This window comes from Furipterus horrens, unplaced genomic scaffold (genome assembly GCF_987537825.1).
Source record: "Furipterus horrens unplaced genomic scaffold, mFurHor1.1.pri manual_scaffold_3, whole genome shotgun sequence".
In the NCBI taxonomy this organism is placed as follows: Eukaryota; Metazoa; Chordata; class Mammalia; order Chiroptera; family Furipteridae; genus Furipterus; species Furipterus horrens.
Genome location: NW_028327173.1, coordinates 35,534,907 through 35,764,970, shown reverse-complemented (window position 1 = coordinate 35,764,970; position 230,064 = coordinate 35,534,907). Strand labels below are relative to the sequence as shown.

General features: G+C 37.7%; 2 protein-coding genes and 2 pseudogenes across 8 annotated transcripts; 1 reads left to right on the top strand and 3 right to left on the bottom strand.

Moving 5' to 3' along the window:
• The first annotated feature begins 18,561 nt into the window (after window positions 1–18,561).
• NRDC (nardilysin convertase) lies at window positions 18,562–90,432 on the top strand. Of its 3 annotated transcripts, XM_090269441.1 has the most exons (31): window positions 18,562–19,020; window positions 29,442–29,748; window positions 35,897–35,978; window positions 36,874–37,027; window positions 48,352–48,425; window positions 51,570–51,665; window positions 54,621–54,743; window positions 56,213–56,270; window positions 58,327–58,400; window positions 59,780–59,849; window positions 62,171–62,248; window positions 63,371–63,491; window positions 63,572–63,630; window positions 64,101–64,155; window positions 69,401–69,505; window positions 72,044–72,167; window positions 72,709–72,795; window positions 73,409–73,528; window positions 74,826–74,877; window positions 75,805–75,955; window positions 80,822–80,949; window positions 82,666–82,828; window positions 84,568–84,599; window positions 84,847–84,985; window positions 86,852–86,899; window positions 87,177–87,229; window positions 87,609–87,692; window positions 88,265–88,355; window positions 88,633–88,749; window positions 89,628–89,717; window positions 89,842–90,432. In XM_090269441.1, exons 1-31 carry the CDS (start codon window positions 18,677–18,679, stop codon window positions 90,037–90,039), a joined length of 3,477 nt encoding a protein of 1,158 aa, XP_090125567.1. In that variant the 5' UTR covers window positions 18,562–18,676; the 3' UTR covers window positions 90,040–90,432. The 3 variants fall into 3 exon arrangements, with proteins under 3 accessions (XP_090125567.1, XP_090125568.1, XP_090125569.1); XM_090269442.1 differs by lacking the exon at window positions 86,852–86,899; XM_090269443.1 differs by lacking the exon at window positions 87,609–87,692.
• A 337-nt stretch (window positions 90,433–90,769) lies between these two features.
• On the bottom strand, window positions 90,770–221,732 carry OSBPL9 (oxysterol binding protein like 9). 5 transcript variants are annotated; one of them, XM_090269444.1, is made up of 25 exons: window positions 221,584–221,732; window positions 208,021–208,071; window positions 191,386–191,464; window positions 162,663–162,739; window positions 138,416–138,484; window positions 133,594–133,689; window positions 132,487–132,534; window positions 131,469–131,498; window positions 130,624–130,674; window positions 123,704–123,742; window positions 120,144–120,234; window positions 119,023–119,124; window positions 114,445–114,604; window positions 107,010–107,122; window positions 106,500–106,618; window positions 102,351–102,436; window positions 100,043–100,214; window positions 98,363–98,447; window positions 97,562–97,672; window positions 97,220–97,283; window positions 96,964–97,104; window positions 94,062–94,140; window positions 93,135–93,226; window positions 91,720–91,855; window positions 90,770–91,455 (listed from the first exon to the last, which is right to left on the bottom strand). In XM_090269444.1, the coding sequence occupies exons 1-25, from the start codon at window positions 221,692–221,694 to the stop codon at window positions 91,381–91,383; spliced, it is 2,277 nt and encodes a 758-aa protein (XP_090125570.1). In that variant the 5' UTR covers window positions 221,695–221,732; the 3' UTR covers window positions 90,770–91,380. The 5 variants fall into 5 exon arrangements, with proteins under 5 accessions (XP_090125570.1, XP_090125573.1, XP_090125572.1 ...); XM_090269447.1 differs by lacking the exon at window positions 123,704–123,742; XM_090269446.1 differs by lacking the exon at window positions 138,416–138,484 and having other exon boundaries at window positions 221,584–221,731.
• Window positions 111,632–111,713, bottom strand: LOC150014891 (small nucleolar RNA U3; annotated as a pseudogene).
• LOC150014890 (L-lactate dehydrogenase A chain-like) lies at window positions 217,480–218,473 on the bottom strand (annotated as a pseudogene).
• Window positions 221,733–230,064: the final 8,332 nt, after the last annotated feature.

Genomic DNA, 230,064 nt, shown 5'->3' with positions numbered 1-230,064 from the left:
CCAAATTTGGGAAGTTTTTGTGCATTATTTTTTCAAATAAATTTTCATTTTTGTGCTGTTTCTCTTCTCCTTCTGGCACCCCTATGATGCAAATCTTGGATCTCTTGAAGTTGTCCCAGAGGCTGCTTAGACTATCCTTGCTTTTTTCTTTCTTTTTTTTTTTTTTATTCTCTTTTCTCTTGTTGTTCTGATTGGTTGTTTTCTTTGCTCCCTTATGTCCCAAATTATTGATTTGATTCTCAGCTTCACCCACTCTATTGTTGTTTCCCTGTAAATTGTTCTTTATTTTAATTAGTGATGTCCTAACAAAGGAGACCGCAGCGACTGCAACAACTACCGGGGCATCTCTCTCCTCAGCGTCGTCGGCAAAGTATTCGCCCGGGTCGCTCTTGCCCGCCTGCAGACCCTTGCTTCCCGCGTCTACCCAGAGTCCCAGTGTGGCTTCAGAGCTGGCCGATCAACAGTGGACATGATCTTCTCCCTACGCCAGCTGCAGGAGAAGTGTCACGAGCAGCATAAACCACTCTACCTCGCCTTTATTGACCTCACGAAGGCGTTTGATCTGGTCAGTCGAAGCGGACTCTTCAGCTTGCTACGGAAGATTGGCTGTCCACCACATCTGCTTGCTGTGGTCATGTCCTTTCACGACAACATGCACAGCACGGTGTCCTACAACGGCGCAACCTCTGAGGCCTTCCCAGTCAGCAGCGGAGTAAAGCAGGGCTGCGTCCTCGCGCCTACGCTGTTCGGAATCTTCTTCTCCATGCTCCTCCAATACGCCTTTAAGGACTGCAGCGAGGGTGTCTTCATTCACACCAGATCCGATGGCAAGCTCTACAACCTGGCCCGTCTACGAGCCAAGACCAAAGTCAAAGAGGTGCTCATCCGTGAGATGCTCTTCGCCGACGACGCAGCTTTGACATCACACTCCGAAGGGGGACTCCAGCAGCTAGTCACTTGCCTTTCCCACGCATGCAAGGAGTTCGGACTAGCCATCAGCCTGACGAAGACGAACGTTATGGCTCAAGGCACGGGGACTCCCCCATGCATCACCATCGACGGATACACCCTGGAGGTTGTCAACGACTTCACTTACCTCGGGTCCACCATCTCGAGCTCTCTGTCAGTCGACTTGGAGGTCAACCGGAGAATCGCCAGGGCAGCCACAGTTATGGCCAGACTGAACCGGCGAGCGTGGAACAATTCCAGCCTCACTGAGAAAACCAGACTGCGCATCTACCAAGCCTGCGTACTCAGCACTCTCCTCTATGGCAGCGAGACGTGGACCACCTACGCAAGGCACGAAAGGAAACTCAACAGCTTCCACATGAGGTGCCTGCGACGCGTCCTGCATGTCGCCTGGCAGGATAAGGTCCCCAACACCGAGGTGCTGAAGCGAGCCAATATGAGCAGTTTGCATGCAGTTCTTAGCGAGAGACGCCTCAGGTGGCTCGGCCATGTCAAAAGAATGGATGCAGGCCGTATCCCCAAAGACCTCCTCTACGGCGAGCTAGCAGAAGGCCAGAGGATGACAGGGCGCCCAAAACTGCGGTTCAAAGACATCTGCAAAAAGGACATGACACAATGCTCCATCAATCTCAACACATGGGAAGTTCAAGCAGACGACCGCCTAGCCTGGAGGCTCGCGGTCAGGCAAGGTACGTCACGTGCAGAGGCTGCGCGCAACGAGGAGGCGGTCCAGAAAAGATCGAGGCGGAAGCAGCGTCAACAGCAGCAACAACGGCCATCTGCCTTCACCTGTACCAAGTGCGGCAGGGATTGTCACTCCCGAATCGGACTGCACAGCCATTCTCGGCGGTGCAGATAGACTCTCGAGAAGCTACGCCATCGTCTCTTGAGACGGACGGCTGCCGACGACGACGATGTCCTAAGTTCCTTGAGCATCCTTAAAACCAGTGTTTTGAATTCTCTTATCTGATAGATTTCTTATCTCAATTTTGTTTAGTTATTTTTATTTTTCTGGAGTTTTGATCTATTATTTCATTTGAGCCACATGTCTTTGTCTCCTCATTTTGGCAGCCTTCCTGTGTTTGTTTCTATGCGTTAGGTACAGCTGCTATGACTCCCTGTCTTGGTAGTGTGGCATAATGTAGTATGTGTCCTGTAGGGTCTAGTGGCACAGCCTCCCCTATCACCTAATCTGGGTACTCAAGGTGTGCCTTTTGTGTGAACCGAGTACACCCTTCTCTTATAGTTGAGCCCTAATTGCTGTTGGCAGGTCAATGGGAGGGATTCACCCAGGCCAGTCAGCTGCAAGGACTGTCTGTGACCACTGACCATCAACCTCCACCCTCTGTGGAGGATCAGCTGTGCAGGGGCTGGGTGATGATGCTCCAATGTGGTCTGTAGTTGTCCACTGGGTGCTCAGGCTCTGGAGTTTCCTGGGTGGTGCAGGCCAAGGTCAGGACCTACCTGTGTTCTGCCCGGGGCCACCCTGCCTAAGCTGCAGTATAACCCGAGATGGCTGCTACTTGTGCTGGGCTTGGAGATGTGCAGCTGAAGCCAAGCTGTGAATCTAGACTGGCTGCTGCTAGTGCCAGGTCTGGGGCCACTTAGCAAGAGGTATGGGGTTGAGTGCTTACTGAGGCCAGCTGTTGTTTGTTTGATAGGATTTAGGAAGTTATTAAGCATGAGCCAAGACCAGCCATTCATATGGAAAAGTCACAGTTAACAGCTTGGGTGGGCCTGTAATTTGGGTGGGATAGAATCTCAAGGGATCTCTAGGGCAGGGCAAACAGTGTTGACCAGGTTGATGAAGTCTCAGATATGGCACCTGCTGACTCTATGGCTCTGTAGGGGGAGGGCTTAGAAGAGGGACAATGGCCTCTGTCACCTTTCTGTCTGAGAGAAAGCTGTCTCCCATCTCTCTCCTTGATGCCATACCCTTCAGTTCCTTCCTGTATGCCACTGTTGCCTTTCAAGGTACTACCCTGCTGCTGGAGCTCAGAGGAAATGAGTCTGAATAAGTCCATGTGTGGGTTCTTTAAAGGGAACTCCTTGGGATTCCAGAAGTTTCTTCCACCAACTCAATCCCCACTGGTTTTTGCAGGCAGAAGTTATGCGGACTTATATTCTTGGTGCTGGAACCCTGGGCTGGGGGCCTGGTGTGGGGCTGGGACTCCTTGCTCCCAGGATATTCCTCTTGAAATTTTATCCACCACACATGGATGTGGGACCAGCCTGTTCTACATCTCCACTCCTCCTTCTAGTCTGGATGGATATAGTTTCTTTAATTCCGTAGCTGTCAGACTTCCATGCAACTCAATTTCTCAGGGTTCTGAGTGATGGTGGCTCTATATTTTAATTGTAATTTTGATGTGTAGTGTATATTTCTAATAAAGCCTCCATTTAGTTTTGCTCTTTGAAGTTAGGTTGTTATCACTTGAACCAAAAACATAATCTTCTCTCTTTGGTTCTCAGTTTTCTTACTGTTCTAAAGTGCAGTAATTCTAATTTTTAAACACCGAGTATTTCAGAAAATCCCACTTCTATGGACTTTCTGATTGAGACTTTGTATAATCTGGGACAAAGGCTGCTCTCTTCACTTTCACTTTTTGAACCTGAATGCACAAGGAGGAGGGAATTTGCAAGGTAAGAAGCAGTTCTCCAAGAACACTGATGACAGCACAGGGAAAGATTCTATGATTAGGTCACTGGTACACAGAGTCTGGCTTCCCAAGTACCCAGAACCTAGACAAAACATCTAACACCATAGCCGCTATTTCTCTACATCTGTTTCTATTTCTGCCCCCCAACTCAGTGACAACCACCATCTTGAGACAACATCATTGACAGGACTGAGTTGTGTGACATATACTTTTGTTCTATCATTTTGACGTGGCCAAAGAGCAAATACCCAAATAGGAAGTTTGTGGGAGACCTGAACAAAAGAGTTTTCATTGCTTGGTAGAGAACCATGCAAAAGAAATGCTAATTTTGGGCAAAGTAAATTAGCAAGTCCTTGAGCGGTGTAAATAGGATTCCCAGCTCCCTTCAGATTCTATGCACCTCTTGTGGTGGGGGAGGTGTTTATCAGTAGACTGGGATAAATCTAATGGGCTGTGCAACTTTAGTTAGGTCACTCCCCATCTCTGGACTTCAGGAGCTTAGGCCAGATGTTTTCTGCAGGCCCCTTGGCATTAATGCTTTGTGAATTTATGTCCATTTTCTCTAAGAGCTGCAAGTAGCAAACAGGATATTGGCAGAAATTCTTTTATTATGAAATCCTCCTTTCTTCTTGGGTACAATGAAAACAGCCAAGGCTGAATGAACTCCACATCACTCAGTCAGGCTTGTGGCCTGGTTTCTGAGGCTGCCAGAAAGCATCTTAGCAAGTAAATGTCTCTGGGTGGTCTATGACTGCTTGTCCCATGCTAGAGGTTTCTAAAGGGTAAGAGGAGGAAGAAGAGAAACAAGAATCTCTAAGGAGACTTGTTAAGAATGGAGCAGAGGCCCATGTTTTGAGAAGAGACACCAGGCAGCCATGTTTAAGAGACATAAACACATTCCAATTCAAGAAGGACTTAATTTATAGAGCACCAAGCATGAGCCAGGCTCAGCTGAGCAAGATCCTCCCGAGGACAATCACTCTCATGCAGCTGAAAGCCTGGAAGCTGAAGGGCTCAGAGATTTGCATGTGTGGAACTATCTTCCTACCCCTCCAAACATCAGATCACAGGATGAGGACTAAGAAAGTTGGGTGGTAGAGTGGTTGAGAGCATAGGGCTTATGTCTGACAGATCTGGGTTCAATTCTTGGTTCTTGATCACTAACTAATTGTGTGACTTTGAGAAAATTATTCTCTGAGCCTCAATTACTTCATATGTAAATAGAAAAATAATATTTACCTCAAGAGGTTGTTGAGAAGATTACATGAGAGAATGGGTATAAAGCCTCCAGTGCAGTGCCTGACAAATATATGGTGTTGACTATTGTACTACACAGCTTTCCCAATCAGGCCAAGCCAGGGAGGCAAATACAATCCAGGATCTCTGTAAGGAAAGTAAGAACAGAGAAGCCAGTGTAAACACCATAAGCAAAAGATCAATGAAAGTGGGAAGGGGTGTAAGTAGGAGATGGAGCCTAGACTTGGAAAGGAGAATCTCATCAGGAACAAGGAGGAGAGTCCAGATTGGCCTTGAACAGCTCCCTTGCGTGACCTTGTTGGGCTGACTGCCACCAGACACCTGACAGAATGATATCTCATGTACTTCCTCCTTCCTCTCAGAAACCAATCTCCAAGTGTAAAAGCCAAAAATGAGGGGTTAGAGTGCTCTGGACTCTATGTTAGACATGTCCCTCCCATGCTCAGAAAATTAGGAATATGGACACCTAGGGTTGAGTTCTGCCTCTGCAACATGTTAATTGTATGACCTTTGACAAACATTTTCATATATAAAATGAAATTAATAATCTTGCCTACTTCACAAGTTTTGAGAGTCAAATACAAGTGCATTTTAGAAAATGTAGAATGTTGTGGACATATAAGTTACAGCCACTGGGAGGGGCAGGAGTAAGCAGCATTTATTCCAGAATGAAACAAAATATACCACTCCCAAAGCCATTCCCAAAGGTCCTTTCCTCCCTCTTCCTCTGTTCCCTTTTCCTCCAAATTTTGGCCCAAGGAACCTAATCTCATGGAAATATCAGGGCCAACCTACATGCCTTATAACCAGAGGTTTTGTTGGCTTTAGAGAAACTTTCAGAAGCTAAGAGCAGCCAAAGAGAATGAACCAGTGAATGCTGGGATTGGATGAACAGGGCAGTGAGCTGTGATGGGATTGGAACCCTGGAGGGACAGACAGAAGGGTCTATCTACACCATGATTGGAATACCATAACAAAAACATCAGTCATGTGTTCAGCACTTTACAGTTCCCAAAGCACTTTCTTGTCCAAGCCCCAACGATCTTTGGCACAGCCCTGTGATGTGGGTTTTATTCCAAATACTCAGATGAGGAAAACTGGGGTCTGTGTCAGTGAAGCAACCAGCCAAAGACTACCAATGGCTTGGTTGGTCTCAGAACAAAATAAGATCTGTCCCCAAGAATAGGCATTCCTGATCCCGAGCCCTGCCTGCCTGTTGGGGATGGGGCGGCAGGGCATAGCTGAAGAGAAAGCTTAGGTGTTAGTTGTGTCTGGATCTGGCTTCTTCTCTGCATGTGGGAGAGAAGGGGAGGAACGTGCACTCTCCTCACCACCCCCACACCATCAGTAATAAACTCTGGAGCACCATTGAGCAGCAGAGGCTGTCCTCATATCATGGGACCAGGGGTAGTAGGTCTTCAGAGTCACAGAGAAATGTCACCTTATTCAGGCTGTACACCATCTTCATTTCCCTTCATTGCTCTTTCTAATTTATTTAAGCAGGGACCAGGCTGGCCTCATGCCAGCTTAGGAGATATACAAAAACTGTCTTAGCGGAATTACTCAGGAGGAGCAGTTAGCAAAAATTGCAGTTGTCTGTCTCTAGGACTGTGCAGGGAGAAATAATAACTCTCAAGTATTTCCCCATCAGATTCTAGCTAAGCAGATGTTTTCATACTTTTTAATTCTTTCTATGTTCCATACACTGACACCTCTTCTCAGTGACATACCAAATATGAAATGTCTTGTGGCATTACGAGTTGGTAAAATAAAAAGAAATATATGGATATGGAGGAGTATACACAGTAACAAAAGGGAAGATCCCATTTGCAAGTACCTGTTCTGTCTGTTTTGTGTTGATATGTTTTATTGATACAAACTGACTTTTCTTAATGTAGCTCCTATCCTTATTTTAGTGGCAATGCTGGTATGTGCAATAAAGTTCATCTAAACTATGTATCATTTAGATACATAGTTGCGCTAAGAACTTTGGGAGGAGACTCCTGCCATCTGAGATCTAAGGGACTGAAAAATAGGTCCAGCACCAATGCAACAAAAGCCACAATACAAGGCAGTAATTCATGAATGACTCAGAAAAGGGGGAGATCAGGGTGGACTATAACAGTCCGGGAAGGCAGAGTGGAGGAAGAAGGTCAGGGACAGCCGTTCAGCTTGCACTTGTGGAGACTCTCTGGGTCCCAGTTCTGTGCTGGGTGATATAGAAGATGCAGAAAATCATGGAGCAGTGCGCACCTCCCAGCAGCTTAGCTCAGTATTAACTCCCATCAGAGGATTAGGATACACTATTGGGTAGCACATGAGAGCAAGGCTGCTGAACTGGAGAGAGAGCGCTAAGCCCACAGAAAAATGCAACAAAATGCAGACAGAACTGGCCATCTTGGGAAGGGGAAGAACTCATTCCTCCCCAAACAACTGGCTGAAAGTATGACAAGTCTAAGCAGGTAGCAAATTCAGTTCAGTTCTTCACCCATCCCTACCATGTCTAGATTACTTATAACACCTAATACAGTGTAAATGCTATGTAAATTGTTGCTATACTATATTATTTAGAGAATGATAGCAAGAAAAGAAGTCTGTACATGTTCAGTTACGGATGCAACCATCATAGACCTAACAACATAGTACCCATTAGCAACAATGTGACTTTTTTTCTGAATATTTTCCATCCACAATTGGTTGAGTTTGTGGATGTGGAACCTGCAGAAGGGAGAGCTGAATGTATTTTCAAACTGTAGTAGTTCATAGAACAAGGGCTGCCAATAACGTGAATGGAAACCTCTCCTTGGTTTGAGAAGAAGACTGGGGTACAATTTTTCAATTGATTTTTAGAGAGAGGAAGGGAGAGGGAGAAAGAGAATTATCAATTTGTTGTTCTACTTATTTATGCATTCATTGGTTGTTTCTTGTGTGTGCCCTGACCAGGGATCAAACCTGCAGCCTTGGTGAATCAAGATGATGCTCTGACCAACTGAGCTACCTGGCCAGGGCCTGGGGTACACTTCAGATCTGAGCCCCTGCATATGCTGTTCTTCCTACTCCTATGTCTCCCAAGCTCAGTTTCGTACTTTCTCTGGGAAACCACATCTCCCTTTGTTTTCCTTTGCCATAGAACTTACTGTGCCATATAGTAATTTTCTGGATACTTGTGGGAGTAGATTGTCTAATGATATGAAACACTTCTTTTTTTTCCTGTGAAATAAACTAGGCAAGAGATAGGCAGCTGGCTGTAATATCCAGAGTTTGCTATCAGTTCACTGCTTTTCCAAGCTCCCAGCTTTTGAAAGAGCTGCCTGGATCACAGTTATGCCTATTGAAACAGAGGCCTCTACCTACTTTTTTTTTTTTTAAATTAATTTGTTTGTTTTATTTTTAGAAAGAGGGGAAAGGAGAAAGAGAGGGAGAGAAACATCACTGTGTGGTTGCCTCTCACTTGCACTCCCAACTGGGGACCTGATGTGCAACCTAGTCATGTGCCCTGACTGGGAATCGAACCAGCAACACTTGGCTCCCAGGCTGATGCTCAATCCACTGAGCCACAGCAGCCAGGGCTACCTGTTCTTTAATGTTGTCTTTCTGCTTTTCATAGTGGACATATAGGATGCCTGTGAGTCAGCTGGTAACTCTACAATAAACATTTGGTTTGTCTATTCATGATTCAATAAACTGACTCTTTAAAAGAACAGCTAAAAAAAATACCCTCAAATTATGCTGGGATTAGCAACAGTAGCTCTAAATTCTTTCTTTTCTCTATATTCCACTGCGATTGCTTCAACTTAAAACATCAATTCTTACCTCACCAAGGGAGCATAGTGGTTAAGAACAGACTCTGGAAACAGACTGTGGATTGAAATTTTGGTTCAACCTCTACTAGATGTGTGACTTTGGGAAAATTATTTAATCTCTCTTTACCTCAGTTTTCATATCTGTATAGGGGGGATACATCATAGAGTTGCTGTGAGCACTAAGTTTATGTACGTTTAGGAGAATGCTTGTAGCATAATAAATGTTAGCTATAATTATTATTACTTGCTTTTCTCTATATCAGAGTCCTGGCAGGGAATAAATGGTACACTTAAAATAGATCATTTGAGGTGTGTTTAATAAAGAAACTACTTACAAAATGAGTGCAGGGGTTAGGGAGACCAATATGGGGTATAAATTTCCCCCAATGAGAGCAACAATGGGAATATTACTAGCCGAAGTTATGAAAAGTTACGGGTAGGGAGTGATTGCCAGCATCTGAAGAGGGCAGTGTATGAAAGAAGCTGCCTGATCAGAGCTGTGGCCTTTGGTGGAAGGCCATATTCTCACAAAGTGACTCAGGGAAGGGACTGGGGGATAAATACTCTCTTTCCTCTCTCCTGCTGCTATCTCCCAATGCTAGACCAACCAGAAGCTAGAGGGCAAAGGAAGCCTGTTGGGCTCCACATTGGTCAAACTTCTGGAACACAGAACAGGTGGAGTAAGATGGAGACAACATCTGAAGAGGCAAACAAAAAATATCCAACAAGCCTTTCATCTAGTCTTGCCTCCCTCCCTATTCTGTACCTTGCAGCCAGAATGATCTTTCTAAAGCACAGATCTAATCTTGTCTTACCCCAACTTGAAGTCCCTTATCTGAGGGTTTGCGTTGCTCTCAGATAAAGATATTCAACATAAAATGCAGGGCCTAATGATTTATCTCCAGCTTACTCCTCCAGTTTTAACTATTGCCATGCCCCTCTCAACCTTAATTGTGAGTCATATGTAATCACCTTCAAACTTACAGGAACATAGCATTCTATTCTTTGATCCTTTCTTTTTCTGGAACTCATCCTGGAATGATCATTCCTCTTTCATTCTCCTCCACTTGGCTAATTTATTTATACATAAAAATGCTTTCTTTATACATAGAAATGAAAGGGTTTCTCTTATCCAGTTAGATTTGGGGTTCTCTAAGCTCTGTTTCTATAGCAATGTTTTCTTGAGTCCTGAAAGTAGTAGTACTTTAAGGCTGGTATTTGATAATGCCTTTATTTTAAAGTGGGCTTTTGTGATTTTCTTGAGATTCTAATAGATACATAGCCTACAAGATAGTGCCTGAAAGTATTGAGTTGAATTTTTAATAAGCTTATCAAAATATACCTTCAAAGTGACCTCCTGAGAACAACTGAAGCTTAATCTACATCCCGATAATTCTGGGGTGCTAAGATAAACTTCTAGGAGTTCTTTGCATGGGGACCCAATGGGGCTTTTTAGGAGAAATGATTAAGTATACCCTTTGAAGCAGAGTGTAGATGAAAATTGCCTCTGGCCTCTGGACTAATGAGGTGAAGAAAGTGAAATGTATTAAAGTTTTATCTCATAGCTCTACAGTCATCTTCTCAGCAAAAGTGAAATTCACATTATTAAAGAATGTCTATTGAAAGCTCCTTTGTCTATCTGACTCTTTTTGAAAATCAAGAAACAAACAGAACCCAAAGGCTCTCATGATGGAGGAACATGGGTGGTGGCCTAAAGGAAGATAGGACCTATTCTGTCAAGACCTAGATGGAAAGATTACTTCTTTGTTCCGCTTAATTCCAAAATTCCTCTTGTGGAACAAGACATGCATTCCTATGTCTCTAGCTCCACCTTGTGGTTGATCAGGAAGTCACTCATTCCAGCATCAACAGGTGAATTAGGTAAAGAAGCCATCAGAATCTTCACACTTGCCAACCGTTCATGAACACATACTTTGGGCCAGGTTCTGCTGCAAGTGCTCTTCGAGAATTACGGCATTTAGTCCGCACAACAACCCTATGAAGGATGTATTTTATAGGTGATAAAACCAAGGTTAAGAGGGTTTACCAGAGTTTAGGACTTGTCCAAATTCATGCAAGTGGCAGTCAGGACTTGAACAAATCGGTCTGCTTCAAATTACAACTGTCTGCTTACACACTAATGCATACATCTAACACATGTTTTTCATTTCCTTTAAAACACACTTGTACATTCACCATCTTATTTAATCAAGGATATGAATTTTTAAGGCAGTCCATAAGAAGTATATGATCCAAAGGAACAAATTAATGTTTAAACCACAGGCATTAGATTAAGTCATTAGGCTCTAGGCAAAGAGATTCTTGGTGTAAAAATGGTACAATGGAAAAGCCATGAGCTTTTCAATAGGACCTAAGTTTGAATTACTGTTATGACACTTTCTATCTGTGTTGGGCAAGTTACTTAATGTCACTGACCTCAATTTCTTTATTTGTTGAATTAAGAACCAATGGACTCAGAGAATGCTAATTTTTACAAATCAAACTCTGGCTTATTTTTCATAGAAACTAATTTTTAAAAGTTAATAGCATATCAGTAAACAAAATATCCTGCTGGAATCTGATGACCGATTTTTAGTAGATGGAAGAACCATTCACATCATGGGTTAAGATCTTAAAGTGCTCAATGGATCTTTGAAAAGTGAAACTTTGAAGAACATGTATGTGATAGCAGAATAGTGGCCTCCTAAAGATGCTCATATCTTAATTCCTGTGAATATGTTAGGATTCATAGCAAATGGGAATTAAGGTTGTAGAAGATATTATGGTTGCTAATCAACTGACTACAGAGAGATTATTTTGGATTATCTGGGTTGGTCTAATTTAATCACAAGGATTCTTATAAGTGGAAGAGAGTCAGTGGAAGAGGTAATTATAGAAGAAAGGCACAGAGAGATGCACTGTTTCTTGCTTTAAAAATACTCAACATGACCTGATGGTGTGGCTCAGCTGGTTAGGTGTCGTTCCACCGGTTTGATTCATTATTCCTGGTCAGGGCTTGTGCTTGGGTTGTGAGTTTGGATCCCAGTACAGGCGGCTATGAGAGGCAATTGATCAATGTTTTTCTCTCACATCAATGTTTCTTCCCTTTCTCCCTTCCTTTCCCTTTCTAAAAAAAAAAAAAAAAGTTAATTTAAAAAATCTTAAAAAATACTCAACATAAAATACAAGGCCTAATGATTTATCTTCAGCAGTATCTAGAAACTGGAAAAGGCAAGGAAACAAATTCACTTCTAGAGCCTTCAGAAAGGAATGCAACCCTGCTGACCCCTTTAGTTTAGCTCAGTGATACCTGTGTCGTTCTTCAACAGAATTGTAAGATTGTATTGTATTTGTTGGGTAAGCCACTAAGTTTGTGATAATTTGTTACAGGAGCAATAGAAAACTAATACAATATCTATGATCATTAGCTATTCCAGTCTCATCACCTGTTTCCTATGGTGGTGTAGAAAAAGCCTTGGATTTGGAATCTGAAGACCAAGGTCGGCATTTAAATTCTGCTATTAAGTAGTTGTGTGACTTTCAGTAAATCACATTTCCTTGTTGAGTATGTTTATCATGTAGCAGCACCTACCTCACAGAGTTATGTAGAACAAATCTGATAATTGATGTATACATACTGCATAAACTGTAAAGCATTTTAAACATGTAAGAAATTATTATTTACAGTGCCTGATACATAGTTGGGATACAAGAAATATTTGCTAAGCAACATTCATTATTCTTGGCAGGCCTTGGGATGTGGAAATGTGATCGCAAAACATATGCTAGGTACTTCGGGAAGAAAAAAAAAGATCACATGTGATATCTACTCCTAAACTGATTACAATATAATTATGGAGATAACATATTATGAAAAGATTTAAACAAGAACTCAAAATTTATACAAGACAAGAGTACAAGAGAAGTCACAAGGCTATATATGATTAAGGGCCAAGGAAGTGATGTAAGAAAAATACATATCCTGAGTTCAGATATGGAATGGAGGATCCGTGTAAGCCGGAAGGGTCAAAGAAGGCTGCTAGGAGGAGGTGGGTCTTGAGCAGGATCTTGGAGGGTCTGGTTGGCTGGAGAACTATTACTACTATTACTCCTACAAAGCACTGTTTTTCTACTCACAATTCCAGGAATCACATTTTAAATTTAAGATATTTCCAGTTAGTTCCACTGTTTTGTATGGTATTCTTTTGGACCCTCTAGCTAATACTTTTTCCTTTATATTTAAAAAATAATTTTAAACTTACATAAAAGTTACAAGACCAGTACAAAGAAGATTTTTTTACCTGAACCTCTGAGAGTTGGTTGCACATATGATGCTTCAGCACCCACAAATAATCAAAACCAAGAAATTAACATTGGTACATTACTATCGTGTAATCCAGAGACTCCATTCAAGTTTAGCCAATTGTCCCAATAGCGTTCTTTATAGTGATACATTTAATTATCATGTCTCATTAGTCTTTAATCAAAATAGTTCCACAGTCCTTGATTTTCATGACCTTGTTACTTTTAAATATTATAGGTAAGTTATTTTATAATATATTCCTCAGTCTGGGTTAGTCTGAGGTTCCCTCTTGATTAGATTTAGGTTTTGCATTTTTAGTAGGAATAACACAGAAGTAATGCTGGGTTTTTCTTTGTTCCATATTATCAGGTGGTAAGAATTTCAATTTGTCCCATTACTGATGTTAACTGTTTTCACAGATTAGTGCCAGATTTTTCCACCGTAAAGTTTTTCCTTTCCCTTTCTTAATTAATAAGGATTTTGTAAGGAGATACTTTGAGACCATGTAACTATCCCATTCCCCTTCAGATTTTCACCAACTAAGTTGTCATTCATAGGTGTTTCTTGGTTGAATTAATTATTACAATTATAGTTGCCAAATGGTGATTTTCTAACTTCATCGTCCTTTCTAAATTCACTGTTGGCATTTCACTTTAATAAAAAGCTTTCTTCTCTTTCTATTTATTTATATCAGTTTAGATGCATGGATTCTTATTTATACAATGGGTTATAATCTGTTAGTACTGTTAGTTATTTTGATTCTCAAATTGTCCCTATTTTGGTCCTGTGGGAGCCCCTTCAAACTGGCTTCTATGTCCCTTTGACATATCCCCATTATTCTTTGAATACTTCCTTGTTATTTTCTCGCATACAAGATGTTCCAGGTTTATCTTGTACCTTCCCTTCCATTCCCTAGCCTTGGGGTCAGCCATTTCTCCAAGAAGCCTTGGGTTTTTTTTAGTGGAAAATGGCCGTTTAGTGGAGAATGGCATTTAGAGATCAAGATAGAGGTATTCAGAATGCTCATTGCTGTTAAGATGTCACTGTTCCCAGACCACTCGATAAACATGTCTTAAGAATATGTGTACAATATGCATATGCATACTCATGTGTGCATACACACATGCAGACCCACATCTATATTTACTCCTATATCTATTGAAAATTATGAGTTCACACTGCCACTTACAATTCTAATCCAACACCACAGAATTTATTCTAACTTCTGCACTTCCATATTTGTAACTGTCTTCTCCTACAGCAAGAAACCTGGCTCCTAATATCTTCAATATTTGATAAGTCACTCCTGTATATAACTAATCTCCATTGCCACTGCTTCCTTCACCCTACTTATTCTGCTTTAACTCTGACACCTTAAACAACCAACCCGCATATTCAACCTTTCTCCTAGGGTTCATGCTCCAACATGTCTCATCAGTCTGCTCTTGCACACCCTGGGCACAGGTGCGTGGGTTGCTTAGCCCTACCTAAGTAAATGGTTTTTATACATAACTATTCAGAAAGGAAGGAAGGTAGGAAGGAAGGAAGTCTAATGGAAAACCAGGTGCTTTCTCAATGATATGTAAGTCATGACACGTTACTTTGCATGTTGCATTTAAAAACTAGACTGAGGGTTAACCACAACAGGAAAGAGCAATGATTAAGTTAATGAATTAGAAGTCTATTTATTCTAGGTATTTGACAGGCAACATCTAAGAGGCAAAAGAGTAAAGTCTTTGGAATTAAACTTACATGATTTGCACTTTTGGTTATCCTACTTTCTTGTGTGATTTTGTGCAAGTTTTTTAACCTCTTTGAATTTCAATTTCTTCATCTGTAAACTGATAACAGACTTAGGTTGTTCTGAAGGCTAAATGAGTTAATGTAAGTAAAATGCTTGGCCCAAAATATTATAGTTACTTAGGATACTGAAACTACCAACTGAGCTTGGTCTCAAGATGTGTGAAACTTCAACAAAAAACAAATATCTTATTTACTGATTCCCATGGAAGCAGGACCTATCATTACCTATCCCCTCATTCCCAGCATTGACTCTGTAGAACATTTCAAAAAGAAAATGGAAGCGGGCGGCTGTTAGGCAGAAACTCTATTAAATTCCTGTTCGTTTCTTTCTTTCTAGTAACACTTAAAATCTTTGCAGCTTCTGGTCCAATTTGTGCTCTTTTCATCCAGGCCTAATAACAGAGGTGTTCCTTTCTAATTTAAGGCTAATCCCTCCCTCTGCTTCCCTAGAGAACTCTTTTTTTCCTGTAACATTCTTTCATTAATTCAACACTTAGTGGACATCCACTATGTGTGAGACACTATTTTTGATGCTGGGGGAATGGAAGTCGGGGACAAGATAGACAGTACAACTCTCCAATGGATCTTATAAAAGAGAGAGGCTAGCCCTGGCTGGGGTGGCTAAGTGGATTGAGAGCCGGCAGAACCGGCCTGCAAACCAAGATCTTGCCGGTTTGATTCCCAGCCAGGGCACATGTCTGGGTTGCGGGAGACGTTTCCTAGTTGGGGGCGTGTGAGAGGCAACCAATTAATGTATCACACATTGATATTTCTCTCCCTTTGTTTCTCCCTCCCTTCCCCCTCTCTCTACAAAGTAAGTAAATAAAATATTAAATAAATTAATATAATATATAAAATAGGTTATTTAGACAATCAGCCAAAAGATATAATGAGTATTAATTTAGGTAGAATGGTAAGAGAAGGTTTCTCTTAAGAGGTGACATTTGAGCTGACATATAACTTGTAAGAAGGAGCCAAAGATGCAAAATCTAAAGGAAGTATCGTTTAGGCAGAGGAGCAAATGTAATGGCCCTGAAGGCAAGAACCATCCTAGTATATTGAACGACATTAAGAAAGTCACTGTGAATGAAGCAAAGAACAGAATGGTAGATGAAACTAAATACGCAGGAAGAACAGAAATTACCAGTGAGCCTTAATAGACTATGACAAGCTGCTAGATTTTATTCAAAATGTAAAGACAAGCCACCAGTAGTTTTTAAATAGAGGGATAATATGCTCTGATTTCTGATTCATATATTTAAAATATCATTTTGTGTCTTCACATTCTCCTTTCCAAGCAGTCTCAAAATTTGTACTTTTAGATTAGAGAGCATACATTTGTGATAGAATAACTTTCCACTTGACATAAAATATCTTTAAGTGTTTTTTATAGTCACTCCTAACTTATTTTGAAGTTTGGGTACCAAATTCTTCCTAGAACGGTGTTTATAATACAGGAGAATACTATTTTATGCTCATACAAACTCCTTGGTATGTTGTGCACACTTTGGTCTTCCAGGAGAAGACTCTGTAAGAACATGCCTACTTCTTGACCTAGATACCAACCTACCAAATATGGAGAGCAATTAGTGGGTAGGACACTTAATTACTAGAGCTCCAAAGGTATAATTTTTTAGAGTGTGGATCTAGGAGAAAATTGTAAAATAGATAATATTTCTCGTTACCTATCTCCTCTTTCAGTGCCTCTTCTCCCATATTTAGCAACTTCTTCACCGAATCATTTCATCGAACTTGAGACTTTATTGGGCTCATAGCACTCTCAATCTAGTCAACCTAGAATCAACATTCCACACTTCTAACTTTCCCTGATTCTCAAATATAAAGGCAGATAATAGTTTTCTTGTAATCACAAAGAGAACAGGGAAATTTCATGTTCATTACACTATTCCCAGCATCTGGCACATATTAGGAGCTCAGTTTGTTGGTTGAACGAATAAAATAATGCCTCACTATAGAGCATTACCATATTTCTAGTTTGGTGACTTGTAAGATTGAGAGGCCTATTTTTAAAGGGAAAAATTAACAGGTCACACTTTAGGATGTGGCCTCTCTGTTTCTAGTTAGAAAATTCTAATTACTGCCTGAATTTGAATATTTCTTATTTACGGCATCACTGCTTTGGAGAGTTAAAAGAAAAAATACCCTCGAAATAGATGTCACTTGCCCTGGCTAGTGTGGCTCAGTTGGTTGGAGTGTCTTTCCATAAACCCAAAGTCGTGAGCTCAATTCCTAGTTAGGGCACATTGCCTAGGCTGTGGGTGCGGTGCCCAGTTGGGGCGCCTATGAGAGGCAACAGATTGATGGTTCTCTCTAGCATGATGTTTCTCTCCCTCCCTTCCCCTCTCTCTAAATAATCAATAAGCATCTCCTCAGGTGAGGATTAAAAAAGCTTTTTTTAAATAGATGTCACTTCAGGTATTTATTCAACACCAGACATTACTGACTGAAAAGGAACTGGCATATCTGAACAATATTTCTCAACTAATTTACCTCATCTGCTGCCTTAGTTCAGGTTTTCATCATTTCCTACCTGAATTGTTGCACTTTTCCTTCCCAACTCCTTATTGTCCTATCCTGCATTATTTGTCGTCACAGCACTCATTGTTTTAAAAATACACCATTTATGTTATTGTTTTTCCCAATTTTAAGGCAAGTTTCATGAAGGCAAGGATTTTTGTTTTGTTCATGAATTTATCCCGTGTTTGTGAAACTCAGGAGGCCTGGACAAACTTAAGACTTACAACAACCATCGATACATCTCCCACTCCAAGTGTTTCTCCATACTTCATATATTTACTTCTTTTATGTGCTAGGATCTCCTTTCTTACAGTGCCAGTATATTGTATCCTATTGACATGTCAGTTTTTAATTTTTCAAGAAATATGTTTCTGTCACATGTTAGATGTTTGTCCACTTAAAGGCCATTAACAAGCCGAAGATAACTTTGGAAAAGGGACCTGAGGGCAGCAGCTCAGTAAATGTTGCCTGAAATTAACACTATAAACGGCGGACTCTTGCCAGTGGGGAGGCTAAAAAATGTTTTCGCATGTAAGAGTGAGCCTATCTACACCGGTCTCTTACGCACCTTTTGGTGCCTTTTGGGCCTTGTGGGCTAATACCACAAAAACGTGGCCAATGATAAGGTGAAGTGCCAAAACCTATCTCTGGCGCTCAGCCCTGCTCCGCTCGGGTCTACACTCAAGCAGTTTCCATCCGGCGGCGAAAAAAAATACTTCCGGGGATCAGCTTTTCAATGTGCTGAATCACGGCAGAAGGCTCCGCCCCGAATCGGAGTGGCAGGATAAGCAAAATATGATGTGAACGGGGAAAGAAACTTGAGAGTCTTTTTCTCCACTCGCTTCTTGGTTTCCCCACCAGGAGAGTATTCTCTCAGAGCCACCGGTCACTACTCAGCGGCAGCCACATACGTCCTAAGCGCGCAGCTGCTGACCACACGCCCATCTCCCGTCGTTCTACGCGCCACGTTCTCCGCCTCTTCTCGCCCCGCCCATCCTAGGTTTCAAAGAGCTCTCTGGAGTGTCGGAAAGTCGGACCGGGTCTATCCGGTTCCTTTTATTCCCCGTTTCCATTGGTTGCTTACGTGCGCGTGACTGCTACCTTGCCTCTTTATTGGGTAGAATCAGTAGCGTCACCCCCAGGTGGGCGGGGGGTGAGGAAAGTTGGCGTTAGGGAGACCAGATTGGGGGAGGGGTGCAGGCCTGTCCTCCGCGGCGGCTGCGGCAGCACCAGCGCCGGCCGCCACTGCCTCTGGAACGCGGAGGAGGAGGAGCAGCTGGAGGAGTAGGAGGAGGAGGTGGGCCCTGGGGAGCGGGATGCCCAACGCTCCGGCTTGGTGGTGAATGCTGAGGAGAGTCACGGTTGCTGCAGTCGGGGCCACCGGGAGGAAGTTGTGGTGTGAGGCCGGGCGGGAGCTCGCGGCGCTGTGGAGAATCGAAGCGCGGAGTCGGTGCGAGGACTCGGCTGCTGTCAGATCCCTTCATACTCCGACCATGCCTGGAAGGAACAAGGCGAAGGCTACCTGCAGCTGCCCTGACCTGCAGCCCCCTGGACAGGATTTGGGCGAGAGCGCCCGGGTTGCCCGTCTAGGAGTAGATGAATCTGAGGAGGAGGGACGAAGGGGGTCTATCAGTAATGCCGGAGACCCTGAGATCGTCAAGTCTCCTAGCGACCCCAAGCAATACCGGTGAGGGAGGAGGCTCGGAACGGGGAGGAGAGCCGGGTGCGGGCCTCTCTCTTGCTGCCGCGGTCACTTCTTGTCTCTCTCATCACTCAAAGGAGCTGCAGGGGTACACTTCCCATCCCGAATGCTTCCTTGGGTGGAGGTGTCTAGGGCAATTAGGAGCTTCCGTGTGGTGTCAGCTGGACAAGTGGGAAATCTTGGGTTCCAGAAGGAAGCAGGATGTCAGAATGGGAATGGTGGTTCGAGTAATCTTGACATTAAGGAAGGCTGGGTGGTGAGAGTCTTCGGTATTATGTTATGAGGCAAGGTTGAAGAGTTGGGGGTTTTAATTCTGGAGAGAATATTTAAGGGGTATATAATCACTACCCACAAATACTTGAGGTTCCCTTAGTTGAAGTAGGGGTGAAGTTAATAGGTGGAAGTTACTAGAGGATTGTGTGGCTTGAGTAAAAGAACTTAGGCATCATGGTCGGCCTACCATGAAATGACTTGTTTCCTTGGTTTCTTATTACTGGAATGGTTGAGTGACCTGTTCCAAGACTGTATCAGACTCCGTTGTATGAGTCATAACTCGTATGGTTTCATCTCATTCTGAAATTATCTACTTTTGGTTCATTCTGGAATCTTATAAGCATCTCTTTGCTCACCAGCAAAGAGTGGGCTCATTCCCCACCTGAATATTTACTGCAGAGGTAGCTTACTTCGTAGAACATCATGACTATGATGTATTTTAAAGAAAGATCGTATTGTTCAACAAGTTCATTTTTTTCTCAGGTGGAAGCAATTGAGATCCAGAGTTTGCTTCTTGCTTAGAATTACACAGTTAAATAATAACAGAGTTGGTATGAAAACCCTGTCACCAAATGTAGTGCACCATTTATGGATTTTTATAAAATTCTTACTCGTGTTGAGTCAAAAGCTGAAGGATTTTTGGTCCCAATTTGTTTATAAACCCCTGTAAGTGTTAGAGCAGGAAGGAACCTTAGAAATAATTTTTTCCACTCCCACCCCATTTTGACAGATGATTGAAACTGAGATCTAGGGGAAAAAAAAAGACTTACCCTCAAGTTTAAGACTGGCCTGTTTTCACTCCAAGTCAAGCGATTAATAATACACAGCTCCTTGTACTATTTGTTTCCCAGGCTACAAGATAACTCTTTATGAATGGGTTAAATTTTCTCTTATCAAAGATGTGGTTGTATTTGTAATATGTAAGTGAATAAGTTGAAACCTTGATAAAAGGTGCTTAGTTTTGGCTTTCCGAATTAAATGTTCATAACAGCTTCAGTTGTCTGCCTGTATAAAGATATGTAATAACAGCTAATGTTTATAGAATACACATTGTGTCAGATAGTGTTCTAACTGCTTTAATTGTATTCTTTCATTTAATGACCTCATTTTCAGCAAATTCATTTGACAAATACATATTGAGTCCTACTCTGTGACAGGTGCTGAGCTCTCTTAAATCTTTTATGAAACTTCATTGAATATAACTTAGTAAAATTTTATTCTGGATACTGGATATACAAAGATGATTAAGATAGTCCCACCTTCAGGGAGCTTTCAATGTAGTAGAGGGACACAGACACATAAAAACTAAAATTAGGGCACTAAAGTTGTATGGAAGCCATAATTTAAGTATATGCTAAGTGTATTGGGGAATAAAGTAAGGAATGGTAAACTCCACCTAGGGAGAAAGTTAGAAAGACTTCAAAGAGGAGATAATGTTTAAGTATTCTTTCAATATGTTGCTATATTCCTATCTTTATGTAGTCTTTTGCCAAGTCAGTGTTGTCCTTAAGGTCTCAGTTTTCTTATTTAAAAATGAAAGGGGTTGATTAGAATAGCATAGTTTTCCAATAACTTCCTCTCCTTTCAAAAGAGTAGGTCCACTTATGTCTGTTTTATATATTGAAGTTTCATTTAGACTTTTATTAAGGGTGTTTTATTGATTATGCTATTAGAGTTGTCCCAAGTTTTTCCCCTTTGCCCCCTTCAGCCTGGTACCCCTGTACCCTTCTTAATTCCCCCAACCCCCCTTAGTTCATGTGGGTCGTGCATATAAGTTCTTTGGCTTCTCCATTTCCTATATGATTCTTAACTTCCCCCTGTCTATTTTGTTCCTATCAATTATGCTTCTTAATCCCTGCACCATTTCCCCAATTTCCCCTTTCCCCACCCCAGCTTATAACCCTCCATATGATTCCCATACCTGTGATTCTGTTCCCGTCCTGGGTTGTTTGCTTAGTTTGATTTTTAGATTCAGTTGTTGATAGTTGTGAATTTGTTGCCTTTTTAATGTTCATGTTTTTTATCTTTTTCTTGTAAAAGTCCCTTTAACATTTCCTGTAATAATGGCTTGGTGGTGAAGAACTCCTTTAGTTTTACTTTGTCTGGAAAGTACTTTATCTGCTCTTCCATTCTAAATGATAGCTTTGCTTAAGAGAGTAATCTTGATTGTAGGTCCTTGCGTTCCATCACTTTGAATACTTCTGCCAGCCCCCCTTCTAGCCTGCAAAATTTCTTTTGAGAAATCAGCTGATAGTCTTATAGGAACCCCTTTGTAGGTAACTCTCTGCTTTTCTCTTGCTGCTTTTAAGATTCTCTTTTTTTATCTTTAACCTCTGGCATTTTTATTATGATGTGTCTTGTTGTGGTCCTCTTTGGATCCAACTTGTTTGGGACTCTCTGGGCTTCCTGGACTTGTATGTCCATTTTCTTCGCCAAATTAGGGAAGTTTTCTTTCATTATTTTTTCAAATAAATTTTCAATTTCTTGCTCTTCCTTTTCTCCTTCTGGCACCCCTATGATTCAGATGTTAGTATCTTTAGAGTTTTTCCAGAGGTTCATAACCTCTCCTAATTTTTTTGAATTCTTGTTTCTTCATTCTGTACTGGTTGACTGTTTATTTCTTCCTTATGTTCCAATACATTGATTTGAACCCTGGCTTCCTTCCCTTCACTACTGGTTCCCTGTGGATTTTTCTTTATTTCACCCAGTATAGCCTTCATTTCTTCCCTTATACATATGCCATACTCAATGAGTTCTCTGAGCATCCTTATCACCAGTGTTTTGAACCCTGCATCTGATAGATTGGCTCTCTCCATTTCGCTTAGTTCTTTTTCTGGAGTTTTGATCTGTTCTTTCATTTGAGCCATACTTTTTTGCCTTCTCAATTTGGCAGCCTCCATGAGTTTGTTTATGTGTACAGTATTAAGTAGAGCTGCTTTGACTCCCTGTCTTGGCACACCTGTTAACATTATAAGGGGCTAAGCCTTAGGTATTTGTCAGTGTTGAGCAACCCGTTTCACTACTTTGTGGCACTGTGTGAGGGACAGGTCAGAGAGGGAACAATGCTGCTTGCTTGGCACCCACCCTTTTTACAGTGACTTCACCCACTTCCCACATGCGAGTGGCGCCCCTCTAGCTGTTGCCCTAGTGGTGGTTCCCAGAGTGGGTGGGTTTGCATATGTTTTAAGACCGTGGGGGCCCTCTAAATGAACCATCCTGAGAGATGGGCAGTTTCTTCCGCTCTCCACCCTTACCAGCCACCACTGGTTTTCACAGCCAGAAGCTATGAGGCTTTATTTTCTGGGCACGGGAACCCTGAGCTGTGTGATCCGGCCTGGGGCTGGGACCACTCTCCAGGTGCCCCTCTGGCTTTTATCTGCCACACGTGAATGTGGAACTGCCTTTTCTGTAGGCTGCCGCTGCTGCCTTGCCCACTGCTGCCTTGCCACTGCCGCCTCGCCGCCTACACACTGTGTCCTCTCCACCCCTCCTACCCATCTGGAGGAATTGTTTTTCTTTAAATCCTTGGTTGTCAGACTTCTATACAGTACAGTTCAATTTTCTGTCAGTTCTTGTGTTTTTTTGTTTTGTTTTGAGGTTAATTGTGATCCTTATGGTTGTGTGAGGGGGCAAAGTGTCTCTATCTACACCTCCATCTTGGCTGTAAGTCCCTAGTTGTTGAAATGACTGTACCATAAGATAAGTTTGCATGTAAGTGCTGTTTTGTAATTTGGGGTTGAACTCATTAAGAAACATTAACAAGTCTGCAGCAAAAACTAATTTCCAAAGGCATTTGGTGTTTGATAATACTGGTTGAAGGCTGTTCTTCAGAAAAATTTCAATATTGGCTCAAAACATTACAATTAAATGTTCTCATTGCTAAGCATCAAACTGCTCCACAGTAAGAGCAATTTAAGCTATTCAGCTTGTATTTCTGACAAAATCTCACAGAACTGATGATTGTTAAGTCTACAGGAGTAAATGACACTACTGGTTTACTACAGCATGATAGATTCATGTATTTTCTGCAAAGTACTGCTATGAATAAGGCAATAAATAATTATAGGCTTTGAAATAGTTCATAAAAGATAAATTTGTCTAAAGCTTTTTTTTTCCTGCTCCATACATATTTTTACTGACATTAATGCGGTAACATACTAGATTCCACTTTAGGTTGTACTGTATTCTTATTTCCTCAACCTCTTTGAAAGTGTTCTTGTCTCTACATCCTTCCATGAAGAATATCCATAGAGGCTAATTCCTCAATTGCTTCAAACTTGGCACTGACATCAAGCGCCAACATCCTGAAATGATACACTGTGTTTTTAATTGACTCAGTATTGCTACCATGTCAACTCTTTTTGCAGTGGTTCTTACCCAAAGGCAAATAGTCTTAAGCAATTTTATTTTCTTTGGATAGCTTTCTTCAGCTGCTACAAAGAAACACAGTGTAACTCACCTGTTGGTGAATAGTTTTCCTTGCTTGGCTATCAAATGAGCCACTCAGAAACTTAACTTTGGTTGCAGTGTCATTTCCATTTTTTATTTTTGTGAAAAAATTATACTGTAAAGAAATTTTATTTTAAGTTTTCTATTTTTTCTGATTTTTGCATTCCTGTGAGTTGAGAATATTGTGATGAATGCTTAGTATTGTTGCATGAACTAACAAAAGAGTGAGGTGAGTTTGCTAGAAATAAATGATAGAGATTTATTCAAGAGCCTTGGAGTTTGCAAACGGGAAACTCAGCTAGGCAAGAAAAACCAGAAGTGTTCCAAAGAAGAAAAAATAGTTAAAGGTTTTTGTAGTAAAATAAAGTACATTCTTGAGAATTATCAGTTCTGCTAGGTTCTTAGCCCTGGGATTGGTCCAGGATGGTTATCAGTCAGATGTCAGGCAGTCAGGATGATGGATGCCAGATGGTCCAGAAGATGGGTGCCAGGAGGTCTGGTCATATACCAGTGGTCTGGATAATGGATGTCAGGTAGATGTATACATGAGTCACTGAGGGCCTAAATCAGGTGTCAGTTAGAGGGTTACCTGGAGGTCCAGGTATATATCCCGGCATTGATGCAGGACTGGAAAGTTAAAGGAAAAATAGTTAAAGTTTCCAGGCTAGTTAAGAATGGAATCCGTTCATCTTGTCTCAGTCTTCATAATGTTAATAATTTTATTATTTTATCTTCACTTGATATTTTTTTCATTGCTTTTAGAGAAGGGGGGGTGGAGAGGGAGAGAGAGAGATGTGAGAGAGAAACATTGATTGGTAGCGCCTTTAATGTGCCCTGACTGGGGATGGAGCCCACAACCTGGGCATGTTCCATGACTGGGAATCAAACCTGAGACCTTTTTGGCCTACGGGTTGACACTCCAACCAACTGAGCCATACTGGCCAGGGCCATAATGTTAATAATTGTAGCAGCATGGTTACAATGATCCCCCAGTGTGGTCTTAGTACATGAATTTGGATTTAAATACATGGACTCTTTAACTGTGGTAATTTTAGTGACTGAAAGTTGATTCACAAAAGTTAGTTTCTTAAGGAACAAATAAAACAAGTAGGTGGCTACTTCATTATAAAGAGAATAATATCATATTTTTGATTTTTGGGCATAATTTGAAAAACATACTTAAGTGTTTAAGTACAGGAGCAGTGGGATAATGAAACCAAATAAATGAACACAGGTTAAATATGCTAGAGGAAGAGAGGTTTTTTTAGTGAATGATTGACAGAAGAGCCCCACCCCTGCAAAAATTATATATATACGTACAAATATTTGAGACCACATGGTTTGGGGAGAAGGGATGACAAGTTACATAATTACAAAGTTACCCCTGCCCCCAAATATGTTCTTTTGACCTAAAATGATTTAGCACTCTCTGTCTAGGCCTAGAAATAGCAATTTAAGGCTAAAACCTGAGGCACTATTTTCTCTATAATGAACATGAGATTTTGCATATTGTCTTATCCGTGGACATTTGGGTGGTTTACACTATTTTTCTGTTACAAATGTTCCTTGTTAATCTTTTCTCTCAGTATTCAATTTGCTCTTTGATTTTTTTTATGATATTTTGTTTCAGAAAAGTTTTAAACTAGAATATAGTGAAATCTTTCCAGTTTTTTCCCTTTATACTTCTGGATTTTGTGTCTTGTTTAGTACAGGTTTTCTTATCCCAGTAATATAACAATATTTTCTCTTAAGTACTTTTAGAAAAATTTTCCTTTTAGCTCCATAATCTGTCTGGAATTTATTTATGTGTTGAATGTTAAGTTAGAGATAGATGGCTAGTTTTTCTCCTGAAGTGAATTGTCTATGTTTCAGCATCATTTAAACACTAATCTGTTTCTAGAACCTATTCTCTTTTATTGATCTGTAGTTGCTCCTGTACCAGTATACTTTTTTATTTCAATTGCTTTAAAATACTTTTTATAATTGGTAAGGAACTTCCCCCTCATTGTTTTCCCTTTTCAAAATGTTCTTGGCATTTTTTTGTGTTTCTCACCCACATAATTGCCTTGAATTTACACATTAACTTGGGGGAAGAATTTATATCTTTGGAGTATTGGGTATTCCCACCCAACAGCATGGTGTGACTAGCCAGGTCTTTTATTTTCTCCTGTAAAGTTTTCTAGTTTTCCTCATATTGGCTGTGCCGAGTAGCAGTGAAAAGAATGGGCTCTAGTGTCATTCTACCTGGGTTCAGTCCCTGTGAAGCTTTAGTTTCCTCATCCATAATATGGAAAGAATAACTCCTTAGGGTTATGAAAATTAAGTGGGTTAAGACATGTAAATTAATACATTTAAAATGTGAGCTATTGTTATAAGGTTTATATTTAAATACTTTATAGTTTCTGTTACTTTTGTGAATAGTAGCTTTCATTGAAATCTTTTAATTGGTGACCTTTGCTACATAGGGAAGTTCATGAGTTTTGTTCATGGTTCTTGATTTTGGGTACTTTGCTGAACTCTTTATTACTTGTAGTTTTAAAAAATTCTTTTGCATTCTCTAGGTAATCATAAATTTGCAGTTAATTGTCTTAGCTTTCAATATCTTTGCCTCATGATTTTTTCTGTTTATGTATATTTTGGATCTTTTTTATTGGCCAGGCCTTCTAATACAGTGTTGAATAGAAGTGATGAGAACACATTCTGTCCCTGACTGTCTTTAAATGGATTTGATGATGACTTATGGAAGTTAACCCTCTATAAAGTGAAGGGCTTTGTGTGTGTCTTAATTTGTTAAGGAGTGGGTTTTTGGTTTTTATTAAATTATTGTTCTAAAATAATTTAATATAATGGACATATTTTTATTACAAAAGGTTGAAAAAGTATAGAAGTTATAGATTAAGGCATGAAAGTTGTTTGTATCCTGCTCTATTTCTATTCCTCTCCACATATATATTTATTTATATATATTACTGTTACATTTGCTTTGTAGCTTTTTGTTTGCTCTACCTTTATATAAATAAAAAATTTTAAAGATTTTATTTTTTAGAGAGAGGGTAAGAAGGGAGGGAGAAAGAGAGGGGAAACATCAGTTGGTTGCCTCTTGCACGCCTCCCAACTGGGGATCTGGCCCACAACCCAGGCATGTGCCTTGACCGGAAATTGAACTGGAGATCTTTTGGGTTGCAGGCTTGCACTCAACCCACTGAGCCACACCAGCCGGGGTACCTTTATATGCATTTAATGTGTACATGTGTACTCATAATATTTATATAAAACTGGGTTTTAGATTTTATCTGATATTTTGTTTCACTTTGTTGGTTTTAAGTACTTATATCTCAGGCCCTCTGTAGTGGCAAGAAAAATATTTTTTTCTTGTTAAGTTTTTATTCATTTATTTTTAGAGAGGGGGAGGGGAGGGAGAACCCACAAACTAGGCCTATGCCTCCACCAGCATTGAAATGGTGACCTTTTGCTTTGTCAGGAGGACACTCAACCAACTGGGTCACCCTGGTCAGGGCAATAGATGTTTCTTAAATGTTTCCTAAGTACTAAACAATCAGTGTCTTAGGTGCTGCTGCTGTAGCTGTGGAGAAAAAGAAAAGACCTGCCCTCCAGGCTAAAAGTCTAAAGGTACATACAGGGGGGAAAAAGTCAGGTGATGATAAACGGTGTGAAAAAGTTAAAGCAGGGTAAGAGAGGATAGAGAATGGGCGTTCTTTTAGATAGTATGGTTTTAAAAAAGCATCTCTGAAAAGGTAGGATTTCAGCAGACTTGAAAGACATGGAACAGCCTTGCAAATACTGGATCTGGGGCAAGACCTTTAGAGCTGAGGGAATAGCAAGCTCAAAGGCCCTGGTGTGGGATCCTGTTTGGAATGTTCAAGAAACAACAATAAAGTCATTTGGTCAAAACAAAATGAAGGAAGAGTGGTGGGAAAGGAAGTTGGACCAGGTTTTATGGAGACTTCTAGGCCCTGGTAAGGATTTTGGATTTTGTTTCAAGTATGATGGGAAGCCATTGATGGTTTTTTTTTTAAAAAAGGCTTTGTTTGTATTTGTTTATTAGGGCTGCCATAAACAAAATACCACAGTCTGGTGGCTTAAACAACAAATTTATTTTCTTAAAATTCTGGAGTCCAGAAGTCCGACATCAAGGTGAGAGGTTTGGTTTCTCTGAGGCCTCTCTCTTTGACTTGCAGATGGCCACCTTCATCTGTGTCCTCACATGGTCTTACATGGGTTTGCAGAAACATCCAGTGTGTGTGTGTTCAAATTTCTTCTTATAAAAACACCAGTCAGATAGATTAGGACCACTGTAATGGCTTCATTGTAACTTAATCATCTCTTTGGCCTATTTCTAAGAGCAGTCACATTCTGAGGCAGTAGAGGTTAGGACTTCCAACGTAAGACTTTTAGGGGGAGCACAGTTGAGCCTATCACATGCCTGATCTGCTTTCTTCATGCTGCTGAGGATAGACTTGAGGTTTGTGTGTGGGGTGAGGGTGAGGAATAAGCTGGAGTATTGAGGTTATTTAAATGTGTTTTTTGACATGGAAAGGAGAAAAGGGCATGTATTCAGTCTTCTGTCTTCATCCAGAGTCTCCTTTCCTTGTCTTTGTACATTATTCTTTCAGTTTCTGCTGGGTGAACTTTTTTTAATCTTCAAGGCTCAAGTGTACTTCCTCTCAGAGGCCTTTCTTCACTGCTTCCTTCTTTCTAATGTTATGTGTTTACCTTGGTCATTTTGTATTGTACTGGCTTAATTGTATTGTATTGTACTAGATAGTAATGCCTGATGGGGAGGAATGCATTTTTATTCTCTTTACCTTTAATAAAGCATGGTATCTGATACATTAAATGCTAAGTAAATGCTCATTGAATAACACATGTAAGAATGAGTATATACAGGAGAAGTTTGTAGTAAGCACCCAGTAATCAAACTGGCAGTTTTACTAAGTAGCATGGATAATCATCTTCCTGCAGGGCTACCAGTGTGTGGAATTTAGTTTTCTTAGAGATGTAGTCATTTTTTTAGTTAGTGAAAGCAGCCTTGGTGACTAGTATAAAATATCAAATACATCATACCAAAGGAAATCAACAGAGTTTAAATAGATTTTGCTTTAATATTTAAGCTGACACAGCTGCACTGTTTATTGAGGGATATGTTTCTCTTAAGTCTTCTGGTATGGTAGAATATTTGTTAATATTAAATAAAAATATAGTAAGGTAGACTTAGTGGTGACTTGAACTTCTAAGATTTGATTTTTGAATAAGTAAATATATTTTCATAGTTCAAAATTTAAATATACAAACAAGGCATATAAAATATATGCTGTTATAGGGGCGGGCAAAAGGAGGTTTACAGTTGAGAGTACATGAAATGGTTTATTCTTGTATTATTATTAATATATTATTTTCCATATGAACAACTGTAAACCTTTTGCCCACCACTGTATATAAAATACAGTGTAGTATCTCTATTCTTTCTCTCCAGCTACTCAGAAACTGATAAGCTGTTTTGAGATTCCCCTTCCAAAAGCAACCAATTTGATTAGTTTAAAATAGTGTTGGTTTTGCTGTGTGTCCTTGAATTTTTAAAAGAATTCTGCTAAGCTGATCACTCATATTGGTTTAGTGTAATGAACTGCTGACTCAAATGTAATTTTTTTATTTTGCTTTTTTAGATACATCAAATTACAAAATGGTTTGCAGGCACTTTTGATTTCAGACCTAAGTAATACGGAAGGTAAAACAGGAGATGCAACAGATGATGAAGAAGAGGAAGAAGATGAAGAGGATGATGATGACGATGACGACGACGATGATGAAGATTCTGGAGCTGAAATAGAAGATGATGATGAAGAGGGTTTTGATGATGAAAATGAATTTGATGATGTAGATGAACATGACGATGATCTTGATACTGAGGATAATGAATTGGAAGAATTAGAAGAGAGGGCAGAAGGCAGAAAGAAAACCACTGAGAAACAGGTGTGTATCATGTCTATTTTATTTTTTACTAATTTGGGATTTCTTTGTGATAAGTTCTAAACTTATGTTTTATTTATTTATTTATTTATTTTTAATCCTCACCTGAGGACATGCTCATTGATTTTTAGAGAGAGGGGAAGGGAGAGAGAGAGAGGGAGGGAAACATTGATGTGAGAGAGAAACATCAATCTGCTGCCCCCTTTACATGTCCCAGCAGGGTCCTAACCTGCAACCTAGGCATGTGCCCTGACCCAAAATCAAACCCACGACCGTTTGGTGTACAGGATGTCACTTCAACCAACGCAGCCACACTGGCCAGGGCTGTTTTATCTCTTAATGGCAAAAATGAAGTCTGTATCTTTTGATCTTGAGCAAAGGTCTATTTTTTCTGCATATAGATTACATTTATAAATATTTTGCTCTGATTATAGAAGTGACAGATGTTTATTATAGAAACAAATGGAAAATAAAGAAAAGCAAAATATAAAAATCACCATAACCATAACTCTCAGAGATAATCACTGGTAACATTTGAATTTATGTGTATCTGTGCACATTATATGTTTTAAAACAAATGCTAGGAGGTGGATCTGCATAACTTTTAGCCTGGGATAGAGGACTAAGAGAGTGTATTATCTTTGGAGAGAGACTGGGAAAAGAAAAAGAACAGCGTTAGTGTAGATTCCTCACCTTGCCTATAATTCTATGAGTCTTCATATGGGTAATTTCTATCTAGGTAATGGAATGTGATTTGTCTCCTTTGATGGGAAAGCACCAAAAGTGTGGGTAACTTAACAGGTAAACTGGAGGAATTGAAATAGAAATGGGGAGTTGAGCTTAATTAGTGTGATATATAATAACGATCAATGAATAGATAGAGGGAATTAGGAAGAATTTCCTTCTCTTGATATCTTAAAATTTTTTTTGAAAAATTGATTTGAGAGAGAAAGAGAGGAAAGAAAATAGCATCAATTTGTTGTTCCATTTATTTATGCACTGATTGGTTGATTCTTATATGTGCCCTTGTAACAGAACCCCTAGGCTGCTCCGATTGAAACAGAACCCATGGGCTGTTTAGTTAGGGGTCTGACTGCCCGCCGCCAGAATCATAACTCTGAATACCAGAGTTTGGTGAAAAGGAAAAGAATTGTTTATTTACACAAAGTCCTGCCTCCCCCTCCCAGACCTGGCCAGTCTTATGGAAGTCAGAAACACCGTTTCCCTACTTCCTAGGCACAGTTCAGCTTTACCAGTAGCTGCCAATCACTCGGTTCTGATTGGGGAGGTCCTTTCTGTGCTGTGGTGCCCTCCAGCTCTCAATGCAGGAACGCCCGGATTCTCAGCCTCCTTGTAAACTGCCTTCTTCCTGCAAACCGCATGGATCTCCTCTCCTTCTCAAAGCAGTCTGGCAAGAGCCTCTTCTTAAAGCAGCCTGGAGATCCCTTCTCCAAGCCAGATGGAGGGAGCCCACAAGAGCCAGAGAGTGAGGGCGTGAGGGCCAGAGAGAGCCTGAGAGAGAGCCTCCTAGAGCCAGAGCCAGCCCGAAATATGTCCGCAGCTCCTTCTCTCCCTCCCTGCCTCCTCTCTCCCCCTGCCTCCTCTCACGCAGTGGGTGTTGCAAACCGTCCTGACCATTCACAGAACCCTACGTAGGCTCTGTCTGCTTCTTCCTTACCAGCCCACCGTCCAAGATCCCTCCCATCTTCCTGAGTCTTAGAAGTAAAGCGGGTCTTTGCAACAATGTATCCAGCCACTAGCTCCAGGCATGCAAGTGCATCCTGAAAGCTGCTTCCTGCTCCCTATCTCCCAGCCGCAAACTCTGGGGTTTGTTTTTGGACTCCCCTGTTTCTGTAACACCCTGACCAGAGATTGAACTGCAGTCTTGGTGTCTCCAGGTGCTCTAACCAACTGAGCTACTCGGCCAGGACCTTCTCTGGATATCTTTTGAAAAATGCCTTCATTTTGCAGTAGGGAGTACTTATATTCAAGGATTATATTTTGTAGGCATTATAGTGGAATTTATCAGCAAATGTGTGTTAAGGCTTATTTTGTAATCAAAAACACAGGTTTGGCTGCCTGCCACTAGAAGAGCCACCCTCATGAGACCGGTGCTATTGCAAAAGGAAAGGGGTTTATTCAGGTGCTGCGAGACCTAGGAGAAAGGTGGACTCCCATCTCAAAGACTAACCCCCTTTCTTTCTCAAGCCCCCAGTTCATAGAAGGGTAATGAGGAGAGGGCTTTTTTTCTATACAATTGTCCCGTTAGCTTTCAGTGTGTTCGGGTCCTGTCCATTCATCTTTCTAGCCACTGGCATGCTTAAAGAACCTCCCCCTGCTGCCATCTTGGCCAATGGGGGAGACTCCCTAGTGCGGCATTCTGACTGGACTGTCAACAACAGTTTCTGAATATTGATAATGCATTTAACATGGTATAGCCCACATACAAATGAATTATAGTTCAGATTACTAAACCTAAAATCTAGATATCAGATGTATTAGACTGTAAAGTGGTCAGTCCTCAGACTACAAGTAGTAGATAGGTTTAAAATAAGTCCTTTGATAGTCACTCTTCCTGGGAAAATTATTTTTTAAAGAAGACTGTGTTCTTTAAGGTGCTGGGGGGAATCGAATCTTTTTAAAAAAAAATAATTTATTTGTTTGTTTATTTTATTTTTAGAGAGAGGGGAAAGGAGAAAAAGAGAGAGAAACATCACTATGTGGTTGCCTCTCACTTGCGCCCCCAACTGGGGACCTGACGTGCAACCTAGTAATGTGCCCTGACTGGGAATCGAACCAGTGACACTTGGCTCGCAGACCGACACTCAATCCACTGAGCCACAGTAGCCAGGGGGCGGCGGGGGTGGTGGAGGGGATCGAATCTTATTTGCCCCTTGCTATTCAGATTATGAGTGATGGCTGTTTTGGGGTGGCAAGATAGGCCAAATGGTTTTAATATGCACCAGAGAAGGAAAACTCTGACTCCAAAAAACCTCCGCTGCCTTGCGGCATACCTCTTCAGGGGAAAGGCTAAGGGAGGGAGTAAACCGCGACAGAAAATCCAGAGCCGGAGTCCCTAAGGCGGTTCGACGTTGTAGTCAACACCGGCAACTCCTGCGGCGCACCTGAAGCCAAGCTGTATTGACTCCGTCTTTCCCTTGGACCCTTCAGCTGCAAAGAGAGGGGGGGTCTGCTGCATGGGCAACAGCAGACCCTCCATATCACCCTGCCCAGGCTCTGTAGCTTCAGCTTCACTGGAGAGGACACTCCAGCGTCATCGCAAGATGTTGATTCAACACGGGAGGAGACAGATACCGTGTCACTCCCGAGTCGGACTGCACAACCATTCTCGGCGGTGCAGATAGACTCTTAAGAAGCTACACCATCGTCTCTCGAGACGGACGGCTGCCGATGACGATGATATATATACACACACACACACATATATTATATGCCACTTGTTAGTCTATACTGAAGTCTTTATAAATAAATTAGGAATCAATAAGTTCACTTTAAAATAGATCTCATAATTCCACATAGAATATTAATAGTAAGAATACTAACAATCAGGAAACTTCAGTTCTAATTCTGGCACTATCCTACCTTGCTGGATGGTCTTAGGCCGTTTCATTTTCTGAATTCTAAAACAGGACTAGATTACATAATTTTTGAGGTCCATTTTAGCACTAATACTTATTGTGTTATAACTTTATAATGAAACTTTCCCTATCTATAAGTTTCTTCCCGTATCTGTTAGTGACCTTTCTTGTGCTTTGGACTTCTGTTTTTTTTTTTTTTTTTTTAAATAATTTATTTGTTTGTTGTTTATTTTTAGAGAGGAGGAAAGGAGAAAGAGAGGGAGGGAAACATCACTGTGTGGTTGCCTTTCACTTGCGTCCCCAGCTGGGGACCTGATGTGCAACCAAGTCATGTGCCCTGACTGGGAATCGAACCAGCGACACTTGGGTTGCAGGCCAACGCTCAATTGGACTTCTTTATATCTTCTATCAATTGATAAGCAAAACTTGGGTTAAATTATAAAAATTGTCTTGATAGCCAACTACTGTCAAGACATAATAAAATACCTTAGATTTATACAGCAATTGTGAACCCCTTTGACAAATGAGGATGTGCATTCAGTATTTTTGGTATTCTTTTTCATTTTGCTTCTGTGGATCAAACTTGAAATGTTAACCTCTTCTAGAAGCAGCAAGGTCAGAGTCTAATGACCATTAAAAAAAAACGGCTTTTTAAAATACTGCCTTTCTTTTCTCACTACTCAGGATGGAATATTCCTTCATAAAATATTGATAACTAATTTTCTGGATTATATTAGAAAGTAATGGAGGAACCTAATGTAGTTTGAAGAGAAGATCAAATTGTTTTGATTCAGATGCAGTGGGTATAGTAGTAAAAGGAAAGATCCCATGATTGTAACAATGAAAAAGTTTATAGTCTTTGAATGAATGTCTGTAAAAGAGACATAAAAGTAGTCTAGATAAGAGGTCAATTAAAAATTGGATAGGGTTTTGCAGGTGTTTTATGATTTAATTTTTATTTGAAAAATGTGAACCTCGTTTAAGGTAAATATGAGAATTAATACTGGAAATGGGAGGAAAAAATGTTGAGATGTTTGGGAAACATTTACCTAATCAAGAAGTTAACTACTTTTCTGGGTCATTATTTTTGCTCCCCCCCTGCGGGCCCCCCACACCCCCATATTTCTCTCCTTCCGAAAGGAAGTTGCTCTTGATCTGAAGTGTTTGAGAAAGTAACACGATTGAAATTTAAATATAATAAATATTGAATTATGATTTGTTCAGGGTTTTTCTTAAGTGAATTCTCAAATATGGATTTCTTGGAAAGTTTATTCTCAAGTATGTATTTCTTTTCTAGCAATCGCTGAGCCTGTTTTTGCTGTGGTCAGAGCTGACTGATAGACTGTTATCTAAGTCAACTTATAGAAAAATGTCTTCAACCCTGCTGGTCGAGACAAGAAATCTTAATGGGGTAGTTGGAGCTGAAAGCAGGTTAGGCATCTATTAAATATCACAGGACAAGTTAGACTGTGGTTTGAAGAAGTGGCTATTTCCCAATGTTTTACCTGAGTTTATGTGCTTAATCTTTAAAATATCAAATGGTATCAAATGAGGTAGTTTGTTTCTTCTGAAAACATACTTTCATTTTTTCACACACAGGTAGACTTTATATCATGTGCATGCTATTTTGTAAAAGCTCTCTTTCCAAGAGGGTGACTATTTTCCCAAATAATCTGTATCACGAAATGTGTTAGCCCTTTAAAATTGACATTTGTAAAATTTGGGAAAGTTAATAATTTCCTATTCTTAATGATTTAAATTGGGCTGTTTTTTGCCTTTTTGTGTGTCTTTTAACTTACAGTGACACATGGTCTGCCCTAATCATTTTTTAAGAAGTGCTGTTTGGTGTACTTCTTGACCATCTATTTTGTTAAGAACTCTGGTTTTCCCAAGGTATGAAAAATTACTGTCAATAGACATGTAATGTATCCTGTATATCTTCAATAAGAAGTAAGGAATTAAAAAGCTTCTTTAAAGTTCAGTTCTGTATTGCTTTAATAGCTAAAGATTTCCTTTTTTAATCATTTACTTATTCTCTTTGTTAGCTATTTTCTTGACATGTTTTGTTTTAATAAGAACATTTCTGAGTAACATTGAGAAATTTTACATCTAGTGACTGAGTTACTGAACACAGAGCCCTTTAATTGCTTAGAGATTTTTAGAGATAATCTGTAGATATATTATTCTGTAGATTGCTGAGATCTAATCAATCAGGAGACAAACTTGGATCAGAACTCTGAGGTGCTGACACAAAATGATATTTCAGTAGGCTGGCCACTCCCTCTTCCCTTTTTTTTTTTTTTTTTGTTTCTGCTTTTTTCCTTAGGTCTGCACCTGTTCAGCATTTGGCAGGATGGCAAGAGGAAGAGCAGCAGGGTGAAACTGACACAGTTCTGGTGAGTTTCACTTTGCTGCTCCTCCTGATTATCAGGGAAAGAATTTTGTTACTTTCTATTGGAAAACTTCCATCTCCGAGTGAATCCTTAAGATGAGATGTCGGTATTATTCCTTTAGTATTGACTCACCATTTGTATGTGTTTTACTTACTCCAGTCTGCAGCGGCTCTTTGTGTTGGAGTTGGGAGTTTTGCTGATCCGGATGACCTGCCTGGGCTGGCACACTTTTTGGAGCACAGTAAGATCTTTGTAAAATATCATTCCTGAGTGTGTTTTTCCTTTAAATGTGTCTGAATTGATTTCAAGGATAACTAATGGGTATATGTTTGATAAGAGAAAAGGCTAAGAAAAAAATCTTTATGAATATTGCAGGTGAAGACTTAATTTTAATTTCCTTTAGTGTGCTTGTTTTGAAGATTAGAATGAAACTACTTAGAAAATGTTTAAAAATGTAGGTTTTATTATTATTTAGGTATTAATCAGGAGACAATTGTCAGTCCCTAGGAATTTAGAGTATAGCCTTGTCAGGGACAGTCTGTTTCATGGTTAGCAAGGCCTAAAGATATCATAGCATCAGAAATACAGAAAATAGAAAGTCATGATTAATAAAACAAAATAGGTAATATTCAGTTTAATATGTATCTGACTAAAACCTATGTAGATGCTATACTTAAATTTATACTTGTTTTCCTGAATTACTTTTTTAAAAAATTTTGATTTATTGTTTTTCTATTATAGTTGTCCCACTTTTCCCCTATTGCTCCCCTCCACAAATCACTTATTTTTTATATTCCAGTTTTCTAAGCTATTTTAAGGTAAACGTTTCACCTTATGAGTTTTTATAGTAACATTTAATCTGCATATATGTTAGTTTACATTTTAACCTTTTAACAAATTAATCATTTTTTTATTTTTTTAAAGAAAATAAAACGTTTAGTTTTTGAGTTTAAAAGTACTATGTGAGCATTATAGAATTTTATAAGAAGTATAATAAATTATTATCCAGGTATTGTTAATGTGTTGATATTATTTCTTCCTCTTTTTTTTTTTTTTTTTGCATAGAATTTCCTTCTTGATAATAAAAACATTGTCTATATTTTTGTGTCCTGTGACTTTGTGTTCTTTCCACTTAGTGGTATTCATGGGTAGTTTGAAATATCCAGATGAAAATGGGTTTGATGCTTTCCTGAAGAAACATGGGGGCAGTGATAATGCTTCAACGGATTGTGAACGTACAGTCTTTCAGTTTGATGTCCAGAGAAAATACTTCAAGGAAGCCCTGGATAGGTAACTAAGTCAAAATGTATTTTTATTTTAATGATTTAATGGCACCATAAAAGTTGAAATATTGGGCATTGTTCTATGGTATTTCTTTTCAAGCAGTACTCTGATTCTGTAGAACTATATGAATACTTTACTTGGAGAAAAGCAAAAGTATTAAATAAACCTTGACCATTTTTCTATAATACTTAGTTTTGTATTAAAGATTTAACTGAAACCACCAAACACATTTTGAAAAGTTTTGTAAATAATGTACTCTATTCACTCATCATTGCAAGTAGTTTTTCTAATTTAGTAGAAAATATGGAAAACAGAGAAGTACTAGAGATAACATTGCACCCAGTTTTTTAATCTGGAGATAATCATAACTAATGTTTTGGTATATAAGTATTTTTTATTTTTACTGTATATTGGATCATATTGTTATATCCTTTCATATAATTTATAAAACATGATTTTAAATGATTACATATTATTTACATTTAGCTCAGTGGATTGAGCGTCGGCCTGCGAGCTAAGTGTCGCTGGTTCGATCTTCCAGTCAGGGTACATCAGAGAAGGAAAACTCTGACTCCAAAAAACCTCCGCTGCCTTGCGGCATACCTCTTCAGGGGAAAGGCTAAGGGAGTAAACCCCGACAGAAAATCCGGAGCCGGAGTCCCTAAGGCGGTTTGACGTTGTAGTCAACACCGGCAACTCCTGCGGCGCACCTGAAGCCAAGCTGTATTGACTCCGTCTTTCCCTTGGACCCTTCAGCTGCGAAGAGAGGGGGGGTCTGCTGCATGGGCAACAGCAGACCCTCCATATCACCCTGCCCAGGCTCTGTAGCTTCAGCGTCATCGCAAGATGTCGATTCAACACGGGAGGAGACAGATACGATGTCACTCCCGAGTCGGACTGCACAGCCATTCTCGGCGGTGCAGATAGACTCTTAAGAAGCTACACCATCGTCTCTCGAGACGGACGGCTGCCGACGACGATTATTTACATTGTATAGATATACCATAATCTTTCAAATCAGTTATATAATATTAGACAGTTCTTTCCAGTTTTCTAGTATTGTAATGTTGTAATGAATATCCTAATATTTGCATATTCTTTCTTTTTGTATGTTTTATTGATTATGCTATTACAGTTGTACCAATATTTTTTCCTTTGCCCCCACCCAGCTCAGCGCCCTCCCTTCCCTCCTGCAATCCCCATCTTTAGTACATGTCCATGGGTCATGCATAGAAGTTCTTCGGCTTCTCCATTTCCCTTACTAGTCTTAATATAGCCCTGTCTATTTTTTATGTACCAGTTATGCTTCTTAATCCCTGTACTTTTTTCCCCATTCTCCCCTTTGTATCTCCCCGGTGATAACCCGCCATATGATCTCCACATCTATGATTCTGTTCCCATTCTAGTTGTTTGCTTAGTTTGTTTTTGTTTTTTAGATTCATGGGGGTAGTTGTGAGTTTGTTTTTGTTTTTTAGATTCAGTTGATAATTGTGAGTTTGTTGTCATTTTAATGTTCATAGTTTTGATCTTCTTTTTCTTAAATAAGTCCCTTTAACGTTTCATATAGTAAGGACTTGGTGATGATGAACTCCTTTAGCTTTACCTTCTCTGGGAAGCATTTTATCTGCCCTTCTATTCTAAACGATAGCCTTGCTGGATAGAGTAATCTAGGTTGTAGGTCCGTGCTTTTTATCACATTGACTACTTCTTGCCAGTCCCTTCTTGCCTGCAAAGTTTCTTTTGAGATGTCTGTTAATAGTCTTATGGGAACTCCTTTGTAGGTAGTGCTCTGCTTTCCTCTTGTTGCTTTTAGGATGCTCTTTATCTTTAACCTTTGGCATTTTAATTATGATGTGTCTTGGTGTGGTCCTGTTTGGGACTATCTGTGGTTCCTGGACTTGTATGTCTATTTTCTTCACCAAATTAGAGAAGTTTTCTTTCATTATATTTTCAAACAAGTTTTTAGTTTCTTGCTCTCTCCCTTTTCCTTCCAGTATCCCTGTGATTTAGATGTTGGCACTTTAGGAGATGTCCCAGAGTCTTCTTATTCTCTTGTTTTTTGAATTCTTGTTCATTCTGTACTGGTTGACTGTTTATTTCTTTCTTATGTTCCAATTCATTTATTTGAACCCTGGCTTCCTTCCCTTCACTAGTGGCTCCTTGTGTCTTTATTTTACTTAGTGTAGTTTGCTGTACTCAGTGAGTTTTCTGAGCATCCTTTTGAATTCTGCATCTGATAGGTTGGCGAGCTCCATTTTACTTAGTTCTTTTTCTGGAGTTTTGATCTGTTCTTTCATTTGGGCCATATCTCTTTGTCTCCTCAATTTGGCAGCCTCCCTGTGTTTGTTTCTGTGTATTAAGTAGAGCTGCTTTTACTCCCTGTCTTGGTGAACCTGTTATGTTATAAGGGGAGGTACCTTAGGTATTTGTCAGTGTGGGGCCACCCGTTTCACTGCTTTGTGGTGCTGTGTCTGGGGGAGAGGCCAGAGAGGGAACAGTGCCACTTGCTCAACACTTACCCCTTTTCTAGTCACTTTACCCCCTTCCTCATCCAACTGGTGCCCCTTTAGCTGATGCCATGGTTGTGGTTCCCAGAGTGGATGGGTTTGTGTACATTCTAGGACCATGGGGAGGCCCTCTAAACAGACTCTCCTGAGAGATGTGCAGTTTCTTCTGCCACCCCAACCCCCACTGGTTTTCACAGCTAGAAGCTATGAGGCTTTATTTTCTGGGGATGGGAACCCTGGGCTGTGAGGTCTGGCCTGAGGCTGGGATTGCTTCTCAGGTGTCCCTTCTGGCTTTTATCTGTCACAGGTGAATGTGGGACCATCTGTTCTGCCAGCTGCTGCTGCTACACCACATCCTCTCCTTCCCGGCTCCCCATCTCCGCTCCTTTACCCATCTGGATGGATAGTTCTTTAAGAACTTGGTTGTCAAACTTCCATACAGTTCGGTTTTCTGGCAGTTTGGTTGTTTTTTGTTTTGAGATAGTTGTGTTCCTTTTTATGGTTGTGCGAGGAGGTGGAACATGTCTACCTATGCCTAAATCTTAGCCGGAAGTCTGTGTACATTCTTAATTATATATTTTAATTAACTTCTAAAAAGTGAGATTGCTGAATATACTTGCATGTATATTTTAATGTTTTTTTCTCACCTTTGTAAAACTTTTGACATTCACTGCAAAATTGGTTTCAAGAAAATTAGTATCAGTGCATTAGTAGAGAGTTTTGTTTTGTTTTTAACCCTTACCTGAGGACATGCTTATTGATTTTAGAAAGAGGGGAAGGGAGGGAGAGAGGGAGAGAAACATTGATGTATGAGAGAAACACTGATTGGTTGCCTTTTGTACTCGCATAGAGTTTTGATAATACTAGGTTGCAGACCTGATTCTACACTAGAAAAACAAGAGTCACTTTTTAGAAAATTCTACGTAAATGTAACACTGAAATATAAAAAAAGAAGTTGAGTGTGATCAGTATAAATAAGCCTCTTGAGGGCAGAGATATTGGTCAAGGTACACACAAGAATCAACCAATTAGTGCATGAATGGGTTGAAGAGCAAATTGGTGTTTCTCTCTCTTTCCCTCTCCCTCTTTCTGTCCATCTCTCCCTCACTTCCTTCTTCTTTCTCTTTAAAAAATAAAAAGGAACCTACAAGAATTAAGAAGAATGCTACTGGATTAATAGGAGAAATTAATAAGAATATCATATCATGACTTCATGCTAAAAATGGTAGGTAGTGATAGAGCAACATGTATTGCAGGTACTATAATAAATATCATAATAGTATACTTCTACAGTTAGTAAGGAATAAAAAGTCTTTGAATCATTTGCAAATGACTCATATAGATCGTGTCAGTATTTTTTAATAGGTCAGTAAAATCCAATTCCCTCACACAGATCACATTATTATTACTATGTTGGACCATTTAAGTAAAAAGTTGAGGAAATGACTGAATTTTTACTCTAGTAAAGTAAATGAGAATGGAAGCTGCTTTTGCCCTGATGACATTTTCTAATTTCAATAAATTTGAACTTTTTAAAATAAATATTTCAGGGTGAGGGCCAGAAATATCAAAGACCAAGACATCCACAAAGTGGAATATATAACGGGAGACCCTCCTCATGATAAACTGGCACTCTAAAGGCTTCACACTCAGGCTGAGGAAATGGATAAGCCATCTGGAGGAATTACAACCTAGTTTCAAAATGCCTAAGTCTTATGGTGAACCTCAAGTTTTGATTATAATTTAACATGGTCCAGAACTGGTAGTGTTCTCAGATGCCTGAGGGAAGCATACACAAATCCTCTCAAGAGGATTTATCCTATGCCTTACATTATTCCTATAAATAGTTTTTGAAGTAAAATGACCAGCATTCAAACATAAGCAGGCACACAAGAAAGCAAGACAATGTGAATGAAATAGATAACAGAACAAGATTTCTTATGCCTTAGAATTCTTAGATATTTGAGTGGTTAGAAACAAATTATAAAAGTGATTATACTTCATGTTTTTAAAGAAATAAGAGGTAAGTTTAAATACTCAGTTTCAAGTAATAAGAAACTAAAATGTGACCTATAAGATTTGAAAAATAAAAATAATTAAGAACTTTTTATTTAAAAAATTTTTAAAATTTATTGATTTTTAGAGAGAGAGGGAGAGAGAAAAAAACAACACTGATTTATTGATCTACTTATTTATGCATTCATTGGTTGCTTCTTACATGTGCCTTGACCGGGGATCAAACCCACAACTTTGGCCAATTGGGTCGATGCACTAACCAACTGAGCTACCCAGTCAGGGCAAAAAAGAACATCTTGAACTGAGATGTGATCATTAAAATAGAAAACCCAATACATTCTGGGGAATCTTGGAAGGCCATATATATGCATATGGCTCTGCCAGGTCCAGGGCAGTATGCATGCTCAACAAAGACCTGAAAAAGCCTTAAGGTCTTACTTTGATTGACCTTGAGTCTTTGTGAAAGCAGTATTATAGCTAAGGCAGAGTTGTAAACTGCCTAACAGAATGCTGAAGGTGTGCCCCAATATGCACACACAGCCCCTTGGTAGGGCTGATTACAGGCATTTAAGAGAATCTTTGTGCAGCTAGAACTTACCACTAAGTTAACCAAACCTGTCAAAGAACACAAACTGCACAGAATTAGTTTAAGAAAGGCAACACACACACACACACACACACACTCAGTAACAATAACAAACAGCAATAACAAGAAACCTTGAGGGAGGAGAATCTTGATTTTCAGAGTTGCCACGTTATATAATTTAAAATGTTTTCAACAGAAAATTACGAGAAAGGCAAAGTATGAGCCATAAACAGCAGTCACTATAAACTGTCCCTGAGAAAGTACAGATTCTGAACTTACTAGACAAAGAGTTTAAATCAGCTACTTTAAATATGTTCAGAGAACTAAAGAAAACTGTCTAAGAACTAAAGGAAAGTATGAGAATGATGTCTTACTAAATAGAGAATATCAGTAAAGAGATATATGTTATTAAATAGAATAAAATAGAAATTTTGGAGTTGAAACGTACTACTCGAATGAAAAATTCACTAGAATTGGAAAAATAACAAGGTAGCAGGAATTGACCTACTAGATATTAAGATCTGTTTTGTAGTTAGGACATTGTGTCATTAGCACGGGGCTAAGCAAAAAGATGGAATAGAATAGAGATCCTGGAAATAGACCAGCATATATGTGGACACTTGATTTTTTTTAAAAAAGATTTTATTTATTTGCTTTTTAGAGAGAGGGGAAGGAAGGGGAAAGGAGGGAGAAAGAGGGGGAGAGAAACATTAATGTGTGGTTGCCTCTCATGTGCCTCGAACTGGGTACCTGGCCCACAACCCAGGTATATGCCCCAAACCAGAATCGAACTAGCAGTCCTTCGGTTCACAGGCTGGTTCTCAATCCACTGAGCCATACCAGCCGGGGTGTGAAAGAGCTTTTTAAAGAAATGATGTCAAGACAGGCTTCTGTAATGGCAGAAACAAGATGGATTCCTTACCTTACAACATATACAAAAAATCAAGTCTAAGTGGATTATAGACCAAAAAGTGAAGACTACAACTAAAAGTTTTAGAGATGTGTGACTTTAGTCTAGATGAGAATTATCAAACAAGATACAAAAAGCACAAAACATAATGGAAAAATGATTATACATTATGTTTATTAAAAGGTACTTAAAGAGTGTGAAAAAAGCAACTAGAAAGTGGAAAAATATATTTGTAATAAATTACAGTTAGAATAACTATCATTGATTTTTAATTTAGATTTCATATGTATAATTACATGTAACAATTATATATAAATGGATGATTATATATACTTCAATAAGAAAAAGTACCACCTAATAGAAAAAAAGGATGAAACAGGCATTTTACAGAAGAAGAAATTCAAGTTATTAATAACTATGAAATGGTGTTCAGTCTCATTAGATCAGTAAAATATGAAGAAAACCATTATGAGATTTAGCTATCCTAAAAGTTGCAGATTATTTTAAAGCCTGACAATATCAAGCGAGGGTGAAATTGAGGAGAAATGGAGGCATTGGAACTGCTGATGTATGTGTAAATTAGTACAGTCACTTTGAAAAAGTTTGGTATTAGCTAGTGATATTGAACATATACACAAGCATGCTATTACCTAGGAGTTCCTTTCATATGTATATACACAAATTTGTGCACTTATGCCCCAGTGAACATTTATAAGAATGTTGATGTTTATGGCAACATTGTTTGTAGTAGTCCAAACATGAAGTAAGCCCAATTACACATCAGCAATAAAATAGATGAATGAATTCATACAGTGGCATACTCTATTGCAATGAAAATAAATGAAACACAGCTACATGTACCATGATGGATAAATATTAAAAACATAGTGTGGGACTTCCAGCCAAGATGGCCTAGACAAACATGCTGCATCTCCCACCACAACTAAGAAGAAATATAACTACCTCAAAACTAGAGACAACCAGAAGTTCCAGAAAACCAAGCTGCATGGAAGTTCAACAAAGATATAAAGAAGAGGTAGGAGGGGCGGAGTCAGGGCGGAGATGACGCGGTGTGGCGGCAGCAGCAGGTTGATGGAAAGCACAGTCACACGTTTTAAAAAGTAGGGAAGCACACCTGGGGAACACTCCCAGCACCAGACCACACCAGACCAGACCAGACCACACAGCTTACGGTTCCAGCGCCAGGGAAAATAAAGCCTCATTGATTCTGACTGTGCAAATGAGTGGGGGTCGGGGTAGAGGAAGAAACTGCCAGTCTCTCAGTAGAGTCCACTTGTTTAAAGGGTCCCCACAGTCTTAGAATGTCCGCAGACCCACCCACTCTGGGAACAGCGGCCAGGGCAACAGGTAGAGAGACGCCAGTCTTACATGGGAAGCGGGAGAAATGCCTGGAAAAGAGGCAAGTGCTGAACCAGCGGCATTGTTCCCTCTCAGACGCCTCCCCCACATACAGCACCACAACGTGGTGAAATGGGTCACCCATACGAATACCTAAGGCTCTGCCCATTACAACTTATCAGGTGCGACATCTCTACCTAAGACACAGAGGTAAACACAGGAGCCTGTCAAGATGAGGAGACAGAAGTATGGCCCAAAAGAGGGAATGGATCAAGGTTTCAGTGGGAGAACTAAGCAATGAGGAGATAGCCAACCTAACAGATGTAGAGTTCAAAAACACTGGTGATAAAGATGCTCACAGGCTTGACAGATATGCTTAAGTAGGGCAAACACATAAGGGAAAAAGTGAAGGCTATGCTAAATGAAATGAAAGAAAATCCACACAAAACCAATGGTGAAGGAAAAGAAAGCGGGGTTCAAATCAATGATTTGGTACATAAGGAAGAAAAAAAACAGTCAACCTGTAGAGAATGAGGAAACAAGAATTGAATAAAATGAGGAGAGGCTTAGGAACCTCTGGGACAATTTTTAAATGTGCCAACATCTGACTCAGGGGTGCCAGAAGAAGAGGAAGAGCAAAAAATTGAAAGCTTATGTGAAAAAATAATGAAGGAAAACTTCCCAAATTTGGTGAAGGGAATAGACATATAAGTCCAGGAAGCACAGAGGGTCCCAAACAAGCTAGAGCCAAAAAGGACCACACCAAGACACATCATAATTAAAATGCCAAAGGTGAAAGATAAAGAGAGAATCTGAAAAACAGCAAGAGAAAAGCAGAGTGTTACCTACAGATGGGGTGTCTATAAGACTATCAGCTGATTTCCCAAAAGAAACTTTGCAGGCAAGAAGGGATTGGCAAGAAGTACTCAATGTGATGAAAAGCAAGGACCTATAACCAAGATTACTCTATCCAGCAAAGCTAGCACTTAGAATGGAAGGGCAGATAAAGTGCTTCCCAGACAAGGCAAAGCTAAAAGAGTTCATCATCACGAAACCAATTATATGAAATGTTAAAGGGACTTATTTAAGAAAATTAGGATAAAAACTATGGTCATTAAAATGACAACAAACTCACAACTATCAACAACTGAATCTAAAAAATTAAAACAAAATCCAACTAAGCAAACCAGAATAGGAACAGCCTCATTGCATCTGACTGTGCAAACCAGTGGGGGTTGGGGTGGAGGAAAAACTGCTGGTCTCTCAGTAGTGTCTGCTTGTTTAAAGGCTCCCACAGTCCTAGAATGCCCGCAGACCCACCCACTCTGGGAACCACGGCCAGGGCAACAGCTAGAGAGGCGCCAGTCCCACACAGGAAGCAGGAAAACTGCCTGGAAAAAGGGCAAGTGCTGGGTTATTTGGAGGGTTATTTGGATCCCTAGGGGATCATTTGGAGGGTTATTAGCTGGGAGGGGGATGGGGGAGAAATGAACTGGTGCAGGGATTAAGAAACATAACTGGTTGGTACAAAATAGGGTGAAGTTAAGAATAATATAGGAAAGGATGACGTCAAAGAACTTATATGCATGACCCATGGACGTGAACTAAGAGGGGTAGGACTGCTGGAGGGAAGTGGGTACTGGGCGGAGGGGAGCAAAGGGAAAAAAATTGGGATTACTGTAACAATATGATCAATAAAATATACTTAAAAAACAAACAAACAAAAAAACATAGTATTGCCTCGGCCAGTGTGGCTCGGTTGGAGCATTGTCCCATAACCGAAGGATTTGTGAGTTCAATTCTCAATTAGGGCACATACGTAGGTTGCAGCAATGATTCCCGATCCAGGTGCATATGGGAGGCAACTGATCAATGTTTCTCTGTTTCCCTTCCTCTTTAGGGGCAATGAAAAAAATGTCCTCAGGTGAGGATTAAAAAAAAAAAATTAAAAAAACATAGTATTGAGTTAAATACATTGGATATAAAGAGCACACAATTTATTTCCATTTATATGAAGTTCAAAAACAAATCTATATTCTAGTACATACATTCTCAGGGGCATGATAGTGTTCCCTTTGGTGGCAAAGATGGTTTCTTTGGGGAGCGGTGAGAAAATGTTTGATATTATAATGGTTTATGGTCCTCCAAAGCTTAACCATACTTAGCAAAATTTTTTCCTTGCTATGTAATTTTTTTTTTTTTTTTTTTTTTTTTTTTTTGAGTATCACATAAGTACCATTTAGACTGACATTGAGTTTGTGGAAGATTTCCAAAGTGTATGCAGGATCAGTGCTACAAACTGGTGGATAGATGATTGGAGGACTTTCAAATGATTGTTTGATCTCAAAGTCATTGCTACAGGTGGTTTGCATGTGCCAGTTGGTTGCCATGGTAGAATGTTGTTTAAGTTTGATCCTTTTTTTTTAAAATTCTAAAACCCAAAGTTTTAGAATTAAATAAAAATATTCTGTTGTATTCATCAGAAGTTATTCATCCTATCAATATGCTGTGTACTGAAAAGAAAAAAATATTGACAATATCTTGTGACTATCTAGTAGCTAGTTAAAAGTTTCTTCTCTAAGTGAGCTTCAAAACCCACTTATATACACAAATATTCATAACAGAAAGTGCAAACAACTAAACATCCTTCAACTGATGTATGGACATACAATGGAATACTATTTAGCCATGACATGAAGTACTGATAAATGCTACAACATGGATGAACCTTAAAAACATTATCAAATTAAAGCCACAGAAGACCACATATTGTATGATTCCACATATGGAACACAGAGGTACAGCAGAATTTGTTCATGTGCCCCTTACGGCTAAGCAAAGTGCTTTGGAGTACCTCAAATAATTGACCAGGACTCCTTGTACAAAAGCCATTCATTTTGAGAAACAGTCTAGTATAATGTTTCTGAATATACATTCTTGAGCCAGGTTGCTGTGGATGGAATGCTAACTCTGCCAGTTGCTAGCTGAGGGTTCATGAGAAACTGTTTAACTTCTCTGTGTCATTTTTTCATTTGTAAAATGGCCATCATTTCACATAAGTGGAATCATAAAATATGTGATCTTTTTGTGAGTGACTTTTTAAATTTAATGTATTTTCAAGGTTCATCCATGTTGTAGCAGGTGTCATTACTTCATCACTAAATAGTATTACATTGTGGATTTATACCACATTTTGTTTGTTCATACATACAAGAAACAACCAACGAATGCATAAATCAGTGGAACAACAGATCGATGTTTCTCTCTCTCCCTTCCTCTCTCTAAAAGTCAATTTAAATAATTTTAAATTTTCTTTTAACTTAAAAATTTCATTTTATTATTTTAACCATGCATTGAATAAAAAGAATAGGCTTTATACATTATATATATATATTTATATATATAACCACAGATATATAGTGTATAAATAGACTATCTGTGGTATTAAAATACAATAAAATGATTAGGAGAAAATTTCTGCAAAGCCTTCCTGGGGTTGATAATAAAATAAAAAAGATCAAGAAATACTGGTCTAGAAATATATAAATATATATAGATGGTAAAACTATAAAGAAAAGCAGAGAAGTGATTACTATAACATTTGGTATATTAACTCTAAGGATATGGTAAGTGTTGGATGCTTCTAGAGTTCTGATAGTGGTCTATTTCTTGATCTAGGTTATGGCCACAGGGGTCTTTATCTTATAGTTATCCGTTAGTCTGTATGTTTATGTTTTATATACTTTTTTTGCGTGGGTCTTTAATTTTATAATAAAAAGAGTAGTTCGTAGACTTTAAAATATAGAAATGCAGAATACTATTTAGATTTTACACACACATGATTATGAAGTATATCTCCAACTTAGTAAAATTCCTTGATTAAAAAGTAAGATATTGACTGATAAGAGCTTTTACTGAACACAAATAGAAATGCCAATTTTATTTTTTTCAGATGGGCTCAGTTCTTCATCCATCCACTAATGATCAGAGATGCAATTGACCGTGAAGTTGAAGCTGTTGATAGTGGTAAGAGCAGTGCTTTATGTCTTACCACTTTTGCCTTTATTGCTAGTTATTTATTAATACATTCATCATTCTTTATCACTAAACCATTTTATCTTTATATAATAAGGACTAAATTGAGATAGATGTATCAGATTTATTCCTGAAGCCATTAAATGCATAATTCAATATAGATTTGAAATAAAAGGGTGGTAGATTTTTATTTTTGCAGCCTTGTATTTTGAGGGTTTACCATAGTGACTAATCTTTTGCAGGGCAGGAGTCTAGTTCTTTTTTTTTTTTTAATTTATTACTGATTTTAGACAGAGAGAAACATCGATTTATTCTTTCACTTACTTATATATTCGTTGTTTGCTTCTTGTATGTGCCCTGACGAGAGATAGAACCCACAACCATGACGTGTTGGGATGATACTCTAACCAATGGAGCTACCCAGCCAGAGCAGGAGCCTAATTCTTAAAGCTAATATAGGGTGTTAAAACTTTAAAAGTGCACGTACTCTTTTTGCATAGAGAGTTTCTCTTAGGGTTTGATTTGAATACCATTCTGATACTTAAATAGCTTATCCTTTGTTGCTACATGTGTAGGTGCTTTGTGGTTTGAATTTTGGTAGTTCTAAAAAACATTTATGAATGAAAAAACTGAATCCCTGAGGAGGAAATGCATTTAATTTTATTTTTGACAGTTTTTCTTGTCTTTGAGATTTAAAGAATGAAGACCATAAAGAAAATGATGCTTGTATAGGGTGAGGCTTTATTATAGAACTGTGCTAAAAATATCAATGAATTACAGAGTCCTAATAAATAGCACCATTGTACGTTAACCCTGCTTGCTTTATTTGAGCATTAGAAAAATGTAATACTAGACTTCCAGTTCATATAGGTTAGGCTTGGCTTGCAGCAACTGAAGAGGCAAGGTCTCTGTACTTGTTCCTCTTTTTGCATTATTTTCCTCCTTGGCTTAATTCAGTGTCTATTTTAATAATCAGTTATCATATTCACTGGGCTGAGTAAACTGTAAAGAGCCATCTGTTTGGAAGTCAGCTGACTTGTGTTTTACTTATTGAAATGTCACTAACTGTGGCATTTGTAACAAGAGGGTGAGATTCCTCCTAACTCTAGTAGCTCCTTATAATCAAGGATTTATTTTCTTCATTTTTATGACTTCCATACCACAGCGTCTGTTTTATCATAGGCTCAGTTAAATATTTGAGCGAATGGAAAACCAAAATAACCAAGGGAAAATTTCCTTTTTGTGACCTAGGAACTACATCCTCTATTCTCTCTCTTAAATGTTTTCAGTATATTTTTCTTCATATAGTTTTGAGAATGGGTTGACATCAGTGTTTAAAAATTTACCCTCTAATTTGATTTTACAAGTTTAAGTCAATATATTGTGTGTGTGTGTGTGTGTGTGGGTATACATATATGTATAAGGGGGGACCCATAAAAATTTGGACAAATTTATTTATAAAAATTTGTGTATTTATTCTTACATGTTTAAACTTCAGTCACCTTTGAAGTACTCTCTATTTGATGCCATACACCTATGAAGACATTTTTTCCACTGTTCAAAATGTTTTATTTATTTATTTGCTTGTTTATTTATTTTTATTTCTGGAGAGAGGGGAAAGGAGAAAGAGAGAGAGAGAAGCATCACTATGTGGTTTCCTCTCACTCACGCCCCCAATGTGCAGCCTAGTCATGTGCCCTGACTGGGAATCGAACCAGTGACACTTGGCTCGCAGGCCGGCACTAAGTCCACTGAGCCACAGCAGCCAGGGTCAAAACGGTTTTTGAACTCATAGATTTTGGTGCCTTTTAGTGCTTCTGCCATTTTTTGTTTCATCTCTTCCACTTCAGTAAAATGTTTCTCTTTGAGGACTTTTTTCATCTGGGGAAACAAAAAAAGGCACTTGGAGCAAGATTAGGTAAATTGGGAGGGTGAGGCATGGGAGTCACACCATTTTGGGTTAAAAACTGCTGAACACTCAACCACAGTGTAGGCAGGTGCACTCATAAATCACCACATCATGAAATGGGCAGAAGTGTTGAAAGAACCTTAAAAAGAAATTCACTGAAGCCAAACACAGCCTCTCACAACAATGCCAGGTGATACAGTGATATAGATGGGTTCCTAGGACACTCACCTGGGGGGAGAAGCCAGAAGATAATTCCATTTTTGGGGGGGATCTCCCCCTCATATGCATACGTCTACATACATATACATATATACACAAATAAGTAGTTTTGTTTTAAGATAAACTTAAGCTAAAACCTCTGTTTTTAAATATTTGTTTGTTTTGGATGATAGGAGACCTAGATTTTAGTTTATGATCTGATATAAATAGCTAGGTATATGTCATTAGTCACTTAACCTTCTAAGTATGAAGAATTCACTTGAGTTCGGGGTGAAGGGGAAAGCGCTTCAATTTTAACTGGTGAAAAAACTACTTTAGTATTGATGAACCAGTTCTGAAAGCTCAGCAATCAGATACTATTTTCTTCTTTTCAGATATGACGGTCTTTCTTTTATCATTGTCATCTTATTCACATGTCTTTAATTGTCTGCCTTTCTGTCTCCAGCAGCTAGAGCTAGGTACTAGTAACTCCCTTTTATGGATGCAGAAGTGGAATCAGGGAACTTGCATAACTCCCTCAAGGTAGTACAGCTTAGTAAATGGCAGAATGTGGATTCTAGCCAAGATATTTCTCACTTCAAAGTGATTGTTCTTAACCATTAATACTTTATTACCAACATAGTTGGCTTTGCAGGAAATTTAAATAGAACATATAACAAAGTTCTCAGGTACTAAGGAATTTTATTTAGCATTTTATTAACACTTTCATCAGTAAAATCTTGACATAACATCCTAGAGTTTAAACTTTCAGATCCTTAACTACCTTGTTTTATTTGAAAATAAGGCAAAACCTCTAGAAAGGTGAGCTGACTATCCAAAGCTGTAAATATGTTAAGTCATAGAGCCTGGCCTATATCATTGAGTTCTCTACTTGAGTCTTAAAACACATGATTCACAAAATGAACTTTTATTACTTCCTTACTTTTAGTTCTCTAAGCTTGGATTTCCAGATAATAAAGCAGATAATGAATTTCATGTAATTAAATGTGTTTCTTTAAAACTGACAGAATATCAGCTTGCAAGACCTTCTGATGCAAACAGAAAGGAAATGTTGTTTGGAAGTCTTGCTAGACCTGGACATCCTATGGGGAAATTTTTTTGGGGTAAGATACTAAATACTTCATCCTATTTCATATTTTCTAGTTAAGGAAGATAGAGATTATGAAAAATTAATAAAGGAAAAATATAGAGGTAGGATAGCTAGGTCCCTTACATTTTCAAACACAAAGTAGTTAAGTATGCCTAGATTAGGCTCTCTAACTTCGACTATATAAAGAATAGAACCTAACATTTTGTGAATGCTTTTTGGATATTAGATACTCTGCTAACAGTACATGAATTATCTCATTTGATTGTCATACAATGTTATGAGCTGGGTACCATTATCATATCTATTTAAAGATAAACACACTAAGCGAAGTTATTTAATTTGCTTAAATCACACAGTGGTGAATGTGAGATTTGAACCTCTATCTGATTATAAAGGCTCTGCTCCAATTTGACATTTCCATTTATCAACAGAGATTCAGCAATGATTTCTCTAATATTTTTTGAGCTGTGACATGATTTTGTTTAATTGGTAAACTGTTTAAATGGTATTTGTTTTTAATAATGCCTTTTTTTTAGTGTTAGAATTAGTTATAGCCCAATATTAGTCCTCTTGACCAAATCTGAGATGAATAGATTAAAATGATACTTCAAAGGATGTTTTGCTTCCATGTATATTTTGTACAGTTATAAATATTTTATATGGCATCCTTGCTTTATGTGGTTTATTTTTAAAATTATGCAGAATATTTTAAAAATTCTTTTCTTTTTTTCATTTACAATTGTCAGAATATTATTAAAATAATTCAGAGATAAAACCTGAATTGAATAGTAGACTAATTACTAAGAAAGAAAGCTTAGGGCAATTACTGTTGGCAAAGGTTTTACCAACTAGAGATTAGTTTTTTTCCTGTTTTATTGATTATGCTGTTATAATTGTTTCAATATCTTTTCCCTTTGCTCCCCTCCACCCAGCACCTCCCTCCATCCAGCAGAGTCCATGGGTCATGCATATAAGCTCTTTGGCTTAACCCTTTCCTGTACTGTTAACATCCCCCTGTCTATTCTGCACCCTGCATAGTAGCAATCCTGCACCATTTCCCTCCTTCTCCCCTCTTCCCCCTCCCAGCTGACACCCTTCCACATGCTCCCCATACCTGTGATTCTGTTCCCACTCTGGTTGTCTGCTTAGTTTGTTTTTGTTTTTATTTTTTAGATTCAGTTTGTTGTCATTTTAATGTCCGTGGTTTTGATCTTCATTTTCTTAAATAAGTCTCTTTAACATTTCATATAATAATGACTTGGTGATTTAGCTTTACCTTGTCTGGAAAGCACTTTCTCTGCCATTTCATTCTAAATGATAGCTTTGCTGGATAGAATAATCTTGGTTGTAGCTCCTTGCTTTTTGTCACATTGAATACTTCTTGCTAGCCCCTTCTTGCCTGCCCCTTCTTGCCTGCAAAGTTTCTTTTGAGAAATCAGCTGATAGTCTTATAGGTACCCCTTTGTAGGTTTTCTTTTCTCTTGTTGCTTTTAACAGTTTCTCTTTATCTTTCACTTTTGGCATTTTAATTATGATGTGTCTTGGTGTGGGCTTTTCTGATTGTAGTTTGTTTGGGACTCTCTGTGCTTCCTGGACCTGTATGTCTATTTCCTTCTACAAATTAGGGAAGTTTTCCTTCATTATTTTTTCACATAAACTTTCAATTTCTTGCTCTTCCTCTTTTCCTGGCACCCCTCTGATTCAGATGTTGGCTCATTGAAAGCTATCCCAGAGGTTTCTAAGCCTCTTGTATTTTTTTCAATTCTTGTTTCCTCTGTACTGGTTGACTGTTTCTTTCTTCCTTATGTTCCAATGTTGATTTGAACTCTGGTTTCCTTTCCTTCACCACTACTTTCGTGTGGATTTTCCTCCATTTCACTTAGTGTAGCCTTCATTTCTTCTCTGTCATGCTTAATCTTTTTCTGTCAAGTCTGTGAGCATCTTTACCACCAGTGTTTTGGACTGTGCGTCTGTTAAGTTGGCTATCTCTTCATCTGTTATGTTCATTATCTCTTTGTTGCTTAGTTCTCTCACTGTAACCTTCATTTGCCCTTCCTTTTGGGCTGTACTTCTCTTTCTCATCTAGACAGCTTTCTGTGTTTGCCTCTGTGTCTCAGGTAGAGCTGTCGCACCTGTTACGCTGTAAGGGGTGGAGCCTTAGGTATTTGTTAATGCTGGTGACCTGTTTCACCACATTGCGGTGCTGTATGTGGAGGGGGGGTCTGAGAGGGAAAAGTGTTGTTTGCCCCTCACTTGCCCCTTTTCCAATGACTTTTCCCCCTTTCCATTCTTAACAAGCTGCCTCTATTGAGAGATTGGTAATTTCTTCCTCCTCCCCAACCTCCACTCGTTTTCACAGTTAGAAGCAACATTACTCTTTTTTCCCTGGTGCTGGAACCACAAGCTGTGCGGCCTGGTCTGGGACTGGACTGCTTCCCAGGTTTAAAATGTATGACTGTGTGTTTCTCTGAGGCTAGAGTCCCTGTGCCACTGCTGCCAGCCCTGCTACAGCTAGCGGTGCCATTCCGCCGCCGCTGCCGCTACACTGCACCTCATTTCCTCCATCCTAGCTCAGCCTCTTCTACCTTTCTGGCTGAATATTTCTTCTTTGTTTGTTGAACTTCCATGTAGTTTCAGTTTTCTGTATTTTCTTTCTTTCTTTTTTTTTCCTGAGTTTTGAAGTGGTTGTAAATTCCTTCTTAGTTGTGAGGGAGACACAGTGTGTCTACCTATGCCTCCATCTTGGCCGGAAGTCCAAGATTAATTTCTTATGTGTTAAATATACTTTAAAATAGTTTCTCAGGAATTTTTGTCTTATGGTAATATTATTTATTATACACTGATTCAGTATTCTTGAGTTACTTGGGTTATTTCTTTAATTATGTATAGGACCAGAGCATGTATTATTGGTATAGAGACTTTGAACAAAGCAAACTTTATTTCTATAATCTTTTTCATCTTTTTACAGGAAATGCTGAGACACTCAAACATGAGCCAAAAAAGAATAATATTGATACATATACTAGGTTGAGAGAATTCTGGATGCATTACTACTCTGCTCATTACATGACTTTAGTGGTTCAATCCAAAGGTAATATTACCTACTATGGCCCTTAGGATCACTCTGAAGTAGTGTTTTCTTTGGATTTGTTTGCCTTGACCAATGATGCAGTGAGTGCACTGTTAATTACATCAATGCTTAATCTTAATTATGAACTAAAGGAGATGAGAATTTGTAGAGGTCACAGCACGAAAATCATCTGATTATCCTCAAATATTTTTTTCTCTTGCAGACATAGATCTTATTTCTAAGTTAGTCTGTGAGTATACTAATGTACTAATAGGTCATAAATTGTTTTTTTTAAGCCACATTCACCTACTGCCTCTGTTATTTCTTGTTTAGAATGTAATCCATGTTGATTATAAACTCTTATAGTGGAAGGTGTCTGTCTTTTCATCCTTATGTAGGGTCCAGTGAAATGACATGATTAATTGAATTCCATTATGGTGATACTATTGCAGAAGATGTATCTTAAATTATACTGATTAGTACCTCTGCTCTTTTCGTTCTTTTATCATTACCTTCAGTAACTTTTGTTAATTTTTTCTCATCAAAGAAATAATGGTAGTTTTCTTTCCATGTCAGTCAGCTTAGGCTATTTTTTGAAGTCAGTCGGTTGCTAAACTATTCCTTTTGATATACGTTATAGTTTGCATATTATTTTTTGAAAAATGAACCTTCTCACCCTAATATTCTCATTTTTAAAAATTTTGTTCTTTCATTACCAAAATTAACATGAGAGCTCACTTCGCACTTAAATATAAAACATTCTTTGCATTTAGGATCAAAATTGTCCGCTAAAGTTGACTTCAATGTAAAATTATGGTATGGTATAGTAGATTCTTTTGTTCAAACTACTAAAGGGCATTTAGATTTCTTTTACATTTGTTAAAATAGACGATTTCATATTCTGTATGTAATACTAATTTATAATTTTTAGTTAATTATTATTTATAAGCTTGTCATGGACATGCATTTTCTTCAACTAGGTATTGCTTCTTTTGCATTCTCTTCCTTTGTGATGACAAATATAAGACATATTAATGATTGTTGCAAATAAGCCCCAGATATTTGATGAGAACCTTGTACAGTATAGATTAAATTGATTTTGGAGCTTTAGCATTTATTATACCATTTAAGAGTTAGGTATCTCTATAAGTAGTATAGAATAAATTCAGAACTTTGTTAAGTGTAATTTTCACTTTGTGTGTCATATCTTGGGTCATCTCTTTTGAGAATTACTGAAACTTGTGTGCCTGGTAGAACTAAAATGAGTCACTGGATAAAGCTAAAGTTTCCTTTTTCATTTTGATCTCCTGTTTTATTAGAAATTTCAAAAGAATTTTCTATGAAATAATAAGCAAAGAATTTAGAAGACAGAAATTATGTATATAGGATTTGGCCCTATATACTCAAATTAAAGAATCCCTTTGTTTTATAGCTAAAGATCTATGAGAAATCTAATTGCATTTTCCTTTCTCCTCCTCACCCTCCCTAAGAAACACTGGATACTTTGGAAAAGTGGGTTACTGAAATCTTCTCTCAGATACCAGACAAGTAAGTCATTTACTTTTATAAAACATACACCTTTAGAATTAAAGAAGCCATATCTTCTATGAATTCTAAAGATTTTGGGGTTTTTTTGACTTTTTTTTATACAGGTCATTAAGACCTTAAGTGGTTTAGCAAGATCACACAACTTTTGAGTGGGAAAGCTAAGATGAGAACCTAAGTTTCCATAGTTAATGTAGTTCAAAATTTATAAGCTTGTAAACTTACAGTAAGCAGTAATTCTGAATACTTTGTCTTTATTTTTTACATTTATTCAGCGCCTTTCTGTTACTGTGGAAAATTTTTGAAATTGTGATACGAAAACAAGTACAGTATTCCCTCGCTTAGCGCAGGTATTTCGTTCTAGTCCCTCTTGCGATAGGTGAAAATCCGCGACGTAGGAACCTTACATTTATTTTAGTATTTATACATATTTTAGGGCTTTATAAACCCTTCCCACACACTTATAAACCGTTCCCAGTCCCTTATTAACCTTTCCCACTCCCTTATTAACCTTCTTCCACTTTTATATGTTCTTAAACATATTCTACACTCGTAAACCTATGTAACTTTAACAACATACTTATACAGTACTGCAAAATCCCGCGATATAACAAAAAATCCGCGATAAATAATTAAATATAATATTTTTAAAAATCCCACGATACAGTGAGGCTGCAATAAGTGGGCTGCGATATAGAGAGGGACTACCGTATTGTATTGAGAGGCAGAATGAATATATATATATATATATTTGTAGCCCATGCCTCGGAACAGATTGTCATCTGAAAGTTTGTTGTTTCAGTCAGCTGTTTGGAACTTGAAATGCTTTTTCTCATAAAATAAATATCTTTTAGATGACGATTGACTTTACATATTGTCTGGAACGTTAGTTTCACATAGTTGAACCAAATTATCTTTTATTATAAATCGTAGAGAATTCCAGTTCAGAAAGCTATTTTTTGTACATCCCAAATTCATCAAATAACACAAATATTTGACATTTTATTGTTAGATTTTTGTTAGAAAGAATACAAAAACTTAAATTCTGAAGCAGTTAAGTCTTCCTTCCCACTCCTAGCAGTTTGCATTTTTGTAAAATAAATGACATCAGATTTTTTTCCTGCATCAGGTGAGTAAGCTAGGCTTTTTCCATATCTTTGTTTCAAGATATAATTTGTTGTAAATTTATGAAAGAAAAGTTAGCTTTAAAAATATTAGACTAACTTGTAATAACAACTGATTATTATTATTTTGGCTTTTTATTAATTTAAAATGATAATTAGCAGTACTTTGTCATGACAAAATTGAGGGTTTTATTTATTTTTGTTTGTTTGCTTTGATCAGGAAATTGCTGAGCTATGGAAATGTCAAGTGGCAGACTGAAACATATTTTACTGTGAAACTTTACTAATAAAATCAGATGTATAATTTAATAGAGAGATTCATTAGGTTCTGTCAACTCCTGACAAGCATTAAAATTTTTTTTCTTAAGTATTATTCACTAATAACTTTGGTTCCTAATCAGAAAGATGAAAACTTCTAAATATTTAATATTAATTCATATTGATCATGTTTTAGAAGAAATATTGTAGTATCTTTAACCAGATGGGAAGCTTCTACTAGGAGAATCAAGTTCTAAGTACCAATGTGCCTAATATAGTGCTTTATACCTAATAATCACTCCATATATGTTTGTTGAATTTAAAAATTATCTCTAGTTTAAGTTTCTTTCTCAAACGACTTTGTATAAGAGGAGAACCGAGGTTGAATGTGCTGAAAGAGGCAGTTAATATTGGAAGGGGATGTCCCATTAATTTATTCTTTTATATCTCTTGTGAGTTTGAATGATATTTGAGTCATTAGGACAGAGGTTAACAATAGGTTGTATAGTTCAGGATTTTGTGGCTTTATTGCCACCTATGCACTTATGCGTAGAATGCTTTTCAAAGCCAGGAGTATGTAGAATAAATTATAAATACCTATTAGTTAGGCATCCCTAAAGATACTGTTTATAAAGGCTTTTGCCAATTAAATTTTAATATATTTGTTTTATTTTCAGTGGGTTACCCAAACCAAACTTTGGCCATTTAACGGATCCATTTGACACACCAGCATTTAACAAACTTTATAGAGGTTCGTGAACCAAAGGTTTAAAACTGTTTGAAATAACTTTTAGCACATTCTCTTAAACTTAACTGAGGCTGCCAATTTTCTTCAAAAATGAGAACACAACAGAAAGTACAGCTGGATTGGAAAGGGAGTAGATGGATGGTGGAGATCCAGTTAGCCACTGACAGCAGCAGATTGATTGATCTGCTGCTGCTTCAGTCTGTTTCATGCTTTCTCCCTGTTTTCCCCTTGTTACCTTTTGTTCTTTGGGATTTTTTTGTTTGTTTGTTTCTCTCCTATTTCATTTAATCTATATCCTGCTCCTGTTTTTGTTTTTGCCTTTAAAAAGAAAAAATAGAAGAGGGGAAAATATTAAAAAGAAAAGTAGGGAGGGGAAAACATTTGGAAATTGCTTTCTTATATCCTTATTATAAAAATAATTTATGTTAGGTGAAGAAAAATTTGTGAAGCAATAAGGGGGTAAAAATCACCCCTAAATCTTACCATCCAGAAAAGTCATTTTGCCAAATTTCCTTTTGAGTTTCTATAGGTATATTTTCTTAATGTAGTTGAGATTATAAAGTATATACACTCCATCTCTTCCTTTCTCATTTAATATTACATTTGTAATAACTACCCAGTGAGCAATCACATAATTATACTATAATTTACTTAGCAGTTTGCCCATAATAAGTATTGCAAAAACATTTTAAATTCACCATTTCTCTTTCTTTGTTCTTTTTATCATGGCAATTTTTTTTCTCTTTATCCTAGTTGCCTAAGTATTCCTTCCTCCTCCTCTATTGCCCCATTGCCGGTCTCTTTCCTCTTCCCTTCCTCTCATTAGTGACTGTTTTGTCACACCCTTTGTCTGCTGTTGGTTGGCTCCATAGCTAAGCTGACTTATTTTGGTTGTATTTTTTTTCTGGCTTTAGATTTTCTCTTTATAGAATCAGAGAATAATAGCACTGGAAAGAATCTTAGACCTACTTTAGCCTAATTCACTCACCTACCATCAGAAAACAGATCCACAAAGGTTTAAGTGAAAGTGATTTTCCCCAAGATTATATGAACATGTATAGCAAGATGATGGTAGGGCTGGATTTCAACCATGGGTCTCCTGACTTCTAGTGCTGTATCCTTTCTTGCAAGAAGGGATCCATCCTTAGGAACATTTAATATTTTGATAGTTCTTTTGTACATGTGAAATCAAATTGAAACTGAAGTCACAAAAATTGCATTATTCATATTGGAAAATTGGCAACTTGAAATAATAATTGCATTGTATTTAATGCCCCCTGTTTAATGAAGGGTGAAATTTATTGAATGGAAAAAATTTCATGTAACATAGTGAACGTTATGGAGAAATTCTTATATCTGTTCTTCTAAAAAATATTTTTTAGTTGTTCCAATTAGAAAAATTCATGCTCTGACCATCACATGGGCACTGCCCCCTCAACAGCAACATTACAGGTAAGAATTCAAGGGCACATTTATTCCATTAATTACTGACAGTCATATTTTAAAGCATATTAAATGGTTTGAATTTGGGGGTTCTGGATTTCTTGTATAAACACAGGTAATGTGGTAAAACTGGGACACACTATTAAATTTTTTAAGCCTTGCTATATACTTTAATGTCTTCTTGGGTATAAAAACTAGAGCTTTTTTTATAACTGGTTGCCTTTCCTGAATCTTTGAAATTAAGTATTATTTTGTGAATACTAACATCTGTAATTATTTTCTTTAGTGCTTTGAGTACAAAATGTATTTACTTTGTCAGTTGTGACCATTTAGTTTGATCTTGTCAAAAGTAAATAATTTTGAGCTTGCAATACGACTGCAGCATAAGTCCTCAAGGACTTAATATGAGTTGGGAATTAATTATGACAGATTTATACAAATTAAGAGAACATTTCAGCTTATTTATTTAGTTATCATATTTGAGCAGTATAGCATGGGCTAAGACACTCTCTAAAAGGTAAGGATCAGCCAATGCCTATAAATGCTTTTCTAATTAAAAACAAATGCTAATAAACTGATAAAAATTTAATCTATTTAAAAAAACTATTTCCAACAAAACAAAACCATGAGGATACACACATACGCAGAAGAAAAGAAAGAAATACATGTTGCCTAAGCTCAGTAAAAATTGCTTTTTAAAAACTGTATGTATTAAAGTATTCAAACATTCAGGTCCCATGAAGTTAATAAGAATAGTATGCTTACAGTAAGAAAGCAGAGAACATGTATTGTCTACCGGCTTTTGGTGCAAGGATAATATACGAAAATATACATTGATTATATAGTTATGTTAGAGTGTCTCCAAAAGTGTTAAAATCATTACATGCATATTTAAAAGTTTATGAATCTGTTTTGAAATTTAAAAAATAATACATGCTTATAAAATATTAAAATAGGACAAAAAGGTGTTAAGTAAAAAGTAAAGCTCTGCTTCTTTTCTTGGTCTCTGTTCTAAAGATGACTAATATCAATAATTTTATATTGTTCAGACATTAATGAATATAAAACATTTTATTTCCTATTTTCTGAATTAACAGAACCTGTTTACGCTTTGACTGATTATTAAGATAATTCATTGTAAAAATCTTGAAAATTACTGAAGAGTAGAAAAAAAAGTCACTCATGATTCTGTTTTCCAAAGACCATTAACATTTCTGTATGTTTCCTTTCAGTTATTGTGTGTGTGTGTGTGTGTACTGTTAATTTGTTTTAATGTGATATTCATCATGTCTTATTTTGCATTCCCAAATATGTGAATTCCCATTAAATTAGCTTTTTGTGGGAGCCCCCTTTTTTTTCAAAGAAGCAACTGTTTATCCCTTCAGAGTTATCAAATACAGTGCAGTTCGCTTTGTTCAGATGCAATATTTGCTCCCCTACATCAGTCTTACTATAGATGTGACTCAAATTCAGACTTTAAACAATGTTGTGTGGGGTTTGGGGATTGCTTAACATAGTTGAAGTCATAATATTATATCTTGACTTTTAAAAGTTTACTGTACATAGTTCTGTGTAGTAATTTTAAAATTTAAGAATGTTTAGATTTCCTAACCCAATATATTTTTCTATATTTTTTTTGGTAGGATTATATTTCTGAAATTATAGTAAGAATCCAGTGGGAAAAGACAGTATGATAACATATATACAACTACTCAGACTGTTAAAGTATATTATTATATAATAAAGCATTTTTATACCTGTTACTGCATTTTCATGAAAACCCCATGCCCCATGAGTAGTTACGTAAGTGAAGAGGAAAAAAAATATAGCGAGGCTAAGCTTTTTGCTCAAGGGCAATTACTTAAAGGAAACGCTAAAGCTACAACAGATTTTCTGACCCTTAAAGCAACAACTCATTTCAGTTTACCGCAGTGTGATAGAATACTGAAAGCTTTTATAGATACAGAATTATTTATATTGCATTAGGTTCTAAAATGATAAAGAATCTGTATTATTTCCATTTTGGGTGAAACAAAAATGAAAGATTTCACCACAAAGAGAAGTAAGTTTGGTGTCTGAGAGGAAGAGCAGTAGTCTTAAATTTTGGAATGAATATACTAATTCAGTGATTTCAGATGAAGTTAAATTTTACCATGTTTTCTGTCTTTATCTTGCTACTATCAAATTAATTATAATTTCATGTTTAGTGAAATTTATGTGAAAATAAGATTATAAGCATATTCTCAAATGTTGTAGTCTCAGAAATATGGTTTTCTCATGTTTTAATACCTTACTTTTTAAAATTTCTGAACTTAACATTTTTTTAAAAGGGTGAAACCACTTCATTATATCTCTTGGCTGGTTGGACATGAAGGCAAAGGCAGCATTCTTTCTTACCTTAGAAAAAAGCAAGTATTCAATTAATAAATTGTAGCAATCTCTGAAGAATAATATACAATAAGTGTTATATAGCCTATTCTTTTCTCTTTTTGCTTTACCTACCAGAAAGCCTAGAATGAAATCTAATACTTAATTACATACACTTTAATAACCTAGATTATTTTAATGGTTGTATTATATGTGTATATTTCCTTGGAAGCCCCGTTTTAGCCCATGTTGGAAGTAGTTGTACACAAAATTTTAAAAAATCATAAACTAATAAATTCCAGAATTACATTAAAGGTTAGTTCTAACCAAGAATTTAGATTCGAATAGTAAGGAAGTCAGTTATTTAAATGATGAGTATGTCCAAGCTTTCACAACCCAAAAAGTAGACTAATGAGAACTTCCTTGGACAGATAAATCATAGTAAGTATGTGGGACTGTGAACAGTATATGTCGTTGTGGTAGCAGAATGATTCCTAATGCATTTAGCCATTTGTTTAAGTTGTCTAGCCAAATAATAGAAATAGAGCTTTAAGCGTCAGGACCAGTACATTAAAGTAATCCTTTGATTTTTCTAAATACTAATTCAAAAATGGAAAGGTATATGAGAAATTTAAATAAGTACTTAAAAACATTAGTGTGTACTAGAACATTCAAAGAAAGTTGAGAGGGCAGGGTTATTTTAAAAGAGTAATGTTATAGGTACATATATGCCTTACACTATAAATGTAAAATGCTTTGAGATGTGCATAACCTTTCAACTTTGCTGAATTTAATTAGAATTTCCGACTCTATTCTGGCTTTCTCTCTATTTATTTTAGATTTTTAATATTTTGCTGTTCAATAAAAATTACTATGACTTCATAAAACTGTTAATATTTTACTATTTTGTAATATATATTAGTGTCTTTATTAAATAAACATGGCTGTTATTTCCTTCTGGTGATTCCTGCATGTACTACAATTCCTTGGGAGGCTTTGTGCTTTTAAAATTTGTACTTTTAAACTTATTGTTGGAAAGCATGTTTGCATCAAAAACTGAATTTCTCAGATTTAACATAGAAATCCTGCCTATTTTGTTAATTTGATGTATTTGTAGACTGTCAGTTCCAAGATATTGATTGGATTAATTTTTCTAACTATAGGTGCTGGGCTCTTGCATTATTCGGTGGAAATGGTGAGACAGGATTTGAGCAAAATTCTACTTATTCAGTGTTCAGCATTTCTATTACATTGACTGATGAGGGTTATGAACATTTCTATGAGGTAAATAATTAAAATGGAAGTTTTTTTTTATATATAGATAACACTTTATGCAAAATTGTAACCAGATGTTTTGTTTTTAGGTGGCTCATACTGTTTTCCAGTATTTAAAAATGCTACAGAAGCTAGGCCCAGATAAAAGGTAATACATACTTATTAGAATTAAACCAGAAGTCAATCCTAGTATGTTTTAGCTTTTAGGCTGCCAGGAGACATATTTTAGTCCCAGAGGCGGATTAAGGTCGGTTGAGGCAGAAGAAAATATTGGGCCCCTTAAACAAAAAGAGAGAGACAGGGAAAATAAAAATACATGTTAACCATATTTTATGCAGTGTAGTAATGAAATCAAACTTGGTGTCATTAGAAAAAAGTGTAAATCTGGGGTTTTTTGGGGCTCTTCAGAAGTTGGGGCCCAGGGCGCATGCCTGGTGCGCCTGCCGTTAAATCTGCCTCTATTTAGTCCTGGTCTGATCATTTTTCAGGCATTTTCTGCTTCTTTTCCTTTACTGGCTCCATATTCTTATTCTCCACATGTGAAAGGCTAGTCTGTTTATTTTTATTTTAATGAGAAATTTAAATATATCTTCTAATTAGAATTTTCTTCTTTCACAGAATTTTTGAAGAGATTCAGAAAATTGAGGACAATGAATTTCATTACCAAGAACAGGTAGGTAGTGGAAGTCAAATTCTTTTTGAATGTTTTCTGTGACCAAGGTGAAAACTGGTGTGGACATTATTCCTCTTTTTTTTTTTTTTTTTTATATTTATTTTTTAGAGGGGAAAGGAGGGACAAAGAAAAAGAGAAACACTGATGTGTGAGAGAGAAGCATCGGTAGGTTGCCTCTCACACAAGTGACCTGACCCACAACCCAAGCATGTGCCCTGACTAGGAATCAACCAGCAACCTTTGGGTTTGCAGGATGACGCCCAACCCACCGAGCCACACCAGTATGGGTCATTGTTTCTCTTTTTGGAAGTGTCAGTGGAGTTTTAATTCTGCCACTCTCTGTCATGTGAGTCTCAAGATGGCCTTGACTCTATCCAAAAGTTAACTTGCATGTTTTTGAGTATTTATACTGACTAATGGTGAAGGATTAGACAGATTGACACAGATCATATTATAATCATGTAGTCATCCCTATGTTTATCGCTTTGATAAACATTCATGGAGAGCTTGCTATAGTACTTGATATTTGGGGAATTCAAATATTGTGAAGACAGTCTACAAGATTATCAGTAGTAATACCCATATATAATGTTAGAAACAGTGCGCTCTGAGATTTCAGGCCAGGGAGAGCGTCTGCCTTGATTGGAATATGACCAGGGAAGGTTTTGTGGATATGGTAAATTTGAGTTGAGTTCAGTATTTTAAAATGGATACGGTTTGGACTCATTCTAATCAATGCAAACCACATAAGTAAGGAACTCTGGAGTATTGTAAAAAAGTAAATGATTCTATGTGTCTGTTGTATAGGGTACATGAAAGGAAGGTATTATATATGGCTGAAGGGTAAGAATTTTAGAGCAGGGGCTTTTTTTGTTTTTTGTTTTAATACTTTTGTGCCTTGTGTCCCTTTGAAAATCTGTTAATCCTGTGCACCCCTCCTCAGAATAATATTTTATCCCTCCAAAAACTCCTGAGAATTTTTAAACTCTCAGAAAAATAGCCATAGCAGTTTAGTGATCACCAGTATATCCCTCACCTGGATTCACCAATGGCTAATATTTTGCCATATTTTTTTTTCTCTATCTCTTTATATATGTACGCATGGTGTATGTGTATTTTTTTCCTCAAAACATTTGAGATTTAATTATAGATATTATTGTATTTTACCTGTACATTTATTTTTTATTGTTCTAATACAGTTGTCCCATTTTCCCCAATTGCTTTCCTCTGCCCTGCCCATCCCCACCCCTCTCCCACAGTCAATCCCCCCCTGTTGTCCATGTCCATGGGTCGTTTATACTAGTTCCTTGACTAAACCTTTCCCCTTCTTTCCCCCCTTCTCCCCCTCCCCCTATCTGTACATTTTTAAGCATGTACCTGCTACAAACAAATGTATTCTCTTACATAATCTGATTAAAATCGTCACACTCAGGCAATTTAACATTGAAACAATACTGTTAATTATTACACAGTTCATAAAATCGTGTTTCTAAGTTCATTAAATAGAATACATTAGTTGACAAAAGAATATTGAAATAAAGTACTAGAAATAGTAAAAAATAGTCTTTTATTAATATATTAAATAATAAGGTCTAGTGGTAGTTCTAATAATTATTACAATTTTTAGATAGCAAGAGTATGATATTTTAAGATATCTGCAATTATATTGTGATTTCTCTTGGTTATAGTCATAGATGCTACTAATACTATTGTGGTTTGTTGCTATATTCATAATTGAATAAAAATGCGAAATTGGAGATTAGTGAAAATAAATATGTAATTTCTTCCCAACTACATTCTTGCACTATCACCCCCTCCTGAATCTGTCCACTGATATCTTACGGGAGGTGTGTGTGGACCCTAAATTAGGAGACTGCGATTTTAGAACCAGTTGGTAGAGCATCTTGAAATGTACCTTTTTGGATCATTACCAAAGATGATTCCCTAAATATCTACTATAAGTAGAGAAAACTTAAGTGCATGAGGACATGGTCACGAAAACTATAAGCTTCCAGTTGCTGTTGATTCCTATGTAATCTGCTCTATATACTTTAAGTCACTTGAAATTGAAATGATCTTATTCTGTGAAAACAGAAAAGCTGCTGTGACTTGTATTGGCCTTTAGAGGGTCCTGCACACACTTCTCCCTATTAATAGATTAATATGCATAGAACCCACAAGTCCTGCCATCTACCTTACAGGAGTGATTTTGTTCAGTGTCCTTATCAGCTACGGTGGCAACATGTGGGCCAGAACTGTGGCAGAGAAGGAGTGGGAACAAGAATTGTGGAATACAACCATAAGAGATCCCCATATTCCTTTATTTGGGGATCTGCTTTTTAGCATTGGTTCAGTGAATGACATTTCCTTCTGTCCCTTCAGTTCCTTCTTAGCAAGACATTTCAAGTTTTTTGTTTACTGATGTCTCTGCATTTTATAGCTCATTTCTTTCACTTTTAGCAATATTCATGAACTTTGATTTTAAAACATGAGCCCAAAACAGCTTAAATGAAAGCCTAATCAGTGCAAAGTGAGAACAAATCATTAAAGTCTATATTTGTATGAACTGCTAAATGACCTCCAGTAGCTCAGCTTATTTTGGCATTTATATATACTCTTTGTAAACAAAGTTGAAATGTTTCCTCTTCAGACTTTTTTCTGGTCTTCATCAATAAAAGTAAATAGGAATGCCCTTTTCAAACCAGTCTTTTTAAAAATAATACATTTTGAAAAGTTTTAAATTTTACATAGGAACTTGGACCCAATATTTCTTATAAATCAACTATTTGAACTAGAGAAAAGCTGTTTAAGTGCTTTCCTGTAGGCAGAAAAACAGGAACAATATGACAATGGAAGACAGTGAGAGTTTGTAGTAGGTGAAAGAATTAGAGGATAGATGATAACAAGTGTTGGAGAAGATGGAGAGAAATTAGAACCTTTATCAATTGCTGGTGGGCATGTAAAATGGTACACTTCTTTGGAAAACAGTTTGGCCATTCCTTAAAAAGTTAAACATAGCCCATGACTGGGGTGGCTTCGTTGGGTGTTTGCCTGCAAAACAAAATGTCACTTGGTTCAATTCCTAGTTAGGGCACATGCCTGCGTTTCGAGTTTGGTCCTCATTGGGGCATGTTTGAGAAGCAACCAATCATTTCTCTGTCACGTCAGTGTTTCTCTCCCTCTCTTTCCCAATCCGTTCCCCTCTTTCTAAAAATAAATAGGCCCTGTCCAGGTAGCTCAGTTGGTTAGAGCGTCGTCTGATGTGCCAGGGTTGTGGGTTTGATCCCTGGTCAGGGCACAAACAAGAAGTAACCAATAAATGCATCAATAAGTGAAATAACAAATCAATGTTTTTCTCTCTCTCCCTACCCCTCCCTTCCTCTCTGCCTCTAAAATCAATAAATGAAAATTAAAATAAATAAAATCTTTTTTAAAATGTTAAATATAGAGTTACCATATAAGCTAGCAATTCCACACCTAAATATACAGCTGAGAGAATTGAAAACTTGTTCACACAAAAACTTGTATATAACTGTTCAGAGCAGCATCATTCTTTGTAGCCCAGGGTGGAAACACAAATGTCCATCAGTGAATGAATGGTTAAACAACATGCGGATTATACATACTATGGAATATTATTCAGCCGTTAAAAAGGAATGGATTACTGATTTCATGCTACAAGACAGATGGACCTTGAAAACTTCATGATAAATGAAAGAAGCCAGACACAAGTCACATATTATGTGGTTTCATTTATATGAAATATCCAGAGTAGGTAAATTCATAGAGAGAGGACACAAATTGATGGTGGCCAGTGGCTGAGGGTTGTGAGTAATGTGTAGCAGCTGCTTAATGGGTGTTGGGGGTTTCCTTTTCGAGTGATGAAAATGTTCTGGAACTAGATAGTGGTTCTGGTTGCACAATTTTGTAAATATGGTAAAAACCACTGAATTGTACACTTTATTTTTTGTTTTTATACACATTAAAAGTGTGAATTTGATGGTATGTGAATTATATCTTAAAAAAAAATAAAGGATAGGGTTTAAGTGTTCTTCCTAGTACTGTCTTCATTGCCTTAATGCCAAAGGTCTGCTTTTAGCTAGGATCCTTAGTATATTCTCATAGGAAATATTTTGAATCACTCAGTTTTGTAGCATATGCATTAGAGAAGTTAACTTATAAATAAATGGCTAGTAAAAATAACTGACTAAAAAATTAAAACAGTAGGAGGAGTCATTTAAAATATTAATAGCAGTTTAGTTACTAATTAACTTAATGATTCCGAAATGTTTCCTGAAGTGGGATGAGAGGTAGCCAATAATGAAATCTTTCCTTTTTCCTAATTCTGTTTTTTCCATATTGTTTCTATGTGATATTCCTATGGTCTCTAGGTTGGTGTATGCTCGTCTCATTCCTCCTCCATGAATGCAGTGATCTTCATATGTTTTCTGTTTTCTATTATTAAATGAGAGAACAACCCATATTGTCTAGTAAAGGACTGTGCAGTGTGGTATTTTGGACAGAGTGTTCACTACCCTGTTAGGATCCCTGAGTTCCAGTATCTACTCTGCCTGTTACTTTCTCACTCTGTGACCTTGGGCAAATCACCTAATCAATCTGAGTATATATCCTCATTACAAAATTTGGTTCCACTTGGTTCAAGATCTGGGTGCTCAAATACTTGAGTACTTTCCTCTGGAAGAGTCTTTCCATTTCATTGGTCAGAGAACTGTGGTTTAAATTGAAATAATATACTGATTAATATAACTTCATATATCAAGACTTTTATGTAATCATACATTTTGATTTTTACATTAATTTGATTCATGATTACAAATAGCTTTTAGGTGACAGTGCTGCAGTGATAAAATGATGAAGACCCTGTCTTTAGGGACCTCACAGCATTGTGGGGCACTTGATAGATAAACAGGCGTTTGCAATTCGGTCTTGTTATTGCTCTAGTGAGGAGGCTATGACGTGATTAGAGCCTGGTGTGCTGTAGGGCTAAGTGTGAGGATCGGAGGGGTGTTAGCTTAATGCTCCTTAAGCTAGTAGCTCTGGTTAATTTTTATTTATTTATTTTTAATTATGACCATCGGTTTATTTAACTGCAGTTAAGTTTGGTTTGATCTGTTCAGAAGCATTAGGTTCAATGTTTTTTTTTAAAGAGAAAAAAAGTCTGGCAAGTTAAGGGTAATAATAGGGAGTTTCTGGTGTAAAATAATTTTACCTCTTTACATTACAGACAGATCCAGTTGAGTATGTGGAAAACATCTGTGAAAACATGCAGCTGTACCCACTGCAGGACTTTCTCACTGGAGATCAGCTTCTTTTTGAATACAAGCCAGAAGTAAGAAGTTTTCCATTTCTAATACTTACATTTGAAGAAAGAGGAGGGCGAGAAAGTGCAGGAAAGTACTTAAGAACTGTGGGAATGGAGAACGCTTGATCATATTTAGTTGTGTCTTGTTTGTTTAAATAGAAAAATACCAATAGTTTTGTGGATAATTTTCCATGTTGTATATGATTATGTTTTAAAAGGAGAAAATCAAGTCCTATTCGTACTGTTTTTTAAAGTGTTGAAACGTCTACTTAAATAGTTCAAGTGGTTCCTAAGAATTATATGCTTTGGTTGGTAAGCATACTTAGAGAGTTGTTTAGCTTACCTTTCAATTCATTTGGAGATGCTGCACAATTAAACTTTATTCTTTTTGAAAATATTTACGAGAGAAGTATGATACCCTGAATTCAAAACATGAGTTGTAGATAATACTACATATCAAAAAAAAAAAAGTTGATCAGCGTCTTTCTTTCCTCCACTGTTCCTGGGCAGTAAGGCATTGTTTTCAATATAGGGCAGCAGTTCTTAACCAGGGGTGCTTCTGGCATCTAGTGGATAGAAGCCAGAGATACTGCTGAACAACCTACAATGCTGAAGACAGCACCCCACAACACAGAATTATCTGGCCAAAGATATTGATAGTGCCAAGGTTGAGAAACTTTGATAAAGGGTATTATACAAACTAATTTTAAAGAGGGTACGGAAAGGGAAAGGAAGGAGCAGCAACCACACATTCTTGTCAGCTTCCAGGATGGTTGTGTCCAAGGGTTCAACTGTTTTTTTCTGAAGCACCATTTGTCATTTTTTTCCCCTTAAAGAAATAGTGTTTAAATGGTAGTTAGCATTTTAAACCTAAACCATAAAATCTTGTTTTAGTCCCATCACAGCTGAAGGATTATTGAAGTAGGCCCTACCTTGGGATCATTTTTATTGCTTCTTGGGTGTGAGGTGGCAGTTAAGAGTACTGTAGGCTTTGGAATTATCTACAGACTAGGTTAGAACTTCATTTTTGCTACTGCCAACTGTGTTGTTCTTACAGGTTACATAATCTTTAACCTGAGCAAATTATCTTTAACCTCTGAAGCTGTTATTTTCTATGAAATTGGTATACCTTAGCATTGTTTTTAGTACTAAATAAAATGACATGTTAAACATGACCTGACACATAGTAAGAACTTAGTGATAGCTATTTTTACTGCAGGTACTGTTACCATGTAACCCTGGCTGGTTTGGCTCAGTGGATTGAGCGTCGGCCTGCGAGCTAAGTGTCGCTGGTTCGATCTTCCAGTCAGGGCACATCAGAGAAGGAAAACTCTGACTCCAAAAAACCTCCGCTGCCTTGCGGCATACCTCTTCAGGGGAAAGGCTAAGGGAGTAAACCCCGACAGAAAATCCGGAGCCGGAGTCCCTAAGGCGGTTTGACGTTGTAGTCAACACCGGCAACTCCTGCGGCGCACCTGAAGCCAAGCTGTATTGACTCCGTCTTTCCCTTGGATCCTTCAGCTGCGAAGAGAGGGGGGGTCTGCTGCATGGGCAACAGCAGACCCTCCATATCACCCTGCCCAGGCTCTGTAGCTTCAGCTTCACTGGAGAGGACACTCCAGCGTCATCGCAAGATGTCGATTCAACACGGGAGGAGACATATACCGTGTCACTCCCGAGTTGGACTGCACAGCCATTCTCGGCGGTGCAGATAGACTCTTAAGAAGCTACACCATCGTCTCTCGAGACGGACGGCTGCCGACGACGACTGTTACCATGTACAATTTGAGATGACTACTGTTTACACCAGGGGGACCCAAAAAACCGAAAATTTAATTATAAATAATTGTGTTATTTATTCTTACATGTTTAAACTTCAGTCACCTTGAAAGTACTCTCCATTTGATGCAATACAACTATTGAGACATTTTCCACTGCTCAAAACAGTTTTTGAACTCATAGATTTTGATGCCTTTTAGTACCTTTGCTGTTTTTTGTTTCACCTTTTCCACATCAGCAAACCATTTCCCTTCGAGGACTTTTCTCATCTGGGAAAACAGGAAAGGTTGCTTGGGGTGAGATTGAGAGTAGGGCATAGAGTCATGCTGTTTTTGGTCAAAAACTGAACACTCAGCACAGTGTGGGCAGGTATGCTCATAAATCACCCATCATGAAAGGGCAGATGTGTTGAGAAATTTCAAGAAAATTTCAGTGAAGCTAAACACAGCCTCTTAAAACAATGCCAGTTGGCACAGTGACACAGATGGGTTCCTAGGAAACTCACCTAGCGGGAGAAGCCTGTACTACAAGAAGATAATTATCTTTATTCTGGGTTTTTGGTGTCCCCACTGATATTAGTGTTATCGGAAACATTTTAAACAGCTGATAGACTAGTGAACTTCTGTAAATTAGGGTGTTCATGGGCTACAGACATATTTTCATTAATGTCATGATGCTAGGATCTTGGGGTATCTAACATAATATGGTTTTGTCTCTTTAAAAAAGATGTATAGGTTAAAGTTGTTATTGTTGTGTGTCTCCTCCCCCATCCCCATCCCTTATTAGGTCATTGCTGAAGCCCTTAATCAACTAGTTCCTCAAAAAGCAAATCTTGTTCTACTGTCTGGTGCTAATGAGGGAAAATGTGATCTCAAGGAGAAATGGTTTGGGACTCAGTATAGTATGGAAGGTAAAATATTTTTAATAATTGTCCTACTTAATTTAGGTAAATCTGACTCACCTGGGAATTTTTATTCCTTAATAATGTGTCTGGTGGTTCCTGTAGGGGAAAAAGTATATATATTTTCAGATTACTTTCAAATGAAAATTATTCATACTTCTTTGCTATGATTTTATCTATATTCATTAGTTAATGAAAAATCCTGTTCTCTTGGTAGTTTGGGGGCAATTTTGACTGTTTTAGAAAAGTACATCTCAAACTTCTTCAGTGTACTTGTTACACCTGGAGAAGCTTATAAACTACAGATTCTGATTCAGTAGCTCTTGGGTAGGGCCTGAGATTCTGCAATTCTACAAGCTCCCAGGTGATACCAATACAGCTGAGACCACACTTTGAGTACCAAGAGTCTAAAATGTCCGGATATGTCATTCATAGGTTTCTAAAGAAAGGAGAATTGATTTATGAAGTCCAGTTGTTGACTGGTTTGTTACTGAGAGAATATTGAACATTGCATTGTTGATTGGATCAGTTTGTTTTTCCACCTCTACAGATGTTGAAAACTCTTGGGCTGAACTTTGGAAGAGTAATTTTGAATTAAATCCAGATCTTCATCTTCCAGCTGAAAACAAGTATATAGGTCAGTGAAATAGCAAACATTGTAGATAATCCACCCATGCTCTAATAAGATAAATAGCACCTGTATGGAACATTATGTTTTACAAAGAACCATTTGAACCATAAATTTGAGTTGCCCAGTAACACTCTGGGACGGGGATTACTGTCTTTTTACCTTTTCAAATGAGAAAACTGAGTCTCAAAAAAGTAAAACATTTTGTTCGAGACTATTCTGTTGGTGAATGGAGGAAACAGGATTTAAATGTAGATCTGGGGACTCTGAAGCAATTTTTTTTTTCTTATATATCATAACTGGTCCTTTCATTCAGTCTGTGTTGGAATTACCATTATCTTTTCTGTTTGTTTTAGTGTTTCTCAAGCTACAGATTGCAACTCATTAGAGGATTGTGAAACCAATGTGATGGGCTGTGATGTCAGTGTAATGAATTGTGAAAGCATTAAAAAATCAGAGTGGAAAATAGCAAAATATTTAATTGCTTAAAGAAAGGATATTATTTTAAGAACCTTTATTCCAGATTTCACAAAAAAAAGTTACTTAGATTTCTGAAAACAAGTACAATAGCTGGAAATCCTATTAACATACCTGAATGAGTTATTACTCTTTTTTTTGTTAGCCACAGACTTCATGTTGAAGGCTTTTGATTGTCCTGAGACAGAATACCCTGTTAAAATTGTGAACACTCCACAAGGTTGCCTGTGGTATAAGAAAGACAACAAATTTAAAATCCCTAAAGGTAAAATGTTTCCCTCCCTAAAAGGAATGAAATAAGTGTTATAAATCTTTCTTCACATTGTAGAAAAAACTTTTTCCTTGTGTCTATCATCTGCCTCCCTTTACCCTTCCCTGTCCATTTGAAGACCTTTCCTAGGCTTATCTATCAGATCGACACTGTGTTCCTGTGCCATCACAAAAACCCTTGTAGACACTACAGATTCTAGGAATAAAGATTCAAGCCTAAAATGAAATTATTTTCAGATATTTTTCTTTCAGTTTAATGAAAGCAGAGCCAAGTATTTGGCTATCTTAGGGAACAGGTGGTACCTTTGAACATTATTTTAAAAAAGAGGAGACCCTGACTGAGTAGCTCAGCTGGTTAGAGCATTGGCCCAATGCACCAAGGTTGTGGAATTTCATCCCTGGTCAGGGCACAAACAAGAATCAACCAATGAATACATAAATAAGTGGAACAACAAATGGGTGTCTCTCTTTCTCTTTTTATCTCTCTCTCTCCTCTCACCCCTTCCTCTCTCTCTAAAATCAATCAATAAAAATTTTTTTAAATGGAGTTAGAACTGAAGGAAATTATTCTTGGTCACCAAAGACTCATCCAGCATTACAAATGTGAAATATTCTCCGTATATCTCCCTCTGCCATTCTGTTTTCCAGCATAGAGGAAGCATAGTATATAGTTAAACAGACTAAAATCTTTCAACTTAGTAGCTCACACTGTTGCTTTTTCTTCTGTCTCTGTGCATGGCATAGGAACTTAGTGAAGCAACGTGGACTCAAAGGCTGAGTGCTCTTGGTTGCCATTTAATCCACATCCCTAACCTCAGCCACCTGTGCTGTAGCTCTGAGGCATTCTGGAGTTTATTTGGAAGGTTTTGCCTCAATTTTTCTTGAATAGCTTGTAAGGGTTTCTAAAAATGTTTTTAACATTTATTCAGCTTCCTGGGAAAGGCTCCGCTATAACTTTTTGTGGGCATTGGGGTCGTTCCCTTAATGTTTTTGAAATGTATACCTCTGTGAACATTTTCTCTGACTAAAGCTATTGATAAATAGGAGTATTTGTAGACTTCTGTGTATCTGTCTGTATCTGCTCTTTCCATAGATTAAAGGATACCTTCTTGTCATTATTTGGAATGGTAAATACAACTTTTTAAAGACCTTTAAGGATAAAAATGTAATGAAGATTTAAGGATTAATAACTTATTTTAGAGTTTTAAAAAAGCATGATATTGGGGATAAATAGATATATAGACCGAGGTCTCTGGCCTTTATTTTCTTATCTATGATCTTTTTTCTTTCAGCATACATACGTTTCCATCTGATCTCACCTTTGATACAGAAGTCTGCAGCGAAGTAAGCAATTGTCCTCTTTTCCAGAAAAAATATTTATTATTGAAAATTACTTTGTTGTATTCTGAATCATTCTATTATTTTCTCTATCAGTACTTGAGCTGTGCTGCTGGTTTATGTATTTTTTCCATGCCCAAAACAAATTATTTATATCAATACTAAACATTTAAGATAAAAGTGTGACTGCTGCATCTCCCATACCCATTTGTAACACAGGCTGATAGTGAAGGCTAGTCATAGAATTACTGGTTGAAGTAGTGCCTTAGCAATGAGTTTGGGTTAGCTTCCAGTCTGTAATGAGGATGAGTGGATCTTTTGATCCTGTATTTAGAGACTGCCAGAGAATTTGATTACGTATACTTTGTTCTTAGCAAATTACTTATATGTTTATGTAGATAGCTACATTGTAGGAGGTCAGAGAGCCCAAAATATTTCTGAAACATAGGAGGTGCTTGGGAAATGATAGTGTATTTCTTCCTTTCTTTTGCCACTTAACATGTAAAATCCAACCTTCAAATGATAAGCAGCATATTAACATTTATTAATACCCACTTTAAAAAATACATTACCCTCATCCCTTCCCTCAGATTTTAATGTATCAGTCAGGAAGCCTAGGCCACAGTAATAGAGCCAGTTACCTTTGATGCCTTTTACACTACCCACTGTGCAGCATAAATATGACCATTTTCTATGTGCACGAGATGAAAAAGATTGAGAAGCACTGTTGAAGATAGGAGTTCTACAATATCCCTGTTAAAGTGAGTCCTGGAAGCACTATTTACCTTGAACTCAATTAGTATATAGTTTTACATTCTGGAGAAGTGAGTTTACATCTTTGTAAAAGTGAAGTTTCTTACTCTAAATCAAAGCTAATCTTCTCATGTCTATTTCTTGCCAATTAATGATGCTGTTTGCATTTTATATTCTCAGTGTGGTCCTCTTTGATATCTTTGTCAATATCCTCACCCACAATCTTGCGGAGCCAGCTTATGAAGCAGATGTGGCACAGCTGGAGTATAAGCTGGTAGCTGGAGAACATGGTTTAATTATTCGAGTGAAAGGATTCAACCATAAACTACCTGTACGTACAAGTGCTCTGTTTTCCTCATAGAGAGCTTTAAGATTTCATATTTATGTTTGTTGCTCCCATGGCACCAAACATAGAGGCTTGTGCATGGAGTACTATACTTAGAAAGTAACCTTTATTAATGTGGATTATCATGCTTTCTTGTCAAATGTTTGTGACCTTTCTTCTTCCTATACTCTGTCCCTTGTTTTAAGTATGTGTGTCTTGTTTCTCAATTCTAAGTTTATGAGCCTTTTAGAAACAGGGTGTATGTATATCTTGTCAGTAGTTTGTCTCTTGGTAAGGAATGTATTCCAGTGTCACTTTGTCAAAAGCTTCATTAGCAGAGGGAGAAATAACTAGGGTGCTAGCTAAAAGGGTTAGATCATTAAACACCAGGTAAAGTAATATCATGTACCTAATGGGTAGAACATTTATTAAGGTTTGGGGAACTGTATTCGTACAAGAAAAAAATCTGGAGGAAAGGACCTGACAGGATAGATCTGTGCTAAGAGGTGATAGCTTCCATATCTTAGCAGAAATGCTGGTGAAGAATATACTTCTTTCCTTTATCCTTATTGCTATCAGTCTCCTCAGAGAACAAAGAGTGGTCTTAGGAGGACACACCATGGAAGTTTTTACTTTTGTCAGCCTTCAAAGGCTTACATATAATGTAGCTTAATATCCAAACAGATTAAAGCCTAATATTGTAGTTGTCATTTGCGAGATACGTTTCGGAATTACCAGGAAGGCTTTTCAAAATACAAACCATAGAAAAATATTTGATGTTCTTCATTTTATGAAGCTTACTTAGCTTTAATATTAAGACCTGACATAGAATATAAGTATATAAAACTAGAGACCAGTTTTATCTGTAAAATATAGATGCAAAAATTTAAAAATTAGAGCATTAAATGCAACAGTGTAACAAAAAGAATAATTCACTATACCACATGCCAGGAATGCAAATGATTGGTTGTTCAGTATAAGGAAATTGATGAATAAGTCATAACACAGGTCAAAGGAAAAGCACAATAGGCATACCTCAGAGTTTTGTGGGTTTGATTCTAGACCTCCAGAATAAAACGACTGCTGCAATAAAGGGATTTGATCTTTGTGCTGGTTTCACTTTGTGAAAAATGCAGCATTGTGAAGTACAGTAAAGCAAAGAACAACAAAACGAGGTATGCCTGTATTTGGGTATAATGATAAATGTCAAAGAATTTGATAATTTTGAGTGGGCATTACTAATGAGTAGGAATGGGGGAAAATTAATTAAACACAATTAAAATTTTAATTTAAAAACAGTAACAGCAAGGAATAAGCCAAGGATACCCACGATTACCTCTGTCATTCAACATTAACTTAGAGGATGTGGCTACTACATTAAAATGAAAATAAAAACACTTAGAAAAGAAAATTATTTTTCTTTTTCTTAAATTGTATTTTATTGATTATGCTATTACAGTTGTCCCAATTTTTACCCTTTTGCCTTCCTCCACCCAGCATCCCCCACTCCCTCAGGCAATCCCCACACCATTGTTCATGTCCATGGGTCATGCATAGAAGTTCTTTGGCTACTCCATTTCTTATATGCTGTACATCCCCATGGCTATTCTGTAACTACCTATTTGTACTTTTTAATACTCTCACCTCTCCACCCATTCCCCCATGGCCCCCATCTAGCAACCATCAAAATGCTCTCCATATCCATGATTCTGTCCCTATTCTTCTTGTTTGCTTACTTTGTTTTTTAGATTCAATTGTTGATAGATATGTATTTATTGCCATTTTATTCATAGTCGATCTTTTTCTTAAATAAGCTCATTTAATATTTCATATAATAATGGTTTGGTGATGATGAACTCCTTCAGTTTTTTCTTGTCTGGGAAGTTCTTTATCTGCCCTTTTATTCTAAATGATATTTTTGCTGGGTAGGTCCCTGCTTTTCATGACTTCAAATGTTTCTTGCCAATCCCTCCTGGCCTACAAAGTTTCTTTTGAGACATCAGCTGACAGTCTTATGGGAACTGCCTTGTAGGAAACTTCTTTTCTCTTGCTGCTTTTGAGGTTCTCTCTTTATCTTTAACCTTTGACATTTTAATTATGTGTCTTGGAGTGGGCTTCTTTGCATCCATCTTGTTTGGGACTCTGTGCTTCCTGGACTTGCCTGTCTATTTCCTCCGCCAAATTAGGGAAGTTTTCTTTCATTATTTTTTCAAATAGATTTCCAATTTTTTGCTCTTTCTCTTCTCCTTCTGGCACTCCTATGATGTGTATGTTGGAATGCTTGAAGTTGTCCCAGAGGCTGCTTACACTATCATCATTTATTTGGATTCTTTTTTCTTGTAGTTCTGATTGGTTGTTTTTTTGCTCCCTTATCTTCCATATCATTGATTTGAATCTCAGCTTCATCTACTCTACTGTTGTTTCTCTGTAAATTATTATTTATTTCAATTAGTGTATCCTTTGTGTCTCAGTGGATCTTTCTTATGCTGTTGAGGTCCTCACCAAGTTCCTTGAGCATCCTTATAACCAGTGTTTTGAACACTGCATCTCATAGATTGCTTATCTCCATTTTTGTGTAGTTCTTTTTCTGGAGTTTTGATCTGTTCTTTCATTTGGGCCATGTTTCTTTGTCTCATTTTGGCAGCCTCCCTGTGTTTGTTTCTATGTATTAGGTAGAGCTGCTGTGACTCCCTGTCTTGGTAGTGTGGCCTAATGTAGTAGGTGTACTGTAGGGTCCAGTGGCACAGCTCCTCTATCACCCAAGCTGGGTATTCGAGGTGCGCCCTTTGTGTGGGCTAAGTACACCCTCCTCTTGTCGTTGAGCTTTGATTGCTATTGGCAGGTCAATGGGAGGTATTTACCCAGGCCGGTAAGCTGCAAAGATTGGCTGTGATCACTGGCCATCAACCTCCACTCTCCTTGGAGGATCAGCTGTGCAGGGGCAGGGTGTTAATGTTCTGACATGGTCTATAGCTGCCCGCTAGTTGCGCAGTCCTTGGGGTTTCCTGGGTGGTGCAGGCCAAGGTCATCCCTTCACCTGTGTTTTGCGCGGGGCACCCTGCCTGAGCTATAAAGCAATCTGTGATGGCTGCTACTTGTGCTGGGCTTGGAAATTCCCAGGTGAAGCCAAGCTGTGAATCTAGGCTGGATGCTGCTAGTACCCTGCCTGGGGCCACTTAGGAAGAGGTGTTGGTGTTAAGGGGCACACTGAGGCCAGCTGTTACTTGTTTAAAAGGATTTAAGAAGTTGTGAAGTGAGCCCTGGCTGCTGTGGCTCAGTGGATTGAGCGCTGGCCTGTGAGCCAAGTGTTGCTGGTTCGGTTCCCGGCAGGGCACAAGACTAGGTTGCACATCTGCTCCCCAGTTGGGGGCGCAAGTGAAAGGCAACCACGCAGTGATGTTCCTCTCCCGCTCTTTTTCCTTTTCCCTTTCTCTAAAAATAAATAAACAAACAAATAAATAATTAAAAAAAAAAAGTTGTGAAGCATGAGCCAAGACAAGCCATTCATATGAAAAAGCTACTGTTAACAGTTGTAAGTTGGATTAGTCAGAGCCTCAGGGGATTTCCAGGGCAGAGCAAACTGTGTTAGCCAGGTTGTTGGGAGTCTCAGATTTGGCACCTGCCTGCTGGCTCTGTGGCTCTGTCCCCCTTTCTGTCTGGAAGAAAGCTGTTCCCCAGCTCTTGTGTTGATGCTGGACACTTCAGTTCTTCCTCATATGCCACTGGTGCCTTTTAAGCTGCTACCCCAGTGCTGGAGCTCAGAGGGAGTGAGTCTGAGTAAGTTTGTGTGTGGGTTCTTTAAGGGGAACTGCTTGGGCCTCCAGCACTTTCTTCCACTGACTCAGTCCCTGCTTGTTTTTGCAGCCATAAGTTAGGGGAATGGTACTGGAACCCTGGACTGAGGGGCCTTGTGTGGTGCTGGGACTCCTTGTTCCCAAGATATACCTCCCGAATTTTTATCCACCACACGAGGGTGAGGGGCCAGCCTGTTCCACATCTGTGCTCCTCCTACCAGTCTGGATGAATGTGGTTTTTAAATTCCGTAGTTGTCAGACTTCCATTCAACTTGATATCTGATGGTTCTGTGATGGTTGTTCTATATAATTTAGTGGTAATTTTCATGTGGTTGTGCAAGGAGGCGAGCCATGTCTGCCTGTGCTGCCATCTTGACTGAAAGTCCAAATCTCCCTCAGAAAAACTACTTTTCTTTGCAGGTGATACAGTTGTATTCTTAGGAAACGTAAGATACTACTAAAATTTAAAAAATGACTTATTATATGACTGGTCACAAGATCAGTATATCAAAATGGCTATTCTTCTTTTAGTAGCAAGTAACCACTTAGAAACGGATGGAGACTGTTCTATTTATAATATTGAGAAAAACAAAATGCTTAGGGATAAATAAGAAGAATGTAGAACCTATCTAAAGAAAAGTATAAATCTTATGGAAGCTTATAAAAAAAGTTTAAAGGAGAGACTTATGTTTCTGGTTTAGGACAGCTTGATATAAAATTGTCATTGCTTCAAAAATTAACATGTAAATGTAATGTCCTCCCAATTAAAGTTACATTTAGGGACAGTGGGGATACAGATAAAACTATCTGTAAGTTCATTTTGAAGAAAGAAATGTTTAAGAATACACATGGAAATTATAAAAATGGAAGAATCATTGCTCCAGATTTGACAGTTACTGAGGATATTAACGCTTGGAAATTCTTTGAGTCATTAGTACCTCTCTTTTGTCTCCCACAATGCCTGTTATCATGGGCCCGGTAAAAACCAATGGAAAACACTCCCTTGCCCCTCCCCGCCAAAAAACTTAATGGATTTTCATGCTTCTCCATTCAAAGTGTTTCTTTCTTTCCTTTTTAGCTACTCTTTCAGCTCATTATTGACTATCTCACGGAGTTTAGTTCCACACCAGCTGTCTTTACAATGATAACTGAGCAGTTGAAGAAGACCTACTTTAACATCCTCATCAAGCCTGAGACTCTGGCCAAGTGGGTATATATGGGGTCAGCCTGAAAGTATTTGCCTTCCTAGGGGTTAGGTGGTTCTAGCTTCACTGCTAATTTTCAGACTTGATAGATTTGTGCTGTAGTTTATGAATCCAGTACATAGGATTATAGGATTTCTAAACTCAACTAAAGTAGCTATCTGTGAGTAGGATCGAAAGTAACCTACTATATTTAATTAGAGGTAAAAAATGGTGTTTTTCCAAAGTTTGTAAGTAAATAACAGTTAAAGTAGTGCTGGCTCTATCCTAGCTCAGAATTGCTTGCTGGTGATATTTTACTGTGGCAATTTTAGTGTGTTGGGTGCTGTGATAAGTAGCTAAGTTAAGCTGCTTAAACACATCATTTTTCTCTTTAGCAACTGCAGCTGTCCAGAATTCAGCCAGAGTTCCAGAAGAGAGCAAAAAGGCTTCTGGACAATCTGTGTACTAATGCTTAAACCCTCTGCTGATAGGCAGCCTCCTTGGGCCTTTCATCAGAGCCCATAGCCTATAGGGTACTTTGTGTGAGTCAGGATAAAGTACCTCCTTGGAGGTACCCTCTGTCAGCGGGGAGCGGGGCACATTCCCCCGAGCAGACATAGCCCTTTGTGCACATGGTTTGCAAGCCCCCCATTTGATCTCTTTGCTGGGCATCTGTAAATGGTAAATAGCACAACCTGATATAGGGGCCCTGCCTTTGACAGTTGTAATGAGTGCATAAATGACCAAAAGTTGGAAGCAGGGGAAGTAGTTAAGAGTCAGATGGGTAATAACTGATAATCTGATCACAAAAAGCTATAAAAACTAATAACCAAATATAAATTGGAAAGGAGAATTGTCTGGAACTATTGATATGTTGGAAAATATCCCAGTGTATGCAATTGCCTCTGAATACTACTTTATTAAAATGTGGTAAAGTAGTAATAACAACACCTTTTTATTGAAGACTTGTTTTGTGCTAGACGTAAGAACTTTATATTTATTTAATTCTCACCAAAACTGCATTATTATCTCCCTTGTTTTACAAATGAAGAAATTGAGTCACACGTGTGAGGTGATTTGCCAAGTTTAAACAACTTAATGTGGGGAAGGGGGTTGGTGGGGGTCCGTCTGATTTTGGCCTAGAACTACAACCTACATATACTGTCCCTTCAGTAATAGATATCCATAATGGTGGCCTCCAGAAATTAGCAAAATGCTAGAATTTAAATCAAAATAGTAAAAATAGTAACAATTTTAAGTTGTGTGACTCATCTGGCAACTTATGTGAAATATTTTATTTTCCAACTGTGACAGGTAAGTTGAGTTGCACCAGTAAGCAAATCTGTGTAACAGTTTATGTATGCAATTGTAAATGCTTTTTTGTGATCGTCTCCCCATCTTAAATTGTGATAGAAATTGTCTCTCTTTAAAACATATCATCTGGCCCTGACTGGTGTGGCTCAGTGGGTTAGGTGTTGTCCTGCAAACTGATAGGCTGCCCATTTGATTCCCTGTCAGAGCACAAATCTGGTTTGTGGGCCGGGTACGTGCCAGAGGCAACCAGTTGATGTTTCCCTCTCTCCTTCCCTTCCTCTCTTTCTAAAAATAAATAAATAAAATCTTTAAAAAATAAAATGAAATGAGACATATCACTTGTAGAAGTTTGACCAAATTCTTCTTTACCTTCAAGATTTAGATCTTAAAATAAAATTTTGTTTTTTTCCTGCCCTCTATACAGAGATGTGCGGCTTTTAATTCTGGAATATGCCCGTTGGTCTATGATTGACAAATACCGGGCTTTGATGGATGGCCTTTCCCTTGAGTCTCTCCTGAACTTCGTCAAAGAGTTCAAATCCCAGCTTTTTGTTGAGGGCCTGGTACAAGGAAATGTCACAAGCACAGTGAGTGTGAGGTTGCTGTTGGCCAGGTCTGACTGCTGCTGTGGGCTCTGGAATTGCATTAGTTTTTCCCTGAAACTCTGTATTGTATGACAAGCCTGTATTGTTATAGTCTGTTTAGAAGGGAACCTGGCCTCTCTGATGGGCAAGAATTTTTTTATGAAGGAGACTGCTGGTAATGGCAAATATATGGTATTGGTTACATTTATTGAAGATTGTGTAGGGAAACCACGAACAGTTTAGAAATTAAAGTGGGACCTGGGGGGTGATGAGGGATGCATATATATGTATATATACATACACACCACACATATATAGAACTTTTATGTTGTGCTTGTGTATGAAGCTAAGGAGCTTGGGCTTTATCCTATAGTAAACAGAGAACCATTGAAGGATTTAAAAGAGGATTTGTCATTAAGATCCAGACAGACTAGTTATGAGGCTCTTATAAAAGTTGATATGAAGTATGATTTCACTTATGTGAGGTATCTAAAGTAGTCAAAATCATAGGAGCAGAAAGTAGAATGGTGGTTACCAGGGGTTGGGAGAAGTAAAAAAGGGGGGATTGTTTTGTGGGTACAGAGTTCAAGTTTTGCCAGATGAAAAGTTCTGGAGTTCTGTTTCACAATATCATGAATATACTTAACACTAGGGAACTATGTTTAAAAATGGTTAAGATGTCAAAGTTTATGTTTTTACATATACACACAGAGTTGAAGTGAGAAATGATGAAGCTTGAGGTTAGGCAAAATGAATAAGAAGCACTTAAGTAATAATGAGGTAGAGGATGGCCACTACTCAATGGCTGATTAGATATAGGGGTGAGGGAGAAGAGAAGGATCTAGGATGATCCCTAAATTTCTTGCTGAGTCACTAGATTGGTGGAGGAGGAGGAACCATAGTAGGTTTGGGGGCATATGAAGAGTTTTGTTTTGATACCTACTGAGTTTGTTATGTCTGTAGGACCTTGTAACTAACCGAAGCCTCTTCTGGCTAAGAGTGCTTGACTGGGATTCTTCGTAAACTGTTTGACCATCTTCTTCCATGGCCTCTCAGTTTCTCAAGACCGGTCTTTTGATGAATAAATATATAAATGGCCACTCAAGATTGGCTGCTGTCCTCCCAACTCCTCTATGTCTTTATCCCACAACCCCAAACCAGCCTTAGTTTATGTCCTGTCCACAGAAGTTTAAAAGCCTCAACTCACAGAGAAGAGTAGGAGTAGTTGCCTGCTTCTCTGAGCACAGTGGCAGTATTGGGCAGGGGACTTTGGTCCAGTGGACTAATAAGTACCATGTTTTGCCCAGGTAGAAACCACTTTAGAGATGAAGGGGAAGAGATGCATTCGTTTAGTATTATTGTTCTATTGTTCACTCTAAGCCAGGCTCCAGGTTTCTAAATCAGTCATAGCTGTCATACAGGGCACAGACTAGTGGGGAAAACTGAACAGTTAAGTTTGATCCAGTGGGGAAAGTGTCATAGTGGACATACAGGTAAGCAGAATGCCAAGGGAGAGCAGAGAGGAGCTGTTCAGTTGAGACCCGCTTAGTGTTCAACAAACATAATATTAAATCAGTGAATGATGAGCCCACTCAATCAATGAGTGACTCACCCAGCATTTTGGGTTACAGACAGTGTGTGCTTTCCTAACGTTATCCAGGGCTTCCTAAGTAATTAGAATGTTGATATTAGTTGGTTCTTGATGAAATTGATGTAGTTATTTCTTCTCTTTTGCCTCCTAGGAATCTATGGAGTTCCTGAAATATGTTGTTGAGTGAGTATTAAGTTTGAGTGTTCTCTTTGGGAGTTATGCATTCCTACCAGCAGGCGGGCCTTGAGCCACAACTCAGTTGTTAGTAAACCAGTGGAGATGCTTCTTGTGGTAGGTTTTCTTGAAGCTAGTTATGTAAACAGAGTAATTCAGAAGGGACTGTAGAAGGCCTGATCCCTATTTCACAGGTTTTGGGTGGGGTAAGAGGATAAAGGCACTGCCTCAGTAAGCCACACTGATTCTCTTGCAGCAAGCTGAACTTCATGCCTTTGGAGCAGGAGATGTCTGTGCAGTTCCAGGTGGTAGAACTACCCATTGGCCACCACCTGTGCAAAGTGAGAGCTCTGAACAAGGGTGATGCCAACTCTGAAGTCACTGTGTACTACCAGGTCAGTTGGCCCCTTTGCACACAGCCATCCTCATGGCTAAGTACCTTTAGGGCACTAAAGCCTGCGGGAGTAGTGGCCCTATGACCTTCAAGGCCCTTCATGTTGCCTCTGTAGTTTTGTGCTTGGAGTCAGTTGTCTTCTTCAAGCAACTATATTTAAAAATTGCTCCTGTCAGTAAAATGAATCCTTTTTAAAAACTTAATTAGTCACCCAAGCACTAGTCCAGAGGGACAGACTAAAGTGTGGCTGGAAATGCCTATGCATTCCCGACAGAACCCTAAGCAATAGGACATTTGTTAAAAGGATAGTTTCGGACATGAGACAAAAGTAAACACAGCTATGCAATCAGTATACAGCAAACAGGATGACTACCAGAGTTATAACGGAAGGTTTCAAAGCACCTGAGAAATAGGATTTATCACCTCTAGTTTATGAGTGACGAGTCTGAGGCCCAGAGCCCCTTACTTCCTTGAGGTTATACCAGTTGGGGCTTGAATTTATTCCTCTTATTCTCAAATCCTGTGTTCTTTCCACACCGTTCTGGAGAGGTGGGATGGGACTTAAAGAACTTTGCAACAATCTCGGTTGGCCCATATTCTACTCTAGCCTGTGGTTAGTCTCATTCACTTCTAGGACTATGGGGACCTGTGCCTGCTAGACTGATCTGACTTCTTCAATGCTGGGCCTTCTATAGCTGCTGCTATACTATGGCCTTAGGTTCCCTGCAGGAAGAAGTCTCTTCTCTGCTAGGCCCCCATGAAGATCCCTGTCTGGGCTTTGGGCATGGCTGCATGGCCTTGCTCTCAAGCTTTTTCCTTTTGTTGTGTTTCTGGCCCTGAACCCAACTCTTTCCTGAGACACCCAACTTGTCTGTAGTTCCAGTCTCCCTCTGGCTGTAGCCACCTGGGTTTTCTCCCGCAGGCCTGGCACTGCTTAGCCCTGTCCGCATTTCCAGTGCTTCTGACTCTCAGAACCCAGAGAGGAGCACTTCTCCAGTTTTAGGCAGAATGCGTAAGGCTGTGTCTGTTGTGCTCCTTTGATCACCTCTCAGCACCAGCTTGTAATAAAGACCGCTTCCTTTACCGAACTGCTTCCCTCCTCACACACAGCATTTTGAACAAGAAAATGACAAAAGGTTTTAACTGGTTTTATTGCAGTCCTTCTAGAGGCAAATAGGAAAATCTTGCTGCTGATGGAACAGGCTTGTAGGGAGCACTGGCTTTAACCTCTTCTCTGGTGAAGTGGGAACAGACCTGAGCATGTGTCAGAGGAACCTGCAGGAACCTGGCTGGCAGATGCACTAACAAAGTCCTTGCTTGTTGGCCTCTTGGCCTCTTTTCTAACCACATTATTTTGCCAGTTTCCAGGACAGCCAGGATGTGGTTTCCAAGTGTGGTTATTTGCTAAGCAGTTTTCTTATCAATTGGTTTGGGTCCTTGTGTATGGCTGCAGAAGCTTCTATTTGTATCCTTTCCATCTGAGGAATAGGTCCAGTTACACTTCATTGATACCCAAACATTTCCTGCTCTCCTTATTTAGCACCTTAAACTCCAAGTACTTGATTTTAGTGTGTCCTCTACATCCGTTGGACAGGAACTGAAAGGTAGGGATTATTGGACTCTCCTCATGTCTGCCTGCAGTTCTGTGCTAGCAATACAAATGATCAAACATGATTCCTATCCTCACGGACCTTCCGTCTAAAGGGAAGACAGATGTATAAACAAAAATGTTGAAAGTATGGCAGTAGAGGGTATGATCATCTCTCTTTGAGAGGATGAGAAGAATGGGATGGACACCTGAACAGCTAATTAAAAAGCCCTGTGAGCCACTGGCTTTTCAGTTGGTCTGACCAACTTCTCCTTTCAGTCAGGTACCAGGAGTTTGAAAGAATACACTCTAATGGAGCTGCTTGTGGTGAGTTGTATAAGAGTTAGGGTGTTAAAGCCCCCAGCCCACTATGAGGACTGGCCTTTCTGCCTGGGGACTTGGAAGTTGTGAGAAAGCTATGATTGGAAAGTGGGATGGTTATTTAGTATTCTCACCCACTGTGAACATAGGTGGGGGCCCAGGCAGTATAGGAAGGAGGTACCAGGGGAGGTTGGACTTTGGGGGTATGGAGAACACTTTTAGGGGAAGAAACAGTTTTTCTGCTAGGAGGAGTTGGGCTGACAGGTATTATGTTGAATTACAGATGCACATGGAAGAGCCTTGTTTTGACTTCCTTCGAACCAAGCAGACACTTGGGTAAGTCTGCTGGCAAGAGCACTGAGCTCAAATAAGGGCCTGGGGCTTCCTTTGCAGGCTGAGGTTTCAGATATCCTGACTGAGCAGTCAACTGTGCAGAGCTCTTTGGTCCTTCCATGCCTTGGAGTTATACCTTTTGGTCAAAAGTTCTAGTTTGCATCTTGGACCATGATCAGGCTTTTAGTTTGGCCTAGTTTCAAGATCAAGAGAAGAAGTTAGCCCATGGTCCCCTAACGTGAGAATGAAATAGATGCACGCATGTTTATGGATCTGCAGGCCCAGTAAAGATATGCAGAAACCCTTCCCTTATCTCTAGGGCTTCTAAGGGCAGGACCCAGGTGACCACCTGAGCACATGAAACTTTTTGATTTGGCTGTAGGTACCATGTCTACCCTACCTGTAGGAACACATCTGGGATTCTAGGATTCTCTGTCACCGTGGGGACACAGGCAACCAAATACAAGTGAGTAAGCAAACTATTATTATTCTTGGCATGGAGAGCAGGGCCTACAGGTACTTACTTAACCCTCAGGCAACTCTGACTAAATAGGGTTTGCTTCATGAAGTCAGACAGCTGCATAGGCTAGAGACAGGTTGTTCACAGATGGCCTGGTCCAAGACTGATCAGTTGTTCCTATGGTCCTATTAGGGTTTGACTCACATGCTGTGGTCACTGTACAGGGCTTGCCAGTGCTGTCACCTCTTCAGGCAGACCCAAGGACAAGAAAGGCAGAGGCGCCTGACCTGGCCTTTACGCTAGAACCAAGGTATAAGACCTTGGTGGTTCTCAGCTTAGGAATGGTCAAGCATGGCTGTCACTGCTTCAGTATGAGGATACCAGGAAAATGGGCTAGAGGTGGGGGTAGGGTTCTTCCCATTCTTTTCCCTCCTCCCTCACCTTATGGGAGGGTGCTGAGGACTGGGAAGAAAACACTTCAGCCTCTTTCCTAGAAACATGCCTTAGCCCTAATTCTCTCCTTTGCCTTCTACTTGAGACCAGGTTTCTGATGACTTTTAATTGCTGTTTTGTTTCAGCTCTGAAGTTGTTGATAAAAAGATAGAAGAGTTTCTTTCTAGCTTTGAGGAAAAGATTGAAAACCTCACTGAGGATGCATTCAACACCCAGGTGACTGTCCGAGCTGGCCTGGTCTGTTGTTCCTTGGCCCACACAAGCCCTCAGGACACCAGTCCTAGCAGTGCTGTGTGCTGCTTACTATTGGAATATTGTAGCCCCACCTTACTTTGACTGTGTCTTCCTAGCTTCGTCCCTCCTCCTCATGCTGGCAGGTCCCAAGTGAAGGGACCATAGCATGTCCATCACAAACCAGACTGGACAGGGCCAAGTGTGTTCTGGAGGAGCTAGTGTGATGCCATGCCTGAAGGTCTCGTTTTGGTGGTGACAGGTCACAGCCCTGATCAAGCTGAAGGAGTGCGAGGACACCCACCTTGGGGAGGAGGTGGACAGAAACTGGAATGAGGTAGTGACACAGCAGTACCTCTTCGACCGCCTTGCTCATGAGGTAATAGCATGGTTTTCAGAGTAAGGAGTCACAATCCCAAGCACATCAGTATTGTGTGCAAGAGACATCAGGGGCACTCAACATCCAGCCTTGGTTATTGACTTGCTCATTTCTTGACTGGTTTCCAGACTGGCCTCTAGCCTCTTAGCTGGCCAAGTGAGCAGGATGCTAATTCTCACCCACTGCCACCCTGGCCAATTTCAATGGGAGATTCATTTTTGCATTCCATATTGACGTTCACTTTACAATTTGTGAGGACAAAAAGGGTTCTACTGTTTAAAGAAAATTTAAAACATCTGTTCTTTACGGTCATGGAATTCCTCCTCCAGATTTAATGATTCCTGGTGTAGCTCTTTTGAAAAAACAATAAAACCCACAAAAAAGAGCTGTGTCCCACAATCCAGTCTCTTGCTGGTACTCTAGCCTATGCAGTGAATTACCTACCAAAGGACACCGAGGCAGAAGGGTTTAACAAGAGGCTTCAGCCCAGTTCTTAAGGCACTCCAGCCTTGTTTTTCTATTAGAAGCAGGGCAGATAAAAGTTCTCTTTACCCATTTCAATAGTTACTGTAATTTTCTCGAGCTAGAGCGTAGTTACTGTGTACATGAGTTTTGGCTCAGTGTATAGTACTCAGCTACAATTACAGTATCTGCTACCCTCTCTTGCTCATCTGTTAGGATCAGTCTTTGCTACAAAACCTGAAAATGTGTTACCAAGGCTCATTTTTATCCTTTTCTGGAAGGTTGGGGGCAAGCTGAGACTTACAGTAAAATGATGTGCTCAGACCAAGGAAGTCTGCCTAGGGTGTTAAGTTTGAGAACTATTTTTCCAGAAAATGTATTGCTAGTCTTTTACAGCTTTCTTTCTTTCCTGGAAGATTGAAGCACTGAAGTCATTCCTGAAATCAGACCTAGTCAGCTGGTTCAAGGCTCACAGAGGACCAGGAAGTAGAATGCTCAGTGTTCACGTGAGTATGGTTGTCATTTAGCCATCATCATTCATGGAGTTTGGGTTGGTGTCAGAGATTCTAACAAGTCTTGGCACAAATCTGCTCAGCCTATTTCTCACCAGGAGTCTTTGGCTTCTTTCAGGTTGTTGGATTTGGGAAGTATGAGCTGGAAGAGGATGGTACCTCTTATGGTGAGGATTCAAACTCTTCTTGTGAAGGGATGCAGCTAACCTACTTGCCAGCCTCTCCTCTGCTGACAGAGTCTACCATCCCCATTACTGATATTAGGGCTTTCACATCAACACTTAACCTTCTCCCCTACCATAAAATAGTCAAATAAACTGCAATCTCGTGGCCTGAATGAAGCATTGTGTATTTTAAAATGTATTTTATGAATTTACACTACTATGGCCTTAGGGCTTCCATGAATTTTTGCACTGGGATCATAGAATTTGATTTACTGCTCCCCCTTCTGTTGACTAACAAAGCAAGGGTTATAGTAGCAGCTGGCAGAGAGAAACTAGCAGGGTGGCCAGAAAGCTTACAGGAGCAGTTTGAGAAGCCCTGGTACCCGGTCCTCTCAGATTGAGAATCCAGTTCTGTACAACAGCCCTATGTAACCAACGTCTTATTAGTACCTAACTGTTAGGTGCTAATACTAATGCCTAAATGATTGATTATGTTGTTTTTAATGTATTTTTAAATAAAGATAGATCTGTATTGCCCTTCAGAATGAGCCTTTTGCTGCTGCGGCATTGTTTTTATTGTATTTATTTTCAGATCTCTACCCCACACTAAAACAAAGCACTCTTCCCAAAACCTCTAAGGCAATAAAGTATTTTTGGATAAAGTGTTGGTAGCCCAATGTGTGCTATATGGAGAGTTCAGTGAGGCCTGGAGAACGACATCGTGGGGGCTACAGGCAGAGCACCAAGTGTAAGGGCAGCTAAGGAAAGGATGGCTTCTCCATTATTTTAGGGTCCTTGTGTAAAGCTAACTCCTGTAATGAAAGTTATCAAATAATTGGCTCCAAGTTTAACCATAAAGATAATAAAAGAAACACATTTAAAAAAGGTTGGAAAAATTACTTTATGAAGCCTTCAGAAGCACTGAATATAATTAAACTGTAATCCAGACTTAGATACAATTCCAAAATAAAAATTACTGTAGGTGAGACCATGAAATTTCCTAATACTTGATTTTAATACATTGCGCTCATTTTCTAAAACAACTCAAAGGAACCAGTATTTACAGTAGATGGGAACAGAAGTATTTATGAAAAACCTGGCATCAGGTATATCATATGTATATATGTGTGTGTGTGTGTGTGTATATATATCTCCCAAGAGTATATGAACTAAGAAACATGATGTATATCAACAGCAGTGCTAGAGAGCAGAGTTTGAGACTGGGATTTATAAATGCTTTTCAAAGCGTGGGGTATGGAGAAGGAGCAGATGTGTTGCTTTCAAAACCTGAATTTTTTCTCAGGACTGCCACAAAAGAGTGAAACAGGGAAGCTTTTCTTGCTTTAATTGTTCATCTGCATCAGAAAGTCCAGTATCCCTGAGATAGGAACCACTGCAATAAGAAGGGAGTAAGTAGGTTCTCCCAAAGGAAGACTGTTGCTTAATTATGCCTACTGCCCTGGTTAGCAGGTGTAAACTTTGCATTTCCCGACCTAATGCTTGGCAGCACCAAGACGTTTCAGTAATGGTTCATCGTAAACCCAACATTCTCCATCTTCATGAAATAACTGTAAAAGAAAGGGGAAGATTTCATTTACACACTTGATATGTACATCTGTACTATCATACTTTTTATTATTTTATGTCTTCTCCCATTATACTGAAATGAGTTTCAAGCAGGGACCTGGGCTCATCGTGTTCACGACAGTGCTTACTTAAAACGGTGTTTGGTAACTTCAGCATTCATTGAAATGAATGAATGAGTTACAGCTCAGGCTATCAGAGCAATAGCAGTTGGGAGGTTGGGGCAGGCCTCCCCAAAGCAAGCTTACCCTTGTCTCCCATTGAATTTCCTTCTCCTTCCTTTCTCGGGCTTCTGCTCTTTGTCTTTCTTCAAGTCTATGCTTGGCTTCAGTTGCTGCATCAATATCTCTGATTTTTAAGTTGAAAGTGACATCCTTCCAAAGGCTTAAAAAAAAAAAAAAAAGGTGCTAAGAACCAGATACAGTTACTAGCAATCTTGAGAATGAAAGTCTAGATCTACCCTGAAGTGTTGTAGTTCACGGACAATCTCCGTAAGCTAGCACCACGGCACTGAAGTAAGAACAGAAAAACAGATTCAGAAGATATAGATGGAAATAAAGGATGGGCAGAAAGCTGGATGTATGTGGTAAGGACAGCAAAGGAGAAAGAACAGTGAGAACTGACACCTGTGATTCTATTATATTTCTGGCTCTACAACTAATTATCAATGCAGCTTTGGTGGTGTCAGTTCACCACTCTAGGGCTTGAGTGTCCTTTACTATACTTAGAGGAACTGAGAAGTTCCATTTCAGAAAAGCTCCCTTGGAGTTAACAATGAAGATTTGGAGAAACTGAATAGAGAGTAAGGGTCAAGAGGGGAATTATAGAGGCTTAAAGGGTAAGAGATTTGGCTTCCTCTCACGGCCTGAAGAAAACTGGACAGGTTTGGTTCAAACATATCACTTTACAAGTGAGACTCCTGGGGATTAGAAAAGTGTCTGCCTAAGATCCCTCTGTCGTGAGTATGAGCAGGCAGCCAGGCTGAGCAGAATATTAAGTTAGAGACAACAAACAGGGTAATGATTTCTAAAGTCCCTTTCCTTCACTTACAAAATCCCCTAGTACAAAAAACTTGCAGTGCATGATTCCTCATACCTCTACAACATCCTGATTTTATTGAGAAAGGAAAAAATTATGATGTTTGAGACTACTGGAAAATTGAATACTAATTAGGCATTTGATGATATTAAGGAATAACTGATCTTGAAGCATGATAATATTTTGGTTAATTTTTTAAGAAAGTCACGTAAAAGAGATATGCTGAAATAATTAGGAAAGAAACTTTTTAAATAAGTTTCTTGCCAGCAAAAGACCTGAAAGTGTTTTACTAGACACCTCTCGGTTGGGACCTCATTGCTGTGTCTTGTAAGATGGTTATAAGCCTTTCATACACTGGGTACTTATTATAGACCAAGCATCATATATATGCTATATGTTCATCTCATTTACTTCTCACAACTCTGAGGTAGTTCCAATTTCAGGAAAAGGCAAAGAGAGACAAACTTATAGTCTTGGTTACAAAAACAGTAAGTGGTGGAACTCCATATGAACTTAGGCACTCAGACCCAGTCTGCGCTCTTTTATATTCTGCTATACCTTCTCCAAAACCCAGCTCTGCGCCTCTGCCTAGCCAATCAACAGCTCAGTTATGTTGTCTCCTTACCAGCGGGATTCATACTCATTCTGATCTTCCAATTTTCTCACTTTTTTCTTGATTATAGGCAACTTCTTGGTATCTATAAAAACTGAATTTTCCTAGAAAACAGAAGTAGGCAGATGTTTTATTCAAACTGTTCTAAGAGAGTCAGCTTGTCCCAGAACTTCAATTAACAGATACAATAATCAGATCCCATATATGTTAATGATGTAGACAGAGCTTCATATGCAATCTTCAGCCTTAAAATATAATTGTGTGTTTTAAGTCTTGGTAGAGGCTCAATTCAATAGACATTTCCAGCATGACGAGAGGCTACGTTCTCAGGATGTAGCTCTTGGAGAGCTACACCCATAAACAACTAATCCTAATGATAAGTATGCTGAAGTGCCTTTTACATTTCAAATTCTCCAAGTCAGTTCACTGACTCCTGTTAAGGACTATCTTACTCATTTCTGTATCCCTGGTGCCAGGCAGTCACTACATTTTTTAAACAAAATCAAACTGCACATAACACAAATTAGTTTAGCACTTCATTATACAAACCTACCACACACCCTAATCATACAGCTAACATTTACTGGGTGCTTACTATGTGCCAAGCATTTTTAAGCATACATTACTTTTTTAATTTTTAAGTTATTTTTTTAAATAAAAATTTTAATTACAGCTTACATTCAATATTTTTTCTATTAGTCACAGGTATATAGCATAGAACATACATTATTCTTGAGTGTTTTGAAAGGAGAGAAGAAAGTAAAATCATTCTACTACCTTGACTACTTGGGAAGAGGTAGGGAAAGGAAAAGGCTTGCCCTGAAGAGACAGCATTAGAGCTGGCCTCAGGGGTTAAGTTTCCAGATGAAGGAAGCTGGAGTCAAGCATAGTCTACAATTCAATGTAGCCTGGAACAAGTGGCAAAATACAGCTTCTTACCCCTGTTGCATATTTTGCATACATCACACCATTCCATTCCCCTTCAACTGAACAAAAGGACTTCTTGTCATTTGGAGAACTAAATAGAAAAAGAAATATCTGTGTTAGTCTCAAGTTGAAAATTTTTCTACCAAAGAATCTGGTCAGGGTGGCCTATCTTCACAGCAGAACACAGAAGAGCCACTGTGAAGTCTTCAGAAAACTGGGCAGCCTAATGCTGTAGAACGAGGTTTCTCAGACCAACTGTAAGAACAAGGGCTGTAAACAAGATGCTAATGAACCTGAGATCCCATGAACAGAGTATGAGATGAGCCCTGTGCTGGGGGTGCAGCAGACAAGGGACAGTCCCTGCTCTCAGACTGTTCACAGCCAAGTGGGGAGAAACACCACAGATTCTGGATGGTCAGTGCTGTGGTGAGTTTCTGTGAGCACTGAGTTCAAGGGCAAAGCTGCTGGGATGAAGGGCATGGAAGGTTTTGTTTCAGGATATAATGCCAGAGACCAGGCTTTCATCCTTGGGCTGAGAGGAACCACTGGGTCTAACAGTTTGATTCTTTTCCTGTAGACGTCTACTTGGACAAGTGATATGTATGGCAGGTATGAAATCCTGGAAGACGAGCATCACAGCCAAGGACAGGTTAAGAGAGGCAAGGCAAAGGACAGAAGGAGGCGAAGAGGTCAGGAGAGAAAAATACGCAGAGTAGAGGGATGAAGCTACTATCACTGGACTGAAACATAAATTTCCTCTATGATTTAGGGGATTTGAGGGAAGGGAGACAAATAGAAAAATCACAGGATCCCAGGTTTAGGTCACTGTGCAGAGGTTCTCAAAGTGTGGTCCTCAGAGTGTGGTCTGGGGATCCTTTGGGGTTACTGAGACCCTCTTAAATCAAAACTATTTTCATAACACTAAGACACTGTTTGTCTTTTTCACTCTATTTTTCCCACAAGTATACAGTGTTTCCCAGAGCCTATGCGATATGTAGCCAACAACTAAGGCAAGTAAATGGGAGAACCCAGTTATTACTTATTAATTACAGCCATGTGCCACTTAGCGATGAGATATGTTCTGAGAAATTTGTCATTAGGCAATTTTGTCCTTGTGAAAACATCTTCAGTGCACTTAAATCTAGATGGTATAGCCTGCTGCTCCTAGGCTACAAGCCTGTACAGCATGTTACTGCACAAAACAATGAGATTAAACCAAGCATAAGAGAATACTGCAATCAAGAGACCAAGTAAACATGATGTATGAGACTGCTGCTGGCACGACATGGCACACTGTTTTACAGCAAACTTTATAAGTAGAGGGAGTACATTCTAAAATAAGAAGTACAGTAAACACACACACCAGTAATAGTCTGTTATCAAATATTATGTAATGTACATAATTGTGTATACTTCTCTATGACCGCAGCACAGCAGGTCGGTTCGCATCAGCAACACCACAAATTTATGAATAATGTGATACCTTGTGCTATGACATTACAACAGCTGTGATGTCACTAGGCAACAGGAATTTCTCATTTCCATTATAATCTTACATTTTGTTGTTGATCAAAACATCATTTTGTAGCCATGACTGTATATTAGAGATTTAACTCAGAAAATGTGCAATGTCACTCTTCTCATAAATTAAAAAATAATTTTTTCCAGAAAATATTATTGTCACATAAATTCATTTATAAATACTTTAGAATCTGTTAATTTTTAATAAGAGAATATTGATAGGTATAATATAAACAAAAGCTCTTTGGCGTTCTCAATAACTTGGAGTCCAGAGACCAGAAAGTTTGAGAATCACTCAGCTGATGCCCAAATCCCTGAAGTGAAGAGCCCACCAAGTGTTCCTTTAGCTCACAGCTTTGAGGGCAGTCTTTCTACTCTTGTATGGCCATGACTGGGCCAACGTTCTGCGGAGTAGCAGTTCCTTTTTCCTACTTTATTCTTATTGTTTCCACTCTTACAGATATTCCCATTTCCCCCACCCCTTTGCTCCCCTCTCCCCCCATATTGTCCCCTCTTCCCTCTGGCCATCCCCACACTGCTGTCTGCAAGCTGGCAGCTCCTCATGGTGCCAAGTGCCAAGAAACACTGAGGAGCAGGCAATTTCCAATTGCCATTTCGGGGGCAGCATAATTATAACGGTAATTTGTGCTGCACCGTAATCCCGTATTTTCTGACTGTAAGAATATTTTGGATTTTACACTGATTTTTATTTAGTAAACATCTTGTGTTCATGGTCCCATGCTGCTCAAGACTCTTGAATGCTATTCGTTATGCGGATGAAATGATATCCCTGGAAACAGGTTAACTTGTCATGTGTCCTCCATTGGCAACACTGCTCCCAATAGGGCCTCTGAGGGCAAAGAAAAATGTGCAGATTTTCCTCTTCCAAGCAGGCTCTGAACTCCTGCAACTGACTGTTACCAGACAGTACAGCTGTCTCCATCAGACCCTGGAGTGTCAGACAAAACCAAGCCGAGATGTGATCATGACTGTTCTTCCCCAGGAAGGCACAGAAAAAAAGACTGAGGACTCGAAGACACTTGGCTGGGAGTCAGAGCCTACTGTGTGGATTAGCTCATGATCCAACCTGGCGATAATGAGTCAGGAATCCGTGCTCTGGCTAAGCTAATTGATCTAGGAAGACCCTTCTCTGCTCCCCATTTGCAAGTCAGGTTTCTAGGAAGGAAATCCCACAATAACCTCTGATTGTTCTGAACCCGTATTTTAGGACTCCTTCTGAAAATGGGATTTTAGAAAGAGACATGATGTATAAGATGTGAAATAATTTTACAAAGACAGAATTAAAAGACTCAATTCCTAATAGATGTTATAATTCCAGACAAAAGGAAAAGTATTTCAGAGGAGAGCACTAAAGCAAAAAAACAATACCTACAAAATCTCAGCAGTAATTCTGTGCTTCTTGCCTCCATAGAAAGGTTTTGTGTGGAAGACGATGTTTGCACTATAGCCAGTTTTGGAACAATTAATACTGCATTCTCCGCCTAGTTCCACCCAGGGCACTGTGAGGATAGACCTACAAAATCAAAAGTTTTCAGGTAAGGCTAACAATTCAGAGGACAGAGAGGGGCACAGCTTAAGAAACAGCAGGGTTTGCTGCCTGCTGATCAGAAGAAATGAGTTCTACTTGCCTTCCGTAACCATTGGGGAAGGTGAGAATGTAATGCTCGTCATGGTCTAGACAGGAGACGCAGCCTGTGGAGAGAAGGGACAGAAACAGATGACTAGTGTCATCTGGCCATAGGTTTTGTTGTCTGATTGATGGAGACTTCAGGATACTCCCTTCAGTTTTGGGAAAGGCAACCTTGCACCCCACCATTGCTATCATCCCCAATACACATGCTGTGCAAACAATGACATCCATTCTGCCGTTCAGGGGCCATTTCCTCTTGCGTAGACAAGTGTCCAGCACACATTAGAATAACATAAAAATTCTATTAACACCGGAGTCCACCTCATGCCCAAAGACTTACCCTGCCCTATGTTGTGCACCCCAATTGACATTCCAAGGAATTTTGATTTGGTCCATATATGAGCATTGAATTGTATCTTCTTGTTAAAACACTCAGCATAAAAAGCTGAAACTACAGAAATAGTTTTAATTAGTACACTATATAATTATACCCACTTCTCCAACTCCCTTAACCTAGAGAAAGAACTGACTCCTTTAGGGAAATGCTCTTCCCCTCAAAGAACTGCTTCAAATGAGGCCAGGAGGTATCTAAAGACCTTTATACTGTTTCCCCTGTGCAAACTACCCTTCAGGGCCACATGGGCAGAAACTTCCCTGAACCATGAGGCTATGACCAATCTTGGAGGCTTAAAACCAAAAGGTCTGTCTGTTCCTCTGATCAGTAACCTTGCTCCTGTCCCAGCCCCAACCTGGGCCCATCAGCATCACCACTGCATTGAGCAAACAAGACACCGAGGACAGGCAGTCACTCCCTGATGTCAGGAATACACTGCAGAAACTACATGGTCATTTATATAAATGGTCTCAGAGTTGCTGAGGTCTCTACAGCACAACTCATTACGCCTGAGATGACTTTAGAAACATTAAAGGTTTATTTTCCAAATCCCTTCTTTGTATTCATAACCAGGGAAGCTAATAGCCTTTGGAACTTTTGCAAGAACAGATACAAGGCGCCAAAGCTCACTGAACTGAGAAGACACAGGGAGCCAAAAAGCTGACAGAAAACTCGCCTGCGGCATTTTGTAGGACCCTCCTCAGAACAGTTTGGGGGTGCATTTTGCACAGGAGCTCTGTAACTTACTGGGTGGATGATGGGAAACCTGCTCAGCCACGAATGTCACACTGTTTTTGGAAACCCAGGGCACTGGTCCTTCTGAAACTAGCTCCTGCAAGCAAATACAACATCATTTCCTTTGGGTCTGGAAACATAAACGACACTGCAGAGTGTCTTAGAGTCTCTCCCTCCTGCGGTGCTTAACTGCTCCCCACCTCTACAGACTCACAACACCTAGTACAGACTGTCATTATGGAGCTTAATTACAGTATTGGAATTATTACTTTGTGTCAGTCTCCCTAAGACATTCTTTTAAAAAAATGTTTATTCAGAGAGAGGGAGGGGATGGGGGGAGAGAGAGAAACATCTATCAACTGCCTCCCATATATACCCTGATAGGGATCGAACCCCCAACCTTTTGGCATATGGGATGACACTCCAACTGTCTGAACAACCCAGCCAGGGCTCCCTAAGACATTCTTGGAGGCAAGGATCATGTGACTAACTTAGGGCCAGGCCTGGCACCGAGTGGGCACTTATCAACGTCTACCAAATGAGTAAGAACAGACACATACTGCCTCTGTCTTCAGAAAGGACTATGTGTAACCTGTCACTTGGAAAAGGAAAGACACAGAGTTGTTTGTGTCTATTGAGAAACTATAATGTGCCAGGCACTGTGGGCCAGTGGGTCCCCCCCTTCCCCTGAGGCTTTTACATTTATTTGAGTCTTCCCTGCTGGTCATCTTCCTCAAACCAACTTCTAAATGCTGGGAGCCCTGGGGCTCAGGTCTGAGTTACCTATTACTGTCCTCTAGTTATGCTGTCTTCCTAGATGATTTCATCTAATTGCAGGGCTAAAATCTCCGAAAGCCCCCATCTGTTCTAGATTTCTCCCCTGAACTCCAGACTCTTAAATTCCAACTCCCAACTTGACAGCTCCACTTAGACGTCTAACAGATCGCTCATACTTTATATTTCAAATTAAAGTTCTTGTTGTTTCCTTCTCCAAACCCAACCTTTTCTTTTTTCGTAAATGGACTAACCAACTGCTGAAGCCCACATTCAAGGATCCACCTCTGACTGTCCCCTTATCCTTCCCTCCCCCAAGCCACCTATCAGTTCTAATTCCAAAATATAGCTTGAATTCCAAACCCTCCTCAATGGTCTCCTTGCTTCTGTTTTGCCCCTTTCTAATTTATTTTTCATAAAATCAATAAATAATCTTTTCAAAACAAAAAATAAGACCCTGATAAGCCATAAAATGATCATTATGGCCCTTAAGGCCTTGCATGATCTGATTTCTAAATCTCTATCTTCACCTCATTTCCTTGCTAACTATATTCAAAATACGCTGATCCAACAACACTGTTCTATGAGTGGTGAGCCTCTTCTGGTCATTACTTTTATTATTGTTATCTGTCCCCAAATAAAATGAAATCCTGAATCAGTACACAACTTAAGATAATAAAAAACACCAGTGCACCCCTGACCAGTGTGCTCAGTTGGTTGGGATTTGTCCACAAAGCAAAAGGTCACTGGTTTGATTCGGGGTCAGGGCAGATGCCTGGGTTGTTGGCCAGGTCCTAAGTTGAGGCACATGCAAGAGGCAACACACTGATGTTTTCTCTCCCTCCCTTTCCCCCTTTCTAAAAATAAATACACAAAATCTTAAAAACCACCCACCCACCCACCCACTCAAGAACTCACTGCATTCTCTTCGGTATCACTTGGTAATGTCCAGTGACACTGAAAGATCTCGCCCAAAATGGGGTTGTATGGCTTTTTGGCAACCGATCCTCTCCTTCCTGCATGAAAGGCTGAGAGGTACCATTTCACAACCTGAACCATCCGATCTCTGGCATCCTTCTGGTCACTAATGCTGCAAGGGAAAAAGGCAAAATTCAGCATTCGTTCTCTGACAGGACACAGCACCCTCGGCACGGTCCTCCCTGAGACAAGCTGAGAGGTCCCGGGTCCAAGAGTCCCCTCAAAGTTTCTTTTTAAAACTGAGGCATCAACTACATAATTAAATACACCAATCTAAGTGTTTGGTGACTGACAAATGTATATATACATTAATCATCATCCCATCAAGATATACAACATTTCCATTACCCCCAAGTTTCCTTATCTCCCCTTTCCAAGCAATCCCTACCCCTCACCCTGTGGCAAATACTGTTTCTGGGTTTTAGCATCATAGCTGAGCTTTCCTTGTTCCAGAACTTCATATAAGTTCACTGTTTAATTGCCAAATAGTTGGGAGGTTTTCTAGATATATTTGTCTCAGCGATTTCTAATTTAATTATTTCATGGTCAGAGAATATACTTTGTATGGTTCCAATGACTTTAAATGCATTACGTCTTCCTAGTATATGGTCTATCCTGATGAACGTTCCATGTGCACTTGAAAAGACTGTGTGTTATACAAATTGATAGTGCCTAGAAGGTCAATTGGGTCAAGCTGATTGATAATACCGTGTGAATCTTCTATAGCCTTACTGATGTCCTTGAGGGTGGGCAAAGTTCATGCAGGGAGCTACTTATTCAACCAATTTCTGAGGAATTTCCAACCAGGATTGTGCACTTGTCCATTTCTCCTTTCAGTTTAGTCAATTTTTGCTGCATGTGTTTTGAAACTGTGTTACAAGGTACATACACATTTAGGATTATTATTGATTCTTGATAAACTGACTTTTTAAAATCATGAAATATCCCTATTTGTCTCTGATAATATTGCTGGCCTTTTAAAAGTCTCTTTTGTCTCATCCTAACAGTGACACCAGCATTGTTATGCTTAGTGTTTGGCATTATCTTTGTCCATCCTACTACTTTTAACCAATCATGTCTTCCTATTTAAAATCTCCCCCTTGCAAATAGCACACAGACGGCCTTGTTTCTTTATCCAGTCTGAAAATTACTCTTAAATGGAGTGTGCATGCTATTTTTATTTAGTGTCATTACTGGGTTTAACTCTACCATCTTATTGTTTTCTATTTGCCCCTTTGTTACTTGTTCCATTATTTCTACTTCCTTCCCTCCTTCTTTTTTTGGAATTTAGTAATTTTAGAATTCCATTTAATCTCATCTACTGGCTTTTTAGCTATACTTTTTGTATTTTTAAATAGTTTCTCTAAGGGACCTCAAAGTTTAAATTCTCATACATTAAAAACTATTGCTAAATCTCAAATCTGTATCTAATAACTGGTATTTTGCATCTTTACTTACACCTTACCAATATATGTTTACATTTTATTTGTTCAATTATATATTAATTTAAACACTGTCATACTAATTGAAATTCTTTCCTTTGGGAATTGGTTAAATGATTCTCCTAAGTCTTCCTCCAGAAGGAAACATATATCAATGTCAGCCAATGTGCCCACCCACTGTGAAACCTCAGTGATTTCTATCTGGCTTCAGTAAATCACAGCCGAAGGCCAAGGAATGCAATCAGAGAAGACAGATTAGAACATCTCCTTACAAAGAAAATTTTCCTGCTAACACTGAAAAGCAATGTGAACTCAGCTCCTTGTAAATCAATTCCACCTTTAGATAACTTCTACCTTGTGTACATATACCTAATATTGTAAACTTTACATTTAAAGTTTACTAATCAGTCTGTAAACTGGAAACCAGTCTGTCTAGTTTCTAGAACTGCCTGGGAAACAATGGGGGCCTTAGAAAGGTTCGATGGACTCGGTGAACTGAACTTCATCAGGATACAGTGTGAATAATTTAACAGTGAATACCAATCCCTGGACCAAATAAGCTTATAGACTTGGCTCTGTAAATATTGGCTACCTATTAATGGGGTCTCAAATTTTTAAAAAGTGTTGGTTGTTTAACAGCATCACCACCATATAACCCAAGCAAACTAACAGGCATCTACTATAAACAGAATATTCAATGCCACTTTCCCCCAGAAGTGTAAAAGGAAATCCATCTATGCTGCAAAGGTAGAAAGCTATTGAGTAAAACCTTTAAAAATTAGAAACTACTGTGTTCAGTCAAATACCTCACAAACAGGTCCGGATGTGCAAAAAAGTCCGCATACATTTCTAAAAGAGATCTTCTTTCAAGAATAAATGTTGGCAGAACTACCTGAAAGATACACATATGAACACTGAGGATCCAATTCCACTACAGAGAAACAGGTTGCTGCACTGCTAAAAAAAAAAACTAAAACTCACTCTAACCATGGTAACACCCATAACACCTACCAAATACAGCCTAGCATGCTGCCGATGCCCACCTCCCAAACTGCTCTGATTCAGAAATGCCCATTACCCTGCCCAGCAGATGAAAAGCAGAGAAGTTTTAAATCTTCAAAGTCCCTTCCTCTGTGCAGCCTCCCTTCAACTCCCTGGCTCAGTGTGACGACAACACTACCCACAAGCCCTGGATGCCTACTACCTGCTGGGCGTTACATACACATTATATCACTGAACTTAACGACAATCCTGTACCGACTATCCTGTACCGAAGAGATTGTTACCACTATTTCACAGGGAGAGTGAGAAATTTTCTCACTGCACTGTGGGTCTGACTTTGGGGGGGCGTCTGTTCACTTTCCTCTCTACTGATGCTTCTCCATCATCATCAGGTGCACTAGGAAATGTAGCTACTTATGAATGTGTCCTCAAATAACTGACACACTCCTGGAACACAAGGACCACCCTTATTCACACTTGCACTCTCAGCCAGTATGACACAGTAAGAAATTTTCCTATGAGCAACTGAAGGAATAAAAAGGAAGAGGAGAATAAAGATGGGAATCAACAAACTCTCTCTTCCATGGGGAGGAGCCCATGAATAAAAGTGCTGAGGGACCACTGGCTGCTGTGACTCAGTGGATTGAGCGTTGGCCTGCGAACCAAGTGTCGCTGGTTCGATTCCCAGTCAGGGCACATGACTAGGTTGCACATCAGGTCCCCAGTTGGGGGCGTGAGTGAGAGGCAACCACAGTGATGTTTCTCTCTCTCTCTCTCTCCTTTCCCCTCTCTCTAAAAATAAACAAATAAAAATAAGTTATTAAAAAAAAAAAAGACGCTGAAGGGCTGGGAATGTAGCAGAGAAGAAAGGAAATAAAATAAAATGAACTATGAGAAGAAGGAATGAGAAAGATGAGAATAACCAATAAAAAGGCAAGAATTTCATTAGGGAGTTGGAAGAAGAGTTTTTAAAATGTGTATCAGATTACAAATTATTTAGTGGGGAAGCAAATTCCTTTAAATTTAGTAGTTACTGAATATCTACTATATTCGAGATCCTGTGTTAAATGTTATGAAGGATGCAAAGGTAAGTATGAGAGAATAATACCAGCATTTAAATTTTATACAGAATGTGACAAATACCACACAAGAGATGCTCAGATTACCCTGGAAGTTCAGGGGGAGAAGGATCATGTTCTGTCTGGGGGACCAGAACAAGGGCAGAGCTGGGAAACAATTCATTGAGGTGGCACTAGACAAAAGACTTAGAGTAAGAGTTAGGCTGAAATAAAGAGAGGAGAAAACAGAAGACTAAGACATGAAGATGGGAGGGAAAAGACAGAGACAGGAAATGGGTGTGACAGAAACTGACCAGTGGACTCATGTGGCCGCGGAACAAGGAGTGCTGATGGGACATGACTTAGAAAGGCGCCCACTAGCTATACACTTATACTGTTTATTATCAAACTCCAGCATTTAAATTTTAAGTAAACATTTTCCTTCCACAGAACATGTATGTTCATAATGTAAATATGGTTAAAAATTTTTTTTCTCATTTAAAATTTTTATGTTTGTGGCACTATACTGATACACATGTCGTTAATGTAAAATTGCTGGAAGAGTGACAAAAGCAAGCTAGGCCAGGTTGTCTTCAACCTGGGTTCAAGGTCTTGCCACTTCTCAGGTGTGAGGAGACCCTGGAAAATCACCTCAACTTCTCTAAGTTTCTGTAAAGGGAGGATAATTACATGCCCTGCTTATATCATAGGGTTGTTCTGAAGACCAAGTGAGGTAAATGGGATTTGACATTATAGTATGTCCAAACACTACAAAGTATTTGGAAAATAACTCTTGAAAAAAAATATCTGAACTGAGAATTTTTTTTTTTTTTATAAACAGGAGAACAAGACACAAATTGAAGGCATCCCTGTAACTTTGGAATGCATAAAAGGAATCAAAAGTTCAGCATCTGGTGGCAATCAGAACCATCTGTGTGCCAATAAAGATTTCAAAAATAGCTGTTTTTAACACATTTGGTAAAATTAAAAAAAATTGTAATAAAATGGTTCGTAAAATAACAAGCTTTTTTAGCAGCAATAGACCCAATATGGATTACCTGGCAGAGGGAATTATGTGAGGCAAAAATGACAAACGTGATGGTGGCAGACGCTTTTGGTTGCCTTCACGCCTTGTAACAGAACTGGTTCTGTTTAGGTTCTAGCTTAGGCTGCCATGAGTCACGGGGCCTCCGAGATTCCAAGGAGTAAATGTGGGTTAATCTAAACCAATCATTTAACCTCCCTTGACAGTGACTGGTTTAGGCATGGACAACAGGCCTAGCTCTGGTCAATGGGGTTCAACTGGAAGTCTGATGGGCCACCTCTGGAAAACAATGTTCTCCCTAAGAACAACAACAAAAAAATCCATGAACAGAAATTATTTTCTGTCCCCTGACAGGTGTATGAGGATGTGATGGTCGGAAGGAAGTGCAGCTGTTCTGCAATGAAGAGGACACAAGCCTGAGTGAGAAAGTCCACATGCTAAGAAGAGTAGAACAAAGAGACCAAATTAATCAATCCCAGAACTACTCTACTTCTGGACTTCTCATTATGTGAGCTAATAAACTTAGGATCATTCAAGTTACCTTTAGGTGAGTCTTCCATAATTGGAGACCAAAACCAACCAAGGTAGAAGATGTCAAAAAGAAACATATTATAGATGTCAACATCTAAAATGAAGCTATAACTTTCAAATTTGAAGTTGACAATTCTACTCCAGCAATTATGCAATCTAATGATCACTGAAAAATTATAGGGAAAAACTCCTGCAAATATTCTCTTATTTAGAACATTCCTAGCGAGTATGATGGGTTCCACAGTTAATGCTATCCTTGTGTTTCTGTTCTCATTTAGATTTGGGATAAAAGCTTTTATTATAGACACTTATTAGAAAGTATTATGGATTACTTTTTTTTCTTAATTACCCTCTAAATCCAAAATCAAAATGAAGCTCACACTGACAAGAATATAGTTTGACTTGCTTATAACAAAACTAGGAATACTAAATTTCATTAACTTTCTAAAGCTGGGTAGAATAACTTAACCAATACGAAAGCTACTGCAGCTCAAATCTTTATGACAAGAGGCAACAGTGAAAAGATTATAAATTTTGAAACCACAGACCAGATCTGAATCTCAGTTCCGCCACTAAATAGGAACTAGCCAAAGTACTTAACCTCCATGAGTTTTAGTTTCCTCATCTATAAAATGAATTAACAATAACATCCATTTTGCAGTGAGAATTAAGTGAAAAGATGAGGCTTCTAGCACAGTAGCAGAGATATATAAGGGTACCCATACAATAGTCTCCTAAATCAATCAGGCACTCTATTTGGAGCACCAAGATTAAATTAAAATTTAAATACAGACCACAATAATTGTATGGCTAAATACGTGTCATACAATTTTTCATTCATCATCTGTTCTAATCCTTACAACTCTGTGAAGTCAGTCACTGTGTGTCCATTTTGCATATGAAAAACCTAAAGATAATAGAGGAAGGGACTTGCTCAACATCACCTGGTTTGGAAACAGCAGAGGTAGGATGCTAACATGGGTCCTCCGATCCCAAGATCAGAACTCCGGTCATTCTGATTCTGTGCATCCTAAACCGCTTTAGTGTTCGTCCAAACCACTAACCAAACCCAATATATTCCTTGTTTCCCCCCAGTAGAAATCCAAATTCATCCATCCATACTGTCTCTATAAAATTATTCTAGCTTTACTCATTTCATTTGTAAAAATTTTCAGTGTGCTCATCTACATATGTTAAATCACAACAAAAGTATAAACCAAAGTTATTATACTATATTTGCAGGCCAGCTCACCATACAATCACCAGGAGTCCACACATACACATTAAGACTTAGAGCAAATGCCAAATTTGATTCTTACCTTAGTAAGATCCATTCCAAGCCTAACTTGTGATAAAAGGTGCATGATAACGCTCTTGTGCTCCTCCACTGACCCTGCCTCCCCGTCATCATCTCTGTCATCATAGGAATCGAAGAGGTCTGAAATAAAACAGATCTTCTTAGGCTGGTGTTCAATGGGCCAATCTGTGTTGCTACCAGTATTCAACTTTTCTTTGTTTGTTTGTTTGTTTATTTATTTATTTATTTATGAGAAAGAGGAAGGGAGAGGGATGAAGGGAGAGAGGGAGGAGGAGAGAGAGAGAGAAAGGGAGAGAGAAGGGAGGGGAGGAGAGAGGGAGAGATCGATTTGTTGTTCCACTTATTCATGCATTCATTGGTTGCTTCCCATATGTGTTCTGACGGGAGATCAAACCTGCAACTGGGAAACATTCTACCTGACTGAGCCACCAGGATAGGGAGCATTCCCCCCGCCCCCCAAAAAACAAATGTTTAAAAAAAAAAAAAAGTTAAATTTTCAAAGGTCACTTACCAGCATCACTTGTTCCATTGGACATGGAAGAATTAAGCGATTCTGTGGTATCTGGACGCTTTAGACTATTTCCCGAGCTGCTATGGGTCAAGACTGAGGCAGATCCAGAGGAACTAAAAAAATATTAATCACCTTCTAAGTCTTTTAAGAAAGCCATTTAGAATCACAGTAAGATGTTAACCTACAAAGTTACTTAAAAAGTAATAGACTCATCAGCTGGCAAACTAGATTCTTAGAGTTAGCTAGTTACATACATATATACGCTTTCCAACTCTTCCTGTCGCTCCCATTGTGACTGAAGTGTGATGACCAGATCTCGTCTTACGCTTTTTGCACAGCATGTGCTGAACCAAGCCATGTGGAAAGGGCATCAAAGGTCAGTTTTGCCTCTTCATCTAATTTAAAACTAGAGTTCATTTTCTGATTTTGTTACTGTGTACAAATGTAGATATGTCATAATTCTTGGCAATAATTTCCAGAACCTCAAAAATGGCAAGTCTATCACTCTCAAAAAGATGTCTTGTCTATATTTTTGAGATCCTTTGATAAAAGTCCACATTGATATTAATACTCTTCCCAGCCATTAGAAAAAAAAAAAAAAAAAAAAAAAGCATTTGAAATTGCAAAACAAAAAGCGTATTATTTTTTACAAATAAATTTATGGTAACTGGTATTATGAATTGGTTAATAGGGTCTTTAAAATCTTCATTTATTATACTATTATAACTCACCCAGGATTAGTCTTTGTATATTAATAAAAGAATAATCAAAGGTAGAATTTACTACAGTACAAAAACAGAAACCAAATTTCTCAAACTGCAGACATAATTTATAAAATGATACACACATATAACCAGTATTTTATTACAAAATTATAGGTATGAAACATATGTATTATAATTTAAACACAGTTTGCCCTGATTTCTTACCTTCTTTCTTTTATTTAATAAACTTTCTTTTTTAGAATAGTTTTAGGTTCACAGCAAAACTGAGTAGAAAGTACAGAATTCTTATATGCTCCACCCCACCCCCCAATCAACATCTCACACCACAGTAACAGCTGATGAGCCTACAATGACACATCATTATCACTCAAGTCCACAGTTTACATCAGGGTTGTAACAGTGTATAATGACAAATTTCCACCACTGTCATACTGTAAAGTTTCTTTACCCTAAAAATCCTCTGTGCTTTGCCTATTACTAGAATATCAGAACATATGTATTCTACTTTAAATATAGTCTGTCCTGGTTATTTACCTTCTTCTAATCTATTTTTTAAATATCCTTCGGTACTTAATGAGTAGCATTCACCACAAGGTTCTGTACCCAATGTCTACCTCACCAGTTTGGAGGGCCAATGGAAAATATGAGTGAAGACACAGGTAAGAGAAAGCAAAATTATCATTAAATAAAAGAGCTGCATGAAAAATTTCAAGATGTTTTGTGGCCCCTTTGATACATCACCAACATAGCGTCAATCTTTTAAATCAGCTTATCTAAACACCCCAAATCCTTTAAAACATGCATCTTATTTCTGATGCACTGTATTTCCGAAGGTCAGATCTGTTTATGCTGTGTTCATCCCCTCACGCAGATTAGAAATGTCACCTGGGCCAAGGGAAGGTCAAAATGGAAAAAGGAAAAAAATGGGATAAACTCTCATTTACCAATTTCAGAAGTTACCTTGTTCAGGACAAAAAAAATATTTTCGATGGGCTATCTTATACAGAATTTAATCATAAGATCATAAATAAACTAAAACAAAAAATTTAAAGCTCTGAACTTAATTATAATTACAGGAGAATCCATAAAAACCCTATAAGTTAGACATCATTATTCTTTTTTTATAAAGATTTTATTTATTTATTATTTTTAGAGAGAGGGGAAGGGAGGGAGAAAGAGAGGGAGGGAAACGTCAATGTATGGCTGCTTCTCGCATGCCCCCAACTGGGGACCTGGCTGGAGACCTGGCCTGCAACCCAGGCAAGTGCCATGACAGGGAACCAAACCGGCAACCCTTTGGTTCAAAGGTCAATGCTCAATCCACTGAGCCACACCAGCTGGGTCTATTTTTTTTTTTTTTAAATCCTCATTCAAGGATATGCTTACTGATTTTAGAGAGGAAAAGGGGCGGGGAGGGAAAAAAGAGAGAGAAATATTGACTGGCTGCATTCCTCCCAAAAGAGCTGACACTCCAAGCAACTGAGCCACCTGGTCAGGGCCTAGACATGAGTACTCTCATCATATACAGATGCTCAGAGGTTCAATGACCAGCCAAAATCACAGAGCTGATTGGTGGTAGAGCCATTACAAATGCATGTCTAGCTTCAAAGAACAAGTTCTTTTCAACATGCCTTGTCATCTAGTTTATAAATGTATAAAACCATACTGGTCAATAAGGTAGCTATTGTTACTACAGACCTTGAGAAACTGAGCAGTGAAGGGACTTAAGCTTTCAGGGAGAGGAGGAGGGGGAGGGAGAAAGAGAGAACAGTAGACACACTTATGACCTGAGAAAATTAGTGGTAGCAGCTGATGATCAGCAGGTTTCACAAGCTCAGGACAAGGTAAAGAATGCAAATACAAAAAAGGCCCCTGGACCATCTTCCTAAAGACCAGCTGCTGGAAGATGGAGGCATAAACAGACACACTGCGTCTCCCTCCACAACTAAGAAGGAATAAAACTGCCTCAAAACTAGAATCAACTAGAAGTTCCAGAAAATCAAACTGCATGGAAGTCCAGAAAACAAAGATATAAAGAAGAAATACTCATCTAGACAGGTAGGAGGGGCAGAGCCAGGGTGGAGAGGATGTGGTGTGGTGGCAGCAGCAGTGGCAGCAGCAGGCTGGCAGAAAGCACAGTCACACGTTTTAAAAAGTGGAGAGGGATATCTGGGGAGCATACAGGTCTGGGAAGCACGGAGGGTCCCGGGCGGGCTGGACCCAGAGGGGACCACACCAGGACGCATCATGACTGAGATGCAAAAGATGAAAGATAAAGAGAAGAGTCCTGGGGGCAGCAAGAGAAAGGCGGAGAGTTGCCTACAGGGGGGCGCCTATAGGACTATCAGCTGATTTCTCAGAGGACACTCTGCAGGCAGGAAGGGACTGGCAAGAAGTACTCAATGTGATGAAAAGCAAGGACCTACAACCAAGATTACTCTATCCAGCAAAACTATCATTTGGAATGGAAGGGCAGATGAAGTGCTTCCCAGACAAGGTGAAGCTAAAGGAGTTCATCATCACCAAGCCATTATTATAGGAAATGTCACAGGGACTTACTTAAGAAAAAGAAGATCAAAACTATGGACACTAAAATGACAACAAACTCACAACTATCAACAACTGAATCTGAAAAATAAAAACAAAATCCAATTAAGCAAACTAGAATGAAACAGAGTCATAGGTAAGGGGATCATTTGGAGGGTTATCAGCTGCGAGGGGGAAGGGGGAGAAATGGGGAAATGGGGATATGGTGCAGGGACTAAGAAGCATAATCGGTTGGTACAAAATAGAGGGATGTTAAGAATAATATAGGAAAGGGTGAACCCAAAGAACTTATATGCATGACCCATGGACATGAACTAAGTGGGGATTGCTGGAGGGAAGGGGGATTACTGGGTAGAGGCGAGCAAAGGGGAGAAAAAACCTGGAACTACTGTAACAACATAATCAATAAAATATACTTAAAAAAAAAAAAAAGAATGTAAATACAGTTCATCCTGAACAACACAGAGGTGGGGGGGGGGGCGCAGGAAGGTGTTAGGGGTGTTCACCATGTGTGCAGTTGAAAATCTGCATTAAGTCAGTCCTCCGCATATCGAAAATGCTATGTGAATAGGTTCGGGTTAGAAGACAATATAGACCTGGAGCCAGCACACCCAATTTGAAGGGCTACATAAAGCCCCATTAAAAAAAAAAAAAAAGTCAATAAACACTGCGCTGGACATCCGCAGTCCCTCTCAAATTTGGGGATCAGGAGAGGGTATATAAGTGAAATTGAGGGAGAAAAGAAACCCAGAGTGGGAGAGTTACAAAGAACTTCACTTGGGATCCCTTCAAACAGCAAGCTCAGGAACGGTGGGGAGCACAGAGAAGGAAGCTTTTAAGAAGGAGAAAGGAGAAAAGCCTGAGTCAGCAGGACACTGCAGACATGCCTGTTATCGGTATCAGAGAGAAGCATTTTTAAAGTTGCTATTTCATAAAAATTTTGGGAAAATTGGGGCCCTGAAACTAGGGCCAAAGATTAGCCATCAGTGATGATTATAAGGAAGTTTTTATTAAATATAGTTACACACGTGCTTTTAAAGGTGATTTTCAATCTTTTTCATTTCATGGCACACTTAATTACTAAAATTCTATAGCACACCAAAAAAAAAATACATTTTTTGTCCATCTGACAAAAAAATTAGGTATAATTTTGATTCATTCACATGGGATGGCTATTGTTGTGTTGGCTGTTGTCATTTATTTGACAATCTAAGGGAAAGAGGTCAGTGTTTCTGCATAAATAGTCAGGTGTTGCATGTTTAAAAAATTCTTCGAGCACACTTGTTGAGAATCGCTGTTCTAGAGGACAGACAAGCCCATTTGATATCCTGTTGTATATTGTTTAGAATGACAGCTAATGTTCAGTGTAAGAGATTGCCCTTAATTCTGTTTAGTAGCAAACTATAGAAATGATCCCTGAAAGTATATTCTTGCCCTTAATTCTGTTTAAATAAAAGAATGAACGATTCAAAAAATCAATAACCTTTATTTTTGAATTTTTATCCAAATCCTTACTTTCATTGGCAAATTACTAATAATAGTTTCTCCTTAGTTTATTTCCCCACACGCATTAAGAAACCAGCACGCTACACACACCAAACTCTTTCTGCGAAACTGGCCTTCTTATTTTTATTTATTTTAAGATTTCACTTATTTTCTTTTAGAGAGAGGAGAAGCAAGGGAGAAAGAGAGAGAGAGAGAGAGAGAGAAACACGGATGTGTGAGAGAAACACCCAATTGGTTGCCCCTCGTACAAACCAACACCAGTGGACCCAGCCTGCAACCCAGGCATGTATCCTGACCAGGAATCGAACCAGCGACCTTTCAGTTTGCAGGCCAGCACTCCACCCACTGAGCCACATCAGCCAGGGCTAAACCGGCTTTCCTGAGTTATAGGTTCAAACTTACTTTCCGTAACTGAAGAGTCAAGTCTTAAAAGTACGTGTTCAACTAGATCAAATAAATTTCACTTTTTCCCACATTCAAAAGCTGAATTTGATCCACTAAGTCATAAAATTTCCTGAACCAATAGTCATTTTCCTTATAAATTTTGAGATTTTGAGCAGTTATTATGAAATTATATATGAATATTGTATTTCTTGGTTCGTGTGCACACTTAAAAGAGTACTAGAGTCCTACATAATATTTCTTTTTAAATGAAACCTAAGTTCAAGGTCTAAGGGACTGGCTGATGGTACTAAGCTTACAAATTCACATACAATCATTTCCAAATGTGTAATGTCTTACAAAGAAAACCCCCAGATTTAACAATAGTACCAATTCCTGAGAAAGTAGTAGAGTTGGAAAAAACGCCCAACAAAGACTAAGCTAACTAACTGTATCTACAACAAACACAGTAACATTAAAGCAAATGTTAATTTGCTTTCTGTAACAGCTATCACTTATTGAGTGCTTGTTACATGCCATTCTATTAAGCACTTCATAGAACTTATTCTTACTTAAATGTTCACAATTACCCCTTGATTTTTTCCAAATGAGGAAACTGAGAATTATATAGACTGAGTAACTTGATCAAGATCACACACCTTTGAGGCAAAATAAATTTAGAACCCATTCTTTCTGAGATTCCAGAACCCAAAGTCTTAACCATAGCAATCTATATACATCAGTAGGGCTAAGAAGTACTTTGCTTATCTGCTTTTACGTAAATGATTCTACATATAAAAGCCTTTTCTGTACAATAGTACATATCTAGCTTTGATTTGATGGTATGAAATAGGTCAAATATTTTCTAAGGAAAAACTTATCATCAGCATCTGTCAAAATCTGCCTGCTTACTATCTGTGGGATCCACACACTTCCCACCATTCCCATGCTATTACCTTGGCTCAGGCTATCAACATTTCTCAACTTTCTGCCCAGTTTTGGCTGGTCCTCCTAATTTTTATGTAATACCACTGCATTCAGTCCTATACTATTTCAGCAAATATGTTATTTTTTAAAAATAATTTATTTGTTTATTTATTTTTAGAGAGAGGGAGAGAAACATCACTGTGTAGTTGCCTCTCACTTGCGCCCCCAACTGGGGACCTGACATGCAACCTAGTCATGTGCCCTGACTAGGAATCGAACCAGTGACACTTGGCTTGTTTTTTTTAATGTAGACCTGACCAACAACTTCCATCACTGGTATAAAAGGCTAAAGGACTCTTTCATAATCTGGCCCTTGTCAACCTCTTATCTTTTTGCTTTTTAAACCATTCACCATAACTTATGCTACAGCCACAGTCAACCAAGCCTCCTTTGAACTCCAAACCTTTCTTTATTTTTAAATAATTTTTTAAATTGCTTTACAGAGAGGGGAAAGAGGATAAATAGAGCGGGGGAAGAGAGAGAGAAATGTTGATTTGTTGTTCCACTTAGTTATGCATTCATTGGTTGATTCTTCTATGTGCCCTGACAGGGATCTAACCAGCAACCTTGTCGTACCAGGACAATGCTCTAATCAACTGAGCTACCTGGCCAGGGCCTCCAGACCTTTCTTAACAGGCTTTCATCTCCATGAGAATATTTCCATTTCTCTCCCTCTAACCCCCACGTCCCTTCTCTCTACTTATCCACATTGAACGTTAGGATCACATCCCCTCACCTCCTCTGTGAATCTTTCCGTGACTTCTCAGGACTTCAAAGTGCTCCCATACCTCTCTGCGCTTATTCTTCCCATAGCACGTATACAATTAGATTACAAATGTTTGTTTCTTCCCCCAAAAGACTGTAAGTTCACTGAGAGCAGAGACTGGGTCTTTTTTCAACTCTGTATCATTTCTCCACCTACTATAGTTTTCCACACTAATAAAAAAAAAAACAAGTAATGGTAACCCTGTTTGTATAATACTCTCTAGCTTACTGACTCTCATTTGACCCTCTCCTAATGTTGATGCCATGGAAATAAAGCCCCAAGTTCCACGAACAATACTGCCATATTACTACATCTGATGCTAATTTATTCCAGTTGAATTAAGTCAGGAGTAAAATCAACATTCTCACAGAACTGGCTTTGCTCGATAAGTCGATTAAAAACAAACTGTCTTTTTAATACAATAACTTTAAGGAAGTCTGTCATTAACACCAGTCTCAAAATGAAACTACATTTTTAAAAATCAGGGGAGTTGCTTAAATACATATGTAGTTCATCTACTTACTCTATTAAGCGCTTTGGGGATGAGCCACTTTGATGAAATTCATCAGCATCATAGAATTCATCTTCACTGCTAGAATAGGAGAACTCTGGGACCGTATTTGGAGACAAGTTGACATGGCTTGGAGAAGTTAGACTGCTACTAGGTGGTGAGTGCCCACTGCCTAGGAAGTTAAAAAGTTTTTCATTAGGGAACAAAGTTGGTAATAAAGGGGAAGAAATTAGAAAGGCGGGGTCAGGGCAGGCCTTTCTAAAATCAAGAACGAGTTGAATTAACTTGGTAGAAGTGCTTATACTACTTGTAAAGAAAATTAGCATTTAAACTGGACAAAGAAAAAGGCAAGTTACATTATAGAATGGGACATCGTCTTAAATAAATGAAAAAAATGCTATGTCCCCATTCTATAATTATCTTTAATATTAGAAAGGGAGCTTTTTAAATTATAATTGCAGTGTGTGAGTTCTGGTGTTGGAAGTCCCACAGTAGGTACCCAGCACCAGAGGGAAGCAAGAGCTCTTATTTTATTACAGTAGATCCAGACACCTTAAATATGCAGCACTGAGCCAAAGGGAATGCAAAATGGCAAGAATATTAGAGACCACACGACTGTTAGAACAGCAATCAGCATATCATTCTTTTTAGTCAATGTTCTGGCAGTCACATGAAAACGCAAAAGCTCTGCACAAAGCCCTGAGCACTCAACATCCAAACTCTTCATCTCTTTTCCACCTGTCTAAACCAGGTGCCTGGGGCTCAGGGGCAGAGAAAAGCAGGGCTACTATGGGAAGAATGTGGAAGAGGAAAAGACTAGGAAGGACATCTTTCTGTTCCTCAACAGTCTAACTAAGGAAACGAAAATTAACAGAGATCTAAACAAAGAAGACTACAATCTAATCTTGGCGAGGATCACCTGGTTCACTGCCTAGTAATAAAGTAATAACAACAGAAGTATCCATCAGAGCAATGGCGTTCTGAGATCAATTTATTAACAAGTGCTTACCGAGCATCTAAAGGTTCTCAGGCAATTTATGCCAAACTGCTACAGACGTCTGTTGGAGACTAAACTTAGGTCACTGATGGCAATATAAAAACCAAGACCGCGCCTCTAGAAAAAACTAAGAACAGCAGCAAGAAACATGAATCCAGAGCCACACGTGGATTTTCAGTCTAGTCCTGTGTCTACAGTTCAACAGTGAAAGAGCACATTCACCTGCCACTTAGTTGCCATGCTTACAAAGATTTTTAAAAATATAACACAAAAAGTCTGTTGCCTAAAAAGGTAGTAATGCTTATTGTGGACATTCCAAAGGTAGTTTGTCTTAGCAAATCTTTAAATTATCTCCCACCACAAAGCCCCCCCAAACAGTAGTAAGATGAGAAAGGAACTTTATCCTATTGAAACAGGGAGGGGGAAAGACCAGGAATACAAATGATTAAAATGCAAATACTCCAGGTGATCACACAACTGAAAATGTGTCCAAGAAGAAAATCAGTTTGAATGGAAACTGCAAACAAAAGAACTGAGTTTTCCTTATGAAAGAAAAGGATATTATTTCATTTCTCAATTGTTTCATGATTTCTTTTTTGTATGAGTGAGAGAGGCAAAGTAAAGAAAGATGGGAGAGATGAAGAAATTAGGCTGAAAATAAAAAAGACATCAATTAGATATTGGTTTGGCCAAAAAGTTCGTTTAGTTTTTTTCCATACAATGGCTCTCAGAGCACTTAGTTGTCTTTAACTTCATTTGAAACCATTTTGTTAGCTTGTACTGTCATATCAGTGTGCATTTTTAAGAAAAACATAAAAATTGGTGAATTTTTGTGCAGCCATTTTAATATTGAAGATGGAAGAAGATACGCAACATTTTCAGCATATTATGCTTTATTATTTCAAGAAAGGTAAAAACGCAACTGAAATGCAAAAAAAGATTTGTGCAGTGTATGGAGAAGGTGCCATGACTGACTGAACGTGTCAAAAGTAGTCTGTGAAGTTTCTTGGTACTACTGACATTTTGGCCAAATAATTCACTGCTGTGGGGCTGTCTTATGAATCAGAAGACATTGAGTAGCACCCCTGGCCTCTACCCACTAGAAGCCAATAGCAACAGATAGCCGGCATACTCACAATATCCAAATCAATAGTTATTTTTTAACTTTACACAAAAAATTATAAGGACTTTTTGGCCAACCCAATACTAATTTAATACTTAACATTTCTTTATATCTACCTACTTACTCTAAGATGTTATATTTTTGAAGCATCTTCTCCTGAAATAATTTATCTTAAATTATTATTTATAACTAATTATCCTAAAGTAAATGTATATACGGAAGAGTGGTCTCTTTTTCAGTCTGTGACTAGTTTATATATTTCAAAACAACAAAACAACAAATTTTGACTGTAGTTTCAAAATTGACATAAGCAACAAAATAAAACCCAAGTTCTGGTTTTAAAATAAACAAGATGTTGACACAGGTGATGAAATACAGAAAAAAGTCAGATAAAACATTTCAAACTCATTCTTCATATTGCTTATCAGCATTTTCAAGAGCTCAAAATAAGAAATCTATTGTTGCTTTCTTTCTTTCAAAGTTCAGATGACATCTGCTGTTAAATATTAAAGACCAAAGTAATGGCATCAATACTTTACTAATTCAGATTTCAAAATAGGCTAAAATCACAAGGTAACTTTTCATTAAGACACAGTGGAAGTACTGGCCAGGAAAGAAGGCCGTGGAGCAACTGCAGGAGCTTATCTCCGACCTCCTCAGGAGTGGTTTTGGTTTTAACCTCCAGGAGTAACAGGGGCACAAGCACTAAGTGCTTCCTGGAGTTTGGCTGACATGTAATGTATATGCATTTCATTTCATTTCATTTCTTAAAAAGAACTTACTTATTTTTAGAAAGAGAGGAAGGGAGAGAGACAAAGAAAGAGAAACATCAACTGGTTGCCTCCTGTAGGCTCCTGAATGGGGACGAAACCTGCAACCCAGGCATGTGCCCTTTCTGGGACTTGAACCCCTGACCTTTCCATGTGTGGGACAATGCTCAACCAACTGAGCCACACCAGTCAGGCCTCTATTTCATTTTGAAACAAGAAATAAATACTAACATTGAGAGCATCCCTGTAAATGAGAGAAAAAATAGACAATAAGTCTAAATGAATTAAGAAAACACCAACTAAAATGAGGTATCCCTTTTTTGCCTATAAAATTGGTAAAAATATAAAAGACTGATAAATCTACCCTAAAAAAAAAAAAAAAAATACATGTGCAGATGTAAGAAATGTCCAAACCTATAAAGAATTTTTATGAGCTTATTTGAGCCAAACTGACAATTGCCAGGAAGCAAAATCTCAACAGAGTGAGAAAATGCTCTGGAGAATGGCAGTTTTGCTGTTTTTTTTTTTTTTTTTTTTATACATCAGAATCTAAGTAGAAGACAGAAGGACGGTTATATGAAATCTATCAATATGAGTGGTAGATTAAGGGAGTGGGCAAAAGCAAAGTGGGGAAATCTCAGATTGGACAGAGTGAAAATAAGAGATACATACTTCTGTTACACTGGTGGGCACAAAAGAGTTAATACTGTAATGAACATTTACAGCACACAGAGATGGTGCCTGGGAACAAGATAGCAATGTGGTCTCTAGTGGGTGTACCCTGTGAGGTCTAGAAAAAGATTACTCTGACATTCCAAAGATATGTTATCTTAGATGCTAAAAGACAATGACAGGCTTACCCAAGGTAAAGACTGACCTTTGTCAAGGAAGCTACAAGATTAGGAAGTGACTATCTGCCATTACTGGCTTTTAGTTAGAAATTCTTACGTTCAGACCACCTTATGACGCTACTCTTGGTCTCTGAGTATATACAGCCCACCACGCAAGCCTCCCCTGAGCTTGTCAGGTTTAGTATGTAGTCCCTTTTTTGTCCTCTCAGGCTCAAATTTGCTGTACAAGAATATTTCACACTTCAGTTTTGCTAATTATAGAAAAACTATTTGGAAACAACCTAAATGTCCATCAGTGGAAAAACAGGTAATACCTGCTCAGGCAGTTGTAAAAACAATGTTTCAGACCTAACTGCATGAACTTAGAAAGCTTTCTAAATGTTCTCTGGTAAATGAAAAAAGAAAGTCAAGAAACACAAGATCTCATTTAGGTTAAAACAAAACAACAATAAAAATACACACTATAGGTAGATATGTACATACATGTACACAGATGACAGAGGGAAGAGTAAAGAGGACTTTGAGCTTTTGTTCTCTGTACTTCCATATTTTCCGATTCCTAAGAATGTATACAAGTCTAACTTGAGTCAATCTTCAAAATAAACCATATGGTAAACAAAAGAATAAAATCCTGCCATATTCTATTTTATTTAAATTACAGTTATTACTAACATTTCTGGTTCAATTACAAAGTTACCCACTTCACATATGGAACTGTAATGGTAAACTGATACCGCCAACAGAAAGATACAAAACATTTCTTCAACCTTTGCCCCCTCATACATCAAATACAAATCTTAAATGTAAACAGGGAGCTATGAGAAGTAAAGGAATTATAGAAATCTGTACCTGTACTATTTGGTGTTGGAGTCTGATGTCCCAAGGTAGCCAATACAGGTCCAACTGGTAGGGAAGATGGACGTTGCTCTGACTTACACAACTGAGCAGGTTCTAGGAGATTTGAATATGTGAAATAAGTTAAGAGAGATACCCCACACATAACTCTGTTAAATGCATTTGTGTGGAATTCAAAAGCCTAAAGATAAGTAATTTCTAAAACTATCCCATTAAGTCAATTCCATGCTACTCCTTCTTTCTGACATCCCATCCCCTTTAAGCTCAAGAGAGGCAGGACCCCATGAGACCAGTCGTGGCAGGCCAATACCTCCATACAACTGTTCTGTAAAACCACTGAACATTTCCGATGATAAAGTGTTCCAAGCATCAAACCACATAAAATGTGAAACGGGGCAAAGTATCTCCTCTTTAGCTCATGAGAGGTGTTACTCACTCTCTTAAGGATATATTAAAATTCACAAAAGAATTTCGTACTCACAAGTATTTTTTTTAAAGGCTTTTCTTTTTTCCAGTACAATTTCTGACTGAACTATGCCATCATTGAGAACAGAGAATGGTGGATGCAACAAAAGTAAAAGGCATCAGTATAGCTGGGTGTTGATCTCAAGCTCCTTTCTGCCCATTTAAAAAATACATTATTTATTACTCTACACTTAAAATACACAAGTCTATGTAATTGGTAGACATCACAAATTTTATTCTTCCCCTTTTCATTATCTTGACGTCCACCATGAAGAAACCATTTGTATTGTTCAGAGCTATAAAGAATATACTAAAACATTCCTGGACTACCTTAAACAGAACAAGGTATACTGTTTTCCTTGGTAGCCATAAATCCTGAACCACAGGATTCTGTCCCATCAGCTAATTCAGGTCTTAGTAACTATGTTTGTTTTCCATCTCGCTTTGAAAACTAAAAGTCCTTTCACTGTACCTAAGAAGCCCCAATATAAAAAATACTATAATCTTTTTCCAGTTCATTTTCAGCTGTATATTTTTATTTTTACTTATTAGAAGAAAAAGAAAGAGCCCTCCAAGATTACTATGACAGTCATACAAATTACATTTTTTTCCAGCAATGAATCTATGAATTATTTTTCCAAATACTATACCTGGAGGTAAGACTGTCTGGGAAGGCATTGTGTTGATCACAGGTTCCAAGGGACTAGGTTGATATATTGCATCTACAGGATTAATAGTACTCTGAGATAAAGAAACACATTATAGTTATTTTTAATTAAATGCCCTTCCAGTGCGGACCCTCCCAAATGTATGAAATTGCCCACATTTCTGACATCAAAGTCTGAGGGTAGCTATATAGATATGTTGATCAAAATACAAAAAGGAAATTAAACAGCTCTTCTATACAGAAGTCTAAGTTTCTTCTAATTGTTTTTAAAAAACATAGTAAGGAGAGAAAATGAATGAATCTCTATCACACAGGAAGGTAAAGAAAGCTAAATGGAAAAACTTAGAAAGAGCTGTAAAATGGTGTGTGTGGGAAGACGTCAGGAAGCCAAAACAATAAGCTTTCAATTCAGTTCAGTGCTTCTCAAAATTTTAGTTCACCTGAAATATTGTTTCTCTATCCAAGATAGAGAAATGTTCTCTTGCTTTGGTGTTAATAAACGTGACACCTATGACTTAACTTACGGTAGGATCTTATCTTTCCATCCCATACTACTGACACCTTCCATCACTGTCCACTGTACAGTATGGGTATCTAGTGAGGTAGCTTCTATTTAGGAGGGCGTGGGAAAAAAGACTTTTTTTTTTTTTTAAGGATTTGTAAAACAAACATGTAGTTACAATTCTGGAGAAGAAAAGTTCAGGTTTCTCAGATTCCAAGCCAAGAAATTATTCTGCCAGCATGAAGGCATTTTAAAAACAAGATTCCATAGCTTCTTGAAGTATTTTTATATGAAGGGAGGATTTTAAACAAAGGCCTTTGCCAGAGGCAAGTTTAGATCTACCACTTACAAAAGGCTATCCCAGACAAAACCCAAGAAATAAAAATTTCTTTAGCTTTTCTTGATGTGGAAAATTAAATTTCAAATATATATTAGGCAAAGCTTACAACAGAAAATACTGAAATTAGAAAAGACATGCTTTGCTGATGAATGAACCCAAAAGTATGCATAAGAATTTAAAAGCACCTAACAATGGACACTGATAATGGCAAAGTTTTTGTAGCATTCTCATTTAAAATCTAAATTCACCCCCCCAACAACTGTTTAAACTTTCTCTCTGTATAAATATTTTAAAATTATTAAATAAGAGCTTTTAAATCAAGTGATTTGAACACAAGATTTTTGATTCTTGTCACTGTAATAGTCTACCTACCATAAATATTCTTACTGGAAAATAAATGATACTTAGAGAAGGAACCCTGAGAACATTAATAATAAAAAACCTAGGAAAGTGAAGTGGGAAAAGTTTTAAAGGATTGGGAAAAGCAGAGAAGCAGAGGCTTGGGATTTTCTTATCTGCTGTGGGCCCCACTTTCCCAGTCTGTACAACAAAGAAATATCTGGAATATATGGTCTCTAAGGGCTTTCTATTATCCATAATAACTAAATAAGTGTCTCAACAAGTCCTGGAACTGTTCTTAAAATAAACTTCTTTTATTTACATAGTGGTTTTCTCTAAAGAACAGCAAGTGCTTTACAAAGGCAAAGTTCCACCACTAACATTTTGATCCATAGAAATGAGAATATATCACCTCTCTATCCCCAACCATTATGTAAGAAAAATTACTGAAGAAATTAAGAAATAACATAACTTTGGAAAAAGGGACCAGAATACTGTCCTTTGAATGGAATCTTGTTTTCCAGATGAAGTGTTCTAAGATTAGGCTTGATAACCAGAGAAAATACTTTTATTATACTTTTTTACATATATATTAAAAGTACTGAATACCTTTTGCTATTATTGTTAACAGAAAATATAACTATTCTATACTTATCTACAGTAATTGGTCAGTCCACTTCAGGTTAAAATATGTCAAATTACATTCCACAACTTGCTTTGAAATGAATTTGCAGTGTGAGAAATGATACTCCTTAGCCCTAATGTATTGTGACATTAACAAAATCCAATATATAATGAATTATATATGTACACACACATATGTATGTATAGCTGACATTTATGGAGTACTATGTGCTCACTCTGTACCTTACAAAAACCTTCTTAGGTGGAAGTAGTCACTTTCTTTATAGAGAAAACTGAGACTCGAGAGTTAAGTAACTTGTTTAAAGGTCAAAGTTAGTGAATGGCAGGGCTGGGTCCTAACAGTTTGGGTCCAAGGCCCAAACTCCTTTCTTTTTTTAAAGTAAAAACTGTAAAGAAAAAATGTTATAATCCCTGATCAAATGATTCAAATATGTTTGTTTTCTACAAGTTTAGATTTTCTATGAGTATACACTTTTTAGGTACTTTAATTGCAAATGATCAAACATTCTTGGTATACCTCCTAAAACTCTATTTTTAAACATAATAAAAAGTAACTAACTTTGCTCAGAGGGAAAAGAGACAAAAGTAATTGCCAACATGACTTTCCTTAAGGTCTTTGGGGACCATGAAATGCTAGACAACATATACAGTCTTTTTCCAGGAGGCTTACAAACTTATTCAATATCTCAAGAAGAGAGATTATATCACATTGTATTTATATAACAATTGTATTACATCATCATGGCTAAAAATTTGAACTCACATTGTGAAAAGAGAAATAAAATTTATAATGTGTTTAATTCAAATTTTAAAAACATTTCTCTTATCTCCACTTTCAACATCATGGATATTTAACTTTCTTTTCTCTCATTTCACCCCAAATATACAGATAATATGCTCATATTTTCGTCAAGTATAATCATGAGATGGTTTTTAAGATTTACAAAATGAGTTTCCAGATTTCAGACAAGCTGCCATTTGTAAAATCTCAGGACAAAAATAAGACTTCAGAAATATGGTCTGAACAGAAGTCACTTTGTTATCATAAACGAGGGTAGTTCAAACTACAAACCTTTCAACTCTAACTTTTAGTTCCAGCTGGGAATAATAACATTTCCTTTTTTTAGAAGGGAAGTTAAACATAAGAGAAGAGTAAAAGGCCGAGGAGGAGGAAAGAATAAGAAAATGTCTATAAATCAAAAAATCATATTCCAACATAAATGCAGTATATACCATAGTAGCAATGCTAGTTAACAATACAAAAAAGTAAAAATAAAAGATGAGAAAATAATAGAAACCTATAAACATATTTAAATAGATTAAAATGTGCTTCAATATACCCCTCCCCTTCTGCTTTCATCTGAGAAAAAAGAAGTTGATAAGAAATGTAGCATTGTGAGTTATGCCTTATTTAGTCATAAAAGCTGCATATTCATACCATGATTAATCCTTCAAGTTAACACATGCAAAGTGATTCAGTATGGACCAACACTTAGAAAAATTTAAAGATCAACATGTCCCCTGCAAATGATTGCTGAGAGATGGCCAAACTTTAGGAGCTCAAGGAGAATTGCAAGAGTCAACAACAAAAAGCAGTGAGTAAGTGAAAAGAAGAATTTGCGTTGGAAAAGAAGTAGAAATTCAGGCTTCTCCTGACATGACTGGTTATAACACTCTGCAGAAGTAAAGGGGAAAAGAAAGATTAGATTAAACTTACTATAATTCCATCTGCGTGCTTCTCCGCATTACACTGGTCCTTAAGGAGAAATGTTAAGAATATTAACTTCATTCTCTCATTTCAGCAACTCCTTGTGTACTTTCTTCCCTACTAAGAAAGCTTATTTTACCAGGTAAGTAACAACTGTTAGAAAACTAATTCTCTCCTTCCATTGAGATTTTAATTCCACTCATATTTTCCTAGACAAACAAAATTCTACCACTGGCTACACAACAATCAACTCCAGCAGTAAGGCAATTATCTTTCCATATAGGCATTTAATTAAGTTTGTCTTAGAAATATCCTATTGAACCACGTAGTCACACTGGAACCAACAATTAAAGGCAGATATACTAATTTAAGATGAAAGACACTGAATATTTCTGGGTTCAATTTCATAGTAAATTTTCTAAACTCTTACTGCACTTAAAAGTTATGACAATCAAATATCCTTAAAAACTCAGGATAGACATCATTTCCCACAATTGCTGGCCCAAGATTTATACTAAATACTTTTCTAAATAGAAGGTCTGATTTTTGTTTCAGTAAAAATAAGCACTATATTCATGGAATGATGATATAGAAGCTAATAGTTACTACCAGGCAGGTATTTTACTATATTAATTCATTAATTCCATCAACAACTCTATGAGATAGGTACTATCTTATCCCCACTGGAGAGATAAGAAAACTGAGACAGAATGTGGAGAGCCAGAATTCCAATACAAGCAGTTCCAGAATTCATGCTCTTAACTAACACGCTAATCTGTCTTGCCTGCCCAGGGATGTACTTCAGAAAGAAGACGGTGGAAAGTTACGAACATATTATTGTTCCTATAACTGTCTAGTAGTCCTACTCATACAATGTATTTAACTTTAAATAAAACTAATTAAAGTTTTAACTATACTATCAGAAAGTTTTCAAGTTTTAATAGAAACCAATATTTGGTATTGGTTTTAAACATAATGGCCAAGTTTTATCTCATTTATTGATAACTTTTTCTTTAACTACTGAGCTTACTCAAACACAAGCAATTTGAAGATCTGAGATACTTTTATTTTTTAAGTGCATGTGCAGAAAAGAATGAACATGCCAGGCCTGAAACAGCTATCCTTAGAAAAGCCTGCTTGTAAAGTTGGCCATTGGCTGGTGTCTAGGAAATTGGATTTCAAGAGGGTCCCCACCACCCTAACTGGTAAGGGTGGTTCACTGTTGCCTAAACTGGTTAAGCAAACAACACGGTTTATTCTGAACTGCTTTCCTTCTAGAAGTTTGGTATCTTGGTAAATGCTAAGGAAAGAGTGCTTACATGATGAGGGTCCAGTAAAAACCTTGGTTTTGGGGGAAAAACTACAATAACAAAACCCTTGGGTGTTGAGTCTTTAATGAGCTTCCCTGGCAAACATTTTATATGTAGTGTCACAATTTTTTTGCTGCAGGAATTAAGCACATCCCATATGACTCCACTGGAAGAAGACTCTTGGAAACTGCGCCAGGTTTCCTCTGGATTTCGTCCACGTGCCTTTTACCTTTGCTGATTCGGCTATTAGAAATCGCAGCTATGGGGTATGACTATATGCCGTGTCCTATGAGTCCTCCAAGCGAATCACCAAACTAGGGGTGACCTTGGGAACCTCCAACACAGTGCATATCTTCTGTGTATCTTTGAGAATAACTGCATTTTGACATCTACATAATTTGGGTTGGAATTTCCCCCTTCATCTGCACAATTGAATTAACTATTTATTTCCTGACACGAGGACATTTTTTTCACTACTTTTAGAGCGTGAGGAAGGGAGAAAGAGAAATATCGATGTGAGAGAGAAGCATTGATTGGCTACCTCCTGTACACACCTGGACTGGGGATCAAACCCACAATCTAGGCATGTGCCCTTGCCAGGAATCGAACCCTAACCAAAATGACGCTCCAGCCGAGCCTCACTGGCCCAGGCAAATTAACTACATATTGAAAATATCTAAAGTTTCAGAAATTCTTAACAGAACCAGTTGAAAATAAACTACTGAGAATTAAATAGAAAGAAATTAAGTTTCTAGCTCAGATGATATTTTAATTTTATTTATTTCAACAGAGCTTTCTTCTATTATTTCTAAACATTAATAACAGATTTTTCCAAAGGAGTTCTTAGTAATATTATACATATGTGGTAAATTAAAATTTTCAAAAATGGTCCCAACATGAGGTAGAGTTCATGTCCCCTACCCCCTTGAACTCAGGTGGGCCTTTGTAATGGTCTCTACTAATAAGTACAGCAGAAGTGACTATAGGTGACTTGAGATTAGGTCATGGAAATGCCACAATCTTCTACCTTGTTTTCTTAGAATCCAGTCACCACACTGTGAGAAAGCCCAAGTGATGGCGAAGACCACTATATGGAGAAGAACCCAGGCCCCCCAGCCAACTTCCCGGGTATGTGAGTGAACCAATCTGAAAGTGGATTCTCTGCCGCCCCTCCCCCCCCAATCAAACCACCACAGTAACACTGCATAAGCAGAAACAAGTCATGAGGCCTACCCAAACTGCAGATTTGTGAGCAAAACAAATTATTGTTGCTATTTTAAGACACTCAGTTTGGGGGTGGTTTGTTATGCAGCAATAGATCACTCATATTATTATACTATATTACCTAAGAAAACTACCATTTCTAATTCTGGTGTGATTTAAAAGAAACTCCTCCAAAATGTTCTTGATTAATAATGCATACTATTTACAGGGTATTTTAAATTGGGGTTTGTAACTTTTGTAACTGTTGTGGTTTGTCTTTTAAGGCAGAGTTAAATCAATCCATTCCTGTCATGAACTCGAGGGGCTTTGTTCTATTACTTAAAAAGGCTTACACTCATCCCCCTCACCTCTTTCCACCTTTCTGTTTCTGTTTTGTAAATAAATCACAAGTTACCTTTTATCAGAGTCAGCTAAAGCTAAATCTCAAGTATTACTGAACCAGAGATTCAACTGAATTCAATATGAATGTTAATGAAACAAAAATAGTTTAATGCTACTTCCCACTTAAACTACACCATATGTTTATCTAGTTATTAAGTGCCTTAATCCTTAACACAATGGCTATTCTCTTCTCCAAACATACCAGAGTGACTGAGATCTACAAGTCTGATAATGAACAAAAACATCAGCACCACATAATTTGGGGAGACTTTTGATCAGAATTAGAGTCCAGTATTTTTAAAACCATGCCTACCAAAAAACAAACAAACAAAAACCATGAAATATATGCCCATCTTTCTAATGAGGCAATGTAGTCTAGCAAAAAGTCTCTTAATTATGTACCTATAAACTTACTGTATGAAACAAAATATAGACATAATGAAAGAAAATTTCTAATTCAAGTTTAATGAGATTCAGCAAATGAAGCTAGAACTACTGAATAACCACATGCAAAAAAAAAAAAGAAGAAAAAAAAAAACAAGGACCCACTACCTCACACCACAAAGATGAATTCAAAGTGGATCATAGACCTAAATGTAAGTCTTAAAAGAAAACACAGGAATAAATACTAGTGATCTTGATTAGGCAATGATTTCTAAATAAGCCACCAAAGGCACAAGCAATAGAAGAAGAATTAGTGGGACTTCATCAAAACTTAAAAAATTGCATGCTTCTAAGGACAGTTATATCAACAAAGTTAAAGACAACTCAAAGACATGAAGAAAAACTTGTAAATCATGTATCTGATAAAGACTTGTATCCATATAAATAACCCATGAACATGGACAACAGGGTTGGGATGGACTGTGGGAGAAGGGGTGAGCTGGGTGGGGGGTAACAATGAGGAAAAAAGTGGGACAACTCTAATAGAAAAACAATAAAAATAAAATTAAAAAGAAAAAGACTTGTATCCAGAATACATAAAATCATTTTTATAACTCAATAATAAAATAAACAACTCAACTAGAAATTGGGCAAAAAATCTGAATAGACATTTCTCCAGAGAAGAGGTATGAATGGTAAGCACATTAAAAGAGCTGAACATTATTATTCTTTTGGGAAATGCAAATGAAAACCACAATGAGATACCACCACAATGGCTATAATGAAAAAGACAATCAAACGTTGGTTCAATGTGGAGAAAATGGAACCCTTACACATTGTGAGCGGGAAAGTAGAATCTACGGCTGCTTTGGAAAACAGTTCGGCAGTTTCTTAAAAAGTTACACACAGAGATATCATATGACCCAGCAACACCACTCCTGTGTATATACTTAAGAGAAATAAAAATATATGTCCATACAAAAATATTATAAACAAATGTTCATAGCAGCAGTATTCCTAATGGCCCAAAAGTGAAAACAACTCAAGCATTCATCAATTGATAGATGGAAAAAAGAAATTAAGTCCTGATACATGGATGATCTTTGAAAGCATTATGCTAAGTGAAAGAAGCCAGTCACAAAATACTACATATTTTATGATCCTAATAATGTGAAATGCCCAGAATGGGCAAATCCATAGACAGAAAGTAGATTTGTGGTTGCCAGTAACTGGAAGCAGCAAAGGGGAAAGGGTAGTGAGAAGTACAGGGAATGACTGCTTAGCAGGTATAGGATTTCTTTTGAGGATGACGAAAATGCGAAAATCGTATTACGGTGATGATTTCGCAACTTTGCAAATATATTAAAAACCATCAAAGTGTACACTTTATATTAGTGAACTTTAGTGGTATATAAATTACTTGTCAATAAATCTGCTTTTAAACAGTCTGACAAGAAATTAATACATACATGAAAACAAAAGTCTATGCAGAAAAATGTTCTTGGGAGAGAACCTGGGATCCAAGGACAATTTAAATATACAATCTACTTTAAAAGTATCTATGGACAACATAAAAAAAAATAATAATAATAAAAATAAAAATATCTGTGGACAGGCAACTCAATTTTGCAAGGATTATCTAGACCTGTGCTGTCCAGTGTGGTAGCTGCTAGTCACACGTGGCTATTAAGCACTCGAAGTATGGCTAGTTCAAAGTGTAAAATACACTGAGGATACTAAAGACTTGGTGAAGAAAGGAAGGGGAGGGGGAGGGAAAGGAGAAGAGATGGGAGAAAGAAAAGAAAGAATATGAACTATCTCATTAATTAATTTTTATACTGATAACGTGAAAACAGTAGTATTTTGGATATACTGGGTTAAATAAACTACACTAATAATATTAATTTTACTTGCTTATATGAGTTGTGTCATACTGTCATATCACCTAATCCTGATGAAGACCTGGCCAAGTCCCCAGCTGTAGGAGCCTCCCAGATGATCTTTGCTCTGCTCTCTCCCCCTGTGCCTCGCTTCCCTCTGCGATTCTCTATGAAGGGAACATTAGCTGTTTCTATATATATACATGGTATAAAAGAATAATTAAGTCTTCTGAGTTAACACAGCCCACCCCACTAAACGAATGGCACCCAAGGCTTTGCTGCACAGTAGAACCACCCAGAAATTTAAAACTCCCAATGCCCAGGTGTTACTCCATACCAATTACAACAGAATGTGTGAGAGTGGGAGCCAGGTATCAGAACTGTTAAAGATGCCCAGGGCGATTCCAATGGGCAGCAAAAAGTTTGGGAACCAATGAACTAATCATTTAGGCAGGAGAAAGCTTTTGAAAGAAACTGGTGGGAGCTTAAACTTCTACCTATAGTACGCTGCTGTAAGCAGCTAATATTAAACTGACCCCATACAATAAAAGTATCAAATTAGCTATCTTCTTATATCGTTTGGGGTTCCAGATGACAATATTTCTCTTGAGGTAGCTGATTCCAATATTTTATTATCCTCCTAGAATAGTCCCCCGAAGTCGCTATATCATTTTACATTCCCGTTAGTATTAGATAGAAGTTCTCCCATTTTTACCAACATGTAATAATGTCATTTTAAATTCTATGCTCTCCTAAAATACTTTTTTAACTTAATAAACACGTATTTAGGACTTGTTATATGGTAGTAAGAGCATTACAAATACTAATTCATTTAAGTCTCACACCATCAGTAGGAGTACAAGTACTATTATTACCCACATTTTATATAGGAAAAGACCAAAGCACAGAGAGGATGAATAAACTTGCTCAAATGGTAAAGCAAGGATTCAAACCCAGACAGATAATGTTATGTTGCATCTCATTATTATTTTCAAACCCTATTTCTTAATCACAGATTAACTAATCAGATTTACCCAAAGGTTAATTTATAAGGCAGATCATCACAGCACAACAGAGAGGTGGCTGAAAAAATCACATATTCAGTGAAAATACTAAACCATGAAACCTTTAAAAAAATATGTATTAGAAAAATTCATTCAAAATTCACAATTATTTACCAGGCCCTCAATATGTGACAGGCAACTATTCTAGGCACCGAAGATACAGTATTATGGATAATACAGCGATACTATGAACAAATATTCCAAGTGTATTTTATTTACTGAATATGGAACAGCAATTAAAGTAGTGGTTCATTAATGTAGTTTAGTACCAGAAAAAATCTATAGCACAAATTTTAAAAATAGCTCTTGATTATATTCTTCATCATAAATGAGAAAAAGAAGTCTAATGAAATGTAATTACTTTACTTGCTAAGGACAACATTTTTGTTGAAGGCTTTGCAAAATATGTCCCTGTTCCAAGCAGGATAATGGAGAAAATGGAAGGAAGGGGTGAGTCATTCAAACGCTCTGTTCCTTCCCAGCCACCATCAGAAATCACCTTATCAAGAACGGGCACATGCTGATAGGTAACATCCAAACACAATAGTTGTTCAATAGGACCAGGAACCCCAGAACACAATTTACTGTAGAAAGGTACACATTTCAGAACCAAGTGCTTTGACTTTAAAAGAAAAATTCCATTTATAATTTTTAAATGCCATTAATTGAAAGTAAAGTTTACTTACTTTAGCAATCTGCAGCAACACAATGCAGTGTTTAATTGATTCTACCATGCTCTATAAAAACAAAACACTAATTTTAGGTTCTTGCCCTTGATAAAATAGTCATGTGATGTGAAAGCTTAATGTATAAAAATGAGTTCAAATACACAGTGTTTAGGTCTATACTAAACAAGAAACACCCTCTCTGGATATCCATAGAGTTCTAATGTGCTGCTAGTGTCAAATGAAATTATTAGCAATTCTATTAATTGTTAAAGAATGTCAAAAAATATTAATTTACATTAAATATCACCTAAATGATTTTCAACACTTTAAACAGAATTAACTTCCAAATTCTTAGATCAACAGCAGGCCATCCCGCTGTAAGTTTCTAAAACATCATTGAAGACTTTTACGGAATTATGGAGAGTAAAGGATCCAATCAATATTGATGAACCTGGAATATTATTTTGCCTGTTTTTAAATGCTTTTATTAAAATGCAAATCTTATTAGTAGCCCGTTACATAATGACAGAAAGCCAAGACATCAGAAAACTTGAATCACAATGTATTTTAATTAAAAAAAAAAAAGAATATACACTATGCATAGATGACACCTTTTATCCAAGGATCTCAAATAGACAAGACCAGAAAAAGATAAAATGGCACACAAAGCCAATTTCAATTAGCAGGATTATTCTACTCATTTCAATTCCTTTAGAAAATAATACAATTCTTAAAATATTCTTGTAAAAATTCATAAAATTAAATCTAAATTGCTCTTATTAATAGGAGCAGCTTAAAATATAAATAACATTTTGAAGTACTTTCTAATGCAAAGCCAGAGTTTATCAAACAACATAACTTACTTTTGTTGTCTCTTTGAGAGTTTCAATTTTCTGTGAAAAATAATAAGTTTAAACAGAAATAATCAGAAGCACAAAGAGGTAGTGTTGTTCTTTACTAGTTAGTCACTTAAAGAATGTTACCAAAATATACTCATTACTTTGAGTGCAGGAAGGTTGGGAAGGGAGTACTTTTGGTTACACTCGGTTTTTAAAAATATTTAAATCAAATACTTAAAAATTCAGACATTTTATGAATTACATCCTCAAAATTCATGTGATTCAATTAATGCCTTGTAAGAATAATATAAAACATTCTTAATTCCTCACATGAAATAAGTTTTTTCTATAGATTCACTAAAATGCTTATCTTAGAATCACCTTAAACTTTGCTAAGTTGTTTAAAAATGACATGGGACTCGATGACCAAACTAAGAATGGATGGAGAGCTAAACATGAGTTACTATTATTACCAAGTGTAAAAGAGCCAAATACAAAATTATATAGTCAACAAAAATGGAAAAAATAAATAAAACTGCATCAGGAAATTTAGTCAAGGAGAGAAAAATGTAAATTTAAAACAGAACACAATATTCAAACTACAAAGGAACTGTCAGAAATTCAAAGATGGAGGACAGTAGCAGAACTAGAATTAAAGCAACACTTGTTTTGTTCCCTCGCGTGTGGCTTGTTGTTTATTCTGAAAATTCTTGCTGGTTGGTTTATTAATATTTGAGGTGACCATGTGTAAATTTAATAACTTTCTATCTTCAACATACAACACTTGAAGAGGAAAGAACTTACTCCTATGAAAGTGGTACTTACAAAAAGGGTATCATATTAAAATTTTGTAGCTTACCCTTTTGTTTAATTATGAAACCACAAAAAAAAATCACCAGAAAACTCCCATTGAAGTCTCTATATGGCAGTAGTATCTTACTAGGTCAATACGAGGCAAAATCACTGAGGTCTTTCTGTTATTTCTCCAAAAGACTTTTAGATTTAAAAACTTTTAATTCAAAATCTTGATTATGAAAGTTACCTTTCTTTGTTCATCATCTTTGCAGTTTTGAAGTTTGTCATCAAAAAGCTACAGGATTAAAAAAAATGATTATAGAACCAAGCCACTTTCCTGCATTGTATATATTTACTAAACATAGAAAAGCAAAGTTTAGGTCTTACACACATTTCTTCCAGGGATGACTTACATGAATTTTCAAAATAACATATATATTTTCAAGGCATTGTATATCAAATTAAATTCTACTGAATTATTTTAAATGGTCAGGATCAATTACACTGGTGGACTCACAAGCAAAACACATGATTTTTAAGAACTTAAAATTCAATTCAAACCTACGTTTTGCCCTGGCCAGGTGGCTCTGTTGGTTGGAGCGTCATCCTGTACACCAAAACCCTGTGAGGTCAATTCCTGACCAAGGCAGGTACCTAGATTGCGGGTTTGACCCCCATTTGAGGCGTTTAAGGGAGGCAACCATGTATGGAATGCAAATAATCGATCAAGGTTTCTCTCCCACATTGATGCTTCTCTCTTTCTCTCTCCCCTCTCCTTCTTCTCTCTCTCTCTCCAAAAACTCAATAAACATATCCTCAGGAGCATTAAACAAACTAAAAACAAAAACAAAAACCTAAGTTTTTTTCTACTTTGTCATCCAAGTTTATCAACACTCCTTTTTCTTTCCAGGACCGTGGCTGTAATTAATTTTAAAGTAGGAATTGAAGGAGACAATTTCAGTAATGATAAAGAAATTAGAGTCACCTCTCCCAATTCCCGAGTCCCCAAATGGAAAAAGCAAGGCCTTAGAAACAGAGCCTCTTAAAATTTACCAGTTTCATAGAATTTTTAACCAGAATCTGAATCTAATTTTGTCTTATCTTCTTCTAATTATGTCTAGATATTTACCTTTTTAAGACCAAAAAGTGCATTGTATACACACTCTATTTACCAGTATTATTAGATTAAAGATCTTTCAATTAAGTCATCCAGATCTTTCAACAAGTCTCAGCTTTAAAAATTTCTGAAAAACCACGTAAGGGCTATAAATATCAAAAAAGTAACTTTTTACTCAAAATCAAGCTGTAACATTTGCTACTTTATATTAATTCAATATATAAACTAATGCCATACCTTTAATTGTTCTATCAAGATTTGAAGGTAAGCATCAGCCTCTGTAAGTTTCTTATCAAAATCTTGAACGCTAGGAACAAATCCTGAATCCAAACCCTAGAGGAAAAAAAAAAACAACTGCAATAAATCTAGCAGTACCAAAGCAATTTTTAATAATATAAAAGATACTTCATCCTTCATACATGACATTTTAATTTTTAAAGTAAAAATAACACTTTTACATAAATAACAGGCCTGTTTAAATTATCGAAATTCTCCAAGTATAGTGGTACATCAGTATCCCACATGAACTTCTAACACTAATGCCTTGTCATTAATTAACATGTGCTCGTGCTTAAATTAGGATGCACCCTGCTCTTCAGAATCACTTTCTTTTCTCCCCAAAGCCCCATAATAGCTCACAGGCACCTCCAGAGCAACAGTAATTCAACTAAATGAACATACACAGAACAACCTAGGTTACCTCCTATTTTCCCCTTTTTGTTCAGTCCATTCTTCCTGTCCTTTAACGTTAACTTCATATTCTCACTGTTTAGTCCTCCAGTTCCCTAACCCACTTCATCAGCTCTGATTTTTTTCTCCGCCTCCCTTATGAAAAAAGAAAATAATAATAACCTCAAAATTCTTACTTCTAAGAAGAGGGCCCTCTACGTGAAAGTGGCACTACTTTGGTCTTAATCAAGTTCCCTACTCACTTTCACCCTTGGCATAAACACTACACTCTGGACATGGTGTAAATGTTTACTTATTTAGAGGGCCCACTTATTTCTCAGTTTAACAGTGTGACATTTGCATGTCCTACTTTTTGTACACTAAAAACTTTAAGCTCTGAGAGCATGGGATTCCTATGTTTTAACTCTACTCAAAAGAAACTTATGAGTTCTTAATCATCTCTGACTGAAAAATGTATCAATCCTGGTATAAAAGACAAAGCAATTGGAAACTGAACAAGATTACCAGCAGCTTGCCATACCACATATGCATGTCCAGATGTCATGCAGTTAAACTGGAAAACAAGGGTCGGGGACCATTAATGTCACAATCCAACCCAGCCACAGAACTCTGTACTAAAAGAGTGAAACACAGGGGTTTAACATACTGTGCTTGACTCTCACTTGTCATCTCTCCCCTGCCTCTGGCCAACAATTCTGGTAATTTTCACATTCTCCTTTTAGTAAATTAAGTCAAGAGTTCACTTTTTATTACACTAATTCCTCATCTTTGCAAACACGTTACCATGACTAAAGCACTTTCACAGCCATTATCACAAACACCAGATTGAAACAGTATAGTATTATGGAAACAATGGGTGGCAAACCTGGTTTCTAATTGCAGCTCAGCCACTAACAAGATACTGTGTCTCACTAAGCTGCTATTTCTTGCCTGCCAAATACAGGTGTTCTCCTCCTACTAATATTAATGTGGCAGCTACTACCTCAACTAAGGATGTACACAGTTACTAATGCTATCAATTACTACTATTACCGCTGTTGCTCTTCCTAAACTGAAATTTAAATTCTGAATCAAACCATTAAAAACATGTTTTTATTCAACTTTTCTTGTACTGCACTTTCTTTTACAAATGCCAAGGCATTAAAATTGCCTATATTTTTGACATACATGCCTATATTTTCACATACACATAAAGAAACCACTTGAAGTATTAAAAGACCTCTTCCTAATGAGATGTCATGTATAAAAACAAAGCTTAAAAAAATCATAATAAACAATGTATGAAAAATCCAGATATATTTATAAAAGTGTGGTTAAATATCTTCATTCTAAAAGATAACTCAAAACTTCCTATTAGAAACATTTACTAAGTGCAGTATGATTGTAGCACATGTGGAAAGGAAGGATAAATTTATTATATTTAAGAGATACTTAGCACTGTTCTAGGAAAGGAGTAATTTATTTCCATGCTACTGTACCAAAAAAAAAAAAAAAAGGAAAAGAAAAACATTAGAAGGACTGCTTGGCTTGGTTTTCAGTTTGTTTTGTTTCACAGAGCAATATAATATCTTTATTAATAATTTAATTATAAAACCCAGTTAAAATCAGCTAAATACATTGTTCTTGCTAAAGGTCAATGGCATATTCAAAAATGAATAAAAGGTGAAGCATCTTAAAGAAAGGAAAAACTGATGCTTAAGAATTTTTCCTCTTCTGAATCCACTGAGAACAGCCATTGTAAAAATTTAATTAATATACCCTCTCACATAAATAACTATCCACTAAAAATCTTCTAGTTGATACAGAGAAACAAATAAGATTTGAAAACCACCTGAATTAATTCTTCAAAACAACCCTTTGATGTTGCTATAATCATATGACCCTCACCTTGGCTCTTTTCTCAGATCCACCTCTGGACAGCCTTCCACAACATGCCTGCACCCTTAGAGTAGAATAAACTCCACAGGGCACAACATCCAAGTCAAAGATCTACTCAGCAATTGATCTTTCATTACAACAGTTATAGCTTAAAATCCTGAAACTGGCCTAAATTCCCTTGCATAGTAATTCATAAAATCTTCGGTGTACTTAAAAAGAAAACCTACATATATAGTTGCCCATCTGCAATCAACAAAATAATATGTACAAATTTATAATAACACAGACAAGCAACTGATAGTAGTTTTCTCAAATCGAGAATAATGCATTAGAAGAAATACAAGTTTCCACCACATATTGTAACTAACAGTACATAGAATTAAAGCCACCTAGTCCAACCTCCCACTCACAGAAGTTACTTTTACAATATCTTTGAAAGTCATCTAATCTTTGCTTGAACATCTAAAGAAGACAAGGAACTTATTACCTCATAACAAACATTTTCATAAAAATTCCCTCAATTCATAACTATTCTTCTTTCCATTCAACATTTATAATATAAGGCACTATACTTATTCATAGTCTTTTTAATGGAGTTTGGTTTTAAAGCAGATCATGAAAATAGAATATAGTCCTTTTTGTTCTTTTTCTCCTTCCCTTTTTCTATTCCCTCACTCACCTCTTCATATCTTTCTTTCCTTCTCTTTGGTCTATGTCCTTCAGTAGTAACTGAAGTGGTTTTGTAGCAGTTTAGGCACTCAGGACCCAAAAGGTTGCTGCTCCTCAATTTATCATATTGATGAGGCATAGTTCTAAGTTGATGATTTCTGTCTGCATTCATTTAAAGTTTAAATTAAATAAAACTATTACAGAGAAATAAAGACAAAATGGTCTGTGAGGTAAAAGAAGTTAAATTAGCCCTGGCTGGAGTGGTTCAGTGGATTGAGTGCCGAAAGGTTGCTAGTTCGATTCCCTGTGAAGGCACATGCCTGAGCTGCAGGCTGGGTCCCCAGTTGGGGGTGTGTGAGAGGCAACTGATTGATGTCTCTCTGCACACCAATGTTTCTCTCCCTTTCTCCTGCCCTTCCCCTCTCTGAAAATAAATTTTAAAAATCTAAAAAAAAAAAAGTTTAATTAGAAAAACTACGATAGAAGTCAAACCTAAATCTAACCATAAAATGAGAAATCTATGTTAAGAACAATATGACAAATATGCTAAATCAAAATAGTCTCTAGTTTTCAAGAGTGCTTTGTTAAAAAAGGAACCTAGAGTACCCATATAAAGTCAAGAAGAGTAACACATGATTTTGTATCAGTCAGGATCTCTGTTCCCAAGTTTTAAAAAATACACAAAATAAATATTTTGAAAAAAAATTAAATTAAAAATATACACAGAAAGACATCTGGCCCAATTTTAAGGGGAACATCAAAAATAATACTAAGACTAGTAGAAGAATATCAAACTGCCTGAAAACTAGATATAGTATTCCCTACTATCTTTCTAATACTTATGTTGAATAGCATCGTTTTTCTCAGAAGACACTTCAAAGCTAAAAAATGTCGGCAAAATTAAATGAATTCCTATTAATGACGAGTTGGGACATTAAACACTATTTATACTTTATACACACACATCACTGAATACATCACCCCCATTAAAAAGAAAAGTATTGTAAGGGATCTCCTTAAAACTGTCCTAAGTACATATGAATTGTACCTGCTTCAGGGAGATTATTTTAGTAAAACTAAAGCAGTACAGGAGACAATTTTTGAGACAGGAAGTAAGAACTTTTAAAGTACTACCTCTTGACAAAGGAAGAGTAATGAACACTGGAGTTAAAGGTAATAAAAGGTGATTTAAGGTCCTCTGAGATCAGAATCAGGAAATAAGAAACTTATAGGTAATTTGAGGAGCTGAGAATAGTATATAATAGGAAGGGCTATGGCTGAATAACAACATTGTAAAAAGAAATTCACAAATGAGTATTTTCATATCAAATCTTATTTCAGAGCAAAAACTAAGGGCTAAGTACCCTATTTATATTCTGTGCTTTCTCTTATACAGGACACAATTGTTATACAACAAAAATATGTTGCAAAAAGAGAAATAAAAGGAAAACACATTAGCAATAGAGACATTATTCCATTTAAGTCTCATAGAAAAGTTCAGAATAACAACAGAATATAGTATCAGTAGTAGAACTGTAAAAGGGAGCAACTGCTAAAAAAATTAACAGAAACACCCTCCCCCCCAAAAGTCTCCTAATGAAAAATAAATGGCATGAATCTGGACAAAAGTAGATGATTGCTAAAAAGCATACACCCTTATAATGAAAATAATGAAAACTTTGTAGAAATGTTGTTTTGATTAAAATATGAAAGTATTTGGAAAGTTTATGTGTACAATTAGCAATTTGAGATGACATGCATCACAGATACACTTTCATCCAATGAAAGAAGTATAGGGTATACTTACAATTGAATCACTTACAATTATTTTTGAAAATTCAAGAACTGGAGAGATACCAGAAGACTGGAAAAAAGCAAGTGTGGTACTGATCTTCCATAAAGGTAAGGAAAAAAGAGAATAGAAAGTTACCATGCTGTGAGTCTGACATCAATCATTAAGTAAAGGAATAATAAGAGAAAAATCTGTAATTATACGAGAAAAAAGTAGGTACATGAACAGCAAATGGCAAGTTAAGGAAAAAAAAAAAAAAAAAGAATGCCAAAACTCAATGGCTTTTCTGTTCCTTAGAAATTTGCTGACAAGTTAAGTTTTTTGAGAAAAGACACATTTTGTCTTCTTACCACGTGATTTAAAAGCTGGATTAATGATGGGAAAAGATATATTAAAGATATCAGAAATAGTAATAAGACCATGATTTTATGTGGGGTAATTTCCTTGTATTACTGAAAATCTGGAACCATTTATAATCCCTGTTGTCTCTGTTGTTTATACACTTCAGCTGAGGAAAGGTTTTAGAGGTATAGAGAAGTTCTAAGGGTAAGACTTTCTCCCCATTTTTAATCCTAAAGAATATCCAACTATTGATTCATTTGGAGTTAAGATTATCAATTCCAAAATGTCCATATAATTGAGCCTATTAGCAAACTCCTCCACTGAATCTTCAGGAAGATATTTTCCATTTAAATCAATGTCCTGATAATTAAAGGCTCCAAACTAATAGGTTCTTGTTTATGAACATGGTAGCTGTAGCTTTCTTATCAACAACTGCTAGGTACCCCAAGAATGCCCTAAAAATTAATATCTTTTTCCATAGTTCTGGATTCACTATGGATGCATAACATATTAAAATCTTTTTCTGGGTTTTAGGTTCTCTGCTATATACTTAACAAGTATTCTCATTTCATTACCACAACACAGTAAGGTAGTAAGGCAGATAGATATTAACCTTATTTTATAAGTGCTTACCTAAATCAACCAGCTAGGTTTTTTTTTTTTTAATTGGGATTTCAACCCAGTCCTTGGATTATTTCAAGTCCATTACACTATTCTATTAAATCACAATAATACTTGAAAAGAATTCATAGCATAAGAACACTAAAATAAATGTACAGTAGTGCCTCTCTATACCGTGGTTCATTTATCGCGGCTTCACTGTACTGTGGGATTAAAAAAAAAATTTAATTATTTATCACGGATTTTTTGCTATATTACAGAATTTTGCGGTACTATATATGTATGTTGTTAAAGTTATGTAGGTTTAAGAGCGTAGGATATGTTTAAGAACATAGGTAGTGTTTATAAAAGTGTGGAAAAGGTGAATAAGGGAGTGGGAAAGGTTAATAAGGGACTGGGGATGGTTTATAAGTGTGTGGGAAGGGTTTGTAAAGCCTTAAAATATATATAAATACTAAAATAAATGTAAGGTTCCTACTTCGCGGATTTTCACCTATTGCACGGGGGTTGGGGGGGTGGTGGTCTAGAACATAATATCCGCGATTAGTGAGGGAATACTGTAATCTAAAAATTGCCTGAAAGAGCTTGATATAGTGAAAATAAGCAGAAGCTTTAAAGTTAGACTGAATCTTTAAAGTAAATCCTGAATCTTCGGCTTCCTAACCCATTACCTGTATAGCCAGTCTGGCCAAGTACTTTCTCCACCTCCCCTTTCACACTAGAGATGGGTGTAATAACAAACCACTTAAAGCTGTGGGAAACATGAAGGAATAGGTGTTCTACTTCCTCTTCATAATTTGGACTCATAAATAATCAAGATTCACCACTGTATCCCAGGCCTTAAAGTAGTGCCTAACATATAGAAGGAACTCAATAAATATTTGATGGAAAAAAAGTGAACTAATAGCTAAATAATACTATAAGACACATGCAATTTTAATAGAGATCTAAAATCAAGAAAAAGATAAAGTATAAATTGTATTTAACATTCTTTCAAAACAAAAAACAAAACCCAGTAAGTTGAACTCTGAAGAAGATAACAGTAATTAAAAAGATGTGAACAACAGATAAAACAAGTGATAAAACACAGTCTTGGACAACAAATCATAAAAAAATATTTCCATATGAGATGTTCAGAAAAGTGCTGAGTAATTATGTATGCCTAAATCACAAAAGGTAAATTGTACGGAATTATTACCTTGTAACAAAGATTCAAAGAATATTAAGAAAGCCTTTTGTTCATAAAATGCTCTGATTTTTGAAAATACATTAGTTCAACAGTAGAATCACTTTTATCTTTAAATTTACAAATAGTTTATGCATTATATACATAATAAATAATATGCATAACATTACAGTTCTGTTTTAAAAGTACCACAAAACAAATCTGAATGGCTCATGTAGTTGGGACAAAAAGAATTGCTTTGTCAAACAGGAAATCAGTTACAGACACCAGTGCCAAGATTCATGAACTTTAATCAAAACTTTCAGCACAAAAGCTTACTCTTAATGATCTCTTCATCTAATACCGAAACTCTCCAGTAATCCTTTGACTTATAGAATAAAACACTAATATTGATTCCATAAAATGATTTGGTTACTCAAACAACTGCACAAAAAAAAAAGTATGGAATTAGTACCTTTTTCCTTTATTTAAATCACTGGTAGCTTGTCCTTCCAAAAGCCTCTCCCAATTTATTTAATAAGGCCATATAAAAAGTTATTGTCAAAAACTATATAAAACAAAAACTTGAAATTTGTAAATAGCATGGCCATAGATCCTAGTTTGTTTAAAATAGTCCCTGTTTATGCCTGTTGTCTCAGCAAAATTATTAGCAACCTCCATATTTTCAAAAGTGCCCTAATTTGACCAAGAAAATTATAAGATATTGCTCTCTATAAAGGATGTAACTAGCATTTGAGAGACATAAATGTCTGGAAGGCAAATAAATTGCTTAAGAGGTTTCATGATGCAGCAAATTACTTAAAATTAAACATGAGTTTATAGGCTCTGAATGTAGAAAGCAAACTAGAAATAAAACAGACACCAGAATTCAAGTTAATTAACTGAGTGCTTACCTTATGCTAGGTAAGTGGAGATATGAGTAATACAGAAGTTACATTTTTAAAAAACTATTTTACTCACACACACATACCACACACACACACCCTGAAATAAAACACATGAAACTTACATATTATTCCTGGGGAGTGGGATTGATGAGGGAAAGGGGGCATTTGAGACAAGGGCTCTTTTAGTTTTATACTTTATACATCCATGTTATCTGAATTTTTATAAATATGCATTTATTTTACATTCAAAAACTCTACGTAAAAAGTCAGAAACTATACAGATGATAAATATTTTTCAAAAAATTTATAATTTTTAGCTTGCAAAATCATCAGCATTACTTTTAACATTATCTACAAAATGCTAAAACGTCTTAAGAAAGTAAATTTGGCAATGCTGAAGCTGCTTAGATTCACCTTTCCAAGCAAAATAAAATGTAGCACAACAAATTTATATCATATACAGATAAAGTACAAACTAGCAAAAAAACTTAAAAAGCACTTAAAATTAGCAATCACTACTGTACTAAAGTAAATGCTGAGAAGAAAAACGGCCAGTAAAACAGAGCAGAATACCTAAATATTTTCCCCACATCCTTCTCACTAATAACATGATTGGGACTCAACATTCAAGAAAGCAAATTCATAAAAAGCAAAAATACCTACTACATCATTCCCAACAAAGCACTGTCTGACCACGTAATATTGGCAATCAGTCAAAGGTTTTCTTTTCATGCATTAGCTGGTCAGGTTACCATCAATATTTTTCTTATAAGTCACAGGTTAAGTCATCCCAGGATTTAAGTAAGCTGAGTGTTCCTACTGTGAGATGGAAAAAATATATTCTTCTCCTCTCCAAACTCAGATTACTGCCTATCATTCAGCTTACCAGTAAAAAAAGTCTCAATATTTTTAGGGATCCATCATAAACAAAAGTTTTAGCTAAGGCTCCTAAAAAGCTGCTCTATGAAAAACTAGAATAAATTCACATTAAACACACAAATGCTTAAATTGAGTGATATAGTAGTTCAAGTTTTGAAATAACTGCAGGATTCTTATTCATAGCATAATCCTTGATGAAAATTTGATTATGTTTTCAAAAATAAAACCTCATGTATTCCTCTAACAAAACCAGATCTCTCTGTATAAAAAATGTCTCATAGAAAACTAACACTCAAGGCAGCTAACTGATAAACTAGTCAGACCAATAGATATTCAGTCCTCAAAGGCTTTTATCCCGCACAAGCCAACCAAACAGAGCAAACACAATAATCATGACGTAAAAAGAATTCTATAATTGATTTGGCATTTACTCATTAAAATTATACGTGCCAAAACAGTTTTTATATATCTGATTGTAGCTGCCAGCAAACATCAAACAGAAGGAAACAGGTTCACTTATTGCTAAAGCTGTTTCAAGTGTTATACAAAATTACTCTGATTTACTTTAACTGTCAGAAATCTATCAAGATGGTCTACAATACGACTAGGATATGTGCCCATGAGGAGAGGACTTTGTTTTGTTCTTTACTGTATCCCCCCGGCTAGTGCTTGGCTCATAATAAGCACTCAATAAAAATTTTATAAATGAATGAAATAAGGAATTCTGAAATGTGCCTACTTGTTTGGCATTTAAACATAAAAAGTAATCAAAGTATAAGAAGTTCTTGCAGATCAAAAATCAGAGTATTCATGAAAAAATTATAAATAACTCAGTTATTATAAAGGATTTTTTTATAAGTACAGATGCTGAATTTTTTAAGGCTAATTAAAAGTTTTTAAGAAAAAAAATGAGAAATTGAATAGAAGGAAAGACATTGTTCTACACAGCAGTACATGAAGCAAGACCCAGCAATGACAACTAACATCTTTCTCTAAGAACTCATTGCCTCATGCCGAATCTTCTCATGAGCACTGTTTTACACATGTTACTCTGGGCTTAGAATTCAGTGTTACAATAATGATTTATTCCATGGGACTCTCTTATGACTATGGCACCTTCTGGATGATTTGGGGGTGGCCAGATGAAACAGATATAGACCCTGCTCTAAGAAGTTTAAAATCTATTAAGAGGAGATAAACATCTGTCTACAAATAGCCGATTCAAGCATGGTAAAGGAAGTGTTATGAGAAAGGTACTAAGAGATACCAAGGAGAAAGTGAAGGGGGATGAGTAAGATTTCACAAAGGTTAATGTTTTATTAGAGTGCAGGATTCGGAACGAGATGCGCAGGGGAAAAGTATTACATTAGTGGGACGCGCTGGAAACAGCATAATCAGATGGGATGTCTGAACTCTAATGAAATGACTAGAGACGTGAGGACAGGGTTAAGGAAACTAGCAAGGGATGCTGGAGTACCCAGGAATTAGAAAAGACAGGGAAGCCTCCACCACCCCAAGCTGAAGAGACAAGTAAGGTGACAATCAATGTTAGTTACCAAGATGAATCAGAAGTGGAGCTACTCAAAGGACACTCCAGTTGTAGGAAACAGCCATTGAAGAAAAGCACCAAATCAGAGAAGGAACAAGATATAATACCCTCAAAGTTTCTCTCTTTTCTTCCTTCCATCTTCTGTGGCTGCCTCCCATCAGCAAACCCTAATCAGAAGCCAGAGGATTAAGGACACCAGGTGACGCATGCTGTAAAGGTCAGCCTCCTGAAGCAGAGAGCAAAGATAGGCAGAGATAAATCTTCAGGAAAATGGAGAATAACCAGAAAAGGCAAACTCCCGGACTCAGGGCTAGAACAAGTTTACGAAGAGAGGCTGGAAAGCAGGATGCCAGAGGAAGAACAATATTTCCTCAGAGAAGTATACAGTATTTTTCAGATCCAGATACTGAATCTGGAAGGTAACCAAAATTAGTGGCTAACGTGGAAAAATTTCAGGGGTTTGGGGAGTAAGGAAGCCATGGACGGATAGCAGCACCGGAGCAGCACCTTGGCTCTCTCCAGAAATAAGAGCAAGAATCATAGGGCTCTAGTTCTAGTTGTTCTATTCCCTAACTTCGTGACCTTGAGTAAGTCACTTGGTTCCTCTATAAAAATAGGTAGAGGTTGAACTAAAACTCCAAGATCCCTCCCAGTTTTAGGATTCTGTGAAGAATCCTATGTAGACAACCATGTTCACCAGGTGTGTAAATACCTCACCATACTGGAAAAACTTGGGGGGCCTTACTTTTAAAAAAAATTCATGTCACTTAAATAAAGACAATAATAACTTACAGGTTCCAAGTTCTCCCCGGTATGACAAAGAACATTAAAACACAAGTGGCCCTAGCTGAGTGGCTCAGTTGTCCTGTGCACAAAAGGTTGTGCTGGTTTGATTCCTGGTCAGGGCACATACCTAGGTTGCAGGTTCTATCCCAGGTTGGGTGCTTATGGGAGGGGAGGCAACTGATCGATGTCTCCCACACCCTCATCCTTCTCTAAAAGCACTAAACATATCCTCGGGTGAAGATAAAGCACACACACACACACAAGTAGATTTTCATCATTTAGTGTAACCTTGAAACTAAGTGAGAGAGACTTAATGAAACCAGATTTTGAAACATGCTCTGAAATGCAGAGAATGCAAAGAAACAACTGAGTAAGCAGAATAATGGTTCAAGTGGCACATCTGGGAAAAAAACAAAATAAGCTGTTTAGTCAACAGAGCAAAGCAGCAAAGTTCTTAATTGTCTCCAGAAATAAATGAACTCCTATGTGGAAAGGATAAGTCTGGATATCAGCCTCAGTCTCTCTCTCCCTCCCCCCCCCCCCTACACACACACACAGAGTGCAACCACTACTACTCCTTAATTACACAAACATTCACTGAATAGCTCATGTGCCAGGTACTATCATCACCTTCAAAGGAATCTTTAAGGGCAATACAGATAATAGCAAATATAATTAATCATTAACTAATCTTCTGGAATGAGCTCAAATTGCACCCCTTCCAAGCAGTCTCCCTTACTTCTCTAGCCAGCAACAAGCTCTTTTACCTATGATACTATCACAGAACCAATTTACGCTGGCACTATTAGCTTTCTTTCGACTACATTAGAGATCAATATAAACCAAGGGGTGGGAAGCAGCTTGTCTGGGAATCTGCTCACCGTTGATAACACAGTTTCTAAACTTTTCCTTCTATCTTGCCTCTCAGGTGTGACAGCAACCAGGGAGCTTGGTGACTTAGGAAACATTTCTAACTCACAGGAATAAACTTAATTACAATATAGTTGAGTCAAAGGTTTGCACACTTAGGGAATAATTAAGTTACATATTTTGATCATTCAAAAAGCATTCATTTGAGCACCTATGTACCAAGCACTAGACTAAGGACAAAGGCCGTGAGGATATATAAAAAGGAGTAAGGACCTCTGACCTCTAGGAGATCAGTGTCTAATACAAGAATCAGATACATGAACAAAAAAATGTACAGTGCAACCTACTGAAGGTTGTAATATAGATATGAACAAGTGGTGTTGTAGCACACAAAGGTCAAATTCTAACTCACTTTGCCTGAAGGAAAACACAGAAAAAGGAACACACAGCTGTGTGTTAAAGGAAGAACTAGAGATTTATCACTTGACAGATATCTGAGCAATTATAATTCTAAGCAGGAGGGACAGGCTGTGAAAGGACAAAGAGCTATGAAAGGCTGTGGCATGTTCTAAATAATTAACAGTTCACAGTGCTAGAGCAGATGCCTTGGGTAGAGCACTTGCAGCTAAGTCCAGACTCTAGAGAGAAAAACCAGGACCAGGCTGTGAAGGCCCTTGAAGGACATGCCACACAGCTGGACTTTGGCAAGGGGAACCCAAAACAGACTGTTAAGCACAGAAGTGATTCAGTGGCATCTGATTGTGGATAAAGACCATGGGGAGAGGGAGTCTAGTGACTGAGAGGCTAATAGTTAGAAGGTTTGGCAAAAGTCTAGGTAAGAAAATGTTTTACAGAAGTCTAGGTGAGAGATGACGAGGGCTTGAATTTTTTTCATGTGGGAAAAAAAGTGACCAAACCCAAGAGATATTGCTAAAGTGAGTTTAATAGGGCCTGGTGATGAACATGGAAAACAAGGGAGATGGAAAACAGCTTCAAATGGCACATACGGGGAGGAACTTTTAGGGAGAGATACTTGGCTTAGTTATATTTCAGCCTAAAAACTATTACTTCAAAAGTAATCTTTGTTTAAACCTTTCCTGAAAAATCTTCCTAAATATAATTTTAGGCTAAGTACATTAATTATAAAAACTGTCTTCTTCTATAGAGTCCCCATAAACATCAGTTATCACTCTACACTATAAAGTTTAGGTATTGATAGAACTTGACATCTACCCAGGGACATTCTAGAATTTGCTTTTTAGAATAAAAGCCTGATATCCTCTTTCTCAAGCAATAGACTGCAGACCAGGCAACTGCCTAATTTTCCAATCAGCAGACTATGTTAGTATCACAAAATGCTTTCCTGGCTGAACAAAATTTACTTTGAACAAAATTCTCTGCTAATCTTCATATCAATTGGGGATGGCTAAGTGGTTAGATTTATACCAAACACAGTATTTTTACATTAAAAAAAAATGGAACATACCATCTACAACTTCAGAAATATAAAAATGGATGTGAGCACAGCCTTTGCTATTTATCGAGGAGCACTTGAAGTATAATGTTATCTCTGTGAAAACCAAACTCAGGACAGTCTGGAAACAGATCCAGCTACTCTGTTATCTCTTATTTCCCATGTAAGCTCTCAGACCAAAAATCTGATTTTTAGTGGTTTCTATCTTTCCTGTGCTAGGAAAGGCAATATGGTGATTTTATCCATTGTCTATTGCTCGACTGCATAAAAAGTGAAAGTTTAAAAAAAAATTTTTAAAGTAAAAGTAAATGAGAGATGTTAACTCTATTAATTAAAGGGCTTTATCACCTACTCGGTTCAATACAGGCAAAGTACTGAGAGATGATTCACAGATCGTGGATGAGAACGTCCAATCTAAAAGTCACTACAAAAGCTCTTAAAATGCAACTACTGTTATAAGATCCCTCCCAGCTTCTCCACTGAAACTAGCAGAAATAATTACTTGATTTGTTTTTAATTTCCTACACAGTTCAAAGTAAACACAAATGTTACTTCAAATTAGCAAACGTCCAATACATCTCTCACTCTTTCATAACAAAAATTACAGTATGAATGTTGCAAAAAACACGATTCAACTATGCTTCCTAATCTATTCATTATACACAACTTTCCATAACTAAGCTGTGCTGAGAAGCTAAACCTTTCCTTTCAGTTTTCATGAGCCCCATAAAATTATTCCAAAGTTTTCAGTATTTTTGCACAAGATACCGAAAAAGCATAAAACCACCTCCCGCCCCACCCACATACTCACAAATGACAGCACCCATAATTATTAAACGGGGCCAGGCAAGAACACAAGGCCAAAAATAAAACAACAGAAAATGTTTGGCCTGCGACTGAAGGTCCTATTAATGGGCAACTGGTCAAAATTAGGCGTTCACATTAAGAGAAAGCTTAACTTTCGTGTTTAAAATAAATATCTTGTGACAGCTTTCGAAAGAAAAACAGAGTTACACAAAAATGAGGAAGAGATTCTCTCCAATCTGGTTTGGTGGCCAATGACCTCTCGGTTTGGAACAGGAGGGCCCTAGCCTCAGCCTCCAACTCATCCCCGCAGAGGAAGCGAGGAGAGCTCCCGGGGAACAGAGGGCCTGCACGGCCACGTCGCTGTACTCACCCCACAGGGAGCCGGGAAGGAGGCAGGGAGAAAACATTCGCGCCCACGGCCCCAGGTACTCAGGGGTGCGGGCCGGTCCCTCTCCCAGACCCTTGAGGTCTACTCACTCCGCAACTGGCCGGCAAGAAAGCCATTCGCCAAGGCCCCCGCCCTCTGTGCCTCCAGGGGAGGGAGCCGGGGGCCGCTTCCGAGCACCCCTTTTTCTCCCCCCACGCAGATCACCGGGCTGCAGCACAGACAGTCCTGCCAGATCCAGCTGGTCCCCGGGACGCTCACTCACCCTTACCCATGGCCCGCCCAGCCCCTCCCCGGCCTAGGGGCCGCACCGATTGGCTGGGCCCTGGGCTCCTGGCAAAGAGACCCCTGGCGATTGGCCACGGGTCACCTGCTGTAGGGAGGTGGGAGGCTGAGGACTGATTTTGGGCAGAGAGGCGGGAGAAAGCAGGCCCCCAAGGGGACTGGCAGACTGCGGCGTGTGGGCACCCCGGCCGGCTTTGCAGTTCCCGGGCCCCGCCCAGACCCCACCGGCTGGGGCCCGGCCTCATCCGAGCCTTCAGCTTTTTGGTACACACGGCGGCCGCCCCCAGGAACGGGAGGTCAGCGCGCAACAGAGCTCAGCTTGGCTTCCGGCCTTCGGCGCAGCGATTCCTAGAGTGGGGACGAAGAAAGGGCCCCGTCGCAGACAGACATGCTTTACACCCACCCGTTTCTAGCTTAACATCCCCAAATATTTTGTCAGCTGTGGAGCCAAGTTTCATCTTGATAAGCTGTTTTTGCTTACTTCCGGAAAGCTGTTTGTTTCGCGTGCTGGGGAAGTGCTGAAGAGGAGTAGGCAGTGAAGGGAGGTGGAGACACTATATCAATAAACAAAAGCATGGGTGCCTGTTTTATTTAAAAATCCAGGAAACATCATGGGCCTGCTGTTATGCCACAGCTCCATAAGGAATGTAGGTGGCTTGTGAACACGCTTCAGGAATCCAAATGTCATAACCTCAAATTAGATTAAAAATTCAGACTTAGAGGACCTTGACAGAGAATCACCCATCCAAAATGCAGGAAATCACAGGCATAAGAGCCTAACTTACTGATCGGGAGGAAAATCCTTTCCTGCTCTATTATACCATATGGCTATTTATATATACCTGTAACTCCCAAGCCTCTAATAAATTTTTGTGCTCTACTGGTACCCTGTACAACAACTAGCACAGTACAAACTGCACAAAAGATTCAATAAATGCTTGTTGCACTCTGTTAAAGATACCTTCAGTTTGTTTTTTGTAAATTTTTTCAAACTGTCCAATACCAGCCCTGGCCAGTGTGGCTCAGTGGGTTGGAATGTTGTCCCATAGATCAAACAGTCACAGGTTCAATTCCCAGTCAGGGCACATGTCCTTGTCAGGGTACATACAAGAAGGCAACCAATCGATGTCTATCTGTCTCTATCTCTCTCCACACCTTCCTACCTCTCTTCCTCTCTCTGTCTCTCGTTTCCCCTCTCTCAAAAGCAATGAAAAAATATCCTCTTGGTGAAGATCAAAAAAAGGTCCAATACCAAAAGTACTTTCTTCATCTCACTTTCACTCCTCAAAAGTCTGGTCCTCTTCCAGAACCCCCTATATCAGTAAATGAAAACTACTACCATAACACCTTCCTCATTTCACATTCAATCCACCACCAAGTTCTGTCATTTTACCTTCTAAATACATTCTCAGTTCTGTCCATATCTCTCCATCCCCACCACATAATTACAGATCCTGGCCACTTGCAATAATCTTAGTAAAGTCTTCCTGAATCTACCTTAGCTCCTCCATTTCATTCTCAACACTATAGCCACAGTAATTGGTTTCCAAAACCAATTTCCTTACACCCTCATCACCCTATCCCCCTATTAAAGAACTTCCACTGCTTTTCATTGTGCTTAGGATACACCTCAGTCTTTAACAATGGCCTTCAAGGTTTAGCCCTATTCACTAGCTCGATCTCATACCTTCCACTCCCTGATTTTCTGCACCCCACACAATGACCTTTTCCAAGCTTCTTCAATTTGCCATGGACCTTCCAACCTCAGGGCCGTGGCACATACATTTATTTCTGTCTTTTACACAGCCCCCTTGATACAAATCCCCAACTTTCACTTATCTTACTTTTACTTATTATCATCTCCCTGCCTATGTAAATTCTTCCTATTATGTTCTCAGAGTCATGCAGTTCTCCCATATGAAATTTACCACAGCTATTTTAGATGTATTTGAGCTAATTTAACTTTATTGAGTTCAAATTTGCATATAAAAGAATGCATCTATTTTAGATACACAACTCAATATATTTTTGATAAATGCATGCACACATGTAACCATCAAGTAAGACACAGAACATTTCCAAATTCCACAGAATTTCCCTATGCCCCTTCAGCAGTCAATCCCTCCAACCACTGCTCTTTCTATTTGCGTTCTTTTTAAAAAATCTGTTCAATTTATTTACAATAAACAGTTCACAGATTTCTCCTAAACCCCCCACTCCCTACTTCTTGCAACCACCAATCTGTTTTCTGTATCTATAAGCTTGTGTTGTTTTTAATTTAGATTCCACATAGAGATCATATGGTCTTTGTCTTTCTCTGTCTGACTTATTTCATTCACTTAGCATAATGCCCTCCAGGTCCATCCATGTTGTCTCAAGTGATAAATTTCATTATTTTTATAGTTGAATAATATTCTTTTGAGTGTATGTGTGTATATGCTACAATTTCTTTATCCATCCGTCCATCAACGGACACTAGGTTGTTTCCATATCTTAACTTTTGTAAATAATGCTGCAATGAACTTGGGGGTGCATAAATCTTTTTGAATTAGTATTTTCATTTTCTTCAGATAAATACCCAGAAGTGGAATTACTGGATCATATGATAATTCTATATTTAATTTTTTGAGGAACCTCCATACTGTTTCCCATAATGGTTGTACAGCAGTACACAAGGGTTCCCTTTTCTCCACATCCTCACCAACACTTGTTACATTTTATCTTTTTCATAATTCCAACCACGCTAACAGATGTGAAATGATATCTCACTGTGGTTTTGATATGCACTTCCCAGATTATTAATGATGCTGAGCATCTTTTCATGTACCTATTGGCCATCTGTGTGTCTTCTTTGGAAAAATGTCTATTCAGATCTAAGGCCCATTTTTAAATCAGATTATTTGCATTATTCTTTGATGTGTATGTTCATCACTAGACTGTAAGCTTAATGAGGCAAGGATCCACATATCTGAATTTGTTAAACATCATATCCTCAGTCTTTAGCCAAACACCTGGCACATATTAGGTGCTCAATAATGGATTTTATATGGGAATAGATTCTGAAAATAAACAATTCTGTGATAAACATCAAATTATAAACAGTGATATAGAAAAAATATATTAATTTTGTCAGATGGACAAGGTCAATATCTAACAACTTTCACTGCTACCCTTTTAAATTTTCTTTGTTATCTGTTTTTCTAGCAGTTAATTTTGTGCCTGTGCAGGCCAAAGGACTTAATTCAGTATTAGCTGATTAAACAGTTCTTCTGGCCCAGGGGGAAAAGCCTATATCTCTAATTCTGTCTCTGTACTGTCTATTTGACCCTTATATAAGAGACATAATACTTATTTATATATAATTCTTGCTTACCAGTTGGTTTTTTTTTTTTTTTTTGCTTATGTCTTATCTCCCCAGCTACAGAGAAAGACCTATGGGGTTATCAAGGACTTTGTATTTAACATTGTCTTCCCAAATATTGTTTTGTTAAAGTGTCCTCAAAATCTTCCATCATCATGGGTCAGTAGTTTAAAAATCTAATGCACTATGATTTTTGACAGTTTAATGCAAATAGTTAAGTTGTAGTAAAAATTTAGTGGGCCCAATTATCATTACTTTTTACTGATAGGCTTAAGTGTTAAGATTAGGGGTAATGGCAATTGAGAATACGATTTATGACAGTCACTTGATTGAGTTTTCATCAATTGCATATCATATATATTTAAAGATGTCATAGCTACAGTCCACAGTTTTATACTAGGGATAAATATTTGTCACAGATATACAGTTCTCATTTTCCTAATCCTACTATAAAGTTAGTATGCATAAAAGATGTAGCATGTAGAATGAAGAGTAATTACACAACACAAGGCAATTTTACCCATTTTATCCCAAGAAACTGTAGAACTTCTAAGCAAATTTGACAACTCAAGTGTTTCTAAAGAAATCTACAAGTTGTTACAGAAGAAAGTTAAGTGACCAGCGCCTTAAACCCATATATGACAACTGATTACCTACCCATGTATCAAAAGGATCTTCAATACTTATTTCTGAACTATGTAACTAAGTAATTAAATTAAATTGGCATTTTGTTGTTGTTCAAGATAAAGAAGAATAGATTATGGTGATTAACACGTGTTTAAAAAAACAATCATGCTGTACACCCACCTTCAACTTATACAGTGAGGTATGTCAATTATTTCTCAATAAAACTAGAAAAAAATTAAAAACAAATACAATACAAGCAAAACAACAACAATAAAACCCTCTATATTTCTCTCTGGCTTCATCTCACCAGATGCAGATTGTTTCGTATCACACAATAAAAATAGAAACACTACGGTTCAGAGTGAGGGGATCTTTAAAATGGCAAGAAGTCTGTTGAGTAAAACATAAGCCAACTTTATTTACTTTAAAGATGAAAAGAACACTTTATACAGAATTCATGTACTACTTTAAAAAATATTTCTGCTAGAGAATTCACTAATGTTTACCTAAAATCACAGTCTGCTCTGATATCATCTCAGACACAGATGATAAATGCTTCTGATACAAATAGAGGGGGAAAAAACAAAGAGGTTTTAAAAAATCATAGTTTCCCTAGGAATTTGCCTAGCAATTCAGGCCAAATGATTGGAGCAGGTAACATCAAAAGACAACTCTTGGAAGCAGAATATGCAGCCCCACTATTTTGTCTGACCAGTAATCAGAAGTCTCAAAACTGAAATGACCTAAGAAGTTTTCATGTAGAAATTTGGGCCAGGTGAAATACATACACCACTTGGCATATGGTAGAAGCAGCCCCTGTTATGATCAAGGCCACCATGTTCCAAAAGTTTTAAAATTATTTGTAATTCTCAACACATTATCAAACATAAAGAAATATTTAAGGTTAGGAATGAACACCCCACAATGGGTATGGTACTATACAGTACTACCTTGTTTACCACTGTATCTTTAGCATAGGTTTCTGTTGAATGAATGAAATGCCAGGTACTATACTATAAAAACAGCAGTATAAACAGCTAAAAAGGTTGAAAATGGCTAGTCTAGCAAGCAGGACAAAGAAAGTGAAGGGGCAGAAGGCTGATATTTTTTCTATATAAACTTTTCAGTACCACTCAATTTGAAAAATATTAGTCTCTGTTGCCCCAATTTTTACAGGTAAAATCTGCATTAGTTACTTAACTTTCTTCTGAAACAACCTAGATTTCATTAAAAAAATGAGTTGCCAAATTTAGTTAGAAGTACACAGCTCCTTGCCATAAGATGGGTGAAATGGCTTCGTATTGTGTAATTACTCTTCATATTAAATGCTCTGGCTTTTATGCATTCTAACTTCACATTAGTGAAAGGGTGTGGGAAAAGGTATTGCTTTTATTTTATATACTTCTACATAGCTCAACAATTTTTAAAAGCACAATACACCATTATTGCAGTCTTTAAAAAATTCAATCTTCATTATGATCTTTATTCTTTATACTAGACTGAGTCCTGTAAAGGTAAGGATAATATGCCATTTATTCACAAATTATTTTCTCTACAACTATGATAGTGCATGGGATGCATGAAGTTTTGGATAAATATTTACCAAATAACTTTTCTAAAACATATTCTCCATGCGTTCTGAATTAAACATGCACTATTTTAAAATTTTAACTGTATTAGCCCTGGCTGCTGTGGCTCAGTGGATTGAGCATCGGCCTGCAAGCCAAGTGTTGCTGGTTCGATTCCCAGTCAGGGCACATGACTAGGTTGCACGTCAGGTCCCTAGTTGGGGGCACGAATGAGAGGCAACCACACAGTGATGTTTCTCTCCCTCTCCTTCTCCTTTCCCCTCTCTCTAAAAATAAATAAAAATAAACAAAAAAAATAAATAAATTATTTAAAAAAAATAAAAAAAATAAAATTTTAACTGTATTTTTAATAAAGGCAGGAAAATACATAAGTTCTAAAAATCTTTCCATAAAAACACAGTTAAAATAATTCCTGACAGTTGGAAGAATAATAACCCTTAGCATCTATAAAACTGAACCATCTATTTAGTTGTTTCCCCAGTGTTTAAGATAGGTGGCCCACTACAGTAAATAGAATTAATTAAAAAAATGAATCCTAGACTCCTAAGTTTCAATTTAGGAGCCAGAAATTCAACTGCCCTCAGTAATAACAACTGTGTTGGCAACAGGTCTTAGTAGAATTTTCTTTTGTTACAGTAAACCCAAGTAACTGGCTACTTCTCCAAACCCTCTACCTGTGGATGAGGTGACACATCTATATTGCAGTCATTTCCTTTGAGACACAAAGAGCCTCAAGGGAGAAAAACAAAACACATCTGTTTTTCTACATGATACAAAAATAAAACCTAATCAAGGCTAGGGGAAACATTACAATGGTAGTAAACAGAGCTTTATATATTAAAAAACTGAAATATATGTTCAAAAGCTAATCTTCAGTGAAGTAGCTTAACACTCAAGAAAAATACTCAAAAAGTTCTATTACTCTTACTCAGTTAGACATACAGCCATTATAGAAAAGAGGGTAAACTCAAGGTCCTAATTAAAGACTAATTTCTCAGCTAATCTCATAAATTGCACACTAAATACTAAATTTATGTTTGTCTATAACAAAAGTTTGACAGTTCTGTAATTATCATACCAAAGCATCTAATTTTGAAAAAAGGTTTCAGAATGGCTCTATTGTTTTTTTCAGCCTCAGTAATGATCTTAAATCTGCATTCTATCACATCTCCTTTATGGATAATGATATTTTATCCACAAATTCAATAGCATTTCTGGTGAGGTTTCTACCAGCCCTCCCCATTCCCTCAGCCATATTTTTTTTTTAATGTTTTTTATTGATTATATTGTTACAACAGTTCCAATTTTCTCCCCCTTGCTCCCCTCCACCCAGCACCCCCCTCCCCCAGTAATCCCCCCCAAGTCCATACCCCTGGTTCGTAAAAATTAACTATCCCCCCCCCTCGCAAATATTAGGACCCTTTGTAATCTTGTAAAGGACAATGGGCGAAGGTCTCGTGCTCCTCTAGCTGCTTCAAGCTGGACATGGTCATCGTCCTACCTACCCTTGGGTCCAGAAAACCCTAATAAGAGTGGGGGTGTGGAGGGGAGGGTGGCCTTCCCACATGGGGAAGGATTGTGCAGACTCCAGGTCAGTTGGCTGTCTCTGGTCAACGGCGTGCTTGGTTTAACAGCTCAGCCATATTCTTATACAAGGTATCATGCACGCCCTTGCTTTCTAGGGGCTTGTGATAAGAAGCCAATGGATCGTGAACAATAGTAAAGGGCAAAAATTACAAAATTACAAGACAGTAGCAATGAAATTCCAATTTGATATCCAAGACCAATTTCTTGGCTCAAAAAATAATCACAGAAGTCATCTGGTATAAAAAATTTTTTTAAAATATCTACTCACTTATAGCAGAAAAGTAAAAAATTTAAAGATCTACACTATTCAATTAGACATATACATGAGTGTTTTCAAACTGGGATCTAAAGTGTCTCTACCACAATCTTCTGTGTTTTCATTTCTGATAACCTATAAAAATTAGTAAGATGCCTCTCAACTTATGATGAACCAATCATAAGTTGAAAATATTGTTAAGCTGAAAATGCATTCAATACACCTAATTTACCAAACATCATAACTTAGCCTAGTGTACTTTAAATATGCTGAGAACACTTACATTAGCCTATAGTTGGGCAAAATCACCTAACACAACAATGTGTACAGTACTGGTTGTCAACCTTGTAATGCTATGGCTGGGGGCTGTGGCTCACTGCCAGTACCCAGCATCAGAAGAGTATCGTACCACACACTGCTAGCAAGAGAAAAGATCAAAATTGAAAGCAAAGTTTCTATTGAATGTGTACCACTTTTGCACCATCGTGAAAAAACGTTATAAATTGAAACATCCTAAGTCAGGGACCATCTGTATAAGTACACACTGAATCAGCTGAGTAACAACCTTAAATCCAAGTGCTACCAAGTTATTTCATTGCCCATGGTTTTGTTTATAATCAAGTTGTCACCAAGCACTTACCCATTATTTGTCACAGAAGATTCTTGATCATATAAATTACATATGTGTGAAGTGAGATCCAGCTAACCTCATGTCATGTGCTGTACAAATGAAGGTTTCCAATAGTCAGAACAGAAAAAAGTGCTGAGGTGACAGAATTGTCACATTCCACACAGTAGTGTACACAGGCCAAACTTAAAAAGAATCTATAACCTGTCAATACCATTTTAACATTGTAAGTAGTAACCTGTATGATAACCAGACAAGCTGTTATAATTCATTATATCTTGTATAATATAGGGTACAGCAAACCTTATAGGATGTAAAATCCTAAGTCTTTAACCAGCGATCAATCCCTTGTATAGGAATATCTCAGCAAGCAGTTGGCAGTACTGCTTACTAGTAAATAAAGAATCTGAAAGGTTTCCCACCATTAATCAGTACCATCAAATATCCACTGAATGCCTCTTACAGGCTACCAAGAGGAGTTTAAGAAGTTCAGTAGTTCCTCTGGCTTCTTTTCAAGGAGTGTCCTAATTTAGTTCCATGGCATTACTATGTGAAAACATATCACAAGCTAATATACAACAAGTTTAGAATAACTATTGGAAACTCAACTTCCATAGAAGTTGAAAGGAGAGAGAAGATTTTAGTTGTCTTCTCTCATCCTCAGACTATCCAAATTGCAGTTTGCAGATACCCACAGAGGCGCAGAAAAAAGAGAAGGAAAGGAAGACAGGAAAGATAGAAGGAAAGGGAAAAGGTAGAAGAGATGCTCCAGATGCAGTTACAGTTCATCAGTATGGAAGGAAGAATGGAATTAGTATGTACTGAGTACCTTCTACATATAAGTCGTAATAGGTTAGGAATATTATAATATATTATAACAATTACTTTACTGAAGATTTATACCTATATTTAAAGATCAGATAACTGAGGTTTAAGAGAAATTAACTACTTACTCCAGATTACATAGCTACTAAGAGGATAGAGCCAGGACCATGGCTCTAAAGATAGTCTACTATAATATACTAACTCTTAAAACCACATATTTAGATACTTGGACAGTGCCTGCTGGACTTTGCAGAGGTACTATGGGGAACATACTATCTATAAGGTAGGTTTTCTCCCAAGCCTCATAAAACTTATAATCTCAAATTGGAGATTAATTATATAATATTATATTTTAAAAGACATAATGCATATAAAGTCCACACAATTTCTGGCATTTAAGACGTGTTCATATATTAATTGCTGCTATTATTATTAAAAGTGGAATGTTATATGGACTACACAGAAATAAAAATTACAGCAGAGGTTAAGGAGGTAAGAGATCTTTTTATTACAATGATTAGAAAAAGGTGACACAAAGAGGTAATACGTATACTGAGTCTTGAATAGAGGTAATTGGAAAGGATCTTACAGAAGCAAATCTGAGGACTGGGGGTAGTGAGGACTTAGAGCAGCATGAGTTGCAGCTTCGAACCAGGAAAGATTTCTATGTGGAGCATCAGGTACATGCAGCAACAGGGGATGGGAAGGTAGCTTAGGGTCAAATCAAAGAGAGTCTTAAATCCCCTAATAAGAAGTTTCCCATCCTATAGGCAAATGTAAACCATTAAAGATTTTTCACAGTTATGCATACCTTAAAATCATTAATTATAATTGCTCACTTATAGAACGAAGAAGAAAGTTCAGGAACACACCAGAAACAGAGCTGGCAAGATGTAACAAAAACAATAGTTAAGAGGATGTGAGGGAAGGGATATAAGTGACTCTATTTAAAAAAAGGAAAAAAAAAAAAAAAAAAAAAGACTCCCTAGGCTTGATGGAATAGAAATTGCCACCTAAAAGGATTCTCAACTTTCTAATCTCAGTGGCTTAGAGAATAATGTCATTGGATAAAGATATGGGTTTGGGGAGGAACGGGATGATAAGCTCAGTTTTAGCCATGTTGAGGTTAAGTTCCAGGGAAACCGCAAACTGGCAAAATCCAAAAGAAAAGAATGTAAGATATAAAAATGGGGGGGAGGAAATTTTAGCTGAACCCATGAAAATGGTGGGGGCTAATGGAGGGTGAAAGAATAAGGTCTCTGTCTCAAAGGAAACACCATGCAGTCAAGAGTATGGGTATAGTGTGAACTTTGGGAAAGAGCAAGACTATTTTTCCTTTGAAATATGCAAAGCAGAGGAAGAAAGTGTAAGCAAAGTCAGTAAGAACTATTGAAGAAAAGGAGAGATCATTTTCTATAAAGAAAAGAAGAGGCTGTTACTACATACTGAATACTAGTGAAAATATCCCACTGTGAGGATTTAACTGGAAATCAGTAAGTCAGTAAGAGGAATGTTAAAATAGTTACAGATATCCAATAAAAGTTAAACAAAATGTAAATCATGATAGATACAGCCATCTTGATTTTGTAACCTCTAACAGCACTGGCAGCCAAGAAACCAGACAAATGGGGGTCCTGGGGAGTGGAAACCAGAATGGCACACAGCACAAAACATCCAGTGACAAGAAATTCTAAGGGTGACAACAAAATCGACACTGAAGAAGCTGACCACAAGTTCCACACTGAGAAATGAGATAAATAAAACACTAAATGGCCAAGAAAAAAATGAAGATTAAAATGAGAGAAGAAAAGTTAGGAAGAAGTGGTAGAAGAGAATGAAAGTAAGAAAACCATGATTAAGGAGAAAACACTTTTAAATTCAGTATTATGGAGACAGTGCAGCTCTTAATAATGACAAGGCCAAAGCAGTATGTTTAATGGTTAACACTGAGATGAAACGCAATGAAAAAAAGAAGAAATGTAAATACAGTAGTCCCTCTCTATATCGCGGTTCACTTATCGCAGCCTCACTGTATCACAGGATTTTTAAAAATATTATATTTATTTATCGCAGATTTTTCGCTATATCGCGGGATTTTGCAGTACTATATATGTATGTTGTTAAAGTTACATAGGTTTAAGAGTACAGAATATGTTTAAGAACATAAGTAGTGTTTATAAAGCGTGGAAAAGGTTAATAAGGGAGTGGGAAAGGTTAAGAAGGAACTGGGAACAGTTTATAAGTGTGTGGGAAGCGTTTATAAAGCCTTAAAATATATATAAATACTAAAATAAATGTAAGGTTCCTACTTCGCGGATTTTCACCTATCGCGGGGGGGGGGGGGGAGGGAGTCCAGAATGTAATACCCACTATAAGCGAGGGAATACTGTACCCTCTTTCACACGCATTTGCAAGAAAGCTATGTGAATGCCTACTCCACAGTGCCTGAATATGTTACACCTCTCAAAGTACTCAATAAACAACTATATATCATCTGTTTGTTCCTAAATTCCTTCATTATTTCCTTTAACCAACCGTTATTGAGCCCTCTTTAGAACGCCAAGTTCTGGGAGGGGGAACGGTTGAGAGCAGTTGTTTTATTAGTAACGGCAACTAACATTTGTTGATTTCTTATGTCAGCTAGGCATTATTTCAACAAATTTGCATTTAACTCCTTTAATAGTCAAAACAACCTTATAAAGTAGGTACTTTTATTCTCCTCATTTTATAGATGAGGACACTGGAACTCAGAATAAATTCAATGTCAAGAGCTAGCACCAAAGCCAGGTTCTTTCTTCACCACACTTCACTAACTGTAGGAAGAGAATCTTTACCTTTTTGTCAAATTAACATTTAATTACAGATTTCTAAATGTCCTATCCTCTGCATGCATTAACTTTAGAAAAAATATATAAAGAACTCTTATGTATCGCATGTATTTTAAAATATGAAAACTATCAGAGTATAAGACTTCTCAAAGTTATCTCTTTCTTTCTGTTATTCCCAAAGACACGCAAGCTATCGTCTTAGCAAAAGCTCATACTGTAAATTCCAAAATTGAATCAGATTAGGTACCTCACCTTCAGGAATCTGCATCCTAAGTGGGAAGGTAAGAGTTATACATATTGGACTTTAAAAGACAAAGAAAAAGACTTGGTGATGTGTGCAGTGAGTGTGGCATATTGCTTTGAATTTGGGGAATGGGTCAGTAACGGGAGTGGGGAGCTCCACAGAAGAGGTTAGCCCTGAACTGGGCTTTGAAGAAAAGGAGCAGTATGCCAAAGCAGAGTGGAGGCAGATGCCATTTCAGGGAGACAGAACATCACACGCAAGAATGTGGAGACTGGATGTGTTCAGAGGAAAACAAGTAAGCAGCAGCACTCTAGTAGGTTAAGTACGGGTCTGGCGGCAGAAATGTCAGGAAGAGTAAGCTGACCCCTGCCCAGTGTGGCTCAGTTGGTTAGGCATCATCCCACAAAGCAAAAGGTTTCCAGTTCAATTCCTGGTCAGGGCACATGCCTGGGTTGTGGGTTTGGTCCCCAGTTGGGGGCATATAAGAGGCAACCAATCCAAGCTTCTCCCTCACATTGATGTTTCCCTCTCCTTTTCCCTCCCTTCCCTTCTCTCTAAAAGTAAATAAATAAAATCTTTAAAAAAAAGAAGAAGAGCAAGCAGAGATTAAACTATCCATCTAGCCAACTGTGGAGGGAATCTCATCTGCCATATTTCGTCTAACAGGATTCTTTTTTTTAAGTATATTTTATTGATTATGTTGTTACAATAGTTCCAATTTTTTTTCCTTAAATCACTTTTCATATAACATTGAATGTCAACTGTAACTAAAAATTTAAAAAATTTTAAAAAACAACAAAAACCACTTATTCTTACTAAAAATACAAATGTGCTGAAATGATGCTACAGTCATTTATTAAACTACCTAATTTAAAAAGAAACCTACAGAAATTATGAAGTTGCTTTAAAAAAGCATTGGCTCATACAGTAATTTATAGATCTAATTTAGCTCATATTCATTTTTTCATCTCTTAATAACCACGTCCTCAAATAATGTTTTTTAAACCTCTATTTGAACACTTTCAAGTGATGGGGAGCTCACCATATTATAGGATGCCCTATACCAGCGGTCCCCAACCATTTTGGCACGAGGGACCGGTTTCGTGGAAGACAATTTTTCCACCGACTGGGGTGGGGTGGGGGTGGGTGGGAGATAGGAGGCAGAGCTCTAGTGGTAATTCAGGTGGCATCCATGGACAGGGAGGAGGGAGGTTGGCGACCCCTGCCTTATACTACCTCATCTATTCAAGCCAATTCCTGATACAGGACAAAGATAAGTAGAGAGAAAGGGTTATAAAACATCAGTTTTCTATAATTCAATCCTGTAAATCAAAACAAAATCCTCTATATGCCACAATAAAAGCTCTTTCATTGGAGAATAAACACAGAAAACTATCTTCAGTATGGCAGAGTAGACATTTAGTGTTTTTGTCACTCAGCATCTTTTGTCATTATTCTAACTTTACTTGAGCTAGGGGGAGAGGGGAGCATCTTTCACCTTATCAGCAATGTGTTTCCGGTGAAGCAGATAACAGCTCAGGCCCCGAAGTAGAGCATACGACTGAATCTGTGATTGGTCAGGAAAATAACTGAAGCTAAGGTGATCAGCACTAATGCTATTAATCCTATCACATCTAGAAAGAAAAATAATGGACTTGGATGGAGTTCCAACAAGGGGTGGCTGAAAGTGCTGCAACCATCTTATCTACCAAAAAGGGAGAACTTAACTAAAAATGAAGCCAACCCAGAAGACCTGAAACTGAGAAATGGAGATGGGAGATCTGGGTCCTAAAGACATTGTTTAAGTGCCTACCTCAAACCACACCTAAGCCAGATTTGCTTTTTTCTTTACCAGTTTGGGTTTTTTCTTTCATTTCAGAGTACTACCCAACACATACAGTAATTGCCAAATCCTTCAACAAAAAATGTAGGTCAACTTCTCAGCACTTATCTGTTGTCAATGCATTATATATAATTTGGTTATATCAATAACCAAGTATAGACACTAAATTTAAAAAAGGAATCTGGCACATTTTAACACAGCATTTCACTTTCAACATTGTCTTTCACTGTCTTGTTTCTAGACAAAAGTCAGTATTTTACTATAACTTTACTATATAACATTGTAATGGTAAGAATAAGCAACTCAAAAATTAAAAATTTTCATTACATCAGATCACAGTTATTTAAAAAAACAGAAAACAAGACCAAAAAAACCCCCAAACTGATGAACTATCCAGAAACCATGTAAAGGCTCTTACTTGCAACTGAAGAGTATGTCGAAGAATTGTTTCTTCTAAGGCATGGATCCACTTCTCTCGCTCATCAGCATCACGAGCTGGGATAAAAGATTATAAAAATTAAAACCTTAATTTCTAGAATATAGCTCTATATATCGAAAGTAAAAATTTTAAACCATGGTGCTAATAGAGAATGTTTTTAGTTGTGCCATTTTCTTAATAGGTTCACCCTTCTATCCTTTCCAAATATGAAATCTACTTACAGCAATATATAAGAAAGGGAATAACTGTGTTCAATAATAGGGAAGTTACCTTTCCACAGAGAACAACTAGAAAAGCTGGATTGTTATTTAAAAACAACTGGTTGAAGCTATCAGAAAACAACAAGGTACTAAACAATTAACAGGGCTAAATCTAGAAGTCAAACATCTAGAAGATAAGCCTGGTGTTTAGGGCCACTTTTCTCAGAGAGGTATTGTAAATTTCAGGAGAGGAATTATACACTGAGCAATGTACTTAAAAGCCTTGTCAATATGTGTGGGCAGGGGGTATATGAAAATACTATGTACTTTCTAACTGAATATTTCTGTGAACCTAGAACTGCTCTACAATTAAAGTCTATTTAAAAATAAAAATAAAATGCCTTATAAGGCCAAAAGTTGGAGACAATAGGCCATCAACTGTGTGGCATTTGGTAAACAGGTCATGTTTTGATTGAGATCTCAAAACGCTGAACTTTGGGATTAAGAATAAAAATTAAAACAATTGCTCTTTCATCTGAGTGGCCCAGAAAAGTCAGGATGCCTAAAATGGATTAAAACAGCCCCAGGCAGTTAGTGACCCAGGCACCTAGCTAGCAAAAGCAAATGAAAATCTTTTCTGTCAAAAGGTAGAATCTTAACTGCTAAATTATTTTTATAAACAATTTTCAAATACAATGTCTAGTACATAAGCAAAGATAACCAAGGATACAATAAGACAAAACTACAAATAAATGAAAATCAAGACAAGAGAGACAGATCAACGGTGTTCCAGATATTTGAACAAACAATCCCGTGCTTTAAAAGTAACTACTTATTACATTCAATAAAAAAATATCAACTTTGACAGACTTAGAACCCATATAAATGATAGATTTTTATTTAAACATTTTTCAATTATAAATAATATAGATTTAAAAAATAATTAAATATAAATTCTAAAGTTGAAAAACATAGTAAGCAAAATTAAGAACAATGATGAGTCTGACAGAAGATTAGATCAAATAAAGATCAGAAGAAACTCATCAGAAAAAAGAATGAGTTAAAAGGACAGAAAATATAGAAGAAAAGGTAAGCAACACAGAGTGAGAGGGTGTATCATCAATGTAATTGGAATACCAGACAGAGACAAAAGAAAAAATGGAAAAGCAGCACTTTTTGGCTGAGAATTTTTCAAAACAGATTAAAGACATTAAGCCATTGATTTCAGAAACCCTAAGAATTCCAGTAAGGATATTTGGTTTACAGCAAAAATTACTGTAAACTGAATATACGGAAAAAGCTTAAAAATAGCTAGGAATAGGGTGGGGGTGGGGGCAGTAAGGTGTTGGGTGGAGACACATATTACTTTCAAAGAAACAATTAAATTGTTAAGCTAAAGTCTCAAAAGAAACAATGGGAACCAGAAGACTATTAATAGAGTACTACATTTAATGGTTGAAGGAAATAATTTCCAATCTAGAATTCAATGAAAAATACCCTTCAGGAATTAAGATAAAGTCATTTTCAGACCAATAAAAACAGAATTTGTTACCAGTAGACATGCAAAGAACAATTTAAAAGGTATTCTTCATGCATAAGAAATAATAACGTCTGAGGGAAGGTGGTAAAAGCAGGAATGAATATAGAACAAAAAAAATCATAAGTATACGGTAAAACTAAGTGAATAGTTATAAATATGGTGATAGAAAACCAAAATGACTTCTGGGGTATTACCAATTAGAATTGAAGATTATTAGTATGAATTAATGGTTTTCAATATATAATGTAAATAAATACATACAGAAATATGGGCATGGTTACATACGTGTGTACACAAACACACATAGATAATATCTAAATATTTCTTAGCTCTGAGAGGTCCTGAACACTATGAATCCCAACAGGGGTAAGTACATCTAGCACCAGGTGTTGAGTTCCAAATACCATTCCCCCTTAAAAGGAACCAGGGTTCCTTGGGAAAATTGTTGATTCCAAAACAAAGATAGGGAAGGTAGAAAATAAGCCTGAACCATATTTTGCATGTGTGAGAGCCAAAAAACAAGGAAGGAAATACTCAGAAAATGATAGGGACATGTCCAAAAAAGATAGAAGTCAGCTTAAAGGGAATTCTACTGGCCAAATATTCAAGGACAATTTGAGCATCAATGTAAATAATGATAGTAAATAATTTTAATCCACTGAGTAAAACAGGAAAACCATGAGTTACTATATGATATACATATTGAAGGTTTGATAAGGAATGAGATATTAGCATAGCTTCAAAATACCTCCCTACAAAATATTAATTAATAAAGGAAAAGGGAAATATTTAACAACAAAAGTCTGGTAGATACTGTCTTAATCAGGTGGTCAAAGTAAATGGCATAATAGGACAAATTGAAATCCTGTGATAAGAACACAATCATTTTGGTGATTTTCCAGCCAAAGATAATGCAATTAAATCATATCATAAAGAAACATCAGAAGAAAACAAATTGAGGGACATTCTACAAAATAATTATTCTATAATCTTTTAAAAGTGACAAGGTCATAAAAGTCAAGGAAAGACCAAGGAACTGTTCCAGATTAAAGGAGACTAAAGAGACAGAACTAAATGCAGAATGTGATTCTGAATCAGATCCTCTTGCTACAAAGGACATTATTGGGACAACTGGCAAAACTTGAACAGAGTCAGGATTGGTTGGTATTAATGGATCAATGTTAACTGATTTAAATGGCTGTATAGTGTGTATACAGGAAAATTTCTTTGTTTGCAGGAAATATATAATAAAGCACTCAGGGATTACAGAATGTACAATTAGCAATTTACTAAAAATGAAACAATTCTGTGGGGAGTTCTCTGTACTATACTTATTTTAACTTTTCTGTAAGTATAATATTGTTTCAAATTTTTAAAAAGTATACTTAAAAACAATAAAGCTTCCAGAGGTAAAACAAGAGAATATCATCATAACTTTGGCATAGAAGGAAAAAAAAACTTCTTTAAAGAAAAAATCGTATTTATTTATTTTTAGAGAGAGGATAAAAGGGAGGAAAAAAGAGAGAGAGAAACATCGGTCAGTTGCCTCTAGTACATACCCCAATCAGGAACTGAATCTGCAACCTAGGAATGTACCCTGACCAGGAATCGAACCAGTGACCTTTTGCTTTGCAGGATGATGCCCAACCAACTGAGCCACACTGGGCAAGGAGGAAAAAAAAGCTTCTTAAATAGGGTATGAAACTACTAATTATAAAAAAAATGACTGATAAATTTAACTATCATTACATTCAAGTTAAGAATTTTGGTCCATCAAAAGACACCATTTAGAGAATGTCATGATAAGTCACTGTGACATATAGAGTTAAATAATATGAACTCTATAGCTCTAGCCAGGTAGCTCAGTTGGTGAGAGTGGCATCCCAACATGCTAAGGTTGCAAATTCAATCCCCAGTCAGGGCACATACAAGAATCAATCAATGAATGCATCAATAATTGGAACAAACCAATGTCAATGTCTGTCTGTCTCTCTCAAATCAATATAAAAAAAATATGGACTCTACAGATAGAGGAAGACAAATAATATACGATTTCACACATATGTGGGATCTAGAGAACAAAATAAATGAACAAGCAAAACAGAAACAGACTCATGGATGCAGAGTACAAACTGATGGTTGCCAGGGAGGAGGGGGATTGGCAGGGTAGGCAGAAAAGGGGCAGGGACTGAGAAGTACAAATTGGTAGTTAGAAAATAGTCATGGGGATGTAAAGTACAGCATAGGGAATATAGTCAATAATATTCTAATAACTATGTATGGTGCCAGGTGGGTACTTGGTGCCAGGTGGTACTTTGTAAATTATATAACTGTCTAATCACTATGCTGCACACCTGAAATTAATATAAAATAATATGGAATGTTAACTGTAGTTAAGGATAAAATTAAAAGAAAAAGAATATGGACTCTAGAGCCAGAATGCCCAGGTTCAGCTGTGAGCCTTGTTATTTATTAACCATATGTCTTTCAACAAGTTACTTAACCTTTCTAAAGCCTCAGGTGTCCTAATTTCTAAAATGAGGACAGTAATATTACCTACCTCATAATATGATTGTAGATTTTAAGTAAGTTAATACTAATATAACACTTGAATGGTACCATGTTCACCAGATTCTTCCTTGATATGGTTAGTCCCTCTCTTCAGTCTTTCTTTCAATTCCTACGGACAACATGCTGGTTCAAGCACTCATACAGTCTCATGCCTATAAACAAAATAGCACCACAAATATAGTACAAGCACTAGATCCTGCTATATCCAAAACGGCCTGTATACCTCCCTTGGAATGCTGTTTCCATCAAAAACCTCAACATTCTCCCATATCCTGTAGAATTCACCTAACTTCCTGAACAGTAAAACTCCGCCACATCTTCTATTTCATGACTCTTTTACATGAACCAAACCATCTTCACATTGACCTCTAAGCACTCCAAATGAATTATCTTCCTGTTCATGGCATACTTTCCCCCCTCGAACTGCAACACTGACTCAACCCTCCTTCCCATCTATCAAAACCCCACATGTCTCAGAAGAAGTCCTAGTTCTCCTCAAGGAAGCCTTACCTTACTAGTTCAAAAGCTGTAATCTCTCTCTCCTTTGAACTCCTAGAGGACTTTTAAATGTCAATACTTCACCCAATTATTCTTTGATCAAGTATTTACTTACTACCTATAAAAATGAAATCTTATACTTCCCCCACACTGTTGTTTATACTTTTCACATGTTTGTATTTTATTATAAATATATAATAAATTTTTATATATATCTATTATTAAATTTTAAGTTACTGAAAATAATCATACAGTTTAACACAGTACTAGATATATCGACCCACCCTTCCATTCTCCCATCCATCCATCCGTCCATCCATCCACCAACCCACCCATCCGTTCAGGCATCCACTCATTTATTGCATAATTACTGCATACCAAGTATTGTGTAGAAACTGGGGATATAAGTTCAAATAACAGCCAGTCCCTGTCTTTATGAAGCTTACAAGCAAGTGATAGACAGAAACATATGTAAACTGACAACTGCTACTATATAGAATGACTGGTACTACCAGAAAGGAAATCAGTGTAAGCATAAAAGTTCAAAAACCTATCCCAAGGAAGTGTGTTTGTGGAGATGAATTTGGGGAAGGCTTATGGAGCAAGGAGATTAGAGTTGGGTTTTAAAAAGTGAGTAGAAATTAAGAGTCGAAGGTTTGAGTGTGGGTGTGATGTGTGTGGGGAGAGGGAGGGAGAAAAAAAGCGAAGGAGAGGGGGTCACTGACAGGGAGGCATTTAAGGTAAAGAGGACAGAATAAGCAAAGGCAAATGCATGACAAATTACATATGAGAATATAGGACTAAATAGAAAATACAGCCCATGTTTCGCTACTTTTTTCTAGTCTTGACCTTAGCAAGTCACTAAGACCATCTAAATACTCATTTTAACCCGTTCATATTGGAGGCTTGCTGGCACAAAGATAGGTATATATAGACCAAAGGAACAAAACAGGGAGGCCATAAATAAACCCTTATAATTATGGCCAAACAATACAAATAAAAAAACAAGGGTGCCAAGACCACACAATGGGGAAAAGACTGTCTCTTCAACAAATGTTGCTGGGAAAACTGGATGTACACACATTCAAAAGAATGAAGATGGGCCCTTACTTTATGCCATATACAAAAATGAACTCAAAATGGATGGAAGACTTAAATGTCAGACCTAAAACTATTAAACTCCTAGAAGAAAACATAGGGGGAAGGCTTCACAACATTGGACTTGGCAAGTATTTCTTGGATATGACACCAAAAGCACAGGCAACAGAACTTTTAAAAATAGACAAATGGAACTACAACAAACTTAAAAATTTCTGTGTATCAAAGGAAACAATCAATAGAGAGAAAAGGCAACCTATGGAATGGGAGAAAATATTGCAAGTCATCTATCTGATAAGAGGTTAATATCTAGAATATACTGTATAAGGAACTTCTAACGCGCAGCAACAACAACAAAAACCTGATTTAAAAAAAAGGCAAAGGAGTTAACAGATATGTGGCAAAGACAGACAAGTGACCAGTGAGCTGATGAAAGGATCTCAACATCACTAATCATTAGGGAAATATAAAACAAACACACAATGAGGTATCACCTTTCACCCATGAGGATGGTCACCACCAAAAGAACAGAAATAGTAGGTGTTAGCAAGGATATAGAGAAGTTGGAATCCTTGTGCCCTTTTGGTGGGAATGTAAAATGCTACAACCATTATGGAAAGAGTATAGCTGTTTCTCATTCAACCCAGCAATCTTACTTCTGGTTATACAGTGTATCCAAAGAAATTCAAAGCAGAATCTCAAATAGTGGCACACCCATGCTCATTGCAGCATTATTCACAATAATCGAAGGTGGATGAACCCAAATGTATATTGACAGATGAATGAATAAAGAAAATGTGGCATGTACATACAATGGAATATTGGGCAGCATTTAAAAATAAGGAAATTCTGACATATACTACAACATGGATGAACCTTGAGGACATTATACTAAGGGAAATAAACCAGTCACAAAAGGACAAACACTGTATCATTCTACTCATATGAAGTATCTAAAGTAGTCAAAACCATAGAAATGGTAAGAAGAAATGTCATCTCAAAAGGCTAGGGAGAAGGGATAGAGGGAAGTAGTGTTTAACTGATACAGAACTTCAGTGTCACAAGATAAAAAGTTTCTAGAGACTGTTGCACAACAATGTGAATATACTTAACATTACTGAACTTAAAAATGGTTCCGTTGGTAAATTTAATGTTATGTGTTATTTATAATAATTAAAAAATAAATTGGGGGCTTTGACTAAATTGTCCCTTTCAGCTGAAAAATCAATATTCTATTATCCTGACTAAGCTAGCTCACCTTCTCCTATTCTCCCACGAGCCAGTAAACAAACCTCTACCCTACTGGATCTACTAGGGAAATATCTTTGTGTATATGAAGTACCAATGAAGTGTATGGTTATTTATTCAATCATAATAAATTATTTGTTCACATGAGAAATAAGAATACCGTAATGATATACAATTTACAAACCAACTGCTGAGGTAGCTCTCTAAAAGTAAAATTAAACTTTTGAATAAATCCCTGCTAAAATGGTCCAACTTAATTAGTTAAAACAACTTGTAAATAGTACATTATGTTCGCTATATACATAAGGACAAGTTAACTCTTCCTCCTTTTTATGTTTATACATTCAACTTATCTCTAGAATTCTTATCTCTGGCACCTACCTTGCCTCATCATTATATTTTCAATCTCCTTCCATTCTTTGAGCCAGTAAGTTCCAAATTTTGTTTGGGTGTGACTCACAATAAATACAATTTGCAACATGACAGAGTTCACAAATACATATACACATATATGTGTGCATATACATAGAAAATTGGAGCATTAGTTTCACAAAACAATGTTTGCTTTTACTACATGCCATACACATTGATATTTCCTTTCTGTTGTATTTCACTTTTGTAAAAATGCTGATCTTGGTCCACCAAATAGGGTTCACAATCCATAATGAAGTGCTATCTACAGTGTGGAAAACACTTCTCTAAGTCACTCCAATGCCCCACAAAGCTATTGCTTTTCAGTATCTCTTAAGCAGTTTAGGATAAAGACTAAGAAGGTTGGCTCTGATGCCTAGTTTTGTCCTTTTTCAGTCATACCTTGAGCATTTTACTTAAATTCTCTGAGATATATTTTCCTCATCTATAATATAAGGCCTTTATTACCTACGGGGATGATAATAGTACCTAGATCTTAGGGTTTAAATAAGACAATTAACCTCTACAATATCTACCACAGTGCCTGACATATACTAAAATATAAACACATTATTACCCCACACAGCCTTAGGAGAAAACAAGTTCTGTTAATAATCTAGCCCTGGCTGATGTAGCTCAGGGGACTGATCACTGGCCTACGGACCAAAAGGTTGCTGGTTCGATTCCTAGTCAGGACACATGCCTGGGTTGTGGGCCAGGTCCCCAGGTGCGGATGTGAGAGAGACCACTGATTACTGTTTCTCTCCCTCTTTCTTCCTCCTTTCCCCTCTAAAAATAAATAAAATCCTAAAAAAAAGAAAATCTAATAAATGATTAGCCAGAGAAAATGAGTAGGGAAGGGATTACCAGTAAATTCTAATTTCTAAAGATTGCTGGTTTACATGGAAACAATATAAAGTGCACAAAAGGGAAAACAATATCCATCCAGTAAGTAAAATACTTACACTTTCAGGATTCTATTCATATTCCATATATTACACACATTTGAAGTAGATACCTTGCCATTCCTGATCCGCTGCTTAAGAATCTTTTCTCTTATATTTTCTTCTCCTCTAAGACATAGAGCAACTATGGATAAACAACTGCCTGTTTGTGAAAGGAAATGGTTATTTGCCAGTTTTGTAACTGAAGTAAAGAAAACTAGCCTCTATAATTAGGAAAGCCTCCTTTTCTCTGAAAGTTATTGTGAAATAAAAACATTACGCAAAAACAATATTTACTAAGATTAAATGCTGAGTAACTGCTCAAAATCTACGGAGCCTAAATTCACGTCAGATATTGGGTTGGAGATATGGGCAAGGATGAGGAAGAAATTTAGTCTCTTGAAAAGTACAATCACTTGTTTGGGTAGTACACTGTTTAGTAGGGGGTAATCTTCACATATTCTAATAGCATCTAGTATCTGCTTATTAGAAGCCTGTTCATCCTTCCAGGCTATGGTAAAATGTCATCTTATTCACACATGTTGCTAAGGATAAGAGGATCTGCTTTGTCCTTCCTTAAATTTATTTAAGTATTTCAATATTCAGGTAGCATATAAATATGTGTCATATACTAATCACTGTTTTATGCATTAGGGGCACAACTTTAAGCAACAGTTTATAAATCTAGTCCAGCAATAATCAGGGTCCAAATCTACCTTTCCTATCTTAATTCCCAATATACTCCTCCATGAACCACTAAATTTCAGTTACATTATACTTATTGCTCACATGACTCAAGCTCCCAACTTTTGCTCAAGGTGTTCCCTCAGCTGAAATGCCCGAATCATGTCTCTACCTGTGTAAGTAATAGAAGCTAACTCTATTAAGCACTTATTTTGTGTCAGCATGGTCTGATACATATGTCTAAACACTTAACATGTATTAACTAATTAAATCCGCAGAACCAATACGTAAGATAGGTATTATCAATATTCTTATTTTCCAGACTATAGAAAGAGAAAGTTCAGTATTTTGCAATAATGACCAAAAACTTCACTAGTCTGGTAAAAGAAAAAGCCACACAAGTCTAGGAAGTGCAGAAAGTCCCAAACAGGATGGACCCAAAGAGGCCTACACCAAAATACATCATTATTAAAATGGCAAAGCTTAAAGACAAGGAGAGAATCCTGAAAGCTGCAAGAAAAAAGCAGGTGGTTACTAACGAGGGAGCACCAATTAGACTGTGTCTGATTTCTCAACAGAAATATTTCAGGTCAGGAGCGAGTGGCATGAAATATTTAAAGTGATGAAAAGCAAGGACCTACAATACAACCAAGGCTACTTTACCCAGCAAGGCTATCTTTTAAAATTGAAAGAGAAATAAAGAGCTTCCCAGAAAAGAAAAAGCTGAAAGAGTCTGTTAACACCAAACTAGTACTAGAACAAATGTTAAAGGGCAAACAAGAAGAAGGAGAAAGAGGTGGTAGGGGAGGGGGAGGGGGAGAAGAAGAAGAAAAAGGAGGAAAATAGTTTAAAAACAAAGTAGCAATAAGCATGTTTCTATCAATAATCACTTTAAATGTAAATGGCTTAAATGCTCCAACCAAAAGACAGAGGGTGGCTGAATGGATAAGCAAGCAAGACCCATACATATGCTGTCTCTAAGAGACCCACATCAGCCTGAAAGATACACACAGACTAAAAGGAAAAGGATGGAAAAAGATATTTCACGCAAATGGAAAGGAAACAAAAGCTGGGGAAGCAATACTTGTATCTGACAAAATAGACTTTAAAACCAAGGCTATAGTAAGAGACAAAGAAGGACACTACATATTGATAAAGGGAACAATCCAAGAAGAGAATATAACCCTAGTAAACCTTTATACACCCAACATAGGAGCACCTAAATGTGTAAAGCAAACCTTGATGGATATAAAGGGAGAGAACAACAGAAATACAGTTTTAACACCCCATTGACTTAAATGAATAGGTCTTCCAGACAGAAAATCAACAAGGAGACAGAAACTTTAAACATTTACACACTATATCAAATTGACTTAATTAATATCTTCAGAGCATTTCATCCCCCCCAAAAGCAGAACATACATACTTTTCAAGTGCGCATGGAACGTTTTCTAGGACAGACCACATGTTAGGGCACAAAACAAGTCTCAATAAATTTAAGAAGGCTGAAATCATATCAAGCATCTTCTCTGACCACAATGCTATGAAACTAGAAATCAATCACAAGAAGAATGCTGAAAAATACACAAAGACATGGAAGCTAAATAACACTAGTATTTTGCAGTGACATTGTACCTAGAAAGCAACAAAAATAAATGGAATGTCAAGGCTTCAAGCGACCGTAGACCTGTTCATAAGCTTCATCCCATGCCCTTCTTGCTAGACAAAGTCCTTCTTATGAGATAACAATATGATATGCCTTTCCACACTTTGGAGACAGTATGAAATAGAAAGAACAAGAGCCAAAAACTCTAGTCCGAAAACTTGGGTTCCAGTCCCAGTTACACTATTTTTCTGTAACCTCAGGAGGATAGTACTTAACACCTCTGAAGTGTATCCACAAATTTCAGAAGGGGTTAATATTACCAACTACCTCAAAGGTCTCATGTGAAAATCTGGTGAAATAAGATATGCAACACTGGGGAGCAGTGAGGTCAAGGGGCCCTTAGGGCAAAATTATTTTATGATAATACTAAGACATATTCTGTGTTTTTTCACTGTGCTGACATCAGCACTGATGGTGCAAGAGCAATGGTGGCAAAACTGCTGGCATCTTAGGAAGAAAAGAGGCAATGGCACCAAAGATCCATTCAAAGTGCCAGACAGACCATGGAATTTAATGTAATAGAGTATTTTCATATATAAATTTCACTGCTATAGTTTCAGATTCCACACTGCAACTAACCTCTTAGAAACTATCATTTCTTGAGTTCAGGTGAAGTATCAAAAGAATAATAACCCCAATTATCTGAAACGGCTATTAAAATACTCCTTTTTGTAACTATATATCTGTATGAAACTATATTTTCTTCATATACTTCAATCAAAACAACGTATCACAAAGGATTGAATGCAGAAACAGATATGAGAACCCAGCTATCTTCTATTAAACCAGACATTAAAAATAGTTACAAAAATGTAAAAAGATGTCATTCTTCTAATTTTTTTGTTTATTTGGGAAATTGGTTATTTTCTCACAAGCTTTTATTAGTATAATGGGTTTGTTACTGATATTTTTAAGTGAATAATTTTTAATTCCCTCGGTCTGAATTTCTAACCTGGTAAATATCAGTAGATAAAACCCACGTAAACAAAAGCTCTTTGGAGTCCTCAGTGAGTTTGTAAAGGGATCCTGACACTAAATAAAGTTTCAGAATCACTGTTATATATTATATGCGACATCTTATTTGATTACTTATTGATTGCCTTCTCTACTAGAATGGCAAGCAGCTCCTAGAAATCATTAGCTTCTTGGTCTTATTCATTGTTGTATATCTAGCACTTAGCAAAGCACCTTGCATGTTTTATAGGCATTCATTATATATTTGTGAGTGGGTAAATGAAGGATGCTGAATAAAAACATTCCACTTAGATAATTAGGTGGTTCAAAGTGCCGTACACTGTAATTTGTAACCAGTTTGGACAGGTTGGACGCTCAGAGGGTGGTTTTTAAAGACGGTAATAAAGGGGTGTGACAAGAGCAAAACCAATTCACATGACTCTAAATCTAAGGTGTTCTAAACCAATGTTTTGATATTCAGGTTTAAGAACTATCGTTTAAATAAACTGCTTATCATAATTAGAACAGTGGTGAGATCAGATTAAAGAATGATCTATGTACTTTATTACATTTTGTATAGGCTTCTATCAATGCATCTGTAACACTATAATGCTCATTTGCTTACGTTTTTTCCTTCCGTTGCTCAACTGTGCATTCCCTGAGATCTGAAGCATAGCTTAATTCTCAAAGTCTGACATGTTCTTAGCAACTAACTGAAACTCATAATTACCAGACAAATGATAATCTGTCATCTTTGTAAATGATGCCTTCTCAGATCTCCTGACCAGCAAATACTAAAACCTGATCCCCCAACGAAGCAAGCATTCTCAATTCCTCATAACTTGTTGCTCTACTTTTTCATTTTTCCATTGTACTTATCCCATCACACACACACACACACACACACACACACAAACACATTTTTAAATTTATGGTCTGTCTCCTGCCATTAGAATGTAAGCTCCACAAAGGTAGGGATCTTTGTTTTATTTATTGATTTATCCCAAGTCCCTAGAAATCATCCCAGGCAAACAAGTGCTCAATAAATATTTGTTGAATGAGGGATAATAATCCACTGATTTCATTATTCAGTGTATGGTCCCATTTTAATATTTGGAATCCAAAAATAAGTTGGATTTCCAAAGAAATCATTTTTTCTTAGTATCCCTTAAAGCTGCCATTATTGACTCTCTCAATCTTTACGAATAGTTTTATCTCAAGTCTCCAAACTGTCAAATAAAACATGAGCAAATATTACAAAAGTTTCTCCCCCACAACTTCTGCTTTGACTATCTGAAGCAATACTGTGCTTCCCCTGGACAGTCAGCACTGTATTGGACACCTCATATCTTTGATTCAGTCAAAGCAGTCAACAAAAATCAGGTATAGATTGATGGGTCTTTTCAATTCATTCTACAATCACATGCTTGTAAATCAACTTATTTCCAAACAATGAAAATCCTCACCAAATTTATATGTAAATATATATATACTAATAATTTTAGTTTCTGGAGAAGATGTTTCCTAACTACTTTAACTCCAGGTTTTAGTAAAGAGGCCACTATTCCTTAAACTTGAATTTAAGAAAAATTAAGATTTGAGTTTTCAATCTTTAAGACTTACAATACCGACAGAGGGTAGAGAAAGTATTAGGAATAGGATGGTTTTTGAGAACTCACCCAGACATAAATAAAAAGGGCAATTTGGCAGAACAGAGACTTGAAAAGGGAGAGAAGGAAGTTAAAAACTGACTTAGTGGGATAAAGAGAAGACAGAATTTAATGGAGATTGTGAATCATTTGATATAGAGGCAATGTAAGGGATGCAGATGTAAGGAGAGCGACAGCTTCAAATTAGATAAATTGGGTAAGGAGAAGTGCTATTCCATAACATAGAGGATACAGGAAAAATAGGCTGAAATTGGTGGGTTGAAATTTTCTTGGGGTTTAAAGATACTCAGATTCAACTCTGAAATCTGGCAAAACTGACCTCCTGAAGAATCTTATTATCAAAAGTTTTACTGATGTTATTAACAGTACTCAAATAAATGTTGCTAGAAAACACTCCCTTCTCCAGGAGAAGCCAACAAGTAGAACACATCTTTAATGTATGCTGTGGAAGGGAAGGGAGAGAGGAAGAGAATAAGGTACCGTATTTTTTAGTCCATAAGATGCACCACCACCCCCAAAGTGGGGATGGGGGGGAAATGTCTGTGCGTCTTATAAAGCATGTATTGCGTCACAGATCGTGATGTGTATTATCTGACCTGTCAGTGGTGGCGAGAGCTCTTAGAAGAGGAAGCAGTGGGCCCACACGAAACCCCTGGGGATGCTTAAATGTCCCACTTTACTGCTGAATCTCAGGGCGTCTGGTCAGTATGAAGAGAGTAAAGAAGGTGATATCGGTGACTGTGAGCAACTGAGCTTCATAAATTCTAACACTATCGATGATGAGTTCTTGGGGTTCCCAGAAAACTAGAAGAGTACTTGAACCTTAAAGTTTCTCCTCATTTGTTAATGACAGTGATGATGATTCTTAATACTGCTGTTGACTGCTGTTCACTTTACATGGTTGAAATATTATTGTTATATTTTATTAAATATTTTAGTACACCATTTGGTTCAGAATTATTTTTTTTCTTGTTTTCCTCCTCTAAACCTAGGTATGTCTTATGGTCAGGTGTGTCTTATAGTGCGAAAAATACGGTAATTTCAAGAAGCTGAAGCCACATCTCAGTTCATGAGGAGAAACATAAAACTTCAAAAATAGTTTCACTGATTACCAAGGTTAAGGGTTATTCAGAAAGGAAGAATGACATTACAGAATCACCCTACTTTTGAATTAGTCAATGAAAGAAAATAGAGAAGAAAATAAAAACATGTTAGAAAATTTGGGAATAAAACTAAAGCAAGTCAACTAAACTACATCTATAAGAAAAGTTGCTACTTAATTCTTTTGTCCACCTCCAAGGCAAACAAGGCTAAAATAGGTGTGGTCCAACATGACAGAGTCATATTAACAGGAAACTATAATGATCTATTTATGTTACTTTAAATAAAATATTGAGTTTCTGAAAATAAATATTATTCCTTACATACTGAGAGTAGAGAAGCCCTTCAGACTTAAAGAAAGGTGTGCAAATATATCTTCAGGGTATAAAATACAGTAAAGGCACTTCTGCATAATAATCTTACAATATTCCTAGTGAATAACCTTTCTGAAGGCCTGAATCTTTGACCCCAGTAGCTCTCCAAGAATTTCTGCTCAGGGCAGAGAGACAGCAATAAGCTACTTCCTTCCTTCTCTATATTTAGCTGTAAGCTCTTAATATAATATATTCCTCTTTTTTTAGGAAAGCATATATTTCCAGAGCAAGACTGTAATATAAATTCAGACATAACCTCAGTACATCCCACAAGTTTTAACTCTATCTTGTAAAATGCAATCTAGATAAAGTGAAATATCATTGATTCAGCCCTCCCTACAATTTAGGACTCAAGTCCTATTTCTAATAATTTATACCAAAGCACTATGCTTAAACCAATTCACCAAATACAATGTGTATATAATATTAACAAAAATTCTTAATGATAAATCATACTAAAAAATATTAGAATGTTAGTTTAGTTCTAATGTCTATAATAAAGCTAGAAAAAAATGATTTCTTTCCAGATAACCTATAACTCAGATTTGCTTCCCTCTATCCACCATGAATCAATACTTATGGCATGACCTTGATTTATATCATTAACCCTAAAAGTGTAGACAGCCAAAAGGAAAGGACTTAATTTGGTTCACATTCCAAAGTTCTGCAAGATGGCTCAAAAGTTCCAGAGAAAATGGCCAAGCATCAATTTATATACATACTTCAAATAGTTATTTTCTATACTCACAGTCTTTTCATTAAAAAATCAGAGTCTACCTTGTACAAATAAAAGTCAGTTACTATTTTCTGAGCCCTGCTATTTGCCAGGCATCATGTTGAATATTTATATGCATTTTCTCTAATCTTACAATAATACTAGAGGTCAGTATTGCCAACCTCATTTTATTTACTGGTGACACCCTGCTCCACATTTAGGCTTCTCAGGTAGACAGTACTTCCTCTGAAAAGGAGGAATAAAATTGAGAAGATATGTTGGCTTGTTTTCCTCAACAACTTAGGTATGCTCCCTTATTGACATATTAAAAGAACTCTGTAGTCAGAACAGGAATAAAATTAAATAGGGTACAGGTCAACAGTATTTGACTCCCTGTCCTTTAAGTCCATACAGGGAACATTGCTGGGCCAGTCTTCCAAGCCTCCCTCACGCTTGGTGACAGACTGCTCACCTCATGCTACAGGCTATGGTTCACACCGGTCTCTTCTGATCAATGTCTCAGTTCCCTTGCTTCAGCTTGGCCTCTGCCAAGTGACACCTAACAATTTGGATACATTGAGCACAGGAAAAGCTCTGACAACCAAACTATATGACAGCATGAAAACATTAACTCCTATCAGAATAGGAAGCATGTGGTGCTGTTTAGAAAACAGCAGTGAAGCTAGAACTGCAAAGGGGCTAAGACACAGTGAAAACAGAAGTCAGTGTGGCTAAGGATAACAAGGGACGAAAGGTGTGAACAAGTAGCACTGTGCAATGAAAACAGCATGGGTTTGCATCCAGGCTTGCATTCAAACACATGCTACCTTGACTTAAAAGCTCCTCCAAGCCTCAATTTCCTTATCTATAAAATGAAAATAAAAATGCCTATCTCAAAAGACATGCTGGGTACATATGAGGATTACAGTGCCTAACACGACACTAACTGCACCCTTTATAAGTGTTTGCTTCCTCTTCTCCACTCTACTTCCTTCTTTTATTCACCACTCACTTCTAGAATATAATCACCTTCTTCAGAAAGATACCCAATCATCCCCTCCAAGATAAAAAAAAAAAAATCCCATTGACACCTATCCCTACTTGAGTTAAATCAGCCATAAGCAAGGGTTCAGCTCAATTCCCTTTTATATCATCCCCTGATTCCTCCTGCTAGGTAGTTAGCCAAAGCAGGTATCCTCATTAAAGCCAGCAACACAGCAAAGATGCAGCTGCTTTATAGTTTATCTGAATTTTAATTCAGGGTATTAATCAAAATATCTTAAGGGTCTCCAAATTTAATATTAAGAAAATGCTATGATGAAACAACTTGGATTTATATACTGGACCAATGATATATACATGTAGAGTACACTGTAAAGCATCATGATCATGAGAATAAATATCCATAGACTGCATGCAGAGTTAATGATGGAGGTTGAAATGACAAAGCTGATCTTGGCGGAAGTGGGCATTTTCTTGGAGAATTCACCAGCTAGTTAGCTGTCTAAAAGTAAAAATAAGAGGGAGTGCAATCAAGGCATTACAAGAAGATACAGTTTAATTCAAGAGAACCCTACCTGAAACTGAGGAACCAGGAAGACTACTCTAGAATAATGATTTTCAAAATGTGAGATCCTTGAGGACAGACATTTTGCTTTGCTCACAACTTTTTACTCAGAAACTAGTCTAATACCTGGTATACAATAAGCACTTGAATATTTATTGGCAATAAGAATGGATGAGAGGAAGAAAGGGAAGGGAAGGGAAAGAAGAGAAGTGAAGGGGAAAGGGAAGGGGAAGGGAAGGGGATGGGAAAGGAAATGAACAGAAGAGGATGGGAGGGGATGGATAGGGGAAGGGGAAAGGGAAGGCAAGGAAAAGAAAAGAAAAGAAAAGAAAAGAAAAGAAAAGAAAAGGAAAGAAAAGGAAAAGGATGAAATAAGTTGAATACTGGTATTTTCTCAAAGTGCCCTCTGACTTCAACCAAATCGATTATATTTTTTTCTTTCTCAGCTTTGGGCTTCTAAATAAGCTTTCATATGTAAAATGATTTTATTAAAAGTTTGAAAACCATGGAAAATCTATTGTTATTATTCCCTTCCCTGAACTCCCATTATAATTACAAGGCATACAATTTAATGCTTAATTGTCCTCAAGTTAGTTTTGAGTCCCCAAAATTTCTTGAGATACAGTATTCACTCACTTATCATGGGTATTATGTTCTGGAACCCCCCGCGATAGGTAAAAATCCACGAAGTAGGAACCTTAAATTTATTTTAGTATTTATATATATTTTAAGGCTTTATAAACACTTCCCACACACTTATAAACTGTTCCCAGTCCCTTATTAACCTTTCCCACTCCCTTGTTAACCTTTTCCACACTTTTATAAAACACTACTTATGTTCTTAAACATATTCCACACTCTTAAGCCTAGTAACTTTAACAACATACGTATACAGTACCGCAAAATCCTGCGATATAGCGAAAAATCCGCGATAAATAATTAAATATATTTTAAAAAATCTCTTGACACAGTGAGGTCGCAATAAGTGAACCGCGATATAGAAAGGGACTACTTACAAGATTACATTTTACATAAGCAGTACTTGCCTATTCAACTTTTATATATAACCTCTACTTAACAATGACTCCTCAGAGTAAACATTGGATTTTTTTATATCAGACAACCAATAGACATTTTGCACCATTAAATACATGGTATAAATCACGCCAGGCAATAATTTAGCTTTTGTAGCATCTCCATCTTCACTTGAGAAGCAGTGATCATGAATATATTTTAATATATTTTGCATTCTATTATATTGTTCTTTTGATTGGTAGAAAAAGTAAAGTGCCAATAGAAGTGACAATAAACGCAAATCTTATAAACATAATATAGTTGAGAAATAATTAGACATGCTGAAAACAGTACACCTTTATCATCAATGGGACACTCAGACTTTGGTTGGTAAGATGTCAGTCATTGTCTATATATTCATTTTTGAAAGAAAATAATAAAACGTATGAATACATCTTATGGACAAATATTATGTCTAAAAGGCACACAGTCTACCTCCATGCATATTTTCAGGGTCACATTATATACTAAATTAAGAAAATACTTTTCTTTATATATCTTAATTTACTCTTTACGCTAACACCTATCAAGCAATGTGTTTCCAAAGTGGGTAAAAATAGTACCTAACAATATATACTAGCAATTTCTCAAATGGTAGGGTAAATGAATGAGTCTAAAACTATTTCCTATTCCTTTTCAAAAAGGATAAATTTTTTAAAAGATGAGCACACCACCGATAACAAAAATAGACAAAGAAATGAACAAGTCATCAAACAAGAAATAAACACATTAAATACATTTTTGAGGGGAAGGGCATTGAATTGGCATTCTTTTATTTAAATTTTTAAAATTTATTTATTTTTAGAGAGAGAGGAAGGGAGGGAGAGATAGATCAGTGTGTGGTTGCCTCCTGTGTGCCCCCAGCTGAAGACCTGGCCCGCAACCCAGGCATGTGCCCTGACTGGGAATCGAACTGGCGACCCCCTGGTTCGCAGGCTGGTGCTCAGTCCTCTGAGCCACAGCAGCCAGGGTTATTCTTTTAAAATTATAATACTAAGTGCCTAGGAGTAGTGTGAAGCAAAGTCAAAATTAATTGATAATCTCTCTTGAAAGCAACTGGGAAGGATTGTTTCAGGAATATTAAAAACATGTCTTGTTCTGACAAATTATTTTTTATGAATCTATCTATCCTAAGGTAAACAGAGATTTGGCTAATGATTTATGTACAAAGATTTCAGCACAGTATTATTCAAAATAGGGAAAAAAATCCTGTATAATACAGATGAATGGTTAAATATAACAACTCATCAAATGGAATATTATGTAACTATTAAAAGTCTTAGAACTTAGAACATTTAGTGTTATGAGGAAATATTCATGACAATATTTTAAGTTGAAAATATGGAAACTTTATTTACACAAAATGACTCAATTAAAAAAAAAATACACATACACAAACAACTGAAGGATCAGAAAGAAACCCACAGGCATGTTACTAATAACTACCTTCGGGTTGCAGGATATGGGTAATTAGTATTTATTTATACTACTCTATATTTTCCCAAATTTCTACAGTGAGCAGGCACTAATTTTACTACTTAGAAATTATGGAGAAGGGAATGGTAGGATAAAAACAAATTATTAAAACATAAAACCAAATATCCATTCTAATACTAACTATTCACAGTCTACACCTGGTTAAACTTGGGAAAACTATAATTTTAAATATTCAGGGATAATCTTGAACAGAAAGCAAATTAGGAAGAAGGAAGGTATAGCAGTGAGATCCAATCCTCCTACAACAAACCCCTAATATATAAATTCAGTGGTATTTCCCCACTTAACACCTACTGAGATGATAACATCTAATTAGAGAATTAGTTATAGCTGATTATACTTCCCTTTCATGAAGTCTTAATGGTTATTTTGCTTCTATTTGAAGAGAAGTTATCATGTACAAATAAAAAATACAAAACTGCAGAGGGAAATTTTTTTAAGTCAATACTTAACAGAAGATAATGGAATCTTTTTACTAATAATGCTGAAATGGTTTTTTTTTCTTTTAACTCCTCACAAGAGGATGTTTTTGATTGAGAGAGAGAGAAAAACATCAATGTGAGAGAGAAACATCAATTGGTTTGCCTACCGCACACACCCTAACTGGGGATCAAATCCATAATCTATAGATATGTGCCCTGACAGCGAATCAAACCTGCAACCTTTTGGTGTATGGAATGACGTTCCAACCAATTGAGCCACCCAGCCAGGGCTGAAATTGTTGTTTCTGAAGCAGAAGACACAAGCCAGCAACCATGGGTTAGCCTAGTGATGTACTGTCTATTCTTCTAAATGATTAATGATGCGGATGTGCCATGCTGAGTTGACTGATGTTAATGCAGTAGGGGCAAATCTGTCCTAATATACTTGATCAATATAACTTTTCTGAATTAAACACTTTCCTTCACCACTGGGCTGATTTGTAGTAACTCTACATTTTAATAAATGAGTGAGGTCTAATGGACTGACTCGAAAAGGTCAGCTACCAGACCAATAAGAAATGGCTTCCATGAAGACACAGTTCCTGAAGATTTTTTTAATTTAAACATCTTTTAGTGTTTAAAAATGTTGTACTTTGTCCTATGAAACTTGCATTGCTTCAAAAGTATATCCAAAAAAATTTGCAAACAAATTTCATACTTTAAATTATTTTGGAGAACATACTGCTTAAATGATATGTTCAGTAAACTCCTTTGAAAATGAAGGATTATTTTATGAAGAACTAACCACATAAATATTCCTCTGTGTCTCATTCTCATATAAATTGGGAGTAAATCCATCTAATGTATAAGATTGTTAGGAGAGTGAACTAGAATGACATGCGTATGAGACCACTAGATGCAGACCAATGGTTCTCAAACATTGAAGTGCATCAGAAACACTAAAGAGGGCCCATTCCCAGAGTTTCTGAATCAGCAAGTCTTGGGCCAGGCTGGAGATTCTGTGTTTCCAACAAGTTCCCAGGTGATGCTGATCCTGCTGGGTTGGGGCCACCCTTCAAGGCCTACTGATCTAGCAGAGCTGGGCAATAACACACTAACTGTGGATACTTAGCTTCTCTAAAACTCAGTTTCTCTAACTCTAAAGCTAGAAATAAAACCACCTCATTCTTATGCAGTTTAGGAATTATGAAACTAATGTAAAGTGTCTGTTGAACACAGTGTCTGGTTCATAACAAATACTTAATAGTAGTAATAGTAGTTGTTACCACCACCAGTATTGTTATTGTTCTACTAAGTAATAAAACATGTAGAACATTAACATTTTTAATTGCATTAAACTGCATTGTAATTTAAAGTTCCTTATATTTTACATTAATTCCTTTTCTGATAAAATTATAAAAGGTAATTATAAACTAGTTGACAAATCTCTACAATAACTTTTTGAAGCAGTTAAGAAAATTGCTCCAAAGAACAACTGTGATCATAGTCCATGTGACCTATGTGATTGTGGCCCAGTTTCCTTATCTATAAAATAAAAACAATCAATGGCTACTTCACAAGGCTATGAGAACTGAATGAGTTAACAACATAAGTAAAACTCTGAATAGTACCTGCATAAAATAAACATTCAATAAATACAGCTATCATTAACATTATTATGCCAATATGCTACCAATAACATTAAAAATCATTATATTAAATTATTAAGTAGATTCAATTTTATTTGAAGGTAAAATTCAAAATAACGGTATTTTTCCGATTATTAGTGTGAACTATAGACTAGTCTTCTATTAGGTTGAGCCATATGAACTGCTGATATGAAACTATTTTGACGTATAAAAACAGTACTTTTATCTGGTTGAAGCTAACAGCCTTCATTCCAACCTCTCTGATCATTCCTTTGAACCTGCTGATGGTTTCACACTAGTGTGTTCTAAGGTTTGGTCCTACTCTCTCTTCTCACTCAGATCTCCCAGAAGGTTCATACGGGCTACCACCATGGTTTTAACCAAAGACTGGAGATCCAGAGAGTTTATTTTTCCAAAGATGCATTTTGTTGGCCTACATATATCTGTTTTTTAATCGGGAGACTTAATACACACATACTCAAACTCCCACTCACACACAAAAAAGCTAGATTGTTAGCCTCGCTTGAAAAACCTGATGATCCAACAACTTTGGATAAGCATTACTCAAAGTCTGAACTATCTGGAACTAAGTAGCAGCTACACCTTCAAACAGGGCATCGTCGGCAGCCGTCCGTCTCGAGACGATGGTGTAGCTTCTTAAGAGTCTATCTGCACCGCCGAGAATGGCTGTGCAGTCCAACTCGGGATGATACAGTATCTGTCTCCTCCCGTGTTGAATCGACATCTTGTGATGACGCTGGAGTGTCCTCTCCAGTGAAGCTGAAGCTACAGAGCCTGGGCAGGGTGATATGGAGGGTCTGCTGTTGCCCATGCAGCAGACCCCCCCTCTCTTCGCAGCTGAAGGGTCCAAGGGAAAGACGGAGTCAATACAGCTTGGCTTCAGGTGCGCCGCAGGAGTTGCCGGTGTTGACTACAACGTTGAACCGCCTTAGGGACTCCGGCTCCGGATTTTCTGTCGGGGTTTACTCCCTTAGCCTTTCCCCTGAAGAGGTATGCCGCAAGGCAGCGGAGGTTTTTTGGAGTCAGAGTTTTCCTTCTCTGATGTGCCCTGACTGGAAGATCGAACCAGCGACACTTAGCTCGCAGGCCGACGCTCAATCCACTGAGCCAAACCAGCCAGGGTATAAACAGGGCATAAGCTCTCCAAATTGCTAGAGCTTTCATTCAGCTTTAATCCTCACTCATTTACTAGCCCTTAGGCACTGAAATTTTCAACTTCTGGTTCCATCTACCAGCAATATCCTGATAAGCACAAATCTCCAACTCCAGCCCAGACTCAGATCCCACTTTGCCATCATCATCAAACACCTCAAACGTAAGACATTCCTCACCACTTCGGTTCTCTCAGGTTTTCCATTTTGGATGTCAACAACATTCAAACAGTGAGCCAAAACTAAAACGTCACCTCCAATTTCCAAACAATCACCAGTTCCTATAGATTTACCTCCTAAAAATCTCAAGTTTATCTCTTCTCCTGCCCCATTACCACTGCTTTCATCCATTCAGGGCCTTACTAACAATCACAGCTATTTTTCGAAAACTCACGTCTTACCATCTCTTCTCTGCTTAAAATCTTCTTTGCCTCCTCACTGACCTCATGACAAAAATACAGCCTTTTTATATTAGATACATCTGCCTCTGCATATCTCTGCAGCCTCATTTCCTGCCCTCTGTTCTAATAATACCAAACGTTCGTAGTTTGTGCACACACCAGCAGTGCCGTATTTCCATGTTTGCATGTGCTACAACATCCCTCCACCTGACAAACTTCTGTTCAGTCTTCAGAACTAAAGGAGAGAAGGGAGACAGCACCTGGTGACAGGGACCTTTTAATTTTTACATTACATATTTCAGGACAACTTGAAATTTTAAGAGCTAGTATGATTTTTAATTTTATTATAAAAATAATTATTATAATAAAAAAAATTCTGTTCTTTTGTGAGGCACTGAGTGACGGCCTCTCCACTGTATTTCAGTACCCTATATGACTACTGCTACAGCACATTTCACACTACATTATAATTACTTCCTTACATGCTCCTTGACATCATGGCCCATGTCTTACCTGTATACCCTCAGTTCTGAGCACAAGAAGTTACACATACTACACATACAATAAAGGTTTGTATTCCACAGCCAGTATAATACCAAAGCTACTTTCCACCCAATGTGTAGTCCAGAATCTATATATGCAAACAACTTTGACTGACTAATGAAAAAAAGGATCACTTTTGCTCTTGCTAAAAAAATAAAATAAAAAAGGCCAGTTCATTAAGATAAATTGGCAAGTATTTTCTTTTTAGTATTTCTAAAAAAGGATAAAGTTGTAGTTTTCAAACCTTTTTAAACCTCTAACATACTAGAATTATAATTTCAATTACTGCCTTTTCTCAGTGTTGAGAATTTCATGGCATCTCTTTAAAATTGGAGATATTCTGAAATATGAAGTTACCAAAACTGGGTATCACTGTAATGCCAAATTATCCATTGTTTCAGGGAAGTCTGTTCTCTTCCTGGCATCAATCCTCTTTATTATAAACAAACGATGTTTCAGGATACAGTTAGAGATTTAAACCATAATGGAAATGAAGCGGATGAGTAACAACCTCCCTACATACACTTCCATACACTTGACCTCCTTTCTCATTACTGCGGATGAGCTGCCCACGCTCCTAGTCAAGGGCAATGCCCCACCCGTGTATTACATCTCATCCTCTCTTGCCTTCACAAGGACACTGATCCAACAATTTCCCCTCTCTTGCATTAATTTTCTCTTTATTGAATCACTGTCAGTAGCATAAAAACATGCTATTATTTCTCTTATCTTAAAAAAAAAACACCTCCTTTGTTCTCATGTCTCCTCCAGCTACTGCTATATTATTTCCCACCTTGGCTTTACAGCAGAACTTGACAATGCTGTCTGTATTCCCACCTTCAAACTGCTCTTCTCAAGGTTACCAATGGACTCTTAATTGTTAAATCCTGTGATCATTTTTCAGCCCTCAATTTACTTGATCTATCAGGAGCATTTGTCACGGTTGCTGATGACTCTTCCCTCCTAGAAACACTTTCTGTCTTGGCTTCTAGGGTACCACATTCACCTGGTTTTCCTCCTCCATGTGGTTGCTTCTCTTCAATCCTTTTGCTAGTTCTGCCTCATCTCTGTGCCCTCTAAACAAATGCTGGGGTGCTCCTGTACTCATTACGTGGAACTTTTTTCTCTCTACCCTTACTCATGACTTTAAGTACCATTTATATGCCAAAGACTTCCAAATTTATTTCTCCAGCATGAACTTCTCTCCTGAACCCCACACTTCAACTGCCTACTTGACATCCCCATCTGGATGTTTGATAAGAATCTAACATTTATTTATAAGCATGTCCAAGACTAAGATCTTGGTGCCCACATGCCCCACCAATATCTCTCCCTCCCCAATAAACTCGTTCCTATTGCAATCTTTCCCACCTCGATCAATGACAACTCCATTCTTATTGCTCCAGTAAAAATTTTGGTGTCCACCTACACTCTTGCCTTTCTCTTACATGCTACAGTTCAACGTTCAATTAAATATAACATGTAACAAACTATCACTTCGCAGTATAAAAGGAACAAACTACCAATACACAACACATGGATGAACCTTAAAAACATTATGCTGAGCTAAAATAAAGCCAGACAAAAGAGTACACACTGTGTGAGTCTATTTATGTGAAACTCTAACAGAAAAATCTAATCTCTATTTAAAGTAGATCAGTAGTTGCCTGGGGCCAGGGCCCAGAAATGGGGACTGACTGAAAGAAGAAAAAAGGAATCTTGTGGGTGACAAAAAATGTTCTGTATCTCGATTATGCTAGCAGTTATATGAGTAAATAAATTCATCAATACTCACTGAATTTTATAATGTGTACATTTTATTGTACATTAATACCTCAATAAAGTTGATTAAACACACATACACAATTTGACCTTTTCTCACCATCTCCCTTTCCCGTGGTTACCATGGGAGCCACTTCATGTCTCTTCGGATTACAATAACCTTCTAATTAGTTTCTCTGCTTCTATCCCTGACTCTTGCATTTTATTCTCAACACAGTGGCCAGAGAAATACTGTTAAAAAAAATCACATCATGTCACTCCTCTGCTCAAAACCCTCTAATGGTGTCTCACTGCAGTAAAATTCAATGTCCTTACTGTGGCATATAAGCCCTCACATGACCAGGCTCCCTGTTGCCTCTTAGACTTCATCTCTCACTACCCTCCCCCATGGTCATTTACACTTCAACCAGAGCTGGCCTCCTTGCTGTTCTTCAAATATGGCAGGCACAATCTTTGGCACTTACAGTTCCCTCTGCCTGGAATGATATATTCCCCACCACCATCCCCCAACAAAGCCATGTAGTTTATTCCCTCACATCCTTCAGATCTTTCACTGAAAGGCACCATCCCAACGAGTCATTTCCTGGCCCCCGTAAAATTCCAACCCCCCCCCACAACACATATACACACATGTACAACATCACTTCTATTTCATCTTCTCCCTTTCTGATTTATCACACGCCCCCCCCACCCCAGGACTCAGCATTCTGTTGTTTACTTTTATTTTACTAATTTATCTTGTTTATTGGCTTTCTTCTCTGTCAGAATGAATGACCCAAGAGGGCATCTGTTTTGTTCACTACTGTAACCCCAGAACTTAGAATAATGTCTAAAATAGATACTGAATAAACCAATGTATATGAATTGTAGCTTTCAGTAATTGTAGCTTTTCAGAGCTGACAGTAAGTAGTATTTGTTTTATAGATGTGTCAAGTGATACTTCATTTGCTTTAAAACATTCTGGTACATTAAATAAAAACTTCCACACATTTAAACATATGCTAATGCATATCAAGTATAAACTTGCTTTCAATTCTAATCAAGAATATAGTATGTATTAGATAATAAAAACTTTTTTCAAATTTTCAAAGAATTTCTTATGAACAAGGACTAATGAATGTGAAATAACTCATTATTCCCAAGAATATATGCAGAAAGTCTCATCAAGTTCTTTAAAAAGCTAGATAATCTCATGTTGCCTGAGAATTCCATAACTATTACATTAGAAAATAATCAATCTGACAGTCTCAGAACTAAGAATCCATTTAAAAAATACATATAACTCTTATTTATTCTTGTCGTGTAAATAATTCATTAAAACAATTGCTTGTCTTACAAGCAAGCCACGTAAACCTGGGAGTGTTAAAGGGAAGATCAGCTTAACATAAATAATTTAAAGGTAAATCAGAAGATAGATCTGCCTTTGCTCTAGAGGTCTGAGTCTCCTCTCCTTTAAACAGGCAAACAATACAGCTTGTGGATGTCAACGAAGGCATCTCCTTAGCAACTGCAGAGGAGAGAATTCCATACTGCAGCCTTCCCCTGCATCCAGCAGCTTTTACTGGAAACGCATTGAAGTATTCAACTTCGTTCAAGAAAAGAGTTCCAATGTGTGGGCATTACCTCCTTTAGTTAGTTTATAAGCAGCATTATATATTTAACTTAAAAATAAAGGCCTTGGGCTTTTATAATAAGATTTTAAATGTGTTACAAATACTATAAAATTTCAAGAGAGCATCACTAATTAAGCAGCTCTGAATAAAGAATATTACCAAACACAGTAAATATTTTTAAGGCTGCTTTTCCTAAAAGCACTAGAGATATCACTTTTGAGTACAATGGTTTGTCTTTACTGTATATAAGCTGCATCTTTCAATTCTAGATGTCAATTTCTTAAACAAGACTGAAGAAAAATAACTGCAACTTACTACCCTAACACAGAAGGACAATAGCTGTCTGAACATCTTGTATAACATATCTAGTCACTCTGAGACTTCATAATCAAAACATTTTTAAGCTATAAATTTAATATTTATCTATCTTGGTATACCTAGCATCTACCACAGTACATTTCCACTTGTAGTTCAGAGAAAGTGTTAAATATCTCCAAATCTCATTTCTAAGTTTCTAGAACTGCTTTAAACATAAAATAGAGATTACTCTGGATAGGCAAAATAACAAAAACATTAGTAACAAAGCCAATAGACACTCCTAATATATGAGAGGTACATTAGGACAGGATCATTAAAATTAACTTTTATTTTGCTGGTTTAGTTTTTTCAATGCAAGATGAAATTAAAAATGATCATACAGTACCTTACCCTTTCTACCGGTGAACCATAGCATGCAATGCCGAAACATAGCAGTAGCAGATGGCATTGGTATTATTAACTATAAAAAGGATAATAGCAGAGAAATGACGGCTGGCAGACAAGACACAGAAATGCAGATGAAATGAATGCAAACTTGTAGTTCCTGAAGCAAAGCAAAACCTTTAATCCAAGGTTGCCACTAGTTTCCGATTTAATTTACATTCTGACTTTTACACGAACACTGCAACCTTCAGTCATTAGACTCTCCATGCAGAAGCAGAACCATACTCCTCAATAAAGAATATCAGCAACCTTCTGTAAACACAAGCCAGCAGCAGCAGCAGCCCATTACTCTCCCCCTTCACTGATTTTTATCCTTTAAAATCTTAATCTCCAGTTGCAGCCAGATCCAGTCGTTTCAAATAGATCTGTGTCCACTGCAGATACAAATCCCTCCCCAACCTGCAGTACCACTTCATCCAGAACGTTCGTTCCTGTGCGCTAGTTCATGCAGGATCAGTTGCAAAATCTCATTCAGCAAAGAACTCAAAAGAAAATGAAAGAAGCAGTTGGGACCAGGAAGAGAAAGAATCTCTTCTTTCAGCTCACCCTGGAAATGGAAGGTTTTCTGATCAACAGTTATTGTGAAGGTGCTGTCGTCCTCATCGTCTATACCAATCACAGCTCCCTGTGAAACAAAGAGCAAAATCCCAATAAGGCAAACAATGACATCAGCAACATTCACTACTGCTACAGCCCTGGAACGCTCAATGCACCAACGAAAGCAAACTAAACACAGAAGAGGGGAATCTGAGGCTCTAGTTTTGTTTAAGGAGGAAGAATCGAAGGAGAGGGGGTAGCAGGGAACTGAAGTAGTACTCTGCGTGCGTACTTACTATCCTTGCTTAAATGGCATGGATATGGTGGGAGACAGAGGGGAAAAACAAAATCTGAGTCTAGGATCTGTGTTTAAGAGCCACGCACTGAGCCTTTCTGAGTTTTAGATCACTCTCTAAAATGGGAGTCAAAACCTCCTCACAAGGTTGTTGTGAGGGTCACAAAGTGCAGATGGCTTTTCATCAGGCTACTTCTGCGTAGTGCAGAAATGCCTGGGGACACTTGCTTCAAAACACTGTTCCAATCACTTCTAGGAGTGCTCCCATAACCACTCACACATGGCTCTGCTACTCCAACTTTTCACATAATATAATGTGATTATCTGTTTATCAGAAGTCTACCTCCTCCCACTGTACTGCTTTGAGATCTTGGAAGTCAAAAACTATTTGATTTATTTTGATACATAACACTCAAACATACACTTAGCATATGTTTTCTAAGTAAAAGCATAAATAACCAAAACATTACAATCCCCTCTGTCCTCCAAAAGGAGGCGGAGAGGACTGTATTTATAAATTGTTTCAGGAAGGGTAGGTTTTAGACTTTAATTTTTTTTTTCAACTACATGCATCCTATTAAGAAAAAAACAGCTATTAAGGGAAGTGATAGAAAGCTATGCAAAATAAAGAGTCCATTGGTTAGTGTCCAGAGAAAAAAGCTAGAGAAGATGGAATAGGTAAAATGTTCCCGGTTGGTGGAAAAAGAAGCAATGTGCCACAGATGAAACCAAGATCTTGAAAATGGGGACTGAAAAGACTCAAAGGGCCAAAATAACCTAATCCCACGGAAAAAGGCTACTCCTATCCCAGGAGGATTAGGTAACAAAGATAAACATTTATTCACCTTCTCAGAGGCTGTCTAGATGAACCCCAACTCTATCTAAATCCCACCCACTTGAATTATCCTAGTTAATCCTCAGTTTCAGATTGAGTAGGGATTTTTATCCACATTTTCAGATAAGGAAAGTGTCTCCAGTGAGTATAATAACTTTACCAAGGTCACACAAAGTGAATGGCAAAACCACAACCACTGGCATGGTACTTATTTACTTATTCCATGACAGAAAATATACACACACCTCAGTGGGTAAGCATGTGTGGGAACAGCTCATTCTGGTCAACTTAATTTTGTTGTCAACTGAGTTAGCCTTTGAATTTATGATGTATCAAATATTGGCTGAGTCATAACAAAATACAAAAATATGTGCTAGAAAGAGCTCTTGAATATATAACAATAGTCCCTGTCCCTCAAGACACACTTATATTCCAGTGGAGGATGTAAAACCTGCAAAGAGGTAACCATATTACAAGACAAAAAGGAATCTCTACATGGATGATCTTTGAAAACATGCTAAGTGAAATAAGCTAGTCACAAAGGAGCACATGTATGATTCCATTTACATGAAATGTCCAAAACAGGCAAATTCATAACAAGCAAAAGTAGATTAGTGGTTGCCTAGCGCTGGGGGGATGGGAGAAGTTATGGTAAAACGAGAAGTGACAGCTAATGGGTATGGGTCTTTTTACAGGGTTACGGAAACAGTTTAATATTGATTGTGGCGATAGTTGCATAACTCTGTGAATATACTAAAAACATTGATTGTATACTTTAAATGGGTGAGCTGTATGGTATATGAATTATATCTGAACAAAGCTGTTATAACTCACCCCAATCTAGGTGCCTTAATTAAAGTTCACTATTACCTAGTCAACTCAAATAGAAACCTCTAGGTTCTATACTTGTTCTCCCCCATTCCATTACCACAAATTGTGCTTACTCTACCTCTGAACTATAATCTCAAACTCGCCAACTCTTCTCCAGCCTATGAATTGCTTTTGCACTAATTCAGGCTCTCATCACTTCTTGCTTGATAAGGCAATGTCTGCCTTCAGTCTGGCCACATTTTAGTCCACAGCCCTTGCTATTGCCTGAGTAATATTTCTAAAGCACAGACTCTTATGGGAGATCCAGGTGTTTAAAACCCTCCTCAGCTCTCCATGTTCTATTAAATAAAGTCAACATTTCTTCAAAATGCCCTGTAGACTGTTCAAGGTTGGCCCAACTATCCTTGCCACTGTCATACCAAGCCTGAAGCTTCTCTCTTCACTGTACAGAGACCCTATACATACTCAGCCTCAACATTTCTTTCATTCGCTAAAAAAAAAAAAAAAAAAAAAAAAAAAACGCCAATTTCACTTTTCACGTATTTCCTTAGTTCAATTCCCCACCATTTGCTAAACAAAAGCACAACCCCAAGCTACCACTTAATTTCTCAGTTTTTACAGAGGAGCTTTTAACCTTTCATCCCCTATTGCAATCTAGTTTCCTTCCCACCAATGCAACAAATTGTGCTTTCTCACAGGTCTCTGATGGCCACTTTACTCCTCTAGCTTTGTCACACAGCACCACACTGAAGCGCTAGTGCTGCAGCTGACCACTTCTTTCTTGAAACTCTCCTTCCATGGCTCTTAATTACCTAAGCTGTGCTTGAGAAACATTTCTACCTAAGTACCTTTGACAACTTATTTGGGAGAAAGCGTCTTTTCAGGTCCTTTTCCTTCCTCCAACCAATTGTTCCTTTGAAGACTCTGGAACTGAGCTAACAATCTCCTGCTCCAATCAGGTCTTGCCATTACCCTGAGCTCGTTCTTCAATGTACAGATGCACGATTCATCTGACATTCAGGCCTCTCCATTTCTTGATCTGTTCAACACAAATAAATTTCACTGCCATTCTCCATCAGTCACTCATTCCTCACATTAATACCCTAGACCTGAACTGTCCAATATAAGAACCATCAGTCACAGGTGGGTATTTAGTTTTTAATTATAATTAAGAAAAAATTTTAAATAAGTTCCTCAGTCCAACTAGTCATATTTCAAATGCTCAATAGCCAGTGGCTATGGAAGCAAATAGTGGAGATACAGAACACTTTGTTAACTGCAGGAAGTTGTACTGAACAGCATTGCCTTAGACCTTGTCACCAAGGAGAACTAAATTACAGTGAGGAGTTAATGCTGCCAGTTACTGAATATTTTCAATGAGCAGGCACTATGGTAAACATCTTAATCTATATCATTAGAAAACAACTTTATACTGAAAGGTATCATATACAAAAATCATAACTGTAGAAGCTCAATAAAGAGAAGCTACCCTAGTAACCTTTCCTAATCATTAGGTCTGCCCTCCATCCCAAAGATAAACACTATCCTTACTTCTAACATTACAAATGAGTTTTATCTGCCTTTGAACTTTATACAAATGGATTCACACTATGAATTTTCTTTTATGTCTGGCTTCTTTCACTCAGTATGATATCTGTAAAATTCATTGATGGTTGCATGTAGCAGTAGTTTGTTCACTTTGTTGCTATAAACAGTATTCCTTTGTATGGACATCCACAATTTATTTATCATCTCCATTGTAGATGGGCGTGTATGCTGTTTCCAGTTTTAGGTTATTAGAATCACATTGCTATGACATTCTCCTTCATATATTTTGTTATACACGTTTGTATTTCTATGTACAAATCTAGGAGTGAATTTGGTAAGTCATAGGGTATTCATCGGTCGGCAGCCGTCCGTCTCGAGAGACGATGGTGTAGCTTCTCAAGAGTCTATCTGCACTGCCGAGAATGGCTGTGCAGTCCGACTCGGGAGTGACACGGTATCTGTCTCCTCCCGTGTTGAATCGACATCTTGTGATGACGCTGGAGTGTCCTCTCCAGTGAAGCTGAAGCTACAGAGCCTGGGCAGGGTGATATGGAGGGTCCGCTGTTGCCCATGCAGCAGACCCCCCCTCTCTTCGCAGCTGAAGGGTCCAAGGGAAAGACGGAGTCAATACAGCTTGGCTTCAGGTGCGCCGCAGGAGTTGCCGGTGTTGACTACAACGTCAAACCGCCTTAGGGACTCTGGCTCCGGATTTTCTGTCGGGGTTTACTCCCTTAAGTCTTTCCCCTGAAGAGGTACGCCGCAAGGCAGCGGAGGTAGGTTGAAAGTAAAGAGTTAGAAAAAGATATGCCATGCACACATGAAAAGAAAATCAGTAGAATTATATTAAGAACAGGCAAGATCAACTTTGAGGGGGGAAAAAAAGCATTAGAAGAGATAAAGGGAGAAATTTCTTAATGATAAAACCTCAGTGGCAACTGAGTAATGGTATCATAATTGTTTTAATTTATATTTCCCTGATAACTAATGAGCTTAAGTATCTTTCATGTTTTTTGGCCATTTGAATAGCCTCTTGTAAAATAGTTGAAGTTTCTTGCACAGTAACAAGACTGGACTATCATTTTCTAATTATTTGTAGTAGCTTTTCTATATCCTGAATAGGAATCCTTCACTGGTTGCCACCCTGTTGCCAGCCAGCCTTTGTACTCTCACAATGATGTCTTTACATGAAGAGTTCTTAACTTTAATGCAGTACAGTGTATTGATTTCGTACTTTATGGTTGTGCTTTCTGTATCTTCTTTAAGAAGTCTTTCCCAATCCCAAGGCCATAAAAATAAGCTCCATGTTATCTTTTGGAAGCCTATACATTTGAATATCAGGTAGAGTAAGTCCTCCAACTCTTTCCTCTTGGCCTTTATAAATTACACATCAACATCAACATCATAGTCATAACCAATTCTCTCTAGAACGACAGGTGAAAACAAGTTGCCATTTCTACTGGGTCAGCTGACTGAGAATGCAGGCATCAGAAGTGGGCATTCATGGCTGCTTATAAATTTTAGAGTCAGATGACCAAGTTACACTTACACTTACATACACATGCTATAATACTGACTGGGAACAAACTGGGATTACCAATTATTTAGGTCGTTTTTCATCTGAATGTTTATAGTTTTCTGAGTAGAGAGGTCTTGCCCACCTTTTGTTAACATTTATTCCGAAGTAATTAATGTTTTTGGTGCTATGGTAAATGTACTCTATTTTTAAAAATTCAATTTCTAACTACCAGTTGCTGGTATATTGAAATACAATTTATTTTTGTATACTGACTTTGTATTCAGTAATTTTGCTAAATTCATTTACCAATTCTAATAGTCTATCTGTAGATTCTTTTGGATTTTCTGTATGTTCAATTAAGTTGTGAATAATAACAGTTTCATTTCTTCTACTAAAATCCGTATAGCTTATACTTATTTTTCTTGCTTTATTCATTGGCTAGGACTGCCTGGTTTAAGACTGCCACTGGAGTCAGACAATGCTGAGTGGAAATGGCGACAGGGGGCATCATTGTCTTGTTATTTGTCTCTCTCCCATTGTCCACTCTAGCTATTTAAAACCTACTTTCCTTGAATCCCCAACAACAACATAGGCAGTCATCAGGTAAGAATATACACCTGCTATGCCCTCCCACCTAGACTCATCTGCATCTATACCCACGCCTGCTTCCTTTCTACCTGTTACAATGGAAAAGAGGATCCATCCCCTATGACTTCTCCTCAGGTCTTACTTTGCCAATTTTAAGCTTCTCACTCTCTCCAGTGTATTTACACATGCTCAAGTTTATATTCTCTTTCTAACAACCACCACTATCAACACCACCACAGCAACGATCCTTTTGAGTTATATATTTTCACCTAGCAATTGCCCCACTTCTCTCATTCCCTTCCAGTCAAGATTATTCAGACTTGTCCAAGGCTACACAAAATTTATTTTTTCCTCCCATTCCTTGTAGGATATGTAACCAAATCAACGGCTCTTGCTCACCTTCAAATAAGGTGATCACATAACCCAGTTTGCCTGGAGACAGTTCCAGCCTATGCCTGTTGTCCTGCTGTAATAATGAATAGAATCCCCTTTTTTGTCTAAAGAGTTTCCTGATATAGGGGACAGGGTGATTTTATAGCCTAACTTAAAAAAGGCCCTCAGTGATTTGCTCCATGCCTACTTCTCACCTCCAGAGGTTTACCAATTGCCCCAAGCAGTCTTCCACCAAACAGCTTTTCTCTCCTTTTATGAGTTTATAGTACTTATTTTTTACATCTGGAAAGCAAAACTCCCTTTGTTAATCTATATATGGAATAGCAGTTTGTCATCAAGCAAAGTTGTTTGCATGCTAACCCATTAGAATATATAAGTTTTTATTTCAGCCCCACTTTTATGAACCATTGTGCCAACAGAGTAACACTATCCAGGTTCCAGATAGAAAGTAAATAACTGGAGAGCCAGTCTTGTGTAGCCAGAAAAATGTCCTGATTTTCCCTTTCCTCCTTTCTAATATAGACACAAACACACTACAGACATGAATCATAGCTCTGGTGCCAAATTCAGAAGAAGTTTTGCTCTCACAAGTTAGGGGAGGGGGTGGGGAATACAGAGAAATCTTCCTCTGCAAAAAGAGAAAAGTGGGCTGCTAAACCAACTCCAAAGATGATTTAAAAAGGAGTGATGATTCCTCTGGGACATACATTGCTGACACAGCTCCTAAAAGGAACAGCCAGAGGATATAAGGAAGAGGAAGATATATCTCTGTCCTGGAAAAGCACATAGTCTAGAGAGAAGAAAGAGGAGTCCACAATATACAAGGAAGCAGGAAAGCTCAAGGTGCCTCCTGCTCATGAAAGACGCTGCTGTATGGCGGGCCTGCTTAAGCATCAATCATTGATTCAACAAAAATTTATTGGAACTGTCTAGGCCAGCAATTTCCAACCTTTTTCATCTCATGGCACACATAAACTAATTACTAAAATTCTGCAGCACACCAAAAAAAATATATATATATATTGTTTTTGCCAATCTGACAAAAAAAAAAAATAGGTATATTTTTGATTCATTCACACTGCGGCACACCAGTTGACAATCACTGGTCTAGGCATTGTTTTAGGTGATATTTATAGGGTAGTAAATAATCTGTTTTGTTTTTTTACTGATTTTTATGCAGTCACTTAGGTTTCCTTATGTTTTTAATTTATCTGTAGTGTTTGTCAGCTGGATGCATTGTAAATATTTTCTCTCCTGGCCAAGGGTTGTTTTTCTCTTTGATTGTAGTATCTTTTTGTTGTTGTTCGAAGGTTTTAAAATTCAAATGTTGTCAAATCTACCAATCTTTTTTATAATGAAAAGATTATAATGACTTGTTCTTTAAGACATCCTTCTCTATCCAAATATCATATTCTTCTATACATTCTTTTTTAGGTATATTTTATTGATTATGGTGTTACAGTTGTCCCAATTTCCCCCTCTTGCCCCTCTCTGCCCAGTAGCCCCCTTCCCTCCATCAATACCTCTCTGCCCTGAGTTCAGGTCCATGGGTTGTGCACCTAAGTTCTTAACATCTCTCTCTCTATTTTGTTCCTATCAATTATGCTTCTTAATCCCTGCTCCATTTCCCCTATTCTCCCCCTACCAGCTGATAACCCTCCAAATGATCTCCATACCCCTATCATTCTATTCCTTTTCTGGTTGTCTGCTTAGGGTTTTTTGTTTGTTTGTTTGTTTTTTGGATTCAGTTATTGATAGTTCTGAGTTTGTTATTTTAATGTTCATAGTTTTGATCTTCTTCATTTTCTTAAATAAGTTCCTTTAATGTTTCATGTAATAATGGCTTGGTGATGATGAACTCCTTTAGCTTTACCTTGTCTGGGAAGCACTTTATCTGCCCTTCCATTCTAAATGAGAGCCTTGCTGGATAGAGTAATCTAGGTTGTAGGTCCTTCATTTTCTTCACTGACTACTTCTTTCCAGTTGCTCTTGCCTGCAAAATTTCTTTTGAGAAATCACCTGATAGTCTTATGGGAACTCCCTGTAGGTAACTCTGCTTTTCTCTTGCTGCTGTTAATTACGATGTGTCTTGGTGTGGTCCTCTTTGGGTCCAACTTGTTTGGGACTCTCTGTGCTTCCAGAACATGTATGTTTATTCCCTTTGCCAAATCAGGGAAGCTTTCTTTCATTATTTTTTCAAATAAGTTTTCAGTGTCTTGCTCTTCTCCTCCTCCTTCTGGCACCCTTATGATTTGGATGTTGGTATGTTTAAAGTTGTCCTGGAGGTTCCTAAGCCTCTTCTCATTTTTTTTTTTTGTTTTTGTTTTTGTGTTCTTGTTTCTTCTATCTGTTCTGGTTGAATGTTTATTTCTTCCTTTTGTTCCAAACTGTTGATTTGAATCCCAGCTTCCTTCCTTTCACTGTTTATTCCCTGTATATTTTTATTTCACTTTGTGTAACCTTCATTTCTTGCTTTATTTTTCTGCCATACTCTATGAGTTCTCTGAGCACCCTTATCACCAGTGTTTTGAACACTGCGTCTGATAGGCTGGCTATCTCCATTTTGTTTATTTCTTTTTTGGGTGGGGGGTTTATTCTGTTCTTTCATTAGGGCAATATTTCTTTGCCTCCTCAATTTGGCAGCCTCCATGTGTTTGTTCCTGTGTATTATTAGGCAGAGGTGCTTTTACTCCCTGTCTTCATAGCATGGCCTATGTAGCAAAGGTACATGTAAATGGTGTGGGGCACAGCCTTAGGTAATTGCCAGGGTCACCCACTTCACCACTTTGTGGCTCTTGGTGTGGTGGGGGGCTTGAAGACGGGACAATGCTGCTGCCAGGCTCCTGGTGATTTGCCCAGCACTTACCCTGTTTCCAGTTGCTTCACTCACTTTCCACATGCGACTGGCATGCTTCCAAGCTGCTGCCTTGGGGTCTCTGTACGTTCTAAGACCATGTGGGCCCTTTAAGCAGTGAAAATCCGGCTGTTTCTTCAACACCCACTGGTTTTTAAAGCCAGAGGTACTGAGAGTTTATCTTCCCAGTGCTGGAATTCTGCGCTGTGTGGTCTGGCCTGGGGTTGGGATCTCTTGATGACAGTGTATCCCTCCCAATTTTTATCTACCACATGTGAATGTGGAACTGTCCCTTCCACCCCCACATTTCTCCGTGCCACATTGCCTCTTGGCCCCATCTCTGTGATTCCACCCTTCCTACCCATCTGAATGAATGTGGCTTCTTTAAATCCTTGGTTGTTGGACTTCCATATAGCTCAATTTTCTGATGGTTCTGATTGTTATTTGTTTTTGAGGTCTGGTTGTACTTCTTTCTATGGTTGTGGAAGGAGGTGAAGCATTTCCACCCACGTCTCCATCTTGACCAGAAGTCCTGTTCTCTACACATTCTTATAAGTATAAATTTTCATTTTATACCTTTAAGACCTCTGGGATTTATTTTTGTGTACATTATGAGACAGGAAATAATTTTATTTTTTCCATATGGGCAGCCAATTGATTCAACTTCATTTATTGAGTGATAGCTCCTTCCCTTCCCTCTTTCTTTCTTGCCTTTCCTTCCTTTCCTTTTCTTTCCTTTCCTTCCCCTTCTACGCTACTTCCCTTCCTTCCTTTCTCCTTCCTTCCTTCCATCTCTCAATGATGTTTTAGTTTTCTCCACCAAAGGAATAAATTTATCTTATAAAATAGACTCCTAGGTAATTTAGAGTTCCTGTCAGTATCATAAATAGACTTTCTCTTTTAAATAACTTATTCTAATTGTGGGTCATATAGAGAAATTCTCTATGTCTTCTACATATTGAGTTATCTAAAAACTTTTTTCTGTAGACTCTTGTGGATTGTGGGTTGTTTTATGTAGACAATTATATCTGCAAATATCAATAATATTTATTCTTCCTTTCTAATCCTTTCTCTTTGAGTTCTTTTGTTTCTTTGTTACATGTTTACCAGGATCTCTAGCAAAATTACAGAAACATCATCTGCAAGTACTAATTCTGTTATTCCCTCCAAGTCTTATATATTTGTATCTTTTCTTGCTTTATAGCATTCACTAGTACCTCCAGGAACACAATATTTAAAGCAGCAGCAAAAGTAGGTACCCCTGACTCGCTGCTGATTTCAAAGAGAACACATCTATGATTTCACTATTAAGCACACTGTAGCATTTTAGTATATATCCCTTATCAGGTGATGAATATTCTCTTTTATTCCTCGTTTGCTTAATCTTGAATGCATATTTCATTTTATTCACTGCTTCTTCTGTATTTATTCAGATGACCATGTAATTTTCCTCTTTTAATGTTAATATGGTAAATTAATTAAAGTTAATGTCCTCGTATTCCCAAAATAAACTCTATTTAGTTATAATACATTTTATTTATATATTACTGGGTACGGATTGCTATATTTTGTTCAGGATTTTGATATCTACAATAAGCGACTCTGTCCTAAAAATTCCCTTTGTTATTTTCTTCTTTGTATTATATCAATACTTTTCTTTTTCTAACTTCTTGAACTAATTTCTTTTTTATAATACATTCCTTTAAAATTATAAAATCATAGCCTGTCTTAGATACAGTTTTAATATGAGGTCCCGTCATTATCATTCAGGTTTGAATATTTCATAATTTCCATTATGATTTCTACTTTCACCTATAAATTATTTAGAAGTATTCATGTGAAGTGGTGAGTGGCTCCTGTTTTGTCAAGGGATTTCTAAATTATTCCACTGTTGTTGAAGAATGTTATCTATGCAATACTGGGGTTTTGGTATTCTCTTTTTCCATAACAATTTTAATTTTTTCCCTTAAAGTCTATTATGTCTTATAGTAATACTATTTCCTAGCTTTCTTTTGGTTAACATTTTCCTGAAATCCTTTACTTAAATTTTAATTTGTAATTATGAAATATTATAAACATTCAAAAATATAACCTTAATGACACATAAGTACCAATCACAGCACTGAATAAATGTTTATATCTTGCCCAAGGGAGGACATTTTTAGTGTCAAATTCATACAAAAGAGATGACACTTGCAAAAAAGCTACTGAATTAACAAAAAGGGTAAAAATCATTAGAGTAATTTTTCATAATGAAATAAGACAACTGACAAAAGCAAATCTAAGGGGATGAGGAGGAAGGACAGTCATAAAATGATACATTAACCTAAAATAAATGGCTTATTGCATCCATTCTAAGAAATCAGTGATTGTAAGATACACCCCAATGCCAGAGATGTTGACATATGAAAGCATAACATAGAATCAATTAAATAAGGCAGCAGCATAAGAAGTCAGTGTTAAAACTATTAATAACCCATTATGATACACTGCTAACCTCTCTTGTGATAGACGAAAAGAACAGATGACACATCTCTCATGCAATCAGTCAACTCTGTTGACCAACACAATTGGAAAATGGAGTACTCAGTTTCACTGGACCCAGAAAAAAGCACTAAAACTATGTTGAATATAATTCACCTTGCTTGGGTGATTCCTAAGGCCCTGTTGAATTCTTCAGAATCTGAGATTCATCTTATCAATAGTAATTATTAATTATAAAAGTAACTAATATAAATTAAGAACCTAAGTCCAAGACACTGTATTTGGATACTTTTTAATATATCAGTTAATTTGCTATTCATAATTCCACAAGTAAACGATATTACACCTATTCCAGAAAGAAGAAAATGCAGAGCTAAATAGATGAGTAGCCTGAAGTCACAAAGCTAATAAAATGGCAAAATCCAGATTTGAATTCCATTTCATATATGACCTGTTCTTATCTCTACTCTACATTATTTCTTTCATGGTACTACATCTCATTTTTCAAATTTTATCTAGAAATGTGAATATTTTACTTTTAGCTAGTGTGTTGGGGAGGAGGAAAACTGAGATAGCAGAACTTAACCAACATTTTATTTTTCCATCAAGGCAAGGGCACCACCTAGTGGCACACACTTTGCCACCAATACAGTCAAAGAGAGTAAGTGGGAAGGAAATGGTTTGTTTTTCACTCTTCTGCTTTCCTCCACTGGTTCTACACTACCTTGCAGCAAGCTGGGAGTCTACATTAACTCTTCTAGTCAAGTGGTGACTTTAAGGACTAAACAGGGTTTCGAATAAAACAGACCCAAGTTCAATTCCAGATTCATCATTTACTATCTGTGTAACCTTGGAAAGTTACTAAAAGTAGCTTGAGTCTCAGCCTCCTCACATGGAAAATGAAATAACACCATTTATCTGACAGGGTAGGTGAACTTCATAGGTCCACTTACACATTTTTTCCAATAAATATTATAAATGTATATTTTCTTGATAAATTTTTTTCTCTAGCTTATTTTACTGTAAGAATGTAATATATAATGCATATGTAAAATATGTGTTAATGGACTGTTTATGGTATTGGTAAGGTTTCTTCTGGTCAACAGTAGTTATGTTTTGAGGAAGTCAAAAATTATATACAGATTTTCAGCTGCATGGAATGCAGGGGTCAGCACCCCTGACCGCTGCATTGTTCAAGGGTCAACTGTACCTCAAAGCCTCTTAACACACACACACACACACACACATATACACAAAGATGATTAATAGCTTCCATCTATGTACCAGGTGTCTAATCCTTAATAAAACTCCACAAGGGTATTATATTACTTGCTTTAAAAAACTCAAGCTCAGGAAGTTTACAGATAACTTCCCTCTTCCAGTCAACAAAGCAAAAACTAAAAGACTCACACACAAGTATGCCTGGTTCTTCTCTGTCATTCTGTGTGGTAGGAAGAATTCTATCCCTTCCCTCCATGACCCTTGCCCCTGTATAAGCTCCTCCCCTTTGTGTGTGGGTGGAAACTGTGAATGATGAGATCTCACTGAAGTTATCAATGGATTGATTATATGGCAAAAGGGAGATTATCTGGGTGAGTAAAACCTAATCTAATCACATGAGGCCTTTTACTTATTTTTATCAGGAATTTTAATTTTATTTTTAATTACAGTTTACATTCAATATTATTTATATTAGCTTCAGGTGTACAGCATAGTGGTTAAACAATCATATACTTGACAAAGTGTTCCCCTGATATCTCCAGTACCCAACTGGCACAACAGATAGTTATTACAATATTACTGATTATATTCCCTATACTGTACTTTACATCCTTCTATTTTGTAACTACTAATTTATACTTCTTAATCCTTTCACCTTTTTCACCCAGTCCCCCAAATCCCCTCCCCTCTGGCAACCATCAGTCTGTTCTCTGTATCTATGAGTCTGTCCCAATTTTGCTTATTTTGTTCTTTAGATTCCCCATATAAATGAAATCATATGGCATTTGTCCTTTTCTGACTGTCCATCCATACTGTCACAAATGGCCGAGTAATATTCCATTTTATGTTTTTTTATTCACTCATCTACTAATGGACACTTGGATTGCTTCCATATCTTGGCTATCGTACATAATGCTGCAATGAACATAGGGGTGCACATATTCTTTCATATTAGTGTTTAAGGTTTCTCTGAATATCCAGAAGTGCAGTTACTGGGTCATAAGGCAGTTCCATTATTAATTTTTTGAGGAACCTCCATACTGTTTTCCACAGTGGATACAACAATCTGCATTTCCACCAGCAGTGCATAAGGGTTCCCTTTTCTCCACATCACATGAGGCCTTTTAAGTAAAGGGTATTTTCTGCAGCTGGTAGCAGAATGGGAAGTCAGAGAGATTCAAAACACTATAAGGATTCAATGTGGCATGCTGACTTGAAGATAGAGGGGCTGCATGACAAGGAGTATGTGTAGCCTCTAGGAACTGAGAACAGATCTCAGCTGACAGCCAGCAAGAAAACAAGGACCTCAACAAGGAACTGAATTTTGCTAACAATCCAAATGGCATTGGAAGCAGATTCTCCCTTGCAGTCTTCCTCAGAGCCTCCGGATGAGAGCCCAGGCTGGTTGATAAACTGATTTCAGCTTTGAGACCTTAAGTAGAAAACCTTTTTAGATGGCTAATCTACAGAACTGTAAGATAATAAATGAGTGTGGGTTTTTAAATCATGGTAAAATACACATAACATAAAATTTACTATTTAAACATGCTTAAGTGTTCAGTTTAGCAGCATTATGAACATTCACATTGTGTATGACCATCTCCAGAGATTTTTCATCTTCTCAAGCTAAACCTCTAACTATTAAACAATAACTCTCCAAATCCCCTGCCCTCAATCACTAGAAACCACCATTATACTTTCTGTCCCCATGAATTTGACTACTCTAGGTACCTCATATAAGTAGAATCATACAGTATGGGTCTTTTAGTGACAGGCTTATTTTACTCCTGGGTCAGAATTTTCTTCCTTTTTAAGAGTAAATAATATTCCATTATATGCACTGTATATCCTACATTTTGTTTATCTATTCATCCATCAAATGGCCACTGAGTGCTTTCACCTCTAGGCTATTGAACAAGGATGTGCAAATACCTTTTTGAATCTCTATTTTCAATTCTTTTGAATATATACAGAATGGGGCAAAGTAGGTTTACAGTTGTTTGTATAGAAAATAATACAATAATTAATAATAATACAAGCATAAATTCTGTGTTTCATGTACTCACAACTGTAAACCTACTTTTGCCCCACACTGTATATATAAATGAGTGTTAATTAATTCATTATCTTGAAAATTGTGTAAGCAAAAAGAAATAATCAAGCTTGTATCCTATGTTTGAACTACACTACTGAGCAACCAAATAATAAATGAAATGTCTTCTTATATAATTATCTCTGATAAAAATTAAAACAAAATTATAAAATATCATAATTTTGCAACCCCCAAATAAGTTAATTAATTTAGGTGCTGAGCACCAATAGCTGCTAACATCAATAAAGAGTAAAAACCAGACATTATGTGACTCCTGATAAAAGCACACACCACCATTTATATAGCCTTGCCAAAAGGATCAAACCTGGGACAAATCCAGTATCTGGATCCCGCTGCCAATTTGTAGAAAAAGCAGAGATAGAAGAACATGAGAAATTATAATCAGTAAAATCTAAACTATGAAAAACTCATACAGGTCAAAGGGTCTGGATTTTTCAATAGATAAATTACAAACAAATGATATGAAGTTTTTCTTAAGTGGGCAAGATACAAATATAGATTTTAGGAATTCAAATCCAAGATGTGATTACTGCAATAGAATACTGGTGACTTTAGGAGACAGGGAGGGTGCTGTAATTAGAATGGGGCACACAAAGAGGTTTCCAGGGTAGGTGGCAAAATTGTATTTCTTAACTTGGGTGGAAGTCACAGGGATTAATAATTAAGCTATATTTAAAATAAAAAAATACTGCATTAAATGTAACAATGAGATAGTAGCCCAAGTCTAGGTTTAATTCAACTGAAGAGCTGTATCAATATAGCTCTGCCTAAGTCTTACTATTAAGCCTACCTCAAGCCAAGAAAGCAGTTAATATCAGACTGAGTGGTGACTGAGGTCAATATTAAGTGCTTAGAGAAGCAATTAAATGAAGAAAACAAAAGGAAAGAAAAAAAAACAGTAAAAATACAGCATCATCTGCTCAAAACAAGCTGTCTCATTCCCATCCTGCAACTCCACCACACTGACTCCTATATGTCAGTGCCAAAATTTGTCCATTCGAATTTGGTTTCTCTCTCAAGATTATTAACTACTGCTAATAAAGGCAATTATAGTCACATCTTCAAAAGAAAGGGTGCAGAGAAAAGATGGCAGAAAGAAAGCAACAGGTGCCTGAAGAAGAGGAGGCTACGAGAAGCTAATTTACCTAGTTATAATAGAGCTGGCCTTTCTTTAGATACAATGGAGTACTAGAAACTATATCCCAACCCCCTTCCTTCTTTCTTGTTTTTAGCTACTTGGACAATGGTGGAAACTGAACAAACAATTAAAAGCAGCAATGTCCAATAAGATGGCCACTAGCCACTAGCTGAAGTGCAGCTGGTCTGAACTGAGATGTGCCATAAGTGTAAAGACACACTGGATTTGGAAGACTTAGTATTGAGAAAGAATGTAAATAGCACATTAATAATTTTTTTTTACTGATTACATGTTGAAATAACACTCTGGATATATTGGCCTAAACAAAATATATTATTAAAATTAATTTCACCTGTTTCTTCCTACTTTTTAAATGTGGCTACTAAAAAATTTTTAAGTATATATGTGGCTCACGTTATATTTATATTTGACATCACAGCTACATCGACCATTATTAATGTTGAACAGAAAGAAAAAAAAAACTTTAAAGAATGTTTCAGAGCTTTTTTCTACTGTTTGCTCTGCCACCAACACTTCAACTTATTTTTCAGCCCCTGTCCCTGATTATAAATGAGATTTTTTTTTTTAAATCAGTAGTTATATTAGGTCATGAATACATTAAATCATGGGCCAAAAGAACTGAATTAGTTCTAGCCCTGGTTCTGGCGCTGACTGGCAGTCACCCTGAAGAAATTTTTTTTTCTCTCTCTCTGAACCTAGCTATCTGCCTAACAAAAGCTAAACTAAATTTAGACTTCCATGGTTCTGCCAAAATATTTGTTTTCTTTCTGTCAAAATTGACTTTCATAAAAATGAGTAAATACTCACTCTGAGTCTAACACATCCTCGGCGAGAGCCTCTCATCATTTTGTCCTTGGACTAAAAGAAAAACAAAAACATTCAATAAGTAAAAGATTAACTGACTTTTTAGAATAATCTAGGAATTAAGAGACAAAATTTATGCATATAGTAATATCCCTTATTTGTCCCCATCCCCCATTCCCCCAAATCACTTACAGGTAGGAATTCATAGGTTTAAAATGAAAATGTTTTACAGTCTATACAACTAAACCCAAACATAGGATTTCATGGATACCTTTAATATAGCATATATTACACTATAATTTTCATTCCTGCATCATGCCCCTTAACCCTAGACCAGCGTTTCTCACACTTTAGTGAATTTGAGAATCACCTGCAAAGCTAAGAATCACCTGGTGGTTTAAGAATCACTCCCAGACAATTCTGACTCAGGCAGACAGAGGACCACGTTTTGAGAGTATTGCTTTAGCTTTATCTCTTTGCAACTCCCCAAACGGGTCACATTTTTTGCCTCTGAGCTTTCTCATCCCATGTTCCTCAGCTGGGACTATCTTTGCCCCTGATTTCCTGCCTTGCTACCTGTAGCTGATCATGTATGTGCCTCACCTCTGCCTGGTGTGGATCCTGATCCCTGGGCTCCCAGTCTTCTGTGTGCCCTCCTGTTGTGGCCTGCACCTCCCGGTGCTATAATGGCTAGTGAACTTGTCGCTCTCGCCCATTAAGACTGCACATTCCTTAAGAGTCAGGAATTGTATCTAACTTATACTTCAGAACAGTGTCTGCAACACATTAGGGGCTCAAAAAATATTTACTGATGAAATGTTCCTTACCCCTTATATCTCTGCTACTAGGCTGAGCCAAGCAAAAGCTATGTTGTGCACAATAAGCCCTATGTTAACATTCAGTAAATATTCCTAAAAGTAAATTAGTTGTGTGTAATAAAATAAAATGAAACCCTAAATAATCAAAGATTTCAAAATATATAATACCTCAACAACTGGTATTTTTCTATACTCCCCTATGTGAGAAAGAAGTAAAAGAAGTCAATATCATGGGGTTATGTTTCTTAAAAACTGTCCCATTTTAAATCATAGATGCCCTATGTGCAAAGTACTGAGCCACAGGCAAACTTCCAGCTATAAGATAACTAAGTTCTAGGGATTTAATGTACCATAGTGATTATAGTTAACAACACTGTATTGAACACTTGGAAAGTTGCTAAGAGAATGGATCTTAAAAGTTCTCACCACACACACACACACACACACACACACACACACACACGTATATCAAATCATTACATTGTATACCTTAAACTTACACAATGTTACATATCAGTTGTGTCTTAATAAAGCTGGGAAAAATAAAGCAATGTTTCTTGGGGATATTTGCAGGTCTGTACATAAAGTGTATATAAAGATCTGTTTTATCCTCCTCATTGACTGCAGTACATTCTATGAACACAGACCAGTGATTTTCATCCAGTGTGTCACAAGAATTTTTAAAACATGCAATGCCTGATGCCTGACTAGTCAGGGGTACTGACCTCTTTTCCCTTAAGTGTCAAATTTTTTTTAAATGACAGCAGCCAACACAATAGCCATCAGTGTGCTAAAATAACTGAATATCCATATGCAAAATAATACAAATAATAAAGAATATAAAATATAAAAAAATAAAAATGACACTTACCTCACACCATATATCAAAATTATCTCAAAACTGATCAAAGACCTAAATGTAAAAGCTAAAACTATAAAACTCTCACAAGAAAACACAGATATAAAACTTTGTGACCATAGATTAAGCAATGGTTTACCAGATATGTCACCAATAGCAAAAGCAATAAAAGAAAAAGATAAATCAGACTTAATCTAATTTAAATCTTTTGTGCTTCAAAGGACACCATAAGAAAAAGGCAACCGACAAAAAGGGATAAAATATTTGCAAATCATGTATCTAATAAAGGACTTGTATCTAGAATATATTAAAAATTCCTCCAACTCAACAATAAAAGACAACACAATTTTAAAACGGGTAAAGGATGTGAATAGATATATCTCCAAAGAAGATACGCAAATGGCCAATAAGCACATGAAAACATGCTTAACATCAACAGCCACAAGGAAAATACAAATCAAAATCAAATTTTACTACTTCACACCTAGGAAGGCTATAATCAAAATGACAGATAATAACAAATAATGGCAAGCAGGTAGAGAAATTGGAGTCCTTATACCTTTAGTGGGAATGTAAAACAGTACAGCTGCTTTGGAAAACAGTCTGTCAAGTTTCTCAAAAGGTTAAAGAATTACCCATGACCCAGCAATTCTACTCCTAGATATATATCCAAGAGAAATGAAAACATGTCCATACCAAAACTTAGGTACACACATGTTCACAGTAGCATCAGTCATAAAAGCCAAAAAAGTGGAAACAACTCAATTGTCCAAGAACTGATGAATAAAATGTAGAATATGCATACAATGAACTATTCAGCAATGAAAAGTATTGATATGTGCTACATATGAAAACATTATGCTAAAAAAGCCATATTAGAATTGTTTAAAGAATACTTTTATAATATGATTCTATTTATATGACATGTCAAAAACAGAGAAACCTATAAAGCCCAAAAGTACATTAGTGGTTGCCTAAGGCTGAGGGTGAAATATTGAGGGTGATTGTTAATAGAAACAGCATCTCTTTGGGGGTGATAAAAATTTTCTGAAACTGACTATGGTGACGATTGCACAGTTCTGTGAATATACTAAAAATCATTGAATTGTATACTTCAAATGGATGGTAGGTGAATTATATCTCAATAAAACTGTTACAAATAAAAAGAACAAAAAGCAACAGGCAACACAAAAATTTACTAAAATTTTTCAAATGAAATTGTTACAACTAAGATGTTTAGTTATTTTATTACAAAGTAAATATTCTCAAAATGAACAGCAGAAGTCTATATGTAAAATGTAAGAAGTTGAAGATACATAAGAGAGAGGGGGGAGAGAGAAGATAGGGGAGAAAATCTAACGACTGAGATACTCTAAAAATCTGTGAGCAGATGGAATCCAGAACGTGCAAAAATTACCTCTTCTGCTATGATGGGGAAAGATGTAGGCAGGGAGAGGCAGGAAAGCAGGTATAATAGGTGGAGGTACAAGGAGTTGAGAGTGTTCCCACCAAATGAACTCTATTGTCTCTGGGAAACATGACATCTTCTATGAGTGACAGAGGAAGGAGGAAGTTTGAGAGACTGTAGAGAAAGCTAACAGAGTGAAAAAGCAAATATTCATCCAATATTCTAATTACCCATCTGTGCCATAACAGTAAGGCTAAAATAGAATACAAGAAATGAAATAAGTGGACAATCTTAGCATGAAAGCTTCATGTGAACAAATATCCAGGAAACATAAAGTCAACTTTTGTAATAATCTTAACATTGTCACATGAATGAGAAAAAATAAATTATGAATACCTCAAAACACTTTCCTTATGATTCCATGTACCATGTAAACTTAACTTTTGCAAAAAAAAATTCAATTTCCTTTTTTAAGGAAGTTCAAACTAGTCTAAGAAGATAATCCTTTACAATAAAAGTAAACAAAAAGGAAAATAATTTATTGGACTAGTTTTTCTCTATAAGCAGTAAAAGGCATTCCATCCTTATCTAAATTCACTTGCACATGTCTTCCTTTGATTGGGATTATGTAATGATTTGAAAATCTAGCCCTGGCTGGGTATCTCAATTGGTTAGGGCATGATCCCAATATACCAAGGTTGCAGATTTGATCCCCAGTCAGGTCATATACAAGAAACAACCAAAGAACGCACAAATAAAGTAGAATAACAAATGAATATTTCTCTTTCCCTTTCTCTCTCTCTCTCTCTCACAAAAAGAAAGAAAGAAAGAAAGAAAGAAAGAAAGAAAGAAAGAAAGAAAGAAGGAAAGAAAGGAAGAAAGAAAGAAAGAAAAATACAATCCTATTACAACTGCCACTTATAGTAGTGGCATATTTAAGAACAACTCTACTTTCTGTCCTTTCACAAATTATTACCATCAACAAAACTGCTAGCAAGAGAAATAAGAACTGACTGCTTAACTGATTAACACATTAAGCAAAAGATCCCACACAAGAGATATGTTCTACAGGCTCTGGATGATTAAACACTATTGCTAATATAAGCTCCAAAAAAGTTTCACTTAAATCATGGAAATTACGTATTTGCATTAATTTATTCTGCAAAATTTACAAAGCTGTGTAAGCAACAATTCCAAAACAGCCTCTACATCTCATCTCCAAGCCTTGTTTGAAGGACTTCGGACATTCCTCCACTCATTATGAGAACAAGGTGCCACAGTGTACAGCTTGTAGATTTTAAGGCTCAGTACTGCCATCAAAGAGTTCACAAGCTTGCGGTACAGATAAGAATGTACTAGAGATACGGCTACTTAATCGTAACAGAGGCAAAATGATTAAATGCCCAAAAGATTTATATAAGAAAAGCTCAAAACTATTAGAACAGGGAAAACTCAAATTTGAATATTGAAGGAAAACAAAATAAATAAAATTTCCACATACTTCTTTCCACTGATACTAGTTACCATTCTAGAAGATTCTTGTTTTCTTTTCAGGGCATTTAGATTACATAAAATTTTTCTTTTGTTCTTTTTATAATTCTAAAGCTACTTTATTATATTTATACTATTAATACATAGCATATCCCTGGCTGGTTTGGCTCAGTGGATTGAGCGTCGGCCTGCGAGCTAAGTGTCGCTGGTTTGATCTTCCAGTCAGGGCACATCAGAGAAGGAAAACTCTGATTCCAAAAAACCTCCACTGCCTTGCGGCACACCTCTTCAGGGGAAAGGCTAAGGGAGTAAACCCCGACAGAAAATCCGGAGCCGGAGTCCCTAAGGCGGTTTGACGTTGTAGTCAACACCGGCAACTCCTGCGGCGCACCTGAAGCCAAGCTGTATTGACTCCGTCTTTCCCTTGGACCCTTCAGCTGCGAAGAGAGGGGGTTCTGCTGCATGGGCAACAGCAGACCCTCCATATCACCCTGCCCAGGCTCTGTAGCTTCAGCTTCACTGGAGAGGACACTCCAGCGTCATCGCAAGATGTCGATTCAACACGGGAGGAGACAGATACCGTGTCACTCCCGAGTCGGACTGCACAGCCATTCTCGGCGGTGCAGATAGACTCTTAAGAAGCTGCACCATCGTCTCTCGAGGCTCTGTAGCTTCAGCTTCACTGGAGAGGACACTCCAGCGTCATCGCAAGATGTCGATTCAACACGGGAGGAGACAGATACCGTGTCACTCCCGAGTCGGACTGCACAACCATTCTCGGCGGTGCAGATACTCTTAAGAAGCTACACCATCGTCTCTCGAGACGGACGGCTGCTGACGACGACGAATACATAGCATGTCAACATAATAAGAATAACATTTGACATATTCATGAACAATTTACTTAGAAAAGTATAAATTTGCTTTTAATTGTTTGATGGGAGTGGTGCTGTTAACTTCCTAGGAGAATCAGAGACTACCTCTTTTACACCTTTGTAAGAGAAATACATATACCTGAGCTCTTCAAAAACCCAAAACGCAAAAATTAAATGGCAGATATTTGGTCATCTTCTAGGGACTGCCAAATAACACTTAAATGTATTTTGACTATTAGTGGATTTAAAATGCAAAGTCATTATGAGTCTTCCCATCAGGATGCAATTGCAAAGAGCATGTGACTTCTCTAATGATTCTTTTCACGAAGAGTACCTTGAGTAGTCCTGGTATCTTACTAACTCACTGTTTCTAACGTTCTCTTTAAAATGTTACAAAAATAATACAAATCAAGAAAGAGAGTTAAACATTTATGGGTAATGACTAAACAAACCATATTTTGTAATCTCAACTAGCTCATCATACAGCATGATTAACCTTTAACACTTCCCTAGTTATACATTTTCAGTTCCCAAGGCCACTGATGTGAACCTTGACAGCATTCCTTAAATCCTGACTACCCTCATTTTTAACTCAGACCTTGCTTCCCATCCCTACAATATTTAAGCATCCTCCTATTTTAGAAGTCCTTTCCCTCAATTCCATATCTCTTTGGAATAACCTACAAATGTCTTAAATTTCTCTATTTCTTACCTCCTATTTGCTCTTCAAACTACTCCAACCTGCCTTCCACACCCACTACTCCATAGAAATAGCCCTCACTAAGGACACCAATGATGTACAGATTGACCAATCCAATGGATATTTTTAAGACTTTATCTAGTCAATCCTCTCAACAGTGTTCAAGTCAACTCATTATTCCCACTTGATTGCCATGTTCTTCTGTATTGTTTTGAATTTTTTTTTTTTACATCTCTAGCTGTTCCCTTTCACTCTTCCGTGCAGGCTTTTTTCTCTGACAATCCCTTAAACGTGTTTGTGGTGATCTAAAAACCTGTCCACAAATTTTTAACACTCCTTTCAAAAAGTAGTCTAATTCCCTTTCCCATGCCTAAAATTCTCGTCCCCATGAGCCTGAGCTAAACTTAATAATTCATTTCTAATGAACAGAATAAGGCATAAGTGATGGTCTCAGACTAGGTCATAAAAGGCACTGTGGCTTTCTCCTTGCTCTGACTTGGACTGCTCCTCTTCCTCTGGGTGAAACCTATGCCCTGTCATGATGACACTCAAGTTGCCCATGGCGAGGTTAGCTGGTGACTCAGTAAAGGAGCAAGGCCACCTTCCAACAGCCAGCAATGAACTGAGGCTTTCTGCCAACAGCCATGAGAGTGAGTCATCTTGAAAGCAGATCCTCCAGCTCCAGTCAAGCCTTTCAGATGACTCCAACCCTGGCCAATGTCTGTTGACTACAACTTTATGAGAGACCCTGAGGCAGAGCCACTGAAGTCATTCCAAAGTTCTGAGCCACTGAAACTATGAGATAATAAATGATTGTTGTTTTAAGTTGCTAGGTTTTGAGATAGTAATTGTTACAAAGCAATAGATAACTAATTCAATGATGTTTCTTAGCGTCCTATCCAAAGTTCTCTATTATTCTCATGCTCAACTTTCAGTGTATGTAAAGCTAGTATTATCTATAACCCAGATAATTTCCTAAGTTCCAGACAAATGACATCTTTACATCAATTCCAACATGACCCAAAGCAACCACCTTTCTCTCTCAACCTGTTCTTCCTATCTTCCCCATCAGCATTCATCCAGGTAAAGCCCAAAACATGGATTTCATCACTCTTCCTCCCCTTTCCCTCACATCCATAGCCAATCAATCACTAAGTCCTATAAATATGATCTTCTGATTATTTCTCTGTAACAAGAATATTTAAAGAATATAAAATTTATCTTAACCTATTAATCCATTTAAAATCAGAGAAACAACAATTAGACATAATATGCCACTTAATGTATTGTAATAAATTCCATCTACAAAGTATTCTTTACCAAAAGAACCTATTTAAACATACCACAAAGTTATTAGCAGCAAAATTCAAAAGAAATGATCTGGTTTCTTCAACAAATAAATGGCAAAGAAAAAATAGAGGGAAGGAGGACCTACACATTAAAAGAGACCAAATTTATGGGTGGCCCTTGTTTGGAAACCTGACTCAAACCAACTGATGAGGGAGAGATGTTTGAAACAATCAAGGAAATTGAACCATGACTGGATATTTGACAATATATTATTATCATTCTTTTTTTAGTTGTTAATAATGACATTGTAATGACATTTTTTAAAGAGAGACTTTAACTTTTAGTAATACATACTGAAATATTCACAAATGAAATGATACGGAGTCTGGGATCTGCTTTAAAATAACCCATTAGAGAATGAAGGAATCAACAGGAGTATTAATAAAATAAAGATTGGCCATACATTGATAATTATATAAGCTAGATAACAGGAATTCATTTTACTAACTTCTTTTATGTATGCCTGAAATTTTCTATTAAAAAAAGTGTTTACAACACTTAAATGACTATCCTGAAGGTAAAGTTCAAACTCCTTAGCATGGTTTACCAAGAAAGCCTTTCATTATATGGCCCCTGTTTACCTCTCCAGCTCATTTCACAGCTGCCTACCACAGTCCAAGCTCCGCGATGGACAAGCTCCTGGCTCTTGCCTCCTCCAAAAAACATTACCTCCAGCTCAAGCAGTTTAAACTTCTCTCTCTGCTCATATGGCTAACCCCTACTCATCATTAAGGCCACAGCAAACCTGCTTCTTTTACAAAACCTTTCCTGACTCTTCAAGACTGAGTCAAGTGACCCATCTATATAACCCCCAACATACGATGCTTCTCCTATCACTACTTTTGTTGCATCCACTCATAGAATCATGTATCATGAGGGCATGAACAATTTTAATCCCTCTTCCTAGCACAGTGCCTGGCACATAGTAGGTACTCAATAAATATTTACTAAATTTACAAAAGGCATGACCCCTCCACTTTCCAACTCCTCGCATATCTATACCTCCCTCAGTTTTTCTTCTTTTCCCACCTTCTTTTATGATCGTGCTTCATATAAATGGTTGGATACTCACATGGTGTTTCTAAATTTATATCTGCAGCCCTCCTTGGGTATCTCATCTAATAAAAACTTAACAAATTCTATGCTATTATTTAACAGATCTTTATCTCCAGGCCTGACCTATGGCTCCAAACATCTTCTGGACTCAATCTCCTCTTATCTCCCAAATGCACCTTTACACTAGACCTACTGAGAAATTCTCAATATCTTTTTAATAATCTTTATATTTTCAAGCTTCCCAATTTATGCACACTTCCCAATGCCTGGAATGCCCTCCTCTTCTACCTCTATCCATTAAGTCTGGGCTCAAATGTCTCTGGCCTTTTCCAGGCAATGACTAGTCTTATTTCTATTATAGAATTTGTGATATTTTTTTCCCACTGTTCAAGGTTTATGAGGTGTTTTAGTTGGTATGACACTTGGATAGTTAGCTGCATTATTTATATGTAGACTTTTCTTTTTACATTATATGGCAATGAACACTAGTCTGATTCATACGGTACACAAATAAGATCCTTAAGAACAGTTTTGCACAAGACATGCAATATTGGATTTATATGCTGGATCCCAGGATGTGATTGATTAGTCACACTGGATAAAGGAACAAGTTATATAACACACAATCAACACTCATCTAGTTTGAAGGACAACTGTAGTGTGTGCAACATTGGCAGTGGTGGCCTTGAGGAGGTGGAACTATTTCCCACTAACCGGTTAAGGACTACACAATATAAGTACCATCCAGCATCAGGATACTGATGCAGGGTTTTATGAACCATTACTATTTCTATTTTTGGGAAATTGATGTTTTTAGTCACAGAGCAGATAAAAAGGACAATATGTACAACCTCCAGCTAAACTCCTGTTGTACCCTAGACAGTGAGGTGGTACATTAGAGGACTTTAAAACTGCAGCTCCTTCTGGACCCCCCAAAGTGTATCTGCACTCTTCTTCAAACGGGCCTCTTCCTCAGCTGTCAGAGTCACCATCACAACATCTGAGATTCCATTCTGTCCCAAGATGCAAGGAACACCAAGGAAGACGTCTTCTTTTATTTTGCACAGACCCTTGATCATGGTGGAAATTGGATGTACCCGCCTAAGAATCTTCACTATACTTTCTGCTAAATCTGCCACAGATAGTTCAGTGGCCCAGCATGTGCAGCCTTTCAGTTTGATCACCTCATAAGCACTGTCAACCACCTGTTTGTGAACTTCTTTCCACTGTTCCTTATCTGCATCAGTGCCTAAATCAGGGTGCAGCCTTTAGGGAGACACCGGAAACATTCACTCCACTCAACACAGGCACACTGGAGTCTCCATGCTCCCAAGGACCCACCCATGACAGCTTAGTGGATGAAATCCCAGCCTTTCCCCCATTCGGTAACAGAACTAGGCTGAATCCAGATTGCAGCCACTTCCAATACCAAGGTTTTTGGGAAAGCTGTTTATCTTCCAAGCCACATAGGTCAAGCCATGCACTGGATTGGAAACAATAAGCAATCTGCAGTTGGGACTGTATTTTACAGCATTAGGAATGACAAATTTAAAGATGTTCACATTATGCTGGACCAAATGAAGACGGCTTTTTCCCTCTTGTTGACGTGCCCCAGCTGTGACAATAACCAGCTTGGAGTTTGCAGTCACATTATAATCTTTGCCAGAGACAATTTCTGGTGTTCTAAGGAAAAGGCTGCATTTTGGAGATCCATCATCTCTCCCTTTAATTTGTCTTCCATGACATTAACAAGAGCAATTCACCTGCCAAGTCCTTCATTAAGATACTGATGGCACAGGCCATGCCAATAGCATCAACCCCAACAACTGTAATCTTATTCTGGGAGGTTTGTTCTTCCTTAAGAAGATTCGCAATCAGCTGATCCTTCAGAGTTGCCATATTGGACTTATACCCAAAAGGAATCGAGTGTGCACAGCAGGCTGGCGTCGGTGGCAACCGGTGGTCGATCCGGACTTGGCGGCAGCTTCTTGGGTACCTATCATATTGTTTTGAAATTATGTGTAGGCATCTGCTCTGCTAGATTGTGAGTTCCTATACAGAAGGGACTCTCCCTCCTTCATGCTTGCACCTCCAGCATAGAAAGTACAATGCCTATTACAAAATCGCCCCAAATAAATATTTGCTGAATGAATCACATCATATTATTTCCAATAGTAAAGAGACTGAGCTAGAGCTGAAAAGACAGCCTATATCTACTTCCTTAAAGGAGGCAATCAGTTTCTCTGTTCCTCTATTGGACAGAATAATAGTATATTAAGCTCTTTTTCAAAAACTGAAAATGCACATATTAAGAAAACAAAAGAAATATAAAGTAAAAAGTAAAAAGATCATCCATTCCCAGACAATGGGTTTGGGTTTGGATCTAGGCCCAAGCCAATAGAATAAGATCCAGGCTGAGGTAAGCTGTAGGTGAAACTATTCCATTCATAGCAATTTCAGTGATCCTAACCCACGCCTGAGATTATCCTAATAGCGATTTTCAGTACAGGTCAACTCTAAAGCAAGACCAATCTAGTCTACTTAAAGGTTTTCATGGCCACCCTAGAACAGACCTGCAACCACAGAGCCAGACCAGAGCCCAAGTGATTTTTGCAACAGGGAACAGAGTGACTTGCTATTTACTGCTCTGCTTAAAAGGTTGGGCAATTAATTCTGATACTCTTTCTGGAAGATGTAGCTCCAAGTTATCAGCCACAGGCAAATCATTAAGATGTACCTTCAAATCTTTCAGAAGCCTAATGTACTGAACAATATCCAAGTGTACAGAACTCACTGCCAACATTCAATGTGTCTCCTATTTTCTTTTTAAGTGAATACCTATCTTTTCTCCCATGTTTATACTGGACCTCCTCTAATCAGGGGTTGGGTATTATTTTATTTTACAAGATTATTTTATTTTACAATATTTCTCTGCAAGCAAATACTTCAACACCAAATAACTAGAAAAGAAAAAAAAACTTCTAAATAGCCATTAGTGAGAAATATGATACCTCTTTTTGCTGGCAAGGATGATATTTTACAGAATCCAATCTCAGAAGGGAAGCTAAGTATCTGGGGTGAAACGGGGGGAGAGATCTATGAAAAATCTGTATTTAGCCAGACAAGAAGAAATTTGTCAAGATATCCAGAAACTAAGAGGGCAAGGAGGCAGAAAAAGACCACACTAAAGGAAGAAAAACAGGAAAAAGGACTATTCTCTTTGGGCCAGAAGCTCCCAGTTTGAGGCCTCTCTGCTTTGGCCATACAGATTTAGGATTTGCAGAGTAACAATTCCATAGTGCCAGTCATTGGAATTACTCTACCTTGAATAGGCTGTAAAGGTTCATTACAATTTACTTAATATCACAGCTATTAAAACTCAATATTACTCATTTATCTGCGCCATGGGATTTTATAATCCCAGAGTTTTCAGAGTATAATATTCAGTTATCTCTCTTTCATGGCTACCTAAAGATAATTTTGAACAATGTGTTTAAATCTTATTCAAGTTTGGTCTTTTTTTTCTCCTTTAAAAGTTATGGAGAAAAGAAGTTGATAGCTGAAGAATGTTTAAAGTTATACTTTCCATTCCTGCAGGCTTGCCTTTAGTAACTCACAGCTTGCACTTTTCTCCTTCCTTTAGTGAAAGTGGAGTTTACTGGTAAAAGTCAGAAAGCCAGGAATTTGGAATCCTGGTTACACCACTTACTGCTAGCTCTTGGATCTTGAGCAATTACTTAAAAGCCTAGAGGCTCAAATTCCAAAACTGTAAAATTAGGAAATGAATTGGAGATAATGAATACTGACCTGCAGACTTATTGTTAGTAAAATAAAGGGGACCACTAGACTATAATACAAACTTCCGAGAAGAGGAATGGAGGAATGGTGAATGTCTTGAACTCTGCTGATTCTTGCTCACGTGCACAAGAGCATGCACACTCACCCACACACACCTCTCCTAAAGCAATAACAACTAACAAATAGTGGGAGTGAGCTCGGTTAATATTTCTTAAATGAATAAATACAAGCGTCCCCATTTATCTAATCAACATTTACCTTTCTTCCAGAATCTTTTTTTTTGGGGGGGGGGGGGGGTCCCTTGTCTTCCATTATTTTCTAAAGCGTTCAGGACTTTTTTTTTTTGTCCTAACTGGTTTCCTCCCTCTCATTAGCTATTATTAACTAGACACCATTCAGAGAACACCTTTGTAATTTCTCTTCCTACCACCCACCTTTCACTTCTAATGCGATGGGGGTGGAGGGGATAGTCGGAACATAAGATTCACCGTAATGGACTTGCACAAGGCCACCGATTCGTATTTAATGACAGTCAAGTGGTGAACTCAGCCCTCCCCGGAACATAACTTGCAGGAAACACCACACCATCCATTCTCTTCGCTAACGAGAAACTGCTGTGTAGGACATCCTCGGTTCTCAAAAGTGAAGGCGTCGGTTACACTAGCTTCCCGCTGAATACAGGAGTGCGTCCCGTGAATGAAACACACAACTTGGGCAGAAGAGAGGGATTTCGGACCCTTTTGTGCTGCTCGAGGGCCGGTCACCTATGGACCTGGCCAAGCAGCACTCTTCAATCCCTGGAGGGAAGCTAAGGGGTGCGGTCGTCTAGAGGGCCTGAGGGGGACCGCGTCAAGTTCATGACAACGTAGGGAGGCGGCACGGACAGCGCCACCAGACCCCACAAACCACAACTACCGCCTAACGGCAACTCGGCCGGACGCGACCACCACTTAATAACCCACAGAAAACCGAACGCGGCTCGCCCCCAACCCATAAATCGGAGGGCTAGTACTTGTTTATTGGCTGCTCCAGCATCTCCTTCACCCTCATTGGCTATCCGGGACGTAGAACCCTCCTCTCCGAGGGAACCCTCTCCTACGGCGGCACCCCGATCCTAGCAACCTCAACCCCGCTACCAAAAAGCCCGGCCCCCCTCCACCCAGTATTAGCGACCCGCGAGAAACTCGGAGCTTTGCTCCCGGAGGACTCACCGTGTAGTAGGAGAGTAGCCCTGCATTGTAGTCCAGCACGAACCAACGGTACTGCCAGCCTTTCATCACGTTAGTCCATTTGCTCAGCGGCCCCTCCATGATGGACGCCATCTTGGGAGCCGCCAATGACAACAAACGGCCTGACGTCACTCGCCTATAAGGCTTTCAGCATGCGGGGGCGGGGCCGCTGCGGGAGGGGCGGGGCAGGGCAGGGCAGGGGCGGGGCTAGCGGCTGCTGCTTCGAGTGGATCGCCAGCTCACGCCCCCAGCTATCATCCTGGAACAAGCTTTCTATGGGCACCTATTGTGTGAAGAACTCCGTGACTGGGTTGTGACAAATACAATCATGAGTACTCACGTTAAGATTATTTATTACAAGAATTAATTTTATTAGCCATGAGGATACCTTACACTTCCAAAAGATTTCACATCTGACCTTTTATTTATGCATTCATTATGCAAATCAATTTATTTTATAAATATTTGCTGTTTTATGCTAGATACGGTTTTAGGTTTTGAGCACTCAGCAGAGACTTCACGTAGGGTTGAGGGAACCAAGTAATAAAGTAAATAGTAAATTACATAGTATATTAAATATTGGTAAGTACTATGGAAAAACATTAGGCAAGGAAAGAGGCAGAGTAGGGGCTACAATTTTAAAATCCCAAATAGGGAAGGCCTGAAAGAGAAGGTAACTTTTGAACAAAGACCTAAAGAAAATGAAGGAGCGAGCCTGGAGGAAGAGCTTCCAAGGGGAAGGCAAAGCAAGTGCAAAGACCTTGAGCCTGGCGTTTTAAAAGGAACAGCAAGGAGTTCGGTGTCTGGAGTGCCAAGGAGAAAGTAGGAGGAGGCAAGGTCAGAGAAGTGGGGGTAGAACAGTTAGAGCCTGTAAGGACAATGGAAGTATTGTTCTACTCCAACCAGGCACTGTTAGACCACTGAGAATGAAGCAGTGAAGGAGTCAGAAAGGTTCCTTGCTTTCTAAGAGCTTAAATTCTGTGATGGAAAGCAAACACTAAACAAGTAAAACAAGAAAAATATATTATACTCATAAAGCCCTTGCAGAAAACTTAAGTTGATGTAATACGAAACCAAGGGTGGCTACTTTATGATAGATGGTTAAGGCAGAACCCCTCAGGAAATGGCATTTAAATTGAGGTGTGAAAGATAAGAAAGAGCCCACCATGCAAATATCAAGGGAAAGAGCTAAAAAGGAAACTTAGTAGTGGGGCATTAGCTATAAGTGGCAGTGAGGTCAAGGGAGAGATTTTCTTTGCATTTTATTTTTTATTCTATTTTATTTTGGACTTAAAAAGTATTTCATGTATTTAGGTACTGTGCTGTGAATCCCTTCCCTTAGCTGATAAAAGAAATGCTAGAAAAAAGAGTATCATGTCACTGAGGAGGCTAAACAGAATACCAACGAATCCATTTGGTAAAGATCTAAAGTAAATTAAAATTTTTCATGCTTGATCTGTGGGATATATCTTCTCCCACTTATTGAGATATAATTCCCATAAAGCATTATGTAAGTTTACATAATGATTTGACATATATATATCGTCGTCGTCGTCGTTGGCAGCCGTCCGTCTCGAGAGACGATGGTGTAGCTTCTTAAGAGTCTATCTGCACCGCCGAGAATGGCTGTGCAGTCCGACTCGGGAGTGACACAGTATCTGTCTCCTCCCGTGTTGAATCGACATCTTGTGATGACGCTGGAGTGTCCTCTCCAGTGAAGCTGAAGCTACAGAGCCTGGGCAGGGTGATATGGAGGGTCTGCTGTTGCCCATGCAGCAGACCCCCCCTCTCTTCGCAGCTGAAGGGTCCAAGGGAAAGACGGAGTCAATACAGCTTGGCTTCAGGTGCGCCGCAGGAGTTGCCGGTGTTGACTACAACGTCAAACCGCCTTAGGGACTCCGGCTCCGGATTTTCTGTCGGGGTTTACTCCCTTAGCCTTTCCCCTGAAGAGGTATGCCGCAAGGCAGCGGAGGTTTTTTGGAGTCAGAGTTTTCCTTCTCTGATGTACCCTGACTGGAAGATCGAACCAGCGACACTTAGCTCGCAGGCCGACGCTCAATCCACTGAGCCAAACCAGCCAGGGACAATAGGGAATATAGTCAATAATATTCTAATAACTTTATATGGTGTCAGATGAATGCAAGATTTATCAGAATGATCGTCGTCGTCGTCGTCGTCGTCAGCAGCCGTCCGTCTCGAGAGACGATGGTGTAGCTTCCTAAGAGTCTATCTGCACCGCCGAGAATGGCTGTGCAGTCCGACTCGGGAGTGACACGGTATCTGTCTCCTCCCGTGTTGAAGCTACAGAGCCTGGGCAGGGTGATATGGAGGGTCTGCTGTTGCCCATGCAGCAGACCCCCCCTCTCTTCGCAGCTGAAGGATCCAAGGGAAAGACGGAGTCAATACAGCTTGGCTTCAGGTGCGCCGCAGGAGTTGCCGGTGTTGACTACAACGTCAAACCGCCTTAGGGACTCCGGCTCCGGATTTTCTGTCGGGGTTTATTCCCTTAGCCTTTCCCCTGAAGAGGTATGCCGCAAGGCAGCGGAGGTTTTTTGGAGTCAGAGTTTTCCTTCTCTGTCAGAATGATCACTTACTTAATAAGTTATATAATGTCTAGTCACTGGATTGTACACGTGGAACTAACATAATAAAGTATGTCAACTATAAAATTTTTACATTTACAAAAAAATAATAAGTATATAAATAATTTGAGGTGTGGCTGGACTTTTCTTGTATTTAAAAAAAAAAAAAGGAAACCCACAAGACACAATATATACTACCTCCAACAGAATCACTGAATGTTTATAGACACCATTAGGTTGAAAATAAGAGTTGTAAAATATATTCCTGACTGGTGTGGCTCAGTGGATTGAATGCTAGCCTGTGAAGCAAAAGGTCACCAGTAAGATTTCCAGTCAGGGCACATGCCTGAGTTGTGGGCCAGGTCACCAGCTGGCAGCGTGTGAGTGGCAAGCAATCAATGTGTCTCTCGCACATTGATGTTTCTCTCCCTCTCTTTTCCCTCTCTTCCTCTCTCTCTCAAAAATGAATAAGTAAAACCTTTAAAAAATTAAAAAATATTCCATACAAAGAAAACCAAATTGAGCAAAAGTACCTAAAATTCTATGAGAACAAATAGACAAGTGCAAACATTGTCATAAGACAAAAAGGTCAACCTAAAATTATAAAGGAGTGAATTCATCAAAAAAAAAATTTTTTTTTTCATTACTATGCACCCCACCACAGAGCACCTGAGTACATCAAGCAAATAATATGACATCCAAAGGCAGACAACGCAACTCAACAGTACTCGACAACAAAAATACTTCTCTCTCAACAATGGGTGATCATCCCATTCAAAAACAATAAACAAGTATTAAACTTTGACTACATTTTAGAGAAAACAAACTAATAAATATATACAAAATATTTTATCCAGCCCTGGTCGGGTGACTGTTAGTTGGGAGAGTTTTCCAGTATTGCAAAAGGTTGTGGGTTCAATGTCAAGTCAAGTCAGCATCAAAGCACCAATCATTGCCTCCTGTTTGTGTCCTGACTTGACATTGAACCCACATATATATATCGTCGTCGGCAGCCGTCCGTCTCGAGAGACGATGGTGTAGCTTCTTAAGAGTCTATCTGCACCGCCGAGAATGGCTGTGCAGTCCGACTCGGGAGTGACACGGTATCTGTCTCCTCCCGTGTTGAATCGACATCTTGCGATGACGCTGGAGTGTCCTCTCCAGTGAAGCTGAAGCTACAGAGCCTGGGCAGGGTGATATGGAGGGTCTGCTGTTGCCCATGCAGCAGACGCCCCCTCTCTTCGCAGCTGAAGGATCCAAGGGAAAGACGGAGTTAATACAGCTTGGCTTCAGGTGCGCCGCAGGAGTTGCCGGTGTTGACTACAACGTCAAACCGCCTTAGGGACTCCGGCTCCGGATTTTCTGTCGGGGTTTACTCCCTTAGCCTTTCCCCTGAAGAGGTATGCCGCAAGGCAGCGGAGGTTTTTTGGAATCAGAGTTTTCCTTCTCTGATATATATATATATATATCTCAAGATGATTACCATGTTAAGTTTAGTTAACATCCATCACCTCATCTCACGATTATATTTTCTTGTAATGAGAACTTCTTAGGTCTACTCTCTTAGCAACTTTCAAATACACTAAACAGTATTGTTAATGATAGTCACCAGACGTTATATTGCCAAAACTGTTTTCTTAATCCTCACCCAAAGACATGCTTATTGATTTTAGAAAGAGGGGAAGAGGGAGGGAAGGAGGGAGAGAGAGAGAGAGAGAGAGAGAAAAGAAACATCCATCATTGCCTCTGGCAAACAGGAAACAGGGATGAACCTACAACCTAGGCACATGCCCCAATTGGGAACCAAACCCTCAACCAGCTGAGCCACACTGACTAGGGTCCCCCAAAGCTTTTTTGTCTTATAACTGGAAGATTTTTACCCTCTGACCAACTTTTAAGTTTGATGTAGTCACACATTTTTATTTCTGCTTTTATCGTTGCTAAGACCAATACGAAGAAGCTTTTTCCTTATGTTTTCATCTAGAAGTTTTATGGTTCCACGTCTTAGATTAGTCTTTAATCCATTTTGAGTTACTTTTTTGTGAGTAGTATGAGATAGAGGTATAGTTTCATTCGTTTGCTTGTGAAGATCCAATTTTCCCAGTGTCATTTATTGAAGAGACTGTCTTTTCTCCAGGGAGTATTTTTGACTTTTTTGTCAAATATTAGTTGACTGTATGTGTATGGGTTTATTTCTGGGCTCTCAATTCTATACTGTTGGTCTATGTGTCTGTTTTTATGCCAATACCATACTGTTTTAATTACTATAGCTTTGTAATATAGTTTGGAATTAGGAAGTGTGATGCCTCCACATTTGTTCTTCTTTCTCAAGATTGTTTTGGGTACCCACGTCTTTTGTGGTTCCTAAAAAATAGGGATTTCATTGAAACTATAGATGGCTTTGGGTAGTATGGACATTTTAACAATATTAATTCTTCCAATCCATTAGCACAGAATATCTTTCTATTTATTTGCCCAGGTACTTAATAGTATTAATTGGTGAGTATGAGTCCATATAAACACATGTCTGTGTTTTCATTATGATACATGCCCCCCCAAAATATATATATACTGCACACTTCTCATAGAAATTTTGTTCTAGAAACATTATTCAGCAGAAAAACCTCATGTTGCTTATGTCTTTGGGATAAACAAACTGTTGGATTTTGAAACATCATGATTCAGATTTAGTGAAAAGATTTACATAGTGTTAATTATTACTCCTCCATTAGTTTCTTAAGAGCAAAAACCAAGTCTTGCTCCTTTTTGTGACCCTAGAAACCATCCCAGGGCCTGGCATACAGAAGGTGATCTGAATTATGTGTTCCCTTGAAAATGAACTACTAACTTCTAAGGACTGTGCTAAGCACCATCACCTGTATTTTCTCCTTTAATCCCTACAACAATCCTTCAAGATTTATATTATTACCCCCATTTTACAGGTGAGGACAGTAGGACACAGTTATTAAGTGGCTTGCCCAAGGTCACACAACTAGTAAACAGCAGAACCCGAAATAGAATCTAGGTTTTTTTTACCTCAGATCCATTTCACCTCCACTGCAAGCTATATTTACACAGTCTATGTGTAAATAAAGGTCTTGGACATGACACAGGCAGTATCATCAACTTCTAAATCAGTTTTAACTTTTATCAGGGTCACAGGCATCAGCAGGCTCTAGTTAGCTTCAAATGTCAAAACACGGGTCATCAGGGAGACCTGGGAGCAAGTGTAGTTCTTAACTCCTAAGACCATGTCCAACTGCACAGCACTTTGTCCCCATTCTACATGAAGTGTCAAACTACATGTTTTAGATCATTAACTAAAATCAAACATGGAAAAAACATATCACCTCTCATTCCCACATTCCTTAGTGACTGGCCTTTTGTGGAATGAGGAAGCAGCTGAAGCAGAGCAGAAAATGAGGATTAGGGTTCAGAATCAGAAAAAAGAGATGAAGTTAACCATTAAAAAGCATAAGTTCATCAGGGACCGGAACTGGACTAATTCATCCTGCCACTTAGACTATCAATAAATGTTACACAGATATGATTCTTAAAAGATCATTCTGGCAGCAAATTTGAGAACAAATCAGAGCTGGATAAGACTAGAGAAAAGAAGATAAACTAAGAAACTTTTTTAAAGCCAAGCAAGCAATAGGAAGAGTATAAATTTAGACAAGACAGCAGGGATGGAGAGTGGGAAAGACACTGTAATGTATATTTATTGAGTAACACTTTAGTGTTAAGATTTTAAAACTCACAAAACAATGGAATTAAATAAGGAGGAAATAAGCAGAGGCAGAGACAGTACCAATAACTTGTGTAACTGAATGATTATTTAAGTAATCAAGTTTTTCTTTCTTTCTTTTTAAATGAAGGAAGAACAAAACCAGCTTGTGTTTCTCAGTGTGAAGTTTCCTTCCTTTACACAGCTGTTTAGAAATAGGATTTTTTTTTTCCTAGTTTCTAGCAAAAATTATTTCCTACTCTTTCCACAGCTGAGATTGTAGATGCAAATTGCTTCGAAATGCATTCTGTTGTTGCTGGTTTCCTGCCTTCTCTTCCTAAACTTCCCACCAACTGCTTTTTGTTATTGCTGTTATTGTTGTCATGTTTCTTAATTGGCAGTTGTTGGGCATCAAATAAAACAACATTTACAAAATACTACCTTCTTAAGGGAAAACACAGAAACGTACAAAAAACTTGACTGTCCTTCGTTGGGTGTAGAAGGTCAAGCTTAAATGTGGGAAAGCAAAATAAGACATAGCCTGTTTTGTCCACAAACCCTTTCCTTTCGCTAGAGAGCAAGAAAGTGAAATGTCAAGTTTAGGAAAACTTGGCTATGGTTTTGAGGCAGAAGGAAGCTGGGGAAGGAAGAGAAAATATTTTAGGAGATCTAGACTCTAAGTGTTCTAAGGAGGAAGAGGAGGAATGCACTTGTCTTTGGCTGGCCCTCTTCTTCTACTGGCCCCTTCAAGACCCACATCCCAGCTGCCCTGGGCTTTATACATTTCATACACATCTTTCTGCCCTCAGGCAGGGTGGACCTGTCATTCCCTTGTGCCCCACCTGTACTCTGAACAAATTTCTAACAGAGTCTGGGACACCTATTGCATTTACTAGTTCAGAGAGTCAGAATGCCCTCCTCGATAGTGGGTTCCTTGAGGACAAGATCATATGTGCATCCTCAAACTTAGCACAGTGCCTGATATCAACAGTATGGAACAGAGGAAGCAGCATAGGCAATCTGGATAAAAGGGTGAGGGGAAGCTGGTTGCTGGAAATACAGTTTTTACTTATGTTGTGGTGAGGGGATGGGCATAGGAGAAGAGAGCTGAAGTGTGTGAAGAGGTACAGATTACAGGAGGCCTGGAAGTCAAGAAATTGTGAGGCCACCACGCTAGATACTTCATTTACATGGAAGTTGAAGAATTGTTTGAATAAGTGAAAAAAATTATGATGCAAAATCATTATATATAAGTATAAGATGGTTTCAAATTATATAGTATGGTTTTTATTTTACAAAATATATACATATCTTTCCAGAAGACTATAGCGATGCACAGGAAAACATTTGTAGTCAGTGTCTGGGGTTGTAGTTGATTTTATTTTTCTCTTTATACTTCTTTTGTATTATCCACATTTATAGTAAGTCATAGATGTTGTATTTATGAGGTGAAAATGTAATTTTGTGAAAGAATAAGACAGAATATAATTAAAAAATACCACCAGATAATTAAGTCAGCCCTGAATTTGCCAGGCATATGCCATTTATATAATCATAACATGCTGGCTTTCTTCCAGAGCTGGAATAAAAAAGCATCACAGTTCAAACAGTGATATACTGTCAGATCCTTTTGTCCCAATCAGAAGCCCTGCTGCATGCCTACGCCCTCTTCCTCATTCTGTAGCTAAGTTTCCATGTGAGCTGACATTGCAGCATGTCAGCTTTGCAAACTTAGAGATAAGTCACCCTTGCTGTGAATTTACAGTGAATTTATTCACTTCTTTTTTCAGGGAAGAAGCCTTCACTGAGCCACAGTCGTGTGTCAAGCCCTAGCCCAGGTGCTGAGGGTAGCACATGGTTCCTGGCCTCAAGCAGCTCAGACTGTCAGGAAACACAATGTGTTCCTGCACAGAGTGATTCATGCTAAACCAGAGGTGGGCAAGGGTTCTATGGGAGCACAGAGGAAGTACCTAGCCAGCCTAGTGACAGGGTAGAGTGTTTCAATGCGCACAGAAAAGTCTCCCCTTGCCAGGTACACTGTTACCATCTTGGCTCAAGCTTGCACCATTTCGAGCCCGGATTGCTACAGTAGCTTAGAGTTACCAACTCCCATAATGCGCCTCCCCTTCAACCTGGCCTTCATACTGTGAGAGC

What these genes read in the sequence shown, in the direction of transcription:
- OSBPL9 (XM_090269444.1), bottom strand. Translation starts at nt 221,694, where the DNA reads ATGGCGTCCATCATGGAGGGGCCGCTGAGCAAATGGACTAACGTGATG. An exon ending in TCTTGATAGAACAATTAAAG is followed by an intron (nt 132,535 to 133,593) that starts GTATGGCATTAG and finishes TTAATCCTGTAG; the next exon opens with CTTTTTGATGACAAACTTCA. An exon ending in TTCCCCAATGGTTACGGAAG is followed by an intron (nt 97,105 to 97,219) that starts GCAAGTAGAACT and finishes TTGATTTTGTAG; the next exon opens with GTCTATCCTCACAGTGCCCT.
- NRDC (XM_090269441.1), top strand. Translation starts at nt 18,677, where the DNA reads ATGCTGAGGAGAGTCACGGTTGCTGCAGTCGGGGCCACCGGGAGGAAG. An exon ending in GGCACACTTTTTGGAGCACA is followed by an intron (nt 35,979 to 36,873) that starts GTAAGATCTTTG and finishes CTTTCCACTTAG; the next exon opens with TGGTATTCATGGGTAGTTTG. An exon ending in TTTAGTGGTTCAATCCAAAG is followed by an intron (nt 54,744 to 56,212) that starts GTAATATTACCT and finishes ACCCTCCCTAAG; the next exon opens with AAACACTGGATACTTTGGAA.